Source organism: Felis catus, chromosome E2 (genome assembly GCF_018350175.1).
Source record: "Felis catus isolate Fca126 chromosome E2, F.catus_Fca126_mat1.0, whole genome shotgun sequence".
In the NCBI taxonomy this organism is placed as follows: Eukaryota; Metazoa; Chordata; class Mammalia; order Carnivora; family Felidae; genus Felis; species Felis catus.
The window spans coordinates 44926376-45214733 of NC_058382.1; the positions used below are offsets into that span (position 1 = coordinate 44926376).

The 288358-nt window shown below is 42.8% G+C and overlaps 3 protein-coding genes and 1 long non-coding RNA gene across 6 annotated transcripts; 2 read left to right on the top strand and 2 right to left on the bottom strand.

Annotated features, from left to right (window-relative positions):
• Positions 1 to 13895: 13895 nt before the first annotated feature.
• On the bottom strand, positions 13896 to 23337 carry NOB1 (NIN1 (RPN12) binding protein 1 homolog). Its single transcript, XM_003998201.6, has 9 exons — positions 23177 to 23337; positions 22923 to 23055; positions 21584 to 21714; positions 19843 to 19914; positions 19499 to 19645; positions 19203 to 19406; positions 18562 to 18659; positions 15457 to 15601; positions 13896 to 14655 (listed from the first exon to the last, which is right to left on the bottom strand). The coding sequence occupies exons 1-9, from the start codon at positions 23237 to 23239 to the stop codon at positions 14386 to 14388; spliced, it is 1263 nt and encodes a 420-aa protein (XP_003998250.2). The 5' UTR covers positions 23240 to 23337; the 3' UTR covers positions 13896 to 14385.
• A 4240-nt stretch (positions 23338 to 27577) lies between these two features.
• Positions 27578 to 178826, top strand: WWP2 (WW domain containing E3 ubiquitin protein ligase 2). 3 transcript variants are annotated; one of them, XM_023245698.2, is made up of 24 exons: positions 27578 to 27677; positions 54398 to 54482; positions 61027 to 61174; positions 61518 to 61639; positions 94009 to 94146; positions 95950 to 96046; positions 119883 to 120010; positions 132099 to 132309; positions 146189 to 146278; positions 157470 to 157644; positions 164357 to 164411; positions 167917 to 167998; positions 168545 to 168673; positions 169052 to 169127; positions 169439 to 169510; positions 169733 to 169821; positions 171664 to 171823; positions 173075 to 173208; positions 173537 to 173677; positions 174272 to 174392; positions 174962 to 175066; positions 175997 to 176093; positions 176285 to 176357; positions 176845 to 178826. In XM_023245698.2, exons 2-24 carry the CDS (start codon positions 54413 to 54415, stop codon positions 176942 to 176944), a joined length of 2613 nt encoding a protein of 870 aa, XP_023101466.1. In that variant the 5' UTR covers positions 27578 to 27677; positions 54398 to 54412; the 3' UTR covers positions 176945 to 178826. The 3 variants fall into 3 exon arrangements, with proteins under 3 accessions (XP_023101466.1, XP_023101467.1, XP_023101468.1); XM_023245699.2 differs by lacking the exons at positions 27578 to 27677; positions 54398 to 54482; positions 61027 to 61174; positions 61518 to 61639 and adding an exon at positions 89694 to 89787; XM_023245700.2 differs by lacking the exons at positions 27578 to 27677; positions 54398 to 54482; positions 61027 to 61174; positions 61518 to 61639 and adding an exon at positions 93901 to 93919.
• Positions 178827 to 191970: 13144 nt separating this feature from the next.
• On the bottom strand, positions 191971 to 200918 carry PSMD7 (proteasome 26S subunit, non-ATPase 7). Its single transcript, XM_003998205.5, has 7 exons — positions 200745 to 200918; positions 198353 to 198444; positions 197197 to 197289; positions 196366 to 196463; positions 195544 to 195624; positions 193628 to 193719; positions 191971 to 192935 (listed from the first exon to the last, which is right to left on the bottom strand). Exons 1-7 carry the CDS (start codon positions 200816 to 200818, stop codon positions 192491 to 192493), a joined length of 975 nt encoding a protein of 324 aa, XP_003998254.1. The 5' UTR covers positions 200819 to 200918; the 3' UTR covers positions 191971 to 192490.
• Positions 200919 to 241806: 40888 nt separating this feature from the next.
• On the top strand, positions 241807 to 247758 carry LOC123382318. Its single transcript, XR_006590530.1, has 2 exons — positions 241807 to 244436; positions 247449 to 247758. It is a non-coding gene; the product is annotated as an uncharacterized LOC123382318 (long non-coding RNA).
• The last annotated feature ends 40600 nt before the right edge of the window (positions 247759 to 288358 follow it).

Consider the following 288358-nt stretch of genomic DNA (forward strand, 5'->3'; position numbering starts at 1 on the left):
TTCATTTAAGATTCCAGTTCAAGGTGAGCTGGAACTGTAATTAAGTCTGTTTGGTGACGTGAGGCTAAGCATAAGTGACTCCATTTTGGGCCAGTTGTCTTTTTATTATTATTATCATTTTTTTTAATGCTTGTTTATTTTTGAGAGAGAGAGAGAGAGCACAAGTAGAGGAGGGGCAGAGAGAGACGGAGACATAGAATCTGAAGCAGGCTCTAGGCTCTAAGCTGTCAGCACAGAGCCTGACGCAGGGCTGGAACCCACGAACCGTGAAATCATGACCTGAGCCCAAGTAGGTCACTTAACAGACTGAGCCACCCAGGTGTTACCCGGTTGTCTTTTAATCATTTATACCCTTTAACAGTTATACCCTTTGGTCAGACTCAGCCTGAGTGATAGGGTAAAAAATGCAAAAATTGCTGAATCTGTGCGATTCACAGGTCCTACAGCAGTGGGGTCACATTCTTTAAGTTAGTCATGCTCTTGGATTCTTTTCTGATACTCTAGTCTTAGGGAGATCATTTGCTCGGTGATAGATGAAGGCAAGTGTACATTTAAAGCTTTCGAGAGAGGGGCACCTGGGTGGCTCAGTCCATTAACTGTCGGACTTTGGCTCAGGTCATGATCTCATGGCTCCTGAGTTCGAGCCCCACATTGGGCTCTGTGCTACCAGCTCAGAGCCTCGACCCTGCTTCGGATTCTGTGTGTGTCTCTCTCTCTGCCCTTCTCCCACGCATGCTCTGTCTCTCTCTAAAAGATAAATAAAAGAACATTAAAAAATTAACAACAACAACAACCAAAAAAACCCAACTTTGTCCAGAGAGTCGAGGGATTTTTACTGGGCAGCTTATGCTTCAGCAGCAGACTGTGCAATGCCTTCAAAAGTTAAGGGCAGGTTCCAAACCATACCCTTAACCAGGGCAGTAGGGATCTGTCAAAGGAAGTGAATTTTTAAAAAATGTTTATTTTGAGAGAGAGCACCCACAAGTGGGGGAGGGGCAGTGAGCGAGGGAGAGAAAAAGAATCCCAAGCAGGCTCTGCGATTTCAGCACCAAGCCCGACTCAGGGCTGGCTCTCATGAACCTCCAGATGGTGACCTGAGCTGAAATCAATAGTCGGATGCCTAAGCAACTGAGTCACGTAGGTGCCCCTTATGTCTGAATAATAGTCTATTGTGTATGTGTTTATCTTCTTCATCTACTCATCTGTTGACAGACACATTGTTTGCATATCTTAGCTACTGTGAATACTGCAATGAACATGGGTGTGCAGAGATCCCTTTGAGAAACCAGGTTCAATTCCTTCAGATATATACCTAGAAGCGGGATTGCCAGATTATATGGTGGTTCCATTTTTTTTTTTTTCAAAAAAAAATTTTTTTTAACGTTTATTTATTTTTGAGACAGAGACAGAGCATGAACGGTGGAGGGTCAGAGAGAGAGGGAGACACAGAATCGGAAACAGGCTCCAGGCTCTGAGCGGTCAGCACAGAGCCCGGCGCGGGGCTCAAACGCACGGACCGCGAGATCATGACCTGAGCCAAAGTCGGACGCTTAACCGACTGAGCCACCCAGGTGCCCCTATGGTGGTTCCATTTTTAATTTTTTGAGCAATCACCATACTGTTTGCCATAACAGCTATAGTAAACGGTTTTAATTACATAAATTACATAATTTATTTAATACATATTTCATTTATGTATATATTTAATACATATTTAATTCCATAAACCTATTTTATAAATCTATTACATACATTTGTGTAGTAAATTTTATTACATAAATTACATAAATTAGAATCCTTTATTCCTAGTGAAAACTAAGAAGGAAGCAACCATGGACTTATCTGTTACACTAGCATCCAGTGAAGATCCAGTGATTGGATTGGTACATTTGTACATGCATTTTACAATTTCTAATAGTAGATTCTTCCTCACAGTAAAGTTTTCAATGTGGCACAAAACGTAGCTACTATTAGATGTAAATATCTTCAGTTCATCTGTAAAAGGAAGCCAAAAGTCAATAAACTTAAATTGAGTAATTCATGTTTGCGTATTTTATCCTACTTGAAAATGATTTAGATGCTTGATAAATATCCATCATTTAACTTATCTCCGGGTTGGGGATTTGAAGTGTTTTACAGCGTAGGGCACCTGGGTGACTCAGTCGGTTAAGCGTCCAACTCTCGATTTCTGCTCAGGTCATGGTCTCACTGTGCATGAGATCGAGCCCTGTGTCAGGCTCTGTGGGGACAGTGTGGAGCCTACTTAGGATTCTCTCTCTCCTTCTATCTGCCCCTCCCCCACCCATTGTCTCCACCCCCCCCCCAAATAAATATTTTTAAAAAACATTTACAGTGTGTGTTGTCACCAGGAAATTTTCTTGAGGTTGGTGGATGACCTAGTGTCAATCCAACCAATTCCATGACCGCCTTGTCCTAGCACAGGATTCTTACAGTTAGGGGGTGAGTACTCCAGGTGCTTTTCAGCGCTCCACCCATGGCCAACAATTTTGTGGCTTTGGCTTCCAAGGTTCCCACGACAGAGCTGTTATTCTTTTACCCCATCTGTACACGAACAGAAGCCAACAAGAACCACAGAAATGGAAGTGTGGACTCCAGCAGTAACCAGAAACTCTGCTTTCCACAGTACCAGTTTCTGGACTCCACAGTTCCAGAAAAAGATGGTACTGTAGACTGGCCAAGAGAAGACCTTAAGTACACACCACCAGCAGCTTCCTGAGTGGAACTCTGGACTGAACCAGCAGACCCCAATACATAGGGACTGAACTCACTGGGGCTAGGGACTCAGATTCTGGGTGGAATCATCTGCCTGCTCAAGCTGACCTGCCATGGACTGGGACCATGAGCTACCCAAGAGCTAAGGACTGGCATTTTGCAAGAACTGCCTCTCTGGCCTGTTAACCCCGGACTGGAAAGCCACTCAGATCAGGAATTCAGGGCAAAGAGAGCGGGACTCAGATCCAAGAGGAACTTGGTCATGAACCTCAGAAATGGCAAGAAAGAAGACTCCCAGAGTTGGCAGGTACCAACACCTGTGTTTCTTGTTCCTGAAGATGTCAGCAGATTCCCTTTGTTCCCACCACTACCACCAAAACTGTCAAAAAAAACAAAATTCAGGGGCACCGGGGTGGCTCCGTCGGTTGAGCGTCCGACTTCAGCTACGGTCATGATCTCATGGTTTGTGGGTTCGAGCCCTGCATCGGGCTCTATGCTGTCAGCTCGGAGCCTGGAGCCTGCTTCAGATTCTGTGTCTTCCTCTCTCTCTCTGCCCCTCCCCTGCTCACACTCTGTCAATCTCTCTCTCAGAAAATAAACATTAAATTTTTTTTTTTTTTATAAAATTCAGGGGCACGTGGGTAGCTCAGTTGGTTAAGTGTCCAGTTTTGGCTCAGGTCATGATCTCGCAGTTTGTGGGTTAGAGCCCCGTGTAGGGCTCTCTGCTGACAGTGTGGAGCCTGAAGCCTGTTTCCAGTTCTGTGTCTCCCTCTCTCTCTGCCTCTCCTCAACTCATGCTCTGTCTCTGTCTCTTAAAAATGAATAAACATTTTTTTAAAAGTTTACTTTTTTAATTTTTAAAAAATGTTTGTTTACTTTTGAGAGAGAGACAAAGTGCAAATGGAGGAGGATCAGAGAGAGGGAGACACAGAATCCAAATCAGGCTCTAGCCTCCAAGCTGCCAGCACAGAGCCCGATGTGGGGCTAGAACTCATGGACCTTGAGATCATGACCTGAGCCAAAGTCAGATGCTTAACTGACTGAGCCACGCAGGTGTCCCCCACCCCCCCCAAAAAAGAGTTCAGAAAACAAAATTCAGCTGGGGATGCTTTAAAGCACTTACTGGCTTTATTCACCTGGATTTATTCATGAATTGGGCACCATCCAAGCTAGCAGATAAAAGCTCTGAAGAACTGTATAAAATGAAAGACTTTTGTGGGCAGAAGGGAGCAGGAACCAGGAAGTTATATGAAGCAAATACTTTACAGGATATTAACAAACTAAAATTTAAATAAAAAACAAAGTGGGTTGGTTATTGTTAGGCGACTTTCCTTCAGGCTCTAACAGGCAGATCATCTTAGAAGCGCTAACATGGCATTTCCTGATTGTCTGGTTTAAGATTTCATTTCCGGGATAAATAACGAATTAAGTCTAGGTTTAGAGGCAAGGAACTTAGCATAAACCATTCCATTTGGGGCCTGTTGTCTTATTTTTAATATTTTAATGTATTTTTTTTCATCGTAGACATTTTTCATTAATTTGACCTCTAAAACGTTGTATTGAAACCTTTTGATTCCTGAGTTTTCTGGCATTTTAAATTTTGTGCCAGAGGCAAGTGCTTCTGGTCCTTGCCTTGACTGTAAATAAACCAGATTTTCTATTATTTTAAAATACAAAGTGTACGGATACTGTGTAAAGTTGATAAATGAAGAAACAGGCAAAAGCATATAATTAGAAGGTAATAGTAGCCCCTGGAACCATTACACACAATGGTTTTAAGCATTTTTTTCTAGGAATGGAAAATGACAGGAGAGGACTAGTGTTTAATATATGTTTAAGAGTTAAGGGAGGCTTGGGGGGCTCAGTTGATTAAGCTTCCAACTCGTGATTTCACCTCAGGTCATGATCGCACGGCACGGTTCATGGGACCCGGCACAGAGCCTGCTTGGGATTCTCTCTCCTCTCCCTCTCAATAAATAAATCAACTTTAAGGAAAAAAGACAAAAGGATTGCTGATGATGTTATATTTAACACATGAGAAACTGCCAAAGTGCTTTCCAAGGTGGCTGCACTCTTCTGCTCCCAGCGAAGTGTGAGTGTTAGAATTTCTCCTCACCAACATTTGTATTGTCTCATTCATTGTAGCTGTGTGTGTGTGTGTGTGTGTGTGTGTGTGTGTGTGTGTGTGTGTGTGAAGTGGTAACTCATTGTGGTTTTGAGTTAGGTTTTCCCAATGACTAGTGACACTGAACATCTTTTCTTATAATTGTTGGACATTTATATATCTTCTTTGGAGAAATGTTTAATTGCTTTGCACATTTTTATTTTTATTTTTTATTTTTTTTTAACGTTTATTTATTTTTGAGACAGAGAGAGACAGAGCATGAATGGGGGAGGGGCAGAGAGAGAGGGAGACACATAATCTGAAGCAGGCTCCAGGCTCTGCGCTGTCGGCACAGAGCCCGACGTGGGGCTTGAACTCAAGGACCACGAGATCAAGACCTGAGCAGAAGTCGGATGCTCAACCGACTGAGCCACCCAGGCGCCCGGTTTGCACATTTTTAAATTGGGGTGTCTTTTTTATTGGGTTGTAAGGGTTCTTTATACAAGTTCCTTTTTTTTTTTTAAAGTAATCTCTGCACGCAATGTGGGGCTTGAATTCACCCTGAGATCAAAAGTCGCATGATCAAAAGAGATCAAAAAGACAGACTGAGGCAGACAGGTGTCCCTTTATACAAGTTCCTGATCAGATACGTGATTTGCAAGTATGTTCTCCCGTTGTTTGGATTGTCTTTTTATTTTCTCAATGGTGTCTTTTAATTCTGATGACGTCTAACTTAGGATCCTTTTAGCACATGTTCTTTGTGTCTTATCTAAGAAATCATTGCCTAACCGAAGATTTATACCTATGAGTTTTTGTTTTTTTTCTGTGAGTTTTATAATTTTAGCCCTTCTATTTAGATCTGTCATCTACTTTGCAGTAATTTTTGTGTATGATGTCAGGGAATAAAACCCCCGTTTTGGGGATAAGAGATAAGGGAACTAATGTACCAAGTGCTAATATGGCGTGTCTGCGGCCATACAGCTGTTCAGTGGTGCCTTGCAGAATTTGAGCTCAGGGCGCTCCGACTCAGAGTCAGGATTCTTGAGTGTAGCTCAAGCCCCATACACTCTTCTAGGTGAGCCCTGGTTGCATCTGAAACAATATAGGATTCAGCTGCATTGCCTTAAAGGTCCCTCCAGCTTTAATTGGCTGTCAGTTCAGAATTGTGCAATTCCCATGCAGTTCTCTGAGCAGGCTTGTCCCTGGAGGCTTGTGTGTCTACTGAAAACCATGTCCTCAAGGTCTCTGCCACATCATCAGGGAGCAGCCGGCACCCTGGAGCTGTAGAAAGCTTTGTGATGGTCTTCATTATCTAGAGATAAAAAGCAGAGGTAGGAGAAACCTCAGGAGTCTCTCATTTTCCTCGTGATGAAAGAACACAAACAGCCTAATTAGTTACCTGCTAAGGCACTGCCTCTGCACTTGGGTGCCTCCTTTTTTGCAAAAGAAATCCCCAAAGCCCCCTTGCTGTGGATGATGGACTTTGTGCAATAGCTCAGAGCCACATGGGCCTTTCTGGACACCTGGGCATCTGTTGTCCTCAGTGGTTCCCGTGGCTACTGCCAAGTATCCCTGGAGGGAACAGGTCTTTGGTATTAGGGGAGAAATGATTCTTCTCCTGTAAACATCATCCCTTCCTGCTCTCCTGTCTCACTGCCAGGATCACTGTTGTACAGGACACGCACTGTTAGGCTGGACTTCTGTGTCCCCGTGTGCTCTGCCACAACTCTGTCAGGTTATATATTGTGTCAAATAGGTCATATTCTGTTGGGCTTTGACAACTCTGGTTAGACTGACATTTCTCTTGAGATGACATGCGTCATGCACTTGTTGTGAAGAGATTTCATCTGATACAGTAAACTGAGTTCTGGGATCCGATCACAGAATTTGAGTGCTTGATCCTTTTTGTCCCACGTCCCATTAGTAATTCTTCAGCTTGTGCACAAACACCTTCGGGGATAGGGGACTCACCTGTAATTTGCAAGAGCAAACTACAGGAGAAGTTAGGGGAAAGCATTCCCTGTCTCTTGATTCTTTATTTTGTCTAGACTGGTCTGAGCCAAGCATTCAGTTCCACAAGCATTTATTAAACATCATTCAAGATCCAGGCAATGAGCTTCGTGAAGGGTGAGGAAAGACAAATGTCACCTAGTTCCTAAGACATCTGAGCAGTTACTAGGAAATGTGCGCCACACTTCCTTGTCATCATAGATCTCAGAATTACAGTCTCAATAATGTCTTAGGGGCACCTGGATGGCTCAGTCAGTTGGGCATCCGACTGCAGCTCAGGTCATGATCTTGAAGTTCATGAGTTCAAACCCCGCATCAGGCTGTGTGCTGACAGCTTAGAGCCTGGAGCCTGATTCAGATTCTCTATCTCCTTCTCTCTCTGCCCCTCCCCTGCTTGCTCTCTGTCTCTAGAAAATAAATAAATATTAACATATTTTAAAAAATAAGGCAAATTATTTTTTTTAATTTTTTTTAAACATTTATTTTTGAGACAGAGAGAGACAGAGCATGAACGGGGGAGGGGCAGAGAGAGAGGGAGACACAGAATCGGAAACAGGCTCCAGGCTCTGAGCCATCAGCCCAGAGCCTGACGTGGGGCTCGAACTCACGGACCGCGAGATCGTGACCTGAGCCGAAGTCGGTTGCTCAACCGACTGAGCCACCCAGGCGCCCCGCAAATTATATCTTAATAAGGCAAAAAGGTTGCATTTGTGACAATTGACCTCCATACATGTGAACACACAAACACAGTGATCTAAACACAGCATATATTTCCACTCACTCCCTGTCTGTGCATACTGGGGTAAAAATAACAAGTAAATTTGGGGATACTCTTCGTGATGTGCCAGAGTTAACACATATACTGCTTGATTGTGGATTACAGGGGTACTGCTTCCCTGGGGGATGTTTTGGAAATGTCACTAACAACGTACTATTAACTATATCTTGTTAGTAAAGAAGACGGTAATAGAGAGTGATGCTGGTGAGCTGGGTCCAGGGACCCGGAGGGAATCCCACAGGATCAGCCAAGAGGGTCCTTGGCTTCATGCAGGATGGAAATGAAAGGTGAGCCAGCACAGCTTAAAGATGTAGAGAGAACAGATACAGACGGAGCATCTGGGAGACTCAGAAAAGAAAGGAGCATGAGTCTCAGGTTTGTTCGGAGCCTGGGGGTTTTTATTGAGGATTGTGGTCTGGTGTACGTGTCCTCTCCGACATCACTGAATCAGGTAGAACAAAGAGCAGGGGAGGAGGCTGGGTGGTTCTGTTGGTTGAGTGTCCAACTTCAGCTCAGGTCACGATCTCACGGTTTGTGAGTTGGGCTCCACATCAGACTCTCCACTGTCATTGCAGAGCCTGCTTCGGATCCTTTGTGCCCCCACTCTCTCTACCCCTCCCCTGCTTGCACGCACTTTCTCTCTCTCTCTCTCTCCAAAAATGAACATTAAAACAAATGTATTGAAAGACCAGTGGGGCGCCTGGGTGGCTCAGTTGGCTAAACATCCCACTTCTGCTCAGGTCATGATCACATGGTTCACGAGTTTGAGCCCCATATCATGCTCTGAGCTGAAGCTTAGAGCCTGCTTCAGATTCTGTGTCTCCCTCTCTCTCTGCCCCTCCCCTGCTCATACTCTGTCTCTATCTCAGAAATGAAACATTAAAAAAAAAAAAAAAAAAAAAAAAGGACCAGGTCCCAGGTTTTATTCCTTGGAACCAGAGGGTGTTTGTTGGCTTTGAGATATCTAGAGTCTGGATCTGGAATGCACATATGCTGGCTTCCTCAGGTCCTTCTCACCTGGCCCTTCCTTAGGTGTCATCTATTCTAGAGGAATCATGAACTCCTTGACCCTTACCATGAGCACATTCTGAGGCATATGTAAAGTGGGGTGGGGGCACAGGTCCTGGCAAGAACAGAACCAGGGACAGGAAGAAAACTCAGATTTTTATGTAGTCCTTCAGTTTTCCTATCTCTAACTTATCACCTTATTAAAAGTGTCAGTCAAGGATGCCAGTAGGATTTCGGTTAAATACGAGTTTCAAATGTTCTGAACTAGCAGTCAAGATTAGCAGGTACAACTTCTATAAACAAGCATTCCCTACGTTGATATTCTGGAAATCAAATAAAATATAGGATCTGATTGGAGTTTCATTCTTTGTACTCTTAAACTCCAAAGATTTCATTTCAGCCGAGTAATATCATTTCAGCCAAATATCTATCGTTTGATTATTGTAATATCACATTTAATTCTTGTGTGTTAGAATTGTGAACTTTTTAGGCAAAAGGTTATATAAAACAATCCATTTATTTCTATGTGGTCATTCCTTTTAGGTGTTTTTTTGTTTGTTGGTTGGTTGGTTTGTTTGGTGGGGACAGGCAGATTAGCATCCCTTATGATGCAAAATTTACCTTTTTACCATTTGTTCTCATTTTGTGTCTCACGTAGGCCAGAGGACTTGAATCTGCCTGTGTCCTTTGGTATTAAGGCTAGCTCAGTTTCGGCATATGTATAAACAAAACTTCCTGTAGTTTGCCTTTTTTTTTTTTTTTAAATCCTGTTGTGGGGCTCGAACTCATAACCCAAGATTAAGAGTCACATGCTCCATCAAATGAGCCATGCAGGTGCCCCCAAACTTTGCTTTTTAACAATATTTACTCCATTCTAGCATGAGTTTGGTTTCTCTGTATGTAAGTGAAGCGGATGAGTTGTCTGGGGGAACTGGCTTCAAGTGAATGAGTTTGGGGATATGTGGATCGTTGGTCTCTTCTGTGACTATTCTACTATTACTTGTATGATGTTGCCATCATTGGGGAGTTTCTGATTTCCTTGTGTTCCTGAGGCAGACTCCAGAGGCCACTTTGTTCCTCGCATCTTTTTAAAAATTCTCTTCTGTGTTTCTTTTGTTTAGGGGGCTCTTATTCTTTCCGTGCTAGATTTGCTTTGCCTTAGAGCTCATTCCCAATCAGTAAAAATGAACTCTGCATCCTGGTTCTGGGTTACAGTTGTGGGGGACTAGGAGGCCACTCCTTCCCATCTGCAAATGAGAAGCTATCAGTGGTGAAAGAAAGCAGTTATTTAGATGTTCTTTAGTTTTTAAAACTTGTAGTCCTAAGGGCCTAACTGCTGGGGTTAACAATTTGCTGTGCATGCATTTTCAACCCCTTTAATCATATTTTTCCTACTCAAAAATTTATTTCAAAGCCATTTGTATGCATCTCTAAATTGTGGTTGTAACTAATGCCATTTACCAAGTATTTCTAGCATCCTACCTTCCAGACACTGATTGGGATGGCATTTCGTGGTCCTATCTGGTTGGGTGGGACCACAGGACTGGCTCTGGCCACTGAACTAAGAGAAGCATCCTTTTGAGATTTGCTTTGTTGAGTGGGACTAGAGCAGTCTTTGGTTCTAGAGAGAAGTTTCTGGCTCCTGAGTGCCCACAGATCATGAAGTTTTCCACTCTGCGTGGTGAGTAGATCGCTAGTCCTCATCTTTGGGTGCTCCGGAGATTATTTCTTGTGCTTCTTTTGTGGTAAGTCTCTCCCTTGCCTCAGGAAGCTCTTCACACCATGTGCTGATTGATACTTAGTTGACTTAGCAGGGCCCTCGGTAGATCTCTGGAGATCCTCTCACAATACTCTATCTTGCTGGATGGTTGCAACAATTTTTTTTCTTAGAAATCAGAAGTTTTTTGTGACATGAGATGGTTTTTTTTTGTTTTTTTAAATATTAATTTTTTATTTTGAGAGAGCACACACACACAAACACACATATGTACACGTGTGCATGCACTGGGGAGGGATAGACAGAGAGGGAGAGAGGGAGAATCTCAAGCAGGCTCCCCACTCTCAGCACTGAGCCTGACTCGGGGCTCGAACTCACAAACTGTGAGACCATGACCTGAGCCAAAATCAAGAGCTGGATGCTTCACCGACTGAGCCACCCGGGCGCCCCTGAAATGTTTTCTTTCTTAATTGGAAGGAATAGAGTGAAAAGTTAAGACTTGACAAGGCTGGCTGTTGGGGGTGGGGGTAATGTGGGGCCACTGGATTGGGTGCAGGCGGTGAAAGAATTCACCCAGGGCAGAACAAAGGAGGTAGTTAACTGAATACACCGCAAGGGGGAGGCAGGCTGGACAGCAAATGAGAGACTGTCTGCTCAGAAGCCGTGGTTAGGGACTTAAAGCTTATTTATTTATTTTGAGAGAGAGAGATAGAAAAAGAGAGAGTGTGTGCGAGTAAACACGTGGGGCAGAGAGAGAGGGAGAGATAGAATCCCAAGCAGGCTCCATGCTGTCAGTGCAGAGCCCAGCTCAGGACTAGATCTCACAAACCTCGAGATCATGACCTGAACTGAAATCAAGTCAGACGCTTAACCAACTGAGCAACCCAGGGACCCCGGTGGGGGCTGTAGTTAAAGGGGGAAGGTGGGGAGGTAAGGGAACATAAGGAATTTGCCTTTTTTGGTACTTGTGTCTGTGTAAATAACTCATTGGTCAGCTAGGGCTTAGGGATATTTTGAGGTGGGTCATCTCGTGGGCCTGTTTGTATCCAGCCAGGCCGGTACTGTGGGCCCTTTTACCTTACTCAGGTTTCCATTGTCCAAGTTGGTCGACTAAAAGTGCCGTCTATATTGGGTACGTGGGTGTTATATCATCCCCTACTTTTCTGGAACTTTGACAGTGTGAGGAGGAGAAAGAGAAAAGGATTCTTACAGGCCCTTGCCCCTACTCACCTCTCCTCCCGCACCCCCAGACTCCTGTTGTGTCAGCCAGCCCATCAGCTTGCACCCAGTTTCACACAGATGGAGGGCAAGGGAGCCAGTATTCGCCCTGTTTCCTATGGTCTCCACTGGTCTATTTGTTGCAGAAAGGTAGATGGGCTAAGCTGAAACCTTGACCTGGACACTCAGAAGCTACGTGACTTTAAGTCACATAACCTCTCGTAGATGGGGACCGCTGGAGATAACAGCACCCATACCTCGTAAGTGTCCTGCCAATTAAATGGACTAACATAGATACATAGATGATGTACTTAACACAGCCTGTAACATGAAATAAGTCCTCGGATGGTAGCTTTTCACCACCGATGAAAATAAGGAAGATCTCTTTGAACTGATATGGAGTGATTTCCAGTGAGGAAAGATATATATACTACTATACTGCTTAAAAAGAATTTTAAGTAGTAAACTAATTTAACTTTTTTAAAAATGTGTATTTATTTTGAGAGAGACTGAGGGGGGGGTAGAGAGGGAGAGAGAGAGAGAGAATTCCAAGCAGGCTCCACAGTCAGCACAGAGCCTGACACAGGGCTACATCTCACGAACCAGGAGATCATGACCCGAGCCGAAGTCAGATGCTTAAGTGAGTGAGCCACCCAAGCACCCCTACCTTTTATTTAAAAAAAAAAAATTTTTTTTTTACATTTATTTTTGGCAGGCAGAGAGAGATAGAGCGTGAGCAGGGGAGGGGAGGAGCAAGGAGATAAAGAATCTGAAGCAGGCTCCGGGCTCTGAGCTGTCAGCACAGAACGCGATGTGGGGCTTGAACCCATGAACCACGAGATCATGACCTGAGCTGAACTCAGATGCTTAACCAACTGAGCCACCCAGGAGCCCTAGGCGCCCCTACCTTTTAAATTTTTTAATATTTTATTTGTAAGTAATCTCTACATCCAAGGTTAGGCTCAAACCTACAACCTTGAGATCGAGTCCCACGCCTCACTGACCGAGGTAGCCAGGCCCCCCTACTATTTGTAGTGTAAGAAAAACGTTGGGGCACCTGGATGTCTTGGTTGGTAGAGCATGCAATTCTTGGAGTTGTGAGTTTGAGTTGGGTGTAGAGATTACTTAAAATCTTTTTAAAAAAATGTAAAACACATGCTCTTATTTTGCTATTTTGCAGAATAAAACAAGGGTAAATTAGGAACACATGAAACTGATGCTCTATATGAAGTAAGATGAAACAGAAGGGGAGAAAATGGCATCTAGCTGGAAGTATACTTTTATTATTAAAAAAAAATTTTTTTTGAATGTTTTTATTTTTATTTTTTTTAAATTTTTTTTTTTCAACGTTTATTTATTTTTGGGACAGAGAGAGACAGAGCATGAACGGGGGAGGGGCAGAGAGAGAGGGAGACACAGAATCGGAAACAGGCTCCAGGCTCTGAGCCATCAGCCCAGAGCCTGACGCGGGGCTCGAACTCCCGGACCGCAAGATCGTGACCTGGCCGAAGTCGGACGCTCAACCGACTGCGCCACCCAGGCGCCCCTGAATGTTTATTTTTGAGAGAGCGCGAACAAGGGAGACAGAATCCAAATCAGGCTCCAGATTCTGAGCTGTCAGCACAGAGCCTGACACAGGGCTTGAACCCATGAACCGTGAGATCATGACCTGAGCCGAAGTTGGACACTTAACTGACTGAGCCACCCAGGCGCCCCTTTTTATTTTAGAACTGTTTACTTATTTAAAAAAATTAGGGTGGGAAAAACTTTAATGTTTTTGGTTTGATTTCAATTTAACTATATGCCAAATGGGTAAGTTAACCATACGAGAAAAAAACCTAAGTAAGGAGCTTTTAAAGATAGTACTTTGCACATACACGGTCAATATAAAGAACTTGGAAAACATCTTATATTCAGTACCAAGTAATCAAAGTGAACGTGACTTAGCATGATGCCCTGGGTACCTATTGCTCATGGAACATTCTTGCCCAAAGTGCATCCCCTCAGACAAATTTAGGAGGAGACAATCTGTCCAACTCAAATGGAGGGACATTTTAAAACCTAGTTTGTATTAAAAATGTCAACAACTGGGGAAAAATGATAGGGACAGTGGAACAATTGGAAAAATGTGAGTTATGTTTCACATCAGTAATAGTAATGTATCAGTGGTAAAGTTCTTGGATTTATGCAAAAGAACATCCTTTCCCTGGGAGATACTCGGTGTACTCGAAGAGCAAAAGTAAACAAGGCAAAATAAGTGAATGTGGGTGGTAGCTTCTAGCAGCTCACTGTACTGAGTTCTCTTGAATGACTACAGTGTTTCCGAGTAAGAGAAAGCTCTTAGTTTTATTGTAGCAAATTTAGTACATTTTCTTGCAAAAAAATAAATCTAAATGTTTGATACTGGGTATATAGCTTAAGTGTTAGCCTTCAAATTACCTAAAAAGCAAACATTTGGCCTACTTAATCAAAGGCACCAAAGCTTGTAACCATGTTTATTAGAGAAATACTTTCACTTGGAAGTTCCTTTCTTTGGAAGTTGAAGATGTGCTCCATGGCACCGTTGCTTGTGTTTTCATCAAACTCCCCTCAGCACAGCAGGAATCCCAGCTCTCCGGATGCTCACAGGCCAAGGGACAGCCCAGTGTCACCACAAACCCGACCCGACCCATCCCCGAGGGTCAGGAAACAACACTGTGTAGGTCAGTCCCGCTGTTTGCATCCAGATGGTTCTGGAGCTGAACAGCCAGGGAAATGAGGCACCCGAGCGCCTCAGCAGCTGCAGCGGCGATCCTGTTTGCCCCAGGAACTTGCACTTCACCTCTTCTTCACAAACTTCTTTCTGGAAGCATTGGGATTTAACCGTCTCCTCCCGGCTCCCAAGGTGCTGTCTCGGATCTGCAGGGTCGCTGACCGGCTGGAGATGTCATTTTCTGCAAAGGGAGATACCCCAGCTATGTAGTCAGGGGCAAACACGTCGGTTTTCTGCCTGGCCTTTCGGGAGAGTCTCAGCTGAGGGAAGCGCTGGTCCTCGGTCAGATGGGGGTTGACGGCATATTTGCCCCCTTTGGGCGTGGGAAGTGAATACTGTGAACAAGAAGAGGAAAGGCCATTAGAAGGACAGGGAACCATATGCAAACACGTCTGATCCTGTTAAGGTCAAGTTTACTGACAGCTCTGGAGTGTACCGTTCACTGCTACTATGTGCTAATAAGCACATGACCTGCATCTTGCCACCTCACCCGGACCTCAACTCCCAGGGGGAAAAACCCAATGCAGTATTTGGACTACATACCCTCCGCTAGTGACAGGAAGAACTGCCTATAAACACAGAACTCTAGTTAGCAGCTATCACTTTCCTAGTGGTGTGGGTTAGTAATTCTGAAACCGTATTTTAGGATTGAGCAAATAAATTATTATACAAAATGGTGTAAGGATAAGAGGGAGGGCTAGAATGAACTCTGTGGGGTTGAAACTGAAATTTATAAACTTATTTTATAATACAGACAGGTAACAGTAAATACTCATGTGTACCTTTATATACACATGCAGACGTACAATCTCTGTCCAGTGTGGGCTGAGAAATCTATGATCCCCTAGCGCAACGAGCCCGCCCCGTGCTCGGTCAGCTCTTTGTCTCTAAAAACCATCCTTGAACAAGAATCAGAGTTCCGTAGAGAAATGGCTGACTCCGGAGCAGGGACAGCGTGAGACAAGGGCCAGAGCATCTTATGCCAAAAAGTAACAAAGTGGTCAGAGAATAACTGGGACACTGAAATGCTGAGGTTTTCTTGGTCCTCTCTGTTCATTTGGATCCTCGTGCTTAAGAGGTCTTGGTTTTCCAACCGCAGGCCCTGCTGCTGGGGGAGCAGGAGACAGGCCACTCACCCGGAGGCCCCGAGGATTCAGCACCTTGGGGTTGCGGGAAAAGTGCATATGCAGGGTTCCATCGTCGCTGACGGTCACAGACACCTTCTTCAGGGTCTTGTTTCCACAATGTGAACAGAACACTCGGCTCATGTCAGACGTCGTCCTGAAGACATAAAAGGAAAGGCTGCGTGCTGAAGCCACAAGCAGCAAACCCCTTCCCCAGAGCACAAGGTGAGTCACGGGGGTCAGAGGAGGAGGAAACAAAAAGCATGGGGCAAAGCTGAGCAGCACCCTACACGCCACAGCCCACGGCCGCTTGGCCTCCTGCTGCTGCTGCACGACCCGAGGAAAAGGGAATGAAAGGACACACGCAGCAAGTGAGTAAACACGGAAAGGGAGCAGAATGTTTTTATGTTTTTACATTAATACTGAAGTCTTACTCAACTGCCAGGCGTTATTCTACAAGTTGAACTTCACAACACTCCTATGAAGTTGACATTCTCTCCATTTTATAGATGGGGAAACTGAAGCAAGATAAGGAGCTTGCTCAAGGTCAGAGCTAGTAAGTGGCAGATAGTAAGCCCAGGGAACCTGGCTTCACAATCAGTGCTCTTAATATCACCACACTTAGGTTTGTTTGTTTAAGTTTATGTAGAGAGAGAGAGAGAGAGCATGTGAGTTGGGGGAGGGGGCAGAGAAAGGGAATCCCAAGCAGGCCCTGCACGGTGAACATGGAGCCTGATGTGGGGCTTGAACACATGGACCTGTGAGATCAGGACCTGATCCCAAACCAAGAGCTGGATCCTTGGGACTGAGCCACCCAGGCTCCTATTTTTTAATGTTTATTTCTGAGAGAGAGAATGCATGCAATAGGGGCAGAAAAGGAGACAGAGAATCCAAAGCAGGCTCCACACTAACAGTGCAAAGCCGGACGTGGGGCTTGAAGCCATGAACCATGAGACCATGACCTGAGATGAAGTCAGATGCTCAGCAGACTGAAGCACCCAGGCACCCCCACATCAGCGTACTTTGTAAAGGGGTGAGTTGCCACAGCTCTTTGTACCTTGCCCCGAAGTGTTAGCCTGGGTCTTAAGCCAGGAAGTGGCTCCAGAGGTGCCAAGGACGTATTAATGAATTCCACAGGAAACCCTGGAAAGCTGCTACAGTTGGTTAGGTGTGGATGGCAGACCCTGAGGCCCTGCCTCTCCCCTATCCACTCAGGCCCCAACAGGGGACCTTGGCAAGAGAAGCTGATGCTCTCAAGGACCAGATGGCAGTGCTCGTACCTGTCCTTGAGGAATTCCCCTTCAGTTCCCCAAGGTCAGGAGACAAACGGTGTGACTCTCCTGAGACGCCGAATCCCTTACCTGCAAGTCTCCGAGAGTAAACCAAGTACCTCTCAACAGGTGCTGGGAACTAATTATTCTGAGTAAGAAACTATCCAGTCACTGGGGCTAATCTCACAAGAATGGAGAACATTTCTAAAAGCTGCTAAGAATTCACCTGCAGGAACATGGGGTTTTGTAACAAAGGGCAAAGGGGGAAATAAGGTTTCATGAAGCAAAGAGCTTTACACGGTCCTGAGCCTGGTACGTCTTCAAACTAAAGACTCAGAAGAACACACAAGCAGCTTTGAGGAGTAGCTCACCAAGCCATAGGCAAGCCTACACACAGCGGTGGCGGGGCAGGGCCCCTAAGCCATGAGTTTTGAAGCCTGCAGGCGAGCAAGGGTCTCTCCAGGTGACTTTACTCTCAGCGGAACAGCACTAGGGACCCAATGAGACACCGGCTGCTTCAGAAACCTTCCATGCAGGCCTCAGCACTGAAGGGCTCCAGCAGGTGAAGGCCACCAAATCTAAGTGAATCTATGAAAGGGCTGTAAGAAACCACAGTGTAAGATCCCAGGGCCACACTTCTCCAGCAAGGCTGCAGTACAGTCTCTTCCACTCCAACCAGGTCTCTGGGATCCTGAGAGAGAACACTGGCCACCCCACCACCCCCAAGAGCCAAATCAAGAGCCAGAAAAGAAATGGAGAGAAGAGCATGGCCAGTGAACTAACAGCTCACCCGAGTGACTGAGTGGACTTCCTCATACGTTCTAGACACCACACTCTTACATGACAATCAGCTTTTTCTTTTTCTTTTTTTTAAATTTTTTTTTTTCAACGTTTATTTATTTTTGGGACAGAGAGAGACAGAGCATGAACGGGGGAGGGGCAGAGAGAGAGGGAGACACAGAATCGGAAACAGGCTCCAGGCTCTGAGCCATCAGCCCAGAGCCCGACGCGGGGCTCGAACTCACGGACCGCGAGATCGTGACCTGGCTGAAGTCGGAGGCTTAACCGACTGCGCCACCCAGGCGCCCCGACAATCAGCTTTTTCAATGTTATGTAAGAATCTGAAGCATCAACTTTTACAAAGCTAGTGCGAGACAAAACCTGGATCTGAACCTGTATAATCTTAATCTATTCCCTTTTTAAAAACAGAATATCTAAAGTAGACCAAAAAGTACAATGACCCTCCCCCCCATGTACCCCTCACCCAGCCTCAACAACTATCAGTTCATGGCCATCCTGTCCCATTCTACCCCCAGCCACTCTTCCACTTGTGCATTATTTTAAGGCAAATCCCAAACATCATTCCATCCATAAACATTTTAGTACTTATTATAAAAGGAGAGCTCTTTGCTCCAGAATCCACACCCTTAATCCTACGACTAAGATATTAAAATGGGAGGTCACAGGTGCCCTCTGTCCCATGGGTGCTCTGATGGAGACTGAACCAAGCCCACATAGGAATGACAAGGTAGAGGAAAAACCTATACACAAGGGTGTCCTTCAGAAAATCAGTAGAAAGGACAGGAAGAGGGGTGCTTGGATGGCTTAGTAGGTTAAGTATCCGACCCTTCATTTCAGCTCAGGTCATGATCTTGCGGCTGTGCGACGGAGCGCAAAGTCAGCACTGAACCTGGAGCCTGCCTGGAAGTCTCTCTCTCCGCCCCGCCCCCACTCACGTAGGTACACACCTGTGTGCGTGTCCTCTGTCTCAAATGTTAGAAAAAAAGAAAAAAAAAGGGCAGGAAGAAGAGAGTTCAGGCAGTGGGTCCAGGTTCTCAGCACGTACTTGAAACAGCCATGGCAGCGTAAGATGTAGCTCCGGGCCTCGCGGACCAGCATGCCGTTCACCGCCAGCACGTGCAGCCCCATCTGAAGCAGGACGTTCTGCAACCAACAAGTTAGAGCAGCACTCAACTCTGCAAAGCCAAATTTTCTTTTAACTTGTGTATAATTACAGTTACAGTCTGGTTTGGCTCACAAAGGGCTTTTGCTAAGGAAAAGCAAGCTTAGAATGCCTCTCAAGACATATAAACTAGGACAAAGATTTAGATTTCTCTTGTACGTCAATGGCCCCTCATTAGCAATCGCTCTTAACAGAGGCATTTATCTTGTCAAAGGCAAATATACCCTCTTTTCATAGCTGGAAATCTCTTTTTCCAAGTACCTAACTGAATGTGTAATATTTAACATACTGGAAGAGAGCCATCAACATATCATGAATAGTAAACACTAAAAAAACTTTGTTGTTCTATTGATTCTCTAGCCTCCAAACAAAACTAAATAATTAAAGAGCACAGGTAACGTTTCTAGAACCAGGAAAAGAAGCATTACAGACTAGATGTGTACATGTCCCCGAACCTCCAGAGACCCCTGCCCAAATCAGGTTATGCAGTAAAGCCTAGGGCCAGCCAACGCCCATCCACCCACCTGCATGGCAAAGTCTGTAGTGACACAGCCGACCCGCACGTCCTTGGGGACAGCACACTGCTCCAACTCCCGCTGGATCTGCTTGATGTTGCTGGGAGTTATCCATCCACCCCCATCGTCATCACTGTCCTCGTGTTTCCTTTCTTCAAATCCATTCACTTCCTCCTCGTCCTCCTCACTCGGAACATCATCACCTTTGTCAATCTAAAACAGAAGAATTCACAAATTCCCAGTTCACGGGAGCAGCAGGGAGGAGTTGGCAGGTTGTCATCAGAGATCATAAATCGGGGTCTTACCAGGAGCTCCTGCAGTTCATGATCGATATTAGGCAAAGGGTTTCTCCAGAACATGAAGGAAGTGAATTCCAGGTTCTCAGGCTCACCGGCTGTGTGTCCATGTTGGGCTGTGTGTCCATGTTGGAGTGTTTCTCGTGGGGGTTTAGGCTGAGGTTAAAGAGTAATAATGTTAAAACCTGAAAACTGAGAAGTTTACAGATGAAATGACAGATGACTCAAGTCAGATAAGGCAGGGCCGGACAAACCAGGATATTAGTCTAGGGAAGTCTGGCTCACTGTAAACGATTTGTGGAGATAGGACATGTAGAGGAGGGCACGAGAAGGTGGCCTGTCTAAGGAATCACCTTTGAGGGCAGATGGAAACCAGAAATGTGTAGAGGAGTTTCTGGGTGCTGACTCGATGAGCTCACTTTAACCTTTAAAAAGAAAAGAAAGTAAGTGACAGCTCTAAGCAGAGAAATACAGTTTGAAAATTCAACATGGAAGAGAAGGTAAAATAAACAGAACAAAATATTTTTCCCCATAATTATTGAAAAATTGGAAAACAAAATAATTATTCAGCGATCCCACTAGTACCAAATAATCACTTTAGAACATTTCTTTTTTATCCTTATAAAAAGAGCTGTAATGAACACCATTATTTAAAAAAAACTTGCATGTATCTTTAGTTATATACTTATGAGAAATGCCTAAGTAGAATTGCTGGGTCAAAATATACTGTTTTACTTTTTTAAAGATACACGGTTTTAAAGCTTCTGATACAAAATATGTAACTCTTGGGGCACCTGGCTGGCTCAGTCAGCAGAGCATGAGATTTGATCTCAGGGCTGTGAGTTCAAGCCCCACATTGGGCACAGAGCTTACTTTAAAAAAAAAAAAAAAAAAATCTAACTCCTGCTGAAGGTTGCAGGAAAAGAACAATTTTTATGAATCATGAATTGATGGATGCCACACGGAAACCCAGCTAACACATCACACTGTGCTCAGTTACAAAGTCAAGCTTTATGTAAAACTATTCCCTTCACCCCCATCTTCCCCAAACACCCTGGTGACACACACAAATCTGTTTTACACATCATTTTTAGACTTTGGATTAGAGGACTCTAAACCTGGTTGAAAACAAGTGATGGCAGTTCTAACTAGTACAGTAATAGGAGTTCAAAGCAGCTCTGATGATTTTAGGCACAGAATACCAAGAAATTCTTAGGGGTGCCTGCTGGCTCAGTTGGTGGAGCATGTGACTCTTGATATCAGGGTCGTGAGTTTGAGCCCCACGTTGGGAAGAGAGTTTCCTTAAAAATTAAAAAACAAAAAAACAATTCGTAGTCAACACTACATGAAATTAATTATTATAGTATTATTTAGCTTCTAAAATCTTCTGGTCTGGGAAGAGCAAATAGGGCCCAGGCACAAATCCATTAGTCTCTTCAACCTTAACCAATGCAAGTAAGTCCCTAAAAGCACAACAGGAACCTAGAATTTGAAGGTGGCAAGAGCTTTTAAAAAAAAAAAAAAAAAAAAAAGAAAGAAAAAAAGGCAAGCACACTAGTTCTTTCTTGCTTCTGGAAAGAAATCTATTTAAAACAACAGCAAGAATACAGTTGATTTTCACTCTATTTATGCATTTTTCAAATTTAACCATCCCTCGCTAAAAACTACAGGTAAAAGAGACTGAGATAGATTTGCTAACTGTAATATAGGAATCTTATTTGGATCCTAAGCCAAACAAACTTTGAAAAAAAATTATAAAATAATTGGGAAATGTAAACACTATTAATTTCGTGTAGGTGTAAGGATTTTGTAGGGTTTTTTTGTTTCTGTGTTTTTAAATAGACACACTTTATATTTATCTTTAAAGACACACCGTGAAATGTCTATTGATAAATACAATGTCTGAGTTCAAAATACTCAGGCCTGGGGGTCAGTAGAAATGAAATCTGATAGATCATGACTTGGTTAAGTGCAGAGACAACTGATGGGGACACTGGGTCCACCATACTATTCCCTCTACTTCTGTTATATGGGATAGTTTCCAGAATAAAATTTAAAATAAAAGGAATAAAACCAATAATCCTTCTGATTTACCTTTTCTGGTTCTTGTTTTAGGTGAGACACCCCAACAAATTCTGCTTCTAACTGATAGGTGAGTGCCAGCACTTGGATATCTGTGGCAGAAAGGCTGGGATAGTCTCCGGTTTTCTTTGAAAACTCAGTCACTGTAAAGAGAGTCCCACCTTGCATTAGAAGCAACAAGCCATATGACCTTGAATAACAATACTGAAAGTAAGAACTCAGAATCAGCATCCCAAGGAAACCCTGTTAGTACTTTCATCCATTTTCTTGTCTTATTCTACTCATTGTTGAGACATGTGTTCTCTATCACTAAAATTCATGCCAGTTAGATTTACTGTGACATCCTTAACCTCATGCAGATGAAGGACAGGAGAACAAAGTTAATACAAAGTCACTGAAAGCATAATGTTTGTAAATGATGAGTTCCCTCTCTAAACTTTATTATGTTGGAAGGGAGGACCTCTTCACTCTCAGCTCAAAAATTCTTTGATTCTAAGTATAACAATCCAGATTCATAGAGCAGGCATTCAGATTCCAAAATGGGATGAAAAATTAATTCAATCAACAACTGTTGTGGTCTATGAGGACACAAAATTATTGGATTGCTTTCTGACAACTCTGCTTTATAACAATACTGCTCATGTTTCCTAAGAAGCAGGTATTAACAGCAGCTAAAATTTACTGGGTACCTACCATGTAAGAGGCACTGTGCTAAAAGCTTTTCATTTCATTCTTAAGCGAAATCCTATGAAGTACTTCCTCAGACAAAGTAACTTATAAGGATTCCTATTTTGGGGGGCGTCTGGGTGGCTCAGTCCTTAAGCCTGAGACTTTGGCTCAGGTCATGATCTCGCGATTGGGGAGTTGGAGCCCCAGCCCGCACAGTCTCTGTGCTAACAGTTCAGAGCCTGAAGCCTGTTTCAGATTCCGTGGCTCCCTCTCTCTGCCCCTCCCCCACGTGCGCTCTCCCAAAAATGAATGTTAGAAAAAATTCTGATTTTTTAATCCAAACAAATTTGAATGTTTACAAAGTGTCAGATACGAAGTGACATATTCCTCACTGAATGCTCCCAGCACCCTCTGAGGTTGGTGCTATTATTTTCCCCATTTTACAGGGCAAGCAACTGAGGCCTAGACAGTCTGAGTGATACCAAGAGGTATATAGCTAGAAACTGGCAAGGCCTGACTGACTCTTGACCCAGAGAACCGCTCTCCCCCCATAATCCCCCCAAAAGTGCAATTTCTGAATCAAATGCTGATAAAACAGCCAGAGCTCAACTGGCACCTGAGTCGGTCCAGACTGTAGGGTGGGACCCAGCTTCGCTATCAACAGCGGGGCAGAGGCACTCACCCAACCGCACGTATTCCGGGAAGGGCTCCTTGAAACGCAGCTCGTAGGGCAAGACGGCGAGCCGCCTGCGCGTGGCCTTGTCCCGAATCTCGTTCACCACATCCCGAATAGTGTAGATGTTCTTCCCGATGTCCTGCGGAGAGACAGGCCCAGCTCGCACGCGTCCACACCAGGCAACGCGTCGCCCGGGTTCCCGCACTACTTTAGGGGCCGCCAGCCCCAAACCCCTTCGTCTCCTCTGTATCTCCCCGTACCTGCAGAGCCGCGTCGCGAAGGAAGGCCCCGGCGTCGGCCACAACGTGCTCCACGGGCGCCATTTTGACCGAAGGCGGCCTCAGCGCGCCTGCGCACGGAGCCTGCTCCACCCCTACATCCGTCAGGGCCTCTGGGAGCCCGGGGGAGCGGTTATGATTTAGCGGCGCCTCCTGGCTGCCGCATAGGAACACCCTGGGCTCAAGGCTACCCGCACGCAGGCGCGACGTCGCCAGCGGCCCAGCCAGGTGTGGGCGGGGTCAAACTTCGAGAGACCCCACCCCCACCCAGGAGATAGGTTTCTGCGTCCACCCTTTAGCGCCTCCTTTACTCTTAAATGGAAAACTTGTATATAGTCTCGTTGTTACAAGTAAGTCAATACAGATAAACTACAGATTATTTAATGATTACAACAAGCCTAAGAGATAGGTACTATTTTACAGCTAGGCCCACCTAACACGTCTAGTATTTGGTAACACCCGGGGCTGACTCTCAATCTCAGGGATCTGAGCGTGGAGGCTACTTACCAAAAAACAAACGGACGAAAAACTACCACCACAACAAAAAGGACACCTGGACAAACCGACCCTGAGCCACTTTCTTATCCATTATGCTCTACTGACTGCTACTTACCTACCCCTGCTTCATTAGAGGGGTCTTTGCTGTCCTTGCCCACTTCCCTAAGTAAGACATGTAATTTACTAGCGAAAAATTCCTTGCTGGACGGAACTGAAAGGAGTATTAGATGACTTCTAAATTCCTTTTTAAATCGAAGATTGCATAATTAGGATATCTGGCCTGTTGTAAATTCATGCTGGAGAATTTTGGCAGAATGTTGAAGTGGGTTTTCTGTCATTCATCTTCAGCGACATTGATTTATTCTAAGCTTTCTCTGTCAAGTCTTAAATCTTATTCCTTTTTTATAATTTATCCATCCTACCTCCGAAAATCCTTCAGTGCCCTGGAGGTCCCCTTCCGCAGGTGCCCAAATCCTCTTTCTTTCCCCAAACATCTGTCTCAATTTTTCTTACCATAAGTTCTCTTCAGTCTCCAGAGCCAGTGGCTTTTGTCCTACTTGCCCTGCCTGCAATGACATGGTGGAAGGCTGTTTCTAATGTTCATAAAAAAAGTTTGGTTTTATTTCTCAGCTTTCTGTTTCTCTGCAGAATTTGACATCGCTGACCATCTTTTTCTGAATTGTCTCTCCTTCCCTGACTTTGGTGATACTTTAGTATCCTAGAGTTCCTTTGAACACTCTTGGCAGTGTCTCACAGACTTTTTGTCTCTGTCTTTGCTCATGTTTTGTCTTCTTCCAGAAAATTGTGCTGACCAATCATTACTTACTTAGTCTCTAAGAAGCAGGTCAGTGGACCCCTCTATAAAGCAGTCTCTGATCACTCAAATCAGATTTTTACCCAAGGACAGATTTGAGCTTTTCTTTCTGATCACACTTAAGACATTTTATTTTTTATTTTTTAATTTTTTTAATGTTTATTCATTTTTTGAGAGAAAGAGAGAGTGACAGAGTACAAGTAGGGGAGCAGCAGAGTGGGAGGGAGACACAGCATCCAAAGCAGGCTCCAGGCTCTGAGCTGTCAGCACAGAGCCCGACACAGGGCTTGAACCCACCAGGCGAGAAATCGTGACCTGAGCCAAAGTCGGCTGCTTAACTAACGGAGCCACCCGGGCACCCTTACACTTCAGGACATTTTAGTTCTGTTGCTCCATAAGCAGTTATTATTCCTCCTTTGCACTGTAATTAATTGTGTGTCTTTTTAATGTAGGTTGGAAGTCAGGGACTGTGTTTTGGGGTCTTTTTCCTCAAATGACCATTTCAATTCAGTTTGTAACTTTTGAGGGACACTTTTATGAAAACATTTCAGAATTTATTGTATGTCTTTTCAAAAAAATCTCCTATACTATAGGATCTACAGCAATGTGTTCAACAGCTCAATAAATGTTGATGAAATCTATTCATTCAGCAGTTTACTTAAAGAGACCTTCTGTGGGCCGAGCACTGCTTTAGGAGCTGGGATATGGCTCCTATCTTCACAATTCTTGTAGTAGGAAACATGGTACATACACACATATGCATATATTCATATATGTCAGATAGTGATAAGTATGGAGAAATATGAAGAAAAAAATAAAGCAGGAAGGAGGCTGGTAGGAGGGGGAGTGAGAGATGGGTTGCATATTTAAATAGGGTGATCAGGAAAGGCTTCACTGTGATAGTTGAGCAAACATTTGATGAGAGATGAAGGGGTCAGCCATCTGACTACCTGGGGAAAGAGCTTTCCGGGCAAAGGGAAAATCCAGTCCTAAAGCCCCAAGCCAGAATGGGTGAAGCAGAGTACCGAGGGGAAGAGTAATTGGAGATGAGGTGAGGAGGGATCATGTAGGGCCCCATAGATCACCATACACTCATTAGGTTGTACTCCTTTATTTAATTAAAAAAATTTTTTTTAAAACTTATTTATTTTTGAGACAGAGAGAGACAGAGCATGAGCAGAGGACGGTCAGAGAGAGAGGGAGACACAGAATCCAAAACAGGTTCCAGGCTCTGAGCTGTCAGCCCAGAGCCTGAAGCGGGGCTTGAACTCATGGAGTGCGAGGTCATGACCTGAGCCGAAGTCGGACGCCCAACCGACTGAGCCACCCAGGCGCCCCAGGTTTCACTCCTTTAATGCACAATTGTGAGCATGCTTGCCTGGTCTTTGCTATCTTTTAGTGAACATCTACTCAAATACCACCAAGTCAAGGAATCCTTTCCCAATTCCTCTGGAATACAATTAGTATAACTCCCTTCAGTGGAACTAGAGAAGTTTTAAATAGTTTTAATAGGAATTAATGTAGGGCTCAAGATAGGATGAGAGTGTTGGAGAACAAGAAGCCGGAGGCACCCTAAGAATGTCTTGAAGGAAAGAGAGAGAGCACCAAGAAACTGAAAGCAGTTTCATTACCAGGACAGAAGGTGGCCGGGACTGCTCGTTCTCTCCAGAAGGACACCATACAGGGGCCAGGCCCGGGATAAGAATGTTTTGTCTGGCACCAGATGTACTCATGACCTGGTATGGAATACACTGCAGGTGTAGGACCTGTCAGGATGTCAAATACTACGTTGTATGTGCTTGCTGTTATAAGACAATTTGCAAAAATAAAAGAGGCTTGAGCCAGGGGACCAATGCTTCGGCCCCTGGAGAGTGTCAGCCCCCTGCTTTCCAATTCTCTCATCATCGCACCTTTAGAACCTGTGTCTCTACAAGAGAGGCCTGTATCTCCTTGAAATGCCATCTCCTGGATTTGGAATGGGAATAGGAACAGTAGAGACTAAGTACTCAACGAATTTAATTTGCATGCATAATAGGATCCATCTAAACTCAAAAACTCCAAAATAACAGGATAGTTTGCAGTGCTTAAGGCTAATTATGTGATTAGTATTTCATTTATTTATTTAAAGTTTTTTTTTAAGTTTATTTATACACTTTGAGAGAGACAGAGACAGTGAATGAGGGAGGGGCAGAGAGCAAGGGAGAGAGAGAGAGAATCTCAAGTGGGCTCTGTGCTGCCTGATGTGGGGCTGGAACTCACGAAACTCTAAGATCATAACCTGAACTGAAATCAAGAGTCAGACACTTAACTGACTGAGCCACCCAGGCACTCCAAATAGTATTAATTTTAAATAAATAGTGATTAAAAGTGAAGAATTAGAGGCTTCGTTAGTACAGACTGTTGATTTGAAATGTTCTTTATAATTAATAACATTCTATCTGCTTTGTAGATTAAGGAAACGGGGGCTGGTTTGGTGTGGCGAGGCACTTTATGGACCCAGCCTGGGGTTTTTGAAGCTTTCCTACCTTTGCTTTATGTCACAAAAATAGATGCTCCATAAAGACTACTTCTGTGTTTCTAGAGTCCAGAATGGTGCCTGGTACCTGGTAGGCATAGGGTTGCCAGATACAACAAGTAAAAATACAAAATGCCCAACTAAAATTTTCAGATAAACAACAAATACTTTTTTGCTTTTTTAGTATAAATATGTCCCGTGGAGTATTTAGGGGATATCTATATATTGCATAGCAGTTTATCTGAAATTCAAATTTAACTGGGCGTCTGTATTTACTGCATAACCTTAAGGAGCTCAGTAAATATTTGACTTGATTGGCCTCCTCTCACCTGTAAAATGGAACTAACGATAGACCCGCCTCCGAGGTTGACGGGAGTGAATGAAGCGCCTGGCACACAGTGAGCCTTCAACTTATTTGCTTGCTCCAGGATCAGCTAGAGAGTGGAAAGCCCTTCCACTTTCCAACACAGTAATGATAAGAAGGCCGACTCCGGGACAAATGTACCCAGGCCCTGCCTAGGTTGCCCACACCTGCAGCTCTGGCCAGCCTCTTCCGGGTCAGGTGACCGCGCGCGGTCACGTGACCCGGCCCGAGTGCGGGCGGTGGAAGGCGGAAGTGGGAGCGGAGTTGGGCGCCGCTTCTGTGGCCGCGGCAGGTAGGGAGCGCCGGCGCGATGGGCGCGGGGAGCTCGGCGCGCGGGCGGGCCGGGGGCGCGGGGTGGGCGGCGGGCGGCGGGCCGCGCGTGGTGGGCCGGGGCGGTGCAGCCCGGGCGCCGGGGGGCGGCGGCTTCCTGTGGGAGGGGCCTGGCGCGGCGGTTCCGGCCTCCGAGGAGGGGTGTCCCGGCTCCCGCCCGAGCGGGGTGGGCGCACGGCGGGCCGCGCGCGGGGGTTCTTAGAAGTGGACGCGGAGGCGGCCAGGGTTGCGGCGGGCGTCAGGTCCTGCCGGAAGGGGGAAAGGAGCTTTGGTGCCAGGGATGAAGAGGCGTGACCTTTGTGGAGGGATCGGGACTGGAGGAAGGGGCGACTTGGGACCGAGCTGGAAGGGGGCTCCTGAGAATATGACAAGGAGGGAAAGGAGAAATCAGGAAGAAGATGCGGTGTGAACCCCATCTGAGAGTCTCTTCCTTCCTTCTTCTTTGGGAATGATTGTTACACCAGACTTTGATTTGGGTCCCATTCAGTTTTTAAACTTCAGGAAGGATCACAGAATCTTGATCATTTTGCTTTCGTCACACCCACTTTGTCCTGGTTGGGTAGGGTTCCACTTCTTGGGAACCTAGCCCTTCAGATCATCTTTCTTTGAGATTTTCCCAGATCTGATCAACTTCGAGGCTTAAAAAAGGAGTGTGAGCACTTTACTCTGGCCATAAAATGGCTTTTAGCCTAAATTGTTGACCACGACCTAGCCCAGTATTACCTCAGCAACACTGCAGAAATCTTGGACACAGTGTCTCTACTGCTTTATGACTTTTCCTTTCTTCAGTTTAAATTATTCAGTTTCCCTTACCCTATGATTGCTTATCTTGACACACTGTAAGTAGGTAGGGTAACTGAGAGGTCTGGGTTGTGTTCCTTAGAATTGTGACCTGGATCATTATTTCGGTATTAAATACCTGTGTTAAAGCTGCTCATCCTTTTTTTCTGCATACTTACTAAAATTTGCCGAAGTGAAATGAATTTCATGGATGTGATATAACTGGAGTGAATGTTCAAACTGGACAGTCACAGGAGCCAGAGTCGTTTTGGATTACAAGTAGGGGGAAAAAATGACTATGCTTAACAGTTAAAGGGGTGCCTGGGTGACCCCATTGAGTGCCCGACTTCAGCTCAGGTCACAATCTTAGAGTTCTGAGTTCAAGCCTCCATCTGGCTCTCTGCTGTCAGTGCAGAGCCTGCTTTGGATCCTCTGGCTCTGTCTCTCTGCCCTTACCCTGCTAGCACTCTCACTCTCTCTCTGAAAAATAAGTAAACGTTTACAAAATTATAAAAAAATAAAAAACGTGAGTTAAAGTTTTTGAAGTATTTGACAAACATTTAAAAATTAATTTCTGTAGCAGCCTTTTGGGTTATGTTGGGAAGGTATTATTCCCATTTCATAATGAGCAAACAGACCTAAGAGAGAGTGGCTTGATTTTTAAAAACAATTTGTTTTCTTGTTTCCTCATCTCTTTCTTCCTCCTAGACTGCACATCCTTCAAGGGTAGGGTTCATATCTTGTTTGGCTGCTACCCTAGTGCCTGGCATGTTGTAGTCACTTGGTAAACGTTTGGTGAATGCATGACTTTCTAAAGGTCACATAGCGATAAGCGGAAGACAAGGCTTTTGAACTTGAGACCTAGCTCTTTTGTCAGACTGCCTTGCCATTTTTTGTATTATTGGTCCATGTGGAAATGTTAGGCATAGGAAAAAAGCTTGGGTTGGCTTCTTAGTCTCTTTTACTTAATGATGACTTTCTCAGTTACAAACAGGTTATATCAACATCTCATTTAATTTTCACCATGATCCTGTGAAGGTCAGTATTGTCCCTGTTCCACAGATGAAGAGACAGTTTTGGTGGAGTCCATACTTTAGATTCATCCCAGACTAGTGAATGAATGACTGAGCAGGGACTGAAGCCCAGGCCTTTTAGCTTTAGACCCATTCTCTCTCATTTATAGAAGCAATATAAAGTTGTATTTTAAAAGTATTTTTTCAAGTGTAAAAAGTATAATATTTTAAGGAAAAAATAGTATATATATCACACCAAAGATTGTGAATGTAGAATGCAGTTGACGTTTAAAAAACTACTGTACCATAGATGCCTCTTCCTGGGAAAACAGTCTTTCATTCAAGGAATATGTGTGAGTGCTGCTCTGGGCCAGGCACTGTGCTACAGTTGTACTGTCCAATATAGTTGAGTACTAGAGAGATGCTATGAGTACAAAATACACACCAGATTTTCAAGAGTCAGTATGAAAAAAAAAGGGTAAAAGATGTCATTGATTTTTTTTTTAATGTTATAACAAGCATACTATTAATATAGTATCAATATGTACTATACGCAAAAACATTTTACGTTTATTGGGTTAAATATAATAATGTAATTGGATTAATTTCACCTGTTTCTTTTTCTTTTTTTAATGTTTATTCTTGAGAGAGAGAGAGAGACAGAGCATGAGCGGGGGAGGGGCAGAGAGAGAGGGAGACACAGAATCTGAAGCAGGCTCCAGGCTCTGAGCTGTCAGCACAGAGCCTGACACAGGGCTCAAGCTCATAAGCCGTGAGATCATGGTCTGGGACGAAGTTGGACGCTCAACCGACTGAGCCACCCAGGTGCCCCTCACCTGTTTCTTCTTACTTTTTAAAATGTGTTTCCTTGTGGGTCACCTGGATGGCTCAGTTGGTCTCACAGTTTGTGAGTTCAAGCCCCGTGTCGGGCTCTTTGCTGTAAGCGCAGAGCCTGCTTCGGATCCTCTGTGTCCCTCTCTTTCTGCACCTCCCCTGTGCTCTCTTGCTCTTTCTCTCTCTCTCTCAAAAGTAAATAAAAACTAAAAAAAACCCACCAAACCTTAAAAATGTGTTTTCTTGAAAGTTAAAGATTATACTGGACAGTACTATTCTAAACACTGGGAATATAATACACAAGAAAAGCAAAAATCTGTGCCATTGTGGATCTTACATTTTAGTGGGGGAAGGAACAATAAACAAGATAACCACATGAAGTGCATATTATATTGTAATGAAGGAGGGAAGTGGCATGTGGTGTGGAGTGTTGGCTGGGGTTGCAGTTTCCCTTAGAGTCTTTAGAGAGAAGCCTTCCTGGGAAGGTGACTGTTGAGTAACGATCTGAAGGAGCTGAGGGTGGGAGCTGTGTCAGTGCTTCAGGCAGAGTTGAGTTGCCCTAAGAAGGAGCACCGCTGGTAGGTTTGTGGGCCAGCTAGGAGGCTACGGTGGCTGGAGGGGTGTGGGTGAGGGGGAGTAGAAGAGTGAGGTCAAAGAGGTGTTGGGGACAATGGGAGAGATGAGCAGGTCATGGAGGGCCTTTTGGCCTATTGTAAGGATGGTGGCTTTTACTCAGTGAGTTGGGGTCACTGGAGGGTTTTGAGCAGTGGAGTGCAGAAGACATATCTTGCTTTTTATCTCAGTCTGGTTATGGTGCAGAGAAAGAGCACAGAGGGGCAAAGCTAGAAGCGGGGAATCAAGTTCCGAGGCTATCACCATGATCCAAGTGAAGGAGGGCGGGGTGGGAGAGATGGAGGTGGTAGAGATGGTCAGGCCCTGGGTATATTTTGTAGTCCACAAGGGTTGTGGATATAGAATGTGGAATTATCATTAAACTGAAAAGGGGAAGACTGTAGGAGGAACAGGGGTTGGGGCTCAATTTTGTTGACACTGATTTTAACATGTCTAATAGAAATCCAGTGGAAAGTGTGTGGGGCAGTTAGGGAATTCTGGAGACAGGCCTGGGTGAAAGAGGTACTTGTGGAAGTGGTTAACAGGTGGACAGTGTTGAGAGTTAAGACACTAGGCGAAGTCACTTATGGAGTAGTGTTGATACATGTCCAAGAGGAGTGCTTCGTGCAGGAAGTTAAATTTTGTAATAAAATCTCAGGTTATACTGTTACACTACTAGGAATTTTAAACACAGCAAAGCATTGTAGTATATCTTGGTGAACTTGATTTTCCTTCCTTTTCACTTTTCGTTTAAAGATCCTTTTGAAAACAACAAGCTATTTTCAAAAAATTATCATTATTTTTTTTTTACATAGGCTCCATGCCCAAAGTGGGGCTTGAAGTCATGACCCTAAGATCAAGAATCACAGGCTCTACATTTCGTCAGTAAAATACTTAAAGAGGGTTCTGAAAAAAAAAAAAAAAAAAAAAAAAAAAAAAAAGAATCGCATGCCTTACTGACTGAGCCAGCCAGGTGCCCCACTAATTTGTTTTTTTTTTTTTTTTCCTTGAGGAGCCTACTCTTCAAGGCGTACATCTTTGTGGTGCCACTGAAATCAATTTGAGTGCTAATTTCTGGAGTTAGTCTGCCTTTCTGGGTTGGTAACCAATTTAGAGACCTCCAAGAATGATGGGAAAGACACAGCCTGGAAGGATGGGTAATGAGTTTTTAATGTTTAAATATTAGTCTTACCTGACATGTATCGAATGCCTATTGTTTGTTGGCTGTTCTGTTTTACAGATTTAAAATGGGACCCCACTGAGGTGAAGTGATGTGCGTGAGGTCTTGTAGCCAAGACATGAAAGAGCTGGGATTTGAATCTTGGTCTTCTGAGTTTAGATCTCATGCTTTCATTAGGAGATGTGTGGTAGTGGTTACACGACCATGAACTCCCATTGGAATCAAATTAGTGAGCTGGTTTGGAGTGATTTTGAGTCACTTTGGACTTTTACAGATTCTGGAATTTCTGAGAGGTGGGAATGAAAGGGAAGATCTTGTTTTCCTTAAAAAGAACTAACTGAATCTTTTTTAGAAAGTTCCTGTCCTAGGGCGTCTGGGTGGCTCAGTCTATTAAGTGTCCAACTTCGGCTCAGGTCATGATCTTACAGTTTGTAGGTTTGAGCCCCGGATCAGGCTCTATGCTGACAGCTTGGAGCCTGGAGCCTGCTTCAGATTCTGTCTCCCTCTCTCTCTGCCCCTCCCCGGCTTGCACTCTGTCTCTCAAAAATAAATAAACATTAAAAAAAAAATTGAGACAAAAGTTCTAGTCCCTTACCTTTCCCCACAAGCTTGTAAACACTCAATGATTTAAGTCAAGTGTTAATAACTACTTCTAGGAAAATGCCAAACACTAAGACTCAGCAGTCCTGACCTGGGGCAGGTGTCCCCTTCCTCTGGGTCACTCATGCCTTTTGCTTCCCGCTTTGTTGTGAGATCTGCTTTCCAGTCTCTTTTATTATTAGCCTCTAATTCCACTGTGCTCCCAAAGACAGGCCCTCCCCTGTCTTTCCCTCTCTCTTTTTATGTACTTGGTCTTTGTACGGATGTCATTTGGCAAAGTTCTGTTCTGTTTGATTGTTTTTCAATATGGACCTTTGGAGAGTGGAAGGTAACTCAATGCTGGCTGCAGGAGAGAGGCCAAGAAAGAAGAATTAGTGTTGGAAATAACTGGAAAAGCATGAGAATGTGAAGGAAAGGAGGAATTGTTTTGAACAGACCCTTTTCTTCCACATTTTTCAAGAAGTGAATACCATGGGTGGATCTATAATTATAAATGAGAAGCTCTGCCTGTTTCCACAACTGGCTAATTAGAATTAAAATCTTGGTGCTGGTGAGTAGTTTTTGCTCTTCCCTGGCTCATCTGCTACCTTGAGATCAGTGTTCAGTGGTTTCTTCACTCAAGGCTGAGTCAAGAATTTGAGGAATTGCAGAGCTTAGAATTTTAGCATCAGGAACCAGCTTAGCGTGGGGGCGCCTGGGTGGCTCGGTTGGTTAAGTGTCCGACTTTGGCTCAGGTTTGTGGGTTCAAACCCCTCGTCGGGCTCTGTGCTGACGACTCAGAGCCTGGAGCCTGCTTTGGATTCTGTCTCCCTCTCTCTCTCTGCTCCTCCCCCATTCACACTGTCTCTCTCTCTCTCTCTCTCATATAAATAAACATTAAAAAAAATAAAAAGGACTAGCTTAGTTTGTAGTTAATACTTGAAGCACTTACTGTGTGCTGTTTTACTTGACTGAACTCATTTAATCCTTACAGTAATCTTATAAGGTAAGTAACATTATTAGCTTCATCTCACAGATAAAGAATTGAGATTTAGAGAGGGTAAGTAACTTGTCCAGTATCACTCAAAAGCTAGGGAGTGGTTAAACCTATTTACCTCTTCAAGATTGGCTGAAAGGCTTTTGTTGCAGTTGGGTGATAAAAAGGACCAGGTGCTTCAGATGTTCTAAGAGCTGTCGTTTGCTTGCTAAACCTGACGTGTGGTTGCTTTCTTTTGCCAAAAGCTTTTGGAAGACTTATTTCACGGGGGTCTCTCAGAGCAAGAAATCCGAGGTCCCAGAGGGACCCTGTGACATTCACCTTTGTATTTCCAGGACTTGGCACAGAGTGGGGTCTTAAGTATTATTGAAACAGTTACCGTGGCTCTGAACTGGGCAGGGTGAGTAAGAGGGTCTGGAAGAGGCTCAGTCAGAGGCTGGCTGCCTTCCTGCAGAAGGTGACCTTGACCATTATGCTCTCCTGGCTTCAAGAATCAACCCATCCTAACAACCTAAATGTTGAGTTGTCCATCAACTGATGAAGGGGTAAACAAAATGTCATACATCCACATATTGTATAATTCCATGTATTTGAAATGTCCAGAATAGACATTGGAATAGACAATAGAGTCAGAAAGTCAATCAGTGGTTGCCAGAGGCTCCGTGCAGAGAGGAATGAGGGGTGACCGCTAACGGGTATGGAGTTTCTTTTGGGGTGATGAAAATGTTATGGAATTAGATAGTGGTGATGGTTGCACTACTTTGAATATACTAAATTGTATGCTTTAAAAGGGTGAATTTATGGTATGTGAATTATATTTCAACAATATTAAAAATAAAGAACCACCCAGTCCTGTTTTCATTGTACCCTCTCTGTTCTGTGGAGATCAAGTGACGATTTCAGTGCAGGTGACAGCAGCTACTGTCCTCCCATCTTCTGGTGTCACAGCACCACGCGTTATTCAGCTCCCTCTGTTCCCAGGAGAATACACTGAAACATGTTCTCCCTGCTTTTTTGATCTCAGGTATTTCAAATATTTTAACTTAAAAGGACTATGATCGATCTTTGTTGTCTTTCTGGATATCTCTGGCAACTATGAACCTGTTGGTGGACCCTTGGCGTGTTTAATTTTGCTAATGAGAAGAACTAAGCAGTTACTACCTTAACCAAGAGTTTCTTGTCTTTTAACCACTTGTGGATTATAGGCAAAGAAAGCTGGCTTTTTATTTACTATCTTTTTTTTAAGATTTTATTTTTAAGTAATCTTCATACCTGACGTGGGACTTGAACTTTTTTTTTTTTTTTTTAATTTTTTTTTCAACGTTTATTTATTTTTTGGGACACAGAGAGATAGAGCATGAATGGGGGAGGGGCAGAGAGAGAGGGAGACACAGAATCGGAAACAGGCTCCAGGCTCTGAGCCGTCAGCCCAGAGCCTGACGCGGGGCTCGAACTCACGGACCGCAAGATCGTGACCTGAGTTGAAGTCAGACGCTTAACCGACTGCGCCACCCAGGCGCCCGGTCGAACTTTCAACCCAAGATCAAGAGTCGCATGCTCTCTGGACTGAGCCAGCCAGGCACCCCTACTTATTTATTTAGTTTCTTATTTAAAATGAAAGGTGTGGGGCGCCTCGGGTGGCTCAGTCGGTTAAGTGGCCGACTTCGGCTCAGGTCATGATCTCGCGGTCTGTGAGTTCGAGCCCTGCGTCGGGCTCTATGCTGACAGCCCAGAGCCTGGAGCCTGTTTCAGATTCTGTGTCTCCCTCTCACTGACCCTCCCCTGTTCATGCTCTGTCTCTCCCTGTCTCAAAAATAAATAAAACGTTAAACAAAAATAAAAAAAAAATAAAATGAAACGTGTAAGGGCTTTGTTACCTTCAGTGTGGAGCTGATAACCCCCACTGCAAGCTGGTAGTTCAGGTTGTACCACAGTCAGACTCTGAGCTGGAGTCCAGCCTCCTTTTTGGTTGTGAGCCCTCCGGAGATACCCTTGCAGGGCCTAAGGTGTGCCCCTGTCACCACAGGGAAAAGGAAGAAATTGGCCGGTGGGGGAGCGGGGAGGGGCCTAGCCAAGCAGAAAAGGAAAGAGGTGGAAAGGAGGAGGGAGATCGTAAAGCTTTCCTGGGAAGACGAGATAGGCTGCCTGCTACTCTTCCAGTGTAGCTCTCTTTGCTTCATCCTCTGACCTTTCATTAAAATAGTTAACCTTATTCTTAATTCTCTAAAGCTAATCAATCGCTGTGTCAGTAGTGGGATCAAAAATTGTTTTGAGACAGAGCGTGAAAAATACTCATTTTTTAAAAATAATGAGATAAAGCATAATATGTTTAGGATTCTCTTTTGTGTCTGGAATCACAACAAAGAAACAGTTTGAGCAAGACCATGGCCCCTGTGACTATAGGGGCTTATTTTTGGGAGGAAGTTACTGTGGTCCTGGGGGAGTTGGGCCTCCAAAAGATGTGTTCTTAGACGAGGACTTGCAGTTTTAGCCTGATGGCAGTTGAAGTTAACATCTTCCAAAGCCTTTGTTGCTAATTGTATTAGTTTCCTGCTCCTTATCTGTGTAACAAATTGCCACAAGCCTGATGGTTTAAAACTAAGTGAATGTATTTCTCTACAGTTCTGGAGGCCACAAGTTTGAAATTAAGGGGTCAGGATCAACGGGGCTTCATCCCTCTAGGCTGGGGTGGAGGTGGGGAGGTTGAGGGAAATTCTTTTTTTGCCTCTTTTAGTGGCTCCAGGTGTTTGTTAGCTTGGAGTTGTAGGATTCTAATTTCTGCTCAGTCTTCACATGGCCTCCTGTCCTGTGTCTATGTCTTTTCCCCTCTGTCTCTTAAAAGGTCGCTGGACCCACTCTAAATGCAAGGTGATCTTATCTTGAGATCTGTAACTTAATTGCATCTGCAAAACCCTGTTTTCAAGCGAGGTCACCTTCACAGGTTCCAGGGGGTTAGTGCTTAGACATGCCTTTTTGGGTGCTACAATTCAACCCACTACTCTAATTGAATGTAGACGGGATGTTCTTATTAAAATTAAACAAGGACATCATCCTATGACCTGATTTGAAGAGGAGTCTTTTCCTTTTCTGAATTTAAATTTTATTTATGACCAAAATAATACATGCACATAGTTTAAAAAGCCAAATAGCATTACAAGACTTGTAACGCAACAGCGTTTCCTAGCTTCACCCCTCTTTGTTCTTGATTCTTGCTCTATAGAGTTCATGACTTTCAACGTTTTTTTTTTTTTTTTTTTTTTTTTTTATGGTATTCTGCATATTTTTGTTTTGTTTTGGTTTTTAAGTAGCTCCACTCCCAACATGAGGCTTGAATCTCATGACCCCAAGATCAAGAGTCACATGCTCTATTGACTGGGACAGCCAGGCACCCCAACTTCTGCCTTTCTGAGTGACATCCTTATACTGTTATTTTTTAGCTTGTCAGTTTTATTTACTGTCTTTTAACTTACCGAAGGTGAGGATTTAGCTCTCTTTCTGGCCAGTCTCCAGAAACACGTATTCTACCCTGATCTTCTGAGTATTCCCACATCACAAGTTTTGATTAAATGATTTATGCTATTATAATTATAAATTTTATTCACAGCTGAGCCACACAGTTTATTAGGATTACATTTCCTTTCATACAACTTTTGTTGTTACTACTTCCTCATTTCCTGATTTTTTCATTTGCATAGTTTTCTGTGTTCCTGTCACTAATTCTGCACCAAACTTTTTCTTTTTAATGTTTGTTTATTTATTTACTTTGAGAGGGAGCGTGAGAGAGACAGAAAGAGAGAATGCAGGGCGCCTGGATGGCTCAGTTGGTTAAGCATCTGACTTTGGCTTGATCTCATGGTTTGTAAATTCCAGCCCCATGTCGCACTCTATGCTGTCAGAGCCTGGAGCCTGCTTCAGATTCTGTGTCTCCCTCTCTCTCTGTCCCTCCCTGGTTCTCACTGTATCTCTCTCAAAAAAATAAACATTAAAAAAAAGAAAAAAAAGAGACCCTTTCAACTCAGTCCTTTATAAGAAAGAGAGTGCCCGGCTGTGCACTCGCAGGTGGGGAGGGGCAAAGAGAGAGAGAGAGAGAGAGAGAGAGAATCCCAAGTAGGCAAGCCCATTGTGGGGCCCAAACTCATGAACTGTGAGATCATGACCTGAGCCGAAATCAAGGATGCTTAACTGACTGAGCCACTCAGGCACCCCTGCACCAAACATTGTGATAGAGCTAAAGTTCTCCTTTTTTAAGAGCCTCAGATGCATCGTGTAATTTTTCTTCTGTTTTCATTCTTTCATCTAGAGATAACACTTCGTATAAACTCTCTGGTCTGGACTGATTGCTTTCTGGGCTGTTACACTGTAATACCTTGGGATTTTTTCATCATTCATCTCAGAATTCCTTTTGTCTTTCCCATGTGAATCCCCACGATCCGTCCTCTTTCTTCTTTACTCTCCTGGAGCACATCTTTCAGTAGCTTCCTGAGGAAAGCAGTTTGGGAGGAATTTTTTTGAGATTACAAATCTGAAAACACCATTATTTTCCAGCCATATTTGATTGATGCCTTTTTTTGGTCATAGAATTCTAGATTGAAAATAATTTTATCTAAAATCTGAAAGCATTGCATTGGCTTCTTGCATTTAGTATTACTGTCTGGAAGTCTGATGCTGCTCCGATTCCTCTTGTTTGTAAATGTGACAGGAAGCTTGTTTACCCTTTGTTCTCCTGTTCTGAAATTTCATGGCATTGTGCATTAGAGTGGTTTGTTTTCTCATGCATTGTTCTGTGCACTCCTTGGGTTCTTTCTGTCTGGAACTGTATGTACTTCAACTTAAGAAAAATCTTCTGTAACATTTCTGTGCTGATTTCTTTCCCCCTTTTCCCCATTTTCTATTTCTGGACGTACTCTAAGTTGGACAGTGAACATTTAAAATAAATTCTCTATTTTAAAAAAGTTGTTTTTCTCCTCTTCTTTTTCTTTTGGTTCTACTTTTTAGCATGTCTTGACTTTATCAGCTTTGTTTTTTTCTGTCAGCACTGTCCTTTCTAAGAGCAGTTTCTTATTCTCTGAATCAACCACCCAGCCAGCTTGCCTTCCCACCTTCCTGCCTGCTTGCCTTCCTTCCTTCCTTCCTTTATTTATTTATTTTTTTAATTTATTTTTTTAATGTTTATTTATTTTTAAGACAGAGAGAGACAGAGCATGAACGGGGGAGGGTCAGAGAGAGGGAGACACAGAATCTGAAACAGGCTCCAGGCTCTGAGCTGTCAGCACAGAGCCTGACGCGGGGCTCAAACTCACGGACCGCGAAATCATGACCCGAGCTGAAGTCAGCTGCTTAACCAACTGAGCCACCCAGGCACCCCTTCCTTCCTTCCTTCCTTTATTTATTTATTTTTTTAATGTTTTATTTATTTTTGAGACAGAGAGAGACAGAGCATGAACGGGGGAGGGTCAGAGAGAGAGGGAGACACAGAATCTGAAGCAGGCTCCAGGCTCCGAGCTGTCAGCACAGAGCCCGACGCGGGGCTCGAACCACGGACCGTGAGATCATGACCTGAGCTGAAGTCGGATGCTTAACTGACTGAGCCACCCAGGCGCCCCGTCCTTCCTTCCTTTAAAATTACCTTCTGTTCTTGTTTCCTAGGTGCAATATTTTATCTCTGAATTGTTTTGAGGCTATTTTTGATCTCTGTTTCATTTAACTATAAGCTTTTTAAAAAGAGATATAATTCATATACTTTACAATTCACCGCTTTGAAGTGTTATTTCAGTGAATGTTAGCCTTTTCACAAAGTTTGTGTAGTTGTTACTTACTACTGTCTATTTGCAGAACATTTCATCACCTCGAGAGAAACTTTTTACCCATTAACAGTCACTCCACCCCCCTGACCCTCTCAGCCCTAGGCAACCACTGATCTCCTTTCTCTTTCCACAGATTTGCCTATTCTAAGTATTTTGTATAAATGAAATCATATAATAATCGGGCCTTTTTGCCTGTTTCCTTTTTTTCTTTTCTTTTACTTACTGTCAAGTTTTCATAGGTCATCCATATTGCAGAATGAAACAGCACTTCGTTCCTTTTTTCACCAAAGAATATTCTATTGTAAGGATATACTGCATTTTCTTATCTATTTCTCAGTTCATGAACATTTGGGTTGTTTCCCCTTTTTAAATTCTGAATAATCCTGCTATGCACATTTGTTCTTTTGGGCATACACTTAGAAATGGAATTGCAGGGTCTTAAAATTCTGTTTAACTTTTTAAAAAATATTTTATCTTCGAGTAATCTTTAACCCAACGTGGGGCTCGAACTCACAATCCCGAGACCAAGAGTTACGTGCTCCACCGACTGAGCCAGCCAGGCGCCCTGATTCTGTTTCACTTTTTGAGGAACTGCCAAGATGTTTTCCAAAGTTGTTCACCATTTTTCATTTCTTGCTAGCACTATTTGAGGATTCTGATTTCTCCAAGTTCTTGCTGTCATTTGTTCTTGTATACTTTCTGATTTTGGCCATTTTAGTTTGTGTGAAGGGGTATCTCAGTATGGTTTTAAAATGTTTGCGTTTTACTAGTGACCAGTGAGCTTGTGCATCCTTTCATATATTGTTTTTTTTTTTTAATCTCTTCTTTAGAGAAATGTCTGTTTAGATCCTTTTCCCATTAAAAAAAAAAGTTTATTTTGAGAGTGAGAGAGAGAGGGAAAGAGAGAGAGAATCCCAAGCAGTCTCCACAGTCCGTGCAGAGCGGAACGTGGGCTCGAACTCACGAATTGTGACATCCTGACCTGAGCTGAAACCAAGAGGTGGGCGCTTAACCAGCTGAGCCACCCACGTGCCCCTGCGCATTTCTTTTTAAGTTGTATTATTTGGCTTTTTATTACTGAGTTGTAAAAGTTCTTTATTCTAGATACGAGTCTTATCAGATACATGCTTTGCAAATACTTTCTCTCATTCTTTGGGTTGTCTTTTCACTTCCTTGATGGTCTCCTCTAAAGCACAGAAAAAATTTAATTTTGATGAAGACAAATTTATCTTGTTTTTATTTATTTGTGCTTTTCATAGCATGTCCAAGGAACCATTTCCTGACTTAAAGTCATGAAGATTTATGCCTTTCGTTTTTGTCTGAGTTTTAGAGTTTTTGCTCTTATATTTTGGTCTTTGATCCATTTTGAGTTCATTTTTGTATCAGGTGTGAGGCACAGGCCCACCTTCATTCGTGCACGCATACCCAGTTGCGCTAGCACCATTCGCTGAAAAGACTATTGCTCTTATTTCTGCTGAATTGTCTCGGCACCCTTGTCTAAAATCAATTGGACGAAAAAGTATGGGTTTGTCTGTGGATTCTCAATTTTCTTTACTTGCTCTGTAGGTCTGTCTTTATGCCTGTACTCCATGGTCTTGATTACTGTGGCTTGGTGGTAAGTTTAGAAATCAGGAAACGTGAATCCTCCAACTTTGTTTTACTTTTTTTTTTTTCAGGATTATTTTGGCTATTCTGGATCCCTTGCATTTTCTTACGCATTTTAGGATCAGCTTCTCAGTTATTTTTTTTCTCTGCCTGTTTTGATATCTGGCTTTTCTGTCTGAGGCTCTCCTCAAATTGTGTTCCTTTCTGCATGAAGTACCAGCAGGCTTAGCTGTGTGCTAGGACTCAAATGAGGGAAGGTGAGTGGGGTGGGGGGCCAGTGACTTGTCACAGTTCCTGATGTAGACTTCCACTTATCTTCCTGGATCCGCATGGTGCCTTATCACTACCCTCAGCTGTGCCTGAAATCCTCAGGTGTAGTCGAATCTATCCAGAGTCTAAAAATTAACTCTCCTGTTCAGGTTTAGGGAGGGTGACTGCCTAGCTGAATTGGTGGGGAAGCCTGTTTTCCATACAGGCTTTCACTGGTCTCTCCTGTTTTTAGGCTCACTTAGGTTCTCACTTTCGGAGGTACCTGGTGACCCGGTTATTGACCCTCAGCGCCATCAGCCTGCTTCTCAGCAGCTCTGCCTCCCCAGCCGGTTCAGGCAGTTAGGTTTCAGTTTCAACTCGCTTTCCAGAATGTTGCCTCCCTCTTTAACTGTTGTTTCGTTTTCTATTCATTTTTAGTGGGTTTGTATTTTTGTATTTCTTTTTGTTTTAAATCTTGTTTCTTTTTTTGAGAGAGAGACAGAGAGAGAGCGGAACAGGGGAGGGGCAGAGAGAGGGAGAAAGAATCCCAAGCAGGCTCCGTGCTGTCAGCACAGAGCTCCACGAGGGGCTCAAACTCACAAACCCGGAGATTGTGACCGGAGCCGAGATCAAAGGTCACTTAACCGACTGAGCCACCTAGGTGCCCCTGTTTTTGTATTTCTTTTCTGTCTTTCTGATGGAGTTTGAGAAGGGGACAGACAGAGATAAATATGCGTGTTTAATCTGTCATGTTTATTGAGAGCCCCTGGCAGGCTCTCCGGGGAAAAGTTGATATCATAGAAGGTGGTGTAATATGTGGTCTCCTTGGAACCACTACTGACACAGAGCTCCTTCACTAGATTCTGTTCCTAGAGTTTTATATTCCCCCATTTTTTTCATCTGCATATTTTTCCATGCAATTTTTCTGCATAATTTTGGTTTTGCCTAGAACATTTGGATAGAGCTAAAGTCCTACTCTTAGTACAGTGGGCTAATTCAGTAACAGTAAACCAGTGGTTCTTACCCCAAATTTATATTAGGATACCCTGGGGGAATTTTTAGATAACATAGCTGACCCCACCCTACTCCAGACCAAGCAAATGGGAATCCCTGAGGCTGGGATTTGGTTGTCCTTTTTGTTGGTCTGTTTTTCATACTCCCCAGATCATTCATTCTCGGTGCACAAGGAATCGAGAACCATTGCTCCAAAGCGTTTCCTATTTCACTAAGAATAATTTTACTTACGAAGAATTTTTCAAATTCCACTGAATCTCTTACCGCTGTCAGTTTCTTCCTCCTTCACTGCCCTTGACATGCGCTGGCCCCTTTTTGTTGTTTATCCTCCCAAGACTCACCAGCACCTCAAGAGCTTCTGCCCTTGCTCTTTGATCTGCCTGGAATGTTCTTCCACTGGTATTCTCTATTCTGTCCGCCATCTTCAGGTCTTTGCTCAGAAGTCACCTTCCCAGCAAGACTTTCCTTGTCCACAATTTTCTCTGCTTTCGACTGCCATCTCAAATTCCTGTCCTCCTAAACTGCTTTGTTTTCCTCCGACTGCTGGTCACCTCCACACATCTCTCATTTGGTTTCTGTCTGACATCCCTTGGGGCACATGTCCTCTCCCTATGTTATCAGTCTTTTAGTGTTTGAAGAAGCCAATGGATGGAGCCTCATTTATTCTTTCTCTCATGCTCTTCTTTTCTGTGGGTAGATATGAGTGACCTGTATCATTTCTTTCTCCTGGAAAAACTTCTTTTAAAAATTTCTTTCAGAGCGTGTTTTTGTTTGAGGAAGTCTTTTGTTTATTCCTTTACTTTTGAAGAATAACTCCACTGGCCCCAAAATTCTAGGTTAGTGTGTTTTTTCTTTTAATACTTTAACTATTTTATTCTGCTGTCTTGTTGCTTGTATCGTTTCCGGTAAGAAGCCTGCTGTAATTCTCATCCTTATTCCTGTATAGGTTTGCTGGGTTTTTTTTTTTTTCTCCTTTGGCTTCTTTCAAGATTTTCTCTTTGTTTTTGGCTTTGTCTAGATTAAATAAGGTAATATTGTGTCCAGTTGTTTGTTTTGTTCTTGTTTTTGGTATTTATCCTACTTGATGTTCTCTGAGCTTCCTGGATTTGGGGCTTGTTCTTGGTTTTCAATTTTGGAAAATTCTTGGCCATTATTACCTAAGGTATTTCTTTTGCTCTGTTCTCTCTTCTTCTGCTATTCCAATTATGTATATTTTGCACATTTTGAAATTATCTCACGGTTCTTGGACTTTTAAAAACATTCTTTCTTCTCTTTGCATTTTCATTTGGGAAGTTTCATCTGACGTATCTTCAAGCTCTGAGTCCACGGCCACCTTGTCTACTGATGAGCCCATCAAGGCATTCTACGTTTATGTTACACTGTTTTAGATTTCTAGCATTTTCTTTTTTCTTAGAGTTTCCACATCTCTGCTTACATTGTCCATCTGTTCTTGGGTGTTTTCTACTCTTTCCAGTAGAATCATTAACATATTCATCCATAGTTATTTTTGAGAGAGAGAGAGAGAGAGAGAGAGAGAGAGAGAGAGAGACAGAGTGTGAGCAGGGGAGGGGCAGAGGGAGAGGGAAACACAGAATCCTAGAATCCAGGCTCCGAGCTGTCAGCACAGAGCCTGACGGACATGGGGCTCGAAACCACGAACCATGAGACCATCACCTGAGCAGAACTCAGACCCTTAACCAAAGTCAGACATTCAACTGATTGAGCCAGCCAGGCACCCCCAAAGTTATTTTAAATTCTGTCTGATAGTTTTAAAATCTCTGTTATCTCTGAGTCTGGTTCTGATACTGCTTTGCCTCTTCACACTGTTATTCTTGCCTTTAGGCATTGCTTATAATTTTTTTTAAAGTTTACTTATTTATTTTTGAGAGAGACAGAGAAAGCATGAGCCAGGGCGAGAGAGAAAGAGAGAGAGAGAGAGAGAGAGAGAGAGAGAGAGAGAGAGAGAGAAAATCCCTAGCAGGCTCTGCAGGGTTAACATAGAACCCGAAGTGGGGCTTGAACTCATGAAACTGTGAGATCGTGACCTGAGCTGAAACCAAGAGTTGGATGCTTAACTGACTGAGCCACCAGGAGCCCCTAACTGTAATTTCTTTAAAAGTTTATTTATTTAGGGGCATCTGGGTGGCTCAGTCAGTTGGGCGTCCGACTTCAGCTCAGGTCATGATCTCACAGTCCGTGAGTTCAGACCCCGCATCAGGCTCTGTGCTTACAGCTCAGAGCCTGGAGCCTTCTTCGGATTCTGTGTCTCCCTCTCTCCCTCTGTGCCCCTCCCATGCTCATGCTCTGTCTCTTGCTGTCTCAAAAATAAATAAAAATATTAAAAAATTTTTTTTAAAGTTTGAGAGAGAGAGAGAGAGAGAGAGAGAGAGCATGTGTGTGCATGCGTACTTGCAAGTGGGGGAGGGGCAGAGAGCAAAGGAAAGAGAATCTCAAGTAGGCTCCATACTGTCAGTGCAGAGCCTGATGTGGGGCTAGAACTCATGAACCATGAGGTCAGAGCTGAAGTCAGATGCTTAACCAACTAAGTCACCCAAGTGCCCCTTTCTTATAATAATTTTTAATTGAAGGCTGGACATGATGCATTGGGTAATAGGAACTGAGGTTAATAGGCCTTTCGTTTGGGATTTTATGTTAATCTGGCTAGGAGTTGGTTTGTATTTAATGATCGCTAAAACTGTAAGTACCAGAAACTTCAAATTCATCTAGTGTTCTTGTTTTGGTCTCTTGGTTATCTTTGGTCTTCCCTAAGAACTCCTTTTTTTTTTTTTTTTTTTAATAAAACAATTTTAAATAAATTTATTTTAGAAAGAGAAAGAGAGCATGAGTGGGGGAGAGGAGCAGAGGGAAAGAGAGATACTCAAGCAAGCTCCATGCTCTTTGTGGAGCTGGACATGGGGCTCGATCCCATGAACCTGGGATTGTGACCTGAGCTGAAATCAAGAGTCAGACTTTCTTTCTTTTTTTTTAATTAAAAAAAATATTTATTCATTTTTGAGAGAGAGAGTGAGAGCACACGCAAGCTGGAGAGGTGCAAAGAAAGAGGGAGGGATACCAGATTCTGAAGCAGGCTCCAGGCTCTGAGCTGTCGCGGGACTCGAACCCGCAAACCGTGAGATCATGACCTGAGCTGAAGTCGGATGTGTAACGGATTGAGCCTCCCAGGCACGTCCCCCAGGAGCTCAAAGTGTGCACCTTTCATCTCTTTTAGGTGTAACCCACTCTTATGACCCATGATATGATAGGAAAGTATGGGGGAGGGGGAATATTTTGCAATCTTATCATTAAATCTCAGTCTTTTAATGGGTCTTTGTCTCTTGGTTGTCACCTTCACAAGTGTTTATTAACTGTTTTCTCTCCCTTAGGTGAAACAAGAAGGCTAGAAAGGCCTTAGGGAAATTTCCTCCCCCTAGTTAGGATAAAGCTCTGGGTAAAGTCTTTTTCCCTAGAGATGGGCCATTCTTGTGGAGAACATTTGGCATATTTCACAGTGGTTACTTCTTCCATTTCTGAGCCAGGGCCAGGAGGGGATCTTTCTAGGTTCTTTACCAGGAATTTTTTTTTTTTTTTCTGTTTTATTCACTGATGTATCGCTAGCACCCAAAACAGTGCTTGGTGTATAAAAGATGCTCAGTAAATATTCGTTGAATGAGTAAATGAATACCTTTCACCCAGGCCCGTGAGGTTCTTTTATGTAGATGTGGAAGAATTTCTCAGACCTAAAATGACAATAAACTGATGACATTTCTCTGAATGAGTAGTCCTCAAACCTAGTGTTTACTTATTGGGTTTTGTGGTGTTTGTGAGCATCTCTCTAATCTGAACCCTGCATAAAATGGGTTTGTTTTAGAGCGTTTTTTTTTTTTTTTCCATTTTTTTTTGACTGCACCCTTTAGAAAAAAAATGTATTTGATATGACCCAGTATGCATGTACATATAGTATACATTTATCTGAACAGACTTTTCAGGAAATAATACTTTTCCTTATGTTTGATGTACTCATATTTTCTACTCTGTTATATTTCATTTTTAAAACATACTTTTCAAGATTTACATAGAGGATAGGTTCAGAGGACAATATATGTTTGATTTTTTAAAACAAATTTGGGTAAATCTACCAGAGTTAGTTTTGGCTTCCCCCTTCCCCTCCCAATAAATCCGTTACTTTCTCCAATAATGAAATTCTTTGTGTGTCTGTAATCTTTGGTGCTATTTTAAACATTGTTCTCTTTCTTCCTCCTTCCTGGCCCAGGCTTATGCTAAGTCAGTTTTTTGGGGAGCAATTTGGATGCAAGCATTTCCAATTGCTTTTAGCAAGGGAAACAATTCCTTGAGTTCACCACAGTGTTGCTGAGACCGGTGGGCCTCAGGTTTCATGAGATTCCTGTAGTGCGTAGTGGGGATTTGAGACTCATGCCCATTAGGGGCCCTGAGGCAGAAGCTAATAGATTAAAAGTGCTTTTGGGATGGGATCTGACTTTTCTTCTCTAGGAATGGTTACTTTTTAAAATACATGGTTGAAAAGGTTTTACAGTTAAAAATACCTACCTACCTTGTGATGTCAAGGTGCTATTTTCCCTATTGGATCTGGAAAGACAGGCAGGGCCCTGCAGAATGACACTGATTATTGTTAAGAAACAATGGACTGTAATCACGAAAGACATTGGAGAAAGAAAATGTCTTGTCTGCTCTGTTTCTCCTCCTTTCCCGGTTGGCTTTCTTCCTTCTAAGCCTTCTTTGAAATTTATCTGACTGATTTTGTTTTGGGGCCACGAAGTATATAGATCAAGAGGTTTGGGCTTCTTCCCATTTAACAGGCCGTGTGGAAGCTTCCAGTTTCATTCTCTCGAAGTCTCTGGAGTTCAGGCCACGGGCTAAAAAATACTAAAGCTAGTTTAAAACTACCCTACGTCGAGTTGCCTTAGGAAAGAGAGAGTCCCAATAGATGTAAAGATTTTTAAAATGTTCTTTTATTTTTAAAGTCTATGAATAATGGATTTCCAGCTTATAGTGTTTTAACCCCTGTTAGTGAAAGCCCTGAGGCTTAATTTATAATCATTAATCTTTCCTTCATTATTCAAGATACGATCTTTCCTCCCCCCTTAAAATTATCGTTAAACTACGGGAAAGATCAAACATGTAAAATGGTTCAGAGAATTAGATAAAAAATAGTCATAAAAACCACCATCTGGATTTAATGAATATTAACATTTTGCCATATTTGCTTCAGAACTTTTTCTTTAAAAGATAAAATGTTGCGGATACATTTGAAGTTCCCTTGGCCTCGCTCCTCACTCCAGTTCCCCTGCTGCCTTCTGTGCTACCCCAGGGGTAACTTCTGTTCTCACCTCTGTGTGGTTACTTTCCATCCACGTTTTTATGCTTTTATTCCATTTACGTTTGGCCGCAGCAATGTACAAGTGTTTTGTGTAAGTTCAAGTATACACCAATTGCATTATACTACACTTAGGTTTCCCCTGGCTTTTTTTTTTTTCCTTTTAGCATTATAATTTGGGATTTGTACATGAAGATTGAATTCATATATTTCAAGCACTACATAGTATTCCATTTTATAAATGTATCACAGTTTACTCATTCCCCCATTGATGGACATTGTTTACAAATTTTTACTACTAGAAACGTTGTTGTGACGAATGTCTTTGAATATGGCTTCTTCAGCGTGTGTTAGAAGATTTTCTCTTGGCAGATATGTAGGAATGGAATCTTGGGAGGTGCACTATATACGCATCTTTAACTTTATGGAGCTGGCAGGTACCATCTAATATGCCCCCAAAAGTGTATAAGGCTTCTCACCAGCACTTATTGTCAGACTTCCAATCTCTTGCTAATCTGCTAGGTAGAAAGAGACTTGATTTATTTTTATTTTTATTTTATTTTTTTTATTTATATATATATGAAATTTATTGACAAATTGGTTTCCATACAACACCCAGTGCTCATCCCAAAAGGTGCCCTCCTCAATACCCATCACCCACCCTCCCCTCCCTCCCGCCCCCCATCAACCCTCAGTTTGTTCTCAGTTTTTAACAGTCTCTTATGCTTTGGCTCTCTCCCACTCTAACCTCTTTTTTTTTTTTTCCTTCCCCTCCCCCATGGGTTCCTGTTAAGTTTCTCAGGATCCACATAAGAGTGAAACCATATGGTATCTGTCTTTCTCTGTATGGCTTATTTCACTTAGCATCACACTCTCCAGTTCCATCCACGTTGCTACAAAAGGCCATATTTCGTTTTTTCTCATTGCCACGTAGTACTCCATTGTGTATATAAACCACAATTTCTTTATCCATTCATCAGTTGATGGACATTTAGGCTCTTTCCATAATTTGGCTATTGTTGAGAGTGCTGCTATGAACATTGGGGTACAAGTGGCCCTATGCATCAGTACTCCTGTATCCCTTGGATAAATTCCTAGCAGTGCTATTGCTGGGTCATAGGGTAGGTCTATTTTTAATTTTCTGAGGAACCTCCACACTGCTTTCCAGAGCGGCTGCACCAATTTGCATTCCCACCAAGAGTGCAAGAGGGTTCCCGTTTCTCCACATCCTCTCCAGCATCTATAGTCTCCTGATTTGTTCATTTTGGCCACTCTGACTGGCGTGAGGTGATACCTGAGTGTGGTTTTGATTTGTATTTCCCTGATAAGGAGCGACGCTGAACATCTTTTCATGTGCCTGTTGGCCATCCGGATGTCTTCTTTAGAGAAGTGTCTATTCATGTTTTCTGCCCATTTCTTCACTGGGTTATTTGTTTTTCGGGTGTGGAGTTTGGTGAGCTCTTTATAGATTTTGGATACTAGCCCTTTGTCCGATATGTCATTTGCGAATATCTTTTCCCATTCTGTTGGTTGCCTTTTAGTTTTGTTGGTTGTTTCCTTTGCTGTGCAGAAGCTTTTTATCTTCATAAGGTCCCAGTAATTCACTTTTGCTTTTAATTCCCTTGCCTTTGGGGATGTGTCGAGTAAGAGATTGCTATGGCTGAGGTCAGAGAGGTCTTTTCCTGCTTTCTCCTCTAAGGTTTTGATGGTTTCCTGTCTCACATTTAGGTCCTTTATCCATTTGGAGTTTATTTTTGTGAATGGTGTGAGAAAGTGGTCTAGTTTCAACCTTCTGCATGTGGCTGTCCAGTTCTCCCAGCACCATTTGTTAAAGAGGCTGTCTTTTTTCCATTGGATGTTCTTTCCTGCTTTGTCAAAGATGAGTTGGCCATACGTTTGTGGGTCTAGTTCTGGGGTTTCTATTCTATTCCATTGGTCTATGTGTCTGTTTTTGTGCCATTGATTTTTTTTTTAAGTTTACTAATTTATTTTGAGAGAGAGAGAGAGAGCGCACACGCGCTAGCGAGCAGCAGAGGGACAGAGAGAGGAGAGATTCCCAAGCAGGCTCCACACTGTCAGCACAGAGCCCTGTGTGGGGCTCCAACTCACGAACTGTGAGATTGTGACTCCCGAACTGAAATCAAGAGTTGGAAGCTTAACCCACTGAGCCACTCAGCGCCCCAAAGAGTTGATCTTTTTATTGCTTTTCCCAAACAAATTCAGACTGGGGAATCACAACATCATCCTTTTAAATTTCAGAAAATGATGTTCAAATTCATTCATTCAGGAAACATTTCTGGAGTTCCAGTTATGGGGCAGGCACCATTCTGGATAGTCGGGCTACAGGGCTGACAGATGGGACACACATCTCAGCCTTCACGCAGCTTACATTCTGGGGGGGGGGGCTGGGTAGAGAGAGACAATAAATACGATAAATCAATACGATATTAATCATGTCAGTGATAAATGCTAGGGAGGAAGAGTAAAATAAGGAAGGATGGGCCCAAATGTGTGTGGAGAGGTAGGGTTAATAGGGTGGTCTGGGAACACCTCTTAAGAAAGTGACATTTGAGGGCACCCCGTGGCGCAGTTGGTTAAGCGTCCAACGTCAGCTCAGGTCATGATCTCACGGATCATGAGTTTGAGGCCCGCATTGAGCTCTCTGCTGTCAGCACAGAACCCGCCTCTGATTTCTGTCTCGGTCCCTCTCTCTCTCCCCTCCCTGCTCGTGTGTGTGTGTGTGTGTGTGTGTGTGTGTGTGTGTGTGCTGTCTCTCAAAAAGAAATATTAAATAAAAAAGTGACATTTGAGTAAATGCCTGAGGTAATGAAGGAATAAACCACGTATGTGGACTACTGGGGAAAGAACATTCTAGATGGAAAAGGTGGAAGTCTAAGAGGGGAGCATATCTGGCATGTTCAAGGAACAGTGAGGAGGCTTGTGTAGTAGCTTGAGAGGAGGGAATAAGTGGGGAGAGAAAAGGGATGAGGTCAGAGAGGGGTCTGGACTGTAGCACATAGGACCTCCATTTTCAGGACTTTGGCTTTTGCTCTGAGGTGGATGAGAAGCCGCTGGGTGGTTTTGAATAGCAGAGCGATATAATCTGACGTACATATTAAAAAAAAAAATCAATCTGCTGAGTGTAGAGATTAGACTGAAGGGGGTGAAGGGAGAAACAACAATCTGGGTAAGAGATCACCGGGCTTTGGACCAAGACACTGACAATAGAGGTGGAGAGAAATATTTGAACCTGGGAATATTTTAATGGTAGAACCAACAGGCATTATTGACGGATTGATGTGGGGTGGGAGGGAGAAAGGAGAAGCAGGGATGAGCCCCAGGATTTTGGCCTGAGCCACTGGTTGGAAGGAGTTGTCATTAACTGAGATGCGGGAGGCTGAGAAGCACATTCGTGGGGGAAGGGCGGATATCAGAAGATCGGTTTTGCCAGTAGACAGAGGGTCTGAGGTTCGAGGGTGAGGTTTGTAGCAGACATACCGTATGGGACGCTCAACAAATAGATGGTATTTAAAGCTATGAGACCAGTGAAATAACCAGTAGATGGGTAACGCCTGAGCCATGGGACACCCTTATGTTAGAGGGTGAGGAGGGGAAAAGGAGCCCGCAAAGGGGCTGAGCAGGAGCAGCAGGCCAGGCGGGTGGAAAATCAGGCAGGTGTGACTTCTGGAACCAAGGGAAGGAAGCATGTCACGGAAGAGAGTGATGGATCCATCAGGTCACGTAAGACGAGGACTGAGAATTCACTACCAGGTTTAATAACATGGAGCTCTAGTCTTGAGAACTCGATAAGGGTAGTTTCAGTATTGTATTCCCGTATTCCACCATTCCAGTATCATATTGCCATATGCTCCCTGGAACTTTTCAGGGGATTCCACTGCTGTTCCATATGTAAGATTGAAGTAAAATGCTTGTTACAGACCAGTCCAGAAAAAAAACCCAAAAAACAAAAAACTAATCACTTACAAATTTTTTGGACTAGATATATCTTACAAATAAGGCAGATTATTTTGTTTTGGGCTAACATCTTGAGGCACAAAATGATTTGACCTTAGCTATGGAGAATGTCAAAATCATTGTGACTTCACAGTGGCCACATTTCATCCTCACGTAAAGGGCTTCCATTCGTGGAGTCATGCATTGTTTTAAGGCTGAAGAGCTCTTCAGGATTGGAAGTTCGGAGGAGAGATCAGAAACAAAAAGAATGAGAGAAGGTATTAATGATGTTGAATAGAATAGGAATTTCAGTGTTTTTGCAGTAGCAGTTCTCAGGGGTGGTCCTTCTACCTCTGGCGGCCCCTTGAGAGTTACCGGGTTTTGCAAGATCAAAATTGTTTTCATAACAACTTTCTTTGCCTTTTTCCTCTGTGATCACATACGCACGGATGGTGCAAAAGCAAAGGTGGGTAGAGCTGTTGTTGCCGTAGCTTGAATCCGGGCAGTGGCACGCCTCTCAGCTGTTGTCACCGTATTCCTCAGTGGGGCATACTGGGTGAAAGAGAAGAAAACAGTTAGTTGCACTTAAGAATGTACTTGATGGAGCAGTAAAAGTTACTAATTTTATTAAGTCTTGACTCGTATGCGTGTCTTTTTTAATATTCTCTTTGATGAAATGGAAACTATGCTCAAGGCGCTTCTGCGTTCTGAACCATAATGGTTGCCTTGAGAAAAAGCACTTTTGTGAGTGTTTGAATTGAGAGCTGAGTTCGTTGCTTTTTTTGTGAAATACTATTTTCACTTAACTGAAGTTACTAGATTTGGGTGTTTGGCAGACATTTTCGTGAAGATGAATGAAGTGAGCCTGTCACTTGAAGGAAAACAGCTCACAGCATTTGTTGCCAATGATAAAATATGAGTTTTGAAGTGAAAAGTAGAATTTTGGAACACATATCTACCACCAAGAGCTTGACAGTTTCCCAATACTTAAAGATCTGTCTGATGATATCACTGGTGACATTTCACAAATGTGCTGTTTTTGGATAGTGTATAATGAAATGTGTCAACATTTGGAATATCTACATAGCTCAGTGAACCAATATTTTTCAAATGACAAAGGATGCTATTACAAAATCGTATACGATTAAGAGATCCATTCCAAATGCAAGATAGACTTATACCTCTAGCCAAGATGGAGTGAGGTAGTGAAGCACACCCCACATGTGCTTTTTGGCCATTTGTATATCCTTTTTTTTGAACACTTTTTTTTTTTAATTAAAATATTTTTTTTTCATGTTTATTTTTGAGAGAGAGAGACATACAGTGCAAGTGGAGGAGGGGCAGAGAGAGGGAGACACAGAATCCGAAGCAGGCTCCGGGCTCTGAGCTGTCAGCCCAGAGCCTGATGTGGGGCTCAGACTCACGAACTGTGAGGTCATGACCCGAGCCAAAGCCGGACGCTCAACCGACTGAGCCACCCAGGCGCCCCAGGAGCCCCCTTTTTTGAACACTTTTAATGTTTATTTTTGAGCGAGCGAAAGAGAGCATGAACGCGTGCGTGTGTGCATGTGGGGGAGGGGCAGAGAGAGAGGGAGACCAAGGATCCAAAGTGGGCTCCTCGCTGACAGCAGAGACCCCCATGTGGGGCTTGAACTCAAGAACCATGAGATCATAACCTGAGCCAAAATTGGATACTCAACCGACTGAGCCACCCAGGTGCCCCTGTATATCTTTTTTGAAGAAATGTCTATTCACATCTTTTGCTGATTTAAAAAATTGGTTTACTTTGGGGCACCTCGGTTGGTTGAGCGTCTGACTTTGACTCAGGTCATGATCTTATGGTTTGTGAGTTTGAGCTCTGCATGGGGCTCTCTGCTGTCAGCACACAGCCCACTTTGGATCCTTTATCCCCCTCTCTCTCTGCCCCTCACCTGCTTGTGCTCTCTTTCTCTCAAGAAATGAATAAACATTAAAAAATTAAAAATGGGTTAAAAAATTGGATTTTTAGAAAAACGTATTTATTGTGAAAGAGAGCGAGCATCCATATGCACTTGTGAGTGAGTGGGAGAGGGGCAGAGGGAGAGGGAGAGAGAATCCCAAGTGGGCTCCATGCCCAGCCCTGAGCCTGATGCGGGGCTTGATCTCATGAAATGTGAAATCAAGAGTCGGATGCTTAACCAACTGAGCCACCGGATGCCTCCCTTTTTTTTTTTTTTTTTTTTTCTTTTTTTCTCAGAGAGAGCGAGCGAGTGAGCAGGGGAGAGGGCAGAGGGAAAGAGAAAGAGAGAATCCCAAGCAGGCTCCACACTTGGCACATGAGCCCAATGCGGGGCTCAATCCCACGATCCTGGGACCATGGTCTGAGCTGATGTTAAGAGTTGGATGCTCAACTGACTGAGCCCCCCAGCCCCCCGCCCCCCCCCTTTTTTTTATATTGTTGAACTGTGACTCTTTTTTTGAAGGTGTTACTTAGGCTGTCTCCTGTACGTGTTGGTTTAGTAGTCCTGTGTCCTTCCTGGGCTAGCCAAGATCCATCTAGGCCCGTAGTCGTTACAAGCCAAACGCCACCGTGACAGAAGTAACACCAAGTTGCTTGGATATTTATATTTTCTGGACTTCATATCTTTACATTCACATATTAAAATTAATACAGTTCCCCAGTGTCTTACCAGGTACTCTGCAAACCTACTGCTGTGCTTGCCTTGCAGTTTTCTGGTGATGACATGGCATCTGCCAGTTCCAGCCGCACAGGAGTGGCTCTGCCTTTTGAGAAGTCTCAACTTACTCTGAAAGGTGAGTGGCGCCGTGCGAGGGGTTTGCCCTTTGAGGTCTTAAACACGTCCGGGGCTCTCCATCTCGCCCGGTGGGAGCTGAAGACCCCTCATGATATGACCCCACCCCCACTCCCACTCCTCATCTCTTGTTTCTTTTCCACATGTGCTCGGCTATAGCCACACGGGCCTCTTTGCTCTCTGTTGAAGGTGCTGGGCATGCTACCCCCTCTGAGTGTTTGTACCTGCTGTTCCCTCTGAGTGAAATACTTTGGGGCCAGATGTCTACCTGCTTTGCTTCCTTACTTTCTAGAGGTCTTTTTTTTGTTTTTAATGGGCCAACTTCTTCTTTTTTTTTTTTTTTTAAGTTTATTTTTGAGAGAGACAGAGACAGCGCGCCTGGGGGAGGGGCAGAGAGAGATTGGAAGACAGAGAATCCCAAGCAGGCTCCACACTGTCAGCATGGAGCCTGATGCGGGGCTCGAGCCCATGAAACCGTGAGGTCAAGACCTGAGTCGAAAACCAGGAGTCAGACGCTTAACCATCTGAGCCACCCAAGTGCCCCTGTAGGTCTTTACTCAAAAGTCACCTTCTTCAAAAGGCCTTCCTGATTCCCCCAGATGCAGCCTCCCCCTCCCCCACCTCCCTCATATCTGTCCTCTTCACTACCGTAGATTTGTCTTCTTAGCTTTGTCACCATTTAACACAGTACATATATTTATTTCCTTCGTTAACTGTCTCCTTCAATAGAATATAAACACCACAAACACAGGGATATTTGTCTGTCTTGGTTACTTCTGATACCGCAGTGATTGGAACAGTGCTGGAAACATATTGGGTTGCCAGTGAATGTTGCTTGAATGACAGAATGTAGCTTTGGTAGCCTTAGGTCTGCAGAAGAGCCCTGGGAGATGCCTGGGGACGGGGGAAACAGCACTCGGTATCAGCACTCAGGTCTCTCAGAGGCACAGTCATTTGGAGACAAAATTGTGTCATCATTTTTTTAATGATTATTTTTGAAATGTAAATGTCACTCATTTATTTAATCTATTCACATACTTTAAAATTGTTTCCTTTCCTCCGGCTCCTCAGTGCCCCTGATTGGAGGAAACTAACATTACCAGTTTCTTGTGGTAGTATTACACATACAGACATATCAAAGGGGATGTAGTTTTGTGATTTTGAGAGCCGTGTTGCCTTCCTTGGAAGGAATATTCTTCTAGCAGTGGATGAGAGTGGCTATTTCCCTACATCTTTACCAACACAATGTGTTGTCAGACCTTTTTTCTCTTTGCCAGTCTGATTGGTAAAAATAACTTTGTCAGCATAGTTTTATTTCACATTTCTTTAAGTTATAAATGATGTTTAGCCTCTTACCATAATTTAAGGGAAACTTGTATTTCCTTTTCTGTGGATTGTGTGTTCATGTCCTCTGCCTGTTTCTTATTTACTTATGGATTAAAAAAAAAGTCTTGATACATTTTCATCATTTTTCTTGATGTCTCCATGGCTGTTCTAGGTCTTTGGAGGGGGGAGAAGCGTTAGAGTGAACTTGATAGAGCTTTGAACTCGCGACTTTAGCTTTTACTACCTTGTCTAGTAATTAGCAAGCCTAGATTAAAACAGAAGTATGTCCATGGAGCCTGGTGACATAATGAAGTCCCTGTTTTGGGGCCTTATTATTCAGGAACACATAGTGACTTGTAAAGGTTTCTCTGTTTGCCTTTCCTCATTGTGAAATTTTTTGCTCGCGTGGAAAGAGCTAACTTGATAATACAGGTGCATCTCATTATATGTGCATTTAACCTATAGGGAGTCTATAATGCCACTTAGGCAAATGGTTAGGGAGAAAGGAAAAAAGAGAAATGACAAAATAAATGGTGTGGGTGGTTCCTCCTCTGTTGTGTTTCACTGATAGAGCCTCTAGTGTAATTTGGGAGATGTGACTATGCTGTTCCCTCCCTTGTGCCTCTCTGTAATGCAGTCCTAGAGTTTTAAGATACATTTTAAAAATATATCAAGGCCCTTAAACATAAGCGACCTATTTTATCTGATATTTAACTTAAGAAGCACTGAGAAACTAAATACTAAAAAACAGCACAACATGGCTTCAACTGGCCTTTGGAAATCTACAGAAAGACCATCTATCAGACTCTATTTTGTGCCTTCCTGAGAGCTTTTCAAGGGCATAATTTTGGCCATGTGTGATTTTCCCCCCTTGTTTGTTAACTTTAAAGGCTAAATCCCATGTGAAGATGTGAAATTGGCATTTATATTTCATCGAACAGTAAATAAATTTTCCAGATAAACCTGCTCATATGTTGAGACCTTTATTTTGGCTTGTGTTTTAAGAACAAGAGACATTCAGAGGCACCTGGGTGGCTCAGTTGGTTGAGTGCCCAACTTTGCCATAGGTCATGATCTCGTGGTTGGTGAGTTCGAGCGCCACGTCGGGCTCACTGCTATCAGCATTGAGCCTGCTTTGGATCCTCTGTCCCCCTCTCTCTGCCCCTCCCCGGTTCATTCTCTCTCTCTCTCTCAAAAATAAAAATAAACATTAAAAAAAGAAACATTCAAAATATCACCCCCCTGATTAATTATATGTTACAAAGGGGAAAATGTATCTTTATAGTGGAGTCACCTGACAGACCCCACATTAACCAAGGGATCAAACTTCACATCCACAATAGGAGGACAACCTAGTGTGCATGGTGAGAAGTTTGCAATGTAACCTGTGTAGTATTCTTGACAAAAATGTTCAATGTGAATCTCACCACGAGGAAAACAATTTAAGAAATACAGGCTTTGGTGCATTCAATGAGAGAGCTGGTGGAAGTCTTTAAAAAGCATTGTCATGGACAAAGAAGGGGGAGCACTGTAGATTTTAAAAGATTAAGGAGCCAGCGACCAAATGCAATTTGCTCATCTCAGTTGGATCCTGGATTGGGGGAAACCAGCTATAACAACATGTTTGGAACAGTTGGGGAAATTTGGATATGTAACGAGTATCAAATGATAGGAGTGACTAAATTTGTTAAGGTATAATAATGGTGGTGTGGTTAGGTGGGAGAATGTCTTTTTCTCTTTCCTATGCCCAGCATGGGGCTCAAACTCATGACCTTGAGGTCAGGGGTTGCATGTTCTACCAACTGAGCCAGCCAGGAGACCCTCCTTATTATTATTATTATTTTTAATTGAAATATAGTTAACCTTCTGTGTTCTGTTCGTTTCAGGTGTACAGCATATAGAACATCCTTACTTGTATGAATTGCGTTCTGGAAGTATTTAGGGCTGATCAGTCTTGATGTCTACAACTTACTTTCAAGTGGTTTACCAAAAAAGTTTGTGGATATATGCACACTCATGCACATATATAGACATAGACGTCATATGTCTGTATCCCGTGCTGTCCAATAAGATGGCCACTACAGCCACATAGAAATTTTTACATTGATTAAAGTTAAATTTAAAATGCAAATCCTCAGTCATACTAGCCATGTTAATGGCTTCGTAGCCACATGTATCTCATGGCATTGCACTGGACTGTGCTGGCATAGAACTTTTTGCTTATCATTGAAGATTTTTTTTAAAAAATGTTTATTTATTTAGTTTTTTTTTTTTTAAATTTTTTTTTTCAACGTTTATTTATTTTTGGGACAGAGAGAGACAGAGCATGAACGGGGGAGGGGCAGAGAGAGAGGGAGACACAGAATCGGAAACAGGCTCCAGGCTCTGAGCCATCAGCCCAGAGCCTGACGCGGGGCTCGAACTCACGGACCGCGAGATCGTGACCTGGCTGAAGTCGGACGCTTAACCGACTGCGCCACCCAGGTGCCCCTTATTTATTTAGTTTTGAGAGAGAGAGAGCAAGCACGAGTGGGGGAGGAGCAGAGAGAGAGGGAGACAGAGGATCTGAAGCAGGCTCTGCGCTAACAGCAGAGAGCCCCATGTGGGGCTTGAACTCCTAAACCATGAGATCGTGACCTGAGCCGAAGTTGGACACTCAACCCACTGGGTCACCCAGGTGCCCCTTATCACTGATATTTTCTTGAATAGCACTGACACAGGCACACACATAGAAAGAGAAAGAAGCAAAGGTGGCCAGATGGCAGTTGCTGCACAGTATACAAGTATTAGTTGTCCTATTCTTTCACCTTTTCTGGAAACTGAAAACTTCAAGATAAAACTACCAATATGTGATCCGAGATTGGGTCCTGGACGGACCAGGGGGAAAAAAAGTTTCTTTTCTCTTTTGCTATAATGGACACTGATAGGACATTTAACAAAATTTAAATAAGGTCTGTACATTAGATCATAGTTTTAAAGGATGTTAAATTTCGCCATGTTGATAATTATACTGTGGTATTGTCAGAAAATGTCTTTGTTCTTGGAAATATGCACTGAAGCATTTAGAAGAAAGGGGGCACAGCATCTGAAACTCACTCTCAAAGTTTCAAAAACAAATGTGAATGTGTACGAGAGGGAGTCGGGGGAGAGAAAGAATAATAAATCAAATATAGTGAAAAGTTAATATTTGGTGACCCTTAGGTGAAGGGTTTATAGGAATTCTTGGTATTTTTGAAGACCAAAAACAAAACAAAAACAAAACAAACAAAAATACTTAGGGAAAAAACTAGAGGGGCAAAAAAGGAAACATCATGGCAGAGTTCAGAGAATTGGCCGGGAGCTGGGAGACTTGGTTCCCAGCTTAGCTTTTGCCTCGGACTCCGTGATTTTGGATACGTTATTTCCCCTCTCTGAACCTTAGTTGCCCAACTTTTAAATGAAGGGCTTGAACTTGTTGATTTCAAAGAAACTGTCCAGCTCAAAATGATAGGACTAGAATTATAACTAGTCGGCCCCCTGCTCCACCACCTTAAGGGTCTGGGTGCAGAGCTATGCTCACACCACTAGGTGGCCTCAGTTAACCTTGGTCTGTGTGAAAAGTATTTCGGTTTTCTACTCTGGACCACATTTCCCGCCACCACAACCTGTTTTTTCCCAGTACCATCCCTTGTTGCTTCTGAATCTTAGCCACAGCTTTTGCTGTTGTTGTTGTTTGCCTTGCTCTCTCCTGTTCTTTTGGGCTGGGAGAAGACAGGCATTGTTAAAAGAATCCAGAGTTAGGTTTGTCCTTTGTCAAGTTGTGGACCCTTACAGGACTCTGTAAGGGAATCTTGATGGAGGGGAGCTCAGTCTTGCCATCATAGGTAAGAAATGCCAGTCCTATGCTCTGATTTGGGGCATGGGATAGAGGACATCTTAGCTGTGTTCCATCCCAGTGACCTGGAGTTTCCATTGTGGCTGATGTGTGCCATAAGAGACACCTGTCTGGCCCTGGGCGTATGGATACTTGTTAGCCTGGCTTGCTGCTACCAAATAAACATCAGAAATGCTGCCACATCAAGGATACAAATAGAACAGGAAATGCAGATGGCTGACAAGCACGTGGAAAAAACATTGACCCTCACTAGTAATCGAAGAACAGCAGTAGAACAGATACGCAGAATCTGGTAACGATGTATAGCATGGTGTGGTGTCAGGTTGCCTGGGTGCACATCCTGGTTTGAAGCTCCCTGGCTATGTTTTCTGGGGCAATGACCTAACTTCCCCAAGCCTGCTTCCTCTTGGTTGAGATGGGGGTGGTGATATATTCCCTGCCCCATGGGTTTGTTTAAAGGATGGAGTTAGATGACGTGTGCACAGCATCGTGTCTGTAACAAGTGCTCATTAAATTTTACGTAATTTATATGTTTTTTAAAATCTATCTGATTTGCAAAAAGCAAAAAACAAAAAAAAACCTTAATACTCAATGCTATGGTGGTGAAATGAATATATTCATCTACGTGGGTTTATCCTTTTGGCAAAGGAATTAAACTGTTTTGGGAACTTTAAAAAATATTCAGATCATTTGGAGGAAATGCATGCAAATCTATATATTCATGATGATTTTCCCAGAGTGAAAAATTGAAAGCAGTCTTTTCAGCACTGAAAGAATAGTTAACTAAATTGTGGCATGTCTGTACAATGGGCTCGTACTGCAGCCATTTAAAATTGAGAAGAATTCTTGGGGCGCCTGGGTGGCGCAGTCGGTTAAGCCTCCGACTTCAGCCAGGTCACGATCTCGCGGTCCGTGAGTTCGAGCCCTGCGTCAGGCTCTGGGCTGATGGCTCAGAGCCTGGAGCCTGTTTCCGATTCTGTGTCTCCCTCTCTCTCTGCCCCTGCCCCGTTCATGCTCTGTCTCTCTCTGTCCCAAAAATAAATAAACGTTGAAAAAAAAAATTAAAAAAAAAAAAAATAAAATTGAGAAGAATTCTTAAAGAATTGGGGGCGTAAGAGATGAAAGTCTGGATTTGCCAACATCTTAATGATAATTATCCCAGAGTTTTCAGGTTAGGAGTGTTTCTTTTCTTAAGCTTCCTTTTTTAAAAAAAAAATTTGTTGAGCATCAGAAAGAAACCAAAACTTACTTTTTAAACGTAACAGCAGAAAAGAGCAAGAACATCTGCCACAGGGGGGCAGCTGGGAGCCCTCTGACTCATCTTTGACTTTTCTTTCCTGTCCAGTGGTGTCAGCAAAGCCCAAGGTGCATAATCGTCAACCTCGAATTAACTCATTTGTGGAGGTGGCAGTGGATGGACTCCCCAGTGAGACCAAGAAGACTGGGAAGCGAATTGGGAGCTCGGAGCTTCTCTGGAATGAGATCATCATTTTGTAAGAGAAAGTCCCTTCTCTTCTCAGTAACATGGGAGAAAGAGAGAAGGCTCTCCAAGGGGGTTGTGGGAGATCCAGGTTTCCTGTGAGGCCTCAAACTCTTCTGCCTTTGGTACCCAAGGCACCTCTCTTCAGGTGTTTCTACATCATTGAGCTCACAGAGCACTCATTATTAGCTAGATGGTTACAGGGCCAGCTTTGTGGGGGAAAGGGTGTACGTGAACGTCTTCCTCTTTGAGGTCCCCCCCGCCAGGATGTCAGCAGTATAGTTGATCTGTTTTCTTCTCAGCTGTAGGAGTGACCAGTATGCTTGGATGTGATGAATCAAGTATTTGTTTTCCAGGAATGTCACGGCCCAGAGTCATTTAGATTTGAAGGTTTGGAGCTGCCATACTTTGAGAAATGAGCTGCTAGGCACCGCCTCTGTCAACCTCTCCAATGTCCTGAAGAACAATGGGGGCAAAAGTACGTATGATGATGGGGTGGCCGACATGATTCATCTGTGGGGGGTGGGAGAAGAATTCAGAAGGCTTGGATTTCTCTCACACACCACCGACAGACCCGGTGATGCGGTTTCCTCCAGGACCAGGGGCTGCGGGGACTCTGTTCCCCATAGACGCTGCCCGTGGAGTTTTAGGAAGGCGAGAGCTCTTCTCTGCCTTCACTGTGGGATTCAGCCTATTTTGTCCTCGGGCTCTAGCGCTGGGATGCAGTGATGTGTCGCCTTGATCCTTTCTCAAGGATGAATGCTTTCCCTCTGCCTCTGACTCTCTTTTCCCAATCCCGGAGACATGTGACATTTTGAATCAAACCGTCAAATGCCTGCACCCCAAATCATTACTTTCCTAGTCTGAGTCCTTGAATGGAACAAAGAAGCTGCGTGTGTTTGTGTGTCGGTGTGTTTGTGTGTTTGTGTGGAGGGGGGAATGGTGTTACACGTAGTGCCTTGTGCTTAGTAGGCACTCAGTGAACGTTTACTGGATGTTGGAATGTGCTGGAAGCTGTGTCTTAATTATTCAGGGTGCCTCTGCTGCATGGAAATCTAAACCCTAACGTCTATTTATTGCTGCTTGTGGTCAGTGGCATAACCCGTGGCTGTGGTATCTGGACCCTCCCTCATAAAGCCTCTATTGAGAGCGGTACCATATGTGGGGAGGGAACGCCATGGAAAGAAAGGCTCCTTTTTCTCTTGATGTCTGCTGTCTAGAAAATATTTTCTGAAAGTGGAGTTAGCTTAAGAGGGATGTGGGGGTGGGGAGTGTTGAGTCCCGGGTGAGCGCTGCGTGGATTCAAAAGTCTTTTCTTTCTGACAGGCCGCTCGAGTGGTGTTTGAGGTTCCCCTGGTCTTTCCCTTTCGGCCGGGCACCCAGAGATGTGGGGAGCCTGCCGCAGCTTCAGAAATTGCTTAAAACCAGGAATACGCCTCTATTTTAGTTCTGCAGGGAGCTCCCTGATGGTTTCTCTTCTGAGTCTGTCTTTATTTTCTCAAACTCTAGCCTGCCTTTTATAATTTGATTATCGAGGAGGGTTATATTTATCATGTCTTTTGGAGATACACTTGTGGACATTGTCACGTTAGGATCAGCAGCCAGTGAGTGTCCTTTCTTTTCTTCTTCATTTGTTCCGTCAACATACCTTTGCTTTTGATTGTAAAAGTAATTGTAGCCAAACTGGAAATTACACACAAGCGCACAGACGTACAAAGAAAATAAAATTCTCCTGTAAACCACAGTGCTTAGTGATAATTGCTAACATTTTGATATGTATTTTTCTGAGCCTTTTTTTCCTGTTGCACATGTATATATTTAAGACATCCGTGAAACAAAATCGTGACCATACAAAAACATATTATTTTACAACATATTATTTTACATTTTTTCTCTTTAAAATGTATTAGTATATCTTTTTTTATTTAAACATTTTTTTAATGTTTGTTTTTGAGAGAGGAAGAGTGCATGTGTGTGCAAGCAGGGGAGGGGGACAGAGAGAGGTAGAGAGAGGATCCCAAGCAGTTTCCGTGTTATCAGCGCAGAGCCCGACGTGGGGATCGAACTCAAGAACCATGAAATCATGACCTGAGCCAAAGTCAGACACCCAACTGACTGAGCCACCCAGGTGCCCCTCTTTTTTTTGTTCTAAAGTTGTTTATTATTATTATTTTTTGGTAATCTCTATACTCAACGTGGGGCTCAAACCTATGACCACAGGATCAAGAGCCGCATGCTCTTCTGACTGAGCCAGTCAGGTGCCCCTCAGTAGATCTTTATTTACTTACTTATTTTTTTCTAATTGTGATAAAAGGCACATAACATAAAATTTACCGTCTTAACCATTCGTAAGTGTGCCGTGTAGTGGCAATTGAGTACACGCTTGTTGTGCAAGCATCACTGCCATTCATTTTCAGAACTTTGTTTATAAATGTTTATTTTTGACAGAGAGAGAGAGTGCATACATGCACGCATGAGCAGGGGAGGGGCAGAGAGAGAGAGGGAGACAGAAGATCTGAAGCAGGCTCTGCGCTTAGAGCAGAGAGCCCACTAAGGGGCTTGAACCCCTGAACTGTGAAATCATGACCTGGGCCGAAGTCAGACACTTAACCTACTGAGCCACCCAGGTGCCTCATCTTCAGAACTTTAAACTCAAACTCTCTACCCACTGCACAGTTCATTTCTCCTCTTCCCTCCATCCCGCCCACAGTTCTACTTTTTCTATGCATCTGACTAGCTACCTCAATTGGGTGAAAGCATACAGTATTTGCCCTTTTATATCTGGCTTGCTGTACTCGGCATAAGGTCCTCAAGGCACCTCCAAGCTGTAGCATGTATTGGAATCTCCCTTCTTATTAAGGCCAAATAATATTCTGTCCTATGTGCATACCACGTTTTGTTATCCATCCACCTGTCCAGAGACACTTGGGCTGTTCCCACCTTTTGCCTGTTGTAATGGTGCTGTTATGAATCCGAGCGTACAAATACCTGTTCAAGTTCCTGCTTTCAGTTCTTTTGGATCTGTGCCTGAGAAGCAGAATTGATGCGTCATATGGTAATTCTTTGTTTAATTTTTTGAGGAACTGGTATACTGTTTTCCATAGCTGCTATACCGTAAAATATATTGATACGGCTTTAATTATTCTTCCAAAATGTACTTTTTGATGACTGCCTAGTAGTAGTTTCTCAGGTGGTCGTGTGGAAATTTAAGTTTGGATACTGGGGTAGTTTTAAGTATCTTACAGTCATAAATAATGCTATGGTAAATATATGTAAGTATATATATATATACACACATAAATCTTTGTGTCCATTGCTGATAGTTTACTTGTCATAAATTACTGAAGAGGAGGGTGGCTGGGTGGTTCATTTCATTGAGCGTCTGACTCTTGATTTTGGCTCAGGTCATGATCCCAGGGTCACGGGATCGAGTCCCGCATTGGACTCTGCACAGAGCGTGGAGTCTGCTTAAGATTCTTTCTTTGTCTCCCTCTGTCCTTCTCCCTGGCTCTCTCTCACTCTGTCTGTTAAAAAAAAAAATTATTGAAGATGGATTTGCAGGGTTTAAACATTTTTCACATATTTGTGACATTTGACACATTGCAAAATTACTCTCCGGAAAAGTTCTGACAGTTTACCCTCCCATCAGCAGTGGCCAAGATTGCTAGTTTCTGTTGCATCTTGGCCTTTATTGGCTTGATTAAAAAAAATATATATACACGCATGCACACACACACACACACACACACACACACACACACACATACATATATTGTTTTTGCCTGTTTGATAATTAACAGTATGCCACATTTGCTTCATCTATTTCTCTTTTTGGTTGTAGTATTTCAAAGTAAATTACAGATGTTCCAGCGTTATATTTTAGATTCTTCAGCCTGCCTCTCGTAAAACACGAGGATATTTTCCTTCTTTGTTATTCTATCGTGTTACATACGTGAACCCATTTATCGTAGACTAGTAGTGTTTGAAGAGGTGGAGCTTCTACTGCTCTTTCAGCTCCTTCAGGCTTCTGACGACCGACTCTGCTGTGACGGTGGAAGCCCTCTTGCAGGTCACCGGCTTCCGTTTTCACGTACGAACCACGGTGCCAGATCCCCACAGCTCATCTTTTCATCTTGGTTTTGCCACAGCACTCGGCGTGCTGGCTTATTTCAATCTTCTTCACCCTTTTCCTGTGGGAGGCACCATCACGGGTCCTCCATTTACCGGGGATTCTGACCTTCTTCGTGCGTTTAGCCGTGACTCTGCAAATTAGGGCTGAGCCCAGAGAGGAAACAGAAAGGATATTTTTGTCTGTGATTATCATACTATTATCACACCTTGCAATATTGACATGAATTCCTTATGATTGATCACCTGATGCGCAGTACCTGTTCAGTTTCACCTGTTTATCTCTAAGTGTCATTTTCTTTTTTCTTTTCTTTTTTTTTTAATGTTTTTATTTTATTTTTGAGAGAGAGGGACAGAATGCTAGTGGGGGAGGGTTAGAGAGAGAGGGAGACACAGAATCTGAAGCGGGCTCTGGGCTCTGAGCTATCAGCACAGAGCCTGATGTGGGGCTCAAACCCACAGATCGTGAGATCATGACCTGAGCCAAAGTCAGAAATTCAACCGACTGAGCCACCCAGACGCCCCTCTAAGTGTCATTTTCAAGTTGGTTTGCTTGAACCTGAATTCGGACGAGGTCTCCTCATTGAATTTGGTTGTTATGTCTCTGAAGTTCCTCCAATATCACTCTACCTATATGATTCTGTGATTTATTGAAGGAGATTGAATATCTTTAGAGTGTGTTTATTGCCTTAGTAACGTCCTTTGTTCATTTTTATATCAAAGGGTGCATTTTTGTCTTTTAGTTTTGAAGGTGTTTTATATGTTAAGGCTGTTACTCTTTGTCTTATAATTTGTAAATCTTTCCAGTTTTTCATTTGCATTTTAGTTTTGTAGATTTTTTCCCCCTATTTTCCAAAGAGATGTTTTAAACTTGTAGTTGAATCTGTCACCCTTTGTATTTGTAGCCTTTTCCTTTATGAAAGGCTTTCTCCCATTCTGAGATCAGGTAAATAGTCACCTCTAGTTTTTACTAGTTCATTGTGATTTGTTTTTTACATTTAATTCTTTAAGTGATTTTATTTTTGTGTGCAGTGTGAATAGGGATTTAATTTTATTTTACTTTTTGAGTGTTTATTTTTGAGAGAAACAGATATTGTGAGTGGGGGAGGGGCAGAGAGAGAGAGGGGGAGAGAAAGGGAAGACGGGAGGGGAGGGGAGGGGAGGGGAGGGGAGGGGAGGGGAGAGATATTGAGAAAATCCCAAGCAGGCTCCACGCTGCCAGCCTGACTTGGGGCTTGAACGCAGGAGATCATGACCTGAGCTGAAACCAAGAGTCAGATCCCAACTAACTGAGCCACCCAGGTGCCCCAGGATCTAATTTAATTTTTCCCAAATAGTTAACTGATTGATTTAGCACTACTTACTGAATAACCCATCTGTGATTATTATCCCCAATGATTTGGGTTGTTTATCTTCAGCTTATATTAAAAAATGTCTACATATATATACATACACACTTGGGCCTGTTGGGGGATTTTCCATTTCATCTGTTGTTTTATTAGCCTTTTACAATCACTGTCTTAACTGTTGTAATATTACCATGTTTTAATATCTGACTATTTGAATTTCTCTCCTTTTCAAAATCTTCCTCTTTTCTTTGCATATATGACAGTACCACCTGAAATTTATTTATTTATTTTTAAAGTTTATTTATTTAATTTGAGAGCAAGCGAGAGAGGAAAGGGCGGAGGGAGAGAGAGAGAGAGAGAGAGAGGGGAGGGAGAGAGAATCCCAAGTAGGCTCCGCACTGTCAGTGCAGAGCCTGACCAGGGGCTCGAACTCATGAACCATGAGATCACGATCTGAGCCAAAACCAAGAGGGGGGCACTTAACCAAATGAGCCACCCAGGTGCCCCAACACTACCTGAACTTTAATTATTTTGTTAGGTTCTCCTCTTCTTCCTACTTTCTTCCCCTCAAATCCCTTCAGATTTTGTTGGAATTCCATCCTATGTAAAGTTCCTTTGTGGAGAATTTCTGTACCAGTAATTCCTACCCAGGAACATAGAGTGTCTCTAAATTGACTCAGATCATTTTGAAGTTATCTTTTTTTTTTTTTTTAATTTTTTTTTCAACTTTTTTTATTTATTTTTGGGACAGAGAGAGGCAGAGCATGAACGGGGGAGGGGCAGAGAGAGAGAGAGAGACACAGAATCGGAAACAGGCTCCAGGCTCTGAGCCATCAGCCCAGAGCCTGACGCGGGGCTCGAACCCACGGACCGCGAGATCATGACCTGGCTGAAGTCGGACGCTTAACCGACTGCGCCACCCAGGCGCCCCCATTTTGAAGTTATCTTTAGATAGACTCTTCTAAATTAAAAAAAAAAATTTTTTTTTAATGTTTATCTTTGGGAGACAAAGACAGAGTGCGAGTGGGGGAGGGGCAGAAAGAGAGGGAGACCTAGAATCTGAAGCAAGCTGCAGGTTCTGAGCTGTCAGTGCAGGGCCAGATGCAGGGCTCGAGCTCACAAACGGTGAGATCATGACCTGAGCCGAAGTCCGAAGCTTAACTGACTGAGCCATCCAGGCTCCCCAGACTTCTAAATTTAAAAAACCCTTTTGATTTTATTTTCAGTGGGATCTTTTCCTATTAGGTTTCCTAACTTAGTGTTGTTTGTATACGACTATTAGTTTCTGCATGTGTGGGTTTTGTTTTGTTTTGTTTTTTTTCATAATCATTCAATAGCTGAATTCTTAGTATATGTTTTCAATAGCTTCTTTTGGGTTTTCTTGGTAGACTTTGATGTGATTTCTAAGGTTGATAATTTTGCTCATATTAGGAGATAATTATGCTTTTTTTTTTCTTGTTAGTTGCTTTGCATACAGCTTCCTCTTTTAGTGGTGATGGAGTGGACATCTCGCCTTTTCATAACCATGCTTCTAATGACTCTTCTCTGGATGTAAAGTTGGGTGTTAGTAAGCTCTTTTTCTCTTTTTTTTTTCTTCTCAGTTTAATTAATAATTAATCATTGTTTTTTTTTGTTGTTGAATTGTTGTTGTCAGATATCTTTTAGGTAACTATTGGGATAGTTAAATGATTTTTCTTCTTTCTATTTCTTATATTGATTTCCTAATAGTAACAATCTTAAAATTTCTTGAATACACCCTGTTGCTCATGTTTGATTATTTTTTGTAACTTTTGTTAAGAATTGTTTGTTAGTATTTTATTTGGGGGTTTTCCACTTATATTCACAAGTGGCATTTGTCTGTAGTTTGTACTATTTTTGTCAGCTTTGGAATTGAGGCTTAGCTAATTTTATAAAGTAAATTAAAGCTCTTTCCAACTTCGGGAACAGACTCTATAACTTGGGAATTATCTGTTCCATGAATGCAGGAAAGAGCTCACCCGTAAAACCAACTAGGTCTGGCTGCTTTCTCTGAAATAATTCTTTGATGACTTTTTCAGTTTCTTACCCCATAATGATTGGTTTGTTCAGCTTTTCTGGTTCATCTTGCATCAGTTTTCTTAATTCATTATTTTCTGAGAAAAATTGTTTCATGAGATTTTTCAGATTTATTAGTGTGAAGATTTTAAGTAGTGTCCTCATTTTATTATTTATTTATTAAAATTTTTTTTTAATGTTTATTTTTGAGAGAGAGAGAGACAGCACGAGCGGGAGAGGGGCAGAGAGAGAGGGAGACACAGAATCTGAAGCAGGCTCCAGGCTCTGAGCTGTCAGCACAGAACCTGATGCGGGGCTCTAACTCACAGACTGTGTGATCATGACCTGAGCTGAAGTCAGATGCTCAACTGACTGAGCCACCCAGGTGCCCCAGTAGCATTCTCATTTTAAAAATGTTTCTAGGTGGGGTGCCTGGGTGGCTCAGTCGGTTGAGTGTCTGACTTTGGCTCAGGTCATGATCTCACGGTTCGTGGGTTCAAGCCCTGCATCGGGCTCTGTGCTGACAGCTCGGAGCCTGGAGCCTGCTTCGGATTCTGGGTCTCCCTCTCTTTCTGCCCCTCCCCCGCTTGTACACCGTCTCTCTCTGTCTCTCAAAACGGAATAAATGTAAAAAAAAAAAAAATGTTTCTAGGGGCGCCTGGGTGGCTCAGTTGGTTAAGCATCCAACTTCGGCTCAGGTCATGGGCTCACGGTTCGTGGGTTCGAGCCCGCATTGGGCTCTGTGCTGACAGCTCGGAGCCTAGAGCCTGCTTCAGATTCTGTGTCTCCCTCTCTCTGCCCCTCCCCTGTTTGCATTGTCTCTCAAAAATAAATGTGAAAAAAAAATTAAAAGAAAAATGTTTCTAATTTTTCTCCCTTAAAAGTTTTTTCAAATTTGTTCCCAATTTTTTCTTGACTAGCATAAAAATTTTTGTTTTAACTTCTGTTTTTTAATTTATTTTTCATAGGACTACTTGGATTTTCAGTTATACCATGTTTTCTAATATTTTGAAAAGTTTACCTATTTATTTTGAGAGAGAACAGGCAAGGGGAGGTGCAGAGAGAGAGAGGGAGAGGGAGAGAATCTAGCAAGTTCTGCATTGCCAGCGCAGAGCTCGACACAGGGCTCAATCCCACAAACCGTGACATCATGACCTTAGCCGAAATCAGGAGTTGAATGGTCAACCAACGAAGCCACCCAGGCACCCCTAATTTCCATTTTTAAAAAATGTTTACTTTATTTTTGAGAGACAGAGAGAGAGAGAGAGAGAGAACAGGGGAGGGGCAGAGAGAGGGAGACACAGGATCTGAAGCAGGCTCCGTGCTGACAGCAGCAAGCCAATGTGAGGCTCAAGCTCATGAACCGTGAGATCATGACCTGAGCTGAAGTTGGACACTCAACCGACAGCCACCCAGGCATCCCTTTTTGTTTTTGTTTTTTTTCATTTTTCACTTTAACTTTTTTCAACTAGTTGCCATAGATTTTTTTTTTTTTTTAGTTCAGTCAGTGAGTTGGTCATTTATGGCTTTTTGAGTTGAAAGCTTATAGGGCATTTATTTTTGTCTTGTTGAATGATGAAAACATTCGTGCTTTAAACTTGGCTTTGATTTTTTTCCCGTGGGTATTCACATTTTTTTCTTTTAAGGAAAAGTGCACATACCTTAAGTGGTATAGTTCAGTGAATGTTTACATCTGTTCACATCTGTGTAATTGCTACTCAGATCAAGTTACAGAACATTTCTAGGGCCCCAGGAGATTCCTGTGTCCCTGTCAATCAATAACCCTTTGCCTGAGATAACCACTATTCTGACTTCTGTCACTACTCGTTAGTTTTGCCTATTCTTGAATTTTTATCAGTGCAATCATACAGTACATTTTCTTGTGCCCGGCTCATTGTATCTGTGAGTTACACATGCTTTTGCAGGTAATACTAGTTTGGGTTTTTTTTATTGGGGTGAAGGTTCCTATTATGTGACTATACCACAGTTTATTTGGTTATTCTCCTGCTGGCAGACATTTGGGCTCTTTCCAATGTTGTACCATCATGAACAAAGCTACTATGAACATTCTTATACATGTATTTTGCAAGGCACATATATGCATCTATTGAGTGTGTGTGTGTGTGTGTGTGTGTGTGTGTGTGTGTATCTCTTAGCTCACCAAGTAGATGTATTTCAGCTTTAGTAGACACTGCCCAACAGTTTTCTACTGGTAAACCCATACCTGTTGCTGCGTTTTGCTCCTTGTTTGTAACTGCTGTTGTGATTTTTCTCTTTGAGCCCAGGGTGATTCAGGAGGGTGTTTTCTCTGTTGCCCAGGGCTTAGGTCATTCATGACGGTCACTGCCGTGCAGCCGCTTTTGCCAGCATCAACCTTAGCACCTCGAGTGTGTGGCTAGGTTGATGAGCAGTGAGGCACGTCAGATCCACATCTGATGGAAAATGGATTGTAGGAGGGCGGTGAGCTGTTTTTTTCTTAGGAAAACAAATCTGGAATGACAGTGGCTTAGACGAGTCACAAAACAAGGGCTGTGTTCATAAAGCCCTTTGTTTACAGCAACTCTGTTTCTGGTGATTCCAAATCTGTTGAATAGAGAAGTGGTTAAGAATATGTAGCCTCTGGAGTCCAACCACCTGGGTTTGAGTTCTGATTCCATTAGCTTGGTGATGTCGGACAGTCACTTCTCTGTATGTGTGTTTCCTCACCTGTAAAACATTATTTTGAGATTCAGGAAGCTAACAGTAGTACCTTACACATGTAAGTACTCTATAAGTCATGGTAACAGCAGCAGTAGTAGTGGTAGTAATTCTGGCTCCTCTGATACTTTTTTTTTAAGTTTATTCATTTATTTTGAGAGAGCGAGACAGAGTGAGCAGGGGAGGGCCAGAGAGAGAGAGCGTCCCAAGCAGGCTCTGCGCTGTCAGTGTGGAGCCTGACGTGGGGCTCGAGCCCACGAACCACAAGATCATGACCTAATCCGAATCAAGAGCTGGATGGTCAACGGACTGAGTCACCCATGCGTCCCCCCTCTGCTACTTTTCTTCCCAAAGATTGGGAGGTTCAAGTCCTCAAGATGGTGACAGAGACCCTATTTCCTGGTGTAGGACCCCCTTGCCTAAATGCGAGGCAGCCCTGAGGTGGTTCCCAGGGGGAGTTCTAAGGTTCTAAGACTGAACAAGTATGAAAGCCCTGAGGGTGTGGAGCGGGGAGGCTGTCATTAGCATGAGACATTTTCAGCACCGGGGTCTTGGTGCCTGCATTCCTTGGGGAGCCGCTAGGCTGGGGACATGTCCAGATTGGTGTGATACTATGAACACGATTACGTAGGGTGGTAGGTCACAGTATGTTAGGTGACTCCTCTTACTGTGGCCTAGTCTTCCCGAAACAGCTTTTTCTGGGAAAGGGCCTTGATGGGTAGCTCTTGTCCTGCCTGGTGTTTTTTTCCTCCACCAGACGCAGTTCCTTCCTCCATTCGTTGCCTGTTGTCCTCTGGGTGGATTTGGAAGTTGACTAGGAAACCTAGCTGGTGTTTTATGCCTCCCTCTGGCAGAAGGATGCTGTGGTCGAGGGCTTTACTCAAGTCCTGCAGTTGCATAAGGGTCAGCCTTGGCTGACTTTCTGCCAGGACGTTGACCTGGCTGTGGCTGCAGGGAGGACTCGACGCGAAGTACTGGTTTGGCTCGAAAGGACAGCTCTAGTCATCTCTGTGTGGAAGCCGGATGCTGGGGTTGAATAATGATTTTTAAAAACCTTTTTGTTAGGGGAATTTTCAAACATGATCCCCATCACCCAGCTTCGGTGGTTATTGGCATATGTTTCTTCCACCCCTGTCCACTGGATGATCTCGATTTCTTTCCAAGTTGGTAGCAGGTAGTACATAAGACTCCATTTTCTCTTGTAGCTCTCCTGTCCCTCAGCTGGCCTCGTTAACACTGCAGAACTTGTCACTACCAGATTGTTCTCCTTTCAAGGAGGGAAATGTACTTTGAAGTAGAATTAAAAAAAAAACAAACTTGTTATTTTAAAATAATTTCAGGAGCACGTGGGTGGCTCAGTCGGTTAAGCGTCCAACTCTTGACTTCAACTCTGGTCATGATCTCGCGGTTCATGGGTTCGAGCCCTGTATTGGGCTCCGTGCTGGCAGTGTGGAGCCTGCTTGGGATTCTGTCTCCCTCTCTCTCTCTGCCCCTCCCCTGCTTGCTCTCTATCTCTCTCAAAATAAATAAAACTCAAAAAAAAAAAAAAGTGAAAAATAATTTCAAATTCAGAGACAAGTTATAAGAATGGGACAAGGAATTCCCCTGTACTCTGCAGCCAGCTGTTAATATTTTGATACATTTGCTCTAACGTTGTCTCTGTCTATACATATGTCTATAATAATTTTGTGACTCATTTTAAATTATGAACCTCGTTGGTTCCTAAATACTTAGGTGTCTGGTTTTTTTTTTAATATTTTATTTTTAAAATTATTTTTAATGTTTTATTAATTTTTGAGACAGAGAGAAATAGAGCGTGAGCAGGGGAGGGGCAGAGAGAGAGCGAGACACAGAATCCGAAGCAGGCTCCAGGCTCTGAGCTGTCAGCACAGAGCCCAGCGCGGGGCTCGAACTCACGAACCATGAGATCATGACCTGAGCCAAAGTCGGACGCTCAACCGACTGAGCCACCCAGGCGCCCCTAGGTGTCTGTTTTTTAAGAAGATGCTTTCTTACATAATCACTGTACAATTAAATCAAGAAAATAACATTTTTGCACTGCTGTCACCTAATTCATCTTTTCTAGTTGTTGCAAAAATGCACTTACAGTGACTTCCCCATGATCTGGGATCCCATGCAAAATTATACATTGCATTTGCTTGTCATGTCTCCTTAAATCTGGGATTAGTTCCCCAGCCTATTTTTGTCTCTCATGACACTGACGTTGTTGAAGAGTTCAAACCAGTCTTTTTGTAGAATCCTCTCAACTTGGCTCTGTCTGGTTTTTCCTCAGGATTAGATTCAGGGTATGTATTTTTGGCAGGAACACTCCAGAAAAGATATCGTGTCCTTCTCAATGCATCATACCAGGAGGCTCATGACTCAGCTTGTTTCACTGTTAATGATGTTAACTGTGATCATTTGGTTGAAGTGGTGTCTGCCAGGTTCTCCACTGTAAAATTACTGTTTTCTTTTTATAACTAGAAAGTAATTTATGGGGAGATACGATACTTCGAGACTATGTAAATATCTGTCCTTTTTGCACCTTCACTTATTACTTTTTGCTTTCATTAATGACTTTTTTTTCTGAATCAGTTATTACTGTGATGGTTGCAAAAATCTTTTCCCCCAGTTTTTTTATTCCTTGTATATTTATTAGTTGACATGCTAGCGCAAGGAAGAGCGTTTTCTTTTAGGCATGTAGGTATGTATTATCAGTCTTATGGATTCTTATTTCATTCAGTGGGTCATAATTTATTTCTGCCATTGTTTTGATGCTCACATTATCCCTGGTTTGGCCAGTGGGTGCCTTCTGTATCCTTTTGATGTGTCCTCCATCATATATTATTTCCCAGACATGATCCAGTGTAGATAGAATATACTGTATGATAAAGGTGGCGCTGAAGATCGGAATAGGTGAACCAATGGCATTAGGACCATCAGCTAACCAAGTGGTTTTCAAAGTGTGGTCCCCAGATGAGCAACATGGGTGTATCGCCTGGAAACATGTTAGAAATGCAAATTCCGAGGCCCTATCCCAGACCTGCAGAACCAGAAACTCTGAGGGTGGGGCCCAGCAATCTGTTTTAACAGATTTTCTAGGGAATTCTGATGCACGCTCAAGTCTGAGGAACATAAAGCTAACCACTTGGGGGAAAGAAAATACAGCTAGATACCTTCCTTGTACTGATACTTGTGATAGTTTTCTTCCTTCCTTCCTCACTCCCTCTCTCCCTCTTTCTCTCTCTCTTTCTTTTTAGATTTTATTTTTAAGTAATCTCTGTACCCAACATGGGGCTCGAACTTACAACCTCGAGATCAAGAGCCACATGCTCCACCGACTGAGCCAGCCAGGCGCCCCGTGATAGTTTTCTTTATTTAGTTTTTTAAACATTTAGCTCTGTAATCAGTCTAGAGTTTATTTTGATAACAGGATGGGGGATAAGGATCTAGTTGTATTTTTTCCTAACTGGATTTACACGGTCTCACTGTTTTCTTCGGAGGGGATGTCAGAACAAGGTTGGACGTAGCTCTTATCACTGGTCTTCTTCTTCAAAACTTTTCTTGGCTCTTGAGCCTTCATTTTTTCTGACACACTTTATATTTATCTAGCTAGCTATCTAGGCAGCTGTCTGGCGCATGTATGTATACACACACACACACACACACACATCACATCACATATACACACAGATGTGTGGATATCTATTTCTGTGACTTTATATTGAGTTCATAATGAAACCTCTGTTTCTCGTTCAGTCCCACAGGGTTCCTTCCTAACCTTCCTTTCCATACGAGAGCTCTGGCTCTCCATGTCATCCGTATATTTACATGTTCCCTCTTTTCTCTAATGTGCACAAAGTTTGAGAATTGTCGAGAATTGTCGCACCCATGGAAGTAGACTTTGAAAAGCCCTTTGCTTATGTTCTCCATTTTCTTTGTCGGTCTCTTTGCCCATGTGTAGCTAAAAAAAAAAAAGGAAGCAAACAGCTCCCTATTTATTTAAAAATCTTATAAGCAGAGGGTTGTTTCGGAACTTTACATTTTCAGAACAGATAGGCCAGTCATGAGGGGTGCACCACCTCCCTCCCTGTTCCGTAGGGATGGAGCATTCTGGTGGGTGGGCTGCATGTCTCAAGGAAGCATGCCTGACAGACAGTGAATGCATTTATTTTAAAGTAAACACAGTGCTGTTTTTCCAGTTTTCAACGGGAAGATAAATAAAACTACTGATCTTTGGAATCTGCATCACAGGGAGAAGAGAGAAAATGAGAAGAAAAAAAATTTTTTTTTTTTTTCTCTACAGCTAAAAACAATTTTATATTTATCTTTTAAATTAATTTCTTGTTTTGTTTTGGTTCCCAAGTTTTATTCAAGAACTCATACAGAATGTTCCAGGTAAATGAGTTTTAATCCTTGTCTTCCTCCTCTTCCTCGTCCTGGTTAATCTGGAGGTAACGCAGCTCCTAATTCTCTTTGCTGTTAGCAGCTATGTGCTGACAGTCACATAGATTATTCTTCTTCAAATATTTTTTGGCGAGATATTTCAAATACTTTTAGTAAAAGGCACCTCAGAAGTCACAGTAACCTTGCTCTCGCCCTTTTCAGTAGGTACGACCCTTCCATTGAGATTCCCACCTTTGCCACTCACTTCCATTCTCTCTTGAAGAAACTGCTCAAAAGTGGCAGCATCCATGATTCTGTCTTCTATGGGGGTGGGGTGTGTGCAGTCAAGTGTAAACTTCAGAACTCGCTTCTTTTTTTTGCTCCACTCTGCCACAAGCTTTCTCGTGGACTTGTTTCACAATTTCCGAGAAATTGCGTCTTGCTCCCCAGATTGAAAATGTTATTCATTTCTCTGCTTATAAAAATAATGCATGCCTCTAAACCTGAAAACGTTATTGTTGTTTTTCCGATTATTATTATTTTCATGCTGATTGAAAAGAAAGCCAAAAACCATTCTGAATTGCTTTAGTATATATGAGGCATTGTTTTGAATTTGTGAGATATATATGGTAAAACTTAGTCCTCCTGCATGCCTGTGAGGTAGAGTGTATTGCCATCCCCTTAGCTGAGGAAGTAGGCACATGTTACGTAACCTGCCCAAGGCCCCGCAGTGGATTTAACCCAGGCCTTTTGCTCCCACAGCCTCTCTGCATCTACTGCCTTCCAAGGTTAAATTCACTTAAAATTTTATTATTTAGAGCTAACCCCATAAATCGTTTGTTATATATCCAGTAACCTTTTTTAGGGGGGGAGGTATGTATAACTTTTTTTTTCCTGAAATGGGAACTCACTCTGCATATTCCTTTGTAACTCGCTTTTTTTCACCCATTTTTTTTTTTAACCTTAATGAAACTGGACCATTTTTAATGACTATAGTATCAGTTTTTTGGGATGAACGCACCATAATTTAACCAATCTCCTATTGTTAGCCTTTTCTGTTCTTTTACTGGTACAAGCAAGAGGTTTTTTGGGGTCAGTTCTTGTAAAGAGATCTCTGTGCTCCTGTCCTTTTTTTTTTTTTTTTTTTTTTTCCCTTAATTCAGTAAATTCCTAGGCATGCAATTGCTGGGCCCAAGGGTGGGCATGTTTCAAGGTTTTTGATGCCTGAAGCCTGGGCCTGCTGCAAAGCCTTGGCCATTTCACATGCTTGCTGAGCGTGTGCACCTGTACCTGGTTCCTGTCTCATGAGTGGTGCTGGGGCCTGTGAACGTTTTTAACTTCTGCCAGGTCTCTTAAGTGAAAAACAATTTATGTTTCATCATTTTAATTTGCGTCTCTTTTCTTTCCTCCTCTCCCCTTTTCTTCTTGAGAAACTTCCAGGAAGTCTTTTGCCCTCCTTGCCCTGCTTCACACTGCTTCGTTCACCTCCCAGGTGTGAAATCTGATGATCATTTCGCATCCTCATCTCACTTGCCCGACAGATTGGATGCAACGAGTCGATCCCTCCTCGGGACCTACGGCTTCCACTTGGTTTTCAGGACACCACACCTGACTGCTCTTCTGTCTTTCTGGCCACTCCTGTCCATTGATCTTTGTTGGTTTACTCGTCGCCAGTCTGGAAACATCGGGATACTCCAGGATGGCTTAGTCCTGCATCCATTTGTTCGTTCACACCACTGCCTTTCGTGATTTCACGTGGCATCGTGGCTTTAAATTCTGTCTGGACACCTATATTGTGCCGCTTGGGCCTCTCCCTTGCCAGCCAAAGACTGTGTTTTCCAGATGTCTAATTAACATCTTCAAATTAATATGTTAAAAGCCAAGCTACTCACTTGCCCACAGCTTCCTCCAGCTCAGGCAATGGTGATTCGGTCTCACTCGGGCTAAGAACCTTGTGTCTTCCTTGATGTTACTCTTTCTGTTACAACCCGCATCCAGTCAGTGTGTCCCGTCTGCATTACCCTTGAGATATGTTTGAGGACCTGGCCATTTCTCACCCTGAACGCTGCCATCACCCATGTCCAGATCCCTCTTTTCAGCTGTCAGGAGGCCTGTGTTTGTCTCCCCACATCTGCGTTTGTCTCCCTACAGTACACTTTTGAACCCAGCAGCCAGAACAACCCAGACTCAAGCCACATCATATCCCTCCTGCAGTGGTTGTCCCATGCACTACAAGTACAAACTAAAATCTTCCCCAGGTGACCTAAAAGGCCGTCCCTGATCCTCCTGTTAACTCTTCTGTTATCTCATCTCAACCATTCTCCCCTCTGCAAAGCCTCCTCCTGGTCCCCAAGCCTCCTCGCTCTTCTTCTAACCCATTGCTGTTCTTGCCCTAGGGCCTTGGCGCTGGCCTTCCCTTCTTCCTGGACTGCGCTTCCTCGTGTGGCTCATGGCTTTACTCCCTCATCCGCTTCCAGTCTACTCACCTCAGTGAGGCTTTCCCTGGCCATTCTTTCTTTTTCGGAAGCATACAATTCAGTGCCTTTAAAAAATTTTACCAAGCTGTGCAATGTTACCATGAACTTTTCCATCACCCCAATAAGATTCCTTGTGCCCACTTACCATTAGTTTTTGTTCCCACCCCCTGGCCTCTGGCAACCATGAATCTATCTTCCGTGTCTGTAGATGTGCCTTTTCTGGACCTTTTGTAAAAATGGCATCGTACAATATGTGGTCTTCGCCAAACTGTCTTAGTTGCGATTCCTCTCTACCCAACATTCCCTGTTCCTTTCCCTGCTTTATTTTATTTTTAGCCACATCCCTGTATAATACTGTGTATTTGATCTCACTTCTTGTCCTCTATAGCTGCAGTGTAAGCTTCATGGGGCAGGCGTTGTTAGATTTTTGTTCACTATCTGTAGATAGATAGATAGATCGACAGACAAAATATTATATGTACCCAGTTTGGTTAGTGAGGATATACGCCTTTTATTGTGACTTAGGTTTTTTGTGGTCAGCGTCGTGGCTCCCCTCTGAGGGACCCGGGTCATAGCGGGTGCCTGCTCTGGGGAGGCGTCAGGCTGAGTCCGCCTCCAGCCTCCAAATGCAAGCCTTTGTTTGATTTTGCCCCGATCTGCTTGCGGTTGCATCAGTGACTGACCACTGTTTTCCTGATTGGCACCAGATGCCGGGCACCGGGATTTAAAACCGCCTTTAATAGTCTCTGAAAAGCTCTCTGTATGTTGCTTTCCATCATCTGCACCTCGGGCAGATACGGCCAAGCCAGAACCTCAAGGAATTCCCGAAGAAGCCAGAAGCACCCCCCTCCCCCCCCCCCACATCCCTAGCTTCTCAAAGTTACAGCCGGGCCTAGTTCGTGGCTTTGGTGTCCGCGGAGAGCTGTTTGGAAGAAAAGGTCCTTTTAGCCAGGAGTCTCAAAAGTAAACACACAGGCCCCGGCAGTGAATGTTAAAACAGACCTGCTTTCTGTGTCACCGGCATTGAGGTTGCCTTGTGAAACCTCACTTGAAGAAAGAAGAAAAGCTTTCTGTCAGGAATCCCTTCCCCTGTACGTGGCTGCCTCGGCGTAGCCTGGGGTTTATTGCTGCATCTAGAGTGTTCTGTAAGCCTATCGGTTTTGGAAGTCAGTCAGTCTCCTGGGAACATGTATTTGAGCAAAGAGTGATTTTTTTTTTTTTCCCTTCGAAACATGAACGATGGCCAAGGCTGGTTCCCCCCCACCCCCCTTTTTTTTCCTGGAGGTATATTTGTGACCTTTTGCATTTTAGTCTGTAGTAGGTGGTCAGGACATTTTTCCCCCCATTTTCGTTTTTTCCTTTTAGATATAACGATTTTTCAGTGTTGGAGCAGGGGTTTGGAGGAGAGGAAATCTCTATAGGCATTTTCTTACGTTTGTGAGACCTGCTGGGAGCAGGGGGTGGGTATGAAGTTTACTTACAAGCATTCACATAGTCAATATTATTTAAAGTTTATTTATTTTTGAGGAGAGAGAGAGAGAGGAGACAGAGAATCCCAAGCAGGCTCTGTGCTGTCAGCACAGAGCCCAATGTGGGGCTCAAACTCACAAATGATGAGATAATGCCCTGAGCTGAAATTAAGAGTCCATTGCTTACAACTGAGCCACCCAGATGCCCCTCACATAGTAAATTTTATTTTTATTTTTATTTTTTTTTCACATAGTAAATTTTAAAAAATATTTATTTATTTTGAGAGAGCAAGTGAGCAAAAGAGGTGCAGGGAGAGAGAGAGAGAGAGAGAGAATCCCAAGCAGGTTCTGTGCTGTCAGGGCAGAGCGTAATACGGGGCTCAAGCCCATGAGCCGCAAGATCATTACCCGAACTGAAACCAAGAGTTGGACGCAAAACCGACTGGGCCACCTGGGTGCCCCTCACATAGTAAATTTTTACCTTGAGCTCTGGGCTGGATGCTAGAGATGTGGCAGTGAACAAGGCACAGTCCTGGAATTTAGCGTCTGGGGAGGAAAACAGACAGATGTTAAACAAGTACGGGTGCACACTAGCCCCGTTGTGGTGGACACGATGGAGGGAAATACAAGATGCTCTGTGACTGTTCCACTGAGCACTTAACCTGTCCTGGGAGAGGGGGTGTCAAGGAAGACTTCCCTGAGGAGGCAGCACTAGGACTCCAGAGGCTGAGAAGAGATGCCTCTGAGCATTCCAGGCTGAGGGAACAGCAAATGGGAAGCTTTGAGACAACAATGAACTTGGTGCAGTTGGGTCACACAGAGATGGCCCTTGGGGCCAGCAGGTCTGGTCACTGAGAGCTGCTCAAGGTTATGGCCAAAAAATGGCAGGGAGGAGACACAGGAGCAGCTCTGGAAATACAATGTGAGCCGTGTATGGAATTTAACATTGCCTAGTAGCCACATTAAAAAAAGTGAAAACAGGGGTGCCTGGGTAAATCAATCTATTAAGTGTGTGATTCTTGATACTGGCTCAAGATGTGATCTCAAGGTTGTGAGATCGAGCCCCGAGGCGGGCTCTACGCTGAATGGGATTCCTGCTTCTGATTCTCTCTCCCTCTCTCTCTCTGCCCCTCACGTGCTTGCACTCTTTCTCTCAAAATAAATAAATTAAAAAAAAAATTAAAAAGTAAAAATGAGGGGTGCCTGGGTGGCTCAGTCGGTTAAGCGTCCGACTTCAGCTCAGGTCACGATCTCACTGTCTGTGAGTTCAAGCCCTGCATCAGGCTCTGGGCTGATGGCTCAGAGCCTGGAGCCTGCTTCCGGTTCTGTGTCTCCCTCTCTCTCTGCCCTTCCCCCGCTCATGCTCTGTCTCTCTCTGTCTCAAAAATAAATAAACGTTAAAAAAAATTAAAAAAAAAAAAAAAGTAAAAATGAGAACAAATGTGAAATTAATTTTAATAATGTATTTTATTTAGTCCACTTGTCAACTGGGCGGCTCAATCGGTTAAGCATCCAACTTTGACTCAGGTCATGACCTTGCAATTTGTGGATTCGAGCCTCACGTGGGGGGCTCTGTGCTGACAGCTCTGAGCCTGGAGCCTCCTTTGGATTCTGTGTGTGTGTGTCTCTCTCTCTCTGCCCCTCCCCTGCTTGCACTCTGTCTCTGTCTCTGTCTCTGTCTCTCTCTCAAAAATAAATAAGCATTAAAAAAATATTTACCCCAATATATCCTTAATATTATCATTTTACTATATAATCAATATAAAGAAAGCTATTATTATTTACTATATAATCAATATAAAGAAAGCTATTATTGTTATTGAGAAAAATCAATATAAAGAAAGACTATTTTGCATTGTGTGTGTGTGTGTGTGTGTGTGTGTGTGTGTGTGTGTGTGTGGTGTGTTTGAAATCTGGTGTGTTGTTTTACACTGCCAGCACATCTCAGTCTGGACTGGCCACATTTATAGTACTCTGTGGCCACATGTGGCTCAGGGCTCCCCCCTTGGACAATGCAGGTCTAGAGGTTGTTACTCAAGGAAGACTTGAGAAACTTTTCTCCTAAATCAGGTTGTTGGTATAGGACTGTACTATTTGTACAGTTCTAGAAATGTCTCTCATTCCTCTTAAGCCTGCTCCACAGAGGCATAGTGCCACGTCCTAGAGGACCCACGCTGTTTCTCATCAGCCACGTAGCATTCCGCTCCTAAACTGACAGCTGTTATAGGCATGAAATAAATGGTGGCCTTGCAGAGAGCCCAGAATCGATGATAGGAAAATGAGACTGTTGCCTGGATATGAGCTGTTTCCTTCCCCTTGCAAAAACAAACAAACAAACAAACAAACAAACAAACAACCCCTGAAACATTTCTTCTAGTGTTCAAGCCTCTACTTTGCAGTTATTTGAGAGCGGCTCCCGCCTGATTGTCCGTTCCGGTCTCCTAGGTTCTCCCAGGGGAGATGGTGTGGCTGCTGCAGCAGTGTTAGGGTTGAACCTCATTCATCTCGTTTGAGTGTATTATTTTCCCTTTTCCTTAAGTGTTCCAGGGCGCTATGAGTATTTTTCTTAGAGTGGGACGCTTATTCTTGTCGCAGAGTGGTATGTTGGAGGGCCAAATATCCTGCACCAGAGCACGGATGGCACGGTTAGATGGGTGGCAGTCAGTGCCACTGTTAGCTACAGGGTGGGCACTTTCACACTGCTGTCAGGCCAGCACGGCACACATTTCTCAGATGATGTCTGTGCCTACCCTCCTTCCCTTCCCCCTCCCTTCCTCCCCGCTTCCCTTAATTAATTAGTGTTTACGCATACATTACATACAATCACTTTCGTGGAGGGGGGCATTCCAGTCAAGGCTGAATTCACCTTGAACATGCCCCTCCCACATTCCTAAAACCCCACTGTGTGGATAGACTGCTTCTGTATACGTTTTTAAAGATTCATAGAACACATTAAGTGAGAAATCAAAGGGTACAACTTTTCTAGGACGAAGTCAGTTTTGCACATGTGGTTGTTATATGTATTTGTGCCGGTGTTTGCACGTACAGTGACTTCACACAAGGTTGACAATCATGAGTTATATCCTGGGGAAGCGATTTGGAATGTGCGTACTTATGGGGCAGGTGTCATATTTTGCCTGTCTGTATTGTTTTCAGGTTTTCATAGTAAGCATGCTGTTGTTATTTTTTATTTTTTAAGTTAATATTATTTATTGTGAAGGCAATATTACGTAGTATACATGGGACTTTTTAAAACTTTTTATTATGGGAGGTTTCAAACATAAATGAAATAGAATAGTATAATTAAGTATCTTGTACTTGTTACCCACTTTTAAGAAGGATCAGCATGTCAGATTGCCTTTTGCCTCCAGACCCCACTTTTTGGGGGAATATTTGAAAGCAAATAATAGATAACATGTCATTTCATTTGTAAATACTTCCTGTATACATGTCTAAGTGATGTGGAAATTAAGAAAAAAATATATCCACTATGCAGATAATGGAAATTAAAAAATAAAACCTGTATTTCATAATCTTACTCTTGAAGCACAACTTACAGTTTTTCTCTGCTTAATTTATTTCTTTGTCCCTTTACATATTTATTTTTATGGGATTTTAATAATAGGGTGCATTCTATAACATCATGTTCTTTTTTTTTTTTTTTTTTTTTTTTTTAAGTTTATTTATTTTGGGAGTGCCTAGGTGGCTCAGTTGGTTAAGCGCTGACTTCGGCTCAGGTCATGATCTCACGGTTCATGAGTTCCAGCCCCGCATTGGGCTCTCTGCTGTCAGGACGGAGCCCGCTTTGGATTGACTTATTTTTGAGCGAGAGTGAGAGCAAGCCAGAGAGAGAGAGAGGGGCAGAGAGAGAGGGAGAAAGAGAATCCCAAGCAGCCTCTGCACTGTCAGCACGGAGCCTGATGAGGGGCTGGAACTCAATGAATCGTAAGATTATGACCTGAGCTGAAACCAGGAGTTGGACACTTAAGCGACTGAACCCCCCATCATGTTCTTTCTTTGACTTAACATATGTAGTATGAATAATTTTCCAGGTTCTTGTACACTCTTGATCATCATTAATCCATATCTTCATTGTGGCATATTTCACTCATCTGAAATTATAATTTTTATTTATTTCATTATATTTTAAAGTTTTATTTATTTTGAGAGTGAGAGAGACATAGGGTGGAGGGGCAGAGAGAGAGAGAGAGAGAGAGACAGATAGAGACAGAGAGAATCCCAAGCAAGCTTTCTGCTGTCAGCACAGAGCCTGATGTGGGAGTTGAACCCACGAACTGTCAGATCATAACCTGAGCCGAAACCAAGAGTCAGACACTTAACTGACTGAACCACCCAGGCACCCAGAAATCGTAATTTTTAAAAAGCAGTTTTTTAGAAAGGAGATTTTTTTATTGTGAAGTGATTACCTCAAGTTTAGTTAACATACATCATCTCAGATACAGAAAGAAAAAAGAAAACATGTTTTTCTCCTTTTGATGAGAACTTTTAAGATTTACTGTCCTAGTAACTTTCAAATAGATCAGTATCAAGTATAGTCACCATGTTGTACATTACATCCCCAGTCCTTACTTATCTTGCAACTGGAAGTTTATAACTGCTGCATTTTTAAAAGCAGAATCTTAACCGTAAAAGTTCTCTTCTGGCCAGGCTCCTACATTTTGTATTTAAAGACCATTGAAAAGGAGGTTTGTTCACTGGAAGCCTGCCCCTGCCATGTTTATAAACATGGTTTTGATCCCGTGCCACAGGGAGAGGTGGTGTGGCTGCTGAGGTTCCTTGAGGGCACGGAGAATGGATGAGCTGTTAGGGTGGCTCCGATCTAGGAATCTAGGAATTGCCGTTCGTGGGTGTGAGGACTCTCCTTCCCGTTGGGGATGAGGAGCTCTGATGACAAAGCAGCAGTAACTCATGGATTGACAGTTTATTCTAAAGACTTTACTTCCCCATATCTGTATTTATTGCCCCTGAATCACTTAAAAAATTAAAGCATATGCTACAGCTTGACACATGGTGAGGTTTACCAAGACAGATGTATTCTGTGTTAAAAGGACCCTCAGTTGGTTCAAGAAAGACTCTGGCTCTAATGTACCTTACTCAGTGGATGGCTGTGATGAATAGCTCGTTCTGAAAAGTACATGCCGTGCGCTTTTTTTTTTTTTTTTTTTTTTGGTAAGTAAAGGAAAATGTCTGTTCCTGCATGGGCTTTGGCTTTTGGCATGAATCAAAAGAAATAAAGATGATCATGATCAATGGATCTGTCGTGTACCGAAACGAGGATGCGTGTGCCTAATGCCTCCTCTCTCTTTCCTCTGGTGGGGGAGCTGTCCCTCTTCCTACTGTCTAAGGACGGATTCTCCATCCATGCTTCGGAGCCCATTTTTCCTGCCTTCTCAGGAATCCTTCCTTATTTTCCTGCTGCCTCTCTTGAGTGTTCTCTGTCTTTGCAAGGTCATCTTCATCTGTTTGACTGTTAACTGTTCCCTATCATTCCGTCTTCTGTGATCACATTCCCACCCATACCTCCTCTTTATGCATAACCACCACGTGCAGATGACCCATAGGTTTGAATCTCCAACTGAGATGTCTCCTCTGAGCTCCATATTTACGTACCTGCCCACTTTCCTGCTGTCTCCTTGTGGATATGCCAGAAACATGTCCAAATCTGACCTCATCGCCACTTCCCCAGACTTGATCCCCTTCCATTGTTCCATATTTCAATATGTAGACCCACCATTTGTCCAGTTAGGTAACTTAGAAGCTTATGAGTCATCTTTGATACCTCTATCCTCCTTGCCCACTTACTTTGCTAATCTGTTTTCAGGTTCTCTTGGTTTTTACCTTTGCAAGTCTGCAAGTCTGCCTACCTCTTTTGTCTCCACCTCTGCTGTGTTTTCCTTTGGCCTCCTTACTTCTGTCCTTCTTCCAGTTTGTGTGCAGACAATGATTTTTGAAATCACAAAGCTGATCTTGTCACACCTTGATGAAAAACCCTTAAGTAACTTGCTGCTGCTCTTAAGATAGAGAAGAACTTTTCAACATGGCGGACCCACAAGGCACTGCAGTGTATGGCCACCATCTGGATCTTCTACCCCATTTGGATCACAATTCCATCTCTGTTTAGTTTCCTAAATTCATCCAGCTCATTGTGCCACAAGGCCTTTGCACCTGGTGTTTCCTCTGCCTGAAATGGTCTTCCTCTCCACTCCACCCCACCCTTCAACACGCTAATTGTATGCTTGAAACTTCAGAGCACAGTTGAGTTGTCAGTTCCTCAGGAAACTTCCTGATGCACTGATGAGGCCAGCTATCCAGTGCTCATGGGACACTGATGTCTTGCATGGAATCTGCTAATACAGTTGCAACTTTATATTTCTCTGCTAGATTATTTATTTGTTTCTCTCAACTGACTTGTGAGGTTCCTAAATGCAGAGACTTAGTCTATTTTCATTTTTCATTATAACCCAGCTTCTAGCACAGTGTCAGGCGGATAGTGGATGCCCAGAAAATGCTTCTTGAGTGAATGAACAAGAAAGAAAGAGAGAAAATAAAAATTTACAAATTAGCTTCGTAAAATGAAGCTAATTTCATTTCTAAAGGAGTTAATGGAACCCCCAGTAGACCAAAACTTTCATTTCGAGATCGTTGAGGGACTCCCAGCAGCAGCATACAGAAGAGTCTCAAGGCCAAAGTAGACTCTTCCTTGCACCCTGTGTTCTGGGAAGAGCCTGCCAAATCATCAGTGATGGGGGCCGAGGAGAGGTGGGGTGAAGCAGAGTCAACACTGTCACCCCAATAAGAATTCCAATGTTTATGATCTGATGCTAGCTTGCTAGAAAAGACTTTCTCTTGTTAGGCTCTGGCTAAGTTTGGAAGCCAAAGAGACATCATAACAGTAAATCCTGGAAGCCTCTGGCTTCCTTTACTGCAAAGGGAATGTGAAAGAGTGTTCTCTTTAAATCTGGGGTACACTCCATCCTGTGTGTGTCTGAGTTACAGGGAGGCGGGGAATGGAAAGGAGACTATTTACTCTCTGCCCTTCTGGAATTTCCTCCTGTTCCGTTCCTCTGTGCACCAGTGTTTCACAGCTATGTGTAGAATGAACACTGACCTGTTAATGAATGCCCTGCTTATTTTCACTTTCTTTTGATGGGCCTATGGGATTGGGGGGCAGGAGGAGACAGGAAGAAGGTTGTTTGTTCCACTGAGCGGCTCTGTTAAGGCCAAATCAATCACATCTTCATCGGGCTTCCGAGATGCTTGACCTGAGAGTACTTAGCCTTCCTTAAAGGTATCCTACTTTTGTGTCTGGTTTTATTTTTCTCAAATTTCCAGGTAAATCCTTACATTTGTATTCAGAGTTAGGAGGAAAACAAAAAAACGAGATTCTTCCTTTTAAAAGATAATGTGTGTACGTGCACATAAGTTTTGGTGGTGTGGGAGCAGGAGGGAGCAGTGATGACAGAAGATTCTAACGTAGAACGTTCCTTCATACACTGCAGTGAAACTGTCCAGGCAGGAGTTCTGGATTTCATAACTGAATCGCATTAATAGTGGCACATTTTGGCAGTTCTGGTTTACATAGTTTTTTCTTTTGTTGGAAAAAGGAAGGCAACTTCCATGCCCTATTTATCTATACTTATTGGTACCATATGCAAAAAGCATATTAACAAGTCCAAGTCAAGAAAGGGAAAAAGTCACTCTTAGAAAAATATTACTCATCTTTATTGCACATAACTGCTCTTCCCAGTAGGAAATTATTAACCTGAAGCCACTTGCAAATCTGAGGCTTTGAAGTAAAGGAAAAATAAAAGTAGGAGTTACTCCTGAAGCAGCTTGTTTGTACATTCCCTACCTTTTTGTATTTCAGACTGCACATGTGATATTGAATTCTTGTAAGAATTTTAGTTGGTTTCATTCACTGTTTGTGCCTGAGGTACGCTGGCTTGAAAATAACTGTTCTGGAAAGTGTCAGGCATACGTGAAAGTGGAAAGAACAGCCCGTGGACCCCTGTGAGCCTGTCAGTCAGCTCCACAGCCGCCTACCGACAGCCATCCCTGTTTCATCTTACTCCTTACCCCAGTCCCCGCTGGGTTGTTTTTCCTTAAACCCCAGGTGTGTTTCATCCGTAAGTATTTTACCATGTAGTTCTAAAAGGTAAGGGCTCCCATAACCATAATGCCAATTTCATACCTAAAAAGCATACTGATAGTTATTGAAATATCATCAAATATCTAGCCCGGCTTTACGTTTCCCCAGTTGTCTTACAAAGTTTCTTTTCTACCATGGGTTTGTTTGAATCGGGATACAAGTAATGCTGATAGGTCTCTTCAGTCCCTTTTAACCAATATGTTCTCCTTCCTCCTTTTACCCCTCAGAGTTGATTGTTGAAGAAAATGGACAGTTTGTCTTGTGGTTTCTCACCTTTTAAGGATTGTGCTGTTTATGTTCCTGAAGTGTGTTTTGACATGTTCCTCTGTCCCCCTGTGTCTCCTGTAAACTCATAGGCAGATCAAAATGCTTGATCTGGTTGGGTTCTTCTTTTTCCTTTCTGATGAGGTGGTGGTGCCCAATGTCTGCTGGTCTCCATTGGCATGCTAGCTTGCCCAGTGTTCTCCTGGCACGGTCCTTGAGAGTTTGCAAGTTCTCGTCCCCTAGATTCTAATGTCCGGCTCTCCTGCGGTCTGTTGACCTTCGTAACACAGCATTATGTGGTATGGATAGCCAGTTAGTACTTAGAACGGAACAGAAGGGCACAGTCCCATAACCGAAGAAGTACATTTGCTGATTGCTGAAGTTATTAGCACGCGCTAACTGGGACCTTGGCTTTCTCAGAGAACTGAAGTCCCCTGCCAGCGGAATATTTTCATTATATATGTTCCATTTGGCCGTAACTAAATCAGACTTCCTCCGGCCATGCTCTGAGTTGGCGCTTTTTGCAGTGCCTGCCCATCATCTTGCCCAAAGCTTTCATTCCAAGGGTCTGGGGACCCCATGTGCTTGGTGGGAGTCATGGGTCTTTCCTAACACGTGCTAGGGAGGAGGCCAGGGTAGAGTCTTCGTTAACCACCGTGTTCCCAGAAGGTGTTGCCATGGCCTTGGCCCAACCCATCATCTGCTCTGGCCTGGAATATTGTACTGACTTCCTACCAGGTCTCATGTGCTTCTGCCCTTGCTCCTCCCGTGGCCTGAGTGATAGCACTACAGCACCAGTCACGTCCCTTCCTTGCTCACGATCCCCTAATGGCTCCCAATCTCACACGGAGTAAACTCCAGAGACCTTGCAAGAGCTCCAAGGGTCTCCTTGTGGCCTCTGGTTACCTACCTACTGCCCTCATGTCCTGCTCTTGTCTTCCCTCGGCCATTCCAGCCATACCAGCCTCCTTGCCGTTCCTCACACATGCCAGGCACGCTCCCACGTGGGGCCTCTGCGCTTCCTTTCCTCTCCACCTAGAAGATTCTTCCCCGGATACCTACGTGGCCTCCCCTGCCCCATCCTTCTTTTGGTCTCTGCTTAGTTGTTGCCTTCCCAGGGACATTTCCTCACGACTGCAGGTCCTCCTCCCGCCTCCAGCGCTCACCACCCGCTTTCCTCACTGGTGTTTCTCCTGCACTTGCCACCTTCTAACAGATTATGCAATTTTCTTAAAAAACAAAAAACAAAAAGCCTGCTTATTGTGTCTCCCAACTAGAATAGAAACACCCAGGCACGGTGTTTTTGTCTGTTTTGTTTCTGTTTAATCTCAGGCACGAGACTAGGAGGTGCTCGCTCCACGTCCGTGAACTGCGTGACCACAGGTGGAGGGGGCCTGACGAGGTGCGCTTCCTAGGCGAAATCACTGTACCGTACCCGTTCTTCCATCAGTTTCCTGGTTTTTGAGCAGCGCCTCACAAGGCAGCAGGACGACATGCTGCAGGAGAAAGGCCCTTTGTGGAGTCGTCAGTGTGGCTGTAGTGAAACCCGAGGGCCCCGGAGACCAAGTGGCTAATGCTGCTGTTTATAGCTGGGATTCCAGTATATGTTTTCCAGCCACACTTACTCCTTTCAGCCTCCCCGGTATGCTCAGGTCTGTCACTCAATTAACTAATGGTTTCTTTAGTCCCATTATGCATTGTAGGGCTCCCCTGGCTCAGGTATTTTTTTCAAAGAGAATAATGGGGAGTTCTGTTCTCAGAGGCTTAATTTTTTAATAGCCGTGCCAATTTAAAAAAGCCCTTTCCAACTTTTTTATTATGAAAATTTCAAACCTACAGGAGAATGGAAAGAGTAATACAGCGCACACCCAGAGGCCCTCCACCTAGACCTTGCTAGCACGCTGCTGCCTTTGTTTTGCCGACACGTGTGAGCCTGTGGGTGTGTGCATTCTTTTTCCTGACCATTTGAAGGTAAACTGCAGATACCATGGCACCTCATTCCTAAAAACTTCAGCGTATTCTCCTATAAAACCATCTGAGAATACTTGCATAATTTGCATCTCCCGAGAATGACATTCACGTTGAACCTCGGAAAATTAGCAGTCGTTTCATACATCATTTAATATCCAGTCTGGATGTAAATTTCTCCAATTGCCCCAGGAATACTTTTCAAGCCGATGTTTGGTAAAACATTGCCTGGCGTTTGGTGGTTATATTTCTTTAAATCTAGAAGAGTCTCCTTGCCCTTCTTTTTTTTTTTTTTTTTTTTTTTTGGTAAGTTTTTAAAGATTTTAGTTATTTTGAGAGAGACAGTGCATGGGCCGGGGTGGGGCAGAGAGAGAGGGAGAGAGAGAGAATCCCAAGCTCCTCTGCGCTGTTAGCACAGAGCCCCACATGGGGCTCAATCCCATGAACCATGAGATCATGACCTGAGCCAAAATCAAGAGTTGGGTGCTTAACTGACTGAGCCACCTAGGTGTCCTTTTGCCCCTCTTTTTAGAAAAGAAGCAGTGTAATGACATTGTCTTTTTGAAAAGTCCAGGATATTATATATGTGTCCCATATTCTGGATTTGTCTGATTGCTTCCTCGTGGTATTGTGAATTTGTTTCTCTGTCCCTATATTTCCTGTAAATTGGGAAGGAGATTTAGTGGGTTAGTTGGATTCAGGCTAAATGCTTTTAGAAAGAAGACTTGAAAAGTGATGTTGCGGGGTGCATGAGTGGCCCAGTCGGTTAGGTGTCTGACTCTTGACTTCAGCTCAGGTCACTATCTCACAGTTGGTGAGTTGGAGCCTCTCGTCAGGCTCTGCGCTGACAGCTTGGGGACTGCTTGGGATTCTGTCTCCCTATCTCTCTGCCCCTCCCGTTTGGTCTCTATCTCTCTCTCTCAAAATAAATAAACAATAAACTTAAAAAAGTTACCTAAAAAAAGCGATGTTGTGTACCTCATCCTGTGTCACGTCATGAAGTTTGTGTGTCGGGTGGTCTTGCTGTTAGCGATGCTTCATTTGATCACTTGGCTCTGACAGTGATGGCCAGAGGTATCTCCGACTCTCTCTTTTTAGCGAATAGAACAGTGGAGCATTATCGTCTCCCAAATTTTGTTGAAGGGGGAAAGACGTCCCTTCCCACTGGCTTTTTTTGAAGATAAAATGTATTTCAGGGCATTGCAAGGTAGCTTCTGAGCCTACCGGTATATAATGACTCTACTAGACATGATTAATGGGTAAACAGAAGAGAAGAGCTAAGTTGGAGCCTTGAGATGAGACCATGTAGAGAAAAAGTCAAGTTACACCTGTGGCTTCTGTCAGAGGACCATGGCAATGTGACTGTCAGGAGTTTGAAATCAGCAACAAGAGGCCTGGGCCGCCTCTGCCTTCCCATTGAGCATTATCATCCCTCCAGAAAGGAGGGGAAGACATGCCCACACTACATTTGTAAAATAATGGCCTTTGAGACACTAAGAAAGGAATCACGGAACCCTTCTAGAATACTCATCCCAACACATTTCCAAGGCTGGTGTGCTGAATCCAAAAGGATGGGCATCTTTAGGAAGTGTCCTGGAAACAAGATGAGAAAACAGTTCATCTTCTAAGTAGCTCACCTTAGAAGACTTTTTGGAGTTTGTTGCTGCAACCCAGAAAAGGCTCCAAAAGGTCAAGAGAGGCGCAACTTTGCAGTGAACAAGGTAGACCAAGAGAACTGGGACTCTTCAGCCTAGAAACAGGAAAGTCAACAGGGAGATAATAAAAATGACAGCTTATTAGGAGCCCATGGGGTGCTCCTGTTTTCCAGATGGGGAGACTGGTGCTCACGTTAAGTAATTTGCACAACGCTACAAGCACCACGTAGTAAAAGTGAGATTTGAACCCGGTCTCCCTGGCACACGCCCCTCCTGAACTCTGTGCTCCACTTGGGCCCTGGATCTAGGCATAATAAGTAGGCAGACACCCTTGACTTTTCTTTTTTAAAGATTTTTTTTTTCAATGTTTATTTATTTTTGGGACAGAGAGAGACAGAGCATGAACGGGGGAGGGGCAGAGAGAGAGGGAGACACAGAATCGGAAACAGGCTCCAGGCTCTGAGCCATCAGCCCAGAGCCCGACGCGGGGCTCGAACTCACGGAGCGCGAGATCGTGACCTGGCTGAAGTCGGACGCTTAACCGACTGCGCCACCCAGGCGCCCCAACCCTTGACTTTTCTTTTAAACAACAATAATAAACGTTTGTTGTCTCCTGGTTTCAGTGGGTGAAGATTTGTGAGTGGCTGAGCTGGGAAATCTGGCCAGGGATGTCTCATGAGGCTGTAGTCCATACATTGGCTGGACCATAGTCATCTGAAAGCAAGACTAGGGCTGGAGGCTTGACTTCCGAGGTGGCTCATTTGCATGGCTGGCAAAGGGTGCTGGTTGTCAAAAGGCCTCAGTTCTTTCCTGACTGCTGGACTTTTGAAGGAACTAGTTTTCAGATTACAAGTGTTATTTTATATAAATATTTGGAACTCACCAAGTTCCTGAGTGAAAGTGACCGAAAATAGCAACAGACTCCAAAGGATTTGGAGAGATCCATTTCAGGGAAGAGAGGTTAAGGTAAGGGAGAGACGCTTAGGAGAACTTGAAAACCCAAAGGGTGACTGGTTCCCACATTATTATAGTAGATCCTGATTTGATCCAGACTTTTCCTAAGTTCTTAAAGGACTGTGTCTGTATTTTGATTTGGGACAGGCTTTTTTAGTTGGGGGGAGAGGTTGTTTCTAGAAAGTGCTCACAGAGATACTTATTTATGCATACCCTGCCTTGTTCTAGAGGACCAGGGAGATAGCTTATAATAATCTAGTGGCAACTCAGAGATAAAATAAAGTGGCGGTTTGGTGGGCGGTGGGTGGGGAAGGAGGTTGGAGTATGTGGCTCTTTTGTAGTCTGGTTTTGTAAGATGTGGGAAGGCCCTTTGGAAATCCTCATAAACGCGGCTCTCTTGGTAATTACCGAATGGCTCCCGAGCAGTAACTGGGTGGAAGCTGTTCTGTGTGGCCGGGCCTGCTGGTGGGGAGTCGGGGGGCGCTTGTGCCGCAGTTTCTAGCCCACGTAGGCTTTGGGGCATCTGCCTCGTGTCAGTTTGTTCCTTTTTTCTGCTGTGGTTCCGCGATTCTTCTTGTTTGTCCACAGGGCTGACTTTGCCTGGTGTCCCAGGGGCTGGGTGACTCCGAGGTGCCTTCCCACCTCGGTTGTAGACCCCCTTTTTGGCTGGTTTATCCTTACGGACTAACCCAGGGCCACGGGACGATTGTGGAGCTGACTCACCTTTATTAAACTTTCATTGCTTAACGTTTTTTTCCTCATTTCAAAGTGAGACCTCCTCGGGAGTGAAAATTCAAAACAAGTAATACTTTCTAACACAAATAAGAGAAGAAGCCCCTGCAAATCCTTCATCTAGAGATGACTCCTGATGACACTGCCTCAGGGTCTCCTGACCTGTTTCTCTTTTTTTTGCCGCCATTGTCTGTCTATATGGGCAGGGGGGTTGCTGGCTTGTGACTCCTTCCTCCGGATGCCACAATTTCTCTTTGCTCTTCTCATGGTCCTTCGAGTACAAGCAGACAAAGAAGTCATGGAGAAATTAGGTAGCTAACCCAGTGATACAAAATGTTTTGAAAAATAGGAGTACAGCCTTTTCCCACCCATCTAATACAACAGTGATGACGATTAGACCTCTTCCTTCCCATTCTTCTTTCCACGCCCCGAGGCAGATTTGAAGATGCAGGAAAATGTCGCCGGGGACGCCAGAGTAGGTTAAATGAGGGCTTACAACTTACCCAGTCTTAACGTGGGGTGCATTTGCTTTACTCCATCCCTGTTGCTTTTTGTGTTCAACAGTGGAGAACACGCAGCTGACCCTGAACCTGCAGACGGAGAACAAAGGCGGTGTTGTCTCGGGCGGTGAGCTGACAATTTTCCTGGACGGGCCAACTGTTGATCTGGGAAGCGTGCCTAATGGCAGTGCCGTGACAGACGGTGAGTGCCGCCCTGCTCCCCAGGGTTGTGCCGGGATGGGGCAGGGCAGGCCTGGGTGGGAGTAGGAGGAGGTACTCGGGGCTTGGTTCTCTACCAGGTACCTGGGTTTGGGTGCCGCTCAGCCAGTCCTGGCCCCCTGATTCCTCTTAAGCAGTTCTTCGCATGATCAAAACTGTGACATGATTTTTTAAGGACAGCTTTCTGATAAAGGACCAAAATAAATGCCAGGTCTTTGTAAGTGTGTTGTACTTTGCGTTGAGAGCAGAGAAAATATCTTTTCATCCCACACGGGCTCTCGAAAATAAGATGTCTTTATTAAATGTTACTTGGGGCCCCTTTTTCTTCCCAATACAGTTAAACTTCCTGGAGGAGCTTGAAGGTGTCTTTTATAAGACAGTATTGGGTGAGAAAGGGGGCTGTGTGTCTTAGAGATTCACACTAGCAAAATAGAGACAGAGGCAGGAAAATTGGAGTATCTCCCACTCTGTCCTGAATGAGGGCAGTTTGTTTCTTTTTATCTGCTCTGAAATTAGTCACCTTTGGATCTAGCAGGAAATTATTTCATGAAGTCTGAGGCCTGAGATGGGCTGGGTTTCTCCATAATTTTTCTCGTTAAATGTGATGTAACTGTGGCACTTTCCAGGCCCCAAACAGGCTTTCTGTAGCTTTGAGGGAGTGAGATTTGAATTCTAATGCAAGGGCAGTAGGGTGGAATCTCAGTGATTGGATGGGCCTTGACTTGAGAAACCTCCCTGGACTGAGTGGTGCTTTGGGTACTTTTGGTGCTTGGAGGAAACATGAATTATTCGCTCATTCTGCACGTATATCCGTAATTGAGCACCTGGTACGTACTAGGTCTTGGACCAGGTGCTAGCCAGATGGTGGGGGCAAAATTCATATGGTCTCTACTCCTAGGAGCTTCTGATTTACTTGGTGGAGGTGGGAATGTTAGACATGAAACAAGGAGGTGCAGAAATAATTATGTAACTGTAATTGTGACCAAAGCGATGAAGGAAAAGTACTGGGTGATATGAGAGTCCCATACTTTCGGGAAGTCTCACTTCAGCTGGGGACCAGGGAGGGTTTCTTTGAGGAAGCTGAGACCCGCCAGAGCTGAAGAGATTAGACGGGCCGAGGGGGAGGTGTGGGGAGGTGCAGGAGTGGGGTAGCTGAGTGAGAGATCGAGGGGTCCCTTGTGCAGAGGCTTCAAGGTGGGAGAGAGCTCGGCCTGCAGTGGGAACAGAGGCGGCCAGGTGGAACGTGGAGAGCAGGAAGGAGAGTGGTGGCTGGCGAGGCTGCAAGGGCAGCTCGGCTCAGACCACCCAGCCTCGAAGGCCTTGGTGAGGACTTTGGACCTCGTCCTAAGAAGCAGAAAGCTGTTGAGGGGGTTTTTAGCAAAACGGTGTCATAATTTGATTTGAATTGAATCTGATTTGGCTTTTTAAGAGCTTTCTGGTTGTGATATGGACGAGTGCAGTGGTCAGCATGGGTTCTGCGTCTCGTGTGGTGCAGCTGAAGTTTATTCAGTGCACAAGGCAAGTTGCTTGGAAGTGCTTGAGGTGTTCTTGAAGGTCTTGGAGAAGAAGAGCTGTTTCCCAGGTTTGAGCGCCTCTGTGTGGGGGCCCCCGTCAGATCTCATCTGGCTGTCCCTCTGCCTGTTCGAGCTGGAGGCTGTGGCTTGCTAGGTGTGGTGGATAACCCGAACGCATGGAGTGAACTTTGTTCCTGAGCCACAATCTCAAACCAACCAGGGCTGAGCTTCTCACTGTTTCTGTCTTTTCTTGTGATGGGTCCCCTGTCTAGGATCCCAGCCACCTTCAAGAGAATCCAGCGGGACAGCTGTCGCTCCAGACAACCGGCACCAGCCCCCCAGCACAAACTGCTTTGGTGGGAGATCTCGGTAAGACAACCTCCCCCAACCCCCGCCCCCCCCCCCCGCCCCGCCCCGCCCCGCTTGTGGACAAGGAGGAGCTGGGAAGGTGCTCAGAGCTATTGGAAAACATGTTGGGAGGTGGCGAGGAACAGCTTATGTTAGAAACTGTTGGAAATTTCCAGAGGGCTTATCCCTAACTCAGTGTGTTAAGGAGGTGCTGAGGGGGGAGTACAGAACTCAGGATTCTCAGAATGGTCAGGGGTTCCTTGTCAGAGATTGGGGCTGGCTAAACTGGTTATTTGGTTAAGAGCCGCCAAACAGAGCTTGGCTAGTGTTTTGTGATTCAGGGTCAGCGACCACAGTTATCCTTTTAGGATGTACATGCAAATGTTTAGAGCAATGGTTCTTTGTATGTGAGATTTTCTGTCTGTGCATTTCTATTTTTGGGGGGTGATCCAGGGTTCCCTTTGGGCTATTGATTAAGACCTCCTGAACTGGAAGTCTGAATTATACTTATTATACATATCGAGAGTGACTTAACTTACTGCATGCCTGTCTCATACCTGTATTAATGGTGCAAACTCATTTCCTTGGCAACTGAATTCCCAGACAGGAGAATAGTTTTAGGTATATTAGAGAGGTGGGGAGGAGGGAGTTGGGAACCTGTTTTTATTATTTATCACAGTGTATAAAACCCCCAAACACTTTAAGGAAATTATAAGGAAAAGAATCATATGAGTGCAGTTTGTAAATCGTTATTACCTGCAGAGAGTAGATAAAAAACTAGTAAAAATCTTCTGGAACAAATCCCAGGGATTGGGAATAATGCTTTGGGAAACACAGTATGATTTCAGCCAGTACCCACAGCGTCTCAAATGATCCCTCTGATGACAGCCATCAGCCTCACTGGATGTGGTGGTTTTGAGGGTCTGTACAGTTTCGGTGCCAGGCAGGTGTCAGGAGCAAGAGAGGGTCAGATGTTTAGATCTTTTGTCTGTGGCGTCACTAGAAGCCAGGGTGCCATTTTCCTGTTCTCTTTTCTCCAAGCCTCTGCAAAGGTGTTACCTCCCACCCTGGAGACCATTCACTTTTTCTCGACTCACTAGATGAGTTATAAGTTGGGATAAACAGGCAAGTGTCACAGGGTAAAGACCAGTGATATAATTGGCAAATTTTGTGTCAACAGAGGCCTGAGGAGCACTCAGAACTAGAGAGAACAGAATCTCTTTGGTAGTGAGCAGCTGGCGGAGAAGAACACCTCAGCACATCACCCGCTGAGAGCGATGCCTTCTTAGCTTTGGCACTAGTAGCTGCCATCTTGGTCTTTCAGCTGACTCGGAAAGTTTGTGTCATATGTGACTGATGTCACTTATTTGGGGGCTGGAAGGCAGAGTCTGGCTCTTAGTAACTTTGGAATTAAGTTCTTGACCTATTTATTGCTCTCTGAAGTTCTCTAGTTAATCTTGAAATTCACATGTCCTAGTAGCCCTTCTTTGTCATTGTTAGTGCTGAGGATTACTGTCTTTTAAGGCAGCAAGCAGACTTCCAACAGAAAATTGGATGCATTTTTGCCCATCACACATGGTAGACATTCGATTCTGGTTAATTATTGGTGGGCAGAGTGCCTTCCAAGTAGCTGGGGCCGTGTGGGCATCCACATTGGCCTGCTAAGCTCCTGTAGCCTTTTCTACACATGGCCTCTGAGTTTTCACAGGCCTGTGCCTTCTAAGTATTTATTCTGTGTTCACATGGAGCCTGCTGCCGTTCAATAGCAAACACTTGTGAAAGGATCATCTGAAGGCAGTGTTTTCTGTGTCCCTGAGAACTCCTTTCCCCCGTTGCTGCCGCACTTCAGGAGATGGTGTGCACGAGCAGTGGTAGCGGGGTAGTTGACTGGACAAGGGTGCGGGGCTTTGAAATCAGAAAATACAGATTGAATCCTGGCCTCTCATTTACTTGCTGTGTGATATCGGACGAGCCGCTAAACCTCTCAGCACCTCAGTTTTTTTCACATGTGAAATGGGGATATCGCCTGCCTCAAAAGCTCATTGTAGGAAATAACGGAGATGGGCTATGTCAGTGTGAGGGCTTGCCTATGGGGTGTGCTCAGGGAGAGTGGTGGGAGGTTCCTTTGCTCTGGAGAGTCTGTTGTATGCTCCTCCTGACCCCCAAAGCTGGGAAGTGTGGCATGGCTGATTATTTTTGTATCAAGGACTGTAGTTAGGAGGGTGATGAATGAAACCTTCAGGATTCAAGGACAATCCTCCGCTGTCCTTGGTTTCCTGGGGCAGGGAGGATGGGCTTCTCCCTGCTGCCTCTGGACTAAATGTTTAGCCTTTGCTGTCTGACGGGTAGGTTTTTCCTGGACTTGGGGGCCACTCACCATGATCAAGGATGCTCTGGTGTGCCCAGAAAGGTTAAGACTGCAGTGTCAAACAGCTGTTTCCTCTCCTTTCTCCTACTTTATTAAGGTTTAGAACCAGAACCATGTAAGGGTTTTACTTAGAGGTTCATCTACCCAAGTTCATCCAGCAAAGGGACCATTTGCTTGCCAAGCATGACCTCCAAGCTCTTTGAGTGGGATTTATCCACTCTTTAAGAATAATTGGGTGAAACATCTCTAGTTATTTTACCATCTGGTCTGCCACATGGCAGCCAGCATGGGATTGCCACCAACGACCCATGTGGCATAACTTGATTTATAGACACACCATATTAGTGTGCAGCGCGTGGGTCTGGTTGAATAAAGAATGCATTAATGTCATAAATTGTGTGTAGTCTTAGAATGAAATATTATCCCATAGTAAAAATGGGGTGAAAGATAGTTGCCTCAATATGGGGGAATCTCAGAAACATAGTGTTGAACAAGAGGAGCAGGCCACTGGGGGGCAAAATATAGTATGATGTAATTTATATAAAGTTAAAAAATGTCAAACTAAACCACATATATTTTTTTTTTGAAGATTTTTTTTTTCAATGTTTATTTATTTTGGGGACAGAGAGAGACAGAGCATGAACGGGGCAGGGGCAGAGAGAGAGGGAGACACAGAAACGGAAACAGGCTCCAGGCTCTGAGCCATCAGCCCAGAGCCTGACGCGGGGCTCGAACTCACGGACCGCGAGATCGTGACCTGGCTGAAGTCGGACGCTTAACCGACTGCGCCACCCAGGCGCCCCGGCCACATATATTTTTTAATGGATACCTCCATGGGGAGTAAAGCAATAAAAAAAATGAAAAGGAATAATTAGCCCTGAATTCAGTAGAATGGTTATCATTGTAGGGGCGGAGATGGGTAAAGTAAGGAAACTTGGAAACTTCATGGCACTGTGAATGTGGGGGGTGGGTCCTCGAGTGTTCATCTTCCTTTTCTTCTTAGAACCAAACATATATTTAATATATTCCTTTGTTTACCTGGCATATTTCACAATAAAAAAGTAAAAAGCAGCCTCTGTCACCCTGAGAAAACTGACCAGCGATGGTATTAGGTTGGAGAAACTGTTGTTTGCTGTTGAGGCAGACAGATTTCAGAATTTAGGATTTCTCCAGGCTCAGTAATGACCACTTACTTCTTCCGTGCAGTCTGGCTTTGTAACATTGGCCAATGATTCTAAGTCAGTGATCCACATTGGCCTCAGAGGTTATGCTCCTGTCCTGTTCCAACTCTCCCCCAGGCTTGAGAGCTGAGTTTGGGAGTTGGGGGAGTGGGTTCCAGATGAAGGCTGGCCACTGCCAGGTAACGTGTCAGAACGGCACTAATCTTGGTGGGCTGAGAGGGCTGGTCTAACACTCCTCGGCGTTTGACTGGAGTGGGGGCGATTACGTGGCTTACCCCGGATTCTGTCAGCGTGCCATGCTGCGCTGCATCCTCAGCCAGTGTTCCTCATTCCAGTCCGACAGTGGTGAGCGCCTGGTGTGCAAAGGAGCCCCCTGGGAGAGTGTGTGCTGGCTGGCACAGGGAGGGCCTACCACACCCTTTAATAATCCCCCAGCGTTTATTTTATTTTGCTGGAATGAGGGCTGGCTTTGGGAGCCATGCCTAAGTCAATTCAGGTTTTGAAGATGTGAGATGTGCCTGGTGCTGTGCACACATTGCACGCGACATGGCTTCTACCTTCCACGGCGAGGTCACAGTCTTTGTGATATACGTACGGGTTGTGTGGGAAACAAATAAACCATGAGCATCATGGGAAGTTCAGAGAGAGAGGTCCGTGTGTGGAGAGGGAAAGACTGAGGACAGAGTGGAGGGGGCATCTGCAGAGAGACTGTCGTCTGTTGTCCGACGGTCCGTGCAGTGTCTTGGGAACTATGGAAGGGGCGAACGGTGAACCACAGAAGCCAGCAGCGGGGCATACGTGCAGGGAAAGAAGGGGGTCCGCACCGGTAGTGGCAGCTGTCGTCAGAGTCACTGTTCGGTTAGAAATGGGCGTGAGATTCGAGACTGGAGAGTAGACAGTCAGGATGTTTGAGTCCCTCCATACTTGGCTGATGCGTCGTCACCTGTGAGTTTTTCCCCGTGCCGCGGTTATATGAAGTCAGGGAGTTGAGGTGCAGCCAGCTCCCGGATGACCCGCAGGGTGGTGTGTGAGCAATGCCGCTCCTCTAAGCACAGCCTGAGATTTCCTCCGACTTGGGTACCTAGCCAGGAGCCCCTCTAGATTTGCCACAGTTACGTAGGGAAATGGGGAGACCAAAAGGGAAGAATGCACTGAACATTTTCATTAATAGGTCTGAAGACCGAAAGAGATCTTGTTGAAGGAGCTGTAAGGGGGCTTTGGCAATTAATTTTCCTTCATTCCGTGTGTACATGTCTGTTTTGTGTAAGAGCATGTGTGATCATGCACGAATGTATATGCATATGTGTGTTTGGCGTGAAGGGATAGAAGCCTTGAATTTGCTTATGTCCATCATCAGCTGTGAGTGTTGGCCAGCGTCGGTCAGAACCTGCATTTTAACGTGCTCCCCTGTGATTCTCTTACGTGCAAAAGTTTCAGAACCTCTTGTGATAGAATTTTAATCCTCCCTCCTTTCCTCTTTCTCTTTTTATCCTGCTTTGATAAAAATATATCAAATTTATGGATTCCCGTGCCTTGGCATTAATGACCTCTGAAGATTTAAAAGAGCTGTAGTCTCAGAGACTTACAAAGCCCCAAGGTCTCTGGTGAGCTCTAAATAGCTCATCAGCTGTGTCTGCAGACAGCCTAGCCCAGAAAGGAAAGAAAAATAAACTCAAGCAGGCGTGCATCTGCTGGGAACGCTGCTGGGAGTCCTGGGAGGACCAGGGGGGTTTGGGAAGCAAAGCTAATGGGGACAGAGGGACGGACAGGATGAGAGTTGAGTCTTTGGGCACTGGGCCATTCTCTCAATTATCACTGGCCACTGTTAACCTCCCTTTCAGCTGAGATGACTAAAGGCTACTTGATTTGAAACCACGGTTATTTAGAGATGTCACCTTGTCGGCATGAAGCTCAACTGAACACCTTTACAATTTTCATTCAAGCCTCCCGCCCAACAGCTTTTACTTCCAATCCTCAGGATTGCTGAGGAAGCAAAAGGATTAAGCAGAGAAGTTAAGTGTGGGGCACCTGGGTGGTTCAGTTGGTTGAGAGTCCAATTCTTGATTTTGGCTCAGGTCATGATCTCACAGTTTATGAGATTGAGCCCTGCGTCGGGCTCTGCTCTCACAGCATGGAGCCTGCTTGGGGTTCTCTCTGTCTCTCCCTCTCTCTGTTCCTCCCCTGCTCCCACTCTCTCTCTCAAAATAAATAAATAAACATTAAAAAAAAAAGAGAAATTAGTGTAATTCATTTATTCCTTCAGTGATAACTAAGACACAGTCCCTGCTTACAAGGGACTCTCTTATGAGTAGTTGGTTTCGATGGAATAGGATTGAGACTGTGGACAGTAGTCTTACTGCACAGTCAAAGCAAGGCATTGAAAAGTAGTCATGGAGATTAATTACATTCATTTATACATTAATTTATTAATTTTATACCAATTAAAATTATGCACTATACAGTACTATATACTTATCTCTTCATTTTATAGGTAGTTATTGGGCATTTCTTTTCTGTGAGCCTAGAGAGGTGTGGTGTGTGCCAGAAAGCTGGTTGGGAACTTTTCGTGAGCTAGGAGAAAGTAAGGCAGCTATCTGCAATTAAAGGCAGTATTTGTTCCACACACGGGAATGCCAGGCTCTGAGCTATGTTGTGGTGATACAAAGATAGAAAGCCGTGGTCCCTGTCATCAAGGACTGTGGCATCTAGCAGGAGACAGACACATAGGTGATAATTAGGATAGGGTGATGGACCCCACCATGGTGGTGAGTTCACATGCAAGAGGAGGATAGTGGACGGTGTACCCAAATCCACCTGGGGGATTTAGGGGACACCTCCCACGTTGGAGCTGTACTTTGAAAGGAGCTTGCAGACCAGCGACATCAGGGTAAGGGAAGTCATTCCAGGAAGAGAGTGCAGCAGGGCGGAGACAAGGCGGAATAAAGAGAACTTAGCATATCCGAGGAAATGTTAGCTAGTTGGTAATGTCCATATGTAAGATATTTGGGCTGATAGCTACAGCAAACTATGGTTCACAGGGCAGATCCAGGATGCCACCTGTTTTTTTGTTTTTGTTTTTTTACTTTTTTTTTTAATGTTTATTTTTGAGAGAGACACACACAGTGCGGGTCGGGAGGGGCAGAGAGAGGGGGAGACACAGAATCCAAAGCAGGCTCCAGGCTCGAGCTGTCAGCATAGAGCTCGATGTGGGGCTCATACTCATGAACCGCAAGACCGTGACCTGAGCCAAAGCCAGACGCTTAAGGAACTGAGGCACCAGGTGCCCCTATTTTTCTTTTTTTTTAAAGAGCGGTGTTAGGTTCATTGCAAAATTGAGCAGAAGGTACAGAGATTTCGATTTCCCATATGCCCTCAGCCCCCACATACACATGTCTCCCCTACTCTTAACATCCCGAACTAGCACAACACATTAAAAAAAAAAATTATTTTTGAGAGCGAGAGAGAGAGTGCGAGCAGGGAAGGGGTAGAAAGAGTGAGAGACACAGAATCTGAAGCAGGCTCCAGGCTCCAGGCTCTGAGCTGTCAGTACAGAGATCATTACCTGAGCCGAAGTCAGACACTTAACGGACTGAGCCACCTGGGTGCCCTTAGTGCAGCACATTTGTTAAACAGTCGATGAACCTACACTGACACATCCTCATCCCCCAAATCCGTGGTTTGCATTACATTTCACCCTCGTTGTTGTACATTCTCTGGGTTTTGATGAATTTATAGGGACGCTTATCCACCATTATACTGTCAAACAGAATAGTTCTACTGCCCTAAAAATCCTCTGTGCTCTACCTGTTCATCTTTCTCTCCCCCTCAACTCCTGCAACCAGTGATTCTTTTATAGTTTCCGCAAGACTCTCTGCCTTTTCTAGAATGTCATATCATTGGAATCATCAAGTATGTAGCTCAGATCGGCTTCTTTCACTTAGTAGTAATGCATTTAGGTTTCCTCCATGTTATTTTATGACTTGATAGTGCATTTCTTTTTAGTGCTGAATAGTATTCCATTGGATGTACACAGTTTATTCATCCATTCACCAACTGAAGGACAGGCTTGATTCTGTCCAAGTTTTGACAGTCATGAGTAAGGCTGCTAGAAACATCCGTGTGCAGGTTTTTTTGTAGACATACTTTCAGCTCTTTGAGGTAAATGCCAAGGAGAGTGATTGCTGGAACATATGGTAAAAGTATGTGTAGTTTTTTTTTGTTTTTTGTTTTTTTTAAGTTTATTTACTTAGAGAGAGAAGAGAGAAAGAGAATGCACGTGAGCCAGGGAGGGGTAGAGAGAGAATCCCAAGCAGGCTCTGCTCTGTCAGCACTGAGCCCAATGCGGGGCTTGAAGTCAGAAACCATGACATCATTGACTTGAGCTATAATCAAGAGTTGGATGCTTAACCGACTGAGCCACCCAGGCATCCCAAAGTATGTTTAGTTTTGTAAAAAACTACCAGGTTGTCTTCCATAGTAGCTGTACTATTTTATGTTCCCACCAACAATGAATGATAGTTCCTCTTGTTCTGTATCCTCACCAACATTTGGTGTTATCAGTGTTCTAGATTTTGGCCATTCTAATAACTTTGAAGTAGTATGTCATTGCTGTTTTAATTTGCATTTTCCTGATGATAGATGACGTGGAGCATGTTTTCATAGCTTTATTTGTCACCTATGTTGTTGTTGTTTGGTGAAGTGTCTTTTCAGTTCCTTGGCCTATTTTTTAGTCGGGTGGTTTCTTTTCTTTTTTAAAAATATTTATTTATTTATTTATTTTGAGAGGGAGAGAGAGAGAGTGAACAAGAGTGGAGGAGAGGGTCAGAGGGAGATATATAGAGAGAAACCCAAGCAGACCCAATGTCCAACACAGAGCTTAATGTGGGGCTCAGTCTCACAATCGTGAGATCATGACCTGAGTGAAAATCGAGTCAGCCGCTTAACCAACAGAGCCACTCAGACGCCCCTGGGAGGTTTCTGATGGTTGAGTTTTAAGAGTTGTTTTTTATATTTTGGGTATCAGTTCTTTATCAGATATGTCCTTTGCAAACATTTTCTTACAGTCTGTGGCTTATCTTTATGGTCTTGATAACCTGTTTTTGTAAATAATAATTTATTTATTTAGTAAGTAATGTTTTATTTGAATACAGCTATACTCGTTCATTTACATATTGTCTATGGCCACTTTTATGCTCCAGTGGCAGAGTTAAGTAGTTGTGACAGAGATTGGACGGTCCGCAAAGCATAAAATATTTGCTGTTTGGCCTTGTATAGGCAGTTTGCTGATCCCTGCTATAGGAGATGGTAAGAAGGTGAGACCCAATTCATAAAGGGCCTTTATGCTTTATTGAGGACTTTTTTTTAAAAATAAATTTTTAATGTTTTTTTATTTTTCAGAGAGAGAGAGAGAGAGAGAGAGAGAGAGAGACAGAGTATGAGTGGGGGAGGGGCAGAGAGAGAGGGAGACACGGAATCCAAAGTAGGCTCCAAGTTCCAAGCGGTCAGCACAGAGCCCGACGGGGGGGCTGGAACTCACAAACCATGAAACGTGACCTGAGCCAGAATTGGACACTTAACTGACTGAACCACCCAGGTGCCCCAAAACTTTAGATTTTTAAATTCTTTGGAGATAGTGAACCACTGAATTTTGAGAAAGGGCATGATGTGCTGTTTCTGTAATACATTATTCAGGAAAATATCAAATGGATACATTTGAAGTTGTATCAGTTAAGGTTCATTGCAGGAAATAGAAGTCACTCAAATAGAAGCCACTCGAGGTATCTTGAGCAGAAAGGGATTAAATGTGTGGAATTAAGTGTTTACAGAAGTCTTTGTATGGGCTGGAAGAACAGAAGCATGACCTTCCCCATCCTTGGTTTTAAGGTCACAGCCCTGCATCTGCAATCCACATGTTGGGAAACTTGCTGCCCCTACAGCTGCCTCACACACAGGACGCTGGTGGCCAGGGTATAAAGAATGGGGGCTGCCAGAGCCCCTGCCAGTCATCAGGACCACAAGAGGAATGGCCTCTGCTTTCTTTCTGCTTTCCAAATCTGCAAGAACTTCTCATTCATATAATCTGCATTACTTCCAGAACTTAGCTGCAAGGGAATTTAAGGGTCTTCTGGCCCCTGAGCAAGTAGGCAGAAGCAGGGATACTTGTAGAATAGAAGAGATTGGGGATGTCTGCCACAGTGGAGGTTGAAATTAGAACCAGGGACCAAGAGGAGGACTGTTGTAGGGAACTGGTGAGTAAGGAATTGATGACTGGCCTTGGGCAGTGGGCAGAATGGAGAGAATTCAAGAGAAATACCTAGAAATACCTAGGAGGTGTAATCACTGAGCAGGACTGGGTGACTGACTAATGAGACGGGGTGAAGGATGAACAGGAACAGAGAGGACTCGGTGCTTAGATTGTGATGTTATTCAAGGAAATAAGAAATGCAGGAGGGGAGGAGCTTATGAAGCTGTCACTTTAAAATGGCATCCCCCATAATGGTTGAGATTGGTGTTAGCAGCGTCTGTGAAAAGGTAGTACCGTGTGGCCCTGGGGCAGTCACACTCTGAAAGTGTATCCTTAGGGGAGGAATGAAAACCAAACTTGAAGAGATACAGAGCAAAACAAAGTGTATTTCTGATATTGGACTATGGGGCCAGTATAAGGGTCACCACAATGAGGGCACAGCAGTGGTATTTCTACTTTAATTATATCTGTATCTGGATTCTGGGATTTCTTAATTCTAGAAAATTGTGGTTGAAAGGGACAGGATATACAGAGAAGCAAATAAAGAGAGTATGGGTTTTGGAGAAATGACTTTTTAGTCCTGGGAGCTTAGGCAGCTTGGGGATGTGGTGATTAAGAAGCAGAACAGAACTGATGGCAGATGCTTTGGACAGATGGGGATGGCAGGGAGAGAGGGGGGCTTAAGCCATTTGGTGGCATAGTGTGGCATGATGAGGTTAGACTTTTCCTTTAGGATTCTGTGGGCACTCAGTGACTCCTTTTGAAATTGCCAAGCTCTATGGAAGTGGAGATTTGGGGTTTAGTTTTTTTTTTTTTTTTAACGTTTATTATTGAGAGACAGAGAGAGACAGAGCCGGAGCATGGGATGGGAGGAGAGAGGAGGAGACACAGAATCTGAAGCAGGCTCCAGGCTCTGAGCTGTCAGCACAGAGCCTGATGCGAGGCTTGAACTCACAAACCGCAAGATCATGACCTGAGCCTAAGTTGGCCACTTAACTGACTGACCCATCCAGCCGCCCCTGGGATTTAGTTTAGTGCGTGTCTTTACAATAGCATACTCCGTAGCCTTGATAGAATGATGCATTTCAAACAATGAAAGGATTCTATATTTAAGTTTTGTGTTAGATAAAAATATTTACCGAACTGAAATACAGAGTTTATATAGCATTATGCTTCATGTGTCACAGTGTTCCTGAAGTTATCATGTACCCTTAACTTATTAAAAATATAGAGGCACCTGGGTGGCTCCGTTGGTTAAGCGTCTGGCTCTTGACTTTGGCTTGGGTCATGATCTCACAGTTTGAGTTCGAGCCCTGCATCTGGCTCTGCACTGACAGCACAGAGCTTTCTTGGGATTCTCAATCCTCCCTCTCTCTCTGCCCCTGTCCTGCTCCTGTGCTCTGTTTCTCTCTCTCTCAGGATGAATAAATAGACTTAAAAAAAAAAACTTATTAAAAATATAGTGAAGATATTGGTCTCAATATTCTTTGGGTCTCCCATCTTTGTTTCCCTTTATGTGTTCACTTCATTGTTGCATCTGGTTCTATCTTTCCTCCAAAATTACAGCCACAGAGGCTCACCTGACCTTTCTGCAGGTTTACCTCGTGGACTAGTTCTTTCTGGAAACATTCTGTGCCTTGGCTTCTATAATAATGGAGAATATTAGAGTGATCCTCTTTTTTGTTTTTTGATCTTTATTGATTAAAAAATAAATCTGATCCATGGAAATATACATATATATATGTATATATATATTACACATATACATGCATATATACGACTGTATTATAGAACAGCGGGATGCAGTAGTAAATGGGGTAGTCAAGTGAGTCATCATTAAGAACGTGACCTTTTGCAAAGATTTGAAGAAGATGAGGGCTGGCTGTGAGGATATGTGAGAGGAAGACTATTGGGGCAGAGGAATGGCTTCTGCAGAGCCCCGTGGAGCTGGAAGAGTGGTGGGGAGGCTGGTTTGGCTGGTGTGGAGGGAGTAGTGGGAAAATAGGAGAGGGGGGCAGCACTAGATGGGGCCAGATCGTGTCTATGAACTTCTGTTTTATGCATTTTAAGGTCATTTTATTGGCTCATACTATGAATTTGAAATATGACTTATGGCGAATTGAACTTTGTCCTGATCTCATGATCCTCTGTTTTTTTAGTACTTTTTCTCTTAAAATTTATTTGGTCTGCACAGTGAAAAGGAACAATCTACAACAACGTACATGATACTCAAAAGCATCAGGTGGAGTGCAAGAAGCCAGACACAAAAGGCTGCATTGTAGCCTATAGCATTCTGGAAAAGGCAAAATTACAGGGATAGACATCTAATCAGCAGTTTCTAGGAACTGATGGGAGGGATTAACTGCAAAAGAGCACCGAGAATGGAAATGTCCTGTGTCTTGATTATGGTGGTGGTAACACGATTGTATACATTTGCTACAACTCATTAGACAGTACCCTTAAAAAGGGTGAATTTTACTCTGTGTAAACTACACCCGATTTGTAAAAATTATTTTTAAAAATCTGTTTGGTTTGACGTTAGCATAGCTGTCCCAGCTTCCTTTTTGTTTCATATTTGCTTGGCATGTATTTTTCCCTGCCCATTTATTTATTTATTTGTTTTTGAGGAGGAGTAAGACCCAAGTGAATAAGGGGGGGTGTAGAGAGAGGGAGAAGGAGAGGGGAGAGAGAGAGGGAGGGAGGGAAGGAGAGGGAGAAGGAGAGGAAGAGGGAGAGGGAGAGAAAACAGGGCTCACCCCAAGGAGGGGGGTGGGCTGGTGCTCATCCCATGCGGGACTCAAACTTGAGAACTGTCAGATCATGACATCAGTGGAAAGTCAGATTCTTAACTGACTGAGCCACTCAGGTGCCCCTCCCTGCCCATTTAGTTTCAACCTTTTTGGTCCTTGTATGTTAGGTAGCATTATTTGCGATGGCATTCAGGTGAATTTTTAAAACACCAGGATGATAGCATCTACCTTTAAAGTGTCCCAGGCCATATACATTTCTTTGATTCGTGATGTCCTTGGAGTTGTTTTCATCATCCCCTCGGCTTTTCATTTCTGTGTGTCCTGCCTTCTTTATTTCCTATCCCTAGACTGACTTGCCACGTTAAACCTGCCTTAGGTGTGCTTTTCTTTGTCTTGATGAGTGGAAGTCATCTTTGGTTTTCTCATTATTTGATAACGGAGTGTGAAAGTCTACATCCAGCAGTGTGAAGGGTATGGAGAGACCAAGGACTTGCTCCCTCTGTGAAGATTTTGTTTGGCTTTACTTTTTAGCATGTCTCTGTGTTGGGTCTATTGTATAGATAGATGGCCTTTGAAGGTTTAAGTTCTAATGACAAAATGACTATGGTTTTTGAATGTTTATTTTTGAGAGAGAGACACACACACACAGAAAGCGTGCGAGTGCACACATGAGTAGGGGAGCAGCAGAGAGGGAGCCACAGAATCTAAAGCAGGTTCTAGGCTCTGAGCTGTCAGCACAGAGCCCGACACGGGGCTCGAAGTTAAAAACTGTGAGATTATGACGTGAGCTGAAATCAGACGTTTAACTGACCAAACCACCCAGGCACGCCTAAAATGACACAAATTAAAAAAAAAAAAAAGAGATTAGTGAAAACATTGAGTAGGATGTAGTACAAATAATTGTTATTTTGTGAAGGAGACGGGGGAAGTAAGACCAAGTTGGTTTGTTGTTCCTTTTTTTTTTTTTATTTAATTTTTTAAAATTTTACCTTTAAAAACAGTTTAAAAAAGTTTTATTTTAAATCACATCATTCGGTTTTGCTTTACACTTAGGAAAGAATGAATTGCAGACTACTGAGGAGTTACTTCTCCATTTATTTCTTCTTGGAGGGGCCGAGGGTGCAGGGGGAGTGGTGCCAGACCCTCAGCCAAATGCCATGCTAAAGGCACGTGTGCGTTATCCCTCTGCCTGTCCCTAGCGGAGCCTAGAATAGCGCCTTGCTGCACGTAGTGGCAGCTCAATAAATATTTGTTGAATTGAAAGAGTCTTGTGTTCTTGCTCCTTATTTGCCGAAACTTCGGGGTGGGTCTTGCTACTAGTTTACATTCCTTGGTGCCACAACTCCTGAGAAGTGATGATCTCAGGGGCCCAGGGTATAGGGGAGACTTTTTATCAGGACTGCCTTGTGCTTTCTAAGGCTTAGCCTAACCGCCAAGAGCCTGGTGGGTTGCCACTGCTCTCTCAGTCTCTCCTGTGTCCTCTGTTTTTTCTTCATGACTGATAGTTCTGTATTGAACCCTTCGCATGGACTATTCTTTCCAAATCCTTGCAACTTCTGCAGTTAGCACTGGAATCAGACATAGCTTGACACATAATTATGTCCTTTTGGGGAAAAAGAATGTGTAAAGTCCCTGTACCTGGATTCTACCAGAAGAGAATGTTACTTACCCACTAAGAATAGTAACAATTCACTTATATATCGTTTGTTCAAATTGACAAGCAATTGTTGAATCTTAAGAACGTGTATCTCATAAAGGACGCTGCATCACAGAAATGCTGTTCCTAGGAGATGAGCCCTGATTGCGTAGAGCTAAGCCATACCTGCATGAGGCCTTCTGAAATCAGAGTGAAACAGGATGGTCGCAAGAATTTGGGCCAAGGCTATTACCTAGCCATATCTTTAAAAATTAGTATCGTCTTCTGTGGAAATTGACATTTATTTGTTTGGGAGGATGTATTGATTTTCTATTGCTGTGTAATAAATCACCACAAACTTAGGGCTTAAAACAGTAACATTTTTTAGCTCACCCTTCTGTAACAGCACAGGCTGGCTGGCTGGATTGTCTCCTCAGGGTCCCACAGGGTCAAAATCAAGGTGTTGGCCAGGCTGTGTTCTTTTTTTATTTTTTTAAACTTTTTTTTTTTAATGTTTATTATTTATTTTTGAGATAGAGCATGAGTGGGAAAGGGGCGGAGAGGGAGAAGACACAGAATCTGAAGCAGGCTCCAGCTCTGAGCTGTCAGCACAGAGCCCGATGCAGGGCTCAAACCCATGGACCGCAAGATCATGACCTGAGCTGAGGTTGGGCACTTAACCAACTGAGCCACCCAGGTGCCCCTTCATTCTTTTGTTTTCAAAGATATTTTTTTAATGTTTATTTTTGAGAGAGAGAGAGAGAGAGAGCGAGAGTGCTGATGTGGGGCTGGAACCCACAAAACGTGAGATCGTGACCTGAGCCAAGATCAAGAGTCAGACACTCAACTTACTGAGCCACTAGGCTCCCTGGCCTGGCTGCATTCTTATCAGGAAAGTCTAAGAAGTATTTGCTTCAAAATTCTTTCAGGTTGTCGATAGACTTCAGTTACTTGTGGGTGTAGGACTCAGGTCCTTGTTTCCTTACTGGCTATTAAACTGGGGCCTCTCTCAGGTCTGTAAGGCCGCCTGCGTGTTCCCCACTCCCATGTTCACGCCAGCAAGGGTGTGTCAAATCCCCCTTGAACTTTGAATTGCCCTGATGTTCTTTTTTGCTCCCCACTTCTCACACCTGCCAGAGAAAACATGCTGCTTTTAGGAGATCAGGCCTGCTTGTGTGATCTCCCTTTATTAAGGTCAGCTGCCATATAACATTATCAAGGGTGTGAAGTTTTGTTGCATTCACTGGTTTTAGGCATTAGGGTGGGGTATCTTTTGGAGGCGGGGTCGTTTTAGAAATTCTGCCTACCATAGGGGCGCCTGGGTGGCTTGGTCGGTTAAGCGTCCGACTTCGGCTCAGGTCATGATCTCACGGTCCCTGAGTTCGAGCCCCGCGTCGGGCTCTGTGCTGACCGCTCGGAGCCTGGAGCCTGTTTCGGATTCTGTGTCTCCCTCTCTCTCTGCCCCTCCCCTGTTCATTCTCTGTCTCTCTCTGTCTCAAAAATAAATAAACGTTAAAAAAAAAAAAATTCTGTCTACCACAGAAGGTATTTCTCTTAACTGTCATGTTACTCACTTGCCTAGTCTTTACCTGTTGGCGTGTGCTTGAAAATTACAGCTGGGACACATAAAAACCCACGTAGAATCTGGTTGGATTTGAAGATTGTCTCACAATTTTAGTATATGTATGTGGGCATAAAATGGGTCTGGTGAAATCATTTTTATTTTTAGACGCTAATATTAGAGAACGTTTTTACATGATGCTTAGAGTTAGTCTTTCTGGAAGGCAGTAGCTCTGATACTTCTCAATTATCTGCTAGACTTTGGATTCCATCCCCTGGCATGGATTCCATTCTCTAAAGGGATGGCGGGAGATGAGGAGGTGATGAGTGGATTGCAAAGAACTTTGGTGGTACTAGAGATTACAGGCCCAAGAGTGCTTTTGAACTTGAATGCCTGCTTCTTTTATTCATTCAGCAAATATTTTTATGCACCTTCTTGTAAGGCCAGGCACATGCTGGGTGCTGGTTATGCAAAGGTACACAAAAGAGACATGGTTCCTGACCTCATGGACCTTACTGGAGATAGACATTGAACAAATAAACAAACGAATATACAATCACAAATACAAGTGCCATAAAGGGAAAATTAGAATGCCTTGTGAGAGAATGCAAGAGAATTTACTCTAGCCTGGGAGATGAGGGACGTTTAGACCAAGATTTGGATCGGGCTTCTAGAGAAGAGTGTGCCAGCTGAACAGATCAGCAGAGCCTCTGAATTTTCCTCAGGAGCAATTTGGCGCATTGTGTTGAGGAATGTCCAAGGAACATACTCTTTTTGGAGCTTACCTCACTCCTGCTGGATTTCTGCCTTTGTGATATGCTGTGTCAGAACACTTAGAAATAACACCCGAGTGTGTCGTTGACCCTGGTACCTCAGGGTCCTACGTAGTCCTTTTTGGTCTGAGGCTGTAGCACAGGGGACACTCAAACGATTTCGGTAGACAGAAGGTGGAGACGCTCTTCTGGCTTACCTGCACAAGCCGGGGCTCCGCATCCCTTTCAGGGTCCCCCCATGCAGATTCCAACTGCGTGTCCGTGGGGGTCGGCGGCCCACAGCTCTGGCTGCCTGAGCGTCCTACATCCTTGTGCCGTCTCAGGCCGTGGGACACATCAGTCACCCGCTGCAGCACCGAACGGGGCGGAATGGGGAGTGACTACTTCCCGTGAGCTTTAGCTCTCTTTCAAGTGTGGGAGGGTGTTTGAGCATTCTCTTTTAGCGTTCCCAACCTGCAATCTGGAATTCGGTTAGATGAATCAAAACGTATCCTACGTTCTCTTGCAAGATGCATCTTTTAGTCTCCTAGAGCTGCCACTTTGGGGAGACTGCTCTGTACTCCAGGCTGGGAAGAAGTAAATCATTTGTCTTTCCGGGAGGGACGTAGAATGGACTTGGCAGCAGTTTTATTTTTACCTTTCCTGTCATTTCAGAGGCTGGCAGCCTAGAGGTAGGGTGTGGAACAGAGCCGTAAATTACCCTTGGAATGACTGGAAGGGTCCCATTTTAACTCTTAATTGCGCCTTTCCCTTTTAACCTCCCCTTCTTATCCCCTTCCCTATGGCCGCCCTCCCCCCACCCACCCCCCCCCTCGAATCCACATTTGAACAGGGAGGAAGAATTGAGGAGGGGGTAGGTCGGAGCAGGTTTGCTTGTCGATGCCTCTCTCCATGGTGGAAACAGTTTCTTTTCCCATTACCAATTCCCCTGTTTTTTTTTTTTTTTTTTTCCTGTGCTTCTATTTTAAGAGCCTGTTTTTTTGCTGGTTGTCTTACTGGAAACTGGCCCAGCCTCACTCAGTTTTGTTTCCATGCTGCTATTAAAAGACAATGCCCAGTTAAGAGGCCTTGGAAGAGGGGCAGGACAGACACCATCTTGGGTCAGGTCATCCAGGCACATATCGATTCCTTGGATTGGAATGTGAAAAGGGTTTATTGGGTGCTTTTAATGTCTATACATTGTTTTTTGATTTATTTATTTATCAAAAAAAATTTTTTAATGTTTATTTTTGGGAGAGAGAGAGAGAGAGAGAGAGAGCGAGCGCACGAGTGGGGGAGGAGCAGAGAGAGAGAGAGGGAGACACAGAATCCAAAGCAGGCTTCAGGCTTTGAGCTGTCAGCCTAGAGCCCGGCCCCGGGCTTGAACTCACAGACTGTGAGATCATGACCTGAGCTGAAGTTAGACGCTTAACTGACAGCCACCCAGGCGCCCATTGATTTGTCTTTTTAAGTGGAGGTTAGCTCACTATTAGTTGTTATACCTCGAAACTTCTCTTGTGTGGAGCTCAAATACTGATGGGCCTGAATCGGAGGTCAAAGAACCCCTGTTTTGTGTCTTGGCATCTTTTACCAAGATAGAAAATTATGCTCAGCGCTTGGTATCCAGTCAGCCGGGACTTCTTGACATTTGGGAGAGATGTGTCCCTATGCTTTGAAGAATTTTCACATTTACTAATACAGAGTGTTTGGAGAGTCCTGAATGTCGCCTGACGTACATTCTTATCAAGATTCTTGCTTTCTGTATTTTTTTGAGCATATCCTCACACTATAGTTACCTGTGTTTTAAAACTTTTGCTCACTTTTATTTTTTCTCATGTGATGAACTGTTTTTATTTACATTGGCTGCAATATACAGATTGATTTTTTAAAAAAATTATTAAGTTAGGTTTACTGAGATATAATTTGTACACGGTAAAATTCATCCTTTGCAGTATACAGTTCTGTGGGTTTTGACAAAAGCATATAATCTGGTAACCGCTACCATACTCAAGACGTACACAGTTTTATCTCCCTGAAAAGTTCTTTTGTGCCTCTTTGTCGTCAGCCTCTCCTACTACCTCCAGCCACTGCCAAACACCAAATCTGTTTTCTTTCTTTTTTTTTTTTTTTAATTTTTTTTTTCAACGTTTATTTATTTTTGGGACAGAGAGAGACGGAGCATGAACGGGGGAGGGGCAGAGAGAGAGGGAAACACAGAATCGGAAACAGGCTCCAGGCTCTGAGCCATCAGCCCAGAGCCTGACGCGGGGCTCGAACTCACGAACCGCGAGATCGTGACCTGGCTGAAGTCGGACGCTTAACCGACTGCGCCACCCAGGCGCCCCCCAAATCTGTTTTCTTTGCCTATAGTTTGCCTTGCTTCTTCCCAAATGTTATAAAAATGGAATGACAAACTGTAGCCTTTAAAGTCCTCCTTCTTCTGGTTAGTGTAGTGCATTTGAGATAAATCCATGTTGTTTTGTGTATTAGTAGTTCGTTTGCTTTTATTTGCTAAGTAGTATTCCCTTGTATGGATGTACCACAGTCTGTCGATTTCACCAGTTGAAGGACTTTGGGTTGTTTACAAGTTTGGAAATAAGGAAGAAAGTCACTGTAAACATTTGCCTAGAGGTTTTGGGGAAGCCTGTATTTTCCTTTCTTTTGGGTAAATATGTAGGAGTAGGACTGTGGTTTGTATGCTAAATGCATTATTTAACTTCATGAGAAACTGCCAAACCGTTTTCTAAAGTGGCTCTACCATGTTTGAGAGGTTCAGTTTGCTTGCATCCATCCTCCTCAGCACTTTTTACTGGCAGTTTTTTTGTCTGTTTAGTGTCCATTCTGACACGCGTGTGATGGTGGCTCATTCTGATTTTAATTCGTATTTCCCTAATGACTAATGATGTTGAACATCTTTCATGTGCTTGTTTGCCATTTGTAGATCATCTCTGGTGAAACGTTAGTTAAAATCTTTTGATTATTTTTTATATTGGTTTGTTGTTACTGAGTTTTGAGAGTTCTTTATATATTGTGGATCTAAGTCCTTTATCAGATATGTATTTTGCACATATTTTTCCCCAGTCTCTGGATTGTCTTTTTGTTTTCTGGCCAATGTTTTTAGAAGGGTAGGCATGTTGAATTTTGATGAAGTCACTAACTGTTTTTAAAAATCCATTTCCATGTGAAGGTTATGATAGAGTTAATAATCTCAAATTGTGAGCCACTACCAAATTTGAATTCCACTTTTAACTTGGCAAAAAATTTTGTGTTCTGGCTTGTAAGGCATCACTTTTTTGGACTCTTCATTTCGTTTTCACTCATGGTACCAATGCTAGGGCTGCCCTCCTTATTTTTTAACCAAGGAAACAAAGTTTTATATAAGTACTCCACATCAACTATTGCCGTGTGATGATGGTCAACAAAGCTGCACTGGAAGGACAGTGCCAGGTTGTCAGCCAGGCTCACTCACTGGCCAAGTGGCTCTCACATGTCAGCATTGTAGGGTGTGATGCAAGTTTGTGTCTGAGCAAAATTACAAATCGCCGCATTTCCACTAAGATGTAGGCTCCTTGAGATCAGGGACTCTTTCTGGTTTTGTTTCTTAGTGCTCACCAGTTTACTGAAGAGTACGATACAGGATACGAATCAACAGCCAGATGGAAGAGATGCATAGGGTGGGGTGTGGGGGAAGGTGCCGAGCTTCCGTGCGCTTTCCAGGCCCGCCGCTCTACCCACATCTCCACGTGTTCACTGATCCGGAAGCTCCAGGCACCCTTTCTGTTTTGTTGCTAGTCCTAGAATAGGGCTTAGTGCTCAGAAAACAATAGATGAAGGGTACCTGGGTGGCTCAGTAGGTTGAGCGTCCCACTCTTGGTTTCACCTCAGGTCATGATCTTGCTGTTTGTGGGATCAAACCCTGCGTCTGGCTCCATGCTGATGGTGCGGAGCCTGCTTGGGGTTCTCTCTCTCCCTCTCTCTCTGCCCCTCCCCTGCTTGAGTGTATGCCTGTGTGTGCTCTCTCTCTCAAAATAAATCAATAAAACCTAAAAGGAAAATAATAATTGATTGCTTTTCAGTGGACTTCATGAAAAGCGATACAAGATGTCCCAAAGCAACCAAGGCTGTGACTTTCAGGGTGCAGCTGAGGACCGAGGCCAACTCTGTGAATGGCAAAGCCTGAGTGCCAGGGGACAGCCCAGAGCCCTGTCTGGGGCTCGTGTGCCACAAATCTGTTTCTAGGAGTGTGGAGAGAGATTTCCAGGGCCCTGGCCCTGACTGGATTTCTTAGGGAGGCTTCAGTTTCTGAGAGAGGAACTTAGGTGAGGACATGCCAGCATTCTGAGAAGGGCATGCTGTGAAGAAAACTCAGTCTCTGTAACTAGGTGACTTGAAACTACTTGTGGAGTTTTGCTGTTCCATCTTCTTCTGACTACCACAGGAGCTGCATAACTCCCCACCCGACCCCTGCTGCCCACCCGCCCTCAAAATGGTGGCAGGATCGGGCCAAAGTTGAAGTCACTGGCAGAGCTGAAGCCAGGCTGCCTGTGGTGGAGCCCAGCTCATCTCCACCCCATCGTCCCGCGTTTGTCCTGATACTATTTTGGCTTATGGTGTGTGGTTTCAACATTTGGGCCAGCTTTTAATCACGACATAGTCCCATCTTGTAAGGGCTGAGTGAATCCTCCAAGAGAGGAAACTGCTGAAGGGAAGATTTTCCTTAAATGTTGAGACCTTCTCTTCTTTGAGACTCTTCTATTAAAGGTAATTCAAGGTGAAAAAGGTAGTAACTCCCGATTTGGGGCAAGAGAAGAATCTGGGCAATGGGTGTGTGTGTGTGTGTGTGTGTGTGTGTGTGTGTGTGTGTGTGTGTGTGTGTGTGTGTGTGTGTGTGTGTGTGTGTGTGTGTGTGTGTGTGTGTGTGTGTGCGCGCGCGCGCGCGCGCGCGCGCGCGCGCGCGCAGGGGAGGGGAGGGCGGGGGTGGCAGTGAGCTGCGGCCAGGGAGGCAGCACTTCACGCCAAGTGGTCCCAGCTGCCCCTGGTTTCCAGGCTAATCCCAGCCCTGCTGCAGCCCATCATTCAGGGCAAGCTGCTATCATTAGTGGTTAAACATTTCTGAAACTATTCTCTCTCAACTCTGACCACATGCCCTTTCGGGGAAGGGAGGGAGGAGTCAGGGGGAGTTAGTGGGGCCCACCCTGCTGTCATGCCCAGCTGCTCTGCAGAGGGACAAGGAGCCCTCGACTGGACGTGCTCATGGGCTTTTTGGAGCCTGTGTGTGTGACAGGACTGAGGTCGCATTTTCTATGCTGCCCACACAGCCTGCTGCCTCTTGAGTGATACAGCCCTCTGCTGTGGGCTGTGAGTACCAAATCAGAGAGGATTTTTTGTCCTTTTAAGGGGATTCTTGGCTGAAATAAACTTTCTATTAACCAGTTTTATCTCTCTTGAGCTCTCTGTCTTAAACACATATACACACATTTGCCAGTGGCTGAAGACCCGTCTTTCCCTTTGGAACTAATCTGTACTCCTCCTGCTTTCGATGAGGGCTTGTGGTAAAGTGTTCAGTACTAACATTTCTTCCCGTGATGTGGGAGTTTGAAATATTTTTCTTGACTGAGGTGTGGTTGACAGCTTTTGATTTATGAAATTAGCTCAGGGAAAAATAAGATGGAAAAAGAGAGTCCAAATTAAATCCTTATTTCCATAGCTCATTTGTGCCCTCTCTATCCATTTTTAACTGTCGTGCAGTCTTTAGGTATGAACTCCAAGGTTTGCAAGGTTTCTTCTTTCCTTCCTTCCTCCCTTCTATCCGTCCTTCCTTCCTTGCTTCTAGTTTTGGTCCAAGAAAAGACTTTTTTCCTTACTCAAAGGTGTACAAACTCAATGAAGAAAACTAGAAAAGCATAAAAGGAAAAGCTAAGGGAATTCATGTTCACAACAAAGATAATCACTATTAATACATATTTTTTAATCACTATTGATATTTTGGCTTATTGGAAAAAGTCTGTTTCTTGTGCTAGAGTAGGTGGTTGGTGGGGGCACCTGTTCCCCCCCCCCCCCCCCCCCGAGAACCTACAGGTTTGTTGTGCTGCAGGCTTGTTCCAACACGCTGATTGAGGGGGGTCTCACCAGCAGAGGTGTTGTGGTAGGTATGGAGCCTTCCAGCCCAGCAGGGGACCTTTCTGTTAGAGCTCTTTAGCTTTCTATTGGCCGAGTGACCCATGAAAGAATAGCCTGGGAGGGATTCAGTTCAAATCCAGGTTTCCCACCCCCAGCCTCCAACCAAAGAGCATCGGCTCTTGACCTTAGACTGCTTGGATTTGAGTCTTGCTCCAGTGCTTACTTTCTCTGTCTTTTTTCTTATCTGTAAAATGGGCATAATAATAGTAAGCTCCTTCCAGGGTTGCCCTGTTAAATGAGATAAAATACGTGAAGTGCACAGTGCATCATGGATATCTGTTACATAATGTTCAGGCTCAGCACATATTATATACTTGTATAGTAATTATTCCTTTCATTGTTGATAGTAACCTCACTGCCCCATGTCACATGAGATAGATTGGTCTTTCTTCAATGGATAATATTTAAATGCTCTCACTGCTGAAAACTAGTAGATAATGACTAAGTAGTAGCATAGTCTCCTTTGACAAAACAGCTGGACTGAAGGGCAGGGAGGCTTAGATATTTTCACTAGTGAACAAAGTCAGGCTACAGCAGGATCGTGAGAATACATACTGCCTACTATCTGTTGTTCTGAAGTTGTCAAATAGATTCTTTGCTCCTGGATCCCACCGTTTTCCTTGTGATATAGATCCCTTTATGCATTGTTCCTCATTTGTTGGGATGGACCACGGAGTCATCTTTTCTACATAAAACATGTCAACCTGTGCATTGGCTGAGGCTGTCTGGTGCCTCTTGACTTCCTTTCCCAAGGGCAGTATGTTTCTAGCTATAGAGAAAATGGATTTGGATAAGTTTTGGGCTCTTTTTGCCTAATGGGAGAAATATGTCATCTGTAGCCTGTCCAGTGATTCTTGTTTATTTCTTACATTTGAGCCCAATAAAAATAATGTGATGGTCACAGGATATTTTGCCAGTTATTTCAGATGTGGGGGCAATTCACTCTGGATTTGTTTACTTCAAGTGGAAAAGTTTACCCAAAGTTGCCTTCTGGGTTATTACCAAGAAGGAACCTTACCTGGGGCTCTCTGTTTGGAGCCAGCTTCTGTTGAGTCAAAGACCAGAGGGGCTATTAAAGGTCTTATTTCCAATAAATAGAGAGGGAATGCGGTGACTTAGATGGGACATACTGCTGTCTTTTTCACAGTGACTTATGTCTGTCTGCTTTATACTTTGAATTTCCAGGACGCACAGACATTCAGGTGGTTCAGCCAGAACAACCACAGCAACCGGCGAGCAAAGCCCCGGTACTAGCAACCGGCACCGCCAGCCCGTCAAGAACCCAACCCACAATGGCTTGGCCAATGGCACAGGTGAGTGACAACCCAAAATACCAGCCTGAATGAAAGCAGCGGCTTCTAACTTGTGCTCACATGGAGCCAGGACTCTGCTGTGTCAGGATGTAGGGTGGGCGAGAGAAGACTCCGATACTGAAATGAACTTGAACCCATCACCCTTTCCATTGGCCCATCTTCTTTTGTCTCTGGCCAAGGTTATTCTCCATATGACTTCATACACTCTTCTAAAATATTACTTTGCACAAAAATAAAGAGTATTGATTTTTTAGATTCATTTCTTATCAGTTTTGGGGGCAAGGGGTATCTTATTTCTATATGATACATTTTTTATTCCCTTAATTTAAGGAAATGATCAGACTAGGGAGAAAGAAGACTAAGTATTGTTGCTCCGAGCTGGGTTTGAGAAGATGGCGGCACCGTTGGATCGGTTGGGATGCTGACTAGGGGCAGAGCCAGGTGCCATGGGATTGGGGTGGGGAGGGCACATTCTGTGGCTGTGAGAGTATTTGTCCCATTTGAGAATAGGTGCCCCTTCTGTGTCCACAGAGAACTTTCCTGCCCTTGATTCTACTTCTCTGTAAGTGGGAAGGGAAGGACCTATTTCAAAACAAATCATTTTTTGTCATGCTTTCCTTCTGTCTCATCAGGACGGTGTCGAATTAGAAAGGAAAAAGAAGTCCAGTTTTCTAAATGTCTTGAAAATTGTCAAAGCTTTAGTATGGCCGATCGTTTGCTCATTTGTTTTAATTTGAAGCAGTTGGGAATGGACTTGGGTGTTTGCTTCAATAAACTGTAGAAATGTAAGTGTTTAAATCAGTATGTGACATCGAATTTTGTAGATGCTTGTGATAGCAGAGGTGTGGCCCAAAGAGCAGAGATCTGGAGCGGCAAGCCTGTTCATAGCATTCCCGTGGTATTGCTACTCCTCTTTGCGAGACCAGCATACTGAATAGCACAAATCGGTTAGCGTTCCTTTCTCGTGACTTTCCTATAGATGCGAGCTGCAGAGCCCGTCTGATAGTTTATGGTGTTTAGTTATACCATTATGTGCACCGGGCTGCAGGATGCAGTGGCCTGTCCTTGTTTCAGTGTATCTGTGGTGGCCTGACTTACTCCTTGGAGTTTGGGACCTGCTTGAAGAAATCGAGTTAGCTGGCTCACCCTGAGCCTTAAGGATAAGGATGAGCTGGAGGTGGGGAGTACAGGCGGCTACCATCTCATCCTCCCGGTGTCCCTGTGCCAGCCACCATATCCAAGTGCTGGAACATCCAGTCGTAGCAGCCACGGGGGGCGGTGGGGCGGGGGCCTGGCCTCCAGTCTGTGTGAAGAGGGTGGCCAGGTGGTGGCTGTGGACTGTGTTAGAGAAAACCTGATGCGGCTCCGTGAACACCAGTAAATATGCTTCCCTTAGAGAAAGAAGTCACTTGTGGAGGAGGGCCAGCCCTTACAAATGGGGAAGGGGAACTGGTTTTTTTAGAACCACTTGTTTCCTGGAGGCTGTGGCCAGGCTACCAACCCCTCCGTTTCTCAGGGGTCTATATTCCTTGACACTGGTTTCCTTCAGTCATCTCTGCTTTTCTTATAAAAAACTATTGGTAAATTGACTTTATATGGTGATGGTCTTTGAGTCACTTTCCTTGGATACCAGAAGAGATCTGCGTTTCCCCTGTGTTTATTTTTAGGTACCTTTGTGTGTTATCCTTATCTCCAGGAACATTATGTTTCAGCAGACGAGGCAGGTGCCAGCCGTGTCCTCAGAAAGCCAAAGCTGCATTGGGCATGTTTTATGGTGGTGTATCTGAATGCCTAGACTGTTCCCAGAACCCGTCTGTGAGGGACGGTTGTTGCGTTTTGGGGATTTCTGCCTGTTAAAATACTAAGGCCTTGGCCTCCGTCTCGTCTCTCTCCTTTCTGCTGTGATGACGGTTCACCTTTGCCTCACAGCCAGTCTGGACTTTGTAGGCTCTTTCGCGTCCACCCAAGGGGTACAGGAAGATCTTACCTTCCCTTTGGGGAGCAGACAGAAGCCCACTCTTTGGCAGCACAAGACAAGAAGGGAGTTTGCGGCTGTGAATGAGGACATCTTCATCCTTCAATACTCTGCTCTTAGAGCTGTGAGGACCAGTTCCAAAATGGTGGTGGCAGCGAGCTGTGCCTCCAGGAAATATTTCCACAGACACACAAGATTGATTTAGCAAGCCTTTCTGGCTGTGCTCTGCAGTTATGCATGAAAAAGACATTTGGGGCAAAAACAGAACCGAGTTCCAGGTGTTTTTTTTCATGTTGTCACAACTGTAAAGTATCCATTTTTATAAAATGAAAGTGAATGGCAGCCCGTCTGTATAAACCTAATATTACCAAGGTTTGGAAGGGGTGCATTTGAGAAGTAGACGAATGGTATATAGCACTTCATTGAGGCTTGTGTGCCATGAGTGACTTTGTGACTTTTTATTGAAAACTTTACCAAGAAAATTACATCTCTTACTCGTCTCTTAAATGTGATTTCCATGCACATGAAGTCTGGAGTCACGCTGGCCGCGGTCAGTGGTGGGCCTTAGTTTTCTCATCAATAAAATTAGGACAAGAGTCTATATCTCAGAAAGTTGTTATAAGGAATAAATTATATAAAGCATATAGAGTGCCTAAGACCTCAAAGTTAGCTTTTGTCTTGATGAATAATTTCATACAATTATAGTTATGTAGCATGGGTATGTGGGATTTTTTGTCTCTTATTTTTTATACATGCTTCTATGTATCTGTTGTCTTGTTTATTTTTTTTTTAGTGGCCTCATACTACTTCACAGTTAATATTCATTTACCCATTCTTCAATTCTTACGTATTTCTCTGTTGTAAAACAAAATCCTAATGCAAATGTCTTTGCACACAGCTTTGTTTCTTCCTGAATAAAGTTCTTGAGTCAGAGGATACAAATGTTTAGAAATGAGATCAGATGTATGTTAACAGATTGCCTTCCAAAGGGATTGAAGCAATCATATATTCCAAAGCAGTATGAATTTTCCACTAGATGGTATATGAGGTTTATTTTTTTCCTGAAACCTTATAAATACTGGTTTATCATTTTGCTAGTAGCTCTTAAGTGTCGCTTCATTGTGGAACCTAATTGCATGTTTTTAGTTATTAGTTGCTCCACCGTTTCTTTCCTCTTGTGTGATTTTTTTTCATAGAATTTGATTTTTTTTCTTGATATTTGGAAGTTTATTTTAGAGATTTATATATTAGAGATTGCTTTTTTTTTAAATTGTGGCAGAATATACATAGGCATTAAACATTTGAAGTATGTAATTTAGTGGCATTAATTACATTCTCAATGTTGTGCAACTGTCACCACCCCTATGCACTTCTAGAACTTTTTCATCTTCCCAAACTGAAACTCTGTACCATCTATCTATCCATCCATCTGTAGCTTATTTATTTATTTATTTTGAGAGAGAGAGAACACGAGAGTGTGGGGGAGGGGCAGAGAGAAAAGGAGAGAGAGAATCCCAAGCTGTGTGGGCTTGATCGTCATGAACCGTGTGATCACGACCTGAGACGAAATCAAGAATTGGCTCCTTACTAGACCAAACCACCCAAGAGCCCCTGAAACTTTGTACCCTTTAAACAGTATTTTTTTCCTTTCCATTTGCCCTCCAACACCAGTCCTTGGTAACCTCTCTTCTACTCTCTTTAACAGTTTATTTATTCTAGGTACCTCATAGAAGTGGAACAATTTTTCCTTTTGTCTCTGGCTTATTTCACTTGTCATGTTTTCCAGATTCATCCATGTTGTAGCCATGTATCAGAATCTCATTCCTTTTTAAGGCTGAATAACATTCCACCGTATGTGAATGTCACATTTTATGTATCCATTCAGCTGTTGATGGACATACAATTGTGCCTACCCTTGGGCTAGTTTGAATAATATTGAATAATGCTGTTGTGAATAGGGGTGTACATGTATCTGTTTGAGTCCCGGCTTTCAATTCTTTTGGCCATAAACCTAGGAGTAGAGTTGATGGGTTTTATGTATGATAATTCTGTGTATCTTTTTGAGCATTCCTCAAACTATTTCCATGGCAGATGCACCATTTTACATTTCCTCTAGCAATGAATGAGTGTTCCAGTTTTTCCATATCCTTGCCAACACTTGTTTCCTGATTTTTTTTTAATAGCCATCTTAATATATACGAAGTACTTAGGTATAAGTTTTATCTGTTACGTTTATGATTGTAAGTTTACCCCCATGTATGGTTTTACATTTTTCTCTCATTTTCTGTGGCTTTTATAGAAAAGGAGATAGAAAACTTAAAAATAATTATGCCTGAACATTTTTTTTTTTTTGAGAGAGAGAGAGCACGAGCGTGCGCGCGAGCACACAAGTGAACAAGGGGCAGAGAAAGAGAGAACGCACAGCGGGGCTCACCCAAAGTGGGGCTCATGTTCTACCTGAAGCAGGGCTTATGTTCACCTGAAGTGGGACTCCAGCTCATGAACCGTGAGATCACGGTGAGATCATGACCTGAGCCGAAGTCAGAGCTTAACCGACCGAGCCACCCAGGTGCGCCATGTTTTTCTAATGTCTCAAAGGGCTAGTCCTGCCCTATAACTGTTTCTCCATGATATTCTTTGGTAGTTTATACATTTTCAAAACAAATTTCAGACTTTGAGTTTTTAGAAGCGTGGTGGGATGTAAATGGAAATTGGGTGAATTAGCCAGGAAAGGACTAAATTTTCCCATCAGGTAACATGGTATGGCTTTGTCCATTTACAAGTTTCTCTTCTTGTTTTTCATCTAATTTTTCTTCTTTTTTTCCATCTAATTTAGTTTTTCTTTCTATAAGCCTCACCCACCCTATGTCATGCTAATTATGAAAGGTTTTTCTAGTTTGGGTGCTCTTTTTTTATTTTTTTTTTTAATGTTTATTTAATGTTTGAGAGAAAGAGACAGAGTGCAAGTAGGGGAGAGGCAAAGAGAGAAGGAGACACAGAATCTGAAGCAGGCTCCAGGCTCTGAGCTGTCAGCACAGAGCCCAACGCGAGGCTTGAACTCACTAACCATGAGATCATGACTTGAACCAAAGTTGGACACACAACTGACTGCACCACCCAGGCGCCCCTTGGTTGCTCTTAGGAAGAACTGAGTAGTCCATTGCCTTGGAAATACATTGCTTGTGTTTCATGGACAAGAGATAGTGACTGCTTTACTGTGCATTGTATATTACGAGCTGATCTTCAGTTTAAAAAGTTTCCATTGTTGGCAGTTGCCTTCGCCATTCCTGGATGTGGGGGCTTTGTATACCAAGAACCCCACACTACTCTGCACACACCTGAAGATCTTGGAACACACAGTGAGCTGGCAGCCTGTCCGGGATTAAGAACAAGAATTTACAAATCCTGATCTTTTTTTGGCTAACTGTGACAAGTATGTCTCAGCCCTGCATGAATATCTGATTCATAAAGTTAGAGTGTTTAACCAACATCACAGAGGGAACCTTGTGAAATACTCCTTGTTGCGGAAACCAGAGACCATTCAACTGCCATTTTACCTACTTGCCCCATTTACCCTGTCGTCTTGGTACAGGAAAGCCGTCAAAGCAATCTTCATTTCTCCTCCTGTCCCTCCGTTGTTTTTACTTAATGGTATTCTGGATTTGAATACTGGTTTTGCTGTTTGCTACCTGCGTGGCGCTGTCTGGGTGGAACCTCTGTGAGCTTCAGTTTTGTCTTAAATATGATGGGAATAGCATCTTCCTCACAGAGCTATTGGGCAGATAAATGGGCTAATGAAAAAAAATTTGCTAAAGACACCGCAGGATCCTGGATTGGTTCTTGTAACATAAAAAGGACCTTAGTGGAGAAGCTGGCGAATCCAAATAAAGTCGTAAGTTTAATTAATAGTAATACATTGGTGTTCATTTTTTAGCTTTGACAAATGTGCTATGCTTATATAAGATAATATGCCCTTGACTCAGTTTCCCCTAATATTGCTATCTTTGTACTATCTTTCCAACTTTTGTTTTTTGAGAACTTAGATATTCTATTTTTTTTTCAATTTATTTTTTAATTTACATCCAAGTTGGTTAGCACATAGTGCAACAATAATTTCAGGAGTAGATTCCAGTGATTGATCCCTTGTGTATAACACCCACTGCTCATCCCAACAAGTGTCTTCCTTAATGCCCCTTACCCATTTAGCCCCTCCTCCTCCCACAACCCCTCCAGCAACCCTCAGTTTGTTCTCCGTATTTAAGAGTCTCCCTGTTTTTATATTTTTGCTTCCCTTCTCTTTGCAACTTTTCTAGAAGTCTAAAATTATTCCAAAATAAAAATGAAAAGGAAAGAAACTGCTTTGCAATTGATAGTGTTACATAAATATCAGGTGGTTTTATTTCAGATTTCTTTCCCTAGATTATTAGATTTAGTCCAGCAAATATTTAGTGAACAAATATTTGTCAAATGCCATTTTGCTAAGCACCATGGATGGTGTAAAGAATTATAAAATAAGGTTTCTGCCTTATAATCTCTTTTAAAAAAAGAAGCTCAAGACACTGTTTCCTAAGTACCAGCACAGCAGATGTCACAGGGGCTGTGTGTTTGAGTAGCTGGGACCCCAGGTGTTGTGGGATCCACAAAGGGGATCAGTCTCGTCTAAGTAGTGGAGAGAGGGGCTGAAATGAGCAAGGGGGTGTAGGCAAGGTCATAGGAGACAGAGAGTGGAAGTAGTGAAAAATGAAGGAAACAAATTTTCCCTTGTTCTCAAGAAGGATGCAGTCTTTGAGGGGAGGTAAGTTGTGTATATCACATCATTAGGATTAATAGAGAACATTGACAATATAGTTTGAATAGAGCTAAAATGTAAAATACAGCAATTCTGTAAGGCATGACTAAATTCTAACTTCTTGTCTTTCTCAGTCCAGTTTTTTTCTTCTAATTGAAGCCACTTCATGGCTTGATTAGGGGACTCTCACTGGTTTATCATTGTGACTGTAGGCCAGTGACTTCATTGTTGATTGTCTGAACTTCAGTGTCTTCTGGATATAAGCTGTGATGGGTGGATTTATTTCTGAGGTTCTTTCAAGCTCTCACATTCTAAGAATGTGTGTACATGTGTACACACACATACACTTTTTGAGAACAGAAGAGTATAAGCATGGACACAAAGTTGTCAGCTCGAGGATACCTGGCTCTCATACTCTATTTCCAAATCAAAGCATAGCACAAAGCTTCAAAACAGATGAGTACTGTGGTGGATCCCAGGCTCTTGGGTGGGTCTGTGGACAGATACAATCCTGGTGGGAACCCCCCCTTTTTTTTTTTTGAAATGGATTTCTTTATTTTTGTTTATATTTATTTATTTATTTAGAGAGAGAGAGAGAACCCAAGAAAAAAGGAAAGAGAGAATCCCAAGCAGGCTTTAGCTCAGAGTCGGATGGTGATCCCATGAGCCGTGAGATCATGCCCCGAGTGGAAATCAAGAGTCAGCGCTTAACTGCTTAACTCATTGAGCCACCCAGGCGCCCTGGTGGGAACCCTTCTAACTAGATTGGAGGGTCTTTTCCATTGGCATGGAAAATGGGCCTCTGCTTTTGTTCTTTTCCTGGTCAACAGTCTCATAATAATTATTTTTAACAGGTAGTACATGTACATTCTGAAAATTTTAAAAGTATAAGTAGCTCAAACAGTGTAAAGTGTCCTTCCTGTTCCAGTCCTGTAGCCTCCAGTTTCCTCCCCGGAGGCAGTCACTGTTGTGTTCCTTATGATTCTTTCAAAGCTATTCTTTGACTGTACAAGCATATGCACACATATTCTTTGAAAACACACACACACACGGTAGCACAATATATATGCTGTTCTGCACCTTCGCATTTAATAATTATCTTAGAAATGTTCGCATAGAATCTGAAGCAAACTTGAAGAGCTTTGCCTCTTTCCTTCTCTGCTAAACCCAGCCAGAGATGGGGACAATTTTAGTCTCATAAAAAAACAGTAATCACCGTGGATTCGACTATTTTAAATATGTTTAAATCCAAGAGCTCATAATGAATGATCTTTACACAAAACAGAATTTCACTGTTCATTTTTGGACACCAGTGAGTAAAAGGAAAGACTCAAGCATTTCTCCTGCCTTTTCTTTACAAACTGAACCTCAAGGTAGCCAAAGAGTTGATGAGGGACAGTTTCTCTTACAGGCAATGATAGAATTAGAATATAACTGTTTTGCAGTCCACAGCCAATTTAGGTTTAGGTAATAATCACCAGCGGCTGCTAGCATTGCCAAAGGGTGATAACCAGATGTTCTGTGCCTCCTGATGGAGGTATGCAAAGTCCATCTGTGTCACAAACATTGAGTTTATAAAAGTAAAAATAATATTATAATGAATCTAACCCCGGTCTTTAAATATTATTGGCTCATGGCTGTTTTAATTTCATCTACAGGCCTCCCCCACCTTTGTTCTCCACACCCATCCCCACTTCCCTCCCTCCCCCCCCCCCCACCTCCCTATGAATGCATTTAAATTTCTCATTATCGCTGGAGTGCTTGAGTGGCTCAGTTGGTTAAGCGCCTGACTTTGGCTCAGCTCATGATCTCACCATTCCTGAGTTTGAGCCTTGCGTTGGGCTCTGTGCTGGCAACTCAGGGCCTGGAGCCTGCTTCCGATTCTGTGTCTCTCTTTCTCTCTGCCTGCCTACCCTCCCCCCCCCCCCCCCCCCCCCCGGCCTCACATCTTTCTCTCTCTCAAAATTAAATAATAAAAAAATTAAATTTTTTAATATTGCCAACTGTTCTCCAGAGATGTTCTAATAATTTCTACTCCTACCAGTGATAGGTGAAAATGCCAGTTCTTCCTACACCCTTATGAGCGTGCGATTAACTATTTTTGTTCTTACCAATCTGATAGGTTAAACAATGGTATTTCATCATAGTCTTCAATTACATTTCTCATCTCGTAATTGAAATTGAGCATCTTTTAATACGTTTAGAGGTAATTTGTATTTCCTCTACTCTGAAGTGTCTGTGCATGTTTTTGGTCTTTTTCTAATTGATTTGTAGAGGTTCTTTTCATATCAAAGAAATTAGCCATTAGTCTGTAATATGGGTTGGTAATAATTTTCCCCAACTGGTTTTTCTTTGATTTTGATTTTGCTTGTGATTTTTTTTTTTGCTACTTAAATTAAAAAAAACTTTAATGTAGTTGAATTCATCCATCTTTTATGTCTTCTCGATTTTGTGTGATACTTCAAAAAGTCTTTTACACTTTGAGATAAAAGTAACCTCCTCTGTTTACTTCCTTTTAAGTTTCATTTCTTATGTCAAAATTTTGGATTCATGTGGAATTCATTTTCATAAAACGAGTAAGGTAGGGATAAAACTCATTTTTTTCCCCCAGTATATTACCCAGTCATCACAGCAATATTTATTGAATAATCTCTTTACTGCAGTCATTTAAAATGCCACCTTTGTCATATACTAAATTCTTATGTGTATTTAATTCTGTTTCTGGAGTTCCTTATTAATTTCATCACCGTCTGCTTATTCGTGTATCAGTACCACATTGTTTTAATTGTTGTGGCCTGATGGTGTGTTAATACTTTAGAGAATTACCCGTCCCTCCACAACACTCTTCTTTAGAATTTTGGTGGCTGTTCTTCTGCATTTAGTTTTTCTTAAAACTTTTAAAATTAAAAAAAAAAAATTTAATGTTAATTTTGAGAGAGAGAGAGAAACTGAGTGTGAGCTGGGGAGGGACACAGAGAGGGGGAGGCACAGAATCCGAAGCAGGCTCCAGGCTCTGAGCTGTCAGCACAGAGCCTCATGTGGGGCTCAAACCCGCAAACTGAGAGATCATGACCTAAGCCAAAGCTTAACCAGCTGAGCCACTCAGGAGCCCCTAGTTTTTCTTATAACTTTTTGAGTGAATTTATTTAGTTCTCAAAAATGTGATGGTTTTTTTTGTATTGGAATTGAGTAAAATTTATAGATTTGCATGAAGAGAGTTGTCATCTGCTGTGTTTTACTAATCGGCTGAGATAGAATAGGAAATAGAAGTATGAAGTCTTGCATTTGTGTTGGGGAAACACCAGTTGCATGAGATGGAGCCATTTATTAAACAACTAATTTAGCTGATGTGTGCCAGACCGTATTTCATACACTGGGGAGAAAGCAAATGGATTGATCACAGGTAGTCCCTAGGCTCTTTTCCATTTCTTAAGATCAAGCAGCATCACAGCCTGTGAAGAAATTTTGGTTTCAGCTGGTTACCAGTCTCAGGTTAGCCAAGAAGATTATATGGTTGCTTCAGAGTTGTTACGATCTTGGCTTGCTTTAGAGGATGTGCCAAGAGGGAGAAGCAGAGCATGGTAAATGAGTAGTTCAGGCTCTGGAGGCAGGCAGTCGGGGTGTGAATTAGGTGCCCGGCAACCTCAGCAGGTTATTTAACCTCTTTGAGCCTCAGTTGCCACAACTGTAAACTGGGGATGCTAATTGTACCGAATGTGTACGGTTGTATGTGAGGCTGACATGAGAGAATCCAAAATGCTTTGCACTTTGCCTGGCATACACTGGGGTTCTGTACAAGTTAACTATTACCACTTCTGTCAGAAAGCTGAATGCACTGGTCTGATGGGATCTGATTTATTTTGTTCCGTTCCTGCTGTCATTGTTGAGGAGAGGCAGTAGAAGAAGATACCTAGAAGAAAGCAGCCGGGTGATAAGAAGGGAAGGGCCTAGAAACATTAAAGCAAGAGCAGGCCTTCTAACTGGAGAAGGTGGATGAGAAAGGGGGTGGCCGGGTACTTAGTCTGCACTGTGTGGGGCTGGGGGCTAAGATCAGTTAATGGAATCCACTTACTTAACATGAGGAAAACCTGGGGCGCCTGGGTGGCGCAGTCGGTTAAGCGTCCGACTTCAGCCAGGTCACGATCTCGCGGTCCGCGAGTTCGAGCCCCGCGTCAGGCTCTGGGCTGATGGCTCAGAGCCTGGAGCCTGTTTCCGATTCTGTGTCTCCCTCTCTCTCTGCCCCTCCCCCGTTCATGCTCTGTCTCTCTCTGTCCCAAAAATAAATAAACGTTGAAAAAAAAAAATTAAAAAAAAAAAAACAAAAAAAAAACCATGAGGAAAACCTGCCGGCAGGTACATCTGTTCAACAATGGAATGGCTCTGTAGCAAGCTCCTGTCAGACGAAGTGTGTAAGAAGAATCTAGATAGTACGTTTGTTGCATTTGAAACCGCAAAAAGAATTTCTGAATTAGGCAGATGAGCTGAAATCACACCTAAGAGGTTTTCCTACAAAATTCTAGTACAAATGTGCATATGTGCAATCACATATAGAAAATTCTCTGCCTATGGCTTATCTACTTTCGCAGAATTCTTCGGAAACTTTGATCCCTTTTGGAGTGGGAGGATATTGCAGTGTCTTGGAGTCCTTGTGAACATGAGTGGTCATCAAAGAAATAAAGAAATGGAGAAATAAGGAGTCTCGGAACAGGCTTATTTGACTTCTGTCTCTTTGTCTATTGTTACCTTGAAGACAAGTCCTTTATCTTTAGAGCCCATCTTTTTCATCTGCAGTATTCATCTTTGTTCCGTACTTTGAGCATGAGTCTTTGAAAGAACAAACACATTGTTGGAAATTTTGGCCTCTGCGAGTAGAGAGAGCTTTTTGAAGGAAGTTACCATTTGTACCCAGCAGACAAATGACAAGTTTAAAGAGAGGAATATGACCCTATAAACGTGGCATTGGCTTGCTTCATTTAGCACAAACACACCTCCCTGTTACCCTCCTTCCTGCTACTCTTTTATTGCAATATGTGATCATAATATGTTAGAAAAATTCAATGAAAGTATAAAAAAGAGGTAACACTTAATATATTTATTTCAGATCCATCTCCCGATTTTTTTTGGTGGGGGTGGGGAGGAAGTGGGGACAGGCCATTACTGACTTGCTCTCATTTCCAAAGTTATGTTTTGTAGAACTTTTTGCTGTCACCAGATACATGCATGGTAAAATTATAAGGTACTGTGTTACCACTTTAAGTGAAAAATCTAGTAAACGTGAACACAAGTCTGAGTCGATCTCTTGAATATGATTTCTGTACTTCCAGTGAATGATGAACCCGCTGCAGCCACTGATCCCGAAGAGTCCTCTGTTGTTGGTGTGGCACCCTCGCCTGCTGCGGTGTCGAGTGTGACCCCGAACCCCACTGCAGTGTCTCTCCCTGTTCCAGCCACACCGGCGGAAGGCGAGGAGCCCAGCACTTCAGGCACACAGCAGCTCCCGGCGTCTGCTCAGGCCCTCGATGCTCTGCCTGCTGGGTGAGTAGCCTTCCAGCAGCGCTACCCCCACTCAAATCTGAGGCTCCTTCGCTAGGACAGAAACAACGTGGTTATTTATTACCTCGTGGCTCGTGGTCTCTGGGGACGCTGCCATGCATAGGAGAGAGGGAGGTGTAGAAGACCTGCTCGTTCTCCATAAATCTTAAAAAGAATCTAAATCATCAGGGGCAGAATCAATGCTACCTTATACCACAACTTGGAAAAAAGAGTGTGGCTTTTATGGAACAAGGAGCTCATTTTGCCTTCCTTAGTCTTTGGAGGGTGTTTGCCTAGATCCTGCTTAGAAAACAGCTTTTCTCTCTTTATCTTAACAGTCTATAGAGGGCTTTAGGCTCTGAATATTACTGTGTATTACTCCTGTAGCCGGGGCTGATGGTAATTAACATGGACTACTAGTTTTCTTGCCATCCTATGGTTTAGACAGTAAAGACCTTGGATGATAAGAAGATGGCTCCACTAAGACCAAGGGAAGTTCCAGTTTGACTAGGTAGCAAATAGAGATTAAAGCATGGAACTGGGAATCAAATCAATCTGGCTTCAAATCCCCACTGGACCCTATGTGACCTTGCTCAAATGGCTTACCGTCTGTGTAAGGGGGGATTAACAATCATGCATAGCTCTCCAGGAAGTTAAGGGCATGTGTGAAGCGCCCACCCAATGGAGGATGTTCCAATTGGTGAATATTTTTGAATTGGCTGTGAAAGAGCCATAAAGGAAGGGAATGGTTCTGAACTGAGAAATGAAGTCTTATCTCAGCAACTACCAGTCCTAGTCAGGGCCCGTCCTATTGTGGTCCCAGGGTCCATCCTAGTTATCAGTTTGGTACTGAGGAAACCAGTGTCCATATCACCACAGTCGCTGTGGTCTGGCTGCTGCTGCTGGTGGTGGTGGTGGTGGTCGTGGCATGTAGGTGGGTCCTCTGTACCCTTGTAATTAATTCATAAGGGACAGGGGAAGGACGCATGGTCTCTAGCTTGATGTATAATATGCCATGTGTTCTTAAACCTCTTTAGAAAACCCACTTGTTAGAAACAAAAATCGTAAATCTGAAGGCAGATGTGATTTTTACCACATACGTATCACATTCTTAGCATTTGGCATACTACCTAACATATTTCTTAATAAAGTATGATGAATAAATGAAGAGTATTGCAAATAGTTTCTAATGCCTCAAACCTGGAGAGAATTGGGGTATTGAGAGGTGCCTCTGAAAAGTTTTTGTGAAGTTTTTGATTTTGCGAGAAGATTAATAACCAATTGCTTGTGTCCAGCTCTTCCCTACAGAGATTTATTTTCTCTTTTATATGTGGTAAAGGATACTAGAAAGACCTTTGTTTGGTTTGTAATTTCAAATCTGTATGCTGTAATTTGGGGGGAACAGAGCAGAATCATTTTGGCAGAAAGGAGAGAAAATGGCTGCTCGTGTCCCCTGTGAGCTGTTTGTTTTCTTTTTGCTGAGCAAATGCCTGGAAGGCCGGCTTCACTCCTGTGTCAGTCACAGGCAATTAGGGCTAATGGCTCAACATGTCTTTATGTAGGGTGTGTGTGAGGGTTACTGTTCTCTGGGATTGGGCTCTTCCTGTTTCCAGGCAGCTGGAAAACTCCAGGCTCTGAAAACACTCTTTATTCTGAGTTTGGCAGATGGAGCAGCCCAGGGAAGCCGATTCCCCACCCCCACCTTTGCCAGAGGCTGAACACTTTTCTGAGGTAGAGTTTGAACACTCTCTTTCCCTTAGAGCATTTAGAATGTGATGAGATCCGTGTGTGGGTCCCCTGTGTGGGACATGTATGACAGTCTGGAGAAGGGTATTGAGACCCAGTTTTCCATCCTAAGGCAGCAACCCCTAGGACAGTAGGGAGCTCGGTACTTTGCAGGCTGGCTCAGGCCCAGGAGATTGGAGATTGCCACCAGGGCTGCTGGGTGTGTGGCATGAGGATGGCGTGTTTCCGGTTCACTGCTCTGTGATGGCAAGTCGGAGAGGACATGCCTCCTGCAGTGACCCTTCCAAGCCACAGACCTACCATCACCACACCAGCTTCTTTACAAATTCAGGAGATCCAGACAAGAGCGGTTATTCCTTTACTCCTGGTATCTTGGCTTTAGGAGTCAGGAGACCAATTTTAACCATTTTATTTTATTTTATTTTATTTTATTTTATTTTATTTTATTTTATTTTATTTTATTTTATTTTATTTTATTTTATTATTTTTATTTATTTTTATTTTTAAACGTTTATTTATTTTTGAGACAGAGAGAGACAGAGCATGAACAGGGGAGGGGCAGAGAGAGAGGGAGACACAGAATCTGAAACAGGCTCCAGGCTCTGAGTGGTCAGCACAGAGCCCGACGCGGGGCTCGAACTCACGGACCGTGAGATCATGACCTGAGCCGAAGTCGGACGCTCAACCAACCAAGCCATCCAGGCGCCCCCCCCCCCCTTTTTTTTTTTCTTAAACGTAATTTTAACCTTTTTAAATCAACCTCTGAATAATGACATTTCACACCGAGAATGCTACCACGGCTGCCTACTGTCGTTGGGGATAAATTCTCAAATCCTTACTCAGGCCTAAAAAGCCCCACACCATATGACCCCACCTACCCCTCCGACCTTCCATGGAAGACTCTCCCTGCCTTGCTCTCTCAGCTCCAGCCTTAATAACTTAGGTTGGTTTGACAGATGGACCTCCCTTTCTCTGGACTTAGGACCCTTCACCATGCAGGTCGCTCTTTCCTAACACTCACTGTTTTTTCCATTAATCAGTCAGCACTTCCCCTGGGAATCCTTCCTTGATCCCTGGCAGACAAGGTCGAACTGCCGTGCCTACTGTAACTCTTCTCACAAAGTGTATTTGCTTCTTTCGCATCTCTCTGCCCCGGTGGGCTATAAAAGTCATGGTGACAGGAGCCTGACACAAAGTAGGCCCCCCAGATGTATTTGTAATGAATAAATTTAAGTGCCATCTTTTTTTTTTCTTCCACCTGCATGAATGTGTTCTGCTTCTTTGATGCTTCAAATAGCAACTGTGACAGGAATATTGCACTTTCTTCCCAGAGGCAACAGTGGAAGGCTGTCACCCACTGGGTTTGACTGGCTTTGGGTTGAAATATGTCTCTCACAGGGTGGGGGACACTCTTCCCTGCTCACTAGGGGTCCTTGTGCACCGGCAGATACGGCGGGGCGTGTGTCCTCTTTGCTAAGGCATTTCTGAGCCACGCAGCCCTGCTTTATCAAGGCATCCAGCCGACTGTCTCTTCCCAACCTCATCTGCTCAACTGAGCGATAGAGCAGGTTCACTTGGGGATCCCAAGGGCCCATCTTCCTGGTTGCTGTGTTGCCTTTCTGCAGTAGTTGCGACTCTGGTCTTGAAGAGGTTACACACGTCTGCATGTTTTAAGGACTGAAGGCTCCTGGAGGCTGGGCTGTGGAAGCCCACAAACAGGGCACCCCTCGTCCCTTTTCTCTCTCCCTGCGTCCAAACCCTCCAGCTTTCTGTACTTTGAAATTTAATTAACATGAAAGAAGCCAACTGGAAGGGTGTGGCATTTTCAGGTTGCAAATGTGCATCAAAGAAGGGGGTGCCAGGAAGGCTCAGGAGACATGGTGAGATAGTGGTCCAGGCAGTGGGCGGTGGGGAGTGAGGCCACTTTGATCAGCTGGCCCTGCATCTGTTTTTTATCAGCACCGAGCCCACTTTGGGAACCAAACGCTCATTAACAGAGCGTGCGTACATGGCTTAGATAAACTCTAAGTGCATCCTGGGCTCTGCAGCTCGCTCAGTCCCTCGCTCACAGAGGCACATTATTTTCCTCTGGCGGCCTGCACTCTGCTGTGGTTTCTTACATAAGGGAGGCCGTTGTGTTTGGACTGCCGACTTACCTCAGCACTGCCATTTCACACCGTCCTTTTTCTCCCGCAGTCATTGGCTGGCCTGTCTGTTTCCTGCCTCAAAGTAGAATTAATCGAGGAGGGGTGTTTTCTAGATCTTTTGGGTTTGCCATCTCCCCTGCCTCCACACCCGGTTATGGAGACCCAGAGGCCCTTTTCTCCAGGTGCTCCTTCAGACACTGTCAAGGATGATAATCTGCTAAGAGCTCTCGGATGTTTTGTTTGTAGAGAGCTTTAAGAGACGTCGGAATTTGGAGCTTCTCTGCTAAGTTATAAACCAGCCGCTGCCATTGCATTTCATTCCAAACTCATTTTTGGCACTCACCAAAGATCCTTACCCAAGGAGTTTTAAAACAGTACTTCTTACACTGTGCGGAACCAGTCCCCCCCCACCCCTGCCTTTTTTGTTTTATTTTCTTATTTTCAATCCGTTAAGAATCCTTATACTTTTGTTCTCTACTTATCCACCGATCACATAAATTTAGATGTTGTGGCAATGCCAGATTGGTACAAAAGTTTCTAAATGCTTGGAAACTTCTGTACTTTTTTCTGCTAAACAGTAACAGTTTGGGCCACGGACTATGCTTTGAGTAGCACCAGATTAAAGGATTATACTGGGAGACTCGGTGCCTTTTTTGCTGAATATGGTTTAGTTCTTGGCTGTGCAAGGATTATTACATGCTTAGGTAATGCTGAATAGTGCATGCTTCTGGCTTCCTCCTCATCATCTCAGAAGGAAACCTTACTTCCGAAGACTCTTCTGTTGTCCAAGGCTGGCCCGTGAGATGTTCTCACACTATTATGTGTATCTCTTCATGTGTAATTACGAATATCCATTTTTACTACACTTTCCGGAGAGTTCCACAAGAGCAGAGAGCGTTACGTCCATCTTTGTATCCCCAGCTCCTAGCACAGGACCTGGCTTCTAGGGAGACGGAGTGAGAAGTGTTTGTTAATGACTAGGTAAATGATTTCACATTCTCAGTAGCATTTAAAATTAAAAAAGATTCTAAGTAGAAAAAGAAAACGGAGAAGAAAGAAGAACAACAATAACAAACACCCAGATTTAAGCATTGGTGCTTTGCAGACTGTGTGTGTTTTTTCCTGACCATTAGTAATAGCTAACATGTGTTCGGCGTTTACAGTGTGTAGGGGCTGCTAAGTTTTGCCCGTGGATTATTTGGTGCAGTTTTCACAACGCTCTGTGTGGTAGCTGCTTTTATCCTCATTTGCAGAATGGGAGACCTTTTAAGCAATTTGCCCAGGACCACATATACAGACACATACACATAAAAACATGCCTACCAAAATCTGATCGTCTTACAGCTTGTGCTTTTAAAATTTATTTTTTTATCATAAAATGTTTTAAGCATGCAGGTAAGAATGGAGTGTAATGTAAGAAATACCTATCACCACCCAGCTGTATCAGATTTTAGCATTATGCTATATTTACTACAGACTTCCCTTTTTTAACCTCTTGATGAAGAAATTACAAATACATTAGAAAGTCTCCGTGAGCCTCTTCCCGATTCCCTTCCCTGTATACAGAGATAAGGTGGAACTTGGTACATTCACTGAAAGTGCTACAAGGTATTCTATAGTATGAATAGATAGCCTTTTATTTATAATTCACATTTATTTATACTTACCCTATATCTGATGTATAAATATAAAATATAAAAATTTATGTAAACATATATTTACACATCTATATTATTTTAACAAACATATTTAGTAATATTTTATATGTAATTTATATCTTCCATTTGTAAATTTAATGATATAACAATAAATAAATGTTTTCATATTTTATATTATTATCTCTTCACAATTATAAACAACGCTACAATGAAGTTTTTTTGTGCATGTCTTTTTGTCTGTGTGTCTGTTCTTTTAAGGCATATGCTGGACCTGGAATGTCACTGTAGGGATTGAAGAGCTTCAATTTTAGTAGATACTATCAAATTGCTCACCGATTCTTACATTCCCATGAGCATACATACTAAACATTCCTGCTAAAACTTAAAATTGTGAGATTTTTTTGTTTTTTTCATTTTGTCCAGCTTAATGTCTGTGAGTGGTATATCTCTTTGTGGTTTTAATTCGAATGTCCTTGATTACCACTGACATTGAACCTCTTCTCACATGTTTTTATTTGGTTCTTTGATTTCCTTCTTCGTGAGTTGCCTGTTCATACATTTTTGTTCATTCTTCTATTTAACCGTTTGTCTTTTTTTCTTTAATCTGTAAGGTTTCTTAATATAAGCTGGGGACTCCTTGCTTTTCAATTACATGCATTGCAGATATCTTCTTCCAGTCTGTGGCTTGTCTTTTCACTTTTTAACATTATCTTTCATTGTACAGGAGTTCAAAATTTAAAGTGGCCAAGTTTGTTAATCTTCATGTACCATTTGGGTCTTGTCTAAAATTCTCCCCTACACTGACGTCACAAAAATTTTCACACACCCTCTACATTTTGTTGATTTTGATATGCTTGTTAGTTCACATTTAAACTTTAAAATCAAAATGTAATATACAAGCTTAATTGGCAGTATTTTTTTCTTTCTCAGTGATATGTTAAATCATATAATTGATGGCATTTTAGATTTAATGAAAAATAGCATATTTATATAAGTTTTTAATCAAAAATTTGTATTATGCCTGTTATTTTAGCTTGCAATGTATTATATAATTCTATTCTATTCTATTCTATATATCATATTATGTTATATATTGCAACATATTATAAATATCTGGACAAGTTAATATCATCTATAATGTTATTTTCTTAAAAAATTTTTTTTAAATATTTATTTATTTTGAGAGAGAGAGAGAGAGAGAGAGAGCGCACGCGAGGAGGGGAGGGGCAGAGAGAGGGAGAGAGAGAAAGAATCCACGTTGCCAGCGCAGAGCCCGATGCGGGGCTCGGACCCATGAACCGATCATGACCTGAGCTGAAATCAAGAGTCAGATGCTCAACCGACTGAGCCACCCAGGCGTCCCATATAATGTTATTTTCGATGAGTGAATACTTAATATAGAAATAACATAATTTATTTTACTAATCCTCCATTTAGAGGCATTGAGGTTGTTTCCATTTTTTGTAGAACATGTCACATACTGTGACAGATGCGCTTATAGCTAAATCTTTGACACATACTTATTTCCTCAGCATCCATCCTAGAAGCAGAGCCGCTGAGTTAAAGGATATTCACAGAGGAAAAGTTTTCGACCAAGTTGCCAAATTGCCCTTTTGAAAGAGTATACCCATTTTTGCTCCCACCAACTATGTTTTAAAGGGTGACTGTTTTTCTCTGCCTTGGCAAATTTATTTGCAAAATTATTTGTCAACGAACATGTTAAACTTTTTTTTTTTTTTTTTTTTTTACATGCATACCATCTCCAGGAATTCCCTTGCTGTCAGTAAAACCATACATTTTAATGTTTCCATCTTTCATTGAGGAGCCTTGGAAACTTTTCCAATGCAAAGAAATTAGAAGGTTGAAGAAGAAGGAAAAAAAAGACTTAATTCAGAAGCCTTGATTGAGGCTCAACTGTGCCATTCTCTGCTTACAGGGCATAAAGTACTGGTTGTTGGTAGTTTTAAAGAAGGGGTTAGTGTGCTTAGATTGAACGGAAAGCCCAGTATCTCAAGAAGGTTTCTTGGGGGAAGACCGAGTTTAACACATTTCCTACCCAGTTTACAAAGGATCTACTGAAGCAGTGAAAACAGTGAATGGGAAATTTGTTCCATTGCACCAGATTTCTGCCTCATAAAAGTCTGAAAATGTCCCTAACAGAGGAAATAAATCTTACGGTTCACCCAGGAAGTGGCTAAAGTTTGGGGAATAAAATTTGGTTCAGAGTCCTTTATTAGAAGAGCATAAAATAAGAAGCTGTAAATCCCATGAGGTTTTTTGCCTGTGGGGAGTTGAACTGCCACATACGCAGCTTTAAGAATACTTGAATACTTTTATGAGAGGACTGGGTGGCCCAGTAGGTTCAGCATGCGACTTTGGCTCAGGTCATGATCTCACAGTTCATGAGTTCAAGCCATGCGTCGGGCTCTGTGCTAACAGCTCAGAGCCTGGAGCCTGCTTCCGATTTTGTGTCTCCCTCTCTCTGCCCCTTCCCCACTTGCTCTCTGTCTCTGTCTTTCTCTCTCAAAAATAAATGAACATTAAAAAAAAATTTAAGAGAAGAAAGAATACTTGGGTACTTTCAGTGTCTTTTTTTGCAGTTTAGTTTTTGTCTATGTAACCAGCAGGGCATCTTTATTTTGCGGGGTGTGTAGAGTTCTGGCTTGACTTTGTTTCTAACATTGTGTATTTTGAGTGAGATCAACTTTGCTATTGCCCACTGACTCTATTAGTCAAAGGCAGCAAATTAATAAATAATAAAAATTAGTAATACTTTTACTAAGATTGAATTTTTGAGCACATTGGTAGGTAAGGGCCTCTTATTTTTTTTGTTTTTTATTTTTTTTTAATGTTTATTTATTTTTGAAAGAGAGAGAGAGAGAGAGAGAGAGAGAGAGACAGAGTACGAGCAGGTGAAGGGCAGAGAGAGGGAGACACAGAATCCAAAGCGGGCTCCCGGCTCTGAGCTGTCAGCACAGAGCCCGACGCAGGGCTCAAACTCAAAGACTGCAAGATCGTGACCTGAGCTGAAGTCGGGCGGCTTAACCAGCGAGCCACCCAGGCGCCCCTGTAAGGGCCTTTTAAAGAGAATGTCTCTGACACTAACCTGAACTACTCCTGTAGGTGTTAGCCCTTTCCATCTTAATCCTACTGTTGGTGAAAATGTGATTCTGTCCACACATCAGGGAAGTCTGCCCAGTAGGTATGTTGATCAGGGTTGGCTGAATGGCAGAATAATCGAGAATTTTCTGAAGACCTTTTAGGAAACCTTCCACAGGAGTGTAGTGACTACGTTTAGGGGACCAGACAGTTTCCTTCAGATAACACAGGAGAGAACGGATAGGGTGTCATCCTCACGATGGGATTTTTACCCTTTTAATGACGGTGAGGGGTGTGATTGGGGCATGGGCATGGAAGATAACTGAATAAAAGGCATAGGAGCAAAGGTAGCATAGGTTAAAAAAATTACCTGAAATTGATTGCAATTGGAGGCTACTTTTCAAGTGCCTTCAAATACAAAGACTCTGTGTAGTCCATGGTTGAACTGAATGTTTCTCGTTGAAGGCCAAGGAGCAATGTGTTGGGAAGGGACCTGAATCAAGCTTGATGCTTTGAACACTGTTTCTGAGAACATCAAAGGAAGCTATTCAGTGGGAGAGGATATGGCCATGTGACCAGGATGCAGTATTGAGACCCATGGGTAGTTGGATTGAAAAGCCTTTTTATCTCAGTGTGAAGAAGATGCTTATAAGGGACAGAAACCTCACCCCTGACAGGGACGTGCCAATGAAAGGTCGCTGCCAGTATCACTTTCTTGGCCTGGGGAGACCGAACCAAGACAGTGGGAAGGCTTAATCTATGTGGGTCAGCAGTTACCGAGGAGAGCTGAGAATTGGGAGGTTCTTTTGATTGTGGACAGAATTGACCGACTGTGCTGCAGTGAATGAAGGGAAGAGATTTGTGTGAATTCTGAGGAGCCATGCAGGTAAGGGAGGAGTTGCGAGTTCTCTAAGAAAAGCAGTTAGGCCAGGTCATGGATCAGGGAGGACCCATATGGACATTTAATCTGAGCAGGAGTCCAATTTCAAAAGGAAAAATGTAGATATCAAAAAAGGCAATGCAAGAAAGGTCTTGTTCCTCTGGTAACTATTTTTCCAGTGAAGCCAGTTGAGAGGGTTCATACAAGAACATTGAAATTTGCTGGACAATAACAGCCCTTGAAAGAGAGTCTTTCATTTCTAGGATCAGGTGGGATCAAAGATGGGATGGACACATCTTATCTGGGCTTGGAAAGAGCTGCTGTACCTCTTGAATATAAGCGAGGAGGTCTTTGCACTGATTTTCTGCCAGCATGTGGGAATACCCCTGTGTCAATTAAAGACATTTACTTCATGGAATTTTTTTTTTAATGTTTATTTATTTTTGAGACAGAGAAAGACAGAGCATGAACGGGGGAGGGTCAGAGAGAGAGGGAGACACAGAATCTGACGCAGGCTCCACTCTCCGAGCTGTCAGCACAGAGCCCGACGCGGGGCTCGAACTCACAGACCGTGAGATCATGACCTGAGCCGAAGTCGGAAGCCCAACCGACTGAGCCACCCAGGCGCCCCTACTTCATGGAATTTTAAGTATTATCCCATCTTCAAATTAAAAGATGAGCCAAAGTATAATATAGCCAAAGTTTTCTCTTTGTCTAAAATGAATTCTAAAAGTAGAGACTACTTATGAAAGTTGTAACACAATTTTTGGAATAAAGAAAAATGTGTTTTGGCACCTTTCATCTGCAATTGCTACAACAAATATTTTGTCTTTTTAAAAGGTGCGGCCTCACCCACATATTATGGATAGGTTTCCAAATAGTGACTGCACAATGAGCCAGACTCATTTTGTTGGTGTTTTGTGCCAGAAATTGCCAAGGAAGGGAAGGACATAGCTAACTTCTTAGAGGATGCTGAGGAGTTACCAGCTACTTAAGGCTTACTGGGAGCAGATGTTATGAAAGAGTGGTTTGCTGCCATTTCCTTGAGGAGCTTCCATATTTCAGTACTCACTCGTAAGCCAAGTATCTTTTTCAAGACTCCTCATTTCCAAATTCAGATTAATAAAAGGGTATCAGATTTGCTACTCTATTACTGAGCAGACGGGAGGAGTTTGAGGATCTGGTGTGAAGCCATAGTATGTTAGCCTCGCTTTTTTTTTTTCTCTGCAAGATCCCTACAAGAAAGGTTTTCCGTGGATGGGACAACAGCCTCTTGAGCTGTTATATTTGTTACTCTTTTGTCTTTAATTCAGAAGGGCATCTAGAGGGAGAAGATCTTTAACTTTACCCAGGGTACATTTTTATCTGGTCACTTTTGGCAGAATTGTTTGCCCTTTTAATAAAATAATGAAGTGTAAAGATCTTTTTGCAGCGGGAGGAATCAGAGCACCTGGACCAAGTCACCCATATCCATTTTGACCAGAACATTGAGCAAGAATACCCAGGAGAGAAGATGTTCTTGAGCACGTGTTAATGGTTGTTGGTAGCACTCTGATCCTCAAGCCAGTGGCTGATCCCTTTTTTTTTTTTTTTAATTTTTTTTTCAACATTTATTTATTTTTGGGACAGAGAGAGACAGAGCATGAACGGGGGAGGGGCAGAGAGAGAGGGAGACACAGAATCGGAAACAGGCTCCAGGCTCTGAGCCATCAGCCCAGAGCCCGACGCGAGGCTCGAACTCACGGGCCGCGAGATTGTGACCTGGCTGAAGTCGGACGCTTAACCGACTGCGCCACCCAGGCGCCCCTGGCTGATCCCTTTTGAGAGGTGGGACTCAAACCATTGGACCTCACTGCTCCCAGGGCTAACCCTCCCAGTGGTGCAAAATGTGCAGTCTCTTCTGGTAGATCACGTCTAAGCAGAAGCTTCTGATTAAAACGGAGCCTAGAGATGAACACGGTGGACCTTTGTAGTTACCCTCCAGTTGTCTTGATTCTCCAGGACCCCCTACCTGGACTCCAGTGCTGGGGAAAGCTGTTTACTTTGAGATGGGGATTGAGAAGGCACCTGGCACCTTGTTTTCTGGGTAGTAGGTTCCCTATAAATTCTAGTCGACCTTCTTTTTCCTCATTTCTTCCTTTCAGCATGATGTGGTAAAACTCAATGGCTAGGAAGTCAGAGCTGAGTTGGAATGACACATAAAAGTTACTTAGCTTCTCTGATCCTCTGTTTCGTCCACGGTGATGGCACTTCTGACCTTAAAGGATGGAGGGAAGGACTTCATGAGGTAAAACATGAGCCCATAGCTCATTATAGATGATCAGTGGGTAATGATGACCCCCTTCCTTTCCTTGCCATAAAAACCTCACATATATCTTTATCTGACCTAGCTAGCATCTGAGGTGTCGGTCAGTGCAGTCTGCTGATCAGGCATTTTACTATTTTCTAAAAATTTTTGAAGTTTATTTATTTTGAGAGAGCACGAGATGGGGGAGGGGCAGAGAGAGAGGAGGACAGAGAATCTGAAGCGGGCTCTGTGCTGACAGCAGAGAGCCCGATGCGGGGCTCAAACTTACAAACAGTGAGATCATGACCTGAGCCAAAGTCAGACCCTCAACTGACCGAACCACCCAGGCGCCCCCAGACATTTTAGTTTAAATGAGAAATGGTATTAAATAAAGCTAACATCCATTGGAATAGATGCACCAGGCCTTTAGTAATAGAAATTGGGACATTATTTCAGTATTCAATCAGCTCTGCTATTATGTATGTATTCCTAAAAATCATCATGCTATGCAAAAAAAATCATGCCATGAAAACCACAGGGTTTACAGGAAAAAAAATGGGTTAGGGGCATAACATTCAAAAATGTGTCAGAGGCACACACAAAAAATAGGAAGCTAATAATGATGGTAGCTCAGTTTTTCACATGTTAAATGGTTGAGGTGCATAACACTACAATGAGTGTGTGTTCCCATGAAAAGATCTGGAGTTTACTTGTGGAAGCAGGTGTCAGAAGTGTTTGAGCTTGTGAGTGTTGTCATAAAGTGGTTGCAAGGAGGATCATCTGAAATCAGACGGGAGTTGTAAGGCCAGATGTGGATGAATATGGCGTACAACACGTAGTAAACTGAGGCAGCTGTAGATGCATATGGGCTTCGTGTGTTCCTACGTGACTGGGTTCAGCTGGGGGACGTCATCTGTGTGCATTTAGTGTTTCTAAAAGGAAAAGCCATGCTTAAGCAAACACAAAATTCACATGCTCACATTGTTCCCTCGTGTATCAGTCACATTGGGATAGATTTATGTTTTCAAAACAAGCATTTCAGCAGAACTGACTGTACTAGCTTCCTGGAAAAGGTCACCTTCTCTTAGGCAGTACCCACAAGTAGAAGCAGATGAAATCATTGTAAAACATAAAGGCTCATGGGACCATTAACATCCTTTATGAAGTGGTGGCCGTTTTATAAATATAAAATTTTGTATCCTTCATATATGGATTACCATATTCTGGGTAAAGGGGAGTTATTGTCAGACTGCATTGAGTATGGGAATAGCAGGAGTTGGGTGGGTGGCCCTTGGCTGTATTCTGTAGTGATTTTGCTTGTAGATTATCTCTTTGGATCATCTACTGCCTTGTTATTCTTCCACTAGCACAGAATGGCCACTTTTGGCACCCCATATCTCATGTTACCTTACACACAGACTAATGAGAAGAGAAGTCAGTAAATAATAAGAGGAGAGCAGTCCATAAATAACAGTATGCTGTTTCTTCATTCACCCGGATCTCTGTTAAAGATCCTCTGTAAATGAATCTTGTATTTTAAAAAGAAATGCGGTCATGAATATCTGTGATGTTAGGAGAACAGGGATAGTCATATGATTTGTGACTTTAAAACGTAGTGTAGACTGAAAAGGCTGAAGGTAAACTTTAGGTGACGTCTGTGAAGCCCAGAAATTGCATACAAATTTTCGTTGGTAAGTACACTTTGGAAAGAAAGTGTCCTTGGCTTTTATCACATTCCTAAAGGGGTCTTTGATCCTGAAATGACCACGTCACACTTTTAGAAAAGTCCATAGATAGAGACTCGTATGGGTCATTTAGGGGAAGATAGGGTGATCTGTGGCACATCCTAGCCCATTGACTTCATAGAGGGGAGCTTTGGACTCAAGAAGTGCTCCTGGCTGCCGCCGCAGTGATTGTATGAAGCAGGTTTGACCCCTGGGCTGAGCTCGCATGTCGTCTTTGTCCTCTCATCAGTCATCACATCAGTAATGAAGGACTCCTTTTCACACAAGGGCTTACGCCTTTTAAGTGTGTATCTCATGCTTCCCTTGACTTTGTTTTGCAGATGGGAACAACGAGAGCTGCCTAATGGGCGTGTGTATTATGTTGACCATAATACCAAGACCACCACCTGGGAGCGGCCTCTTCCTCCAGGGTAAGGCAAGGCTGGCAAGCCCTGAGACTCTAGAACCGGCACCCGGAGTCACCGAATGGCTTCTCCACCATTCACTGCCATCAGTGTCCTGAGTGTCCCCTACCCTCTGCTCCTTGCCCTCTCTTTTATCCGCCTCCCATTGTCTTCTCCTTCTACACTATTTCTCTTTATTTCCCTTCTCCCCACATTCATTGTGTTGGCAGTGGGCTGTATTATGGGCTTTATTATGTGCCATGGCTGTTGGGTCCTGGAGGGAGGAGGGCTAGGAATCCTGCCTCCTGGGCCATTGATGCCTTGATGCCCTCAGTTATTTCACCTACAGAAATATCCCACCAGGGCCAGGTTCTCAGTCATTTTCTGCAGAGGTAGCAAAGTACAGGGATATTTATTCCTGGTCACTTGATTGCTTTTCCTAAGAAAGAGAAAAGGCACGAGGAAGCCAAGATACAAAGGGTGTTGATGCATTTCAAAGCACCGTATGCCCGAATGGCCCCTGAAGGGTGCTTCTCCTTGAGCTGGGCTTTGTGAGAACACAGCTAAGTTCTCTAAAACCAGAGGATAAGTGAGGCTTCCAAGTGAGGGAAGACTGTCCAAGTTCAAGGAGAAGGGGTTTGGTTCCCTGCTTGCCAGGGACAGAAAGTTCTTTCCACATGTGCCTTTTGGTCCACAGAGCTTTCAAAAGAGAATGTATTCTGCTCAAAGGAGAATCACCTCCCAGTAAGGCAGTCATGAAGGGCTCCAGCATAAAATATGAACACCTCCCCATCAAGCTTGTAGAGGGAGAGGATGTCAGAGGTGGGGAGTATTAGGAAAAACCCTTGTACTCTGGTTCACTGGTCATACACATGCCAGGCAAATACCACCTCACCTTCTGGTCCTGCAAATTTCCATGGATAGGCTGTTTTTAGTTTCGATTTTCCGGTAGAATGCTTGTGTTTTCCTTTTGTTCCTTACCCTTTTGGAAATGAAGCTATAATCCGTCATCATGAGTCCTCATTCTGTTTTCTACTTTAAGTTCAGATTATTTATTTATACATTTAACCAAAGTTAAATATTGATGTCTTGGGAAAAAATCACACTTTTTACTTTGGAAATTATGGAAATTTTCATATTCATATGAATAGTCTCCAATGTGCACTAAGTAGAGAGAATCCCCACATACTCAACACTTGGCTTCAATAATCTTCAAGTCATGGTCAGTCTTGTTTCATCTATACCAGGGGTTGGCAAACCATGGGCCTCTGGTTGAAATCCAGCCTCCACCTGTTTTTGTAAATAAAGTTTTGAAGAAAATCCTATGTAATCATCATATAACTTTATCCATATTTTGGTATATATTTCTAAAAAATGTTCTTACTAAAAACAAAACCACTCTATTGTTAACAGTATTTTCTTTTCTTTATTATTATTATTATTATTACTATTATTATTTTAAATTTACATTCGAATTAGTTAGCATATAGTGCAGCAATGATTTCAGGAGTAGATTCCTTAGTGCCCCTTACCCATTTAGCCCATCCCCCCTCCCACAACCCCTCCAGTAACCCTCTGTTTGTTCTCCATATTTATGAGTCTCTTATGTTTTGTCCCCCTCCCTGTTTTTATATTATTTTTGCTTCCCTTCCCTTGTGTTCATCTGTTCTGTGTCTTAAAGTCCTCGTATGAGTGAAGTCATATGATATTTGTCTTTCTCTGACTGACTAATTTCGCTTAGCATAATACCCTCCAGTTCCATCCACATAGTTGCAAATGACAAGATTTCATTCTTTTTGATTGCCGAGTAATACTCCATTGTATGTATATGTATGTATGTATGTATATATATATATACACACCACATTTTCTTTATCCATGCATCCATCACTGGACATTTGGGCTCTTTCCATACTTTGGGTATTGTTGATAGTGCTGCTATAAACACTGGGGTGCATGTGCCCCTTCAAAACCACAATGAGATACCACCTTACACCTGTCAGAATGGCTAACATTAACAACTCAGGCAACAACAGATGTTGGTGAGGATACAGAGAAAGAAGGTCTCTGGAGGAGACCTGAAGGATTGTTTGTTCTACTCTGTGGTGAATGCTGGTGTTATTTTGATAGGGATTTCATTGAATATGTAGATTGCTTTGGGTAGTATTGACATTGTAACAATATTTGTTCTTCCTATCCAGGAGCATGGAATCTTTTTCCATTTTTTGCGTCTTCTTCAATTTGTTTCATAAGCTTTCTATAGTTTTCAGTGTATAGATTCTTCACGTCTTTGGTTAGATTTATTCCTAGGTATTTTATGGGTTTTGGTACTGTTAACAGTATTTTCATGCTGTCATCAAATACTGAGTCAGTAGCCAAATTTCTCCAATTGTCTTGCAAAATAATCATTGATTTTTAACAGGATGTGTTTTACACTTGTACTTTGTGTGTTGACAGTCCTTATACTTAAAAGCAGCATTAACTCTAGAAATGTGCTAGTTACTGCCTCTTAAGTTATGTAGGCCTTGACCTGATGAGCATTTGGATAGCATCTAAATTAAGATTTTAATGGTGTCTTCTAAGGATGGCCAAAAATTGTTTCTTCTTTAAGTTTTGAGGTGGGACAACAGATCCAGATTTCTTTCTTGCTTGCTTTCTTTCTTTTCTTTTTTTCTTCCTTTCTTCCTTCCTCCCTCCCTTCGTTCCTTTTCTTCTTTTCTCTTCTTTCCTTTATTTCTTTCTTTTCAGTCAACAAATATTTACTGAGCCCTGCTCTATACCAGGCACTATGCCCTGTGAGTACATCAGTACACCAAAGGAGAAAACCCCTGATCTCACGGTAGTGTGAGACACACAATTAATGAGTTAATAAATTTATATAGTGTCAGGTGGTGATATGTAATTTGAGGTAAAATAAAGCAGAGGAAGGGGTTGAGGTAAACAAAGTAGCACACACACATTTTTCTGATGCACATAAAATCAATATATAACCGTTAGAATAAAAATGTCTCCCTGCATGTACCATCTACATTTGCCTAATGATACCAGGTCCACCACCTCTGAGAGGTGCAGGCTCACACGACCAGAATGTGCTAGAATAATCCCTCTGGTTCCATTTCTTTCCTCTATCATTTTTCAAATTGGATACAGATTGTACCCTGAGAAAGACTTTGAACCTGCAGCTCCCCTGATTTCCCTGAGGGGCTGGGCTGCTCCTCCACACCTGACTAGGTACTCGGCCCCTCCAGGTGTGGGCTGGGGATGCCTCTAGCATCACTGGAGAGCAGAAAGCATTGTAATTACAGATCCAGATTTCTTATTGTCAGGACACTTTTAATGCTTTATTGGACGGTGGCTCAGCTCTACACCCCACGTAGCCTATTAGTTCTTACAGGGTTTTAATCTCAGACCTCAGTACCTCTGAGCCCCTGGCAGGTACTTCTGCACCATAACTGGGAGCCCAGACAGAATAAGAGTGCTTAAGCTTTCATCGCTAACAAGGGGAGAAGTTCCACCCCAGGAAGTATTATCATGCCGAGAGCAAACCTGAAACTACAGGCGGAGCCGTTGTCTCAGCAGACCCAGTCACTCCGGAGTAAGATTGAGTCAAAGGATTCAGTCTGTCTTGGCCACCCCCTTCTGTTAGACCCAGGGGACGCTTGTATGAGGAATGGTCATTTTTTTTATCCAGGAACAAAAAGTATTGGCCCTGGTAACTAAGGATGGATGCAGTAATTTGCTCTTAGGTGGTGTTTAGACCAGAGGTGAGCAGGGAGAGGGGTCTCGATAGACCAAGGTGTAGGCGAGGCCTCACAGAGGGAGCGGGATCAGTTGCGATCTTGGAGGAGGGGCTGGAGTTGGACTTAAATGACAAGAGGAAGTTGATCCAGGTTGGGGGAAAGGCGTGAAAGTAAAAGATATCGTTAGGGAATGATTAATGAGACAGTTTGGCTGGAGTGGAAGGTTTTTTTTTTTTTTTTTAATTTTTTTTTTTTTTCAACGTTTATTTATTTTTGGGACAGAGAGAGACAGAGCATGAACGGGGGAGGGGCAGAGAGAGAGGGAGACACAGAATCGGAAACAGGCTCCAGGCTCTGAGCCATCAGCCCTGAGCCTGACGCGGGGCTTGAACTCACGGACCGCGAGATCGTGACCTGGCTGAAGTCGGACGCTTAACCGACTGCGCCACCCAGGCGCCCCAGGGAGTGGAAGGTTTACGTGAAACAGAGATGCCCAGAGAGTGTCTAGCAAGGCAGCTGGGTTTGGTGGACATGCCTGCTGGAACATGAGAGAGCGCAGGGCCGACTGGGCCTCAACCACTGTGCTGTTTTTATAGATTGCGATTCTTGGTGAGATTTCACCCACAATCAAGGGTGGGGTTATGCTGTTTAGAAGTTTGAAATTTACCAGTCCAGAAGACTTTTAGTTAAACGTGTGGATTAAACATGTATTTGTTTCCATTCCTTCCTGAAAACCCCCTAAGTGGCAATAAAAGTATAAAGAAGTATAATGATAAAGGATTGGAAGAGGAGAAGCAGCATATGGGAGAAGGTAACAAAACTTTGGTTGCTGATAGATAAATGGCAGAGCTGAGAAAGCTGAAACCCCAACTTACAGTGTGGGTGCCCACCAGGAAGTCAGCCAGTTAGCACCACGGAGCCCTGGAAAGCTCAGCAATCAGACATGGTAGGGGGAGGTGCTATGAAATGAGACTAAAAAGCTGAAGTCAAGTTAAAAATTGGTGCAGGGAGTCGTTAGAGTCTCAGGTTGTCAACCATGACATCCAGCCCTGTGCCGCACGCCTGCATGCACACGTGTTTATCTCACACACGCGTGCGCACATGCAGCCAGCCTGGAGGATGAAGCCAGAGCTGAAGGCAAGGATGAACTCAGAAAAAAATGGATTGAGTGAGGACGCTGTCCCCAAGTTAAAGATTGGGACTTTTTTTTGCTAGATAAAGGGATCAGTCGAAGGGAAGAGAACTACAGATTGTGATGTTTGTGGGTCGTCTAGTGAAACAGCTGAGTGAAGCCACCGGTCAGTTTTCCCCCACCTGGATACCCAGAGCATCCATTCAGTGTTTTAGTGACTCACTTTTAAATATGAAAGAACAGCCTGCGGCCAGCAGACAGAAAGGGGACTTGGTGAAAACAATGTGGAATGTAAAACCAAATTGTGATTCGTATCCTCAAAAATTTGGGAGGAAATACGGCATCTGTGCAAGAAGAACAGGAGACCGTGAAATGAACCATGCAGAAAACAAGAAGAACATTCATTCGTTTATTAATGTTTATTTTGAGGGAGAGAGAGAGAGAAAGCGCGCATGTGTGCGTGCGCACCCGCAAGTGGGAGAGGGGCAGAGAGAGAGAATCCCAAGTAGGCTCTGTACTGGCTGTGTGAGATCATGACCTGAGCCGAAATCAGGAGTCGGGCCCTTAACTGACTGAGCCACCCAGGCACCCCAAGAAGACCTTTTAGAAATTAATATATAACTGACTGTGGAACAACCCGGGGGTTAAGAGTGCATGCTGACCCCTGCACAGTTGAAAATGTGCATACAAATGACTTCCCCAGAGCTTAACTACTAATAGCTTACTGTTGACCAGAAGCCTTACCGATAACATAAACAATTGATTAACACATATTTTGTATGTTATATATATTATATACTGTATTCTTTCAATAAAGTAAGCCAGAGAAAACAAAGTATTATTAAGAAAATCATAAGGAAGAGAAAATACATTTACAGTACTGAACTATATTTATTGAAAAAAAAATCCATGTATAAACGGACCACCACAGTTTAAACCCTTGCTGTTCAAGGGGTCAACTGTATATAAAAGCAGAAACAGGGGTGCCTGGGTGGCTCAGTTGGTTAAGCATCTGACTCGATTTTGGCTCTGGTTGTGATCTCACAGTTGGTGGGATCGAGCCTCAGAATGGGGTCTTCATTGACAGTGTGGAGCCTGCTTGGGATTCTCTCTCCCTCTCTCTCTCTGCCCCTCCCCTGCTCTTGCACATGCTCTCTCTCTCAAGATAAATATTTTTTAAAAAATTAAAAAAAATTTTTTTAAACATTTGTTTATTTTTGAGAGAGAAAGAGAGAGACAGAGTGTGATCAGGAGAGGGGAAGAGAGAGGGAGACAGAGAATCTGAAGCAGGCTCCAGGCTCTGAGCACAGAGCCTGACACGGGGCTTGAATCCACAAACCGTGAGATCTGAGCTGAGGTTGGAGGCTTAACCAACTGAGTCACCCAGGTGCTCCTAAAAAAATTTTTTTTTAATGTTCACAAATTTTTGAGAGAAAGAGAGAGAGAGACAGAGTGCAGTGCGGGAGGGGCAGAGAGACAGGGAGACATAGAATCTGAAGCAGGCTCTAGGCTCTGAGCTGTCAGCGCAGAGCCCCATATGGGGCTTGAACTCACGAACTACAAGATCATAACCTGAATGGAAGTTGGACGCTTAACCGACTGAGCCACCCAGGTGCCCCTCCCCCTGTCAAAATAAATAAACTTAAAAAGAAGAGCTCTTTAAAAAAATAAAAATTGCAAGAATGGAAAGATAATGTTGGAGATTAGAAAATTAGAAGATGAGCCCAGGAGATTCAACATCTGAACAGTAGTTCTAGCAAGAAAGAACTTGCTAGAAGAACTTTCTATTATCAAAGAAAAAAAAATAGAAGCATATTGCTAGAATTGAGTGGTAATGTATTCAAATTCAAAGGGCCTACCAAATGCCCAAACCAGAGAATGAGAAAAGACTGACCTCAAGGAACATCCAAATGGAATTTGGGGATGGCAAGAGAATGTCTCAGAAGCCTCCGGAGGGTAAAAATAGGCTAGCTATCGAGAATTAGGAATCAAGAATGCCATCTTTCTTCTCAACAGCAACTGTGGAGCTGAACCCTTAAAATTCTGATGGAAAGTTATTTCCTGTCTAGAAATCAACTTTTAGTCACCTTAACACTTAACTCTGAGACTTGAATAAAGGCATCTTCAGTGTTTCAAACAATTAACTTTGGTGCATCCTTTCTCAGAAGCTACTAGATGGTTTGTTCCACCAGATGAGAGGAAACCAAGAAAGAAGTCATGAGATGCAGGACACAGGGGACTCCATTCAGAGGCCAAAGACAGTCCCAAGAGGAAGATGAGGGAAGGTGACTCAGGACAGTAACATAGAGCAGATCTGGAGGACAGGTGTCCACATAGGGCAACAGGGGCCTGGAGCTGTGTGGCTAAGGCATATCTGACTGACACTGAGAGGCCACGTGCGCCATCAGAATCTGGGGGTGCATTGGTAAGAGATTCTTGAAAAACAGGCAGAATGAAACACACTCTAGTTCTTTTCACTCCAGAAAAAAAAAAGTCGTACAAGCAAGGAAACATATGTGTAGTATTCTATGAAATCATAATACAAACTCTGAATATGGATTTAATGACGGTTTTCTAAATTGGGAGGAGGGGGCCTATGTGTGTTGTGGGGTGGGATGCAATAACTAAATGCTCAGCTTTGATAGCAGAAGGTTCACAAGTAACGTCTAATATGACAGAAATCAAGAAATAGTAGAAGGAGCATGCTGTTTAGAAATATGGCTGTAAATAGAAGGAACAGTTGAGAATTCAAAGTTGTTGCTTCTGAGAGGTAGGAATCAGCGATGGGGAGAGGTAGGGAAGGAGACACTGTTTTTTATTGTGTCTCCTGTAGTACCATTTGCATTTTTTTAATGTTTATTTTTGAGACACACACACACACACACGCACACACAGCATGAGCTGGGGAGAGACAGAGAGAGAGAGGACGACAGAAGATCCAAAGCAGGTTCTGTGCTGACAGCAGAGAGCCCGATGTGGGGCTTGAACTCAGGAACCATGAGATCGTGACCTGAGCTGAAGTTAGACACTTAACTGACTGAGCCACCCAGGTGTCCCAAGAAGCTGTTTTTAGAGACGCTGTGAGTTAAAAGAATCATTGAAGAGGTGGCCAAAAAAAGTCAGTAAGGCTGCTAACCCTGAAAATTGAGAAAGATACCAGACTGAAGCATGATAGTTATGTGAGTAAGGTAAGGATGCAGACAAGATGAAATGAGAAGGTAGTTAGAATAAAGCCTTTCCAGCCCATATAGTGTAATCCATATTGGGTTCCCTTTGCATTGAGTTAATGCTATTTTCTTCAGTGGTATCACTTTCTCATCTTTTTAAGGCCCTTTTATCCCTCTTCCCCTTTCAAACTTATAGTGGAAAAATCAGGCATGTACCAAATTTGAGAGAATAGTACAATGAATCCCTGCTAACTACCACCTGGTTGTAACAACTGATAACATTTTGTTTCATCTGACCTCCTACTTTTCAGGGAAGGGGACTGATGAATTTTAGAGCAAATCCCAGATGTCATATCTTTTGAACCATAAATATATCATATACATCTCTAACAGGTAAGGGTTTAAGAAAAAAAAAAAAACTAGGGGTACCTGGCTGGCTCAGTCCATAGAGCATGTGATTCTTGATCTCATTTTCGTGAGTTTGAGCCCCACGTTGTGCATAGAGATTCCTTAAAAAAACAACAAACTAAAATACCATTATCCCACCCAACAAAATTAACGACATTTCTTTGCTTCATGTCACCCAGTCCTTGTTCCATTCTCCCCAATTGTCTTAAAAATATTTTTACAGTTGATTTGGGTCAGATTCAAACTCAAGATCATCACATTAGTTTTGGCTGATATGTCTCATAAGGCTCTTTTATTATTTTTTATTTATTTTTTATTTTTTAAAATTTATATCCAAATTAGTTAGCATATAGTGCAACAATGATTTCGGGAGTAGATTCCTTAGTGCCCCTTACCCATTTAGCCCATCCCCCCTCCCACAACCCCTCCAGCAACCCTCAGTTTGTTCTCCATATTTATGAGTCTGTTTTGTTTTGTCCCCCTCCCTGTTTTTATATTATTTTTGTTTCCCTTCCCTTATGTTCATCTGTTTTGTCTCTTAAAGTCCTCAGATGAGGGGCGCCTGGGTGGCGCAGTCGGTTAAGCGTCCGACTTCAGCCAGGTCACAATCTCGCGGTCTGTGAGTTCGAGCCCCGCGTCAGGCTCTGGGCTGATGGCTCAGAGCCTGGAGCCTGTTTCCGATTCTGTGTCTCCCTCTCTCTCTGCCCCTCCCCCGTTCATGCTCTGTCTCTCCCTGTCCCAAAAATAAATAAACGTTGAAAAAGTAAATAAAGTCCTCAGATGAGTGAAGTCATATGATTTTTGTCTTTCTCTGACTAATTTCACTTAGCATAATACCCTCCAGTTCCACCCATGTAGTTGCAAATGGCAAGATTTCATTCTTTTTGATTGCCAAGTAATACTCCATTGTATATATATATACCACATTTCCTGTATCCATTCATCCATGGATGGACATTTGGGCTCTTTCCATACTTTGGCTATTGTGGATAGTGCTGCTATAAACATGGGGGTGCATGTGTCCCTTCAAAACAGCACACCTGGATCTTGTGGATAAATGCCTAGTAGTGCAATTGGTGGGTTGTAGGGTAGTTCTATTTTTAGTTTTTTGAGGAACCTCCATACTGTTTTCCAGAGTGGCCGCACCAGCTTGCATTCCCATCGTAAGTCTCTTTTAACCTGTAAGTTTCCCCACTCTTTCTTTCTTTCTTTCTTTCTTTCTTTCTTTCTTTCTTTCTTTCTTTCTTTCTTTCTTTCCTTCCTTCCTTCCTTCCTTCCTTCCTTCCTTCCTTCCTTCCTTCCTTCCTTCCTTCCTTTTCTTTCTTTCTTTCTTTCTTTCTTTCTTTCTTTCTTTCTTTCTTTCTTTCTTTCTTTCTTCCTTTCCATTTACTCTTTGAAGATCCTGGGCATTTGTTCTGTAGAATTTCTCATATTCTGGATGTGACCTTGGAATGTTGGGTGATATGCTTCTCTATCCATTGTCTTTCCTACCAACTGGTAGTTAGATATGGAGGCTTGATTAGATTGAAATTCACTTTTTAAAATTGAGGTATAACTTACACCCAATGAGATACCCAGATCTCAGGTTCATAGTTAGATGAGTTTTGACAAATGCATACATTTTTTTTTCAGTATATGAAATTTATTGTCAAATTGGTTTCCATACAACACCCAGTGCTCATCCCAAAAGGTGCCCTCCTCAATACCCGTCACCCACCCTCCCCTCCCTTCCACCCCCCACCAACCCTCAGTTTGTTCTCAGTTTTTAAGAGTCTTTTATGGCAAATGCATACATGTACATAACCTATACTTCCTTGAAATATAAAGCATTTCCATCATTCCACAAAGCTCCCTCTCTTACTTTCTCTTGATCACTTCTTCCTTCCTTGTGTACAAATCGAGTTATAGCTGCCAAGCACAGATAAAGATTTTTGCCATCTGTTTTAGCCTTGCCTTGCCTGTGGGTAATTTAGGACCCCTTTGGAAAGGTTGCTTTCTCCCTGAAAATAATGTAGAGTTGTTTGTACGAACTCTCCTTCTCATGACCACGCAACATGTTTTCACTGGCAGTTTATATCAGGATGATTTCTGTTGCAGGTAGCAAAAATTGGGTTCCAAATTGACTTAAGTAATAAAGAGAGTAAACTGACTCATTTAACTGAATATTCTAGATGTAGATCCTGGTTTCAAGTAAAGCCTCATCTAGTGACTCGACAATTTCACCAAGGGGCCGGCTTTTCGTTTTGTTTTGTTTTTCTACTCTGTTATCTATTGGGTCAACTTCATAATGTATTTGGGTCCTAGATGGCAGCCAGTGGTTCCTAGGACTGCATGCTTTCTCAGTCATTATCTGGCAAGGAAGAGAGAGATTTTTCCCAGAATTCCTGGAAAAAGTCCTGAGATTGGCCCTGATTAGGCTCAGCGTAGGTCGCATGCCTACCCCTAATCCAGTCGGCTGTTCAACTCTGGACTTGGTAGTAGAGTCTCCTCCCTCCCCAGAACAACCTGGATCTCCTAAATGGAAATCAGGAGCTAACGGTGAGGAAGGATTGGCTGCTGTAGAGCAATGACTGCTATAATCACGAAAGCCCCAGTAGCCTCCGTCATTGGGACTTGCCTGGCTGTGCTTCCCTGGAGCAGCCCAGCTTCTGCACCAGACACCTTGCTTAACCCTCCCTCAGCCCCTCCTCGCCAGCCATCCAGAGATGTCTCTAGAATTTGAGGGTAGGGGTGGGTGGTCACTACATTCATTCTGACCTTAATGTTTCCAGCTGGGAAAAACGCACAGACCCCCGAGGCAGGTTTTACTATGTGGATCACAACACGCGGACCACCACCTGGCAGCGCCCCACAGCTGAGTACGTGCGGAACTACGAGCAGTGGCAGTCACAGCGGAATCAGCTTCAGGGCGCCATGCAGCACTTCAGCCAAAGATTCCTCTACCAGGTGAGAGGGCAGGGGCTTGCCATGAGGGAGGGGAGCCTCCTGGCCCTGGAGAATGTGCTGCCTCGCACACTATTTGTTGACCTGTTTGGTGAGCGGGAAGACGGTAGCTGGAAACATCAGTGCTCTGGAGATTTTACTCATCACGGTGAAATTCCTCAAATTCCGTCATTTCTAATTTAGTAACTCAGTGTCCAGCTTCTGTGTTTCAGGACTCAATATACCTGAAACTGACTCAGTATATCTGAGATATATACTATCTTTCTGCCAAGACTGGATTTCTCTTCTGGCCCCTCCATCCAAGTCCATTTATTCTAGTTTGAAACCTGAAGGTCAGCTGTGACTTCTTCCGTACCTCAACTTTTGAGAACAAAACAGCCACCTACTCAGTTCGTTAAGCATCCAACTTCAGCTCAGGTCATGATCTCACAGTTCGTGGGCTTGAGCCCCACATCTGGCTCTGCACTGACAGTGCACAGCCTGCTTGGGTCCTGTCTCCCTTTTCTCTGTGCCCCTCCCCTGCTTGCTTGCGCTCTCTCTTTCAAAAATTAATACACATTAAAAAAAAAAGCCATCGAAATCTTTTCCTTTCTGCTATTGTTTTTCTTTAAATCTTTTTTATTTGACACATTCTTAAGGATGGAAGGACCTCTAAAGTTGTTGTGGATCAGGGCTTCGCAAACTATGGCCCATGGCCCAAAGTGGCCCACACCTGGTTTTGTAAATAAAGTTTTATTGGTACAGAAGCACTCCAAGTAGTTCAGGTATTGACTCTGGCTACTTACTTACACTGTAACAACAGAGTTGAGTAGTTTCAGCAGAGACCATATAGCTTATAAAGCCTGAAATATTTGCTGTCTAGCCCTTTACAGAAAAAGTTTATTGACCTCTAGTTCAACTTCCTTCTGATTCCTGGTTTTCCTTCATCCCTCGCAACTGAACGGTTAGGGCAGCCTTTCACTTGTTCTCTTTGTTGGCATTGTTCTCTCTTCCAATCTGTACTGCCTATTCCCAGCAGAGCAGTCTTCACATATCACTGTCATTTGATCACTTTTGCTCAACATTTATCACTGGTTTTTTTTTTTTCTCTTTTTTCTTTCTTCTTTTTTTTTTTTTTTTTTTAAGTAGTCTCCATGCCCAGCTTGGAGCCCAGCTTGAATTCATGACCCTGAGATCAAGACCTGATCTGAGACCAAGAGTCGGACCCTCAACCAACTGAGCCACCCAGACGCCCCTGTCACTGTCATTTTAATCACTGGCTCAAAGCCTTCTGTGGTCATTACCTACAGAACAGCATTCAAATTTCCTACTCCAGAATTCAGAGTGCTATGATCCCAAATTAACTGTCTAATGGCCTCCTGTACTGTGTCCCTTCAGGAACCCTCCCAACCCCTCCTTCCATCCCATTAGAGCCTCCACCAGTGACCTTATTCCCCCCAGCCACACAGCTGTCTTTGGCAGGACAGGTAGCATTACCAAGTTGGAACTCTGCATATTCTCAGGGGGCCTTGAACATGAAGCTCGGGATCTGTAGTAGAGTCTCTACAGAAGGTGGTGGATTAGAAGCTGGAAACCTTTTGAGCTGGTCCACAGCATTTAATCACCGAGTTTAGTCAGCACTGTTTCTGTTTGAAATGAACTCTAACCCCACAACCCATTTCTAAATTAGATACTTTCCTAGTTCGATGCTTACGATAGCTTTAATTCTGTTTAGCTAAGTACTGTTCATTATCAACTTTGCCTTTGTTTGCAGTTTTTTCCTCTGCTCACCTGAAGCAGGAGCTACCACCTCCCTGGGCCAGCCGGTCTCCTCTTCTGTCTGTCAGGGCCGGTGCTCCTTATAGAGTGAGAGAACCGTAGAAACCTCCATCTCTTTAGTACGGATGGACAGAAAGCACCGTGTTTATCACATCGACTTGTCTCCCAAGGTCAACTGTCATGCCTGTCTGTGATTCGTGCCCCGGTGCCCCGTGGTCTACCCGGTGCAGCCCTCGCGTAGGTTCTCATGCCAGGCCTTGTACTCCGCAGCCCCTTTCACACATGCCTGGCGTCCGGTTCTGGCATGTTTCGAAATTGGATGGGATGTGATCATTCTCTGCATTTCAGAAATTGTTCCTCCAGAGCTAGGCCCCAAAGACTTTCTCTGCCATTTTTCTTGGGTGGTCGTGGCTACAAAACTAGGAAGGTCTGGGTGTTTCTATCCTTTGTGTTAGAGACAAGGACACGTTTTAGGAGTCTCACACTGGTTTTGTCTCCCTGCTTATTTGGCTTCTCTAAGTATTGAAAGAAAAAATCTCTTGAAGGAATCTTTTTTTCTGTATAATGCACCAAATATGTTCTGTCGGTTGACTGAAATGTTTGGTGGGTGAGAGGGAAGGTTCTAGAGGTCATTTCTACTTGGTCTTTTGGAACCTTCATTTCTCTTGCCCACCCTCTCTCATTTTAGCAATGCCATTCCAGGCATGCAGAGGTAGAACTTTGCCTTGGAGAGTCCCCTACTACTTTTTTGAGTACTCTAAAAACGATTTTCCCCACTTTGCTGGGGTCTTAGGAGGGTTCTAGATAGAGGTGATGGTTCCCTTTTCTCTGTGAAACAAGATTCATATTGAAAAACGTGTTAAGAATCTTTTATGGGTCAGCTTTCAATGTCTCTCTGTTGATTTCCCTCTTCCCTGGATTTGCTTTGCCTCTCGCTTGCTCTGGAGCCATGTCCTGGTTACAAGTAAGAAGAGTTGCTTTCATAGAGTTATTTTGGGGTTTGGCCTTGGCCCAGGGTTTGACTCGGAAGACTTAAGAGCTGATACTGTACCAATGGGCTCTCTTCTTCCTCCTCCTCCTCCTCCTCCTCCTCCTCCTCCTCCTCCTCCTCCTCCTCCTGCTGGGCTGAAACCAAGACCTCGTTCTTCTTTACTTGCTCTAGAGAGAACACAAAATGCAGTGCAAGATAGAAGACGAAGGAGCCCCATGTCGCGGTCTCCCACAGCTCCTTCCTGCTTTCTGCCCCATCACACACATTTTTCAGTTTCTCTTCTCATTCCCCTTATTTCTGATACGCTCCCCTTTCCTGATGCCCCAGCGTGCCTTTGTTTGTTGTGACCGTCATGCACATACTTGTGTATTGCCCTTACAATTTCTCTTTGCCCTTTCTTCTGTGACCCTGCTGCATTCCAGCAGGGATGCCCACCTAGTCGCATGCATTGTGCAGTGTGACAGGGCCCATCTCACAACCTGCTACTATTTTTGTGGCATTCCCTTTACCCCCACTTTGGTCCTCCCTTAATGACTAAAGGATGTAGCCAGTGTCTACAGGACTGAAACAGGTCATTCTGTGGCTCCTGATGTGTGGATGCCAAATTGCATTATCCAGAAACAGACAACTCCTTTCTTACTCTGCAGAGAGCCCCTTGGATTGAACTCTCAAACACCTGGGTTTTGTTCTGCACCCCGTGGGTGGATACTTAAAAAAAGGAGCCGGCCTTCCATACGTAACCTTTCATGCCCTTCCCAGAGCCTTTATTGCCCTCGGCTCTATTTGCTAGACATTCTTTATTTCTGAGTTTGTATCTTAAAATATTACTGGAACTTAGTGCTTAGTCCCTGAGGGACTTGAACTCAACGTGAGCTGTCTGGCTCGCGGCCTGCACCTCAGATGTCCCAACCCAGGGACAGTTACCAGGCAAGTGATTCAACAGTGTTACTTTCTGTTCCTACTAGTAAAGGAAATTGTCTTGTCGCTTAAAGTCACCTGCAGATCCAAGGATCTTTCTTCTGACTCTAATCCCTCCAGGCCCCTTTCTCTGTGGTTTTCTGCCTGTGCTCCAAGTGACACTTGGGATCTCTCCTTTTGGGGGAATTGGCGGAGAAGAGAAGGGGCAGTCGGTTGACTTACTGGAGATGTGGGGTTTTGGGGTTTTGGTTTTCAAGCCATGATGTGTGGCTCTTATTTTTTGTTTCTCTTTGGCTTCTTTCTGTCCACTTCCTTTTCTTGTTTTTCAAGTTGTACTATGTACATTGAGGGAGAAATGTCCAAAATAGTTAAGTGCTTTTCTTTAACTGCAAGAGGTAAAATTGTTGCAGGTGTCGGCTTTCATGGACTCCATCTCATAAGTTGTTCACGTTTATCAGCCTCTGGCCCCTCTCCCTTCCCTATTGCTTCCTCTTCTGTCCCCTGTTCATAGGTTTTGGGGAGTGTGGATCTGATAGGATGAGAATAGGACGATGGCAAAGGAATGAAACGAAATGCCATAACTAAAGAGAGCCAGCATTGTATGAAGTTTTAAAAAAGGCAAGGATTAAGAAAAGGGTTGATGATTCTTTTAAAAATTCTCCTCCCTGTGCTCTGTATACTAGTCACAGTTGATTTTGGTGAATAATAGAAATCCACTTGGTTCAACTTAAACAGAAAAGGAATTTCTCAAACGGGAATGGGGTAGTTGATAGAATTAGCAGAATGACAAAGAACCAAGCTCTGGCAGAATCCAGGGGCAGGCGAGGCAAAGGAATAGTTCGTGTAGGACATTGTCCTCTTGTGCTGCCATTAAACACTCGTTGCTCCAGTGGATTGTGGACTCTATCACAGTAGTAATTTCCAACAGACCCCCTGCTTTCCTGCCGTTCCCGGAAGTCCTGAGTGGGAGCATCGGATTGGCTGGTCTTTAAGTCATGTGCCTGCACCGGAGGTGCCATGGTGTCGGGAAGGGAAATATTTGCTAGCTGATAAATATTTTTGGTCTCTAGTTCAGTGCAGGTCATGGAGGCTGTCAGTAAAAGTTGTTTGGTCTGTTGAGCTGCAGGGTTGTGCAGAAGATGACTGTCAGCCCCCTGACGCCCACTGGGTACCAGTTGGGAGCTAATTTCCCATTGGCGCGCGAATGCTATGTGGATTATCCACTCATTCCAAAAAAAGACTTGAAGCAGCAAACAGTTTTGCTCTGAATGCTTCTTTACTTTCTTAAAATGACCTTTCCTGCGTTTCTTCCCTTTTGCTACAGCTCATTCCCCACCGAGTTCTCTTTGGCTTCATTATCTGAAATGCATGCGTATTTCACAAGTTCGTTCCTTTCCTTCTGTGACCAAATGCTTTTATAGCCACTGCTCTTCTGTGTTAACTGGAAAACAAAGCTGGGGGAACTTGGGTTTCATGAGATGTTGCACCCCACCCCCACCCTGCTCCCACCAAAATGACCTCGGGAGATGTCACATTTGGGAGATCTTTTTCAGGAACCATCAGCTAAGTCTGAATTGTGGTGGAAACGTGAGCACGTCCTCCAGGATGACGGTAACGGGCCCAAAATCGAGCACAGCCCAGCTTCCCACACCTCCGTGCAATCTCACTGTGGCGGGTAGGAGGCCCTTTGCTGAAAGGCGGCTCTGTCCCACCAGGGAACCTATGGTTTCAAGACTTAAACATCTTTTTTGGAACTTGCCTTGGAAGAGTTGCCTGAACTGCCACCTTGGAAAGAAAGTTTCTCTGTCCTTTCAGCCGGGGGTGGAGGGCCGGCTGTGAAGGGTGCGGGGGTTCTTTGGCAGTTGAGCTCCACCAATGTTTTCTCAAGCTGAGACTGAGCTCCATTCATCCTCCTGCCCGTGTGTGGCTCCGTCGCCCCCAGACAGAGCCAGCCGGCAGCCCAAAGTCTGCATTGAGAACTTGATCCCCTCGTGCGACGATTAAGTTTTAGTAAGTGAAATAAAAATGCTTCAGCAAAAAAGAAAAGAAAAGGAAAAAGAAAAGCAAGCAAGCAAGCGCGTGCGGAACGACGGAACAATACTTGTTTTATTTAACTATGAAGAGTTTTTGACAGCGCCCCCCTTCTCTGCAGGATATGAGAACTCTGGGTCCACCGCAGCCCTGCCCCAGGGATCTCACGGCAGAATTAGGCTGGGGGGTGGGGGGTTTGAACGTAAACAGTGACCCTCAAGGCCTGGAGTCCGCTCGCTTTCTCCTGTCTCTCCTGCTCGCTTGCCACCTCGCCCCCAGCCCCACCTCCCCAGACAGGCACACACAGAACACTGAGCAACTTCAGGTTCGGGCCGGAGGAGAATAAAGGTGCTTTGTGAAGGGAAGCAAAACATTCCTGGGGGAGGTGAGGGGCCTGGGGCATGAATGTGCCCTCAGTCTGGGCTGGTTTTGCACACCACGGCTGCTCCCTCTCCCTCTCAGGCGCACCCAGGAGGGAGTTGGAGGGAGGAGGGCCCAGCCCCCAGCCAGGAAGCTCTGGGCGTGGGCAGGGCTTGTGGGAATGATTTCATTGGAAAGGCCTGCGATATTTTTTCCCCTCCCGTGTGTGGTTCTTGGAGAAAGTTGGAGGTGGTGGTGATTTCAGTCGCCCTGGCCGCCGCGAGCAGGAGCTCCTGCCGCAGGAAGGCACTGGCCGGGCCTGCCCGGCGGTCCGCTCCGGGCCCTCCCGCCACGCCTGGGGCCGGCTCTCTGCCTCCACAGCCCTGGCCCACCTTCTTCTGCACCCATCGTCCTCCCCCTCGCTCCCCCCTCTCCAAAGCCCGTCGGGGCCCTCTGTGTGCGGGGTTCTTTTTGGGTTTCTCTCTTTTGAAGACAACTTTTGAGAGATGCAGATGTCACTTAAGGCCTCACGGTATCCTGTACAAAGTGCTCAAATGTGGAAATGAGTCCTTGGCATTTTTATTTTTATCGATCGATTTATTTTTAACCGGCGGCTTTTTTTTAATCTCTGTGTTCTGCTGTGTTTCTTGTGTTTAGTCTTCAAGTGCTTCGACTGACCATGACCCACTGGGCCCCCTCCCTCCTGGCTGGGGTAAGTACCGAGTTCTACTTCCATGTCCTCAGCTGTCTGTAGGCTGATGCTCTGTCTTCTTCCCGTGCGAGTCTTTCTCACTCCCATCCCTCAATTCTCCATTTCGCTTTTCTCCAGCACATGCTGTGGGGATGCCCTAGTGGGAGGTTACAGGCGATGGAGCTGGAAGGTTGGGAAAGTAATTGAGTTCCCCTGCACCCCTGTAGCATTCACCTGCCATGACTGAAGGGTTATGACCCTACGGACAGAGTCCCTTAGCAGCCATGAGACTGTTGGGTTTTGGTCCTGACTTTGAATGGTCTACCCAGCCACCCATCCTGTCATTGACTAAGACATTTTGACACTGACTTACCCGCAGGTGCACTGGTTTCAGGTCTGTGGCTGTGCCATTGGAAGGAGCCACCTTACCAAACCTTTTTTTGCAGCCAGGATGTTGGAGGACTTCAGCCTAATTTTGACTAAAGAAAGCCACCTTTTTATTTGTGACCCAGTTGTGAAAGAGACCAGAGGGAAGCAGATGAGAGAGTTGAGCACTGGGCGGCAACTCTGTGGAGGCGCGTCATTGCTGACTAATAACGCCATGCTGGATTCTCCTTGTCATTGGAGAATTTTAAGTCCTGGGCGTGATTTGCCAATAATGAGTTAGAGGGATGGACGTCCTTGACTTGGGAGAGATTATGGGCTTTATGGCTATTCTGGGAAGGAGTAGCCATGCAAAAAGGGGTCATGAGAGATGGTGAGATTCCATGCATTCTGCAGCTCTGAACTGGGTCAGGGTTTTGTTCAATACGGCAAGAGTCCCTGCGTTCCGAAGAGGGCAGTTTTTGCAAGAATCAGCATGTGCCGGCTTTAGTGTATTGGTGAGGCCAGTAGCAGACAGTAAGTGCTAGTTTGATGGTGGTCACAGATGGTTATTAAGTTGGGCAGGGGCATGCTCCCCAGTAAAGACGGAGAAGGTGACAATGATAGGATGAACATGACCTGGGAAAGTACAGCTTTTGAGCTGGATCCTCTTAGTGTAGACATATTACTCCCTGCTAGTAATTTACCAGATTCCATCACCTCCCTGGGACCCATAGTGTGTCACTTAGGGAATTACCACTGTATTCCAGAGCACTGGAAGGACCTTGTAGACCTTCTAGGGGGATGTGTTGGTTAGTGAGGCCTCCAGACAGTTCTTGAAAATCACCGATGACCCATCTGGCTCTTTGAACTGATGAAAGGTCACAAGTATCTCAGAGATCAGCAGCAAGTCAAATGTGAGGAGTCAAACACAGGGTCCCTGGCTAGGCAGGGAAAATGCATCAGATTAAACAAGAATGTATGATGTTTGGCAGCCAGTAGACACTCTGACCCAGAGCCAGGGGCCCGGAGTCGTTCCTGGGTCTGCAGAGTCCAGTGATTTCTTTCTGCTACATGGTCACCAAGTAAATCTGCTACATGATTTGGTTCCGCTACATGATGGTCACCAAGTAAGAGCATCTGCAGCGACTCAAAAATAGCTCCCAGAAGCCAAGTGTGAAATATCTGAGATGGGATTAGGAGCCATGGTCAGAGTCAGTGGTGTTTACATACGATCAGGAAAACACACAAGATTATATTGGTATGAAACTGAGAAAAAAGAACATCTGGCCGAGGGCCAGGGAACCTTCCTAATCACATCCTTTGGGCTTTGTGTGGCTTTTCCAGGGCTGTGACAGGGCCACCTCCCCAAGAAGAGTTGAGAGTGAACAGAAAGAGCAGCAGAACCAAGTGAGAATTGTGTTTAGTGGGAGCCTGCTATGAAAGCTGTGCTGTCCTGCTGTCAGTCCTAGGTCCCTTTCTGCTCCTCTAGGAGAGACACCCCCTCCCCGTTCTCCCTGCACCCCGGCCCATGGGTTAGGATGCCTCAGGTTTAGATCCACATGTCTTCAGCCACCCTGACCCTGGCCATGTGACTACATGCTTCCAGGTCTACTTCTTCCTGAAGGAAGCAAACTAGATGCTAGGGTTAGGGCTTTCCCAGCCCCTAAACTATGAAATTGTATGTGGTGAGGCAGTTCCAGGAGGCCCCCTGGCAGCAATGAGGGCATAGGCCCCAGACCGGCTGGACAGATCCCCCACCCTGAGGATCAGCATGGGCTTTGGACCGTGGCAGAGCAGACACAAAGGATCTAGTTTAAAGCAGAAGCTTCTGGAATGGAAGGGGCCTCTCCTTTTTTTTAGAACCTTCTCAGGAAGCCTGCCTTCTGTGGGACAGTCCCATAAGCTTTTCTGAGGTGATGGTGAGTTCTGTAATAATCTTGGACATCTTTTCTTTCTTTCCTTTTGTCTGTGTTTTTAAAATTTCTGTCAGGAAATGGATACCATGTAAGACAGAGAGACCAAGGCACCTAGGGTGATACTGAGAACACTGCAGCCTGATGCTTGAGGGGAGAGGTGTGAGTTCCTCAGTTCTAGGCCTTTCTTAGCTTTTGGTTTGCCTGTACCTTCTGGAACCGGTTCTTTTTATTTTTTTAATTCCACCCTGTCATTGTAAAAGAGGGAGGGTCATTAGCATCTGTTATTTGGGGGACAGAAGCAGAATTGAAGGCTCACGAACTTCATGGGAAAGGTGACCTCTCTTGGGTTCGAAGCCTTGCCCCTCGTCTCCCTTGTCATCTACTTGGAGCTGACGGAGTGCCTCTTTCACTGCCTCTCACAGCCTGGAATCAGTAGCTAGTGTGGGTCTGCCTGGATCCCTCCCATGAGCACCCGAGCCGTCATCAGTGCCCCAGGAGAGGGCGAGATAGGAAAGATTGCCCAGAGGCCAGAGACCATGTGTCTGAGCACCCCCAAACACTGGCCTGGCTCGAAGCACACGCTAAGGTGTAAGAACAAGGTGGGCATTGTAAGTGCCCGCAGCCCCAGGCATTTATTGCACATGTGCAACACGACATTTTGCTGGGCTATGAGAGTTTTAGAACAAAGCTTTGCCTTCACGCAGGGGGAAAGAGAGAAGGCAGACGGGAGTAGGCCCTGTGGTACCGAGTACTGATCAAGAAGGTATGAAGGAAAATGCAGCCACCCCACAATGACCCTGCCTGGATGGAGCAGTTGCAGGACCAGAGACCGGCCCGTGAGGGACTGGGGACGGGACCAGGGTTGAAGGGAGGCTGGCCGTGCCTCCACTTTGCGCACAGCTGGATGCAATTATGCCTCTGGTTTCAGTTGGGGCTGCTCCCCCTCCGTGTTGCCACACCGCCCCCTTTCCTCCAACAAATCGACCAACCAAAGACAGTGCTGGATCTTGAGTTGGAAATGTGTTTGACCCTCCCCCACTCCCCAGTAGGGAAAGATTCTCTTTGTCCTTTTTCCCAGTGACAGATGTGAGTGAGCCAGGCTTTCATCGGTTAAACTTCTCTAACAGGTCTGGAACAGGGGCAGAAATTGAGACCGCTGGCACTCAGGACGTGGGAGCCAGAGGGGAGTGGAACTCAAGGTCTTGCAAGCTGATTGTCGTCTTTTCTTTATTCTCCCATGGCAGAGAAGAGACAGGACAACGGACGGGTGTATTACGTGAACCATAACACACGCACCACGCAGTGGGAGGACCCTCGGACCCAGGGGTAAGGACACGGGCCAGGTCGGCCAGGTGTAGCTCCAGCGTTGGCCACGTGCCTCGGAATGCATGGTCCTCCATGGCCAGTGTTCAAGGATATCTTCAGCCAAACACGAATGCCCCAAGACCCTTACCATGTGGTGTCGACCTAATGAGACTTGAAAGTGGCTCCTTGAATTGACTTTCTCGATGGATAGAGAGTGGTGTCTGGGCCAGTTGTGCATATTGCCGATAGCGTGATCTCGAATGGCTCGAGGGAACCCCTCTAGAAGCTAGTCTGGGATGGGGCCTGTGGTGTCTCAGGATCGCTGGCTCAGGCCATGGCCATCCACCCAGAGCTGGTTCTTTGGCCTTGGGTCAGTACGTGACCTCTCTTTGCTACAGAACCATCCTCACGACTTGGGTGGTACCAGGTGTGTTTCCTCCAGACGCGTCCTCAAGGGCTGTGCAGGGCCTGGGTGAAAGCGGAGAGAAAGCAGCACTCGGGGAACCCCATCCTCCGAGGCCCAGAAGGAGGCACCACCCCTTACCTCCTCTCTTCCCGTGCTTCCAGGATGATCCAGGAACCAGCTCTGCCCCCAGGGTGGGAGATGAAGTACACCAGTGAAGGGGTACGCTATTTTGTGGACCACAATACACGCACCACCACCTTTAAGGATCCTCGCCCAGGGTTTGAGTCTGGGTAAGGACTTTCCACAGGCAGTGTTGGTATCTGTTCACACCGTCCGGGTTCATCCTCGTCTCGATCCTCTTACTGCCCTCTGGTGGCCAGTTTTAATGTCACATTAATGGGGTCGGGGTTGGGGGGGGTGGGGGGGTGGGAAGGGGCTATCCTGTTTATTCCGAATGACACTAGCGGTCTTTCTGTAAAAGCAAGAAGTCTGGCCTTATTTCTGGTTTTTCTTTTTACTCCTCAAATGTGTCTACAGGAGACCTAATGACGGTCACTTCTTTTCCTTTCTTGTCTCTAACATAGCATCAGCTTTCCTCAGGGCTAACAAAATACATTGCTAATTTTTGAGAAATCACATGGGTTCTAGAACATCTTTGCTCTTCCCAGGACGAAGCAGGGTTCCCCTGGTGCCTACGACCGAAGTTTTCGGTGGAAGTATCACCAGTTCCGGTTCCTCTGCCACGTGAGTTCTGAGACTGGACCTCCCACAGAGGTTGGGTGATTGAGTTCACTTAGCATGATTTCCCAGCCTAGCAGAGGTAGTGAAACGCGTGCGTCTTAGGGAGGGTCGCCAGTCACTTGTCTTACCCCAAGCGACTGTCTGACATCATCTCCAGGAAATCAGCTCCCATTCCTACGGTACCAGGCTCTCCGCCACTGGTCCAGGGAGACGGGGAAGCCTGTTTGTACAGACGAGAGACTTGACCGGATGGTTATGACTGAGGTCCTGACTCGGGGTTTGTTTTCTTTCTTTGTTTCTTTCTTTCTTTTCAGTCGAATGCCCTCCCCAGCCATGTGAAGATCAGCGTTTCCAGGCAGACGCTTTTTGAGGATTCTTTCCAGCAGGTTAGAGAATAATCATGGTGCCTGAGACCAATGAATAGGAGGCCCTCTCTCACCACCCCGTCTCCTGTCACGTGGCTTGTTGAATCCATGTGGTAGCGTTTCCAAGGTGTGGGCCTTGGTGACAAGTCTCTGCTGAACAGCAGGCCTTAGAATTCCCTGCCCCGCCCCAGCCTGCCACGGAGGCAGGCGTGGCACTCTGGCCACGATGCTCTGTCTCCCCAGATCATGAACATGAAGCCGTATGACCTGCGCCGCCGGCTCTACATCATCATGCGCGGCGAGGAGGGCCTGGACTACGGAGGCATTGCCAGGTAAGCTCATCACCTCTGGAAGGCTGTGCGGCACCCCGTTGCCCCAGAAATGCCTCCAGCCAGAACGCTGCCTCCGCCTTGCTCACATTGGCTCCCCAAGCTCCTGCACCTTCAGGAGTAGGCATGGGTGTGGCTGGTCCACATGGGCGCAGGAGCAGGGTCCCTGGGTCCCCTTCGGGGCTGGGAATTGACCCTTTAGTTATTGTCCTGTGGGGAGGCTGGGAGCTCCCAAGGGAAGAGCTGAGGACAGTGGCTCATGATTTCTGTACTTGAACCATTCGGCAGTGGCTAAATAGTGATGTCCTGTGGTTTCAATTAAAATTGGCCCCGGGCTTCTCTTCTTGGGCAGCTGGGGCAGGTCAAATCTGGTGTGTCCCTGTGTGCCTGACATATATAAGCTCTGTCCCAACCCGGAGGGCCTTGATCAGGGCTCAGCTACACATCATGTGCAGAGGGTCAAAAATTAAAATGGCTGATGTGCCCATAAGAAGAGCCTAAAGCATTGGCCTGCCCTCACCCAGTCTGCCTACAAAAGTTAACAGACTCTCTGACAAAACGTTGCCTTGGATAATGGGGCTGAAGGTCCCCTGGCAGGGAGAAGGAGCATCCTGGCCTACGGTGACCGCTCAGCTCGCTGATCTCTCACGGTGTGGGGACGTCTTCTCTCTTGGTGTTGGGTTCACTTGCTTCTGGTCCTCTGTTTGCCGGTGGTGCTGCCCTCTGTGTTGGCCCCTGTGGATCAATTGCTCTTTGTTCTGTGGTGACCATGGTGACCTTCTCTCCAGGCTCTGCTTGGTGGTGTGGCTCCCACCCCGTGTGTGTCTGTCTCTCTGTGTCCTGCCAGTGGTTTTACCCTATGGTAGGTTACGTCATGCTGTTCTACCACAGGGTAGAACCACGGACGGGATACCGAGGCACCCTCTGCATCGAAGGAACTCCTCGTCTGCCCGGCCACAAGCAGCCGGGGACTGGCCCCCTTGGGATGTCCCCCTGCTGGTTGAGCTCAAGCCTGAAAGGACCCTGAATTCTGGCTTGCAGCTTGTATCTAGGCCACAAAGAGACGCCAAGTCATGGGTGTTGGTTCAGAAAAATGTGTGGAAGTGTGGGAAAGGGAATGGTGATGGGGTCTGGGTGAGGGGAGGGGAAAGAGCAAGGGAAGCGAGATACCTGTTGTATAGCTGCTGGGAATGAGGTTTATAATCTAGAGGCAGCATGGATTACAGAGTTTTCATGCATCAGGGCTTAGGAACATATTGCTGTGTATTCATATTATGCTGCCAACTCAGGGTAAAAGCAGGCTAGCTATTTCTTACAGCACCTGTGCAAGATTTAGAAAAAGATGCCCTTTCTCAAGACACTTCCATGTTAGAAAATGGTCATGATATCTTCGTTTTATTGGGAAAAATACCAGCTTGACTGCTACATGCAGAAAAATTATCGTAATAAATGTGCAAACCTATGCTATTTTAACATAGTGCCTTTGTACAGTGCACAGCCTGCACAGCTGTGCATGGTGGCCTCAGGGTACAAAGAGCTCCTTTGCCATCAGACATACTGGATATCGGATGTAAAGTCCTGGAATGCATCACCTCGGAGCCCAGAGACATGCACGCAGGCTTTCCTGAGCACTGTCCACAAGTGCAATTGTTGTCCTGGTTCACCCTCACTCACTGACCAGCTGTTAATACAGATTATACCAGGTGTTAATCCCAGTGGGGCTCGGCAACCAGGGACACGTGTCTCCAAACTAGCCAAGACAAGACGACAGAGGAGGGTCACATCTCTGGTGCAGGTTGCAGGAAGGGATCCATTACCCTTGTTTTTCTCTGTCTTCTCTCACAGGGAGTGGTTTTTCCTCCTGTCTCATGAGGTGCTCAACCCCATGTATTGTTTATTTGAATACGCCGGGAAGAACAATTACTGCCTGCAGATCAACCCTGCCTCTTCCATCAACCCCGACCACCTCACCTATTTCCGCTTTATTGGCAGATTCATCGCTATGGTAAGATGCATTGCTGCGAGATCTCTAGAGAGGGCGGCTGCCGGGGAGCCAGTCATGCCAACAGCCGCCTGCAGTGGGTCCCATCTCTGAGCCCCACGCGCCTCCTCACACAGCTCCTAACAAGACATGCAAAAAGCTAGCATTCTGGAGGTAGTTCAGAGCTCTGTCAGCGGTGCCCCCAGGGGCTATGAGAGGGTTTTCATGTTTGATTTGTGTAGGACTGGTCAAGCGATCGCTCACTTGACATTTCAGTGTGCACCCCGCTGAGGGTGTTGGCATGACACACGCTGCCCACTTGCTGCCTGTCTCACGGGGGGAGAGGAGATGTCGGGGAGGTGCGTACCACGGTCTGTCACGAGCCTCGGGTGGGAGTGTTTGGGAGTATCTGACTGAGACGCTCACTTCTGGAAGGGGATTTGGAATCAACACTAGCTTAGAACAGAGTCCTAGTAGACTGTTGGTCAGGATGTAGGAGGCATCGTCAGGGAGTGGGTGAACAGTAGGAAAAAGGGAGTCATGGTACCCGTATTTATCTAGAAATAGGAACACGGTGTGAATAGAGAAGGGAGTCATGTCATGTGTATCCTGTCGAGTGTCTCGTGAGGGCAGAGAACCGGGATTGAGAAGGGGGAGCCCATGAGAGTCATATAGTCCTTCTGCCATTTTTGGTAGTTGGAGATGTTTCATCGCTCACTTTCCTTTGCTTCTTCCTGACTTCCTGAATGCTCTGCCTGCGGGAACCCCAGAGCCCATGACTAAATATGTCCCTTCCCCTTGTCTGGAAGTTCTTGGCTAAGGTGCTGGGCTCAGGAAGTGGGCACATTCTTCCCAGGTCTAGAGACCCGCCTGGCCCCGCAGCCGACAGGACAGACCAGTAAAACCCTAGACTATTACTCACCACTGGCCCGCCAGCTCTTGCCATTGACAGCGTCTGCATTATTTTTGGCTGCCTCTGCGGCCCAGCTCTGAGCGTCAGTGAGTCAGGGCCGCCGCCTGGGGCTGTGCTGGGAGTGCGGGCAGATCTCTGCTAGAACAGGGAGCTGGCGGGTGAGCATCCTGGGCAGGCAGTGGGCTCCTAAGCAGGCTGGCTCTGCTTGTCCCTGTGGTCTGCAGGTGTCCCAAGGTCATAGGCGCTCTTGGGGAGAGAGGGCAGGTAGCAGTAGTTGGACTTTGGTGAGGAGCATCTGAGAGCCTGACTTGGGCAGGGTCCTCTAAAGACCGAACCCCTTTGGCATGTCTCTTCTTCCTCAGGCTCTGTATCATGGGAAGTTCATTGACACAGGCTTCACCCTCCCTTTCTATAAGCGGATGCTCAACAAGAGACCAACCCTGAAAGACCTGGAATCTATTGACCCTGAATTCTACAACTCTATCGTCTGGATCAAGTGAGTCCTCTCCCTTGCACCGTGCTGGGAGGAGAGGGGTCTCTGGGTAGGGGAGTAGCATGGTTGGCCTGTATGTTCTCCGCCAGAGTGGCCTTGCACTCTTATAGGCTGTGTAAATGCTTGTGGAGATGCACGGCTCCCAGGTTTCCCTGGAGGGCAGCTCTGGAATTCACTCTGTGCCTCAGGGAGAGGTCCCGGGCGCTGTTCTGGACTTCAGCTACCTGTGAGTCCTTGCATCCCACGAACACTAATGTGAGTGACGGAGCAGGATAAGGGAAAAGACCCTTCTGAGATAGACCTCTTCCCTCTTGGTGTCTCGTGCCCCCAGAGAGAACAACCTGGAAGAGTGTGGTCTAGAGCTGTACTTCATCCAGGACATGGAGATCCTGGGCAAGGTGACAACCCATGAGCTAAAGGAAGGTGGTGAGAGCATCCGAGTGACAGAGGAGAACAAGGAAGAGTACATCATGTGAGTCTCAAGCACTGGGGAGCCAGTGGCGGGGAGAAGGGCAGAGCCCCCTCGTCTCTGGGGCACCCTCCAGCCAGGCGCCCGGGTATTTCACCGGGGATCACAGCCTCCCATTTGGCATTGGCCTGTGATGGCTACCCAGGGCCATCACACGCTGACCAGAGCTGAGGAAACCGGAGCCCAAGGTCATGTTAGAGCTCCTGTTTGCGCTTTTTTCCCCACATGGTAGCCTTCGAGACTGCAGGGCTTTGAAGAGGCATGAAACTTGGACATCTCCCTCTTCCTTCTCCTAACTGGCAGGATTTCTGTGTCCCGGGTGCCTACCCAAGTCCATCCTCTGACGCGCGTCTGTGCGCGACTTCACCCGTGTGCCTTCTTCAGGTCTCTCGGTCTAGCGTCTTCACCTCCACATGCCTGAAGTTCAGCCAGCGACGGTGGGAGGTAGAGGAGGTGGTGGAATGTCACAGACTCCAGTGTCTCCTGGTTACCGTCAGCTGATCCCTTGCTGCCGTGTGACAACAGCCTCGTGGCAGGCCCCGAGCTGCACCTGAGGAGCGGGTCTCGGCGCCACTGATGGTTGATCTTCTGTTTCAGGCTCCTAACCGACTGGCGTTTCACCCGGGGCGTGGAAGAGCAGACCAAAGCCTTCCTGGATGGCTTCAATGAGGTGGCCCCCCTGGAGTGGCTGCGCTACTTTGATGAGAAAGAGCTGGAGGTGAGAACTGAGGTTGCCTCCACCCTGCGCCTCTGCCTCTGGGGCCGTCCTGCCCTCTGTTGGCCAACTGCGTCCCCCGGAGGGACTCACCAGTAAAACCTCACACTCCCTCCGGCCCGAGGCCGCGGGGCGGATGGGTGTGATCTGGTTTCTCACACCTGTTCCTCCCCTGGCCCTCGTTTTTTTTTTTTTTTTTTTTTTTAACGTTTATTTATTTTTGGGACAGAGAGAGACAGAGCATGAGCGGGGGAGGGGCAGAGAGAGAGGGAGACACAGAATCGGAAACAGGCTCCAGGCTCCGAGCCATCAGCCCAGAGCCTGACGCGGGGCTCGAACTCACGGGCCGCGAGATCGTGACCTGGCTGAAGTCGGACGCCTAACCGACTGCGCCACCCAGGCGCCCCTTGAGGGGTTCCGCGTTCAGGGCTGTATCGCCCAGATCATCACCACCGCCAGCAGAAACAGATGAAAACGTTCAGGATGGTTTCACCTGCTAGTGGTGGATGAGGCACTGTGCACCTGTGGGGAGGGGGCTGGCGCCGGCCCGCTGACACCTGTCCCCTCTGCAGCTGATGCTGTGTGGCATGCAGGAGATAGACATGAGCGACTGGCAGAAGAACACCATCTACCGGCACTACACCAAGAACAGCAAGCAGATCCAGTGGTTCTGGCAGGTAGGCCCGGGACCCACCCCCCCGGAGTCGGGTGCGGGTCTCGGCTGGGGTGTTTCAGCAGTCAGCCACAGGAACGAGACCTGATGAGATCTTAAGCTCGAGGACCCTTGTTGTGTGGTCACCTCCCTCCTCCTTGACGCCCTCCCCAACGAGAAACCCGACCTGGGGCCGAACAGCGCGGTTGCAGCTGGCTTGTGGCCGGTGCACTTGACAGGACATGGTGGTGGTCAGCCTTGGGCCAGCTGAAAACACTGGGGTGCAGGAGCGCCAGCTTGCGGGCAGGAAGGGAAGCTCCCGCAGGGCGCGGCTGCCCTCCAGCTGGGTGGGACGGGACTGCGTGTGCTGGGCTCCAGAGAAACCGAATGAGCTTGGAGTCCTGGATCTGATGAATTGGTTCTTTCCTGGGTGTAGTCTTGTCGTTGTCGTCATGAAGCGTAGCACCCCTGGAGAAAAGGACGTATATGAACGTGTCGTCATGACAGTGCAATTCCCATCTCATAAAATTCACCATGTTAAGGTGTACAGTTCACTGGCCTTTCACGGTGTGATGCGATCATTACCACCATCTAATTCCAGAACATTTCATCACCTCCAAGAAGAAACCCCATACCCCTTAAGCAATCACTCCCATCCTTGGTATGTTCTTAAAAGTACAACTTGGATGGGAAAAGAAAATCCAGCTCGAGGTGCCCCTGAGACTGAGACATGTCCCGCGGACTGGTGGGGTTGTCCTTCGGACACAGCCCCTCAGAGGTGGCGGCTTGGGGGTTTCTGAGGTTGGTGGCTGTAACCCCCCCCCCCCCCCCCGCCGACCCCGGGCTTTGTGTTCTCAGCCCCAAAGAGGGGTCCTGGCTGCCTGGAGTCACAGGTTAGGGCGAGGTTCTGGGTCAGGTGGCTTGTCTGGCTCTGCGCTGACTGGTGGAGTTCCAGGTGGTGAAGGAGATGGACAATGAGAAGAGGATCCGCCTGCTGCAGTTCGTCACCGGGACTTGCCGCCTGCCTGTTGGAGGATTTGCCGAACTCATTGGTGTGTCTCCCCTTGCCCTGCTGGTGCCCTGGGGCTGGTGTGAGGGCAGCTCGAAAGGCGGGCGGGGCTTAAAATCTTCTTGGAAGCAAGTCAGTGGGCCTGAGCCCTCCCTCCACTGTGGGTGCGGCCAGGGTCCTGCCGTGGGAGGGGATGGTTCGGTTGTACCTGACGTGGTGTTCTTTGGATAACAGGTAGCAATGGACCGCAGAAGTTTTGTGTCGACAAGGTTGGCAAGGAAACCTGGCTGCCCAGAAGCCACACGTGGTGAGCATTTTGGTGTTAATGGGCGGTGGCTAGAACCTCACAGACCGGATGAGCTCCTGAGGGCAGTCCAGTGAGTGGGGCTGCTTTGGGACTTGACTCTGGCAACTTCCGTGTGGCTCTGGGGTTCGAGAGGAGGGGCCTCTGATCTTTTGGGAGTTACGGCAGCAGTCCTCATGGCCTTACTGGCTATTAAATACTCAAACACTTCTCTTCCAGTAGACAGAGAGCTGCCTCCCCGTGTGCCCTGCTGCCCAGTTCCCCCTTTCTCCAGTGGCCCTGCCCTGTCTCCTAACCCTCCCATGGTCCGGGGACCAGAAGCATTAAGGCCTCACACAGCGGGGCCCTCAAGGACTCTCTTCTGGCGTCTGGCCACTTGGCATGTTTGAGCCACAGTCACATGAACTCTTTGACCGCCCCCTGGCCAGGCTGGAGCAGGGCCATGGAACCCTGACCTCTGTGCTGACTCTTCTGTTCCCTCTTTCAACAGTTTCAACCGTCTGGATCTCCCCCCATACAAGAGCTATGAACAGCTGAAAGAGAAGCTGCTGTATGCCATCGAGGAGACTGAAGGCTTTGGACAGGAGTGACCGAGGCCACCCCCTCCCACGACCCCCAGCGCACACATAGTCCCGAGTTCTTCCTGCCCAAGAGGCCAGAGGCCACGCAGCACTCGGGAGGCCCCCCCAAGCAGTGGCCGTGCGTGGGACCACACTGTCATCAGGCTGGTGGTGGCAGAGTCTGACCTCTGGAGGCCCTGCCTGTCTCCCTCCCTTCCCTCCTACCCACTGGTGGCAGTCTGGAATAAAGCCCCCATGTCACCTTGGCCCCGTCACCCGTTTCAGAGTCTGGAGGCCTGACCCTCTCTGTAAGCTCTCCCTCCTTTTCCCCGAAGACCAGCCGTAGGTATGCATGAGCGTGCAGGGAGGGTGCCTTCTGCTGAAGAGCTATGGCGGAAGCCCTGGGTCCGACGGGCCAGTCAGGCGAGAAGGAGACCGGCCACTCGCTTGGGGTAGCTGTTCTGGGCCGACAAGGCCCAGAGTCTTTGCCAGTAAAAGAGGTTCTGTTTTAAATAGAACTTTCCCAGTGATCTGTGTAAGATGGAGGTCTGAGCGAGAGGAACTCCTCCCACACCCGGAGAGAGCTGGGCCTGCCGCCTCCTCTCCCTGCAGGCTCCCGTCACCGAGGCTGAGCAGCAAGGCCCGCCTCTGCACTCAGTGCTGGCCAGTTTGTTCTTTCCCGCAAACAAAGGGTGGTACCAGCTGCTTGGGTGTCAGTGGGGTGGAAACCACAGACTCCCTCAGACTTTCTTCTCCCTTTGACATCCACTTGAAGCGTTTTGTGTGCAGGATTGCTCTGTGTTTCGATGTTGGTGTGCTGCTGGCGCTTTCTGTCAAGGAGCTGGGACGCCAGGTGTTGCTGGGACCTTGAGGGATCCGGCACCACTGGTCCAGGGATTCCCCAAACTCGTCTTAGGAACCCGCTTAGCAGTTCTGTGAGCTCAGGCAGGCCTGACCCGGTGACTCCGCTTCCGCGCGGCCTAGTCCCCAAGCCTTGACAGAGAGGCGGAGGGGGCGATGTCCTGAGTGTCACCCAACCTTGCCACCTTTGACAGAGAACTCCCTTTGCTAGATGTAGTTGTCCAGGCAGCCCCAAGTGCTGGAGCACGTGGGCATGGGTGACCCTGTTGTCCCCCGCCAGCCCCTGAGGCTACAGGCTGGTCCATTAGTCTCCCATTGAGAATGCAGTGTGTCCCAGCCACCCTAGAGCGTGTTCATTCTGCCTAGAAGTGAGGCTTTATCCGCACGTGGAAAACGATGCTCTTGGAGACCAGTGGAAGGGCTTTGAGCTGCTGCACACTGTCTGACTTGGTTTCCGGAGCTCCCGCCAGCCTCTGACATGCGCATTCCGCCACGTGTGGAGACCCGCAAGGCGTACCTGCTCCTCTGGGATGCTGGTGGTTGTCGTGAGCTCCCTGGTGCGGGCCCCTGGGGCTCTAGCACTGAGCACCAGCTGTAGACTAGCTTGACCTTCCTGGGACCCCAGGCAGATCCACTGATCAGTCACGGGGCCTCCTGGGGACAGCCTCACACCCCCAGGTCCTTTTCCTTCCCCCTGGCCTGCGGAGGGACGGCCCGTGTCCACTGTGTTGTGTGTGCTGATCTGAGTGGCTCAGCTCCCTGGAGCTCAACTTTTTTTCTTTCCTTGAGTCATTTGCTGTGCTTCCCCGCAGTGTCCTGCTCTACTGGGGGTTGGGGGTGTAAGCTGCCGTTGGGGGCTTGGGAGGCTGAGGCTCACAGGTGTTCCGAGTGTGTTCATGTGTGTGCGTGCGTGTACATACGTGTGTATAACCGAGGTGTTATGTAGAATGTCCTTCGGTAGCTCTGGGTTGGTCACCAGATTGTTTTGTAATGCCTACCCCCTTGCCTTGGTATTGCCAGTTTCTCGTGCAATAAACAATCAGCAGCTGTAGGTGGTGTTGGTGTGGATGTCTACAGAATCGCTGTCCTCCAGACAAGAGGCCTCTGGGCCCCATACACCCTCCAGGCCCACATAGGGGTGGAAGTGCCATAACCTTGCTGGTTTTAGGAATGTGCGTGTTATTAACCAAGACTGTCAGGCTTCTGATGGGTGGTTGAGTCCCTGTGCAGGGGTCACTGTTATAGCCATTGGGCACGATTACTTCACTGCACCCGTTGGACGCCGTCAGCCTCTCCCTGCCAGGCCTGGGTTTCTGTGAGCAGTTCTTGTGGGGCTAGAACATGAACAGCTGTGGCTGCAGGTTGGGTGGGTTTTGGAAACCAGCTCTTGGGGACAGCGTCCGGGCAGTCATTCATTTGAGAAACATTTACTGAGTCCCACGATGATAGAGGGATGTCGTCATCTTGAGTGAATGGTCACACGAAGTCTTGCCACCCTTAAGGATTCACATGGGACAGATCATCATGTTGCTGTGTCTCGATGTGTTTGGCGTGGAAATGACGTTGATCAAGAACTTGCCCTGATTGTGTCTCTTCTCAGGAGAGGCAGAGAGATGTTCAGAGTGGCTCCTTCCTGGAATTTATAGGTGAATTCATTGCCCCACCCCAGAGCCTTTTTTTTACTTAACCAGAGCAATGCTGTGCTTTGAGAAAATTATTGAAAAAAACTCTGCACATTGTGCAGACATCTCACAATAAATTCAAATAAGGCATGTTCAGATGGAAACTCTTCTCCTCGTCTTACCTCAGAAAGAACTGTTAAGTTTGCCGTGGCCCTTCCATGTTACCTAGTGTGCATATGAAAATCAAATATACGTGTGATTTTTAAATATACCAAAGATGGGATCTTCTATATGTTGAGCAACTCACTTGTCTCATTCGGCAGGGTGGGTGTTAGGGATACCTTTCCATGGTCGTCAACGTAGGTCTAAATGATTCTTTACTGTTAATATTCCGCAGTATGACTCCTGTAATACACCCATCTCCATCCTAAGGGTCATTATAGTTGTGGCCAATGGTTTGCTCATGGCGGCAAAGCTTCAGCAAGTGCGCTTGGGCAGGTCTTGGCCACCCACACTGTTCTTCAAGGAGGGGGCAGTCCTGCAAGTTGGATTGTTGATGATGTACCTTTATTTTTATTTAACGTTTTTATATATGTATTTAAATATTTATTTATAAAGAATGTTTATTTTGAGAGAGAGCGAGTGAGCAGGGGAGGGGCAGAGAGAGACAGAGAGACAGAGAATCCCAAGCAGTCTCTGCACTTTCAACACAGGACTTGATCTCACGAACCATGAGATCACAACCTGAGCCGAAATCATGAGTTGGACGCTTAACCAACTGAGTCCCCCAGGTGCCCCCCAAAAAAATTTTTTTTAATTTTTTTTTAACGTTTATTTATTTTTGAGACAGAGAGAGATGGAGCATGAACAGGGGAGGGTCAGAGAGAGAGGGAGACACAGAATCTGAAACAGGCTCCAGGCTCTGAGCAGTCAGCACAGAGCCCGACGCGGGGCTCGAACTCACGGACAGTGAGATCGTGACCTGAGCCGAAGTCGGACGGTTAACCGACTGAGCCACCCAGGGGCCCCCCGAAAAATTTTTAAAAAGGTTTAAAATTCAAAGATACAAAGGGTCGACAGTGAAAGCCCCGCCCCTTACTTTTTTATTCCTCAGCCACCCTGATCACCTGCCAAAGGCCACTATTAATGCTAGTTTCTTTTGAATCCTTCCAGATAGAGTTTTAAACTCCCAACATAGTCTCCCCCATGCCCCTCAGAAAGGTTCTTGTTTTACTGGCCTTCACAGTGGGCAGGGTCCCTTGCCACCCCACTTTGTGGACTGCATTCTTGCCCCGCCCACCGGCTGCCCTTCCAGCTCTCTGTTGCCATTTCCCTCCCCTAACTCTGGGCAGCTGTCCTTTTACTTTTATACAATCAAATTTTTTTTTTTGATATTTACATTCTATTATTTAATCATAAGGAAATCATCTGTACTTTTTCTGAAGGTTTATTCAAAAAGCTGAAAAGCAACAAAAACCATCTATATTACCATGATTATACAAATAAATATTGTTTGCTCCAGAACTAAATAGTATAATATAACAAAACTGTTTCTTCCTCATACAGTCTTTCACCCTGGGGGGGGGGGGTTCTAATTACTTTTCTTTGCTTTTATTGTATCCTCAATTATTAAAAAATGTTTATTTTTGGAAGAGAGAGCAGGGGAGGGGCAGAGAGAGAGGGAGACAGAGGATCCGAAGCAGGTTCCACAGCTGGAGCTGACAGCACAGAGCCCGACACAGGGCTCAAACTCAACTCTGACATCATGACCTGAGCCAAAGTTGGACGCTTAACTGAACCACCCAGGCACCCCTCATTTTTTTTCTTACTCTGAAGTGTTTCAAGGAGAATTAGATAGGCAGAGAGGCTCCCCTACTCCTATGCACTGTAATAAGTTCCTGATATAATTAGCCAAAACTGTAAGAATTTTTTGGAAGTGAAGCGCTGGTAGGACTTCCTTTGTCACCCAAGATCTCCAGTGATCTTTTGTCATCCTTTGTCATCCTTTGTCTTGTGATCCTTTGTCACCCAAGATCTCCGGTGAGTCTCCCAGGCGTCACTGGGACCTCAATGGATATGGAATCTCAGTTCTTGCTACCTTACTGGCCTTCTATATTGGGGCTCTCATCACTCTTCTAGAAAAACCCTAAAGAGCTGTATGTCTCTACAAGAATGCCGACAGATAGCAAGCTCTCCTGCTTCTTCAGCCAAACTTGGCATCAACAAGGCTCTAGCCTCATCCTGGGAAGAAAATCGAGTTAATGCCCAAAGTTATTACCCCAGCTCATTTCCCTGTAGTCCTACCCTGTAAACCTAGTTTTCAATATCCTTTTATCAGGTCCTCTGAGTCTGAGGTTGGTTCAAGTACCACAGTCCAGTTCACTTTTCTATAGTCCATACTTTATGAATCAAGCATCAATAGACTCAGATCAGAGCATGTCACTTCTTTGGCACACTTTTATTATTTGTACCATTTGAACATCGTGGACTCAGGGTCTAACTTGAATTCAAAGGGTCCTGATGACAGTAACTATTTTCTTATGATGCTTTTCAGTTTGGGCCCCTTCAGTTTGACTCTGCCGTCACTCTTTTGGATATCTTTGATGGCCTATATGATAATCTGTTCCCAGCTTTAGTTCTGTTGCCCCAAACACATAATCACCTCTTCTAGGAGCCCTGCTTCTTTTGCGAGTAAAATCGTGTTAGAAACCACAGGGAGTTCCGTCAAGATGGCACAGTGAATTCATGACTTGGCCAACCTTTCTGTTCCAAACATATAATAAAGACACATAAAATATAAAAAGAGAAAGCCAAAAAGGCCTGTTCAAAAACAAGATAAAGATTTCCAAGGGTCAGAAATAGGACAAAATGCAAATGGAACAAGATTGCAAGTGGGTGTGCCACGCCCAGGGCCTGGCAGTGGTGGCTGGGAGTGAGCCGCAGTGGGGTAAAGGGGTCGAAGTAAGCTCTGGTACAGACAGGGCTTGGGCACCAGCCCACTGGTGCCCTCCTGTTTCATGCAAGCAGGCCAACCAGCAAACTGCAACAAAACCGGACTGCCTGTGCTCTGCACCTGGCTGTGGCTTTGAAAAACACGGAGGCAGAAACTCATCCAGAGAAACCATCCCTGGATCTGGCCTGGATCTGTGATACTCCTAGGTCACCCCAGGCCGGGGCCCAAACTGCCACTCAAAAGATAAGGTTCTAGAATGGATGTCCCAACAGGGCAGGTGGAGACAGCTACAAAACCGTTCGGAAACGGCACAGAGTGAGAAAACAACTCCTTCCTTAAACTCGGTGGCTCTCCATATTTCAGAAGAAAACACTCCGGGGTGGTCTCCTGCCTGCCGGTCTTTGCTGGAAGAGGATTAGGTGGCAAGCGGACCTTTTCAGTGGGACCTGAATGTCGCTGTTCACATGTTTTTTTCTCTGGGGTGACCATTTTCTCCAGAGATGAATCCTCTATTCCCTGCCTGAGGGGAAGGATCTACCTGAGTTGGAGTACCTGCCCGTGGGCTTCTTGGGAGTAAGGAGAAGGAAGGAACCTAGGTTCTTAGAGTCCCGGCCACTGACTTGACCTTTTCTTTCTTCAGCCCTGCACCTCCCGCCTCAGCCTGGTCTGCAGCTGGCAGAGGGGCGGTAGTCAGGCTCTGTGGCTGGGGCCGGGGTGCTGGTCGGGGGGACCTGGGTGCCCCACCCTTCCAAACAGAAACTAATTTTAATTACCCGGGTTGTCAGCTCTCTTCCTGCCCTCCTGCTGCCCCAGGTACTGAGTCTCTCGGGGGGCTCACTCATTTCTCCCCTGCATCTCCCTCTGCAGTGTTTTAGGGTAAGGCTTCTGCATGGCCAGTTAGACGCCTCCACCTGCTTTCCACCTTTTAACACTGTGTTGAACATCACTGAAGTGGAGTAAGACTTCTATAAAGCTTTCTTTACTGTCATTTTAGCTAGGCTGGAGAGGGCTAACACATGGTTAATCTGCCATCTCCATTAACTTCCTTTCCTTCGATAGATCTCCCGGGGCAGGGGGTGTGAGGAGGGGGCAGCTTGCAACTGGCCATCTGTGCATAGGGGTCCCAAAGGGGACTTGACTTTCACCTAATCTGCCCGTGTTTACTCCTGTGGCACTAACTCCGACCTCTTTCGGGTCCGAGTCTTTCCTGGCTCACCAGAACTCTCCTTGGCTAAACTCCTTCTACACTAATCTTGGCTGGGGATCCTGCTGCTGGCCACTTCTGCTTTCCGCCTAAAAATTTGTTGAATTCTCTTTTCTACCTCTCAGGTGCTCTCTCTCAAATTGGACCAAGTGGCCAGGGAAAAGTGGGAAATCTTTTACATTCATTCACTATCATTTTAATGGCGTCTTGGCTGGGAGCAAAGATGAATTCATGTCATTATTGAAGTTTTGCTAATTGGCCATGATTAAGCCCATCATGCCTCACTTCTCTCAGAGCTCTGATTTAGTTCATCGGGGTTTGCTTTGCTTTGTTTTGCTTTTCTCTCTCCAAAGCCAATAGGTAGTCCTGTTTATAAACATGAGAATGTTTTATTTCTGCATTTTTTATTAATATTATCTTCATTCTAACACATTAATTAGGCACTGAAATTTTAAAAAAGGAAAACCCGGGGCACCTGGGTGGCGCAGTCGGTTGAGCATCCGACTTCAGCCAGGTCACGATCTCGCGGTCCGTGAGTTCGAGCCCCGCGTCAGGCTCTGGGCTGATGGCTCAGAGCCTGGAGCCTGTTTCTGATTCTGTGTCTCCCTCTCTCTCTGCCCCTCCCCCGTTCATGCTCTGTCTCTCTCTGTCCCAAAAATAAATAAACGTTGAAAAAAAAAATTTAAAAAAGGAAAACCCACAGTAGCCTGTTGTGGATTACTCTGGTGAATCCTTGTTCGTTATCAGTGGAAGGCTCACTTCTTAGGTGGCCCCCTTATGACTCCCTCCCAGTGTTCACATGCTAGTGGGCTAATAATCCCTCCACTTGAGTGGTGCTAGGCTTGTGATTTGCTTCTTACCAATGGCACATGGCAAAGGTGATGGGTGTCCCTTCTGTGACTGAATTACAAAGGATTGTGACCCCCTCCTTGCTAGTTGGTTCTCCACTGCCCTCTCTGCTCGTGCACTTTGACGCAGTAAGTTTTTGTGTTGGAGACGCCCATGTGGCAAAGGACTAAGGGCAGATCCGTGTCAATAGCCAGCAAGAGACTGAGATCCTCAGTCCAGTAGCCCATGAGGAATTGAATCCTGCCAATAACCACATGTGCATGGAACCTTAAGATCACTGCAGCCCGGCTGATAGCATGATTATCACCTGTGAGCATCCTGGAGCAGAGAACCCAGCCAGGCTGTGCTGGGGCTCCTGACCTGCAGGAACCGTGAGATCATAGTGTGTGTTGTTTTAGCTGCTAACGAATATACCATTCCTAGGTCAGATTAAGTGTCCTTGGACTAGTGTCTCTTCCATGTCCTGGGTCCTGGATGTGGCTATGATTTTTAGTAAATGAAAGAGCCAGAGCATGGAGATTATTATCTGTAGATGAAAAACATCACACTAACCAGGAATATAGGCAGGAAGGTACCATTACTGCTCTTCTTCCTGTACTTGGGGAAAGCAAATACTGGGAAGGGGAGTAATTTCAGTCCCTGCCCCCCCCCCCCCCCCCCCTTCCACAGCCTGACATCATTTGCCCAGCAGCACTGATGGGCTCAGAGACCTTGCGTCTGGCCCAGCCTGTGACTAGCACGCTGCCTAGGGATGTCATTAGTGTTTATCTGGGCCTCTGGCCAAACCCAATAGGCCAGAGTCATGTCCAGTCTCTCAAGGACAATTTTGGGTCTGTTTCCTTTGTAATTACAGGGTGAGCAGCAAGATAGGTGGTACCATTACAGCAGTGAACTAGCCTGAAGGATGGCCTCTGCAGCTCCAGGACTCCCGCTGACATCAGCCCAAGGGGCACATCTCCCTCCTCAATAGTGGCCTTTTGCATGAGCATCTGGGCCCTGCTGGGCCGTCCATGTGGATGCATTGTTTGTTCTGGGAGGGAATTCATTTCACCCTTGAACTTTTGGATTCTGTAGTCATGATTGTTTGCCAACTCCTTGGAATTGTTTCACACTGGCTAAAATATAGGGTATACGGGTGGGGAGAAGCAGCTCATGCATTGAACTTTGACTCTTTTATCCTGTCCCTGCTCTCCCACAGGGCACGCACCCTGGGTGCATCAGCTGTCTGCCGTGGGGCATGGGAAGCCCCTTGATAGGTATTTTTTCCAGCTTTATTGATACATGATTGACATAGAATATTGTGTAAGTTCAAAGTGTACAAGATGATGATTTGATACATGTATATATTGCAAAATGAGTACCACAATAAGGTTAGTTAACACATCCATCACCTCACATAATTACCATTTTGTTGTTGTCATTGAGAACATTTAAGGCTGTGTTGTGATGAGAACACTTAAGATCTCCTCTCGTAGCAACTTTCAAGTATACAATACAGTATTATTAACTATAGTCGCCATGCTGTACCCTGGATAAATAGGATAGAGAATAGTGTGGGCAATCGGGACAGGGGAGAAAGGATCTAGTTTAGACTGGACCTTAGGGAGAGCATTTCAAAACAGGAGTTTCGGCCTGGAGACCTGGAAACTAGGAAGGAGCCAGTCAAGCAAAGAGCTACATCTGGGGTTGGGCCCATCAGGTACAGTGGCCTGATTTGGGAAACTGGCATGTTCCAGAAGTGGGTAGAGGGCTGGTGTGGCTGAGCACTGATAGAGGGTAAGCAGGAATGGTGTGAATGAGATTGGCAGGTCAGGGTGAATCTCAACATGTTTCTCCTCTGTTGCCAAGGGGAGGGGGGAGGGAGATGCAGAAGCGGCTTTATGATGCCTGTACTCACATCTCCTCATTGTCTGGGCTGCCCTGTGGCTGTCTCTAGCAGCAAAAGGGATGGGAAGTATTATTTGTGGTAGGTCAGGAACAAGGAATATGAACTAGGATTTGAGGACCACAGAGTATTATCTTTGTTACAAGCAATGAAGAGCTATGAAGGGTATGTGTCTATCCATAAAACAATGAAGACATGTCTTATCTTTAAAATATTTTGAATTTTAAAAGGGTAGGGAAGAATGAGATCAAAAAGAAAATATCATAAATGTAAATTTAAATGCATGCACATACAAAATTATACTGTAGATTCTTCCAGGACTCATCCATATCTAAGGACATTTACTAAACACATTTAAGCATCTATCACTTGTGTATGTGTGTGGGTGTGGGGGGGGCAGTTTATAGTGGAAATCACAAGAAAGGTAAAAAAAGTTCAAGCAAGAGGGGTCTTAAAAGTGATGATAATGATGATGATGATGATGATAGTCATGAGCTGAGGAGTGAGATTCATGCAATCTTCTCCATCAGAGATTCATCTTCCAGGCAAGTTGATTCTGTTGTGAGGATAAAATATGGAAAAGGAAGGTGAGAAAGTATGCAGAAATTGCAGGTAAGCAACCCCATCAACAGAGATGAATGTTTGAACAGGGGCAGAGAAATGCAGAGGGCAGCTGTCACATGCAGTCCCCGTGGTAGGACCAGCAGGTGGCTGAATGCAGAGGCTGGCCAGTATGACTCCTAAATTCTGGGTCAGTGGGTGACTTGCCAGATATGGCATGAAGAAGAGGAATGAGTACTGGAATTAGAAGCATCATATAGATCAAGACTTTAAAAAATTTGTAAATGATAGGTTAAGTAAGATGAAGCTTTAGAGAAGACTGAGTAAAAGGAGCCCCGGGGTCCCAGAGAAGCAGGACTGGTACCAGGAGAGAAGCCTTCAGAGGTCAGGTCAAGAGAGGTCAGGGCTGACAGGGGTCAACTGGATGGACAAAATGGAAGCCACTGGTGACTTTGGTGCAGGCTGTTAGTGGTCTGGTGGGGACAAAAGATGGACTGCATAAGAATTTTTTTAAAATGCCCAGAAGATAAAGAAGAGAAGGCAGCAAACATAAATGGCTAGTTGCTGAAATTAACCAGGACAGAGGGCGTGTGTGTGTGTGTGTGTGTGTGTGTGTGTGGTGTGTATGTGAGAAATGGGAGAAAATTGAGTGTTTATATGCTGAGGGGTATGAGTAGGGATAAAGCCAGGGTTGAAAATCTAGAAAGAAGGGATAATAGATCACGTAAGGACCTAAGTTGGTTTATTTTGGTTAAAAGAGTAGCTGCACTATGTTATTAGTGATCGGACTTTAGCTGTAGTGTGTCGATAGAGGTTGACATGGGAGCTCATCTGCGAAGGGAGACACTTTGTAGAGTGTGATAGACGTGGGTAGGAGAAGAGGTCTTGAGCTGGGAAGGGACTTCTTAAATACGATCCACAGAATGCCACCTATAGGCAAGAAATGGATAGATTTGTCTATATCAAAATAAAGGTTCTCTCACTTCCATGTGTACAGGAACCACTTGGAGGGCACCTTAAAAACAGATTCCCAGAGACAATAATGCAGTAGGTAAGTTGTATAAATTTACATTGAAATAAATTATTCTCTATAAAGGTTATACTCAGAATACATCTTATCCTAATTACCTTAGTGCATTTTACTTTCATGTGTGTTATTTTTGTCTGTTGTATCTGTACTTAGGTAATATTCTGTGATACTGTGCTACCATGCATCCCTCCCCAACTAACATTGGTGTCTTGCAATCAAGCCATGGTGAGAATATTTACACCAGGGAAGTGGGCAAGAGGCCACAAATCAAACTACATCTCTCCCCCCTCGCTGCTCCCCTTTTGGAGAACTACTCGTTTCACATTTACCAGCACACTACTGAATACGGTCTTTAAAGAAATCAGGAGTGGTATCAGCAGTGAGGAAAATCAAAGCATGAGCTATCTGAAGGGCAGAGAGAAAACTTTGTTTATTCATTGCCCTCAGGAGTACTGTGGGTGGCGAACAGCAAGGGTGGAGGTATGGCAACCTGACCCAATCTTTTTGCACCCGTACACTCTCCACATTCCTTTGAAATCTTGTCTGGATAGTTGCGGCGAAAAGCAAAAGTGATGGAAGCAAGTCTAGGGAAGGCTCCCAATTCTGTGCTGAACTAGCAAGCAAAGGATTCTCTGGCCAAGAGGTGAACCTAGTCAATGGTGCCCTCTAGTGTCAAAGAACAGATTGGCTCCGAAGAGGAAAGCTGAGAAAGATTTCTCGTGATTTAGGCCCTGGAAACATTAACTTGCCTGGTCTTCCCTTCCTTTCTTTTCCTCTATTTTCTTTCCCCACTTACATTTCTCTGCCATCTGAGTCACTTTATACCACTCCCCCAACAAAAATATCTATTATTTTTTGAAAGATCTGAACTCTGTGTTGCTCCCAGGCAAACATCGATAATACAGAGTTGAATAGCATAAGGATATGCAAATCGGTACTTCCTTATCTTATATGTAATAATTTGGAATGAATTTGTTTAGAAAAGCTGTGGCTCACATAAATCAAATGATTCCTTGCTTTTGAAGCATGCCCCAACTAATTTCATTTCTGGGGACGGGGCAGATGAAATAGTTTTCTTAGTGTGTTATAGTTTAACAACGCTAACTTATTCTCAAGTCTTATTATTATTATTTTATAAAGCTTCACCCAATGTGGGGCTTGAATTCATGATCCTGAGATCAAGAGTTGTACACTTTACCAGCTACCAGACAGGTGTTCCATTCCAAGTCTTACTTATGCTGTGCAGATATTTTTGTAAGGAAATGGTAGAAGAAATATCCTGCTCATAATTTCCTGGTGAGTAGAGTATCTCATTCTTTTATGAGGGCCTGTGTCCTGTCTTTTGTTTGAAGTGAAAGCAGTTGTACCTGGCTGTGTTCTCATAGTTGCAGGGTCCTCCAGAAATTGGAGTGTGATTCTGAGGTTGCTGTTTTCCTGCTGGAAAGGTTTACTTTGCATCTAGCACTTTGGAGACATAATATGGTAGCTCCTCAACAGGATTACTTTTCTTTTGTCCCTTTAGTGATTGGTGGGATGAGCAGAATTAGCATTGAATTCACTGGCCCAAAGTTGTTCCATTCTGGTAGTTTCCATCTTTACATTGAGGACAACTAACTTCTGGGGTGCATGGGTGGCTCAGTCAGTGGACTACCTTTGGTGTCCGACTTTGGCTCAGGTCATGATCTCATGGTTCAGGAGGTCTAGCCCGCATTGGGCTCTGTGCTGACAGCTTGGAGCCTGGAGCCTGCTTCGAATTCTGTGTCTCCCTCTCTCTCGGCCCCTTCCCCGCTTGCGCTTTCACTCTCTCTCACTAAAAAATGAATAAACATTAAAAAGACAAAAGGATAACTAACTTCTAAGTTCAGGGATATTTCAGATGTTATTTATCACACAAAATCAGTCAGTCTGCAGCGTTCGTTCAAAGTGGAAGTGAAAGTACTGTTAACAACTATGGATGCAGGATCCAGACTTTGGATCAGACCTGTTCCAGGACATATTTTGTCAGTAATTTTAAAAATGGAGGTAGTTTAGAAATCTGATCTTGAGAAGGCCACGCTGTACAAACACAAGGCTTTATTCCAGGTGAGGGTCATGGGTTTTGTAGTCATTTCAGCTGCTATCTGTATAAGCAAGACTCCGTCAATAACCTTATGAGGGTCACTCTTTTATATCGGATGTCAATTTTGCCTTAGAAAACGAGCCTAAGTGACTCTAGAGGCTGCAAACTGTTTTTGGTAGAAACAGAGGATCCTGTTAGAATGGTAGACGTTAATTGAGGGCACCTGGCTGGCTCAGTTGGTAGAGCATGGGACTCTTGATCTCAGGGTTGTGAGTTCAAGCCCCATGTTGGGTGTAGAGATTACTAAAAAAAGAAAGAAAAGAAAAAGTTAATTCTGCCCATTTGTGGCCCAAAGTATTAAATCTATTAAGGAACAAGTATTAAATACAACAAGGAATGAGGCCTAGGCATTTCCATGGTCTTAGATGTTCAACAAACTTTCCAATTTATGAAATGGTGACAAACTTAAAAGCCTGTGGCATTGTGTTGTTACAAGACCCTGGAAAGCTTTTTGAGTACAGATTATACTGCTTATCTGGGCTGAATCCTGTGTGGTCTTTAACTGCCCCCTGAACCTTACATAAGTAACGCTCTTTGGGACGACCTCTTCATTCCCCAGCTAGCCTCAGAAACATACTGGCTCGTTCCTGCCCATTTGCCAGGCAAAGTTAATGTTCCAGGTTCCTCAGTTCTGTTTGAAACCTGGTAACCAAATCTCAAAAGCTTCTTCACCACTCGTGTGGTTTGAAATATATCTCAGGCTTTGACTTATTTCAAATTTCTTTTATTCGGTTAAGGTACAACAACCCTGACTTTTGCCTGCTGAAATAGACAAGCAAAGTTGGTTCTCCGTAGTTCCTTCCTTGACCATCCGTTTTGTCTCCAAATCTTAATGAACCTTAAAGTCAGCCCTTACGTGGGTATGCTTCTATTGAGTAGAATAAAAGTTTATCTACATATTATACTGTCAACTCCTGATTTCTACTAATCAGCTCTTTGTTAAAAATTTTTCTTTTTTACACTTACTTTTGAGAAACAGTGAGACAAAGCGTGAGCGGAGGAGGGGCAGAGAGAGAAGGAGTCACAGAATCTGAAGCAGGCTCCAGGCTCTGAGCAAGCGGTCAGCACAGAGCCTGTTGAGGGGCTCAAACCCAAGAACTGTGAGATCATGACCTGAGCCGAAGTTGGACGCTCAACCAACTGAGCCACCCAGGCGCCCCATAGCTCTTTAGAATAAAGATGGAGGTTTCTGGTAACTTTTTGAGACATTAGAACACCGGAAAGTGGTTTCTGAGATTCAGTTGACTTAGTTTTAGTGCCATTTTATTATATTCTTAAATCTTTGAACAGTGACAGTCCATTTAGCAATTAGAGAACCCCTAAGTTCTAAGTGCTTAAGAAAGGAAATTAATATGAAAGGACCTACTGTAGGTCTAATGATTAAGTACCTTATTTGTTCTGAGCCCTGAGCACTTGTTTTGGGGAAACTGTTCCATCCTCAGTAACCTCCCCCCACCCCTAATCTTGTGGTCTAATGTACCTGCACCTACCGCAGTAACCATGCCCCTTATGAAGAACTGCTCTAGGGACTTGACAGATGACAAACCTGAGGCACAAACTAGGACACAGGTCTTCTGGGCTGTTGAGAGCTCTTCACACCATCAGGATGTTTTTAAACAAATGAGACTCTCTTTCATGAAAGATTCCAAGTCTTAAATAACTTAATAAAAAAATTTTTTTTGAGGTTTATTCATTTTTGAGACAGAAAACAAGCAGGGGAGGGGCAGAGAGAGAGGAAGACACAGAATTGAAGCAGGCTCCAGACTCGGAGCTGTCAGCACAGAGTCTGACACAGGGCTTGAACCCAGGAACCACGAGATCATGACCTAAGCTGAGGTCGGATGCTCAAATGTTTGAGCCACCCAGGCGTCCCTAAAATAACTCTTTAAGGCAACTTCAATGAAAAAGGAAGTCTTGGCTGCTTGTGAGAACAACTGCCACTCCCAGAATCAAAAACGACTAGAACACAGACTTAAAAACCAAGTCATTTAATTGTGTCTTCAAAGGTAAACAATATTCGGGGCTGGATCCCAAGCCCTGAGAATGCCAGAGCTGAGGGTACAGAGTTCAGAGGGTCAGGACTCAGGGTGTTCTAAGGCAGAGCACTTCTGGAATTCATGCATTCCGTTTTGCAATTTTGCAAACTGCCAGAAACAGACCCCAAGAGTCTTTTAAGATGGGGAAAATTCAACTTCCACTTTAATAGGTAAGAGTGAAGAGTACCAATAATGTTCCGTTTACCTCTCCTCACTTTTCTCACATGACCGGAAGCCTGAGCTAGCGTGTCCCACACACACGGCAGCCTAAGCTGCGGTTCAGGTGCGAGCTCAGTGCCTCTGTGCACTCCCTTCCACGCTGCAGCAAGAGTGACCCGGGGCAGAGAGCTCTCAGCAGTACAGCTTTTAACAAGCACGTAAAGTAAAAAGAACCCTCTAGTGGCACACTGAGTTAGTTTATAAGATTTTAATTTACAAATTAAAAAGCTACATGTTTTATTTTTTCTCCTTTTTCTCTTCTTTCTTTCCGTCACTCTTTTCCTTCTCTTTTTCTTTCTCTTTGTCATCTTTCCTATCCTTTTTGCTTTCTTCTTTTTCCTGACCTTCTTTCTTCTCTGCATCCCGGTTGGCAATTTTGTTGTTGATGAGGTTGTGCAGGGCAACCACAGAACGGATCAACGAGGCCAAATACACCACTACCATCTGGTCGTTGGTCTTCAGGTAAAAGGCCTTGACAAACTCCTGGAGGCTGACATCCGGCAGCAGGTTGAAGACGTCCTGTAGCTGGTAGATGATCTGGTGGTTGATGGGCAGCTTGCCCGTGGCCACTTTCTCCAGGTAGCTCCTGATATCCAGAAGCTTGGAGTTCAGTCCCTTCAAACCATGGACCTGGTTTGTGATCCGCTGGGAAAGAGTGCCCACTGTAGTGTCTTTGATGTCTCTGTAACAAGAAGGCAGGCAAAAGCATCAGTGCATTGTATTATCACACAGGGTCTCAGAATCCAGGCAAACACCCAGCTTCGCGGGGAGGGGCAGGTTTTCAAAAGAAAAATGTTACTTCATCATTCTATCAAGATAAAGTGCCTTAATTTTGTTTTTATTTGGAGGCAGACATTTTATCTTTCTCATCGCAAGGCATTTCTCAAAACACAGGAGAGAACTAAAAATGAAACCATTTCACTTAAAAAAAAAAAACCCACAAAACTATCTATTTCAACTTCCATGAAAAGGGTGCCATTTTCTCCGTCCTCATCTGTATGATGTTGTGAGGAGCCTAAATCAGTCAGGACTAAATTGTGAACTGGAAGGAATCTTATTTGAGAAAAACTATGAGCCTTTTGAATTAAGTGAGGGTTACAGTATCTTAAAATAAAAATCCATCCTCACACATAGATTGTCGGCAGGCTACCTTCCCCGAGAACCACACGCACAGCAAGAGCACACATCTGCACATCTTCACACATCTGTTCCTGTCACGTCAATACTGCAGTTGCCCAACAAGATGTATTACCCACCATCATAAATCGTGACTCAAGACACCCTAGAAATGTTCCGGGCCTAGAGCCCAGATCTCTCTACTCCTGACAGAGCCTCTCGGGCCGCTCATGACTCTGACGCCATCCTGAGGCTCACCGTAACAAGTGCTCCACTCCGACTTCCTCAGCTTCCTCTGCTCCAATTTCACTGGTCACGTGCTCAAATGTTTTTGAGGTTGGAGTTCCATCCTAGGAGAGGAGGCTTAACCTTGGTTATTTGCTTACAAGCACAATGACACCCATTCCTTCTCACACCTTGGTTCCTCTGCTTTCAGTCAAATCACCTCACGGGTACAGTACTAACTAGGTTTCCATGTGCCGGCAGAAATGGGGGAGTTTGCTTTGAAACCTTCATCTTCTAAGCTGACATTACAAATGGCCCTGCCCAGTGTTTCCGCAGAAAATCTTGACAGTCCCTTAAGACTACTGTGGGGATGGACACTCGAGGAAGTCTTGATTAACTTGATTCTTAAAGCATATAATCCTTTCTAGAATAGGCAGTATACACAATACCTGTACTGGAAACAAGCTCATGTCAGATAATCTTTGAACGTTCTAGTGTCCCTCAGATCCAGTGATGCCAGAGCACCAAAACAATGCAGTCAGAACCAGCTTTCCGGTGGCCTGAATTAATCAAAGGTCTGTCCAGGGATGTGGTTCACTGTATCACCTGGGGACCTCCTGATGGGGCTGCGGAGCAACTTTCCACAGACCCCGTGCCAGAGAAGAGGCTGTACATCTTCTGTAAAGGCTATGAAGTGTCTGCCAAGGCAGGAGGGCATAGCAGTGAGGGCACATTCTGCAGCCAGACAGCCTGGGTTCTATGGGAGCTGTGGGACCTTGGGAAAGTCACTTAACTTATATTAAGTGGTGTAAATGTTAGCAGTAATTATTTTATCCAGGACAGTGTGAATCCTGCAAATGCCATTTATGTCTTTACTTTGGAAGCTAGAATGGCCAGGACTTCATGGCACGGCTTTCCAGGTGCTCATTTTCCCTTGGCTTCATCTTCTGTTATGGCCTTCATGTCCCTTCCATCCCTTATTGAAAAATCTTGCTTTTGTGTGTGTGTATGGGTGTAAGAACTTCTAACTCTTTTTGGAAAGGGCAGGGTAAAATTAACTTAAAAATCGTATCAGACCAAGGATGAAAGCCTTATTTCAACAAGGCAATAAATCTTCACCTAAGCTCCCTAGTGGCAAGGCAAAAAGAGAAACAGGCAGATAGAGTTCAGTGCAAGGAACATTTGCAGGGAGTTAACCTAAAATCTTTTTCCTGATTTAATAGCTGGACATAAGGATAAAGACTACCTATCTAAATCCAGACTTTATCCTTTAGATTTTTGACTTTGGAAATTCAAGATTGAGTTCAAGTGCAAAACTTTATGCTCACAACAAAACACATATATTTTCACACCACATGCTACCCTAGAATCAGAGTTTAGTTTTCTTGGAAATAGGGAAAAGCTATCTTCTGGTACCTCTTCGTGTCTACACCTGGAGTGCAAGCTAATGGACCATACAGCAGGTATTGGATGCTGTGGAGTGGAACAGTCAGGCGTCAAATCACACAGATGGGTCCTGCCATCTAGCTCCAGGCAGCTCTGACTCACTCTATTAGAAAACCTCTATCTTGTCCGCAGGGAAGGAAAATCCTCAAGGAGAAAGCAATGCTGGCCCAGGGGGAGCAGAACAGTGGAAACTACATTAGATTAAGACTAAACTCACCAGGCTTTGCACTTAACTGTGCTGTCAACATCTCTGGACAAATGTATGAGGAGGACTCTGGGCCTCAATTTCATTTGTAAAAGGGGATTTTGGATTTGTATGGTCCTGTCAATTTCTAAAATCTGCCCATTCAAAAACTCAAGGGGGAAAGAAACATAGTATCAAACTGTTGACAGAAATCAACAAACTTCTCCTTGTTAGAGAGAAAGGACTAAAACAACAAAAAATCTGAATAGTCCAATAAGCAAAAAATCTAATCTCCGAGGCTCATAGCCAGATGACTTACATCGTGAACTTCTTCCACTGAAATATATGCTTCTGTGGGCAGTCCCAGGTCCTTTGGCTTCACGTCAATAATGACCAGTACCTGGCAGAAAAACACACTTTAGCAAACCAGCTCACACCAAGCATAAGGCATAATCACAGCCACCCTTCTGATGAGGATTACTAAAGCTATTCATTCATTCAACCAGACATAAGCTGGAATTTTCAGCAGAAATGAGTCTACATTTCACATGATCCCACCATTTTCTCTGCTCTTCGCCCCCACCCATTAACAAGCTGAGAGGTAGTACAGTGCGGTTATCAAGTCTAAGAAAGTCCGAATCAAGACAGGCAACATTTTGGTCCCATCCCCAACAGGTATGAGACCTTACTAACCACTATGAACCTCACTTTTCTTGTTGTAAAGAGGTAACAACCCCATATAGCTATTGGGAGGATTAAGCACTTAGCACACGTTTACTGTTACTTATAAGTATCTTGGGTTAGTGTAAACTGTAGAAAACAGTACCAATTCGGGATGCCTGGGTGGCTTAGTTCATTTAAGTGTCCAACTCTTGATTTTGGCTCAGGTCATGATCTCACCCTCCCACCCCATCCATCCCCAGCTGAGTCAGGCTCTGCACTGACAGTGTTTATCAAAATAAATTAATTAACAAGCTAAAAAAAAAAAAAAAGAAAGAAAGAAAAGAAAATGCTACCAATCAACACAAGCAGTTTATAGAGAAAAAAGCAGTGAAATGATCTGCTATCCAAATCCAAATGCTTACATAAGTTAGCAGGCAAGGAATATCACTCAAGAGTTTTAAACACAGAGCAAACTTACTGAGTTAGGGCAGTATCTCTTCATAAGTTCATTAATGGCGATGTCATTCTTGTGTAGTTTAGGGCCTGTGTGGTACCACCCAACGATTCTTTCTCTGGCTGGGAAGGAAAACATTAATGGTTTTGAACTGTTACATGAAGATCTATATAGAGTTCCCTCCAAAAGGATGGTAAGATCTCTAGTTCTTATGTTCTCTATCTTTTTCAAAATTCCAGACACCTATTTTAAGCCTTGACATACTTGTGAAATCTAAAACTCAGGAATAGAATTCTCAGAAAATAAGCAGTGAGGGAAATCCAGAGACACCCACATCTCAGACTAGATGAGGCCAGTCACACATGAAACTAGAAAACAATTCCAAGACAATATGTAAACAAACACAAGTCTCTGTCACACAGAACCGTGAGCTGTGGGGGGAGCTCTAAGAGCTATGTGGTTGCTCTAAGGAAATAAAACAAAGATGACACGTGACAGAGAGAGATTTACCGTGGTGGTACTTAAGCTCTAGGGGCAGGTGGATTTCATTTGATAGTGCTTCACTTTTCTGCTGCAGAGGGCTAGATCTCTTACCCAAAACCTAGGCCTGTCTATCTGGTCTTAAATTGCTACTCTAATTTCTCATTTATTCCACCTCATTCCTTTACTACCACTAGTCTTACTTAAGACTAGCCAAGTGAAAGAGCCCTTGACATTAAACAAAGAGAAGGGAATACGTAGAAAAGGGAAAAAAAACCCACAGCACACCAGGGGCATGTAGCTGGGCATGCATACACAAATACACACAGATATAAATCAACACCTTCTTTAAAAAATCAATCAATCAAGACATACCATTGACCTTCTTAAACATTCCATACATGTTTTCCAAATAATCATGGTCTAAAAACCAGACAGAATCATCTTTGTCATCTTCATCAAAAGGTACTATGGAGAAAAAATAAGTAAGATGTAGTTTAGGGTGCTAGACAGAACTCTAGGGCATATGTTACAGCTGGAGACCCAAGGCCACATCTGATTGATATGTTTGGCTTGTTCAACACAGCATTAAAATTACTTTTTAAGTTGCTGTCATTAAAAACTGGGAGATTTCATATATAAATCCAGACTTCCACTTCTCTTGAAACTGAAAGACCTGGCAATAACTGGCTAGAGACAGACAGAGGACCCTCCTGTCCCCACCTTAACAGGGACACAAGCTCATCAGTCTGCTAAAAGCCCGATCACTTCCCAATATTTCCCTTTAACAAATAACATTACTGCTCAGTCCTTTCAGATACTGGAGATTGTGACCTCAGGTCTACAGTTTATTCCAGACCAATTATTTTGTTCTTTGTTGTTAATCATAAAATACATGGATACATTCTTTTTTTTTAATTTTAGAGAGAGTGCACACATGGATGCCAGCAGGGGAGAGGGGCCCAGGGAGAGAGAGAGAGAATCTTCAGCAGGCTCCAGGCTCAGCCCAGAGCCAGATGTGGGGATAGATCCCATGACCTTGGGATTATGACCTGACTTGAAATCAGAGTCAGACGCTCAACTAACTGGGCCAGCTAGAAGCCCCTGGATACATTCTTGTAAAGATTCATGATGCTGAGTAAAAGGTAATATTCTCCATCTTCCCCTTGCCAACCCATGACCATGGTTAACAGTTTACAGGGATTGCAAGGTTACGACATCAGAGCTGCCTACTTTTATAAAGTTTTGCTAGAATATAGCTACCCCTTTGTCAACATACTGTCTACAGTTGCTTTTCTGCTACAGTAGCAGCACTGAGCAGTTCCAATGGAGACTCTCTGGTCAGGAAATTTAAAATATTTACTATTCAGTTTAGTGAGTCCTCTTTAGCCTCCCTTTTCTATACTTTAGCAATTCTGCCATTGAATTTCTGGGTTGTAGTAAAAATGGAAACCATGAGGGTTTCTTTTTTTATTTTAAAGCTGTTTGACATTTTAACCATGCTCAGAAAAATGTAAAAGTTGTCTTGTACCTGCAAAACTGTTGGATACATCAAGTACTTTCTTTTGCCATGACCCCAAAAGCACACCAACGACACGTTTCTGGTTTCCAACCTTGCCTATTCTGAGGGAGAAAGCAGAAGGTCAGTCTGACGGGCACACAGAGAGGTGAAGCCAACAACCAGATACTCAACAGGAAATATCAATGGTATAGATACAAGTTAGTCTACCTGCGATCTAATCCCAGTAAACAAATGTGTTAGGTTAGTCCCTAATATTAAAACTTAATAAATATAATAGGTAATTCACGAACTTTGTACACTGGCATTTTTTACCCGCTTGTTATTTCTAAGAAATAACATGCTTGTTAACATTTCAAACTTTATAAAGTTTGCAGTTATTCATCTTAAATGGAGAAATGAAAATGGAGAAAATAAAAACTCCCCAGATCGTTAAGAGTTTTAAAATGTTATTTGGTTGGTGTTTGAAAAATACATTTCAGTTATGCTACCACCTTTCACTTTTTCTTTTGCAGCTTTCTCCTTTAAACTTTTCCCATCTTCTCTATCCTCAAATATTTTCAGAGATAAAGATGCTAATGTAGAACCACTTTTATGGTCTGGTGCGCCAACTGTTCTCTGGATTATCTAGCCCACGAGGACAAGCCCCACTAGAAGTTACAATTCTTTGTACCATCTAGGGGCTCAGACACTGGGTCCTGACCCTGAGTTAATGTGTGTGCCATCTGGTCTCTGTGAACGGCTTAATCAGGCAGAGGTCAGATGTGAGCTGGTGACGTAATTACACTGAGAGGAGGGCTGAACAAGTGAGAAAGATTTTACTTCAGCATTTCTATCTACCTGTCAAACCTCCTCAGTGATTTTTGTCTTCAGGAGCTACAAGTGTTTCACTTATACAATCTCATTTCAATGAGATCTTCACATAGGATTCTCCTTTAACCGCTAGCAAATGTGAGGCACAGACACAAAACAACTTTATGTTCAAAGACAAAGGTCACGCCAATGTGAAACGAACCACAATTCCTTAACAGTCACTGTATTTAATGCATTAATTTTTCTAAACATACAACTTGGAAAAAAATCTTTTATTTTTTATTATTTTTGAGAGAGACAGAGAGACACAGTGTGAGCAGAGGAGGGGTAGAGAGGGAGACACAGAATCCAAAGCAGGCTCCAGGCTCTGAGCTCTCAGGACAGAGCCCGACACGGGGTTCAAACTCACAGACTGTGAGATCATGACCTGAGGTGTGGTCGGTGCCGCCCAACTGACTGGGCCACCCAGGTGCCCCACGGCTCCGCAACTTTATAAATGCTTATTAAATTTGGGATTTGGGTCAAACCAAGTTAAGGATTCTATATCCCTGGTGATTCTGAATTTTTGGGAAATCTCAGGCACTGATTTTCCACACTTGCAAGGAAACTTCCACACCGTGTGCTTTTCTTTTGGTCTACAAAAACCCATGGTTTTTAAAACCCTACATCTGTTATGACAGCAGCCAGTAGTGTCTGCAGCATGTCATCCGAACAGAACTGAAATTAGCGCCCCCTTAGCACCTCTAGTTCCTATGGGAGAAAAATAGTAACTACTGTACAGTGGGAATGCCCTCATATCCTGTTAGACTGAGGGCTCTACAAAGCAGTGGAGGGTTTTGTTTGTTTTGTTTTGTTTTGTTTTAGCTCTGGCTGAATGAGTTGTACAAGGCAAGTTGCAGGAGAATAGGTGCTTCAACAACTGACTTTGTCTTTACACTTGCCAATTCAAGTAATTATCTTGTAAAAGTTATGAACACGTGTAACAGGTCCAGCGGGACGAACAGCTCCAAAACAAGCAAAGCGAAGGCGGAAGAAACATTTGTGGAATGTTTTATCTTTATTCATTAATGCCCAAATCTCCTAATGCTCTTATTTTTAAAAGAAACACTTGACAACTAATCTACATTTTAAGTTCCCACCAAAACAGATTCCTGCTTAGAAACCACAGCTCTCCCCGGGAGCCCTTCAGGGTACTGAGACCAGAATTTTGGTGACAGCCTTCAGAGGCACAGAAGCACAAATCTGCAGCGTTTTCCTACGAGGCACCGAGTCTTTCTGGTGAAAAGGGGCGGACGAAGTGACAGATGGGCACGAGGCCTGGGGGATCAGGGCCAACTGAAGCTTGCCCCCATATTCTGGCAGCGTACGGAGTTGGGTAAAAGGAAGGGGCAGTCCGGACCGCGGAGTGCCGGATGGGGACGGGGGGACGATGCTGGGTGATTTAGGCTTCGTGATCCGAGGGTGGTCCGGGCCCCTGGGCGAGTCAGTGCCACCCCCGGCCCATCAGCACCCCCGCGGCCGCCGCGCCGTCCCAGCGTGCCAGTGACTCAGCAGCGGCGATCCCGATAGGCCGCCCCGCGCACCCGCTCACCGGTTGAAATGATCCACCACACTGAGCAGCACCAAGGGGTGAACTACCACCTTCTGCACAGCCAGCTCCGGCATCGCGACACACGCCGCCCGGCAGGCCCCGCTCCTCGCGACCCGCAAACACCGGCAGCCTCAGGGACTCTCGCGGATCCTCCAGGCCCGGCTCCTCCTCTTCCGGCTCGGCCGCCGCCACGGTTCCCTTTTTCCGCTCCCAGAGTGCCCCGCGCGCAGCCCCGGGTTTTCGCGCCAGCTGCCATCTTGAGGACGGGAAAGACCGGGGGCAGGTGGGGCCCGCCTTGGGTGACTCGCTGGGAGATTTCCTGGTCTTCGAAGCTAAAGGCACTCTGGAGACTGAGAAAAAGGTTGACCTCCTGGTATTGGGCCTGCGCTGTCACTTGCAGCGGCCTTTCGCTTTAGTTCCTTCGCAGTTCACACCCTCCCCCAACCCTTACGCTGTGTGAAGACTGCAGAAAAAAATACTGGAAAAAAATAGTAATTCATATCTCCACCACCCAGAAAATGTTCACCTTTGTTTCATGTCAGAATTCTCCAGAGTTTAACTCTAAATCTCTAGGGATGCCTGGCAGGCTCAGTTGGTAGAGCCTGCAACTCTTGATCTAAGGGTGGGAATTCAAGTCCTACATTGGGTGTAGAGCTTACTTCAAAACAAAACAAAACAAAACAAAACCTCCGAAGGGATGGATCTCTAACATGAGGGCACATTCTTAAAGTGGGTTTGGTAAATTTATCTCATTTTTATTGTTGGGGAATTTCCCCTTAATATTTACTGTGGACACTTTGCCGATAATCAACCTGTTTTTATTTTTCCACCTGTGTATATTGCTTACCATTTAACTGGGGCTAGAAAAGTTCAATTTGTGCCTTGAGTCAGACCATTCGGGTTGTTTTTCACATAAAAGCTTAGGTAAGGGTTGAAGTAACTGAAAAGTAATACGAAATATGTTTTGATATTTAGCTAGGAAAGAGAAAAAGACTAAGGATAATGTAGCAGGTGAAGACAAGCATATTTGCAGAAAGGCAAATTACTTAAATTTCGTGCAAGTTTACATTTCTAATTCTGAGTTGTATTTGTAAACAAAAACATTACCTAAGCGTCTTGAATGCTTTGCTTATTGTTTGCCCTGTCTTTAAACAACTTTTACCTTCCCCGTAGCTCCAGAGGATCTGACCTCTCTGAAGAATAACCTGGAGCCTTTTGCTCTGAATCTTGGCCTCCTTCCAGTATAATCAGGGAGCTTTGAGTATTCTTTTCTGGGTCCTACCCATTAAATTCATTAAATGTACTCTTCCTACTTTTGGGAACATTGCTTTGCATTTTCATTTGTTTTAATATTTGTGATTTGGTTAATAGTAATTGCTGCTACTTGAGAAAACAGAACTTTAAGATTAAGAAAATGTAAGTCAGTCCCCATTGTGTGATGTGGTAAAGCATGCTTGAGGGGTTTTAGTGCCTGTTTTAAAGTAGATATTCTTGGGGTTCCTGAGTGGCTTAGTGGATTAAGCAGCCAACTCTGGTATCTGTCGAAGTCATGATCTGGAGCCCCATGTCGTGCTCTGTGCTCACCGCGTGGAGACTGCTTCGGATCCTATGTCTCTCTTTCTGGCCCTTTCCCACTTGCTCTCTCTCTCTCTCAAAAATAAATAAACATTAAAAAAAATTACAAAGTAGATATTCTTGTTTCATCTCTTCTATGATGTTGTTCAACACAGGATAGACATGTATCTGTTATGGAAAGAACTTGGAAAGATTCCTTCCCCCCAATTTTGTAATTAAAAATATAATAGTGGGGCGTATGGGTGACTCAGTCAGTTGAGCGTCTGACTCTTGGTTGGGCTCAGGTCGTGAGCTCGTGGTTCATGAGTTCGAGCCCCATGTGGGGCTCTGTGCTGGCAGTTCAGAGTCTGCTTGGGGTTCTGTCTTTCTCCCTCTCTCTGCCCCTCCTCTCTCTCTCTCTCTCTCTCTCTCTCTCTCTCTCTCTCTCTCTTTCTCTCAAAAACAAATAAGTAAACTTTAAAAAATCAAAAAAATTAATAGATATCAGAAGATCAAAGATTGATTTTGATTTTTCTCGTGTCAAGTAAGGCTTAAGAATTGGAGCCTCAAAGTGTGCCTGGGTGGCTCAATTGTTTAAGTGTCTGGCTTTGGCTCAGGTCATGGTCTCACGTGCATTCAAGTCAGGGCTCTGTGCTGACAGCTTGGAGCCTGGAGGCTGCTTTGAATTCTGTCTCTGCCTCTCTGCCCCTCCCCTACTCACACTCTGTCTCTCTCTAAGATAAACATTAAAAAAAAAATAATAAAAGTCCTTAAGAAAAAAAAAAGAATTGGAGACTTAAGGAAGCTTTTTTTTATATATAAAAAAACTGAAATATGTAGAATTTAAAGAAGATGCCTTGAAATCATAAGGAAGGTATTTTCTGTGTTGCTCTCCCCCCTCCTTTTTTTAAAAATGGAACTGACTTGAAATATTTGATACTGTAGCCACTACTGAGTGCTGAATTCATTCAGAGGTATGCAGAACGTTCACTAAATTCTAGACTTAACCTGATGAGAGCTTAAGGATAATACATTTTCCTCTTCTTTGATCCTCTTTGTTTTTCTTTTTTTAAAAAATGTTAAATTCTTTTTCCAGATTGATTGAGACATAATTAACATATAACATTGTGTAATTGTAAGGTGTACAACATGATTTGATACACATATATATTGCAAAATGATTACCACAATAAAGTTAGTTAAGACCTGCATCACCTCACATAATTCTCTTTTGTGTGTGGGGGGCAGTGGAGAGAACATTTCTGATTTACTCTCTTAGCAACTTTCAAATACATAAGCCAGTACTGTTAACTATAGTCACCATAGTGTACATTAGATCCCTATCTTACAGTTGGAAGTTTTCCCTTTTTTCACCAACATCTTGTTTCTCCAGCCCTTTCTATCTCTGGCAACCACTATTCTACTCACTCTTCCTGTAAGTTCAACCTTTGAAGATTCCACATATAAGTGAGATCATACATTATTTGTCTTCTTGATATATTTCACTTAGCATAATGCCCTCATGGTCCATACATGTTGCAAATGGCAGAATTTCCTTCTTATGACTGAAATATATATATATGTGTGTATATGTATACATATATATATAAACACATATACATATACACATACATGTGTATGTGTATATATATATATGTAAATCTATATACATAGACACACATATATATGGCATTTTCTTTATCCATTCATCCATTAATGAACACTTCTGTTGTTTCTATCTCTTGCTGTTGTGAATAATGCTACAGTGAACATAGGGATACAGGAATCTCTTTGAAATAGTGATTTCATTTCTTCTGTATCCATACCAGAAGTGGGTTGCTGAATCATATTGTAGTTCTATTAGTTATTTGAGGTATCTTCATACTTTTTTCCATAGTGGTTTTACCTATTTACATTCCCATCAACAGTGCACAAATGTTCCCTTTTCTCCTCATCCTTGCCAACACTTGTTATCTCATGTCTTTTTAATAATAGCCATTTTATTATGATGTGAGGTGATACCTCATTGTGGTTTTGATTTGCATTTCCCTGATGACTAATGATGTTGAGCTGAGCATCTTTTTATGTATCTGTTGGCCATTTGTATCTCTGGAAAAATGTGTATCCTGATCTGCCCATTAAAAAAATACTTATTATTATTTGTTATTGAGTTGTATGAGTTCTTCATATATTTTGGATATTAACCCGTTATTAGATATAGGGTGTGAGAATATTTTTTTCCATTCCCTAGGTTGCTTATTTTGCTGTACAGATGGTTTTCAGTTTCATATAGTCACACATTTATTTTTGCTTTTGTTGCTTATGCTTTTGGTGTCATGTACAAAATAGTGTTAAGATCAATGTCAAGGATCTATTTCTCCTATGTTTTCTTCTAGGAATTTTACATCTTAAGGTCTTACATGAAAATCTTTAACCCATTTCAAGTTAATTTTTGTTAGTGGTGTAAGATAGGGGTCCAGTTTCATTCTTCTGCATGTGAATATCTGGTTTTCTCGGCACCATTTAATAAAGAGACTATCTTTCCCCTATTGAGTATTCTTACTCTCAGACTATTCTGGCTCTCATTCTCTTTTCTTGGTGTGTGTGTCTGTGTTTATGCCAGTACCATACTGGCATATGGTAGCTTTATAATAAATTGTGATAGCTTTATAATAAAGTTTGAAATCAGTAGATAGGGTGGCTCCAGCTCCCCCCACCCCCAAGATTGCTTTGGCTATTTGGGGTCTTTTGTGGTTCCATACAAATTATAGGATTGTTTTTTCCTATTTCTGTGAGAAATGTCATTGGAATTTTGGTAGGGATTGCAAAGAATCTATAGATGGCTTGGGTAGTATGGACATTTTAACAGTATTGATTCTTCTGATCCATGAGCATGGGATAACTTTCCATTTATTTGTTTCATCTTTAATCTTTCATCAGGGTCATAATTTTCAGTGTATAGATCTTTTGCCTTTGGTTAAATTTATTCCTAAGTATATTATAGTTTTTGATGCTATTGTAAATGGGATTTTTTAAACATTTATTTTCCAGATATTTTGTGGTTAGTGTATAGAATCCCAACTGATTTTTTTAAATAAGTGTGCTTTTATTTATTTATTTTTTGAAATAGGCTCCACCCAACATGAGGCTTGAATTCACAACCCTGAGGTCAAGAGTCACATGTTCTACCAGCTAAGCCAGCCAGGAGCCCCAGAATCCCAACTGATTTTGTATCTTGCAACTTTACTGAATTTTTTATTGGTTCTAACAATCTTTTGGTAGTCTTTAGGATTTTCTCTATATAAGATCGTCTGCAAAGAGAGACAGTTTTCTTTCTTTCTTTCTGATTTGGATGCAATTTCTTTCTTTTTCTTGCCTAATTATTCTGGCCAGGACTTCTAGTATTGTGTGAATAGGATGCTGAGAGTGGCCACCTTTGTCTTGTTCCTGATCTTAGAAAGAAAGCTTTTAACTTTTCACCATTGAGTATGATGTTTGCTGTGGGCATGTCATGTACGGCAGTTACTATGTTGATGTATGTTCCTTCTATACTGAATTTGTTGAGAGTTTCAGTCATGAAATGGTGTTGAATCTTGTCAAATACTTTTTCTGATTTATTGAGATGATCATATATATATTTTTTAAAGTTATTTGTCTATTTTGGGGGGAGGAGGGGCAGAGAGAGACAGAGACAGAGGATCCCAAGCAGGCTCTGCACCGTCAGTGCAGAGCCTGATGCAGGGTTCAGACCCACAAACTGTGAGATCATAACCTGAGCCAAAACCAAGAGTCAGATGCTTAACTGACTGAGTCACCCAGGCGTCCCTGGGATGATCATGTGGTTTTAATTTATTATTGTGGTGTATCACATTTATTCTTTTGTGTGTGTTGAAACATCTTTGCATCTCATGTATAAATCTCACTTGATTGTGGTGTCTGATACTTTTAATGTGCCATTGAATTCAGTTTGTTATATTTTTGCTGAGAATTTTTGCATCTATATCTATCAGGGATATTGACCTATAGTTTTCTTGTATTATTCTTGTCTGGGTTTGATATCAGGGTAATGCTGGCCTAATAAAATTAAAAGTGTTCCCTCTTCAGTTTTTGGATGACGGTGAGAAAGATTGGCATTAATATTTCTTTAAATGTTTGGTAGAATTCAGTGATGGCATCAGTGAAACCATCTGGTCTTGAACTTTTCTTTGTTGGGAGGTTTTTGATTACTGCATCAGTCTTCTTATTTGTTATTACTCTGTTCAGATTTTCTCTTTCTTCATGATGCAGTCTTTTTTTTTCTTTATATATACAATAAGACCTTAGATTGTACATAACTTGTTCTGAGAGTGTTCTGCAAGATGAGCAAGCATTTCTAATACATTTTAAGTTGATAAATGAACAATGTCTTGCAATATGAGTAGTAGATGACACTGAATGCCACGTGATCACAACTGAGCCAATGGTTCTCCTCTCTTTCTTGCTCGCTGGCTGTGGGATTGTGGGTGATTGTTTCTCATGCTTGGATGCTCAGTCTCAGGCCATGGTATTTGGCAGAAATCAGTGATTTTTCAGAATGTTGGAAGGTGTCCACAACTGGCACTAGTATATTTTTTGTTACTTGTAAGCACCTAAGAATAGTCCTTTGCTTTTCCAAACGAGTAATCTTAGAAACGTTTTACTGCATTCTAGGTCAGGCTGCCTGCAGATATAGACCATTTTCTCTGCTGCCTTATTGCCAGTTACATTAAATACAGTATATGACAGGAGTTTATTAATACTGTACTGTTGTCAACATCTGTTAGTGATAGTGAAAGTTGTCCGGCACAATAACCCTTCTCTCGTCTCCCTCATACCAGCCATGAAGGTTTTCAAAGGTAAGTGCAGTGGCACCTCGGTGGTTCAGTGGGTTAAGCATCCACCTTCACCTTAGGTCATGATCTTGTTCGAGTCCTGCATTGGGCCCTGTGCTGACTGCTCAGAGCCTGGAGCCTGCTTTGGATTCTGTATCTCCCTACCTCTCTGTCCCTGCCTCACTTATGCTCTGTCTCTCTCTCAAAAATGAATAAACATTTAAAAAATTTAAAATTAAAAGTAAGTGCAGGTTAATTTCTTTATTTTCCCTTATATGTTGTGTTTTCTTTTTTATTTTTATACTATTACAGTATTGTAATCATTTTTATATGAATATACTTGGGTTGTGAAATGAATCATCTGAGCTTCCATTCTTTCTTTCTTTTTTTTTAAATGTTTATTCATGTTTGAAAGACAGAGAGAGACAGAGCACAAGCAGGGGTAGGGCAGAGAGAGAGGGGGACACAGAATCCGAAGCAGGCTCCAGGCTCTGAGTTGTCAGCACAGAGCCCGATGCGGCGTCTGAACTCACGAACCAGGAGATCATGACCTGAGCCGAAGTCGGATGCTCAACTGACTGAGCCACCCAGGTGCCCCTCCATTATTTCTTATGGGGAAATTCTCTTTGATATATGAATGCTTTGGATTACAAGCATGTTCCCGGAATGAATTATACACATAAACCAAAGTTTTACTCTATATTTTAAAGTTCACTTATTTATTTTGAGAGAGAGAGAGAGAGAGAGGGGACACAAATGAAGGAGGGGCAGAGAGAGAGTGAGAGGGGTGGAGAGAGAGAATCCCAAACAGGCTTCACACACTGTCATCATGGGACCTGACACAGGGCTTGAACTCAAGAACAGTGAGATCATGACCTGAGCTGAAATCAAGAGTCAGACACTTAACCAACTGAGCCACCCAGGTGCGTGTACGTGTGTATATTATATATATAATATACACGCACATATACATACATATGTACATACATGTACGTATGTGTGTATGTACATATATATAAGTAAGCTCTATACCCAACTTGGGGCTTGAACTCACAACTCTGAGATCAAGAGTCACATGCTCTACTGACTGAGCCGACCAGGTGCCCCCATGATTCAGTCTTGGTATGTTTCTGGGAATTCATCCGTTTCTTCTAGGTCATCCAATTTGTTAGTATGTAATTGTTCCTATAGCTTCTTATGATGTTTTATATTTCTGTGGTATTAATTGTAACTTCTCCTCTTTCATTTCTGATTTTATTTATTTGACTCTTCTCTATTTTTTCCCTTAGTCCAGTGAATGGTTTGTCAATTTAGTTTATCATTTATAAAATAAGTTAGTTTCAGTGATCTTTTCTATTGTTTTTCTTGTCTCTATTTCTTGTTATTTCTTTTCTTCTGCTAATTTTTGCCTTGGTTTGTTCTTTCTCTAATTTCTTGAGGTGTAAAGTTAGCTTGTTATTTGAGATACTTCTTTTTTCTTAATGTAGGTATTTATCACTATAAATTTACCTCTTAGAACTGCTTTTGCTACATTGCATAGGTTTTCGTACAACACAAGGGATTGTGTTTCTACTTTCATGTATTTCAATATATATTTTGATTTCTTTTTTAAAAATTTTTTCCTTTGAGCCATTGGTTGTTCAGGAGGATGTTGTTTAATTTCAAATGTTGGTGAATTTTCCAGTTTTCTTCCTTTTATTGATTTCTAGTTTTATACTATTGTGTTTGGAAGAGAATCTTGGTATGCTTTCACTGTTCTTAATTTGCTAAGGTTGTTTTGTGATCTGTCCTGGAGAATGTTTCCTATGCCCTTGAGAAGAATCTGTATTCTGTTGCTACTGGGTGGAATGTTCTGTATGTGTCTGTTAGGTCCATTTCATCTAGAATATAGATCAAGTTCAGCAGGGGACTGGTGCTGGGATGGGCTGGGGACCTGAGTCACAGGAGCTGGTCTTGCTCTGGGATTGGCCAGGAGCCTGGGTTCGTGGGAGTCCTTTTGGAACCTGAGTTCATGGGTGCCTCCTGGGAGCCTGGGGTCATAGGAGCTACCTGGGGCCATGGGAATCAGCTGAAGCCAGGGTGGGTTGGGAGCCTGGGTTTGCAGGATTTGGCCTGTTGGTTCAAGCCTGGTGCTGTGGTCCATGGTGAAATTGAGTGCCTACTCTGTTCTTCTTCCCCCACTGAGGGATGTCTCTTTTCCTTTAAGCTGCCCAGGCTTGGGGGAGAGGTGACAGGAGTCATGTGAAACTTTCCCCTTCTCTTCAATACATTTTTTCTTATTTCTGTGCTCTACCCAAGTGCTGTAATCCTTTACCTTGAATTTTTGTCTCTTGTGAAGGTATTTTTTTTTTTTTTTTACATGTGGATAGTTATTCAAGTTGATGTTTCTGGGAGGTAATGAGTGCTAGAAATTTTTATACTGCCATCTTGTTCACATCTTTTCTTTCAATTTTGGGAGATAGCTCCCACAGACCCTAGTATTTTTTTTTATTTTTATATTTTTTTTCAACGTTTATTTATTTTTGGGACAGAGAGATACAGAGCATGAACAGGGGAGGGGCAGAGAGAGAGGGAGACACAGAATCGGAAACAGGCTCCAGGCTCTGAGCCATCAGCCCAGAGCCCGATGCGGGCCTCGAACTCACGGACCGCGAGATCGTGACCTGGCTGAAGTCGGACGCTTAACCGACTGCGCCACCCAGGCGCCCCCAGACCCTAGTATTTTTTTTTTTAATTTTTTTTTCAACGTTTATTTATTTTTGGGACAGAGAGAGACAGAGCATGAACGGGGGAGGGGCAGAGAGAGAGGGAGACACAGAATCGGAAACAGGCTCCAGGCTCTGAGCCATCAGCCCAGAGCCTGACGCGGGGCTCGAACTCACAGACCGCGAGATCGTGACCTGGCTGAAGTCGGACACTTAACCGACTGCGCCACCCAGGTGCCCCAAGACCCTAGTATTTTGAAAGAGATTTTATTTTTGTTAATTCCAGATCATGGAACAATGGTCCTGCAAACATGGCAGCAATACTTTGAACTTTACGGTCTCTATCATCTTACTAGGTTTGGAAGAAAAAAAAAATATATATATAGTAGACTTACCACCTTCAGCCTAAGCTATATTCATTACTGGGGTTTAGACACATTTGGGAATGTATGGCAAACCTGGGGAGGTCCACTGAACTCTACTTGCATATGTCACTGAGAAACCTGCAATGGTAAGTTTCTTTTTTTTTAATGTTTATTTTTGAGAGAGAGTAAGAGTGGGGAAGGGCAGAAAGAGATGGGGACAGAGGATCTAAAAGCAGGTTCTGCGCTGACAGCAGCGAGCCTGATGCAGGGCTCGAACTCATGAACTGCAAGATCATGACATGAGCCAAAGTAGGATTTGCAAGTGAATGAGCCACCCAGGTGCCCCTGCAGTGGGATTCTTCTTAAGAGTCGGATAGACCAGTTCAACCTAAGTACTAAGACTTAGTCTTTGGAGAAAGACCAGTGATTCTTGAGATAGTATGAATCTGCCACTCAGATTTGACTCTCAGTTCAGCCCTCATTGGACTCATATCTGAGGCCAAAAAGCCATGTTGGATAAATTTTATGAGAAAATTGGAAGAGTTGTTTCATAAAAGCTCTGTGAGACATTTATGCACAAGTAGTGGTACTACTTACAATATTTCTCTAACAGAGTGTGACCCCAAAACATCAAGAGAACCCTTCCACCCACTTTTCAGGTTTGGCCCCGTGAGACACCGATATTTGAGCAATGGTGTCAGCAGGACACTGGAGTCTCTGGAAGATGGTGGTATCAGCAGTGTCAGCAGACCTAGTGGATGTGGAGATACACAACAGACGGGTCAGAGCAGGAAGAAATAAAACCAAGGATACTACAGGCTCACTGTGTGCATATACAACATCCCTGGGGTCCTGAGAAATACTTGGTGGGGGGGGGCGGAGAAACATAGTAAAGTCCTGGGTTCCTGCAATAAGAAGTAGAATTCAATGGTCAATGAGCAGTAATTATATGTGTGTATAGGATGGTATTATGTATTCAGCAAATACTGCCTAAAAATAGCTCTCTTTTTGTTACAAATTAGATACATAGCTCAAGGCCTCTGTTGGTCATTTGAAAAAAAATTGTGATATTTTCCTAAGAGGAGGACTTTAGATTTTTCTGTCATCCCATAATAAAAGAAAGAAAATAATTTAAAAATTCTAGTACTTTATTAATCAAAGTTGACGACAAACAAGAAAACCGGGAATGAAAAAGTAAGACTTTTAGAAATAATATATACAAAGGCAGAAAGCATTGGAGGGGCATGTACGTGCGTGTGTCTATGTGCATTGGACTGTGATTATGTTATAATGAACTTGTCTATTCTAATGGAGGCCATTGTGTGTGTGCAGTGGAGGTAGTCTTTGGAAAATTATTAATGTCCTTTCTGTCTTGGCCTTTTCCATACAAAACGTTTGCTCTAGATTTTAGGAAGCGTCCATCTGTGGAGAGGGTGTGGATCAAGGAGAAGTAAGTCAGAGAACAAGAGGTAATATTTAGCTTCTGACACATACACAGTTGGGTTATTCAATAAGTTAATTGCTTCTCAAGCCAGAGCATTGTCTTGAGAGATAATTTTTCTAAATTTTTTACTCTTTGTTTCAGACTAGGTTGGAGATCTCAGTTCACAGAGCCATAGGTCCTCTGGTAGTATAAGGAAATGCTCTGCTTGCCATTAAGACATATCTAGAGACAGGAAGAATGAAGGTATGATGTAAAGGAGGTAAAAGAAAACCCCAGTCATTTTCCTGCCAAGGGAAGTGAAGGAAGAACATGGACAAGGTGGTTAGATGCTTTTCAGTTTTCCCTTCTTTGGGCTTTGTCTCATTGTCTTTCAGAGTGGGAGGTGTTTTGGATGAGTGAGAGTACAAGAGGGCAAGGAAGATTTCCTATCTTGTGTCTTTTTGGGACTCAGGGAGATCGTAGATTGCCCTGCATCTAGCTGTGTGTAACTACACTGATTTGGTAGCAAAGGTGAAGGCAGTGGAATGAAGGCTTTCAGGTTTGGCTGCCTGTGCTACTCTTGGTTCTGGTGAGGCATGGACAGAGGACCCACAAGTAGCAAAAGGAGATGGCTATAATGGGGGGATATTTCTGCTATGCACTAAATCCCACAGCACAGAATACCTGAGCCAGCCCTAACCATAGTCACAGAAATACCTCAGGGGCACTGAGGTGAGGCCAGTTGGCTTGGGAGCCCTCCCAGGGCAGCCCAGCCACATGAAAGGGTCCCAAATATATCAGCCATGGAATGGCTGTGAAGGCCACCATGGCCCTCAGTGACACAGCTATAAGAAACATTGTACCAGAGGCCAGCAGACACTGGCCAAGATACACCCAAGGACAGCGTAAGGACTAGCCCCCTTTCTTCCATTGCCCCAAAGTCACATGTACCCTGCACCTCCATTCATATGGCAGCCTTCTTAGGGGGAGAAGGGAGGCTAAGGAGAACACTAGCTACAAGATGGAAACTATTCCAAAGGGATTGTTTAACTTAAACCAGTTTGGACATTTAATTTTTAAAAAGTTATTTTTTTCCATGTTAACCAGCGTGTGGAGGCTTGTGAAGGAAGGCTCATTAGGGACAAAAATAAGAGTATGGGTTTCCCGAACATTTGAGCATTGAGTTAAATGTGAGTTAAGTTTGTGACCCCCATGTTAGTAGCAATTGTATTCCCCAAACCCTACACTTTCTTTTCCTTATTGAAAGCAGTATGTAGAAACTGAGTGTAGTGTATCTTGGGTGAGAGGGAAAAAGTCTAATTTCTATGGAAAACTTAGGTGAGGCACCCTGTTGCTAAGAATTTTGTATGAATTTCCTACAGTCTTGCATAATCTGGTTGATGATGGTAGGCAGTTTATTAAAATACTTTAAGCTTAAAACTCTTTGCTAAATTCCAGATCAGGACAGCTTCTATCTATGGGATCTCTCCATCCAGGTGTTTTATGTCCCATAACATCTCAAGTTGAACAGGATGGAATTGAATTTGACATTTTTCTTCTCAGATTTTCTTCTTTTGTAGGAGTTTAGCAGATGCTCCCATCGTCCCAGTGGCCTAGTCATAAACTTGGGTGTCATCCAGATCATCCATTCTTTTTTCAAAGAAATCTAATTGGTTAGTCAGTTTTGCAAATGGCCTAAGAGGCTCATTAGTTTCTGGTCACCTTTCCAGCTTCTTTGCATACCACCTGATCACTAGCCAGAGTGATGATTCCCCTGCTGTGCCATCCTTACTCATGCCTTGCTACCTTTGCATGTATTTTCTCTCTGCTTGCTGTGTCCTTCCCTCTGTTGTCTGCATCATCCTTTGGGTCTCAGTGCAGGAGCTTTTGAGAGGACCTTGACCCTCAGGGCAGTTATACTCAAGGGTTTGACACGTGGTCTATTCTTGTACTTAATGTATCATTTAGTCTCTGTTTATTTTCAGGCTCCCACAGTTGAAGGAAGGTTCCTAGAGGGCAGAGGTTTTGTACTGTTCCTCTGGATTCCAAGGCACCTGAGTGCCAGAATAGCACTCAATAATGAGCACTTATTGCATGAGTAAAATTTGCAAAGCCATGTTTTGGAAACTTCTAATAATTTTGTGTTTTACTTAAGATTCTTTCCAGGAATGCAGGTAACTTCAGATTTGTTTTGCTGAGAGATCTTATGCAAACTGTGCTGACCTTTTAGTTGATTCTGAATGTTTTTAAAATTTCTGTATTTTGAGTAACTTCTGTATTTGGTGTAAATATAGGCTGGTTTGCAAATGAGTCCCTCAATTTGTGTATTACCCTCTCCTTACAGTTTAACCTTTTCAGGGGTGGGTTTTGTTTTGCTATATATTGAACAGTGATGTGTGGTTTTTAATAAGAAATACCAAATACTAGTTTAAGTATTAAAATGAAATACTTAAGTATTAATCTGAAATGTTACTAGATAATGCTTCAGAAAAAAAGCTTGGAAAGAAATACCCCAAATTATTAACAGTGGTTGTCCCTGAGTCATGATAATGAGTAGTATATTGCATTTTCTTGTTATGGTTTTCAGTTTTTCCATCATCACATATTATTGTTGTTATTATTGTTGTTGTTGTCATATTTGTAGAAACCACTGGAAATATGTTGTCATGTTGTCATATTAGCAGGGCAGAAGAGCATAGTGTTTTAATAGTGCAGCCTGTACAATCAGACAGACCTGGTTACTTTAACATCCTCTCTTTCCTCATCTGCAAAAGTGGACGATAATATACTTGCTGATGTACCCATTTTAGTCAGACAATTCTTTGATTTCCTTCTCTTTATCTTTTGTGTATCTTTTTTAGATTTTTACTTTGTGGTAACCATGAGACTTATGTAAAATTTAATAGTCTATTTTAAGGTGATAACTACAACTTCATTTGCTTAAACCACCCTTTTGCTCCCCCTCCAACATTTTATGTTTTTAGTGTTACGCTTTACATCTTTTGCCTGAGTTAAGTAATTAATACTCACATTACAGTGTTAGAGTATTTCTGAATTTGACTATATCCTCATCTTCACTGGTGTGTTTTCTGTTTTCTCATGTTTTCATGTTACTAATTGGAGTCCTTTCATTTCAGCTTCAAGAACTCCTCTCAGCACCACCCACCCTGTCCACCTGCTCCCCTGTACCCAGGTTCTTCCTCCCCACCCCTCCAGTGAAATAAAGCCTCCTCTCCTGCAAAAAAAAGAGAACTCTTCTCAGCCTGCATTTCCTGTAAGGCAGATCTACTGGTTGTTACAGTCCCTCAGCTTTTGTTTGTTTGGGAAAGTCTTTACCTATCATTCATTTTTGAAGGACGTCTTTACTGGGTAAAGTATTCTTGGCTGGCAGCTTTTGTCTTTTAGAACACTGAATGTATCATCCTGCTTTTTCTTGACTTTCAGAGTTTCTGCTGAGAAACCCACTGATAGCCTTATGGGGGGGGGGGTTTCCCTTTTATGTGAAGTATTTTTTTGTTTCTTGCTGCTTTAAAATTCACTCTTTGTCTTTTAGACAGTTTATGATAATGTGTGTTGGGAAAGACCTCTTTAGGTTGAATTTGTTTGGGGACCTATGATCTTCATGAACTTGGATGCCCAGATCTCTCCCTGGATTTGGGAAGTTCTCAGCCATTATTTCTTTAAATAAACTTTTCACCCCTTTCTCTCTTTCTTCTTCTGGGCCTCCCATAATACATAGGTTGTTTCTTTTAATCGTATCCTGTAAATCCCTTAGGCTTTCTTCATTCCTTTTCATTCTTTTTTCTTTTTGCTCCTTTGACTGGATAATTTCAAATGATCTGTCTTCAAGTTAACTGATTCCTTCTTATGTTTGATTGTGTCTGCTGCTGAAAACTCTCTATCAAAATCTTTATTCATTGTATTCTTCAGCTCCAGAAGTTGTATTTTTTAAAAATGTTTTCTATATTTTTGTTGAACCTTTATTTTGTTCTTGTATTGTATTCTTGATTTTGTTAAATTATTTATCTGTATTCTCTTAAAGCTCTCTGAACATCTTAGAACAATTATTTTGAATTATTTATCAGGCAGTTAGTGTATATCCATTTTTTGGGGGTCAGGTACTAGAAATTTACTGTTTCATTTATTGGTGTCATGTTTCCCTGATTCTTTATGATCCCTATAGCCTGGCATAGGTGTCTTCACATTTGAAGAAGCAGCCATGTCTTTTAGACTTTATGGACTTTAAGGAAAGACCTTCACCTATAGGTGGAAGGCCCTGGGTCTGGTGGTGACAAGGTACTCAGTGTGGGGGTGAGTGGTTGCCCTGTGTCCAGGGGTATGTGGTATCTCATTGGCTCAGGCAACTGGAGTCCTCCACATCAACTGCATGATCCTTGGTGAGAGCTATGAGGGGTCTGCAGTGGTCCCAAGGGATATTGAGGTCCTCAGCGGTGCCTCCAATTCCAGTGGCTAAGACTAGGGTGGCAGCGGTGGTGGTCACAGTTGGTGGTATGCACACAGCGGTGGGAACTAGCTGTAGAGACCTGGGTGTGTCAGGGACCTGTTGCAGACACACACTCAATGGTGAGGGCTAGAGCCAGCAGTAGGGGTTGGGGCCGACCTTGGGCACGTGAGCAGCTGTGGGGATCCTGGCTGTCAGTGTGCACTTGTGTGACTGTGGAGGCTAGCCATAGGCATGTGCAATAACCAGACCTTTTAATTTAATTTAATTTTATTTTATTATTTTTTTAAGTAAACTCTGTGCTCAATGTGGGGCTCAAGCTCATGACCCTGAGATCATGTTATTTATTTATTTTTTAATGCTTTATTTTTTACTTATTTTTTATTTCTATTAAAAAATTTTTTTAAACATTTGTTTATTTTTGAGAGACAGAGTGAGACAGAACATGAGTGGGGGAGGGGCAGAGAAAGAGGGGGTACATAGAATCCAAAGCAGGCTCCAGGCTCTGAGCTGTCAGCGCAGAGCCTGATGCGGCGCTCGAACTCACAAACCCTGAAATCATGACCTGAGCTGAAGTCGGACTCTTAACTTACTGAGCCAGCAGGCACCCCTGTATTTTACTTTTTATTTTTTAATTTATATCCAAATTAGTTAGCATATAGTACAATAATGCTTCAGGAGTAGAATCCAGTGATTCATCCCCTACATATAACACCCAGTGCTCATCCCACCAAGTGTCTTTCTTAATGCCCCTTGTCCATTTAGCCACCCCCCCCACCCACATCCCCTCCAGCAACCCTTAGTTTGTTCTCTGTATTTAAGAGTCTCTTATGTTTGATCTCCCTCCCTATTTTTTTATTATTTTTGCTTCCCTTCCCCTATGTTCATCTATTTTGTATGTTAAATTCCACCTATGAGTGAAGTCATATGATATTTGTCTTTCTTTGACTAATTTCGCTTAGCATAATATCATCTTGTTCCATCCACATTGTTGCAAATGGCAAGATTTCATTCTTTTTGATTGCCGAGTAATACTCCATTGTATATATATATATACCACATCATCTTTATCCATTCATATGTTGATGGACATTGGGCTCTTTCCATACTTTGGCTATTGTTGATAGTGCTGCTATAAACCTTGGGGTGCATGTGTCCCTTCACAGCAGCACACCTGTATTCTTTGGATAAATACCTAGTAGTGCAATTGCTGGATCATAGGGTAGTTCTATTCTTAATTTTTTGGGGAACCTCCATACTGTTTTCCAGAGTGGCTGCACCAGTTTGCATTCCCACCAGCAGTACAAAAGAGTTTCCCTTTCTCTGCATCCTCGCCAACATCTGTTGTTGCCTGAGCTGTTAATGTTAGCCATTCTGACAGGTGTAAGGTGGTATCTCATTGTGGTTTTTATTTGAATGTTTTATTTATTTTTGAGAGAGTGAACGTGAGTGGGGGAGGGGCAGGAAGAGGGGGGCAGAGGATACGAAGCAGACTGTACTGACAGCAGCAAGCCTGATGAGGGGCTCAAACTCATGAACCATGAAATCATGATCTGAGTGGAAGTCGGATGCTCAACTGACTGAGCCACCCAGGGTGCTCCAAGAATTTTATTCTTTTTAATTTAAAAAAAAATTTTAATGTTTATTTATTCTTGAGAGAGACAGAGTATGAGTGGGGGAGGGGCAGAGAGAGGGAGGCATAGAATCTGAAGCAGGCTCCAGTCTCTGAGCTGTTAGCACAGAGCCCAATGCAGAGCTTGAACTCAAGAACCATGAGATCATGACCTGAGCTGAAGTCGGAGGCTTAACCAACTGAGCCACCCAGCCGCCCCAAGAGTTACTTTATTTTATTTTATTTTATTTTATTTTATTTTATTTTATTTTATTTTATTTTATTTTATTTTTTTATTAATCAGATTATTCTTGATTGCTAGTAGTGTAACCCTATTCTAACTAGCTGAAGTTCAAAGGGAAATTTATTATTGTATGTACCAGGCAAGTCCAGAGGCCCTCCTTGTGCCAGGGGCTCAAATAATTTTTTTTTTTTAATTCATATCTTTCAGCATCTTTCAGTGTTTTAGCTCCATTTTCAGGCCAGTTTCCTACCAGTAACAAGGAAACACGTGGATGGCCACAGACAGTCACAGGTTTAAATCTTTAAATGAAGGGAGACCTTGGACTCCAAACCTTTATTTATGGAATTTGATTAGCCTTTCCAGGACTAAGGGCTTTCCCTGAACTAAGCACTGTGCTCAGAGGAATAGAGTTCTCTAAATGTCCACTTTGGGATCATTTTGAGCATGGGGCTCCTGTGATGGGTCAGCTCACCAGGACCACATGCAGTGGAGAAGGATAAGGGAAGGTTGTAAACAGAAGAGGGGAATGATTGCTGGGCAGGCAAAACAGCAAGTCTGTCCTGTGACTTCAAGAGCTTAGCACAGTTTGGCAGCTTAGGAAGAGTTCAGAGACGTTAGACCTCGTTCTCACTGCAGCATAGAGTCGTCATCATCATTATACTTTATGACAGATTATGAGAATTTTTTATTTTGATTACTTAGTGTTTATGTTTTAAGTAATCCAGCAGAACAAGAGTTAAAATTCATCTTTTGTAGTTACTGAATATTTCTTTATTCTTATGTTTTGCCTCAGGTATTTTTAGTTTATGAAAATGTGTTTTTTAAAATTCCTATTTCATAATGTATTGTTGATCATTTTAATTTTTCAGATGGCTAATCGTTACAGAAAGTCCTGATTAGTTTAAAGAGGTTTTCCTTGTCTTATGTTTTATACAAGTGATGGTCCTGTGTGTTAGCCCTGGATGGTTGTTATTATTCTTGTCCTATTTCATTTAACTAAAAATTAAAAAAAGAACTAAAAAAATTACAGCAATTTGTAGTTTATATCCAGGAAACAGAACTCTCCACAGGACCCCTTGCCTGGTACAAATATGTTAGAGAACTATTTTCCATTGTGCTTTGAAAGCCTGTAAGAAGGCCACAATGGCACACAGTTCACCAATCTTGGATGAAGCCCAGAGAGACTGCGGTGCATAGACTGTAGGAAATCTCCCATCTGAAGAGTTAATTTTCTTTCAGGATCGGTGTTAGGGGCTGCTGTGATTACAAGACACTTTAAGATTGGTACAGGAACACTTATAACAGTTGAGTATAAAAGAAAACCCAGGAGGCCAGATTCAGCCCTGGGAGCTCCTTTGGTTTGAGTCTCAAAGACCTTTATTTTGAATTTACCTCTTCCTTCGATTACACATGCTGTCAGCTTTAATAAAAAGAATTCATTACATTAACATAAATAAGCAAACAACTAGTTTAATTTCTTTAATGTTTTAAAATGTCTCAAACCTTTGGTCTTTTGTTTCCATTCTGATTCTTTTCAGAGCACTCTTAATGGCCGTGTAAAATTAAACATTTCTTCTTGGTTTTATCTGGATCTTAGATGCAGATTTATGAATTTAGTATCAAAACAGTTACAAGGTTTGAAGACAGATGAAGCTTTTCATCTTTTTAAGGAGAGAGATATTATTTCTTTTTTTCTTCAAGTTAGTAAATCAAAGAAGCATTTATTTTTAATTTGAAAAGCTGGGGCAGCAATATTAAATAACTGCTGTGGAAGAACAAAAATCAACCATAATCCTAATTTCAAATGTAGCAGCTAGTTTTGGTTTTTATGTACCTTCCAGTTTTGGATACATGCACACATACTTTATCAAGTTGAAGCTCAAGTTTTAATGCACCTAGAGGAACTATGGAGATGGACTTTAAAGCAAATTAAATCAATGTGAAGTTGGTATACATTATATTTTTAAGTACGGAACAAGGCTTGTCAATAGTAAACTGTAATTTTTTGCTTTCTGTAAGAAAAGGAAGGGGAAAAAATCTTTAAAAAAATCAGTGCATTGCTCATGTAACATATGAAATTTTCTTCTCTTTGACACAGAAGTCAAAAGAGAAGTAGGAGCTAACCTGGGTTTGCGGTAGTGCTTCTTATTGCTGGCATCCTTTCAGGTCTTCTAGACTTCTGCAGTTTGTTCCTTATCTCACTAGTCACGTGCTGTGCTTTCTTTTGGGTCTCATAAAGATGACTGCAGACACCTTTTACCTGCCTCTAGCCAGGACCTTTAGGCCATCTTCTACATTGCTGGTATCCCACCATCCTTCAGGCCCCCGACCCCTCAAAGTGCTGATGTTATTTCCTTAGAATCCTTCCAAACATTTCCAATGCCTATGGGACAAAATCTGAACTCCAGGAAGGTATCCAAGACTCTTCCCAAGCCCTCACTGCTCTTGACTTCTGCCAAACCAACCTGAAACTCCAGCCATTTTAGCTATTTCCAGCCACTTGCTTTTCTCTGTGCTTTATCCGATTCTCACTCTTTGAATTGCCCTTGACCCCCTTGTATACCAGGAGAATTTCTAGGTCTTTCTCAAGGATCCTATTCAGAAAGGCCATCCCTTCTGTTGGAGTTTTCCTTGCCTCCCCAGGTAGCCTTCGTTCCTCTGTCCTCTGTGTCCCCACAGTACTTTGTGCATATTTCTACTTTAGTGCTCATGGTGCTGCACAGTAATGGTCCATTTGACATGTGTCTCTTCTGTCTTAGGGTATGTGTAAAGAAACGCTAGCTTAGTTGATTTTTTAGCATCTGCACCTAGCAAGAATCAAACATGTATTAACTGTATTGTGAAACCTGGGTGATATGTTACACAGTGCGTCCATAACATGTTGGTGAAGGATCTTTCAGCCTGCAAAAACGATACTCTGTAGTTTCCTCTTTAGTCTCCCTGCACGCAAAGACAAAGCAACACAAAACCAAACCAAATGCAGAATGAGCAAAAGCCTTTGATTACAAATTTCCTGTCAATGCATGTAATTTTATATATGTCTGTTGTTTAGAATGTAAATGGAATGTGTTGAAATGTGAGTGAAAAATATATGGACTATTATTGAAGAAATTCCAAACCAAAATGTTATATTCTGGGTAGCAGTAATTTTTGAAAGGTGCTGTATACAATTTTAGGTTAGTGTCAGATAACCTCTTCACCTTCATTTCTCTCTTAACACCTTTTATCATAATTTCTGAAGCTCCCCTTTGTAGTTTAAGTTAAAAGTCCTGAGGCAAGCTCTTCAGAACTCTAACACCTGCTTAGGGCTGAACTGGCAGGGGGAGAAATTGAAAAGCACTGAAGAGTCTTTTCAATAAAGTACTTAGCATTTTAAATAGTAGATGTTTGGGGGAAGAAAATAATGGTAATAATAGTATTGGAAACTCTCCTACCACTTCATGCAGGGAGAGGAATGTGAAGCTGTTTAGCGGATTCATACTTTGAGTTCTCAAAAATCATCATTTGCAAAGATAGTTCAAATTTGATTTTGAGCAAATTAAATTACTAAGAATGTAGACTTTTCCTTGAGCACAGATTTATACTTTCTCTTTTAAAATTCAAACCCTTTTCCTTCCTGACATCAAAGAGAAAGGATTCAAGGCTTTTAGACTATTACTCTAAGATGCCAAAAAACCCTAGGAGAATGGTTAGAAAATTAGGAAGATGGTTCTGAAATAATGAAATGTTGGTTCTCATTTGCTATTGTATATTGAATGTAAATTCCCATAGTCCAGATTAATGACAAAGTTTTAAAAAGGTGCGTATGTTTTTTTTAACCCTTAATGATTTTATATTATTCCTAAGAATTTCTGGAGCCATTTAAGATTCAGAGGCCTGTGGTGAACTTTTTGAGGTTATATCTTTTAATTTTTTTATCTTTTTGTTTTGGAACTAAAGAAAATTGTTTAATTTGTTTTTCCAGCAGAGGGAGACATCTGACCATGAACATGGTATTGCTACTTGCCAGGAGTATTCTGTAGCCCATTTTATCAATATACATAAAAAACTCAATGTTCAAATTAACTAGTTCAATAAGTAATTTAGTTCATTGATTTTTGGGCATATCCTAAGTGCCATTACAAGCTACGGATATTTTAAATGCCATTACCTAATAGAAGGAATGTTTTAAGCACCTTTTATTGATTTTATTACTGCTTTATTTTGCTGTCTTGGTTTAAAATCATTTTAACCACTCCGTAATCAAGAAGAAATATATCGTTGGTGAAATACAGTCAATTTCCTAAAAACCTTTGACATCGTTAAATAAGGAATTACAGTTGTTAAATCATGTCAGGCAATAACTGAGGGACAGAAGAGATATAAAATTTGGAGCAGTGGGCCAGCATACCAGTAAGCCATTCTGACCTCTCATATTCAGATTCTGCATGTGACAGTCACACTTCAGGTGTGCCAGTGGTTTTTATATGAGCAAGAAAGATTTAAAATCTCAGGAAGGAGGGTGGAAGAATGATAGCAAAGTGTGATCCAGGGACAATTCTAGTGTTTTTTAATTACTTCATGTGATATTTGGTTAAAACGATTCTCTAAGCAATTTTTGAATTCATTTGCTTTTCTTGCTAGATAGTATATCAATATTCTGCATGTGAAGGAACCACAGCATTCACAGGGGCTTTTGCTACTTCTTTCTTTTGCTCATTTGATTTTATATCAGCAGTATTACTGAACTGACCAGCTGGTAGACAGACAAGGAAGGTAGTTCATATACTGCTTAATCAAAGAGGTACAGAAGTGGGTAGTGAGCACTGAAGCTCGATATAAGCTTGCTAATGAGTTGATTGCATTGACATTTGATGTAATTTAACTGTAGAGTGGCAAATATCAATACCTGTATATGATTTGGCAGATGGTTGTTGAACTGTGATTAGAAGTTTAGAATGATTCCCGGTAAAAGACCACCTGGCAGTAACCCAAGAGCAGAGAACGGAGTTTTCTCCATTAAATGGAATAGGTCCAGAAAGTCAAGTGTTTTGATCATTAATAGAATCTTTCCTTTTCTTTTAGCAAATGTTAGCTTCAGGAGGAAATTGATAATTATGCATAGGTCTATTAAATGATCTTTGGGATAGCTCTTTTCGTTCCCTCAAATGAGCTCATATCTGTAGTAGTGGCAGTTACTCGCCAGCAAGGAAAGAAAACTAGTTAAAATGCTGATGGGTGTCATTTCAGTATATCGGGGATGTTGGAAGCATCTTTGTAGATTTAATTTGTTTGAGGCAAAAAATCAGATTTGGTTGTAACATTATTGATTATTCTATATTATTTTATAAATTATAGAAATATGTTATGACATAATTTAAGTTACATTGAGTATCTATCATATGCAAGATATTCTTGTAGATGTTTGAAATATAAAGAACACCAAGATGATACCTTCTTTTCCCTCAGTGGACATGCAGTGCACATCCCATGGAAGAGTTGGAATAAAGGTCAGGAACAACGGTAGCATAGAGAGGAGTAATGGGCTCCTCTGTGGGAAGAGGAAGTGTCAGGGAAGGCCTTATGGAGGTGTCATTTAAAATAGATTTCAAACAGTTGGAGGTGAACATTCAGGAGAGACCAGCAATACGTGTGTGTGTGTGTGTGTGTGTGTGTGTGTGTGTTTTAATGTAGGCTTCATTTTTCAGAGCATTTTTGGGTTCATAGCAGAATTGAGGAGGAAGTAAGACGAGTTCCCATATGCCCTCTAACCCCACACGTGCACAGCTTCCCCCACTATCAACATCCTGCATCAGAGTGGTACATTTGTTATATTTGATGAACCTACATTGACACGTGTTGTTATCACCTGAAGTCCATGGTTTACATTAGTGTTCACTCTTGGCGTTGTAGTTCTGTGGGTCTGACAAATGCATAAGGGCATATATTCACCATTACACTATCATACGGAATAGCTTCACTGCCCTAAAAACCCTCTGTGCTCCACCTATTTATCTATCCCTCCCTCTTTCCCAACCCCTGTCAACCGCTGATATGTTTACAGTCTCCATACATAGAAAAGCTTTTGAAAATTTTGAAATGTTTGCTATACACATTTTATAAATGTATATGTGATGTATAAAGAACAATGAAATAAAATGTGTTTGCCTTCCAGCTGAGATATTAAAGTATTACCAATATTTTTGAAGCCCTGAGGTGTTCTTCCCCAACTGCACGCTTCCACCTTGCCAATACTTCAAATTTATAATATTTTTATACCTAGTTGCAAAGCACACAAAAACCTGGATCTGTCAAGTCCCACCACCGCCTTATTCTTTGGTTAGATCCACGCAAGATGAAGTGGAGGAATAGGTGGATATTTGTCTAGTGAATTCAGATGGTGTAGTAGCTAGGAGGTGGGAGTTCTAGATAACCTAAATGACTATCAATATCCTTTGAAATAGGAAATAGTCTGATTTATTCAAATTATAGCTCTGCTTCACTTTGAGCTTTATAGGTGTTTCTCTTCTTGCTCAGTATATTCACCCTGAATGACTAAACTAATCCCAGTGCAATATGATAGAGACACACATTTGATTATGGAGACTCATTCAGATTTTCATGCATATAGACTTTCATGGCAGCATGGAATGCTTATCTTTAAATCTAGAAACAAGGAGTTTCAGAAGTAATTTTTAGGGGTGCCTGGGTGGCTCAGTCAGTTATGCATCTGACTCTTGATTTTGGCTCAGGTCAGTATCTCATGGTTTGTGAAATCGAGCCCCCCCTGGCGTCTGCCTCGGTGCTGTCAGAGGGAGCCTGCTAGGGGTTCTCTCTTTCTGCCTCCCCACCCCCGCATCCCACATACTCTCTCTCTCTCAGAATAAATAAACTGTTTAAAAAAGTATTTTTTATTTGGCTAATGGCCATGAAACTATTTTCATTTTGTAGTTTCATAGGACTTACAGGTGAACATATATTAAATTTTTAAAAAATGTTTATTTGTTTATTTATTTATTTTGAGAGAGAGAGCATGAGTGAGAGGAGCAGAGAGACAGAGAGGGAGACACAGAATCTGAAGCAGGCTCCCGGCTCTGAGCAGTCAGCACAGAGTCCAACGTGGGACTTGAACTCACAAGCTGTGAGATCATGACCTGAGCCGAAGTTGGATGCTTAACCGACTGAGCCACCCCGGTGCCCCTGTAGGTGAACATATTTTATATTAAAAGCAATGGGATATTGGAAAGTAGACCTCTAGGATACAAACTGTGTTCTTTCCCCCACCCTTCAAACCCATTTTGTGCCAGTTCTTTGCCTGCATCTGTATGAAGTCTCAGACACATCTTCTAGCTTTTTCAGCTACTCTTAGATTTAAGAAAATATCTTCTGGTTACTTCTAGTCATAAGAACAGTCTAATTTCAGTAAAAAACATGACCAGTTCTATGTAACATTCTGACCTTTACTGAAAGTTCAAGCCACTCTTTTTTGCCTAGCATGGTGTTGTTTTAGGGTGAGAAGCCCACAGTAGGAGGTGGGGATGAATTGTCTTCTCTGTTTCTTTGCTGGAGGAGCTTCACCCGTGAATGGCCCTCAGATGGGGGCTGGAAGGGCTGAGGAGGAGGAGGAGGAGAGGAGCAGGGAAGATTTTGGCAGTCCTGCACTGATCTGCTGGTGGTGTCCTTGCTTGGTAGATGCTCAGCGCTGACTCTCAAGATGCACTCTCCTGGGTCCCCCCTCTCTGGAAATGGCAGACTGCAGGTGTCTGTCTATCCTCTGGCTGCATTCCAGGGTTTATCTCCAGTCTCTTTATCCTGAGGTACATTGACCCATTTGGATTGGGATCTATTTTAAAATGATCTCCTGATGGCCTCTCTTTTATATAAGGGCCACGCATATAGTTGTGTGGAGATCAAATGAAGTAACGTATATAAAGCTCTTTTCTTGGCACACAGATATTGAGTAAATTAATGAGTGATTTACTGGGTGCCTTCCCTGTGGAGCACATTCCAAGTACTTGGTATACTTTTTCACATACTAGTCCTATGAAATATGTTTAAAGGGACCCTCAGACACATTAGGTTATTTGCAAGGTCACACAACTGGAGAGTGACTCGGCTTGGATTAGCTCTGTCTAATGCTGGAGTCTCATCCTTTGGACTATGGTCCACTGCTTTCTGAAACAGGCTGGCATGGGTCTTAATGTTCTAAACCCTGGGATATCTGGTTAATGCCATGGATGTCAGTGCCCATTCTATCTTATCAGTTTCTTAAATGTCAAGTGTGCTATAAATCGATATGGATGCTCTCTTGGATACTTTGACTTGACCACGTGTCATATAGATGACAATGGGACAATCTGACTTTCTCAACATGAGTCCTTTACCTCCAGAGTTTTGGACCAGATTTCTACTGGTGAACTCAAGCAGAGATTCAAGGAAATTCATCATAATAATCCAGACAGAACCTGGGTTCCAGAGAAACACCTCAGTATTTCATATAAGTTCATAACACATGTGGAGTTCTGAGCTTCATGGAATAATCTCTGAAAGCAGACAGAGAATACAGTGTGGCAGATGTACCGTGGAGAGGTAATGATGCATCCTTTTTTGCCTCCAGTGGTTCAAGGACTGATGACCAAGTCTGAGCTATTAAAGATCTGCTGTGCCAACTGCCCCAAACAACTCCCAGGGTGACCTGTGAAAATTGGAAATCTCAATGGAGAGGCCTGGAAGAACATGGATCTTGTTCATTCCCATTCACTTGGGATGGTGGGTTAAAGAAAACTTACTTTGGAAAGAATTGGCCAGAGAGAGACTAGGATTAAGCAAACCAGAGAAAGGAAACAAAACCTCAGGAACATTCATTCTATTTTGTTTCAGTAAAATGTTACTAATCACATGCTAATGATAAAGTGAGGTCCTGGATATACAGTGCTGTGAAATATGTACTTAACCAGAATGCTCTAAAAAACCTATATTAAAATGCTAGTTCCCTTTAACTTTATGCCTACCAAGCTGCAAACTGCCTCAACTAGATAATTTGAAAGTATGATTTTTATTTGTTGCTTGGATCAAAGTGAAGTTGAACCCCAGGTTGTAAACTGGACAGTTTCTGGTTTACAGATAGTTATTCAATCAATTTATAGGGATTACTAACCTTCTTTGCTCTGGAGATATTGTCGGTGGAACATGCATTCAAAATTCTTATTTTGTGTACTGTAAAATAAGTGAGGTCTTATGAGAACACCAGCTCTAACTAGTCCTGTTTTAGCTCTGTAGAGAACTTAGCAATAATCAGGAAAATGCATTTTTTGCTTTTTGTGCCTCAGCTTCCTTTGTAAGAAAGTACAACTAATAAAACCTGCCCTTTAGGACTTTGTAAGGCTGTTGTGGCAAAGTATTTTGAGCTCTGTGGAGAAAAAGTCTACTCAGTGAGGTAGCTTTGTTATTTCTTTTAGCATCAATTATATTCTGAAATTTGATTTCAGAATTTCAGGATCTTAGGACCTATGATTGAACTGGCAGCTGATCGATTCAATGGAATTTAGAGTTCTCTTTCTTGACACTGAACCGAAATTTGCTTTGGCTAAAAGAGGTAAAGCATACAATTATGGTCAGAAATGTTATAATAAATCTACTGTAACAGCCTTCTTTCCACCACATACCTTTTCTGGTATTTATCTGAATATCCAGGATATAAAAACTAGAAACGATTGTAATTTCAGTAGCAACTCACCAGCAACTCTGTGAGTATACGAAACCATTTAATCTGTGATCTGCTTTTATTTTTCCAGTGTGCATGTCTGAAAGGTTTTCTTTCTTTTGGTTTTTGAAAATTAAAAAAAAAAGGAGACAAACAGTTAAAAGTACAGAAGTTCTCCCCGTGCTGCTTTTTCTACACCTTGAGGACTAGCAAAATCTTTAATATGAGACTTTATTTGTACAAAGCAAAACTTCAAAACCACTCAAAAGCTTTTCTTATTAACTGCTGTCAGTCCTGTGATTTACAGAGGCAATAAAGAACTAGAGGGGGCACATTTATCATGGAGTTCAGCACACCAGGAGCCATTTTCTCCAGCGGTAAAGGCAAGTGATAAAACGAATTCTTTTGTTCTATAACCAAGACACACTCTCTGTTCCCTGTTCTCTAAACTTGGGCACGCCAGGCTTCTCTCATGGCAACTTGGCATCGCCTCATCTACACTCAATGATCAATTGTTAACATGAAAACACTGATGATGCACCTGGAGCACCTGGCTGCGAATGGTGATACATGTTTACTTTCAACACGCGGTAGTTAGCTGCCAACATATTTGTAGTATTAATTCCCAGCTTACTCTGAACAGTACTTTGTGCATGTGTGCTTTCTCTCATTTCAGAAGGGGGAAGGTGGGAATGTTAGCGTGTGGGATTTCCTTGTTTCGTAAAGAGCATAAAGATTGGGATTATGAATCTCACTTGTCTTGTATCAAAGAATGGGTCATCTGAATTTTGATGCTGAGAAGCATAACAGTTCCAGTACACGTATTTTCAACTTACTTTGTATTTAATTTTGATTTTTGTGTTTTGCGTTCCAGGCAAGCAGGTGTGATGCATAGAGACGCTTTTAAGCTGTCTCTTGGCATTGATTACACATTTTTGAGGTTTTGAAATGAATTCATCAGACTCTGAGCTGAGCTGGACATAAAGGCGACAGCAGTTTTGCTGTTTGGGAGACTTACAAAAAGGAGTGTTTTTGAATATTTTATAATTGAGTACATCCATCATCCAATAGTATTTATTAAGCACTCACCTGTGCATGACAGTGTGTTGGGCACAAAGATTACTGGGGAAAAGGTCAATGATTTGGAACCAGAGACAGCGGTAGTGTTTATACTTACGGGAAAATGAACACAAATGTTAAATCATGAATGTTATTTCTAATAGAGCAAGTTATGCAGTTAATTTAGTTTCTGAAGAAGACAAGGACACTCAAGTAAAATCTCCTGGCATTTCCCAATTATACAATCACTAACTATGCTCCTTATTCATGGTATCAGTGAAAATAATATTTTCAAAAGGCAGTAGTAAGCTAGAGGCCATGAAAAATCCAGGAAGAAAAAAAAATCAGGTCAGGTGCTTTTGTGACTTCTTGGCCATTCTTATAAATTTTTAGCTGGGAAGAAATTTAGAATGGAATTATGTGGGAGTTCTATTTATCCACCCGTTCTTTGCAACGTGTAATGTAGTGGTTAAAGTTATTCTCTGGCTTCTGTCACTATCAGTTTCTTTTCATAGGAAGGGGAAAATAAGTCCTTCTGTCAGTAATTTGGCAAAAGTGCTGAAAAGCCCATTATCCCTGTTGGAAAGAAAGCAAACCACCTCTGGTATGTGAGGACCTGGCGGGCTTCATAGAGGGAGATGAGCCCAACAAGAGTCTCCAGTGAGAGATGGTGTTTTATTCTTTCAGAGATACTAACCATTAGACATTCTTCTTGAATCCATCTAACTTTTCTCGGAACAAAGTTATCTGACCCTCACCCCCAAAACAAATTAATTGGTCTAAAAGATATGAGATAGAGCAGAAAAAAAAAAGGAATCATGTGAATAAAGAAGTCCCATCTTTTATGTACTTTATGTTGTATTCTGTGCACTTGGGAAGGGACCACATCTGTATGGAGGATGGTGGGAAATCGAACGCTACAATTCATGGTGCTTTTTGTATAGTATTTCCTTAACCGAAAGGGAGCAGCTGTTGGGTAGCAGAGAAAGCATTGTTACCAACCTGAGCATATGGAAGCCTGAAGCTTTGGCTAATTTGGATGTCTGGGCACCATTGTAGAAAGACCGTCATAATTATTTGCTGTGAATTTAGGTCCACACTTCACTGTTGGAAGGAAAAACTTTTTACAGAGGCTTACTCTTTTATATGGCTTTGAAGGGAATTGCATTTTATTTCTGACACTTATTGTATTGTAAAATCTCTAGTCTCTTATATTTAAAGGTGGAAACTTTTAACTTTCTCTCTTAAAAAAAAAAAACAACTCTAGGGACTTTTTAGTACTATAGCCTCTCAAATAATCCTAAAGCTTTGAAAAATGAAATACTTTATTTTATGAAGCAGTTTTGGGGTCAATTTTTTTCCTAAAATGTATGCTTTTATGTTGGGTAGTTTAAAGACCAGCTGTTAACTGAAACCAACCGTCAACGAAGTTGCGTAAAGTTGTGTTTCCTATTAGTCCTGTATCTTTCCTATTAGTCATTTATGAAAGGATACAGGAACATCTAAGAGAACTCCAAGCAAAATGGAAAAAACAGATGTTGAAACCATATTGGCTTGATGGTTTGCTATTTTTTTTAAATAAAAAAGGAGATTAGTAATTATTAATGGATTATGAAATAAGGCTTGTGTTGCTAAGTTATCACAAAATTATTTGTACTTTGTAGTTGTACTTATTTGTAGTTTGCAGTTGAAAATTGGTGTTTTAGTGGAATCTCAGAAAATCAGAAAAAATGAGTGAAAGTTTCTGCCTGGGAGCACCAGGAAGGAGGAACGATGACATTTTCAATAGGTGGTCACATATGAGCCTCCAAAGGTGTGTTTATTATGTTGTCATGTTGAGCAGCGAATTAAAAAAATAACAAGACTGTTCCTTGGGTAGTTGTGACTTATTGGTGGTTATCTTTACAAGAGTTCCATGCTGACTTAAGTAAAGATCTTCAGGGAAAAAAAAAACAAACTTTATTTTTCAAATAAATTCAGTTAAGAGCCTACAGGCTTCCATGACACTGCACTGAATTATTATTAATGTGCACTGCTGTGAGGCTAATGCTTACTGCTGTTTAACAATAACCCCGTCCTCTGGAATTTCAGGAAAGTGGTAGGAAAATGAGAGGCAGATTTAAGTGCTGCTGCTGAATTAAACGTGCTAGTTGATGGGCACAACATTTTTATCATTACTTGTGCAAGGGAGCGTCGAAAAGAGACTGTTATTCAGGGCAGGTCACACGTGGGACTTGGCGATGTTGTTTGAGCAGCATAGTTGGCAAGCAAGGTCCTTGCTTCTGGCCCAGAGGAGGTTTATTCCACCTGTTGCCTTCACCTGGATAACCCGTTTTCATTCTCCGGAGAGTTACTTGTGGTATTTCTTGAAGGTAGGGATATGATCTTTGAAGGTTCTTCCTTGTTGACTTTAAGAGTCTGTTATTAAAATAAAATATTGGGCACATCGTTTCTCATTAGCACTTTTTAATTTGGATGTTTAGTATAGTTGCTTTGCTGTTCATTATTATCATGATAGATGCCTTTTTCATTTGGAATTGTCTTTAAGTCAAGATCTCCCAGCCTACATTTTGAAATGTATAGTCTGCTATTCTCAATAGTCTTTTCTCCTCCATCTTTCCTCTCCCTACACCCCCATCCTTTAGCCCATGCCAGAGTATTTGCTCTTCCCCAAATATGCCACCTAATATCTTGCCTCTTGAGTCTCTAATATTTTAGGTGCATTTGCTTGTGCTTTTCTTGTGGAGTACTCCTGTACCAACTCCTGTGCATTCTAGAAGGTCTAGATCACAGAGAATATGCAGGGAATGTTTCCCAAATTCTTACATATACTTTTGTGGAATAAACTTTTCTCTTTCCTCCTCTCTTTCTGCACTCTATTTGCCACAGAGTAGTCTTTTTTTTTTTTTTTTTTTTTTTTTTAGTGTTTATTTAGTTTTAAGAGAGAGAGAGAAAGAGACAGAGTGCTAGCCAGGGAGGAGCAGAGAGAGAGGGAGACACAGAATCCGAAATAGGCTCCAGGCTCTGAGCTGTCAGCACAGAGCCCAATGTGGGCCTTGAACCCATGAACTGTGAGATTATGACCTGAGCTGAAGTCCCATGCTCAACTGACTGAGCCACCCAGGTGCCTTGCCACAGAGTATTCTTTATTATGTTATTTATGACTGTGTTTCCCTCCTTCCCTGGATAGTGGGCCCTTGAAATTAGGGACAGTATCCCTAATTAGGAAATTAGCTTTGTATCCTGCATCTGGTCAGGTAGAGCACCTCACGCTGTTGTGCAGGGAAGGTCATAGATAAATCTTCAGGTATTAAAATTCACTCATAGGTGATAGCAGATTCCATATAACATGGGACATTCAAGGAGTCCAGAAACTATTAACTAGTCATTTAATTGTAATTCTGGTGGGTGGAGTTTAATTTTATTAGGAGAGGACCCAGGGCCATTAGGGTGACAGGTGCTGCTGAAGGGGTGGAGTTGGTGAAGTTCCTTCCTCTGTGCGGTGTTTCTTCCTGCCTCTTGTGCCTTTACACGTGCCGTCTAAGTGCAACCTCCTGAAAGGGTGGAGAAAATTCAACGGACAATCTGAAAGTTGGTATTTTGGAGAACATTTAAAATATTTATCTAAGGTGTATTAGGTACATTTTTCAACGAATACTGAATTGTCCACAAATTCATAGAGACCTTAGAGATCACCTATAGCCTTGCCTCACCTGGGCAGAAATCTCTTCCTAGACCTTCCTCATTGTGTCTGCTTCAACACATCAGTGATACGGAGATTGCCACTGTGACCATTAAAAGAAAGTTGGGAGGAGGTAAAAAGTTTGTTCCCGTGATAGTTTGTCCATAGTTTAGGTCACTTTTTCTTTTACATTTTCTCTTTGCTATGCTGAATATTTCTGATTTCCTCTACCATGTGAATCTAGCTTCCCATCCAGTGTAGCTAATGGAGATGGACACCTCATCTAGATCAGCCGTCCCACTGGCTGGCCAGTGACCAGTCCACTGACTGTCTCTGACTCAGAGACAGAAACTGTAGCCAGTTAGCTGTAGGGCGCTGGGATAATGGGTCATGTGGGGTAGAGGACTGAGTCAGCACCAGGGCAAGCCAAAGTCAGATGAAAGCTAAAATTGTGTTGTAACTGAAACCACAAGTAAGAAGAAGCTGGGTGTAGAAGGGATGGAGCAGAGCCGCATGGAATCAGTGACAAGATTCATGTAATCCCAGAGAGAGATGGAGAGGCTGTGTCAGTTCCCCACAGGTGGGGCCTCATGGGTACTGGAACTGGGAAATCTTCCAATGGCATCTGCAATACTGGCGTGTGGCATAGGAGAGGGAATGCTCACAGTTAGTCAAGAGATAGTTTAGTGTTCATCTGTTGAGGCATCAGTCATTGAGATCATGGATGCTGGTGTGAGACTGCCAGGGTTGGGTCCTATCTCTGCTACTTATGACTGTGTAACTTTGGGTTAATTACTTACTGTTTCTCTGGGTGTTGGTCTCCTCATAGGTAGAGTGGGTACAATGCCAAGACCTGCATTACAGGGTTATTGAGGGATCAAATTAATGTGTGGAAAGCATTTCATTTTAAAGAATATCTGGCCCCCAAAATGTTAGCCGTTAGTATTAAAAATAATAATCGATGTGCTTGTTTTAATGTCTGAGAAATTATTCAGGCCTTATTTATTAAAAAATTTTTTAAAAACATTTATTGATTTTTAAAAACAGAGACAGAGTGTTAGTGGGAGTAGGGCAGAGAGAGAGAGGGAGACACAGAATCTGAAGCAGGCTCCAGGCTCTGAGCTGTCAGCACAGACCCCGATGCAGGGCTGGAATCCACGAACTGTGAGATCATGACCTGAGCTGAAGTTGGATGCTTAGCCAACTGAGCCACCCAGGAGCCCCATCAGGTCTTATTTTTGAGAGAAAGTGAAATATAGTGGTTAAAATGGTAGACTCCAGAGTTTGCCTGCCTGCCTTGTTTCTGATTATACCATTTCCAGCTGTATGACACAGGTTATATAAGCTCCTTGTGCCTTGGTTTTTTCATTTTTTGAAAAGAGGTAATAGTAGTACCTACCACACAGCAATTCTATGAAGATTAAAAGACTTAATATGTGTAAAATATTTAGAGAAGAACTTTCTTAGAAAGGATCTCAATAGATAATAATTTATATTAATATAATTATTATTATTACCTCCTGTGACTTTAGCATGCCTTTGGGTTCTCATTAAGACGCATTATCTTTATGAAGCTATAGGACACACACACACACACACACACACACACGCACGCACGCATATATATATATATAGTCTCTCTGATGATCATCTCCAACTGATGTAGGGCTTCACCAGAAGGCTTCAAGGTAAAGCCTGGAGATGTCTGGTAGGCAGTAGAAAATGTGGTTTTGGAGTTCAGAAAGAGGTCTAGAATAAAGATACAGATTTGAGTAGGTATAGTATAAGTTATAGGAATAGACCAGATCACCTTGGGAGAATGTCTAGAATGAAAAGAGAAAAGTCTTGGGACAGATCCCTGGAAGGGGTTTGGGGGATGGGGAAGATTTTGGTGTTAAGTAGAGGGTGACAGAGGGACATGAGCAAGCAGATAATCCTCAGTGTAGTCAGACAGTGATACCTACAGTGAATATGAGTGAAAATGTAGTGTCAGACATTGCTCCAAGCTCTTTTATTCATTCATTTAATCTTCTCAACTCTTAGGTAGATATTATTATATTTTCACTTTGTAGATGGCAAAAGTGAGATACAGAGAAATTAAGTAATTTGCCTAAGACTGGAAAAGCTAGCAAATGATAAAGCCAGAAGAATTTGAACCTAGATAATCTGATTCTAGATCTTATAATCTCAGTGACTATGAAATAGTCTTCAAGGGCAAGTAGAAGGAAAATCAGAATAAATAAAGACAAAGGAATTGTCTGTCTCTTTAGGTTGTTGATGTTTTTGGTTTTTGGTTTATTTCTTTTATTAACTGTTTCAAACCAGCAGCACAGGATGCTATTTAGCAATAACACCTCATGGCATATTTAGAAGCTAAATGGTTTTGAATTAGGAAATCAAAGTGTATTGGGCAGTTTTGCTGTAATAATAATGCATAACAAGCAACCCCAAGATGTTGGTCATTTACAGCCATAAACGCTGTTTCTTGCTCATGGATCTGTAGTTTGGTTCAGTCTACAAGATGAGTTAAGTCTGTTCCATGTGTGTATTAATTTGCTATGGTTACCTTAACTAAATAGCAAAGACTGTGTGGCCTAAACAACAGAAATTAATTTTCCCACAGTTCTGGAAGCTAGAAATTCAAGATTAAGGTATCAGCAAGTTTAGTTTCTTCTGAAGCCCTTCTCCTGGCCTGCTGATGGCCGTGTCTCACTGTGTCCTCACTGTGTTCTTTCCTGTGTATGCAAACGGTGCTGGTATCTCCTTGTATGTACAAATTTCCTTTTCTTATAAGGACACCAGTCATATTAGATCAGGGACCTCTTTAGTGGCCTCATTTTAACTTACCTGTTTTTTTTTTAAATTTTTTTTTTCAACGTTTGTATTTATTTTTGGGACAGAAAGAGTCAGAGCATGAACGGGGGAGGGGCAGAGAGAGAGGGAGACACAGAATCGGAAACAGGCTCCAGGCTCTGAGCCATCAGCCCAGAGCCTGACGCGGGGCTCGAACTCACGGACCGCGAGATCGTGACCTGGCTGAAGTCGGACGCTTAACTGACTGCGCCACCCAGGCGCCCCTTAACTTACCTGTTTTAAAACCCGATATCCAAATATAATCACATTCTGAGATTCTGGGGGTTAAATTCTGGGGGTTCATATGATTTTTTGGAAGACACAGTTCAGCCCATGTCAGTATGTCTCCTCATTCTGGGACCTACAGCTAAGTGGGGCCACAATACAGGATGCCTCCTAAGGCCTCCGCTATAGAACTGGCACAGTGTCCTTTCTGTTTACAATTCCATTGTTTGAAACACATCACGTGACCAAGCCCAACATACATGAGGTAGGGAACTCTACTCCATCCACAAGAGAATAATGGGAGGGAAGGTACCATGAAGGACAAACAACACATTCAACTAGAGTCTTTCTCAAGGAGTTTTGTTAAGTAGGAAGTAAGAAGTAGGAGGATGGGGTAGTAGGTAGATGGGGACACCTGTTCCCACAAACACATAAGTGGTGTAAAACTGACAGATTTCACTGACAGTCTTTCAGGACAGACCTGCTGACAGACCTGCATGGAATGGAACAGGAATGCCCTTCTTCTCCAGCCACACTTGGCTCCTGGTAATCCCCAAATGCCCCCTCTTTGTTCACACCCTTGACTCTGCTGAATGCCTTTCCCCATTTTTCTTCTTCTGGAGAACTGCTATTCATCCTTCAGGACTCAGTTCAAAAGTCACTTTCTCCATGATGCTTCTGTTTCCCTGAGGCAAAGCAGGTGCTTCCTTTTTTGTTCTCTCACTGAACCTCTGTTTTAGCTTTTATTACTTTTTAAATTATAACTTTGTGTAACTCTGATATCAACTTTTCTCCTGCCCTTTGGGTCCAGCATCATCATGATCGGTGTATGCTGTGGGCCCATGAGGATGCAAGGTCAAGACCTGCTTTGAGCTCACAAACTGAAGGCCTTCACCACAACAGAGCCCCAAGTGACAACTGCCACCATCATCTACTGTATGGAAACAAAAACCAATAGTAAAAATTCAAGTTCACTTTATAAACGTCTTAAGAGAAAAGTTGATTTTGGAGAGGAAGTGGGAAAAGGGTTTATGTCATACTCCAAGGCAAATAACTACAAAAATCCCTTGTAGATGTTTCTGCTCTTGGCTCAAATTTCTTCTTGGCCCTTGGGGATTCTTATACTGCCCAGCACTGCCCAAGTCCCTCTGGCTTTTGCAAGGCTGTTGGCTTATACAATGCCATTCACATCGAATATAATATTGTGGTTCTCCCTGGGGTTGTGAGTTGTGGCTCTGGGCCAGTTCTGTGCTCTCCCTTGCACATCTGTCTGCACCCTTGTGACCTTCGGTTGCTTTTCTCTCTTATGCAGGACAAATTCAGCTTGTTTATTTATTCATCTTGCTATTTCGTCCTCTAACTACATATTGAGGCTCAGCCTAGAAGAGAGAAAACAGGATCTGCTGACTTTAGAAGGAAATTTGGTGACCATTTTTGGTTATTTTAGGTTACCCTTTGGTGGATCCATACTCTTAGGGGCTCATCAAGACATTTGCCAAACCAAAGTGAGGCACTCTTTAAGAAATTCTTATTACAGCTCTTAGGATACTATAGTTCCCCCATGTTATTACCCCTATTTGCTTGACTGTTTCCTGTTCAGACTATATGATTATTCTTTAAGGCAGGAGTTTAGCTGTATTCATTTTTGTATTGCAACATCCACAACAATCCCTGAAACATAGTAAGGACTTCAAAAATGTTGCCTGAATACCTAAATGAGTACAATCCAATGTTCTTTATTTTAAATTATATTCAGGAAGCCAATGGAATGTGAATCAGAAACTAGTAAATATGTTTCCACATTCCCAGAACTGCGCTAGAACTATTATTTTATTGAACCTGAACCTGAACTAAATTGAAACAAAGCTTCTTGATATTTTCATTGTAAATCAGTTAGAATTGCTTACTGGCTTGAACCAGAGCAAAACTGCTTCACTGCTGAACTCAAAGTGGAACTAATCTGAAAAACGTACTGGTTTATTCTTAGTTACTTAGTAAGGTACTTGGACATTCTATGAATATGAAATTGCCATTTCGTAGACAGTAGCTCTGAATGTATTAACTCATAAGTGAGTTCTTTTCCTCTTTCTTCTAGTGAGATCACAGGATTGCTTATAAGATCCTTTGACCTAAGTGGGATTATTCTAGGGCTTGCCAAAATATTGGGGATAGTTTTATCTCTCTCTCTCAATTATTAATTAATCAATCAATTAATTAATTAATTCCATGATTCCTTGCCTTATTGTCAAAAGCCCATTTTAGAATAAGATGAAAGTTAATTAGGGGCACCTGGCTGGCTCAGTCAGTAGAGCATGCAACTCTTGATATTGGGGTTGTGAATTGGAGCCCCACATTGGGTGTAGAGGTTACTTAAAATTAAAAAATTTTTTTTCATTAAAAAAAATTAAAAAAATTTTTTTAAAGATGAAATTTAATTAGGAAATCAGGAGATGGGAGTAAGGGATATATGGGGCGAAGGGTAGGAAAGCAAGGAAAAATAGGAAAAATAAAATGAAGTTAGGAAAAACTTTATATCTACATATGTGCCCAAAGATCTTACTTGTTTTGCTAAATGATAGTATAAACTTTAGTAAAATTAAAATAGAGTATTTGGGAACATTGACAATAATATACAGTTAAATTGGATCTGATAGAAGAAAGTTGGATGAATTATGAGGGGAAAATCTTTGCATTTAAATTTTACCAGTTTTCTTTTTCCTTCCTGATTTGTGCAGAATTTACATTGATTTACCATTCAAAAACACCATTTCCCCCTCTTCAGTTATTTGAATGTGCTTGCAAGGCAAACTAAAGTCCAATGGATAATTTCAGAGTTTGTGCTTTAATTTGGCTATATGGATCAGTCTATAGAAAATATTTCTTAAAAGTGTTTTTCTTTTACTAAAAATAATATGTATGGCTCCAAATATTCTTACTTTATGATGAAATGCCGCACCGTCTCACCTGTTTTCACAATCTGGCTATAACCCCATTAATTTCCCCATGATTTTATTAGAAATTAGAAAAGGTTAATTAGTTTTCCACTGATCTTAGTGGAAGAAGATTTTAAAAAAATATAATATTACAAAACGTCCTAGTAGGGTATGAAGGTAACACCACAAGGGGGTACTATAATTTTATCAAATTTGTCCTGGTAACTTGGCTCAGAAGGTGAAATGATTAGAGCCCGCAGAGTTAATTTTAATATGCTAATACATCACAGCAAGTTGGGAACTTAAATAAAATTATACAATTAATATACTTTTATGGGATGGAGAAAGACTTAGTAAGGTCATTTGTAGATTATATTAGAGCTACATTTAGACTTGCTGGGTTTAAAATTCAGCATTCTTAAAAGAAAGCAGCAGATGTCTGACGTATGCATTTTAGTGACCTTTGAATGAAGAAGTGAATGTCGAATTGTGTGGATCTAGATCTGGGTTCTTAAAATAAATTAACTCCCTGGTCTCCCTTCTAAATACAGCTAGGATCAAGCGTTTAGATATTAATTTCCTTAGTGTTGCAACACAGAAAATGTTGCAGTATGTTAATCCTGGAAGGGATTTTTTTTAAAGAATATTTAATCACAGAAGACTTTAGTTTCTTAATGCACCCCTGAAAGTGATTCTGCAGTTTTGCTTGGTCATAAATTTGAGTGCCTTGTAGTCCATCTTGGTTGGATCATTCTTCTCTTTTAAACTGAAAACTTTGAAGGTGGTTATGTGGCCAAAGCAATTTCTGTTTTTAATGTAACATCCTGGTACTCTTTGTGTTTATACACTAATTTTAGCAGGTGTTGTTCATTTGCTGAGCGAGGTGGATCAGGGTATTTGGAATAAGGTAGTGATTCATCTTTGTGGAAGAATAATTACGTGTTTATAGACTACAAATAGAACTGCTGGGTATTCTATCTTTTGTCACATACTTACCCAGTGGCTCTTTGGACAAATATTTAGTATCATGCTAAGATTAAATGAGATAACGTGTATAAATTTCATACCATAGTAGCTGGGGCAATGAGGAGGTGATCCATAGCCTTAGGGCTGCTGGAGGCCTCAGCTCTGCCGTGCAGCATTCAATCTCCCCGCAAAATGCAAGATTAGAAAAACGCCTCTGTCTCCAATTCTCCGATAGGCACACATGTTAGAATTTTGTGGCCACAAAACATAGTCATTTTTGTTGACCTTCTTCTTTTCAATAATACAAGCAATCTAAATTTTAAGAATTGTGCCATATTCCCCCACAGGACTAAATGCAGCTATTTTTATTTTGTACTTTTTTTTTTTTTTAAAACGGCAACCCATAAACCTTTTGAGTGCTCTTAAATTATCCTAGCTTATAAAAGCTTTCTCATGACTGTCCAAGGACATAATTTGGTAAGGCATTTTTTCTTTCTTTTCCCCTTCTTGTTGCCAACAAGGCACCGCTATTTACCTGAAAGCCCTGACTTGCCTCCACCCGTAGAATGATTCTGATCTTGAGTGGCAACAGCTGTTTCTTAAGATGTTTTTATAGGTATCACATTCTCTTCTTGGCTGTTAAGTCCTCATGCTTGTTTCTCAAATTCTTTGTGTAAATTCAGTCTCTTGTAGTTCATACTGTCTCACTGGTTTCTCTCTGTTCTCTGCTCTCAGTGCTGGATGTCCTGATGCCAATATGTGGCATTTCACATCTAACCTCTACTTGTCTGTCTTTCCCTCTGTTCTGTCTGGTACTGGTCATAGTTGGCTGGAAGTGTTCCTACACTTTGGGCCACTAAGAATCAGTCTCTCTCTCTTTTTTTTCTGGACTTTGATGTCTTAGGCTTAATATAAATATATATTTATGGATAATAAAAATAGATAACAAAACAACATGTACAAGATCAACCCATTTCTACAAAAAAAAATAATGCCTGTTACTGTCATCAGTACTGGCAGTAAAGAGTGAATCTTAGGAGGAAATTAGGTATTGAGAAATAAATTCCTGCTTCTGATGGAAGAAGGAATAGAAGATAGGGTCCCCTTTGGGGAGCAACCTTTTACTTATGATGGCAGAATTATAAACATTGATGATAGACTAAACCATAAGTACCATCATGGCAGGAATTGGCTGTATTTTGCTTGCTATTGCTTCCCCAGAGCCTAGCACAACACTTGTCACATGATAAGCCCTGAAGAAATACTTGCTGACTGAATGAAATGAAGAAATGAGCCCTGAGCACACAGTAGGAGTATTGCATGATACATCCAGCCTGTTCAGATGACTCAGCCCTTTGGCTTTACTGGAATAAACACCTTTGACAATGATCTGCAACATCATGTAGTGGCCCCAGAGGATCACTAACATGCCATCTGCTATAAGCAATATCTTTTGCCAGATAGAGTATTCATACAGGCATCCAGCATCGCTATTTCTAAACAAAAAGGCTTTTCTGGAAGGGCCTGATGTTATTTGATCAGTCCTGAAGACGGATGGTGGGTTCTGGGATAAATGATTTCACTTTGCCTTACTCCAGCTTACTCAGGGAGTTACTGCGTAGACCTAAAACCTCTTTGCTTCCCCCCGCATAGTGATTCCCCATTGCCATCTTGACATGATCCCAAAGGGTTAGCCTGGAATCCATGTTTGTTTGTTTGTTTTGTGATCTGGACTATACCTACTTTTTTTTCCTTTAAATTCTAGAATTTTTAATAATTGATGGCTTAATACTCTCTTTTTTATTGAGGTACAGTTGATACACAATGTTACATTACATTCAGGTGTACAACATATCAATTTGACCTGGACTCTACCTACTTGTTTGGCTTCACTTACTATAAATCTCCTCTTGTACCCTAGACCCCAGCCACATACCTGGAACTTATCAGCTCTTTCATCCCTATACCTTTACTTGGGCTGTTCCTTGAACTTGAAATGTCCATTCCATGCCTGTATACTTGGCTGTGGTAATGAGGTCTTGATGGTGAAGCCATCTTTTCCTGGTGCCTGCTTTATATTATATTTATGGTCTCTATTGGTCAGGGGCAGTCTGGCTGCCTCTTTCTGTTTCAAAGTCAATGCCTTGTTATGGGCTATTCATAATATTTCTTGTTTTTTTTTTTGTTTTTCTACATTAAAAAAATCACTGATTTTCATAATTCACTTAAGAAGTAATATTCCCAGGGACACCTTGGTGGCTCAGTCGGTTGAGTGACTGACTTCAGCTCAGGTCATGACCTCACGGTTTGTGAGTTTGAACCCCACGTCGGGCTCTGTGCTGAACTGACTTCAGCTCAGGTCATGACCTCACGGTTTGTGAGTTTGAACCCCACGTCGGGCTCTGTGCTGACAGCTCGGAGCCTGGAGCCTGCTTCAGATTCTGTGTCTCCCTCTCTCTCTGCCCCTCCCCCACTCATGCTCTGTCTCTGTCTCAGAAATAAACATTAAAAAAAAAGAAGTAATATTCCCAAATAAACTGTAATTACATAATATCAAAAGTCCTAATCAGACAGTAAAAATGGCAAAGATAATTTCAACCAAATTAGAGGCTGTTCTCTCATGTTCATTGTCAAGGGATAGCCTATTTTATTTTATTCCTGAGGGTAAAGAGATGAGACTAATGTGGGCTTTTATATTTGATGGAGAAAATGGAAAGAAGGGGGCATCGTTGAAAGAGAGAGGTGATTATTTAAAAACAAGGCAGTATACTCTCTGGATAAGTTTTTTGTTCTATTAAAACTTTTCTTTGCGCTTCCTCTGGGAATAGGTATACAAATATCTGTTTGAATTCCTGTGGAGTCTTGATAAGTATCACGGGGTTATTCTTAATTATCTGTGTGAAGAACATAGTAATGCATTTCTGAAGCAGAAAAGACATAGGAATAAAAAAAATACTTCAAATAATTCTCAATTTCTATTTAGCAAGATCTGATATGAGCAGGAATAATTAGAGTGATAAAGTCTAACCGGCACTAGTAAATTTGACTAAAAGCCAAGAGCAGCACAGCCAGGACATTTATGTTCATGTTTAAATTACTCAAGTGCTTAATTGTTTAATTTCAGTTTCAATTACCAAATGCCCTTACTTTTAAAATTAGTCCTTTGAGTATTAGCTGCATGATGTTGTTATTAAAGTTGAAAATCTGCTATTATGGTTTAGAGGATTATTATGAAGTTGTTGGCATATGTCTTGTTTAATAAATAAGTTTAATTGTGCATGTAATCTGGTAATGTAATAATGATGAATTACATTTTACAGAAATGTAGAATGACTATTTTCTTCTTAGGGTAAAACAAAATTACTTTTTAGGATTTATTTTCCAGAGGAAATATTTTACTATAAAAAATACCTAAGATACCTCTTGCACAGTGTAATTTCCCATAAAGGGTGAGTGAGACTTAATGGAGATTTAATACTAACGCCCCCCCCCCCCCATATAAAAGAGGTTAAGTGTAGGGAAAGGGGGTCCAACTAACAGGGGAATGATGTTTATACCTTTAATGAGTTCTTGGTTCATCTTACCCCTAGAATGTCAAGAATATGACAAAGTAGCCCATATAGTAAATTAGTGTATTTTTATTTCATGAGGCACCTTCCCGTTTAGATATGAACTTGAAGCTGCTATTAATGATAATGAGCTTCACTAGTCAAGAAAATCCCTTGAGCTCATCCTCAATTACAGTACCTTGGGCAAAACCATTGGATTGGCATTATATTGTTCATGCTTTCATCAGTTCTAGTTGTCTCTGTTGAATTCTAGGGAGGAAAAACAAATTGTTTTAGACCCGTATCTCAGAATAAGAAATTTAAAATTTTAGAATTTTAGAATTCAAGCATATACTCTTTCCTAGATGATATTGGGCTCTCAGTTGATTCTTAGATGAAGTCTTTGCATCAAGAAGGGTTGCTTAGGAGCGCCTGGGTGCCTCAGTCAGTTAAGTGTCTGACTTCGGCTCAGGTCATGGTCTCACAATTTGCGAGTTTGAGCCCCCCATCAGGCTCTGTGCTGATAGCTCAGAGCCTGGACCCTGCTTCGGATTCTGTGTCTCCCTCTATCTCTGGTCCTCCCCTGCTTGCACTCTGTCTCTGTCTCTCTCAAAAATAAATAAATTAAAAAGAAAAAAAAAGAGAAGAGTTGCTTAATTGACGTCTGCCTTCCTGTGATTGGTGAAGAAATGGAGGGACAAAATGTTTCTTCATCTTTTGTATAAAATCACATAACTAATGGCAGAGAATGGACTAAAATCCAGCTCCAATAATTAAAAATTCAACTGATAGATTACCTAATTTGTTTCTACATATTGAGAGGAGATTGAATGTTTTCAGAAAATAAGGTTATGATGGGTCTGTAGAATACTAAGCAACTAAAAAATAAGATAATTATTATCTTCGGAAAAACAAGTTGTACTAGAAAAGAAATTACACCATGAGATTCAGCTGTAAACAGTATTTATGTGATCATGCTACTTTAAACACTGATTACTGATTTAACACAAAAAGTGATAGAACTGTTGGCAAGATGGGGTAAGTGGAGTTGTGTAGGGCGTGAGGGGGGTGGGGGTAGTGGTTTGTAGTCTGTTGGCAAGGAGTCTGATTTAGGTGGGCCAATGTTTGTAAAACAGGTCTGTAATGAACAGTGGAAAAAGAGATTACATTCTTGAGGAAGCTCAAGAAAAACTGCTCATAACCAGCTGTGGCAGCACTGTTGCCACCCCCACCCATATTCTATCAGCCCACCTGGATTTGCCACAGCTGCAGTCAGTCCTGTACACGTGGAGCTTCTCACCTTAATATCTGCCATCCAAGGGCTTGCTCTGGCTTTGCTGGTGTTGGGCTGGGCACAGGTGCAGGTTGTAAGAGTGGAGTCGGTTCTGTGCTCACTCATCAGCCAATGAGGGATGGGTATCGGTAGATAAATACCCCGCTTCCGCGTGTTCGGGTTTGTAGGTTTTGAGGTATCTGCTCTGGAGCTGTTTAGATGGTTCTGTCAGGACGGTTCTGCGGGTGTTCATCAGGTAACCTGGTCATTGTTACGTTATTACATGCCTCCTTTCTTTTCCCCATTTCCTCACTGGTGCTTTCTTGGGCCACTTCTCTTATAGACTATCTGCAACTTTATGTCAGGGTCTGCTTTGGGGAGAACCCTAACATGCTATCACATGGATACAATTTTTTTTTTAACTGTATGGTGGAATCTACCTCCATAGGTTTTTAAGCCTAACAGTCTTCCATGTGAGTTTTCCTTGTTTAAAGTTTATTTATCTATTTGTTTTTGAGAGAGAGCGAGAAGGAGCAAGAGAGAGAGAGCGTGCATACAGTGAACATGTGCAGGGGAGGGGTAGAGAGAGAGGGAGACAGAGAATCCCAAGCAGGCTCTGTGCTATTAGTACAGACCCCAGTGAGGGGCTGGAACCCATGAACTATGAGATCATGACCTGAGCTGAAACCAAGAGTCCGCCACTTAACCACCTGAGTCACTTAGGCACCCCAGAGTTTTCCTTGTTTAAATATAGAAACAACTTCTTTTTGAACTTAGCTTTAAAGAAAAAAAAGGTTAACCTTTTGATAACAATTTTTGATTGATGTGTGGAGTGTGGTGTTTTTACAGTTGATCTTAGCCAAAAGGCCGAGAAGCCATGAAGTGTGGTGTTTTTGTGGTCTTTTCTCATATAAAAAACAAAACAAAACAAACCCAAAACACTTGATAGTGGGCAGCTGGCTGGCTCAGTTGGAAAAACCTGCAAGTTTTGGGGTTATGAGTTCGAGCCCTACACTGGGTGTGGAGATTATTTAAATTTAAGTCTCAAAAAAATATTAGAGGAAAAGTGCTGGTAAGTCTACCCTTTGTTTTGTCAGTTTTCTCTGATACTTTAATTCAATTTTTGTTTTTAAAATGTTTTAGAAGTATCTCAAACTTTTCTTTTAATTGATGTAGAAAGGGATATATTTTTCTAGAAATTTTCTAAGATGCAGAGTGGTAACATAAGGTGATAACACAGTGATTATTGCCTGAAAAAGGTGAGAACATGAGTAAGAATAAGAGTTAATTCAAGTCTCTGTAAGATAGGAAAGAGGCTACATTACTGGTAAGGATTGCATCTGCTGTGTTTTTCTTCTGTTTAATCTTGTATGCATATTTTGAAATGCAGAACTGTTAGGATTTGCATGTTTTGTGTCCTGTGCATGTGTCTGCCCAACCGTTGCAAATTCTAAGTTTTCAGGCATTGAGAGTTGAAATAATTGAGACTGAGTACATAGGCAAATAATTTGAATTTGGTAAGAAAATCAGTGGTGATTTGAGATTTCCTTGGTGATACTGGAAGTTTTGACCAGGAAGGAGGGGCGGAATAGCCAAGTGGGAGATCGTGACCTTTGAATTCAAGTCTCCATTCCATCCTGTTCCTAACTGTAAACACCTGGGCAAGTGCTACTTTTCTGATCTGGAAAACCTTTGTGAGGTAGTTACATGGATGAAATGAGATAATGCATATGAGGTACTAAATAGAGTGACTTGAGTTTGTACCTTGGAATGGAAGCTTTTAAAACTTACTCATTTAGTGCACTAACATACTAATATTGTTGTTTGTACAGCTAATATTGTTGTAGTTTAGGACTAGATGTTGCAAGAGGAGAAACGAAGTATGGATTTTTCCCTCAAATTGTAATTTCAGCTCTGACATGATTTCCAAAAATACTTGGGCTGTTAAGTTGGTATTCCAAGTAACTGTAACTTGTATTTGATCTACCCCATTCTTTTGGCAAGTTCACTGTTGGCCCAGCTCCAGGATCAGTATTGTATTTTGGGGTTCTCCTTGGTATTATACTTGACCTCCAAAATTCTTGAAAGTGACTGTCAAATCATAACTTAGGCTCCAGTTGTTTTTTTTTTTTTGAGGTAGTGGCATATTTGTGGAAACTGCTTAGTTACTAACAGCAACAAAGGTATTAAAAATTGATCCCTTTGTAATTAATCCTTCCATAAAGCATATTGATTGATGGCCACCACCTGATGAGTGCTTCCAGCTGGTAAGTTTGATTCATAGGCACTGTAACCCAAAGACCTCCTGCCTAAACCCAAAACTGTCGAGTTAGATGTTTAACATTTGAAAATAGAAAAACTTGGGAAGTGTCCTGTTCTGTGATGGGCAAGTGTCTTAACGTTCTTGCTGTACTTGGGGCAAACTGGAAATCCTAGTCAGTGTATTTTAGGTGCAGCTCATGGAAGAAAAAAGTGGTCTACTCCAGTTGGTAGACTTAAATTTAAGTAAAGTCTTATTAGAATTTTCCAGCAAATAGATGGCTTGGATGGTGGGGGGAAAAAAATGTCCACATACTAGGCAGTAGCAGGGAGAAAATATCAATTGTGGAACCTGTTGATAAGTAATCCACAGGTGAGTGAATCATTGATAAAATATTTTGTGAATGAGGGGTGCTCAGTCAGTTGAGCATCTGACTCTTGATTCATTGACACCCTGTGGATGAGTATTTTACAATATTGGTGAACTGTTTGACAGTGAAAGGTCTTGCTTATAAAAACAATGACCTGAGAGAGTGTGTGTCCTCAAGATAAAAAGAAACAACAGCAGTGGCCAGCACTGGGAGCTTAAAAATTGTCACTTGAGGTAAATGACTAATAAACCCTAGAGCACTTAAAAGTATGAATCGTTTTTGCTGTGTACTGCAGTTCACAAAATAAGGTGTGGATTAACACTGGAAAGAAACTTTTTATGAAGTTGTTTCCTCAAGAAAACCACGTCTGGAAGAAAACTAGCCATCACTCATTTACATTCCAGTTTTTAGCATATACCGTAAGATCATTAGTAAATGATGAGTTGAGTATTCCTGAAATGTGTATAGAATACAAGTGAATATTTTTGAGTTTTATTTTGGAAACAATTGAAGATTAAAATGAAAGTAAGACAAAATAGTCAACATAGATGAATTTAATAAATAGTTGAGCTTAGATTACATCTTGGAGAAAACTGGACTGGTGATTTTTTTTTTTTCCTCCTTTGGTAAGAAGATAGTATACAAGACTAAACATAACAATTAGTTGGAAAATGGTGATTGCAGAAATCCTACATACCAAAACAAAAGATGCATCTGAATATGAAGGGGAAGATAAAAATGAAGCCAGAGGCAAAAGCTATTGACGTTGTGGCCAGAAAAATGTCTCTTGGCAAGTAAACTGGATCACAGCCTGAGTTGTCAGCAGTCAGTAATACGGTGTCAAGATGATGGAGGAACTACACTGAACAACAGTATTCTGTTGTTAAATTTCATTAGATGAGTATTTACATTTTAAGGTGAAATAAAATGTTAAATGGATTTATTAAATTGTGCATTGACCATAGAATTTTTTTGTTAGAAAAAATGCTTTGTGGTGAGGGGCAGAGGGAGGAGGGTGAGCGTGAATGAAAATCTTAAGCAGGCTCCATGCTCAGCACAGAGACCTATGTGGGGCTCCATCCTACAAACTGCGAGATCATGACCTGAGCCAAAACCAAGTCAGATGCTCAAACGACGGAGCCACCCGGGTGCCCCATATAAATTTTTTTTTTTTGAAGTTAACCTGTCAACTCTGAATAAAACAGGACTTCTGCTGGTTTGTTAAATATCTCCTCTAAATTTCAATTACCATTCCTAGTTAGATTCCTAAATTGTATTTGGTCGTCTGGATTGAAGCTAAAGCAGACACTAAAGTATAATCTTAATGTTATGGAACAGTTGAGAAGCGTCGAGAGTCTGGACACCCCATACCACCCCCCTGCCCCGCCCACATCTTCCAAATGACACGGTCATGTCTTCATAGTCCGAAAGCAGATCTGGAAAATCTGACTGCTGCACTGGCACCACACTAACTACACTTGAACCTTCTTGAGCTGCAGCCTTGCTCTGTTACCGACAGGTGAAGTCAGGAATGGTGGCAATTTTGTGGGCTAATAAAAATTATTACAGGATTATAAAACTCCATCTACATGTGAGGCTTTTATGTGCTGTTGTAGTTACACTTTTCTTTTCCGCCTCCCATCCCCCTTTCCTTATACCGGAGTTGAGGGGGGAATCCCTTGTGGATTGTGTGAGCTTCAGAGTAATAAAGCAAACAAAGACAAAAGACTTGGTTTGTTGTTCTTACCTTCTACTTGAACACCCACCCACTGTTTCCTTTTCACAGAAAACAGGTCCTAATATGCATTACATTATAAACTACAGAGCTTCAATTAAGTGATTCAATCACTCTGTTTTAGTCATTATGCAGAATTGACAGAAAGTTTTCCTCCTGCTCCCAGAAATTGCTGATACTCCTTTGGGAGAGCTAAATAAAGACACTGTATTAAGAGGAACGTTAAGAAACCTGACAAATGAGAACATCAGACAGCAGAAGTCAGCACATGTTCAAAGGAAAGCGACTATAACCTCCGTCACTGCATTTTCACGAAATCTTCTTGGATGATTAATAAAATGCTCACGTATTTTCTAATGGGTTTTTCTCATGATATGATGTACTTTGTTAGGCATGCTTGTGGGTGTAGTGGGCTTTTTTAATAAACTATGTGAATCATAAGATGGAATATCTAAGTTTTTTTTAAATGTTATAGTGAAGTATAACTATAGCAAAACCTGTACTGCTAACCTTCATTCTCCCTACCTTTGCATCAGAATAGCAACCTACTTTTTTTTAAGTAATACAGATAGGGAATTCATGCCAGTTGACAATATGGCTGCATCTGTTTGAGGTGGAAGGACTGAGAGTACGAAAACCCAAACCTCTCATTTTTCTATATCCTTGAACATCCCTTTAACATGAAAATCCCTTGCTAATGTCATGGCACTCTTCCTGTTCTCCTTTGTTTTTAGGATCTTCCATTTCACCCCATTGGAGCCCCAGGCCATCAGGATAACCTCTGGCTCTTGTTTTTCTAAGAAATTTCTCCAGTAGATGAGGATGTTGGTTGGTAGACTCTTGGCAAATGTTGAATAAATACATGGGCTCTCATTCTTCTTATCCTTTCTCACTGCCCATCCTGCCTACCAATCTTGCTTTTTTGCTGCTCCTTAATAGCATTTCCAATCCTAGTCTGCTTTCATCTAATCCACTTGGTAGAATTCTGATGATGCGCCTCAAGGTCCATTCTCCAGCACTTTGGTCTGTTATAGGTACCTCACCATTTGTTATTCAGGCTTTCATTTCTCTGGTACCTCACTCATTACCCCTACTACCCCTTCCCACACACTTTATCTCCTTACTCTGTAACATGTAGTCAACAGTAGTATGCATCAAGCCCTGCCCTTTTCCATCTATTATATTTCTTCTCATTGTAAATAACTTATGGTTTCTATTAGCGTAGAAGTTGATCTCCTAATTAAAAGATGAGACTACCCAGTAGGACTACATACACTGTATGTGATAAATATTTCATAGACTTTATTACTTCCCTTTCACACTTTTCTAGTAGTCCCCAAAGATACTTCTTCCTGTGAAGCTTGTCCCTGTGTTTTGGGATCCCAGCCCCATTCTCCATTATATTCATGGATTTTTTGAAATCCTGTTTTGTTTTAGTTGTGTTTCAATTTATTTAGCCTTTGGCTTAATGTTTAATATTTTCCAGTTTGTTTCCTTTGTTAAATTAATTGGGTTAATTAACTTTTTTTAAGTTGGTTTGAGAGAGAAAATGTCAAGCAGGCTCCACGCTGTCCATGCAGAGCTGAACGTGGTGCTCGATCCCATGGACTGTGAGATCACGACCTGAGCAGAGTTCAGGAGGTCATTGCTTAACTGAGGTACCCAGACTCCCTTAATTGGCTATACATTTTTTAAAAAATTTATTTATTTTTAAATTTACAACCAAGTTAGCATATAGTGCAACAAGGATTTCAGGAGTAGATTCCTTAATGCCCCTTACCCATTTAGCTCATCCCCCCTGCCAGCAACCCTTAGTTCTCCATATTTAAAGCTCCCTTCTGTTTTGTCCTGCTCCCTGTTTTTATATTATTTTTGCTTCCCTTCCCCTAGGTTCATCTGTTTTGTATCTTAAAGTCCTCATATGAGTGAAGTCATATGATGCTTGTTTTTCTCTGAGTAATTTCACTTAGCTTAATACCCTCTAGTTCCATCCACATTTTTGAAGACGGCAAGATTTCATTCTTTTTGGTGGCCAAATAATACTCCATTGTACATACATACCACACCTTGTTTATCTGTTCATCCGTTGATGGACATTTGGGCTCTTTCCGTACTGTGGCTATTGTTGATAGTGCTGCTATAAACATTGGGTACACGTGCCCCTTTGAAACAGCATACCTGTATTTGGGTATATATTTTTAAGGAGACACCTTGCCTCATGTTCAGAGATCCTAACCCCCCATCTGTTGGGTTCAAATAAGATTAAGATGGATTGTACCTGGCAGGCTCAGTCGGCAGAGCATGTAACTCTTGATCTCTGGGTTGTGAGTTCAAGCTACATTTTGGGTATAGAGATTACCTAAAATTAAAATCATAAAAAAGTGTTTAATTCGTTATATATCTTTTTTGAAAATATAATTTTTATTCTCTGAAGGTGGCTAAATTAAAAAAAATATTTTTTAAAATCTTTATTTGAGAGAGGTGGAGTGAGTGCAGGCATAAGTGGAAGAGGAGCATAGAGAGGAGGTCGGAGGATCAGAAGTGACCTCTCTGCTGACAGTAGAGAGCCCGATGGGGGGCTCGAACTCATGAACCCTGAGATGATGACCTGAGTAGAGTTTGGATGCTTGACTGACTGCACCACGCAGGTGCCCCTTTCAAAAATTAGTTTGTCACAAACATATAGATGGGAATATACCTGATAGGTTTCAATCCTTGTTGAAGCTCAGGTTCTCCCAGTTTTGACCAGTGGGAGGCTCTTCACGTTGGCTGCTCAGTCTTTTGGGCAGGGCATCACCCTAGTAGTCCTTGGTAGCTTTCCTGCTGTGTGGAATAATGAAGCATTCAGGTTAATTTTACTCATTGCCTGTCAAAGCTTTAGAGTCAATTATTTCTCCAAGAAGCCCTGTTTTCTTTTGGTAGGACATGCTATCTCATCACCATAATCTGGGCACTTAAGAGGTTCATTACTATATTTCATTGTATCATTTCTACAAATTGCCTGCTGGAATTTTCATTGGGATTGCATTGACTGTATAACACTTTGGGGATAATTGACCTTTTAATGAGTCTTCTGGTTTATCACTTGACTTATTTAGGCCTTTAATTTTTCTCATCACGTTCTCTTTTATAAGAAACACTGTATCCACTTTCTAAACCTACATGTGTCACTTTTTGATGTTGTGATTGGTATTGTGCTTTAATTTCATTTTCCAGTATTTTCCTTTGTTACTATATAGAAATACAACCTCATTTTGTATATTGAACTTACATTCTGTAACAATATTAAATCTATTTATTCTGGTTGCTTTTTTTCTTAAATAGAATCTGTAGGATTTCCTGCGTAAGTGGCAATGTTGCATTTGAGTACAGTTTTACTTATGCTTTCCAATTTGGATGGCTTTTATTATTTTTTCTTTATTCACTGGCTAAAACCCAAAACTATGATATTGAATACAAGTGATGAGGTTGGGCATCTTCAATTTGGTCTTAGGTCTTAGGGGGAAAGTATTCATCAGATTGTACTACTAACTGTATTGTCAAATAATATGACATGGATGTCTTTTATCAGGCTGGGAAAATTCTCTTCTGTTCTTAGTTGGCTGAGAGGTTTTTATCAGGAGGTTGAGCTTTGTCAAGTGCTTTTTTTCCATCTACTGAGATAATCACAGGTCTCTAATTTTGTTACATGATGAATTACATTAGTTGATATGTGACTATTAACCCAACCTTGAATTCCTTGGTGAAAACTCACCTAGTCATGCTATATTACTCACTGCATGTAATTTTGAATTTGGTGATGTATAATCTTATTGAGGATTTTTTTTTTTAATTTTTAATCTATGCTCCGGAAGGATGTTTTACACTTCTTTTCTTGCAATGACTTTGTCATTTTGGTTTCAGAGTAATATTAGCGTCATAAAATATTTTGGAAAAGATTCCTCTTAAGTTTGCTGGAATAATTTTTATAGAATTTATAGTGATTGTAGTTTTTTTTGTTTGTTTGTTTGTTTGGTATAATTCAGCAGTAAAACCATCTGGGCCTGGAGTGTTCTTTGTGGGAAAGGTTTTAACTACATAATCAATTTCTTAAATAGACACAGGGTTATTAAAGTTGTCTGATTCTTTTTGAGTGAACTTTTATGTGTTTCAAAGAATCTGTCCATCTTGGTGTTGAATTTATGGCCATAAAGTTTATATTTTTCTTTGCCTATCTGTAGGATCTCTAGTGATGTCACTTCTCATTCCTGATACTGATAATTGGTATTTTCTTTTTCTGCTAGTCATTCTGGTTAGTAGTTTTGTGAAGAAAAATTCCCAAGGATAAAGAACTATTACATAAATAAAATAACCCTTTTATCATCAAGAGGATAGAACACTTCTAAATATTTACATACCTAGTAACAAATCTTTAAGGTACATTAAGCAAAAACGGAGACAAAGATAAATAGAACAAGGAAAGAAATTGGGAAGGACAAAGACTTGAATAACCTCAACCAACTTTACCTAATTGACATTTATAGAAAATTCAACCCAACAATAACATAAATGCACATTTTTCTCAGGTGAATATGAAGTATTTGCCAACCTAGGCCTTTTTATGGTCAATAAAATGAGTCTAAAATTTAAAAGGATTCAAATTAGGGGAGACTGGTTGGCTCAGTCGTTGAGTGTCTAATTCTTGATTTTGGCTCAAGTCATAATCCCAGGGTTGTGGGATTGAGCCCTGTGTCAGGCCCTGTGCTGAGCATGGAGTGTGTTTAGGATTCTATCTCTGTCTGCCCCCCCACCCCCTACCAACACTTGGGCTCCCGTGCTCGCTCTCTCTCTAAAATAGGATTCAGATTATACAAAATGTTCTCTGACTTCATTGGAATTAATTTAAAAATCACGGTAATATGAAAAACCCTCCAATATTCAGAAATGAAACATACTTCTAAGACAGCTGTGTGTTGAAGAAATCAAAGGGAGTTTAGAAAGTAACTTTCACTGAATGAAAACGAAAGCATAAAATAATCTGCAGTGAAGCAGTGCTAGAGGAAATTTATGGCACTAAATACCTGTAATAGAAAAGAAAAATCTCTATTCAAAGATCTTATCTAAAGAAACTTCTACCTTCCAAGTTAGAAACTTGGAAAAGAAAGTTAAAAGTAAGCCAAAGAAAGGAAATAGTGGAAGTCATTGAATACTGTTTTTCTGTCTTCTAAAGAAAAATAATGAGCAAAAATTGGCTTAAGAACTTCCCTTCCTCCTCCAAAAGAGGATGGAAGACACTAAAGGTCCTTGTTCATATGGAGTTTATGTTCCAGTGGGATAAGATTAAGAAAAAAAGAAATGGGGAAAAAAGTTTAGGAAGACAATAAAATACATAGGGTTGTATACTTTAGAATTAGTGATTTGAAAGGCCTATCTGATGGGGATAGTGTCAAATTTTACCCATGTCTTGGATGACCAGAAGGTTGGGCCAAGATCTGGGGAAAAATGAAGGCAGAACTAAAAGACTGATGTAAAGGCCCTGTGGCAGGTAGAATGATAGGAGGGAGAAATACACTTCTATCTTATTTAAGTCACTTGGAATATCTTTTTTTTTTTTTTTAATCATTTGTTCCCAAACTCTTCATGGAAAATTTATTTTAGGTATGTCTTATTTAGATGTAACTGGATCTTTAACCTGGTTTGAAATTTTTTGTCTGTTAAAGAAGGCATTTAACTTATAAGTATAATTATAAACAGATCTTAGGCCTGCCATCTTAACTCCCCCTCCCCCCCAATTTATTCTTCCTTGTCTCATTTTTACCTTTTCCTTTGTAGAGTTTTAAACTTTTTTCTTTTACTTTCCCCTGTTCCATTATTTATGATGTTGTGGGAATTATATGTAAACTCTACGGTGTTTTGTTTTTGTTTTTTGTTTTCAATATATGAAGTTTATTGTCAAATTGGTTTCCATGCAACACCCAGTGCTCATCCCAAAAGGTGCCCTCCTCAATACCCATTACCCACCCTCCCCTCCCTCCCACACCCCATCAACCCTCAGTTCTCAGTTTTTAAGAGTCTCTTATGCTTTGGTTCTCTCCCACTCTAACCTCCTTTTTTTTTTTCCCCCCTCCCCTCCCCCATGGGTTTCTGTTAAGTGTCTCAGGATCCACATAAGAGTGAAAACATGGTATCTGTCTTTCTCCGTATGGCTTATTTCACTTAGCATAACACTCTCCAGTTCCATCCACGTTGCTACAAAGGGCCATATTTCATTCTTATTGCCACGTAGTACTCCATTGTGTATATAAACCACAATTTCTTTATCCATTCATCAGTTGATGGACATTTAGGCTCTTTCCATAATTTGGCTATAGTTGGAAGTACTGCTATAAACATTGGGGTACAAGTGCCCCTATGCATCAGTACTCCTGTATCCCTTGGGTAAATTCCTAGCAGTGCTATTGCTGGGTCATAGGGTAGGTCTATTTTTAATTTTCTGAGGAACCTCCACACTGTTTTCCAGAGTGGCTCCACCAATTTGCATTCCCACCAACAGTGCAAGAGGGTTCCCATTTCTCCACATCCTCTCCAGCATCTATAGTCTCCTGATTTGTTCATTTTGGCCACTCTGACTGGCATGAGGTGATATGAGTGTGGTTTTGATTTGTATTTTCCTGATGAGGAGGGATGTTGAGCATCTTTTCATGTGCCTGTTGGCCATCCGGATGTCTTCTTTAGAGAAGTGTCTATTCATGTTTTCTGCCCATTTCTTCACTGGGTTATTTGTTTTCCGGGTTTGTTTTTGTTAAGTAAGCTCTACACTCAATGTGGGGACTCAAAACCCGGAGAGCGAGTTGTGCACACCACTAACAGAGCCAGCCAGGCATCCCAAGTCTGTAGTGTTTTTTAGTAATAACATTCCAATTTATATTTTTTTCAATACCTAGAGTGAACATATACTTATTATGTACAAAACAAGAATCCTAGACTATTCCTTTATTTTTTTTTTGAAGTAGCATATTTCTCACTTTTCCCCATTCTGTCACTTTCTATGTTCAGATTATCTTGGATTTCGGTTCTCAATTGTTATGTATCCTATAATCAGTTATTTAAACTAAAACACAAGATTTTAGTTGATTTGCTTAGCATTTTTTTTTTTAATTTTTTTGTCTGCCATACTTTCCACCTGGTCTTTTGTGTTCTTACCTTTATTCCCACATAATCACTTTACGTGTTCAGCTAATCTCTTATTGGATGATGATGGGTAAAGACTCAGCCTCAGCATCTCTGGAGCTCTGCCTGTAGTATATACTTTGTAAATATTCACTGAATGATTGGAAGCCCTGTGCTTTGATAGTGTTTTTTACCTCATTTTTCTGTGTCTAGCTCCTTATATGGTACTGGAATCACAAGACTGTTAGCTCTGTGTGGGTTGTACCTTCGGGACATCAGAATTAGCAGGAAACAGATGGAGCTCAGTGCTTAAGGAGATATTTTGAGAGGCAGCTTGTTGGTTTTGCCATTTGACCCTTGGTGGATTGCTGAAATTTATTTCCCTAAACACTTACACATGTATGGTGACACCAATTTTTTTATGTAGTTGAAATAGTAGAGGGATAGGAACACTAATGGAAGGACAGCTGTGCATTGAGTGTTTACGCATCTGATGTGAGAAGAGAGGAAACGTACATCTCAGGTTTTAGATGTGGGAGGAATCTTAACATGGTGTATGTATTTATCAGGTATGAATATGAGACTTAAGGCAGCATAATTCCATATAATGATCAGCTGATGTGTACTGCCACGTTTAAGAAGGAAGAAGCTCTTACTGCATGGGGAGAACATTCTACAAAATCCTATATGTGTTGACAAGTTTACCCTAGGCCTACATTTTACTTTGATTAAATTTCATTCTATTACTTCATCACTTGGGATACCACACTCAACATTCTTCCTCTTTGGTTTGTACCTTTAAGGCGTTCATTGTCTATTATGATTTCCTAGTAATCTCAGTTGTTGTTTGGCGAGGCAACTCCTTATTTTCACGTATATACTTTTTTAAAATTATTAATATTTTTTAAACATTTATTCATTTTTGAGAGACAGAGACAGTGCAAGTGGGGAAAGGGAGGAGAGAGGGAGACACAGAATCTGAAGCAGGTGTCAGGCTCTGAGCTGTCAGCACAGAGCCTGATGCTGGGCTCAAACTCAGAAACAGTGAGCTCATGACCTGAGTCAAAGTTGGACACTTAACTGACTGAGCCACCCAGGTGCCACCACTTTTACACTCTTTATCTCTTCAATTCTGTCTTTGTTATTTCTACTCGCCACCCTCTGACCTCCCACCCCAGTTTATGTCTACTTAACTTGAGGCTTTGTTCCACAAGGCTTAAGAGTTCTTTGAGCAGTCCTTTTTGTTTTCCTTTTCTGTAAGGTGGAAGGTACCACTAGGGACCAAGCTCAATGTTGTCACAGAGGAAGATGAGTTAGGACACTCATCTAGAACCTTGGACCATAGGGATGGGGGTGACAATAAAGTGGATCCAATTAGCCCCAGGATGGTCCTAAGTTACCTTTCTACCTACCCACCCCACCCCCAAGATTCTTTTAGCAACAACAGAGAACATGCAGGCATCTGCAGCCTCAGGGAGTAACTGATTTTTTGATCCAAGTGATTAACAACATTGACCTTCATCACCAATAAGAAGAGACCAAGGAAAAAGAAAGCCAAGTTCAGACTTGGGGAAAGTGCATATAAGAATACCGGTGTGTGTCTATAAGAAAAACATTTGTTGGGGCGCCTGGGTGGCTCAGTCGGTTGAGCGTCCGACTCCACCTCAGGTCGTGATCACGCGGTCCGTGAGTTCGAGTCCCGTGTCGGCTCTGTGCCAACAGCTCGGAGGCTGGAGCCTGTTTTGGATTCTGTGTCTCCCTCTCTCTCTGACCCTCCCCCGTTCATACTCTGTCTCTCTCTGTCTCAAAAAAATAAACGTTAAGAAAAAAAATTTTTAAAAAAGCATTTGTTGGAGCACCTGGGTGGCTCAGTCAGTTGAGTCTTGATTTTGACTCAGGTCGTGATTTCACAGTTTGATGGGGTGGAGCCCTGCGTCTGGCTCTGTGGGTTTTGTGCTGACAGCGCAGAACTGCTAGGGATTCTCCTTTCCTCCCCTCACACTCTTTATCTCTCTTAAATGAATAAACTTAAAGAGAAAAATAGAGAGCCTTTCTCACAGTCGCAAATTTAGACTTGCAGTTAAGAGCCTGATAGTTGATGGAATTCTTGTCTTTGTCTATGGAATGCCCAGCCTCTGAACTAAGTAAAATATTCAAGCATTTAAAATCTACACTCACATGAGATTTCACTCAGAATGGGCCTTTATGAATATTCATGTTGAAGTATTTAGCCTCAGGGTGTGAAATATTAATCTCTTACCTGAGTTTTACATCTAATTCTTTTTCAATGACACAGAGAAAAATTAAATGTTACCTGCCACCAGGGGCATCATTAGGATGAGCTCTTTAGGTTAAAGTCTAAAAAACTCAGTCTCAAATAATTTTTTGGTCTTTCTCATGTGACAAGTAAATTTTATGAAATTACCGTTGTTTTTGTTCATAGTGACCTATCCAGATTTAACAAGCAAATATTAAGTCCATTTCCACTTAGTAAACAGGAGCAATCCAAGTTACTTGTTTTTTTGTTTTTGTATTAGGATTTGTCATGAAGAATGCAAGTATTGTGATTGACATGCTTACCAGTAGAAATTATAAAGATAGACTTTGAATGAGCAATAAAAATAAGTACTGTACATTGAGGAGGAGAAATTACAAAATAGCATTGAATTATCTTTCTGCTTTATGCGTTTGTATTTGCATTTCTTGTTGTTCTTTTGTTTTATTTGAAGGGTGGAAAGAAAAAGACAATTGAAGGGTAGTTTTTGTATTTTTACCATTAAAATAATTACTCATTAAAGAATATTTAGATCCACAAACATTGGGCCAACTAATCTTTGACAAAGCAGTAAAGATTATCCAATGGAATAAAGACAGTCTCTTTAGCAAGTGGTGCTGGGAAAACTGGACAGCGACATGCAGAAAAATGAATTTGGACCATTTTCTTACACCATACACAAAAACAAACTCAAAATGGATGAAAGACCTAAACGTAAGACAGGAAGCCATCAAAATCCTCGAGGGGAAAGCAGGCAAAAACCTCTTTGATCTTGGCTGCAGCAACTTCTTACTCAACACATCTCCCAAGGCAAGGGAAACAAAAGCAAAAATGAACTACTGGGACCTCATCAAAATAAAAACTTCTGCACAGCAAAGGAAAAAGCAGCAAAACTAAAAGGCAACTGACAGAATAGGTGAAGATACTTGCAAACGACATATCAGATAAAGGGTTAATATCCAAAATCTAGAAAGAACTTATCAAATTCAACACCCAAAAAACAAATAATCCAGTGAAGAAATGGGCAAAAGACATGAATAGACACTTCTCCAAAGAAGACATCCAGACGGCCACCTGACACATAAAAAAATGCTCAATATCACTCATCATCAGGTAAATACAAATTAAAACCACAATGAGATACCACCTCACACCTGTCAGAATGGTTAACATGAGCAAATCAGGCAACAACACATATTGGTGAGGATGTGGAGAAAGGGGAACTCTTTTGCACTGCTGGTGGAAATACAAACTGGTGCAGCCACTCTGGAAAACAGTATGGAGGTTCCTCAAAAAATTAAAAATAAAACTACCCTATGACCCAGCAATTGCACTACTAAGTATTTATCCAAGGGATACAGGTATGCTGACTTGAAGCGGCCCATGCACCCCAATGTTGATAGCACTACTGATGATAGCCAAAGTATGGAAAGAGCCCAAATGTACATCGATGGATGAATGGATAAAGAAGATGTGGTATACATATACAATGGAGTATTATTTGGCAATCAAAAAGAATGAAATCTTGTCATTTGCGACCACGTGAATGGAACTGGAGGGTATTACCCTAAGCGAAATTAGAGAAAGACAAATACCATATGACTTCAGTCATATGAGGACTTTAAGATACCAAACAGATGAACATTAGGGAAGGGAAGCAAAAATGATAAAAAACAGGGAGGGGGACAAAACATAAGGGACTCTTAAATATGGAGAACAAACAGGGTTACTAGAGGGGTTGTGGGAAGGGGGATGGGCTAAATGGGTAAGGGGCCTTAAGGAGTCTACTCCTGAGATCATTGTTGCACTATATGTTAACTAACTTGGATGTAAATTAAAAAAATAAATGAAAAAATTATTTAGAAATAAAAGTTAAATAAAATTAAAAATACTTAACGAGTTTACTACCAGGGAAAACCACCACTATAATTGCAGTTTCTTACAGTTTATTCAGTATTTTAAATTAAGTACATTTTTACAAAGGAGTCATACTGTACTGTTTTGTACATATTATACTGTGCTGCATGGTATTATATAGATATTGTAGGTATAATTTTTTTAATGTTTGAGAGACAGTGCAAGCTGGGGAGGTGTAGAGGGAGAGAGAGAGATAATAGGTATTTTTGATATTTATGTAGTTTCCAATTTTATGTTATTATAAATGGAATTATACTGAATATCCTGAAAGCTAAATTTTTGCATGTATTTCTTTATTTATAGGATGAATTCCTAGGTAAGCACCTGCTTAATCAAATAGTAAGCACATTTTAACACTTGAGATTTTATTATCAAATGGCTCTCCAGAAAGTACTGGTTCATACTTGCCCACCTTCCTTAAAGCCAGTAATTAACATTAAAATATATACATTTGCTAATTTTGTAGGGAAAAAATAAATGATTCTTCAATTTTAGCTGATCTGAAATTCTACCTTTATCTCCTATGAAGTGTATTTTTTTAAGGGTAATTTCTTTATGAAGAAGAAAAGAGCAAAGGAGAATATTCTCTACTGGGGGGAGATAAAATACTTCCAAAAGAAAGGATTATTTCATGTGCAAGTATAGTAATAATTTCATAGTTGTGGAAATCATGGCATCGGTAAGGCATCCATCCTTCTCTTGAGATACAGATCTTTTCCCATGTCTTTTTATTGCAGTTCAGTTCATTGTGATGAGATTTTATTTGTGTGGAAATTCAGCAAATTCACATTTGAAAAACTAGGCATTTGTAGATTGATAATGCACCACAGGTCTAATGACTGCAGGAGTCTGATTTGGGGTTATAATTAACAATCAAACTGGTAGGGGCACCTGGGTGTTTCAGTTAAGCGTGCAACCTCATCTCAGGTCATGATCTCGTGGGGCTCAGGTCGTGATATTGTGGTTCTTGGGTTCAAACCCCACATTGGGTTCTGTGCTGACAGCTCAGGGCCTGGAGCCTGCTTTAGATTCTGTGACTCCCTCTTTCTCTGTCCCTCCCCTGCTCGTGCTCGGTCTCTGTCTCTCAAAAAATAAATGTTAAAAAAAACAAAAACAAAAACGGGTAGCCTTGGACATAAGCTAACCAGGAATAAGTAGATCACTTAGAATAGTTGGGGTTTAATGCTAGGTGTAGAGAAGAATGGTAAATAGCATGAAAGGATAATACTCTAACCAATGTACAGTATTTACATTCTTCTAGAAAAATTGTTACTATGTTAGTTTGAGCTGAGCTATGCACTAATGAAAGTTCACTAATATTTTCATGGGTTGACCTCGCTAGCTCAATTTTTGAACTCTACTACAAGGTTACATCCATTTATTTTGGCAGCTTTGTTGGGAGATTAGCCTGGGTATTGGGAATTCCAATGAAAAACTGTAGCCTGGAGGCATCCTGCTCCTGTCTACTTTATTTAAATGCTCCTGGAATTCTGCCTGTCATCACTCATATTTGCTAGATTATGGGAGGTATTTGGTAGAAACATGGTATTAGATTATCCAGTTTATTTTTTCACTGTTGTTCTAAGACTCTGATAATGATTACTTTAGATGATGGTTTTTCTGTTACCCCTTACCTATTGCAATCATTTTTTGTTTCTCCTGTCCCAAGTACATTATTGCCAGATTAAATGTACTAAAGAACACGAATTTCCTGAGTTACAGACAGGTCCTATCCCATCATAGCAAAATTCCATTTGAAATCTTGAGTGGTTGTCCTTGCCTGTGGAATTAGGTAGGAATCATTTATCTGCCAATCAAAGTACATTTCAGTAAAGGTCATTGCCTGCCTTTCCAGTTTCATCTCTCATGATTCATCTATAGTGTTTTGAACCCTGAATAGAACTCTCGATTTCCTCCTTTCTTGTCTTTGTAAAGAAACGGTTTTCCCTCTCAAACCTGGAGTAGGTTTTCCTTCATTTGCACAGAAGATCTTGGGATATAGGAATGTTCAATCTTCAACATTCATGCTTTCAGAGTTTCTCGTTCTGGAACATAAATTCCTGTTTGATTTCTAGTTGAAATGGTGTATTTCCTCTGATTTTCTATGTACTTCATTCGTATTCCCTTTAAGACAACATTATGATCTGCCCTATTTTATGGTTTATGTACCTATTCCAGTTACAGATTAAAAATTGCTTGGGATCAGGGACTGATATCCTTATTTTTGAATTCTTTGTAGTACTGGGGTGCCTGGGTGGCTCAGTCAGTTGAGCGTCTAACTTGGGCTCAGGTCATGATCTCAGGGTTCAGAGGTTAGAGCCCCACATCAGGCTCTGCACTGACATCTTGGAACCTGCAGTCTGCTTGGAATTCTGTGTGTCCATCTCTTTCTGCCCCTCCCTGGCTTGCGCTCTTTCTCTGTCAAAAATAAATAACATTAAAAAAAAAAAAGGAATTCTTTGTAGTACCTAGTACTGTGCTGGGCATTCATGAAATTGTCAATAAATGCTTAAATGAAGATGTATTGGGAAATTATTGGCATTATTAATGTGATTTTGTGGATATGTAATTATGATAGATGGTAAAATTTTAGGACATCCAAAACCTTAAATTTTGGGGAATAGAAACAAAGACTGTAACTCTGAGGACTTTTTTTTTAAAGGCTTTTTGAAAAACTTAAAAAAAAAAAACCTTTATGTTGATTTAAAAAGAAAAGTTGGAGAGAAAATTGCCACTCTTAGATAGCATTGATAGCTTACCTGAAAGATGGCAGTGAACCTAAAATACATGAATTTTCTCCTTGCCCAATTTCTTGTTTCTGTTGATGTCATGTTATACCAACCCCATGGGATTTGAACTGCAGGCATTTTTTGGTTTGTTCTTAGGGTCAACCAGTCACTGTATTTAATCTTTTTAGACAATGGCTTGTGGATTCATTGCCTTCTCTGTAGCTCAGCCTGAATCACGTTAACAGCAGCCTGACCGTGTCCCTTCTTAAAGCATCCCTAATCTAAGGGCACTGGAAACCATCTTTTCAGTCGTCTGCAGAAATGTCATCAATAATCCCCACCCTGACATCACTGGTGGCTTTCCGTTGATGAAATCCAGACTCCAGCGTTGTAGTCCAGGCTCTGGCTAATCGGGTTCCATTCTACCTGTGCGCACAATCTTGCCTTCTGTAGCAACAGGCACTTTTTACTTAGAGAACTGTGCCTGGAGACTTTTCAGATCCAATATGCTTAATCTTTTTATAAGCCATTCTTAGATTGTGCTGCACGGAGCAGGTTTCTCTCTTCCTCTTCACTCTTTAAACTTTATTTATCTACCTAGGTCTTATTTTTATTCCTTAGGAATTCCCCGATGCTCAGCTTCCCTTCTCTGGCCCATTTATTATTGTCTGGTTGGCCCATTTTGGGCCGTCTTGCCCAGCTGCTGCATACACATCATTTCCCCAGTAGGCTGAGCCCTTGCACATGGTTGGCACTTTGGTAAATGTCTAGTGTTGGAAGGTGGGAATCAAGGTTGGTGTTTCTTTTGTGTTGACTTGGCACTTAGCACTGGGTTAGGGAATGCTCAGTTAATATCTGAGGGTCTGTAACCTGAGAAAAAGGTTCTGTCCATGATTGGTCATGTTGCCTTTCAGAAATTTCGACACATTGCCATGATTTTATCTATCAAAATGATTTTTTTCCTCTCCCCAACTTAAAAAAAATACTTAAAAAGAACTTTGGATTTTACTAAAACCCCTTTCATATGATGACACAACATATACAATGAAATTTAGCATCTTCTTGTTCATGGCCAGAGGAGATGTCTGCTTAAACCATCATGTAAAGTTGGCTGTTGGTTAGAGCAGGATGGGCATTAAATATGGGGCTGACAACCTCCAGCTCCTATCTCCTTGGGTCAGTTGAAACTAAGTTAGACAATTTTGTTTTAAATTTTTAAATGTTTGTTTTTGAGAGAGAGCATGAGTAGGGGAGGGGCAGAGAGAGAGAGAGAGAGACAGACAGACAGAATCTAAAACAGGTTCCAGGCTCTGAGCTGTCAGCACAGAGCCCAATGGGGGCTTGAACTCAGGAACGGCGAGATCATGACCTAGGCCGAAGTTGGATGCTTAACTGAACCACCCAGGCGCCCCCTAGACAAGTTTTTGGTTTTTAAAGCAACCTAACCAACTTGAGAATTCTGATTTTGTAGGAGTTGCTGATGGGATTTAGTATGTTCTGTGTCCCAGGTTGGTCTTGCACAGATGAGTCTTATCAAGGCAGTCTCCACAGAGAGATGATGGGCCATTCTCTGAGTTGAAAATTTCAGTAATACCGGATCTTTATTTTTCTTTTAATTTTTTTTGTAATGTTTAGTTTTGAGAGAGACAGAGCACAAGTGGGGGAGGGGCAGAGAGAGCCAGAGACAGAATCTGAAGGTAGGCTCTAAGCTCTGAGCTGTCAGCACAGAGCCAAATGCTAGGCTCAGACTCATGAACCGTGAGATCACGACCTGAGCCGAAGTCAGATACTTAACCTACTGACCCACCCAGGCAACCCAGTACCAGAGCTTCTGATGGCCCCTTTAAAAACTGCTCTTTCTCTTCTGTATAAAAATGTATTTATGCATCTAAGTATTAAAAACTAATGATTACACTTTTTCACTTTGTCCCAAATTAGATGGTTTCTTGCAGTCTCGTTTTTTACTTCGATCTTATGTTTTATTTTGGTATAATATTTCACTGCTCGTAAAGCTCTGTGAACATCAGGGGATCCAACCATGCCAGTAAAAAAGATCTACCACGGAAAAAGCCAACAAGTTTTAAAAAAGCCATCATGTTTATGGTGATAGCTCTCTATTTTCTCCACAAGGGGGCAGGAAAGTCTGGGCTGTAAATTTAATTTTTCATGAAAGCCTTTATGGGAAGAAGTGCTTTGCTTGACCTTCCATATATACTTTTTAAAACAGAAAAAAATTTCTAGCTCAAGAAAGTTCTGTGAGTGGATGATTTTCAGTGTTTCTCCTATCTTCTGGTTGGTTACCTTTCTGCTCTCCTTATCCCCTTTTCTCTCCTCTAGATTCTAATGCTAGGTTTTAATTGCTTGACTAAGTGTTGTGAGGTGATGGTTACCAGTGACCAAGGCAGCACGTTTTCATTGACTGCTGACTTTGGACCCTTAAATACATGCATGGGAGAAAGGCCTAGACCCACAGTTCCCAGGCTGTTTGTGCCCCTGAAACACTAACACCTGTGTCAAAGGAAAACAGCCACAAGATAGGTTTGGGATCAGTCTTTATCATCCATACACGTTCATACATTCTGTTGCTCATATTAAATCTTACTTTTCACTGCTTCCCCCTGGCTCCCACTCCCGCACTGCTTTTGTACTTTTTGATATGTGAACTTAAAAATTTTTAATGTTTGCTTATTTTTGAGTGGGAGCGACAGAGAGTGCGGGTGGGGAAGGTGCAGAGAGAGACGGAGACACAGAATCCAAAGCAGGGTCCAGGCTTTGAGCTGTCAGCACAGAGCCTGATGCGGGGTTCGAACTCTTAAAGTACAAGATGATGACCTGAGCCAAAGTCAGAAGCTTACCTGACTGAGTCACCCAGGCGCCCCTATGGGAACTTTACATTAAAAGCCATGCTACAAAACTCACCTAAATCTGTGGTATCAATAACTAAATGCTCTGCTCTTAGGATCACAAAAGGGTTGGCTTATGTCTCACTGCACTAAGAACAGGCTATACTGTGAAAGGGACCTCTGACAAAATCAGTTTGCTTTCATAAAAATAGGGTTGGGGAAATACTTGAGGAATTCCGATTTGGGGATTGCCCCTACATTTCCTCCCCTGCTATTTGAAAAATAAATTGTGTAAAACAGTAAAGCATTAAAGATTCAGTTTTGTTTAAGGCTGATAGCAACTCTCCCCCATAGGGCATGAAATGAAACTGTGTGCACAGAACCAAATGATTACTTCACGCCCACTTTTTTTCATGGCAGTTGTCCTCTCGAAGTAGTTAGCGCTGCTAAAAGGAAGTGAAGTGGAACAATGCAGGTGGCAAAAGATTTATTCAAAGAGGATGTTGATGAAGAAAAAACTATTGACAGCAACAGACCTAATCGGTTGGCATAGCGCAGTGATACGCATGGCAAAAAGATGTGAGATAGCACAGAAGTAACATGGAAGCTTGATGAACTTGTGAGATGCAATTATAAGTGTAAGCAACATGGCCACCCACGTGCACAATTTTTTTGTGATATGGCTGCTCAGAAACATGTAAGTCATTTGGCACCCCTTCTTTTAAGTTCCATGGCAGTTGGCAGTTTTAGGAAGGTGTTTGCTTGAAAAATCTCGTTTCACTCCTAATTGCAGATACAGATGGCCCCTTGGGTTTGGGAGGAAAAAAAATTAAACTGTACAATATTTAGCACTCCATATTAAAAAAAAACAAAACAAAGTGTTTATTTTGAGAGCAAGCCTGCGCAAGGGAGTGGCAGAGAGTGGGAGAGAGAATTCCAAGCAGCCTCCATGCTGTCAACACAGAGCTCGATGCGGGGCTCGATTGATCCCATGAACCATGAGGTCATGATCTGAACCAAAATCAAGAATTGGATGCTTAACAGACTAAGTCACCCAGTCACCTCTTAGTGAATAAAAGTTAATTTCAATCCTGTTGAATGCCTTATGTCTGTTTCCATAGCCTGTCCTCTTCAAAACACAAACAGTGGCAGTTAGCTATTTTTCTTTACAAGTGGTATAATGGATGGTGTGAGCACACACATGCATATATATGTAATTTTTACATATTTTTTTCTGACTTTTCTTTTGTATTATGATTAATTTTTGCCTGAACTTAACATGGTTAATCTTGATTGAGGAACAATATCATGGCAGTTCTGGCTTCCTTCCAGCAGTCAGTCTTTTGCAACAATTCCATAGCACAACGTGAAGAAGAATGTACTGAACAGACTACCCAAAGGAAACATGAGGAAAACATCTTATTTAAAGATATATATTTAATATGTTTTTCATATTTGGAAAGAGAAGCTAGTGTCTGGGAATGTCCTTTGATTCACAGGCCAGAAGGATTTTTGTTACTCTGTGTACCAACCCCCAACCCCCAATTCTTTAGATTAGAAATGATTTATTTACAGAGAAAAGAAGAGAACTTTGATATACTATACTAATGTTAAACATTTATGGAGTTAAAGAATATTTATGAATGTGTAAAACTTATTAAAGCAAATGTGCTTTAGCTTACCTTGTGATCAGGTATAGTATGAATATAAAAACAGGAATTTTGGTAAAAGAAAAAGATGAGAAGATACATGTGAGTAGATTTTTAAAGTTTAATAATCTTAGGGTATGTGCATGGGTCTATTTTGTGTATAATTTGATGCTTAAGCTTGTATAATACAGATTTAATATATATTTGTTGAATCCTGATAAATTTTTGTTAAAGCTCCAAGAAAATTTCCTTACAACCCTTTATTCCTCATCACTCAAAAATATAATAAGAATTTGTTTTTTAAAAAAAAACTTGCACAGTTTACTCTTGATGAAAAAGACATTGTACTGCTTTATTTTGGGTATTAGCAGAAGAGAATTTTTATTTACTCTGTTAGGTTATTTAGGTCTTAAGTTTGTTGATGACAAAAATGTTGAATAAATTTAAATAAAAGTACACATACAAGTAGGATCTAGAGAGAGAGGCCACGGAATATTTCAAGTTGATCTACAAGTCAAAGTTTATGGGCTCCTGGATGTCTTCTTCCTGTTTCCCCTGCTTCCATTGTCCAGGCCGCTTTTGTGGCTTCCTAGCCCACCAGGGCCCAAACAAATTAGAGCCTTACAGATCTCTCTTCACTGTGGGAAAGTTGGAGATGGTCCCAGTGCAGGCAAGCTTTGTTATTTATATCCGTCTAATTTTACCACCTTAAATTCTTGCTACCTATGGGTAATTGTTGAACCCTGTAGAGAATTTCTATATCTATTTACAACTGTCGTGGTTACTTAATTTGTGCAGAAAATGAATATTTTCATCTTGATCCCATTATTGGGGCTGGAACATGAACCAGGGGGTGCCTGTTGTAAAACTGTACCATTTCCATTTTGTTGTAATTTTTTTTAATGTTTATTTTTGAAGGAGAGAGACACAGAGTGTGAGCGGGTGAGGGGCAGAGAGAGGGAGACACAGAATCCAAAGAGGGCTCTAGGCTCTGAGCTGTAAGCACAGAGCCCCACGTGGGTCTCAAACCACCCATGAGCTGTGAGATCATGACTTGAGCTGACATCGGATGCTTAACTGATGGAGTCATCCTGGCCCCTGCCCCCCCCACCCCCCGCCATTTCCATTTTTTAAATGTAATTTGTACACCCAACACGGGGCTTGAACTCATGACCTCAAGATCAAGAGTCACCTTTTTGACCAACTAAGCCAGCTAGGCAGCCCAAAGACTCTACAATTTTTTATGCTTTGCTTTGGTGTGACAGCTATGGCTTATAACCATATAAAGAATTACCCACTGCTTAAAATAAAAGCTTAATAGTATAAGTTTAATTTTTTTTTTTTATCTTAAGTAGGCTTCACACCCAACGTGGGGCCTGAACTCACAACCCTGAGGCCCAGAGTTGCATGCTTCACAGGGTGAGCCAGCCAGGTGCCCCTAGGAAAACCATTTTTAATTGCAGTTGAAGCCTATCAGAATCTTCAGGGTTTTATACTTAGTGTTAACTGTGGTTTTTCTACCTAGCAAAGTAGGAGATAGAGGTTGTGAGCAGTTTAATTTTTGAAATGGAAACTGTAAGTAAGAGTTATCCTTATGAAAACACTAAGAGGATGTGTATTTTGTTAGTGGAAACCAACATGGCATGGCTTGTCCCTTTCCTTAAAGCACAGATGTCAGATTAGAACCACCAACTCAAGGCTCAGCTTTGAGCTTCAAATTAAGTTTTTTGTTTTTTCTTTGTTTGTTTGCTTTGGAAGCTGGAGTGAGGCTATCAGTCTTGGCAGGCTTTGTCAAGAGAGAAAAGGGATTCACTCTGACTCCCAAAACTCCTTTCGGGTTATCAAGAGACAAGAAGCAAGGACTGAGAGATGAGACCAAAGATGGGGACCAAAGATGAGATGCAAAGATAGGGAAGCTTCACTGGGCCCCAACAGTGCCAGGACAGATGACAAGTCCTACTAGCTGAATACTTGAGCAGGGGGCACTTGAGAGTGGCCAAGAGGGAAAGAGAGTTATCTGTGTGGAGGCTACAGGGAAGTGAGGACCTACAGGACAGGTCCAAGTCTGGCCCTTGAGTCCCAAATGTTGTAAAAATAGTACACGGGAACCTGGGTGGCTCAGTCAGTAAGTGTCTGACCTTGGCTCAGGTCATGATTTCATGGTTCATGGGTTTGAGCCCTGCATTGGGCTTTCTGCTGTCAGTGCCTAGCCCACTTCAGATACTTTGTCTCCTTCTGTCTCTGCCTCTCCTGTATTCTTTCTCTCTTGAAAATAAACATGAAAAAAAATAGTACCAAGAATTCCCCTATACTCTTGACTTAGAAAGACCACTTAGATAATTTTTCAAAACACTTGATAGATTTCACAAACCATGCTTCTTTATTTCCCAGTCTTTCTGTGTATATTTTTCAAGAACAAGGATACTCTGACATAATCCTATCAAATTTGGAAAATTTAACACTGATACACTATTTCCATCTTGTCTATGGTGTATATTTCAATTTCATCATTTATTTCTCCCAGTGGTGTCCTTTTGAGCATTTTTTCCCCACTCTAGGATTCTGTCCAGGATCACCTTTTGAATTAAGTGGTCCTATGAGATGGAGTTATTGTTAATTGACAATTTCTAGTGCAATTTCTTACTCTATAAACCCAACCTCCAACTGTCACAATAGGAGCTTCAGATCAAGTTTTATTTTTTTCGTATTTTTGCATATTTATGTATAGTACGTATTGATTGTGCTACATATATCCTTTGTGTATCCATTACCGTTTCTGAACACTTTTTTAGGTGAGCCCTGTATGTGCAGTTGAGAAAGTTCATTCTTACCCTGCTTACTTAAATAGACTTCAAGCCTGGTAACAAAGGGAATGATCTCACTTTTATAGCCTAGTAAGTGCCCTAATGAACTTAGACAAAAGTCAGGGTTACATATTTTTAAAAAGTAATTGCTACATTTTATCATACATAGTAGGCATGTAATATATGCATTCTTACTTAATCTTCAAAACATGACATGGGGCCCCTAGGTGGCTCAGGTGGTTATGATTTAGACTTTGGCTCAGGTCATGATCTCATGGTTCATGAGTTTGAGCCCCATGTAGGGCTCTGTGCTGACAGCTCAGGGCCTGGAGCCTGCTTCAAATTCTGTGTCTTCCTCTCTCTCTGCCCCTCCCCAGCTTGTACGGTCTCTCAAAAATAAATAATCTTCAAAACAAATCCATGATATAGGCTAAAATCCTTCATGACCCTTAAGGTCAGTGTTACTAAACTCTTGTCCATCTTTCCACTACTTGCTCATGATTGTCCACCCACCCAGACCTTTACCTTTCTCAAAGGGCCATGATGTTTTCCATCTCCGAGTCTACCACATACTCTGCTGTATGGCTGGAACATTCTTTTCATAATTTTTTGAAGAAACTTAGCTGTGAAGGGAAGTTGAAAGTTAAAAGGGTCAAGGGAGAGTTTGTGTGTGGTTGTTGTTGCTGGTGTTGTATGTGTATTTGAACAACAGCCGTAGGAGCACTTGGGTGGCTCAGTTGGTTAAGTGTCTGACTCTTTGGTGTCGGCTCAGGTCATGATCTCACAGTTAGTGGGTTTGAGCCTTGCATTGGACTCTGCACTGACATCATGGAGCCTGGTTGGGATCCTTTGTCTCCTCTCTCTCTGCCCCTCCCCTGTACACACACACACACACACACACACACACACACACACACACACACTGTCTCTCTCTAAAAATAAATAAACCATGTGGCTGGGTTTGTTTTTGTTTTTGTTTTTTGTTAAATTTTTTTTTCAACGTTTATTTATTTTTGGGACAGAGAGAGACAGAGCATGAATGGGGGAGGGGCAGAGAGAGATGGAGACACAGAATCGGAAACAGGCTCCAGGCTCTGAGCCATCAGTCCAGAGCCTGATGCGGGGCTCGAACTCACGGACCGCGAGATCTTGACCTGGCTGAAGTCGGATGCTTAACCGACTGCGCCACCCAGGCGCCCCTTGTTTTTGTTTTTTGTAAGTTCACAAGCAGAGAGGAAAGAGTCAAAGCAGACAGGATGAAGATCAACAGGAGGAAGGCAATTGATTGAGGGAGATTTCTGAAGTGGGTAGAGATGAGATTCTGGATACAAGTGAGGAGATTAACTTTGTACAGCTGGCAAAATATGTTAGACACACCAGAAGTTGAAGAAGTTTGACTCTGCTAAGGCTCTATTTTTCACTGTGAAATAGGAAGCTCATTCATCTGCTTGGATGCTCAGTGTGGGGATGCTAGAGGGGGAAGGGAGGATAGAGGGTGAGAGTCAATGGACCAAATCATAAGTGGCAGGAACCTGGGTACCTATGGTCCTTGTGCCCTTGTTCTAATGCTGGAGCCCTGAAAAGCAGTATGATTGTGGGGGGTTCTTTCATGTGGCTTAGTGTAGGGGCAAAAGAAATGTCTACTATGTGTGCCTGAGAGAACCTTAGGGAATCCTGGCCTAAAGGAGAACAGCAGAGTTCTTCTGTGTGGGTAGAGAGGCACAGATAAAATACCTGGGGCTTATGGGAATGAAGAAGAAGCAGCGGTGTCCAGATGAGAATGAGCACATTTTAGAGGATGGCATGTTGGTGGATAAAACCTATGACCTGGTTGTTTTTTTCCCATGCCCCAGTCCAAACACCCCTAATGGAAGATGGTAAAAATGAGGGCAACGCTGATGGATTTTCTTCGGAACCCGGATGCCCTTTTAAGAAAATGTAATTGGTTTATGAATAACAAAGTATGTTACAAAGCAAACCTTAATTCTGCTATCTTTTAATGGGAGACACTTCTAAATGTTAGTGTTACAAGGACTGAATTCATTGAGGAATTTCCACTGAGAATTGGAACTGAAAGAGATGTGTGATGATAGAAATGGAAATCTTTCTCTTATGAGCCTTTGGAATATAGGCCTTTATATTTTGCAATAATTTTCTGCCCGAAGCAATGACATGTCTAATTAATAATAATATTCTATTAAACAGTATGATTAATCTGAGAGATGATTATGCACAAGTAGATTAAAAAAGCAACCTAAATCCCTTTGGTCTGATGTAAGATAAAATAAACCCGAATTTTGTATCCAGAGAGGTTTTTTTTTCTCCTCGTGATATAACTTGAGGGTACATTCTATTTCTGTGATTCTTTAGGTGTCTGTTCTTCAGTATCTGATTAACTTAAAGGAGACTTTTGAATAAATAACACCTATTCACTTGGCCCTAATTTAATTATAATTTTGTATAAGCTATTTGCATGTCAATATTATTTTTGCAGAATATATCAGTTCTATACTCTGTTACTGGCTTCATATGAGGGCAAAGCTGTTAATATTTTACTAATAGAAACACAGATTTGGGAGAATGAGGCAGAGAAGGACCCCACAGGATATTTCAGGGCACGTGTCATGTCTTAAAATTTGGGCCCGATTTCCGAACAGGGGAAGTGGAAGTAGTACTGTCTTATTTTTAAATTTTTTACATGTTTGTTAATTTTTGAGAGAGTGCGCAAGTTGGGGAGGGGTATAGTGGGGGGTGGGTGGAGACAGAGGATCTGACAGCAGTGAGCCTGATGCTGGGCTCGAACTCCCCAACAGTGAGATCATGACCTGAGCTTAATTTTTCTTAATTGATGGGAAGATTTTTGCACACATTTTTCCACTGCCAGGCACTGGAGCATGGCAGTTAAAATCGAGGTTTGGGGACTTGTTGCCCGTAGATCTCAGCTTTGCCATGTGTCAGCTGTGAGATCTTGAAGAAGTTGGTTAATGCCTCAATTCCTCAGTATCCTCATCTGTAAAATGGGAAAATCTCCCATTTCCTCAGCAGAGCCTCTCTGATTTGTGTGCCTCTCAGATAGTTGATCCTCTTGGCTAGGTCACCTGAAGATTCGAACAGTGGGACAATTTGATTGGTTTCTGTATGTGCTAAGTGGTGGTAAAGTGGAGGAGGCAAAGCTGTGAGAATGGAAAGTATGTATATGCTGAACAGAAAACCTTTAGCTCTGTGCCTGGGACTGACCTCATCATTGTTCATTGAAAGCCAGCTTCTGTCATTACTTAGTGAATCTGAAAATTGATCAGATTTTCAGATCCAGTCTATTTCTTGAGGTTATCTTACTTTGATTCATTGGTCTTTTTCTCTGGGAGTTTTATTTAACATTACAAAGATTTATCCATCAGATCAAAGTTGGAGCCATACAGTAGCCACCTAAATTTCACAATAGTACTTGGACATATATATAATATTTTACAATTTACAAAACATTTCTCACATCATCATTTTAGTATATTGTCAGTACTAATAATGACCAATTTTAACATTTGGTTTTGCCTAAACTGATTATTTCTGGACATTGTGGTCATCAACCGAATTTTGAAAGCTCATAAGAATGCCCTTCACATGTAAATACACCCCACCTATTCAGTAGAACACAGACTGCTTACACACTGATATTTATAAATATTGATATATAATCATTTTTACTGTTGCATAAAAAAGCCAGTGATTGGCATTGGGGATAGTTCTTTGAATTCCCTCCAGTAACTTGAATAGGGGTAAAAAAGGAGTAAACAAAAAAGGCAGAAACCTGTCATAGTGTAGTGTGACTTTTTTTTTTTATTCCAGTTAACATACAATGTTATATTAGTTTTAGGTGTACAATATAGTGATCCAACAATTTTTTTAAATTTTAATCATTTTAATTTTCATTATAATTGTACTCTTTAATCCCCATCCCTAATTTCCCTGATTACCACCCCCTACCCTCTAACCTCCCCTCTGGTAACCATCAGTTCTCTATGGTTAAGAATGTGTTTCTTGGTTTGTCTTTTTTTTTTCTTTGCTCATTTGTTATTTAAATTCCATACATGATTGAGATCATATGGTATTTTTCTTCTCTTACTCAGCATTGTACTGTCTAACTCTGTCCGTGGTGTTACAAATGGCAAGATTTCACTCTTTTTTATGGCTCAATAATACTCTTTTGTGTATATGTACCACATCTTTTTTTATCTATTGATGGATACTTGGGCTGCTTCCATAGTCTGGCCATTATAAATAATGCTGCTATAAACATTGGGGTGCATGTATCCCTTGAAATTAACATTTTTGTATTCTTTGGGTAAATACCTAGTAGTGCAATTGCTAGATCTCAGGATAGTTCCATTTTTAACTTTCTGAGAAACCTCCATACTGTTGTCCAGAGTGGTGCACTAGTTTGCATTCCCACCAGCAGTATAAGAGGGTTCTCCTTTGTCCATATCCTTGCCAACATCTGTGTTTCCTATATTGTTAATTTTAGCCTTTGTGACAGTGTGAGGTGATAGCTCATTTTAGTTTTGATTTGTATTTCCCTGATGATGAGTGATGTTGAGCATCTTTTTTTGTGTCTGTTGGCCATCTGTATGTCATCTTTGTAGGAATGTCTATTCATGTCTTCCCATTTAAAAAAAATTAAAAAAAATTTTAATGCTTATTTACTTTTGAGAGAGAGAGCACGCGCATGCCAGTGTGTGTGTGTGTGTGGTGGGGGGGTAGGGCAGAAAAAGAAGGAGACACAGAACTCAAATCAGGCTCCAGGCTCCGTGCTGTCAGCACAGAGCCTGATGCAGGACTCAAATCCGTGAACCGTGAGATTGTGACCTAAGCTGAAGTTGGACAGTTAACCGACTGAACCAACCAAACACGCTTAAAAAAATTTTTTTTAATGTTCTTTATTTTTTTTGAGAGAGATTAAGTGGGAGAGGGGCAGAGAGAGAGGGAGAGAGAAATCCCATGCAGGCTCCACGCTGTCAGAGGAGAGTCCCGTGCAGAGCTTATACTCACAAACTGTTGATCATAAGTGAGCTGAAACTGAGAGTTGGACACTTAACTGAGCCACCTAGCACCCCTCTGTGTTCTCTTTTTTAAATTGGATTATTTTTTCGGTGTTATCTAAGTTCTTTATATAATTTGGATACTAACCTTTTGTTGGATATGTCATTTGCAAATATCTTGTCCCATTCTGTAGCTAGCCTTTTTGTTGATTATTTCCCTTGCTGTGAAGAAACTTTTTATTTTGATGTAGACCCAACAGTTTACTTTTCCTTCTGATAACCTTGCCTCAGGAGACCTATCTAGGAAGATACTGCTGTAGCCAATGTCAGAGAGATTACTGCCTGTGCTTTCTTCAAGGATGTTTATGGTTTCAGGTCTCATATTTAGGTCTTTAATCTATTTTGAATTTATTTTTGTGTGTGGTGAAAGCAAATGGTCCTCTTTCATTCCTTTGCATGTGGCAGTCCAATTTTCCCAACGCCATTTGCTGAAGAGACTGTCTTTTTTCCCATTGTATGTTCATTTGTCCTTTGTTGAAGATTGACCATATAATTGTGGGTTTATTTAGGGGCTTTCTGTTCTATTCCATTGATCAATGTGTCTATTTTTATGCCAGTACCCTACTGTTTTAATTACTACCGCTTTGCAATATAACTTGAAATTTGGAGTTGTGATAGTTCTAGTTGTTTTTCTTTTTCAAGATGGTCTTGGTTATTTGAGGTCTTTTGTGGTTCCGTAGACATTTTAGGATTGCTCTAGTTCTGTGAAACATGCTGTTGGTATTTTCATAGGGATTGCATTAAATCTGTGAATTGCTTTGGGTAGAATAGAACCTTTGACAATATTTGTTCTTCCAACGCATTTGCACAGAATGTCTTTCCACTTCTTTGCATCCCGTGGTGAATTTCTTTCACCAATGTTTTATAGCTTTCAGAGTAAGGGTCTTTAACCTCTTTGGTTGAATTTATTCCTAGCTATTTTATTGTTTTTAGTGCAACTGTAAATGGTATTGTTGGCTTAATTTCACTTTCTACTGCTTCATTATTAGTGTATAGGAATGCAACAGACTTCTGTACATTAATTTTGTATCCTGTGACTTTACTGAATTCATTTGTCAGTTCTGGTAGTTTTTTGGTGGAGTCTTTCAGGTTATCTATATATAGTATGTCATCTGCAAATAGGGAAAGTTTAACTTCTTCCTTAACTGTTTGGATGCCTTTTATTTTTTGGTTGTCTCACTGTTATGGTTAAGACCTTCAGTACTGTTGTGAATAAAAGTGGTGAGAGTAGACATCCTTACTTGTTCCTGACCTTTCGGGAAAAGCTCTCAGTTTTTCATCATCAAGTATAACGTTGGCCATGGGTTTTTCATGTAAGGCCTTTATTATGTTGAGATAAGTTCCCTCTAGACCTATTTTGTTGAGGGCTTTTATCATGAATGGCTATAGTACTTTGTCAATTCTATACTTCTTCAATTCTGTACATTACTCTGTGGTTACATGTTACACGTTACAGGTACTCTTTACTTCCCATCACCTATTTCACCCATCCTCCCATCCACCTCCTCTCTGGTAACCATCAGTTTGTTCTCTGTAGTTAAAAGTCTGTTTCTTGGTTAGTCTCTTTTTTCCCCTTTGTTCATTTGTTTTGTTTCTTATATTCTACATGTGACTGAAATCATATAGTGTTTGTCTTTCTCTGATTGACTTATTTTTCATTATACTCTCTAGTTTTATCTTTGTTGCAAATGGCAAGATTTCATTTTTATGTCTGAATAGTCCTTTGTGTATATGTACCACAACTTTATCCATTCATCTATCAGTGGACACGTGGGCTGCTTCCATATCTTGGCTATTATAAACAATGGTGCAGTAAACATAGGGTGTATATACCCTTTCAAATTAGTGCTTCTATTTTTTTTGTTTTTGTAAATAACCAGTACTGTGATTACTGGTTCATAGGATAGTTTTATTTTTAATTTTTTGAGGAACCTCCATACTGTTTTCCATAGTGGCTGCACCAGTATGCGTTGCCACCAGTAGTGTGTTGAGGGTTCCTTTTCCTCCACATCCTCACCAACACTTTTGTTTCTTATGTAATGTGAGTTTTGAAAATACCATTTGGAAAATGAAAAAAAAATGGAGGCTAAGAATTTGAAGATAGAAATTTCAAATGAATATACATTTGAAACTAAACACAATATATTGTCAAGTGGCAGTTGTTATTTAGAAGAGAATAGGATGAAGTAAAAACTTAAGAAATATACACTCTTAAAATGTGTTGTGATTGACAGTAACATTTTCCTTGTAAATGCTTATCTGTCCTTAGTGCATACATCTGATGGAAGTGCTCTTCATATGAATGTGCATGAGCACACAGAGATGATCTTGGTCTTAAGAGTAATCAGCTATAATAGAAACCCCTCCCATTATAGATGAAGATAGAGAGCACAGAGAAATGATTGGCCCTAGGTCACACAGTGTATTCATGATAGAGTTACAGCTAGAGCCCAAGGAACTCTAATGCATTTCCATTTAACACTCCTCCTCTGTGGGTGGTTTCAGGAGCACTTGAGAAAGTCAAATGCCTTCTCATCTAGGTAATTGATTCCAAGAAGGAGGCATTTGACTTTCCCAAGAATCAGAGATTCATACCTTTGATTTTGTCACTGCTGAGTGTAGTCCAAGTAGCTCAAGTGTTAAGCCAGGTGGACTTGAGTTTAAAATCTATCAGTGACACTCAGAGCTGCCATACTGCACAACTGCAAGCTAGTTGATGTGACTGGGATGAGGTTAACAAGAGGCACAGGATGGGTTAGTCCTGCACATCCCTCAATTCCTGAGGCATGATATCAGATGCTGCTTTTTGATTTTGATGGTTGACATGAATAGACTTTTTTCATAGTAAGGACCATGTGCGAAGAGCTATTCTAGATGGGAATGTAACTTTTGTCTGTCTATCCCACATATGCTTTAATAGGCTTCATAAATAATCTTAATAGAAATCATGTTAATTCAGGCTCTGCTATTTGGGAGTTCTGGTAATGGCCACAAGAACTAAAGCAGGGGCTCCCATCTTCTATCACTCTGCTTTGGGAAGTCCTGGCCTTACAGCACTCCTCCCATGCAAGACCCTGGTGGAAGGCCTGGTCACTTCTGCGAAATGGTGATAAACTAATGAAATTTTGCAAAGTTACTGATGGGAAAGAGTTTGGAGGTTATGGCCTCCCTCATCACCCAGAGGGCAGGAATGAGTACAGAAGAGCTACTGCCTACACAAGAAGAGCATCCTTGTTCCAGTTCTCCATTTGTCTGTGGGATTGGTGAGAACTTCCTGAGATTCTAGAACCTCTTGAGTCTTCCTTCAGTTTACAGAACCACTGTGATCTGAATCTGGGACTCTGAGGCTGGGAATCAGTGAGAGAGACTTGTACTAATTACTATGGCCTATTGAGCAAATTGATACCATAATTAAATTGCTAGTTTCTTCCAAATTAAGAAGATGAATTATTTTCAAACAGTTTTAGAAGAACCATTTACATATGGACAGGATAATTATGGTGTAACACAAGCTTGTATTTAAGTTGGGGCTGGTAATATTTAATTTAGCAGGTGTCTGTGGCAGATGATTAAAACACCCCACAGTGATTCACAGTTGTATGCGCCACACCCACTTTGTAACTTGATTTTTTCTTCCCATCAAGAAATGGAATCTCCTTCTCTTCCTCCTTGAATCTGGGCTTGGGTTTGTGACCTGCTTTGATTCACAGAATGTCAGGGAAGTGATGTGTGCCAAGGTTAGGTCTTAGAGCTTCTGGGTACTAGAGGGGGAGTCATCTGTTAGGTAAAGAAGTGCAGGCCATCCTGCTGTAGAGAGGCCATGTGGAGCAGCCTCTGTCCAGGCTCCAGATAGTAAGGCAGTCTTGAATCGTGCAGTCCCAGCAGAGCTACTGCTCTGAGCCCTACCCAGATTCTTGGCCTATAGATTCGTCAGTCTGTCCGTATGTGGAGGCAAAATCATGGGGCTGAATGAGATGATGTGGTGGGTGGGTGCTGTCAGTAGATAAGAGATCCCTGGGACTCTCCCACAATAAAGAGGTGGTTGTTGTAAGCCAGTAAGCTTTGAAGTGACTTGTATGCAGCAATAGACAATCACTATTTAGCTGTTAATTAGCATCATCATAGGAGCTTTCATAAAAAGCAGATTGCTGGGTTCCATCTCTAGGAGGTCTACTGGGGAGAGAGTCATCCCAAGCCTCTGTAGTTCTCCACACAACTGTTGTTTGTAAAAACTTCAAATCAATGGAGGAGTTGAAAGAATAGCACAGCAAACACCTAGCCAAACTTCTCCTAGATTTACTGGTAATTTTACCACATTTGTTTGATCTTTCTATCCATCTCTTTTTTCTAAAATCACTTGAAACTAGATTAGAGATACCATGTTTCTTCATTTTTAAATACTGGAGTATTAATTGCTTATGAAAAGAACATTTTCTTAGAGAACATTATCATTTTCACATCTAAGATAATTGTTTCAATGATGTCATTTAATGTATAATCTGTATTCGAATTTCCTACATATGGAAATGGTCTTCACAGATTTTTAAAAAATTAAATGGCAACTATCAAAGCTTCTGGATCACAACTTCTTTTGCCTGAAGGCTTCTCTTCTTTGTGTCCTCAGTTTCTGCCTCTTGACAGAATTGTTACTATCAGCACATAAACTCATGCTCTGGCATTCCCCTTCCCTTAACTTCACATGTCCCTACTTCCCAACTCAGCTATGGCCCCTTCTCTTGGCTACCTTTTACAACAAAATTTAAATCCTGAAAGTTGCTGACAATGGTTGTTTCTACTTTCTCATTCTTGTCTTAAAACCGTCCTAGGTCTCTTGCCCTCTGAACTCCATCGAATTTTTTTAAGTTTATTCTGAGAGAGACTGAGAGGTTTGGGAGTGGAGGAGGGGCAGAGAGGGAGAGAGCCAGGGAGAATCCCAAACATGTTCTGCAAGGTCAGTGTTCAGAGCCCGACTTGGGGCTGGAACTCAGAAAACTGTGAGATCATGACCTGAGCCGAAATAAAAAGTTGGACACTTAATTGACTGAGCCACTCAGGCTCCCCAAAACTCTTTTTATGGTCACCAACAATCTTTTTTTTTTTTTTTTTTTTCTTCTTCAATCTAGGAGTCACTTCTGTGTCCTCATATGCCTTGGCTTTACTTGACCATAGCCTTTTCAAAATGTTGTTTGTCCCTTTGGCTTTTGTGTCCATATGCTCTCCTGGTTTCCCTTCTATCTCTATGGCTGGGGCTTCTTGTTCTCCTTTGCTGACTTCATCTCCTTTTCTGACTTCTTACTGTGGGAGAGTCTCATAGGTCTTTATTGAATCATACTCTGCCTCCCAACCCTCTGTGATCTCCTTCAGCTCCTTGACGTTGAATCTACATACTGAGAGACTCCCAAATTCATATCCAGCTCTGACCTCTCTGAGTTCCAGTCTCCTATAACCAACTGCTTTCTTGATAAGTCCACTTGGATGTCTAAGAGGTTTCTCAAATCTAACATGCCCTAGTTTTTGATTCTCCTCTTCCCTATGGGGTTTCCCCTGTCTCAGTTGCTTTAACCACCCAGTGTCTAAAGCCACAGGCTAGGAATGAAAGTTGGTCACCCTGCAGAACCACCCCATTAATAAGATCTGTCAGTTCTGTCTGTAAAACGGACCCTGAGACTACCCGACTTTTCTTACCTGCCTTGCTGTCTTTCTGGTCCAAATCGATATCATCTCCAGTCTTCATCACTTCAAAAGCCTTCAAGCTGTCCTCCGTGATTTCTTTTTACTCCTTAATCTACTTCTCTGATGACCTTTCATCATTCCTGTGCTTAAAAGATGCAATTTTTCCCCATTACACTTAAATTGCAAAACGCTTTACCAGCCCATAAATCCTATGTGATCTGGCCCTACATGGCCATCTCTGAGATTGCATCTTTTTTTTTCCCCCTCAAGTTTTTATTTAAATTCCAATTAGTTAATATACAGTGTAATACTAGTTTCAGTTTTACGATTTAGTGATTTAAGACTTCTATACAACACCCAGTGCTCACTGCAACAAGTGCCCTCCTTAATCCCCAGGAGATTGCATTTTGATGCCATAGCTGTCTTGGACTTCTCTTTATTTTTGGAAACTGCCCTATTTTATTTTGTTCATGGCACTTATATATCTTAATAGTACTTGGTCATTTTTTGACTAGTTTTTCACTTACCATCTTCTTTAATACGGAGTTGTATTCTTCTTTTATGATTTCTTTATTATTGTCTCCAGTATGTACCTGGCACCTATTTGGTAGTAAATGACCATTGAAATAATGAACTGGTGAATGATGGCAACTTTAGAAATCTGAGATTCATCCTACACTCCTTTCATGCTCTTGCTTTCTAATCAGTAGCCAAGTGTTGCAGGTTTTGTGCTATTGACTTGCTGAAATCTGTCCCCTTTCACCACCACTGCCTTGGTTTATGTCAGCAGCAGCAGCCAAATGGTTTCTAAACCTCTGCTTAAAGACTGAGTCCTGGATAGAACTTTTTCTTCTCCTACAGTAGGAACTAGTCCTCCTTCAGCCGGAGGACCTCTAAGACTTGATCACACTTTCCTTTTACTGGGTTCACCTCCTTTTACTGTATTGTAATCCCTTCAGAATCAGGGACTACATCTTTTATTTTCTTCCCTTTTTTTCTTTTTCCACACCTAGCACAGTGCCTGGCATGTAGTAGATATTCAGTAAATGTTTGTAGTTTTTTTAATGTTTATTTTTTCCCTTTATTTTTTAATTTGTATACAAGTTAGCATATAGTGCAACAATGATTTCAGGAGTAGATTCCTTAATGCCCCTTACCCATTTAGCCAATCCCCCCTCCCACAACCCCTCTAGTAACCCTCTGTTTGTTCTCTATAAGAGTGTCTTCTGTTTTGTCCCCCTCCTTGTTTTTATATTATTTTTGCTTCCCTTCCCTTAGGTTCATCTGTTTTGTATCTTAAAGTCCTCATATGAGTGAAGTGATATGATACTTGTTTTCTTCTAATTTTGCTTAGCATAATACCCTCCAGTTTCATCCTCAGAGTTGCAAACGGCAAGATTTCATTCTTTTTGATTGCTGAGTAATACTCCATTGTATATATAGATACCACATCTTCTTTATCCATTCATCCATGGATGGACATTTGGGATCTTTCCATAATTTGGCTATTGTTGATAGTGCTGCTATAAACATTGGGGTGCATATGCCTTTGAAACAGCATACTTGTATCCCTTGGATAAATACCTAGTAGTGCAATTGCTGGGTCGTAGGGTAGTTCTATTTTTAGTTTTTTTTTTAAATTCTTTTTTTTTTTTACATTTATTTATTTTTGAGAAACAGAGTGAGACAAAGCATGAATGGGGGAGGGGTAGAGAGAGTAGGAGACACAGAATCTGAAGCAGGCTCCAGGCTCTGAGCAAGCGGTCAGCAGAGTCTAATGCGGGGCTCGAACCCATGAACTGTGAGATCATGACCTGAGCCGAAGTCAGACACTCAACTGACTGAGCCACCCAGGCGCCCCTATTTTTAGTTTTTTGAGGAACCTCCACACTGTTTTCCAGAGTGGCTGCACCAGCTTGCATTCCCACCAACAATGCAAAAGAGATCTTCTTTCTTCACATCCTCCCCAACATCTGTTGTTGGCTGAGTTGTTAATGTTAGCCATTCTGACAGGTGTGAGGTATCTCACTGTGGTTTTGATTTGTTTTAATGTTTATTTTTGAGAGAGGGAGAGCATGAACAGGGGAGGAGCAGAGAGAGGGAGACACAGAATCTGAAGCAGGCTCCAGTCTCTGAGTAGTCAGGAGCCCAACGTGGGGCTTGAACTCATGAATGGTGAGATCATGATGGGAGCCAAAGTCGGATGCTTAACTGACTGAGCCACTCAGGCACTTCAGATGTTGAATAAATGTTTGAAGGTAGAGTGAATGAATATAAATGAATGAGTCTGGCTAAATGGGGCCAGATAAAAACAACTACAGCAAAACACAGACCTAAAATTTAAATGCTGAACTTTTGAATTTAAAATAAATTTTAAAATAAAGTCTACCTGTTAAACTAATGATCGATGAACTTGATTTTGTGATTACTGTGCTCTCCATCCCACTCTCTTCAGTTCTAGTTCTTAATGTTTTTTTTTCTGTGATAATTTTATACATAAAAACAAATGAGTTATCCCTAAATTTTTCCTTATGGAGAATAACTTAGGGCAAAGAACCCCATGATACATACAAGTTTTAGAAAAAAACTTTTTTTTTTTTTTTGCCCTTTGTATCTCTTGGTGTCTTTTAAAATATGCTTCACACATCTAGAACAATTTAGGAGCATGATGAATAAAACTATTCACATATCCTAGGACCCTAATATAACCTTAGGTGGTTTGAATTTCATTCTTATTTTTGCTACAATACGCACTCCATGTGTATCTTTTGTGTTTCCAAATACTGAAATCAGAATATATATGTCCATACTGGTTAGGGAAATATGGGAATCTGTAACTTTATAGTATTTCCAGACAATGAATATACAGTATATTTTGCATGTAATTTTTACCTCCTTCCATCAAGTGTAACAATATGTTGAATTTGCCATGGGCCTTTAAAGCTTCGATGTTGTGAAGAGCTCTGCATGAAATTTTAAAGAGACTGGACCTTTCATCTTCGCAGCAGCAGGGGCACCTCACTATAGGGACAAGAAAGGGAGAGAGAGAGACAGAACATTTCTGAAGCAATAGCAAAAAATAACAGCAGAAGCAATTATTTCATCAAAGGTTGATTTTTTTTTATTCCCTATTTTTTTTTCTTCAAATTTCTTAGCTGGAGATTGTCTGCTGTATTGCCTTCGTCTCCTGGTATATGTTTAATTTGTAGGTTTTACATGGTCAAAATGGGGAAAATTTCATAGATGAAAAGATGTTTGTTTTAGAAGGTGATGTTTTTTGATAATACCATTTAAATGAATATGCAAAGGATCTGCATGTTAGGAGTGATGCAAAGAACTAAATTCAGCATTCCCTAGAGTTCTTAGTCTATCTCCTTGGGGATGTGAATGATGCAGATGTATTTTCTTTGCCACTTTTTTCCTTTTTCTCCCATAAACATTAGCACAAACTTTGACTGCTCTGGGAGTGTAAGAGATTTTCTCTCTTCATCGCTGTGGCTAGTATCAATAATGCTTTTTCCTTATTGGGGGTGGGTCTGGACACTCCTGGCTGTGGTGTTAATGGGTCCGAACTTGTGGCATGGAACATCATTCTGCTATCAGTGAGGATAACCAAACACGGGCCACCATTTTCTTCACTGTCTGGAGAAATCATCACAATGAAATGCCGGGCTTCCCCAAGAGCAGGATCCAAACCTGTCACTCAAATGAAGCTCCCAAGAGCTGCGTTTGGATTTGGGAGGCTCATGTCTCCTTCCAGGTGTTAAATTTGGTCTTGTCTCTGTTCTCTTAATTTGGTTTAGTCTCGCATGACCTGCTCAAACTTCTTTCTCCTTTTTGTTTCTCTTCTCTTAGATGTTCTCTCTTCTCTTCTCTTCTCTTCTCTTCTCTTCTCTTCTCTTCTCTTCTCTTCTCTTCTCTAGGATGTTGAGAGTATTGATTATTTGCTTGGGTTTTGAGGTCTCTAGAGGAAACCCCTTTCTCCTATGTAAGTTTTGTGTTACTGCTTTAACAAATTACTATTAACTTACTGGCTTAAAAAACCCACAGATTTTATTCTTAGAGTTCTGGAGGTCAGGCGTCTGAACAGCGTCTTGTGGGGACTAATGGTGTTGGCAGGGCTGTGTATCCTTCTGGAGGCTTCTGGAGAGAATCTTTATTTGTGTTTTCCGTATTGTAGTGACTATATTCCTTGGCTCATGGCCCCGTCCTCCATCTTCAAAGTACATCACTGTAACTCTGCTTCCATCATCTTATTTGATTCTGGAGATTTTTTTTTTTTTTTTTTTTACTTAACCAGATCTCTGAAGTCTCTGTTACCATGTAAGGTAACCTACTCACAGGTTCTGGGGATTGAGACATGGAGATCTTGAGGAGAGGCATTACTCAGTCCATCCCCTTCCAACATGATGCTACAAAACATTTTTGTAATTTCCACCTGGCTTCTTTCCATTTGTGGGTACACACTTCATTCCATCCTTAGTGGCAACAACTGTGAACTTGTTGAATGCACAAGAGAGAGGAGTTAACTTCTCACCTTTGCCAGAGTTCTTATTAAGTGTCAGAACAGGGATCAGCTTCAGGGAAATAAACTTCTTTCAGAGGTGGCTCCCTAGGCAATTGGAGATGTCTTGTCCTTTTTTTTTAAAATTTTTTTCTTAACATTTATTCATTTTTGAGAGACAGAGACAGAGTAGGAGTGGGGAAGGGGCAGAGAGAGAGGCAGACACAAAATCTGAAGCAGGCTCCCGGCTCTGACCTGTCAGCACAGAGCCTGACGTGGGGCTCCAACTCACGAACTGCGAGATCATGACCTGAGCCGAATTCGGATGCTTAACTGACTGAGCTACCCAGGTGCCCTGTCTTGTCCTTGTTTTTAAGAAGATTGTGGATGAGACAGATTTTTAGGGCCCATTGCTTTAGGTTCATCCTGATGTGTGGAAGTACAAGTAGGTTAGAATCCCAGCTATTTTAGACTTTCTGAATGGGTGGAGATAATGCTTTGATTTTCTAAATATCTCTCGTCATTTTTTGGACAATCCCTTCTCTGACCAACTGTTGATAGTTTTAGGAAGATCTCTCCCTTCTTTGTCAAACGTAGTCTATCCTCTGTTCCCCTAGCACTTTGTGTATTCTTCCATTGTAACCCCATTCTTAGGACTGTAATTATTTGTCTTTGTTTCCTAACAAATGGACTTGTTTAAAGGAAGGAATTCTGCCCTATCCACCTTTGTATTTCCTCTACTACAGTGGTGCTGAGGACAGAATGAGCTCCTAGTGTATGTTTTTCTGCTTGAGTAAATTACTGAATAACCCTGTAGAGTGAGGCCCAAACCGAAAGAAAATCACCCAAACCTTCTTTAGTCCCCCCATCTACCCTGTTCACTCTCCTTATTTCCTGCTTGCTTCATGCTTTTCCTCTGTTGTACTGCTTTCTGTTCTGCAAATCACTTCCCATCTCCTCTTCAAATCTTTGTTGCCACTATGATGCTAGGTACACTGACATTTGGCAAGACTTAATCTGTGCTAGCCTCCATACATAGCACTTTACAGACCTTTAATCCTCACAGTATTCCTATGTGATTGTCATTTTACCTAGTAAATCAAAATGGTTAGAGATGGTTAGAGAGGGTATGTCATGCCTGAGACCACAGCTCATGAGTAGCTCTGGACCCCATATTGAAACTACCATGGCCTCTTGATGGAGGCTTCCACTCAAAAGGAGTTGCTTAGTATTTCCAGAAAACTCTGCTTTCTCTTTGTGCCCATGATAATGCCTAAAAAATACAACTATTTAAAACCCTCACCCAAACTTCAATCTTAATTATGAGGGCTCTTCTACAATTTTAAGTTAGACCCTTCAGCAAATACTGGATAGAGTCACTCTGGAGAACTCCTTGGAATCCATTGCCAGCCACATACCTCGATCAACCACAGCCATAAATGCCTGTGAACTGATTTCCAAAGAAACAATAGTCATTACTTGACTAAAAGGCATAAATCATCTCTTCCTTCTCTCTCTTTTTTCTTACTGTTTACTTATTTTGAGAGAGAGAGAGCATGAATGGGGGGGGTGGGCAGAGAGAGAGGGAGACACATTATCTGAAGCAGGCTCCAGGCTCTGAGCTGTTAGCGCAGACCCCGACGTGAAGCTTGAACTCAGGAACTGTGAGATCATGACCTGAGCCGAAGTCGTATGCTTAAACAACTGAGCCACCCAGGCACCCCAATCATGTCTTCCTTCTATGTCACCAGTGGTCACACATTTTGTGTAAAGCAGTGGAATCCATTCTTCCAAAAAAAAAAAAAAAAATCTTTAGACCCCCCCCCCCCCCCCCGGTATATAAAACTGACAGAAATGTCCATGAGTTTCCTGTGTGTTCTGCCGGAATTGTTTCATGAATCCACTCCTTTGGCTTAAGGACACAGTACTCTTGGCTGCAACTTCTCTTATTTCACTTGCCCCATTTCTTCATTATTTCTGGGTCTGTGGGGAGAATCCAGTTGACCTAGGTTTGTGATAGATTTGTGATGTATATTCTTCAACAACGCCTGGGTGAATTCAAAACAGGCCTAAAACAGCATGGCAAAAGATGGTGGAAATAGACCATAGAGGTTCCAAATAGTGGGGAAAAACTTACCTACAACACAAGGAGGAACAACAGTTCATTTTTTAAGAGTTCTTCTGAGGTGATATTGCCTTGCTATATAGTCGAGGCCCTGACCTTTATCCTGACAGTAGAAAAAATTGATTTTGTGTGTAAATTTTGTGTCCTAGTTGGCCTGCTACTTGAACCAAATGGATCCTTGGATCAGAGTCACTGTTGCACAGGAAGTATTTGAATAGGTACCATTATCCCCTATGTTCCTCTGAAACCCTTTGTTCTGTGCTCCCATGGCTGAGCAGTGCTGGTTTTAATTGATACATTTTATCCTTGGCTGCACTGATACATACAGCAGGGATGTAGACCAGTATTGCTGACCCAGAGGCGTTTTTTGCCCATTACCAGAGACAGCATATGTTAGTTAAAGACATTGGTGTTGAATTAAACCAGGGTGGGTTCACGTCCCTGGCACTGCCTTATATAAGCTACATGACCCTTGGTCATTTCCTTAATCTGTCCAAGTTCATTTTCCCTTCAATAAATTAAAAACAACTAAGGGTTGTGAGGATTAACTGAGATACACTGTGTGAAAAGTCATAGTGCTTGGCATAGGAGACTGCGTGGTGATGAGTAATGGCTAACTTTATTAAAAGTGTTTCAGGTGACAGTTCTCTCTCCTCTGATCCAGTTTGTATCAATGTTCACGTTTAACTTCCAGAGGCTCATGTTGTCTCCCTTCATTCCAGATTCCCAGAGGTTGCTCTGTGGGGTTCCTCGAGGCCAAGCACAAGGTTCCCAGTGCAGCTAACTGCTTGATAGTCTCCTCTGCCACTGAAGAAGTCATGCTACGAGGGTACCCCGTGCTAGTCCTGGCTCCCACCTGTGTGCTATGCCGGCCACTCCACCGCTTTGAACCAGGGTGAAAGCGAAAGCTTCCTCCAGGAAGGCACAGCTCTGTTTGACTCATGTGAATCCACCTATGCTCCGCCCCCTTCTGCCCAGGTATGTGTACTGTAAATACATCTTACACCAATCACGTAAGTCAGTGCTTTTGGGAAATTCAAATGATACATGAG

Coding starts and splice junctions, on each gene's coding strand:
- NOB1 (XM_003998201.6), bottom strand. CDS start 23,239: ATGGCGCCCGTGGAGCACGTTGTGGCCGACGCCGGGGCCTTCCTTCGC. Junction 23,056..23,176: donor TTCGCGACGCGGCTCTGCAG/GTACGGGGAGAT, acceptor GTCTCTCCGCAG/GACATCGGGAAGAACATCTA. Junction 14,656..15,456: donor TGAATCCTCGGGGCCTCCGG/GTGAGTGGCCTG, acceptor TCTTGTTCACAG/TATTCACTTCCCACGCCCAA.
- WWP2 (XM_023245698.2), top strand. CDS start 54,413: ATGGCATCTGCCAGTTCCAGCCGCACAGGAGTGGCTCTGCCTTTTGAG. Junction 61,175..61,517: donor TGGAATGAGATCATCATTTT/GTAAGAGAAAGT, acceptor TTTGTTTTCCAG/GAATGTCACGGCCCAGAGTC. Junction 176,094..176,284: donor AGGATTTGCCGAACTCATTG/GTGTGTCTCCCC, acceptor TTTGGATAACAG/GTAGCAATGGACCGCAGAAG.
- PSMD7 (XM_003998205.5), bottom strand. CDS start 200,818: ATGCCGGAGCTGGCTGTGCAGAAGGTGGTAGTTCACCCCTTGGTGCTG. Junction 198,445..200,744: donor GTGGTGGATCATTTCAACCG/GTGAGCGGGTGC, acceptor TTTCTCCCTCAG/AATAGGCAAGGTTGGAAACC. Junction 193,720..195,543: donor CAGTGGAAGAAGTTCACGAT/GTAAGTCATCTG, acceptor CTCCTCTCCTAG/GATGGAACTCCAACCTCAAA.